General features: G+C 38.6%; 3 protein-coding genes across 6 annotated transcripts; 2 read left to right on the plus strand and 1 right to left on the minus strand.

The window, feature by feature from the left end:
* The first annotated feature begins 17519 nt into the window (after positions 1 to 17519).
* Positions 17520 to 79466, plus strand: clint1b (clathrin interactor 1b). Its single transcript, XM_079835972.1, has 11 exons — positions 17520 to 17722; positions 43939 to 44043; positions 44681 to 44777; positions 46412 to 46520; positions 48957 to 49127; positions 51638 to 51818; positions 53986 to 54226; positions 56465 to 56546; positions 68156 to 68421; positions 73284 to 73458; positions 77698 to 79466. The coding sequence occupies exons 1-11, from the start codon at positions 17682 to 17684 to the stop codon at positions 78027 to 78029; spliced, it is 1800 nt and encodes a 599-aa protein (XP_079692098.1). The 5' UTR covers positions 17520 to 17681; the 3' UTR covers positions 78030 to 79466.
* A 16675-nt stretch (positions 79467 to 96141) lies between these two features.
* tcerg1b (transcription elongation regulator 1b (CA150)) lies at positions 96142 to 120675 on the plus strand. 2 transcript variants are annotated; one of them, XM_079835482.1, is made up of 21 exons: positions 96142 to 96235; positions 102086 to 102302; positions 102393 to 102539; positions 102805 to 102867; positions 103927 to 104200; positions 107530 to 107766; positions 108800 to 109000; positions 109119 to 109219; positions 109296 to 109384; positions 109462 to 109622; positions 109735 to 109810; positions 110879 to 111014; positions 112918 to 113007; positions 115520 to 115638; positions 115768 to 115918; positions 116066 to 116230; positions 116560 to 116742; positions 116844 to 117023; positions 119584 to 119667; positions 119756 to 119856; positions 120066 to 120675. In XM_079835482.1, the coding sequence occupies exons 1-21, from the start codon at positions 96189 to 96191 to the stop codon at positions 120265 to 120267; spliced, it is 3024 nt and encodes a 1007-aa protein (XP_079691608.1). In that variant the 5' UTR covers positions 96142 to 96188; the 3' UTR covers positions 120268 to 120675. The 2 variants fall into 2 exon arrangements, with proteins under 2 accessions (XP_079691608.1, XP_079691609.1); XM_079835483.1 differs by lacking the exon at positions 102805 to 102867.
* On the minus strand, positions 120627 to 225241 carry ppp2r2bb (protein phosphatase 2, regulatory subunit B, beta b). 3 transcript variants are annotated; one of them, XR_013817943.1, is made up of 10 exons: positions 182965 to 183437; positions 143974 to 144071; positions 142764 to 142929; positions 139896 to 140008; positions 128393 to 128570; positions 125333 to 125497; positions 122419 to 122588; positions 122189 to 122280; positions 121380 to 121942; positions 120747 to 121040 (listed from the first exon to the last, which is right to left on the minus strand). XR_013817943.1 is itself a non-coding variant. In XM_079835484.1 (9 exons), the coding sequence occupies exons 1-9, from the start codon at positions 225050 to 225052 to the stop codon at positions 121663 to 121665; spliced, it is 1341 nt and encodes a 446-aa protein (XP_079691610.1). In that variant the 5' UTR covers positions 225053 to 225241; the 3' UTR covers positions 120627 to 121662. The 3 variants fall into 3 exon arrangements, 2 of the variants coding, with proteins under 2 accessions (XP_079691610.1, XP_079691611.1); XM_079835484.1 differs by lacking the exon at positions 182965 to 183437 and adding an exon at positions 224974 to 225241 and having other exon boundaries at positions 120627 to 121942; XM_079835485.1 differs by having other exon boundaries at positions 120627 to 121942; positions 182965 to 183448.
* Between the last annotated feature and the right edge of the window lie 24022 nt (positions 225242 to 249263).

Raw genomic sequence — 249263 nt, forward strand, 5'->3', positions numbered from 1 at the left:
CGTTGATGTTGTTTTGGGCTGCTGTTGTTATAGGCTTGGTGTCCTCTTGTTGAAGGGTACTGGAAATGTCCATTAAGTTTTGACAGAGACATGTGGTGAGCTTTGTCCCACTTTCCAGAGCCAGAAGTTGAAAGACAGAGCAACATGTATTATTGAGCCGAACTTAGCCCCGCCCACAACATTTGAGGTCGGGAAGTTCGGTCTGAACTTGATCCGTTGTGGAGCAACTATGCTTGAACCAGAGCTGTTCGGACCAATCAAATTGTAAGGGCGGGCTTTATACGATGATGGACAGATGATCAACAGTAAGGTAATCATGCACGTCACCAAAGAGCGCTTGGGTTGAATTCGTTCTAATCCTAAACTGAGAACTTGTTCGTATATGCATTCACCTTTACTATTTCTCTCAGAAATGATGATTGTATTTTTTATTTTTTTTTATATTGTATGTGTAATTTCTGGGTGGGAGGGTTTCAGAAGGGGTTTAAAATTAGACAACTTAATAAGACAACTTTGTAATCTCTTATTTTTTTATTGAATGTATCATTATTTACTGTTTCGTTAAATATCAATAAAAAGATTTTAAAAAAGAAAAAGAAATGATGATTGTGTTAGTAAGTACTCGACTGACGTGTATCCTTAAATTATTTTTACAACACCGGCAAAAATCGTTTACACCCATCTTCTCCTTCTGGTTCGGGTTGAAACACGCCTCATAATCACAGCCCAATGGAACAGTATCAGACTCGTATTCTGATTAGAATTGAGTATGACGACGTCAGGCTACTTAAAACCTGTTGTCAAACACAATTCCTGATTTTGGCACGATGCTTGCAATTCACAAATTCTGTGATAAATATCAAATATATCTATTAAAGCTTTATAACATATGGAAAAGCGTGGATGTCTGTGATTTGTCCATAGACAATAGGCTGTAAGACAAAAATGGAAAAATATGTAAAAAAAAAAAAAAAAAAAAAAAAAAAACAGACAGTCCAACACATTTTCATGGCAGTTTGTAACTATGTTGCAAAATTGGTGACTAAATTGTTTGAATTTATAGGGTTTCATGAATTTTGTATGATCTGCTTATGCCCCAGTAATGGTTATGTTTAGGGATGGGGTGGACCTTTTTTCCAAAAAATACATTCGTAAATTCTGTTTTGAATTCATACGAAATGAAAATACTTGCATAACTTACGTAACATGAGTCCTGAAGTCAATGTTTCTCATTCACTAATAATTGCGTAGATCATTTCGTATGTTTACGCACAAAAAAATTAAATTCTGCCTAATTCACAACAAGTGCGGTCGCATATGAATTTTTGGTAACACTTTAGTATGGGGAACACATTCGCTATTAACTATGACTTTTGCCTCAATAAAGTCCTAATTTACTGCTTATTAAGTTTTGTTGCGTTTAAGTTTAGATATTGGGATTAAGGGATGCAGAATAAGGTCATGCAGAATAAGGCATTCATATGTGCTTTATAAGTACTAATAAACAGCTAATATCAATATGCATGCTAATAAGCAACTAGTTAATATAGCGAGAATTAAACCTTAAAATAAAGTGTTACTGAATTTTTTCTTAACCCGGAATTTCAGTTGGAATTTCAGGACTTTTCAGTTTGATCAGAATCAAAATTACAGGTGTAAAACTTCCACCAGATCACGGTCCGGATCAAACTGAACAAAGGTTCGGTTCGTTTCTAGTGTGAAAACATTTTCTGTATGGTTCGGACTTTCAGACCATTTACAGGAAGTTCCTGTTTATGTTTAAATATTATTGTAGTAAAGTGTGTTCGTGTGGGAAGAAGGAGGCGGGAACCGGCGAACATTCAACAGCTTTAATAAAGTAAATGAACACAAAGTGAAAGTAAAAGCGACAGCCCCTCACGTACGACTGCCGCGCACATACATAAACAAAACATAAATAAAACACAACTTAATGTCCAGGCCTGGTACTCTCTCGTCCTTCACTGTCGTCGCTCCTCCTTTATACTCCCGTCACTCCTCCGTGAGACACGAGGCCGACGGTACGCAGCTGGCGATCATCATCCCTAATGACCGCGGCCTCGTCCCGCTCTCACGGCCCCTCAGCCTCGCTGCTCGCCACAATTATAATGTTAGTTTTAAATTTAATCTAGGGCTAGGCTATATTGATTATGAAAAGTCCAAAGATGCACAATATATCAAAAGACAGAAGGTCAGAAATTATTTTGACCACTTCATCAAGTTTTGTTTTGTAGAAAGTCTTTCTTTAAAGTGAATTTCGTTTTGTATAAATTGTATCTTAATTTTAATCAACGTTTCATAAGCCAATTGCCTGGATTTAATAAATAAGAAGCAAATAGGCTATAGCAGACATGGAGGCACCGGAGTGATCACTTGCATTGCTCTCATAAATAAACCGGAACTCAGCAGGCTACTTGCCTCACAGACATGAGAAATATATGTATAGAAAGCTTGAAATGTCCACTTTTAAACTAAACAATTCGAAACAAAAAGAAATAGTCAAGCAATGCGCACTGTTCACTAGTGGCAACGACATGCATCTGTTCATTCATTCTTGTCAAAATTACTCTGCGAATTGACAACACGCTGACGTCAGACACACATCCGTTTTCAAACCAATCAATGTCAAGATGCAGCCCACATAGATGACGACGTCAGGACACAAGTATGTCATGTAAAGTTCTTTAGTGCACTCGCATAATTGCAATGTGAAACCAAACCAAAACTAACAAAATGTATAAAATGTATCAAAACATGAACTTCAGTTCGGATCTTGGTACAAACTTTCAGGCGTGAAAACACCCTAAGTGACCGTGTCACAGATTCAGCCAGAATGCCATCAGCACCAAGTCCTTCAGCCCCACACACTCATTCACAATCACCGGAATATTAACCTGTCACACCCTCATCAAACACCCTTCAAAAGCAAACAGCACACACTCACCTGTTGTCCTGTCTCGTCAGTCTCTGCGTGAGAATGTACCTACCCGACTACCTACCTGTGATTACTTACCTCCTTTATCTTCCGCCATCCATCGATCCGTCAGACTGCTCATCATCTGTGTGCTCATCTAACCATCCTGCAAAGAAACAAAGACTCCTCAGTTAAGTGTGACTGCTCATTGAACTATTTATGCTCATCACTTACCTGCTTAATGATCCTTAACGATCTAAACTATCTGTGAATAAAGGCCTGTTAAGTTCATCGCTGTCTCACCTCCTTTAATGATAGAATACCAGAACCAAAACAAAATAGAATCATAATGGAAGCAGGAAGTCCCAATCCATTCGCTGTCAGTTCAAAAACTCAGACAGTCACTACTGCCTCACTTCCACTCCTTCGGCGGTAGTCACATCAGCCAGTGCCATGGCCCAACCAGTGCCCTTCTCTGGAGCAGCTGAGGATTGCAGCGGATTCCTGTTGCAATGTTCACTGCAGTTTGAAATGAAGGCTCACCGTTTCCAAACCGAAAAGGACAAAATTGGCTATAATAAACCATTTGGTATCAAGCCGGCCGCTCACTCAGGGGAAAAGAACACAGAGGTGGATGCACTGTCCTGCCTTCACTCTCCTGATGTACCTCAACAACCTCCTGAGATCCTTCTCCCTCCAGCCCTCTTTGTGTGCCCAATTCAGTAGGCTCTGGACGAAAAGATAACAGCTGCCACTAGAGAAAAACCTGCTAAACCCGGAGGTCCTGAGGGTCGCACCTATGTACCATCCAGTTTGTGCATAACCTTCATAGACTCAGTTCACTCGTCTCTGGGATCTGGACATCCAGGTAACCAGCAAACCCTCTCTCTCATTCGTGAATGCTACTGGTGACCCAGAGCGTCCAATGCTTCATTCTGGGTTGTCCTGTCTGTGCCATCTCCAAAACACCGATATGACGATATATATCCGATGGACGAAATAAAAAGTCTATAGTTTCATATTATGTTCTATCGTTTATTTAGTTGTGTCGCAAAATACATTGTTTACGGCAATACTTTTTCATCATTTGGATGACTGCAATCTTACACGCCACCACGAGGATGCAGGCAGAAACGTGAATAACAGCATGGCGAATAAAGGGGAGATAGAAGCGGGTGGTTCTGAGCAGAAGTCTGTGTTCGTGTGTGATGATTAGGGATGGGCATTTTTCCAAAATATTGTATTTCAATATTTGGGCTCATAAAACACTAATATTCGAATATTCGTTTGTTTAAATGACGTTATTTTGAGAAAATTAGTTGTTGTCACCATTTCTGAACAAACTTATGATTAGGTAAAATACACAACAAGCTTATGTTATATCTTTGGGTTTTCATTCAGTTCAAAACATTAAACGATATGTGTACACAAAAAAAAATAGGCCTAAAGAACAAAAGCATTATAAGCTCAAGCAGCGCGAGAGGAAAAAACACTAATAAGAGCGCACCATGTTTTAGTGCAGAACGTACATATACACTTGAGTCGGAAAATGGTTATCGTGTTTATATTGTTTCACATTATGAGAAACATGCTTCACATTGTTTAGAAAAACAATAATATATCATGTGGATGATGATATTCTCGGGTGACAGACGTTGCAGAGACACTAAGATAACGGTGTTAAGAGAAGTTTCTAACAGCACTTTTCTGTTCTTAAACCCTCGACAAAACTTGCATTTGTCTCGAGATCATTTTGCTATCATATGTTCCCTTTCGAACGGTCAGTTCGTACTGCGTCTTTAAGACGCTATGGGGATAGGTTCTCCTATTCTCGAATACTGAAGCATTTATAAAATCACGCAGTGCTACTGCACAGTCAAAACGGAGTCGAGACTACTCGCGCGCTATTGGCTGGCCAGTGGCAACTGCATGAACCAATGGCAGAACAGCGTATCTGAGCGAGCCTATGGGCGCTAAGCCCGAGACGCTGAACACAGAAGCCCGCGAACTGAGCGTAAAAGCCCGCGAAGGGCGCCCTTAAAATACGCTGTAATGCCCCAAAAACGTCAGATTTTTCTCCTTCAGCGAAGTTTTCTAATCCTCGCTGATACCTTTTTCTGAAGCTTACCGTGAAAGACGAGCCGTCAGCGGAATCGAGCCAGCCAGCCCGGACCTTGAGAGTCGGTCTGTCTTCAGCGCTCTCATCCAGCATCCGCGAGCTGTCGCTCCTTCTCCCCTGCGCTCGCCGGTGAAAAACACTTCGGTGTATCCTTGAGTACAATTAAGAATACACATGTCACAATTTTGTATTAGGTGCAGCACAACTCTGCATCAGGAGGATGCCCATGATCAGTGCATTACCTGTCTGGGCAAGGCCCACGCTGACACTGCTCTCTCTGGGTCCGGCTGCTCCCACTGCGAGAGCATGCCCATCTCCTCCCTCCGTTCGCGGATCGCGTTCTTCTCAGAGCGCGACCCCGCCCCTCGCGCTCTCCCGCTCCCTTTCCCGTCCGAACCCCGGCGGAAAAAGCGGCGGAGCCAGAGGGCTGACTATACTGAGGCGGGCGAGCTCACGTCGGCCCAGTGCCCGCGTGCCTCGTCCCCGCCTCAGAGAGACGTTTCCCCAGTAACGTTCTCTCGTTTAGACCTGCTTCCTCCGCTCGACGCCGAGGACCTGGTCTCATTCGGCGGCAATGATGAGGACGATCCACACGACGGCTCCGTGTCCCTCGTCGCCTCCGATGCCGAGGAATGGTCGGGCTCCGTTGGCGACCCCACCCCCTCGACATCTCAGCAGCGGAATGACGCGGCTAAGGCTGGTGCGGACACCGAGCTCATCCGTGTCCTCCATAAGGCCGTTGGCGAGCTGGGCCTGGATTGGGCAGCCCCTGAAGAGCCCACACCTAGCCGTCTCGATGAATGGTACCTCCCGGGGCGCCAGCAGGCCCCTCGGCAGAGAGCGGCCCCATTTTTCCCTGAGGTGCACCAGGAGCTGGCGAAGTCATGGCGCGCTCCCTACTCCGCTCGCCTCCGCCCATCCACCTCGCACGCGCTCTCCACCATTGACGGCGCAGTCGAGAAGGGCTATGAGAAACTCCCACCGCTCGAGGAGTCGGTGGCTGCACACCTCTGCCCGCCCTCCGCGATAGGCTGGAAGCCCAAAATCGCGCACCCTTCGAAGCCCTGCCGTACCACGGCGGCCTTGGCGAATAGGGCCTATGCTTCCGCCGGCCACGCAGGCTCCGCTCTCCACACGATGGCGGTCCTGCAGGTATTCCAGGCGAAGCTCCTTCGGGCTATGGACGAGTCCGGTCCAGACCAGGAGGTGTTTCGTGACCTCCGAAGCGCCACAGATCTGGCCCTTCGAGCTACGAAGGCCACCGCCCAGGCCATCGGCAGGTCGATGGCTAGTCTCGTGGTGTTAGAGCGGCACTTGTGGTTAAACCTCACGGAGATCAAGGAGGCCGATAAAACTGCCTTCCTCGACGCTCCCATTTCTCCGAATGGTCTGTTCGGTCCCGCGGTGGACGGTTTCGCGGAACGTTTCACCACGGCGCAGAAAGCGTCCCAGGCGATGAGCCATTTTCTGCCTAAAAGAGCCAGCGCCGCCTCTTCAACTCGGCCGAGAGCTCCGTACCAGCAGCAGCAACCGCAGCGCAGATCTGCGACCGCGACCACACCCGCGCTCGCTCCCGTGCAGCCCCGCCCACCTTATGACCAACGTCAACGTCAGCGTCATCACCAGGCAAAGCGTTTCCCACCGAAGCGTCAGGGCCCCAGACCTAAGATCACGCTGGACCCTGATCACAGGAAGCAGTCCTGACCGGCTGCTCAGGAAGAGAGGAGGGGTGAGCTCCGCCCAAGTTGGTCCGCCCCCCAAAAGACTCCGAATTCTCTCCCCGCGGCCCGTTTTTGTTCCGGCCCGGGAGAAACATATTGTGTTTATAAAAAATGTGAGCAGCGAGCCCGCGCTTGCGCGCGCTCCACTGCACTCTGCCGCTGTTATTGCGTGTTCAATAAAGAACTTGAATGTTCAACAAATGAGTCTTCTTTCTCTTCCGCACCACACGACGGTCGGCGCGCGGCAAAACGCGCCGCCGTTCGACACTATAAAACCCCTGTGCAACTGGGCAGAGGCTTGGAAAGCAATCCCTGGTGTGTCACAGTGGGTTATAGAAACAATTCAACTAGGCTATTCGCTCCAATTTGCTCGCAAACCACCGCGATTCGCGGGCATAACTTACACTTCAGTGAAGAGCAACGTAACCCACGTCCTCAAAACCGAAGTGGAAAGCCTATTGATGAAAGGAGCTATAGAGGCGGTGCCTGCAGCTCAAAGCGAGTCAGGGTTTTACAGCCGTTACTTCCTGGTTCCCAAGAAAGATGGCGGCCTCAGGCCCATCTTAGACCTCAGACATCTGAACAAGGCTCTTATCAAACGGCCGTTCAGAATGCTGACATTAAAACAAATCATTGCGCAAATCCGCCCGATGGATTGGTTTTTCTCAGTAGATCTGAAAGATGCCTACTTTCATATCCAAATTATCCCACGTCACAGACCATTTCTGAGATTCGCGTTCGACGGGAAGGCCTACCAGTACACAGTCCTGCCATTTGGCCTGTCTCTAGCACCCCGCACTTTCACAAAGTGTATGGATGCAGCTCTCTCCCCTTTAAGACAAATGGGAATGCGCATTCTGAACTACCTCGACGACTGGCTCATACTGGCCCAGTCGGAGGAAGAGCTACAATCTCACAAATCTGTGCTACTCAGCCATCTAGAATGCCTGGGTCTCAGAATAAATACAGCCAAGAGCTCGTTGCTTCCCAGACAGAGGATCTCTTTTCTGGGAACGATTTTAGACTCAGCCCAAATGAGGGCGTGGCTGTCAAACGAACGTGCGCTGACTACACAGCAGCTTGCACACTCGTTCAAAACAGGAACCAACAGACCCCTGAGAATTTTTCAGAGAATGCTAGGCCTTATGGCATCAGCTTCTCCAGTACTTCCGCTGGGTATGATGCAAATGCGCCCCCTGCAGTACTGGCTGAAATCACGGGTTCCTCCCCAAGCGTGGCATTCAGGCCAGCTTTGGATCAAAGTGGGCCGCGGCTGTGTCAAAGCCTTGGCCCCGTGGTCGAATCCCCGCCTCTACGAGTCAGGGGTGAGCTTGGGAACAGTTTCCAGACGGATGGTGGTCACCACAGATGCCTCCAACACGGGTTGGGGTGCTCTGTGCGAGGGCGAACCTGCCTTCGGCTCATGGTCGAACGCGGAGTCACGGTTGCACATAAACTGCCTAGAAATGCTGGCAGTGGTGCTAGCCCTCGAGACTTTCTCACCACGTCTTTTGGGTCATCACGTCCTAGTCCGTACGGACAACACGACAGTGGTCTCCTACGTAAATCGCCAAGGCGGGCTCAGGTCGAGATGGCTCAACCAACAGGTCAGACATCTCCTCCTATGGGCAAAAGACAGAATGCATTCGCTAAGAGCAGTGCACGTGCCGGGCAGACTGAACCAGGGAGCAGACATGCTCTCCAGGGGCCTCGTGTCCCCGGGGGAATGGTCCCTTCATCCCCAAACGGTTCAAATGATATGGAATGTTTTCGAGAGGGCAGAGGTCGACCTCTTCGCCTCCGAAGACAACTGTCATTGCCCAATTTATTTTTCAAAGAGCAAGGATGCGCTGGCCCACGAATGGCCCAGCTGCCTGCTTTATGCTTTTCCACCAGTACCGCTTATTCCCCAGGTCTTAAAAAGAATCAGGGAATGCGGGCACACAGTCCTGCTAGTGGCTCCACTCTGGCGAACCCACCACTGGTTTCCCGAGCTGATTCAGCTGCTATCAGCATCCCCTTGGCCAGTCCCGCTGAGAAAAGATCTCCTATCTCAGGCGAACGGGACAATATGGCACCCCCGTCCCAAACTATGGGCGCTACATGTTTGGCCCCTCAAGGGGAGCTCGAGAACCTCCCAGTGAGTGTCCTGAACACTATCGGTGAAGCTAGAGCCCCGTCTACTAGACGTCTCTATGCCCTTAAATGGTCAGTGTTTTCTGACTGGTGTTCAGCCAGGAACCATAACCCAGTGTCATGTGAGATATCACAGATACTTGTTTTTCTACAAGAGATGTTGGATGCAGGACGCACTCCATCCACACTCAAAGTCTACACGGCAGCCATTGCCGCATCTCATATGCCTATAGCTGGCCAATCAGTAGGCAGACACGACATGGTCATAAAATTCTTAAAGGGAGCTAGGAGGCTTAACCCTCCTCGCCCTCCTACGGTGCCATCCTGGGATCTTTCTTTGGTCCTACGAGCACTAAAAGGACCTCCCTTCGAGCCAATGCAGACGGCTGAACTAAAACCGCTTTCACTGAAAACCGCCCTGCTATTAGCATTGGCATCAGTTAAGCGTGTTGGTGACATTCAAGCGCTCTCCGTGAACGCATCATGTCTAGAATTTGGCCCAGGTGATTCTAAAGTCATACTCAAACCAAGACATGGCTATGTGCCTAAAGTGCTTTCAACACCGTTCAAAGCACAGGTAATCACTCTTTCTGCTCTTCCACCCTCCGAGGATGAGAGACAGTTACACCTGCTCTGCCCTGTTAGGGCGCTCAGAGCATATATTGAGCGGTCCTCCCACTTTAGGCAGTCGGAGCAGCTCTTTGTAAGCTTTGGTGGCCGCACTAAGGGACTGCCGGTCACCAAGCAAAGTCTAGCCAGATGGCTAGTTGACGCAATAGCGCTAGCATACGATACTATGGGCCTTCAATGTCCCATAGGTGTCAAAGCTCACTCCACTAGAGGCATGGCCTCCTCCTGGGCGTGGTCTAGTGGAGTGTCTATTGGTGACATCTGTAGATCGGCAGGCTGGTCCTCACCATCTACTTTTACCAGATTCTACAGCCTAGAAGTCCCTGCACTGCAGGCACAGATCCTTGCTGTATAATAATAAGTATTAACGGGTAACCCGTCCTTATTAGTTAAGCATCTGGGTCTTCATATGCTCAATGCATAACTTAAATTTTTCCCCTTAAATTGCTGGCCTCTATGAGCCCAGTATGAAAAGGGAGATATATATATATAAATATATATCATGACATGTCAATAACTCTAGTCTTGGGCCCCCTTATAGTGCTCAAACTGAGGGAGTACATACCATTGCGCTTCATAGCACGGCGGGATTAAATAGGCCCCCATAGCGTCTTAAAGACGCAGTACGAACTGACCGTTCGAAAGGGAACGTACTCGGTTACTTAACGTAACCTCGGTTCCCTGAGATAAGGGAAGGAGTACTGCGTAGACTGCCGTGCAATGGCGCTAAAACAACGGGTGACCTTCGCTTCAGTCGAATTAACCTGACGTTTTTGGGGCATTACAGCGTATTTTAAGGGCGCCCTTCGCGGGCTTTTACGCTCAGTTCGCGGGCTTCTGTGTTCAGCGTCTCGGGCTTAGCGCCCATAGGCTCGCTCAGATACGCTGTTCTGCCATTGGTTCATGCAGTTGCCACTGGCCAGCCAATAGCGCGCGAGTAGTCTCGACTCCGTTTTGACTGTGCAGTAGCACTGCGTGATTTTATAAATGCTTCAGTATTCGAGAATAGGAGAACCTATCCCCATAGCGTCTTAAAGACGCAGTACTCCTTCCCTTATCTCAGGGAACCGAGGTTACGTTAAGTAACCGAGTACGTTATCTCGCTCTGTGCTTACCTGCACTCGTGAATGCAGTGATGGACAGCTGCCTTTTCTCATTCGCCTGGTGTTTGGATTTCATGTGATTTCTCATTGTGGTCGTGATAATATGATAACTCAGTTTCATTAATTCCTTTTTATTGAAAGTAACTCCATTTTGTAAGCTCTTTTTCAATTTTCATCCAAGTAATTCCAAACATTGCGAGGCAGACGACATAATGTGATCAAATCCACTCAATTTAACACACTCCACAGCGCCACCCAGTGGATTTAGTTATAACTGAGAGTTTTAGTGGATTTATCATGGATTCACTGCATTTACGGCCAGCAAAGCAATATAGTAAAATTCGAATAGTATTTTTATTTTTCGAATATTAATTACAGATCGAATATTGGAATATTCGTGCACACCCCTAGTCATGATACACATCCGATGGTCTAAAATCGGTTGAATGTCCAATCTGGCAAGCCTTAAAACTAGGGCTGTCAAAAGATTAATCGTGATTAATCGCATCCAAAATAAAAGTTTGTGTTTACATAATATATGTGTGTGTACTCTGTTAATTATTATTTATATATAAATACACACACAAGCATGTATATATATAAGAAAAAAATTATATTTTTATATATAAAACATTTATATTTATATATATTATAGATTATATAAATGTATATACAGTATATACATGCAAATATTTCTTAAATATATACATGAATGTGTGTGTATTTATATATAAATAATAATTAACAGAGTACACACACATATATTATGTAAACACAAACTTTATTTTTGGATGCGATTAATCATGATTAATCTTTAGACAGCCCTACTAAAAAAACACATAGAATTGACACAGTTTAGTGAAGAAGCAAGTGAAAGTGATCTGGCTTCAGGGCTTGTGTGTTGTCAGAGACATGACATGGCTCATCACTAGTGACATCACTAACCCTGAAATTTACATAAATCATGACCCCGGGAACACACAACAAAGGGGGTGAGATTATCATGACAGAATATGCTAATCAATGACTTGAAGATAGTTAACTCCACATCAGCTACATAAATTCATCAACTAACGATTCAGGAACATCTTGTTGCATTCTACATGTTGTCACGTCTTCTTGAGTCTCCCCATCATTGTCCCACTCCAGTTTGAACATAAAAGGCTGAACAGTTCCATTGCCTGTCTGCATGAGGTAATCAGAGCTGCTAACTGGGGCTACGTTTACACGTGGGCGGCTATTTTCATAAACGGACATTTCAACCTCTCCGTGTGCTTGTGCACACATGTCAGTTTTCAGAAAAGTGTTCATTTACACGTACCTGTGTATATATGCCGTCAAGAGCATGCCAAACCTGTAGGTGGCGGTGTAACGAGAAGCTCAAGCCCATGTAAGCCAATCAGAATCCAGAAAATAAAATGTTCACGCCACTCATCCGGGACAACCACTTCATTTTCGAAGTTCTCCCACCAGGCAGCAGTTTGCCCAGGTCGGACCCAAAACCGGCGGCGCTGGTGGTGACGCGGACTGGTTCTTCGTGTTGGAGGGAGAAGTTGTTGCAAAATTGCTGACCTCCAAGCACTCATTCGTCTCTGCTCCTCAACAAAATGGAGTAGCTGTATTTGCAAATGCAAACACATGAGAAGAGTTTGCACCAACATAAATGCGACTGCTACTCTGAACGCTTCCATGATCACATGTAAACATAGGTCGCACTTTTGACGTTGGTGCGAGCTCTGGCGCATATTGTGACGCTGGCAGCCTAAACACCCGTTTGTCTCAGTTTACATACAAACGTGCAAACGAAGATTTTCAAAATCTCTGGCCGGAGTTTTTAGAAAGACTTGTTTTCAGAGGCAAATTCTCCGTTTGTGTGTAAAAGAAGGCCGCAAACGAAGGGAAATGTCTCAGTTTTTCAAAATAATCATGTACGTGTAAACGGGGCCTGGAGTTCTTGAAGCTCTGCCCTGTGAGCAGCAGCTCGTTTGCATTTAAAGGGACACACAAAAACGGTATGTTTTTGCAACCCTCAAAAAGTGATCATTTTAATATAAAAAAATGATCTTTGGGGTATTTTGAGAACTTCACATATACACTCAGAGACATCAGAGACTTATTTTACATCTTGTAAAAAGGGGCAATCAACCACCCCTTTAAACACATACAATTGACAAACCTTCGTGAGGACGCTGTCTGCATTTGTTGACTCGGGCAGAATCTGAAATCGCCCCCTAAACTCTCATTCACTACGCTAGTCCACTAATATAGTTCACTTGAAGAAGTAAATAAATACGAGTGCGTGAAGTCGGACAGCAGTTGAGTGCACATCGGCTGTACACTCGTTATTGCGATGCAATGTGGGATTGAATGAGTGCACTCAATAATGTCCAATAATTTGAATGGAGTCAATATCTCATTCATCACGTTTCGTTATTGGATGAATCAGCATTTGTGAATAGATCTTTTAAATGAATGATTCAATGACAAACACTCTAAACAAAGGGAGAAAAATAATCACATATGAATGAGTACATTTTAGAGTACATACTTTAAAATGTACAAAAAGAAATAGTCCTTTCCATGTGATCTATTAATTGATTGAATTTACAGAAAAGGTACTATATCGTGATTATATATATATATATATATACAGTGAGGAAAATAAGTATTTGAACATCCTGCTATTTTGCAAGTTCTCCCACTTAGAAATCATGGAGGGGTCTGAAATTGTCATCGTAGGTGCATGTCCACTGTGAGAGACATAATCTAAAAAAAAATCCAGAAATCACAATGTATGATTTTTTAACTATTTATTTGTATGATACAGCTGCAAATAAGTATTTGAATACCTGAGAAAATCAATGTTAATATTTTTTACAGTAGCCTTTGTTTGCAATTACAGAGGTCAAACGTTTCCTGTAGTTTTTCACCAGGTTTGCACACACTGCAGGAGGGATTTTGGCCCACTCCTCCACACAGATCTTCTCTAGATCAGTCAGATTTCTGGCCTGTCGCTGAGAAACACGGAGTGGAGCGCCCTCCAAAGATTCTCTATTGGGTTTAGGTCTGGAGACTGGCTGGGCCACGCCAGAACCTTGATATGCTTCTTACAGAGCCACTCCTTGGTTATCCTGGCTGTGTGCTTCGGGTCATTGTAATGTTGGAAGACCCAGCCTCGACCCATCTTCAATGCTCTAACTGAGGGAAGGAGGTTATTCCCCAAAATCTCGCAATACATGGCCCCGGTCATCCTCTCCTTAATACAGTGCAGTCGCCCTGTCCCATGTGCAGAAAAACACCCCCAAAGCATGATGCTACCACCCCCATGCTTCACAGTAGGGATGGTGTTCTTGGGATGGTACTCATCATTCTTCTTCCACCAAACACGTTTAGTGGAATTATGACCAAAAAGTTCTATTTTGGTCTCATCTGACCACATGACTTTCTCCCATGATCATCCAAATGGTCATTGGCAAACTTAAGACGGGCCTGGACATGTGCTGGTTTAAGCAGGGGAACCTTCCGTGCCATGCATGATTTCACACCATGACGTCTTAGTGTATTACCAACAGTAACCTTGGAAACGGTGGTCCCAGCTCTTTTCAGGTCATTGACCAGCTCCTCCCGTGTAGTTCTGGGCTGATTTCTCACCTTTCTAAGGATCATTGAGACCCCACGAGGTGAGATCTTGCATGGAGCCCCAGTCCGAGGGAGACTGACAGTCATGTTTAGCTTCTTCCATTTTCTAATGATTGCTCCAACAGTGGACCTTTTTTCACCAAGCTGCTTGGCAATTTCCCCGTAGCCCTTTCCAGCCTTGTGGAGGTGTGCAATTTTGTCTCTAGTGTCTTTGGACAGCTCTTTGGTCTTGGCCATGTTGGTAGCTGGATTCTTACTGATTGTATGGGGTGGACAGGTGTCTTTATGCAGCTAACGACCTCAAACAGGTGCATCTAATTTAGGATAATAAATGGAGTGGAGGTGGACATTTTAAAGGCAGACTAACAGGTCTTTGAGGGTCAGAATTCTAGCTGATAGACAGGTGTTCAAATGCTTATTTGCAGCTGTATCATACAAATAAATAGTTTAAAAATCATACATTGTGATTTCTGGATTTTTTTTTTTTAGATCATGTCTCTCACAGTGGACATGCACCTACGATGACAATTTCAGACCCCTCCATGATTTCTAAGTGGGAGAACTTGCAAAATAGCAGGGTGTTCAAATACTTATTTTCCTCACTGTATATATATCGTTATCAGGATATGAGATGACTTACATCATGATTTGAGATTTTGGTCATATCGCCCAGCCCTAAAACCTACTGGAAGGTAAGCTCCAACTATTCCTTCGACCATGATCTCACCTTAGACTTCGTCACCAACCTGCCTCCATCCAACACAATTTTATGTCTATATGTCTTATAACTTCTCATAATTTTGTACATACTGAGAAGTCATTCTGAGCAAAAAAGCCTAGATTCATGAATTTATGATGCTTGGGAGGCTAACAGTAAATTCAGCCATTTCAACTGAAAGATAAAGGATGTGATATTAATGATGTCCACTAGAGGAAGCCAAAAGATAAGGAACGTTAAGCCTAATGTTTTTCTATCAGTTTTCATCCCTTTGAATGGAAATAGATAATTTGTATAATATGGTGTACTGACAGTGTAGTTTTATATAATTAGTGTAAATAGAAATCTGTTAAATGCTTATAGATCATCAAATGTTTGTTTAACTTTTTTTTGACAAAAAAACATGATGATGATTTAAACATGATTTAAAATACTGCTGCTGTGCACTTAAAGGGTTAGTTCACCCAAAAATGAAAATTCTGTCATTAATTACTCACCCTCATTTCGTTCGACACCCGTAAGACCTCCGTTCATATTCGGAACACAAATGAAGATATTTTAGTTGAAAGCTGATGGCTGAGAAAGGCTTCAGACAGGCCTCCATTGGCATTCAGTACATTGACACTTCCAAGATCCATGAAAGGCACTTAAAACATCGTTACAAAGTCTATCTCACCACAGTGGCTCTACAATAAGTTTACGATGCGACGACAATAGTTTTTGTGCGCAAAAAAAAATCAAAATAACACCTTTAACCAACTTGTTCTCGACTTCCGTGTGTGCCTCCACGACGCATGCGCGAGAATATGACGTAGCGCCGGCGTTCGGGAATCCATGAAATACACACTTTAACCCCATTTTGAGAACTACGCCGAGACCTAAAGCACGATCAATGTAGAATCCAACAGCTTAGACACGCGAGTCTTCCTCTGCTCGTAAACAAATCGCTTCTGGGTCATATGTCCGAACGCCGGATCTGCGTCATATTCTCGCGCATCCGTCGTGGAGGCACACACAGAAGACAAGAACAAGTTGGTTAAAGGTGTTATTTTGATTTTTTTTTGTGCACAAAAACTATTGTCGTCGCATCGTAAACTTATTGTAGAGCCACTGTGGTGAGATAGACTTTGTAACGATGTTTTAAGTGCCTTTCATGGATCTTGGAAGTGTCAATGTACTGAATGCCAATGGAGGTCTGTCTGAAGCCTTTCTCAGCCATCAGCTTTCAACTAAAATATCTTAATTTGTGTTCCGAATATGAATGTAGGTCTTACGGGTGTCCAACGACATGAGGGTGAGTAATTAATGACAGAATTTTCATTTTTGGGTGAACTAACCCTTTAAAAGGAAGAGACCATTTTATGTTTGTTTTTTCCCACAATAATATATATATTTTTAATTCTATAAAGACAATTATTTTTTGTTGTGGTATGAATAATAAAATAAACACTTGTTACATGTGTTAAACAGCAAGCATAAGGTTAGAAAGCAATACATAAACAGTAGATATATACATTATAAAAATGTAAAGGGCCATGAGATAAATGCTTCAGATAAATAAAGTTTTGAGCTGCAAATATTAACAAAAAATGTAAAAGTCCTGTCCATGCATTTCATCTAAATTTAAATGTTGAATATGAATCCACACCACACATATTTTGATCAAACGCTATCTTTCAGTGAAGTTTCAATATGGACTTTGCTATAAAACCACATACTTTCTATTGGATCACTAATCATTCACATGGGCCATTGGTGCTTGGACCCCAATGGCTGCTGCTTGTGACTATTATTAATCTTCTTTTCTTTTTGATGTTTGAGTTTGTCAACAGTGTATTGGCAAAATGGTATGATTTGACATTGAAAAGGTATTATTGCGTGTATATAATTACATGGTATTGTTGACTTAGAAAGACATTTAATGTATTCTAACGTGGAGAAACCTTGTATTTATTTGACAATGATAAATAATTCATAACCATATAGCTCAGTCTAGGATTTCTAATACAAACACTGATGAATGAAAGAAAAATGTACATCTTTCTGTCTTCTGACAAATAGGCGATATGTTTTAAGGTACAGCTCAAAATTTAGGCCAGCATAACAAGAACGATATAGAAATAAAAATTAAATATGCAATTATAGCCTATAATTCAGTTGGATTAGCCCTATAAAGTGTAGCCACTAATCTGGTTAGTCCGCTTTATAACTTCTCATAACTTTGTACAAACTGAGAAGTCATTCAGAGCAAAAATGCCTTTAAAATGGTTTGGATAACCATTAAGAAATAAACAATAGGCCTACACCTGTTCTGTTTTTGCAAAATGTATAAACTAACTTCGAGAAACAGTATACAAATCTAAAACTGCGTTTCATGACCTCCATGATTTAGGCTACTAATCGAGCGCTTTGCATTGTTCTCGGCTCGTTACTTTTCTCGAAAAACTACATTTCCCATGATGACCGCCTACGACGTCATGCCCGCGTCCGCTCCCTCTTGACGCACAATACGCGTCACCGTAGTAACGGGCCGATCCACTGTGCGGTGTAGATTAGCGCTGGAGAGGCGGAAGGGGCTGAGGGATTCTGTTATTATCGGTAACAGATATCCGAGTCCACCTGTGTTTTAGTGCGGACTGGACGACGCGATATTGAGGCGGAGAGCCCCTGCTAAAGCGCCGAGATGTTGAATATGTGGAAAGTCAGGGAGTTGGTGGATAAAGCGTGAGTATGCCCGGGCTTTTGCTTTCTAAAGAGCGTGTGTGTCGATGCAGAGGCCCGTTACTTATGAAGGTGCGGATCCCGTGACGTCACACCCCTCAGCTGATCATGAGCACCTCACGGTTAATATAATAGTATGATCTCTCTTATTTCACTATTTTAAACCTATTTATAACCCTTTCCCGATCATGCGTGCACTTCTATTAAACCTATACTTTTTCCACGCGTATTTATATTTTTTCTCTGGGCTGTGTTTTAAACCCTTGTGAGCTGCCTACTTAGGTAGCATCTTTGGGCATGACAGGAGCTTGCATCATTTTGGGGCACAATAGGCGCATTTTACTTTTATATAATGCTCTCAAAATATTGACTAGGTAACGTAATGTTAGACAGCCCACTAATCTTTTATATGTTCTTCTTATCTGTTACAGTTCTATTGCCAACAGTGTTAAATCGCTAAAACATATCTTTTGTCAGCAGCAAATTAGCTTGAACGGTATTTCTCATCCTGTCATGTATGTTTTGTTTGTGTGTGTAATGTTGCAGTTTGTGTTGTTTAAATGTCATACAGTTAGACGGTTCACAGGCCCGTTATACATGCTAGCTAATTAGCCTATTAGCTTAGCTAAAGGCACTATGCTATATTCATATGAGGGAATGGATAACGGTATTGCCTTAACATCACAACACACACGTTGGTAATAACAAACTTGACGATTCAGCTGTCAACCCTAAAATACCCCGCCGAATGACCTTAGTGGTACCTGAGGGCCTTGTTTAGACCCACCAGTGCTCGGTCTTCACCTGAAAATGAACGAGTTTCTATTCAATCCTTGAGATGATTTATTTTGCAAGCGATGGCCACACGTTGTGGTGCAAATTTATGAGAAGCCTCAATATTAGTTTTTATTTTGAAACGAAACGTGATCTATTTATTGTAGATTTTTGCCCAACTAAGTGAGCAGTGTATTGCATTTCTTGGAAAGCCCAAATGAAACAAACTGTGGCTTTTCTCAAAAAGGTTAGTTAAAAAGCATTGGTATGTGTTTTATTCCTGGTCACAACTGAAACTAGATGATGGACAGAAATGGTTTGTCAGCATGACATAATATAAAGTTGCCAACAATAAGTTATATATAAAGCATCCTGTTGCTTGACCAACCAGCAAACAGATGCTTTACTTACTCTGTAAAACAGCTACCAATGTGATAATCTCAAAACACTGGTGTAAATGTTTCCTAAATGACTAAACATACATTTCTATTTATCTGCTGGTAACCTCATCATATCATCCAAAGATCAACCAACAGCTGTATCTTAAAGTTTCATACTGTTTTTATTAAAGGGTCATATTATGCTCTTTTATGATTTTGTTTTTAGGGTGTACTAGAATATGCTTTCATGCTTGATTTGTTAAAAAAACACATTATTTTTCACATATTGTACATTATTACAGCACCTCTCTTCCTAGTCTGGCCCCGTGGCCCGAACACAGCGTTTATTTCCTGTTTCGATGAAGAAGTTTATGAAATATGAAATGTGCTGTGATTGGTTAGCTGGCCCAGTGTGTAGCGTGTTCGGGAAATGTCATGCCCCTTACCATAACCTTGGGCTCCTCTCAGATGTAAATATTGAGGATGGCATCAATTCAATGGTTCCAATTTAAGAATGTTAACAAACAAGAGGATCGCGCTGAACGGATTTAATGCATGGACTTTGCAAGTACGGATTTTTTAGGATGTTTCAGTGGTATGTTTTTTTTGTTTTTTTTGTCATTTTCTTATACATTTTAGATATACACCATTTAATCATGATACTTGTCAGAAAACTGGTAATACAAACAGTAATCGACCACAAAACCAAGGTTAATTTTCCTAAGCAGCGGTGAACAGTCTTAAAAAGTGAGAGCTTACAAAAGCTACTGTAAACACTACATCAATACTGTAATGCTAGTTAGCGGGCTAGCGGAGGCAAACAGCTTTGCCCTTTGTTACATCATAGCAACTACATAAAACTTATCATTGGAACTGTTCATAGAAAACACAACTAGAAATAATAAGACAAGTTATTATTCATAAACAACAGATTGTCCTGACAAAGTGAGAACTGCTCCATTTCAAGAGAAGGTTTTGTGCGTAGCCTGCATTATACTCTCTTAGGTTCCGGAAGCGGTTCTCCGTGAAATGTGCAGCACACGTTCCAAACCTGTAAGACTTTCGTTCATCTTCGGAATACAAATTAAGATATTTTTGATTAAATCCGAGAGACTGAAACAGACTAGACGAAATTGTTGAATAAAGTCGATTTTTTTTTGTTTTTGTGCTCAAAACGTATTCTCGTCACTTTATAAAATTAAAGGAACACTCCACTTTTTTTTAAAATAAGCTCATTTTACAAGTCCCCTAGAGTTAAATAGTTGAGTTTTACCGTTTTTTAATCCATTCAGCCGATCTTTGTATCTGGCGGTAGCACTTTTAGCATAGCTTAGCATACATCATTGATTCTGATCAGCCCATTAGCATCTCATTCAAAAAATGACCAAAGACACTTTCAATATTTTTCTTATTTAAAACTTGACTCTTCTACAGTTACATCGTGTGCTAAGACCAACTGAAAATTAAAAGTTGCGATTTTCTTCACCTATATGGCTAGGAACTACTTTCTCATTCCTGCGTAATAGTCGCGGATCTTCGCGGCCGTACCATGGCTGCAGCGGCACAATGATATTACAGCGCCTGAAAGTAGCCCCCAGCTAGGTAACTTTCAATGTGACCGGCACTAAGTTCGTGTAGTTGCAGAGAAAGTTTCAGGCTTGCAGCCGACAAATTGTGTTGTGGATTTACCTGTGTGATTAGCCATGGTTCTGTGTGTTGTAAAGGCAGGGCTCTACATAGCGACCATTTTGGGCGCATTTGCGCCTGAAAATTACTGCGTGCGACTGCGAAAAAATATTTAGGCGCACAGGTGCGAGTGACCCGATCGCTTCTCATGAATAGATGTATAATACAATCGGAATAAAAACTACAAACACTGACTGACTGAGCAACTGTTACGTTTCGTGCTGCAATCAACTGCTTTTCATGCCTTCTGTCAGCGGAGCATGTGCAAAAAACGTGTGCGACGGAGATAGTTTAAAAGGTGAAACCACTGTCTATGGGTGAAACGGGTGTGACGCGGCCATGCACTTACCAGACGCCTCGCGCTGATGTTTCTTTGCAGCCATGTTTGCAGCCAAACTTAACTAGAAATACCACATTTTGATTATCATAAACAAGGTCGGAAATTAACAGGGGTTTGGGCCAAAAATGCCACCAAAAATGAATTAATAAAAAATAATTAAAAAACACTCCTGTATGAGTTCTTGATTGAATCATTATCAGCTGCAGTCCATAACATTTATTGTGTTTAAAAATGACTAGATCCATATGAGTGAGTACATCATGAATCCATTTTCCAAACCGTGTTTTTATCTTACCCTGAATCACTACGGTACACATATAATAAGTGTTTCTTTTCTGACCATTCCAGTTCGGGTCGCAGCGCTGCGGAGGAGCACAGTCCCTGCGTGACTCGCCATAGACATAAACAGAGAGAAGTAGCTCCGGCTGCAGTGTTCTTCCGCGAGATGCACGCAGTTCTGTTTATTAGCGCCAGAGCGCCTAAAGTTACGGACAGCTATTGCTCCGAGTATTGGCATGATTGCAAATGTGATACTGATCTTGTACAAAAGTCCAATAGACAAGTTGATATTAAGTAACAACGTTTTAGCCACAAAACTGTTTATTTCGTGAAAATCAAAACAACCAGTTGTGCATCTCCAAGCGGTTCGATCGAATGAATCTGCGTTTGAACGAATGAATGAATGACTCCCACATAGACTTGACGCCCCCTACTGGCTGTTTTATTTTCATATTTATACTTTGCATGGACTTTTTATTTAAAATATAAATATTTTAACTTTTTTTAAGTTTAACTTGTACATAGCCTATTTCTAAATTCAAAAACTTATATTTAAAACATTTATACAACATTATTTACCCATGAGCTGCATGTAAATGTATCTAAACACCATTTCAGATAGAGCTTCTGTGCCACTTCTACTTTTGATGCTGATTTAATTTGATTGGTAACAGTCTGGTTGTGTCTTATTGCTCTAACTGAATGTATTGTTTAAATTAACATTTTTAAAAAAAACTTTTCTATTTTAAATGAAGAAATTGACAAAAGATGATGCATACATTTAACAAGATTAGAAAACATTGCTCTTACAATGGTAAAAATGCCCCTGGACATTAATTTAAAGGGACAAAGATCATCCTGTAATGGGAAAGTTATAATTGGAATACGTGTTATTGATCAGAAAGTGCTCCTAAACTTTTGACTGTGCTCCTAATTTTTTTTAATTAGGAGCACAAGTGCTCCTCAAGAAAAATGTTAGCGTAGAGCCCTGAAAGGGCTGTTATAGTAAGTCGAAGGTGTAACTACCACCATGTTTCACAGAATACCAACAAATCATTGTGCTGCTGCAGCCATGATACGGCCGCGAAGATCCGCGACTATTACGCAGGAATGAGAAAGTAGTTCCTAGCCATATAGGTGAAGAAAATCGCAACTTTTCATTTTCAGTTGGTATTAGCACACAAATTAACTGGAGAAGAGTCAAGTTTTAAATAGGAAAAATATTGAAAGTTTCTTTGGTCATTTTTTGATTGAGATGCTAATGGACTGTTTAGAATCAATGATGTATGCTAAGCTATGCTTAAAGTGCTACCGCCAGATACAAAGATCGGCTGAATGGATTCAAAAACGGTAAAACTCAACTATTTAACTCTAGGGGACTTGTAAAATGAGCCTATTTTCAAAAAAAGTGGAGTGTTCCTTTAAGGTTGTCAGTCTTACAGGTTTGGAACGACATGAGAGTGAGTAACACTCCTTTAAACACTGTTCCTCAACACCAAAAGTTCTTGGAAAGTGGATTGTGTTAAATAAAATATCTCCCTTTAGAGTGACTTTGTGACCTTGCAGATCTTTTTTATTCTCAAACAGCAACATCACACACTCTAAAGTTGAAAAAGTGAAAAAGCACAATAGGACCCCTTTCACATTGCCTATTGGTGAATTGCTGTGCAGGATATGAAAGGTTGATAAATCAGACAAAAATGTTCTCTGAAAGTCTCTCTCAATCTTTGTTGTGACATTCCCATGGTCGACTCAGAAACAATGATTTGATTGTATTAAGTCTAAAGGTCAAACTGCAATAGTTGGTGAAAACTAACCATGGGAATTACATTTTACCTTTTGTTTAAGAATACATTACATTTCCTAAATGTAAATGTTTTGTACTTCTTTTTGATCAGTTTGCCCCATTTATCAAACATCAGCTGATAAATATCTGTGCATCTCTAATGTTTCTGCTTTGGTAAGAACTTCTCAAGCCGTTATCCTACTCAGCATTTTTCTGACTCCCTGTTTTCTGGGTGTCTGTTGCACAAACAAGTCCTGCAGTCAAGTTAGTGTAATATGTAATGGATGCCAGAGCTAAAGGCTTCTTTTAAGCATGCATGAATTCCGCTGAAAGGAGGTGGATATTGATATAGTTGGCCTTTTCATTGCCATTCATTGTGTAATGTTGGGTTTGGCTTCTTTGTATGTCCTTGCAGTGTTACCACGTTGATAAATAAATTGGTGCAGTCAGTTTTTGTCACATTTTGTGTAATTGTTTGTGGCGAAACTTAAAATGTTGTGTTTTAGCATACTAGTGATGTTTCTATTTATTCATTCAGGCCTGGATAAATGGAATGTGCTGCTAGCTAATCGACAGTTGACTTTTACTAACTCCGCTGGACAGGAAATTCATTCTTAAATGTGTTGTTATCCATCACAGTCTGACACAAGTACCCAATTAATTCTCAGCACTGCTGCAAAAATTCATGAAAAGTTAAAAAGTCTAATACAATTTACAAAAAATAATTTTGGTGAATCACTAAGAGAATCACTACACTTGAATTGGTTACAAAATAAATGTTTATGATCTTGTAGATGCTATAAAAATTACTTAAAGTCCCTGTAAAGGCAATTCTGAGATTTTTTTCTAAACACATTATAAATGTTAGAAATGTATTGCTGAAACAAATTACAAAGACTGTGAACTATGTAGTACTGAATTCAGAAGTTAGACCGTTAAACAGTTTTTCACCGTTGCTGTGTTCAGGATTTTCTGGGCGGGGCTAAAACGGTGGCTTGATGACACACTGGAGCCACCGAGCCTGGCTCCTCCCGTAACACGATCATAATAACTAGAGCACATTCGCATTAGTTTGCCCGCTCGATCGCGAGTTACTGTCAGTACTGTTAGTTACTATAGTCTACAACTTACAAAACAGCTTTCAAAACAAAAACGATGATCAAGAAGAGGTGGATTAATTTTGTGAACAGCCATCTTGATGGAGAGCTGAGGATCATCACCGACACCTGCCTCTGCAGTGACAATACACCGGATTGTTTTACAAACTTTCACCGGAGACAACTGGAATTCACTGATAATCCGCTGCAGAACCAACTATCCCCCGCCCCGGCCTTAGTCCTCCCGTCCCGCCGACATCTGGTGCGTCGTGATCATAGACGTTCGTGATCAGTGAGTGTTGTCTTGTTTTGCTACGCCAGCTTTCCCACGAGTGGGCGTGGTTTCGGCGCCGCCAGCGGACACACCCCCAGCGTTTGAGAGCAGAGAATGCTGCTCATTTTTTCAAGTTTTTGATAAGCTATTTTATGTACTTGGCGGATTTTTTAATAATTCAAATTTGGCTGGGTGGTTAATAACACATTTATCTGTGGTGTGAGAAACTCAGAACACATGTTTAGTTTTGACTTTACAGGGACTTTAATGTAAGAAAGAGGGGGATGGAACAGGAAAACAAATATACAGGTATGTGTTACCCACCACGGTTGGTTGGCCGGTGTTACTTTCAAACCCTGCACTTTTTTTACAGTCAGTTTTTCACAAAGGCAAATTGTATTGACCGCTCAAAATTGTGTTTGAGTCTCTTAGACTTTCATCTGTCCCAGATTTAGGTGGAAAAGGATTGTGAAAATTCATAAATCAATCATAAATGTTGCCATTTGTTGAAATGACTAAGTTTTGATTTAGTTTGACAGGATACTTTTTAGGGCTCTATGGTTAATCGAAATCGAACCACAATCGTGATTTGGCTTGTGCGATTATGAAAGCGTTAAGGCTGCGATTCTTAATAAAATAAATATATGCCCAGCCATGGGTGTACATTTCATCTAACAGTTGGGGGGGACAATAAACATAACATTTCTCAAGGGCAATTTTTGAAGGGGACACAAATAATACAGCCTACTTGCATACTACTTACATATATGAACTATAGTGTCCTGCACCCACTAGTAAAAAATTATATCTGGTGTCTACATATTTTTTGGTTTGACTGTATATCACAAATATAATTATTTTTGCTTTAAGGTTTTATGATATCAAAATTGACATCAAAAAACTAATATTAGCCTTAAAAAAACTTGCGCTTATTGAAGACAAGTAAACCATGATAAAGTAATCAAATGTATAAAAAATGCATAGTCTTTACTGTGTATATGAAAGTAATTTACATTTTATTAAAAGTTACAAAATAAAGAGCAGTGAGAGATTTTCTCTCTTTTTCTTGTTTGATTAGCATTAATGACAGCAGGTATTTTACCTGTTTGGATGCTGTCACTTTAAGAGCGACTGCACGGATCCAATATACTTGTGCATTCACTTTAACTGTTTACATTCACTTAAGACATAAATGACTGTTTACTTACAAATACATGTGTCTTTGACACAGGTATGTGTAGTTAACCTTTCAAGCTCAATTGACCGTTCACAAAGACCCGCCCCCTTTAGTTACTGTTGCTATGTCCGACAAGCGCTCTCACACATCACACATGTTCTCACGTAGAAAAAATACATCGCAGAGCAAAGAGGACACTGACAACACGCCGACAGACAGGACAGAGCAAGTTACTTTTGATATGAAACAGTCTCAACTTTGAAATTGTCATTTTTTAAAAACAAATTTAAACAATAAATAGCGTTTTGTGGCTTTTTAATGTGTCGTGATCGCTGTAGCGCCTCAATTAAAGCTGCTCGTGGACCGATTATCTCTTCCTTCTAGTTCATTGATAAGCATGATATACAGTAAACATGAATGAACACTAAAAGAAATGTTGTTTCAACCGCGGAAAGACGTCAGTACACAAATTTTTCGAAGTTCAAGTCCACCGACGTTAATCTACTAACTCGCCTGACTGCTTTGTCGGGTAAACCGGCAGATTCGGCATTGCGATTGGTCAGATCGCCTGTCAATCAAACTTGCGGCGAAGGGTGAATTAGGTGGCAAAAAGCACTCAATTCAGTTCTCACGCTCTGAGCAGCGGCTTCACGTGAAACAGTCTCTCAGAGAGCGCAATAACCTGTTTTTAAACCGCAATGCTTAAAATGCATGCAAACGCTAAGCTTTCGTGAATGCGCAGCATAGCAACGTCACGTGAGAGTAACCACGATAGAGACGATAGTCCAAAATCTCTTCCAGTTGACAAATTTCTACCGGTTAATCGTGTCTACCGGTATATCTACCACCACTAAGGCGGAGGATATCAGATGTTTTCAAACTGTTTTCATTTGTAAAGCGTCTCTTTCTTAGCAATGAGGTGCGAGTTTGTGTTCAGAACGACTTGAAAGTCTGGTAGTGCGATGCTCAATCTTTTAGCGTATGAAACCCATTTCTCGTCTGTAACTTTTACATTTACAAAGTCGGCCAGTGTTATGCTTAATAATTTAAAATCTGTTCAGATTTTCTGTCATGTACTGTATGTAGTGTATTCCAGCATGGTACGAACATGTTGCTCAGGGAGTCCCTTTGTGTCCCTCTGTAATGGGACTCCAGAGATTGAACTTTGTTTTTAAATATGTTTGGCAAAGTGGAGTTGATCAGTTGTTTGGCTGCTTGGAGATGGTTTGGAGGGATGCATAACCACAATGACTTGTTTTGGTGATCCACCAACATTTCAACAACCTACAGATGAGAATCATAAATTAGGCTTAAATCCACCCCAAACGAAATTGTCCAGCACATTTCCAACAGAAAGAGTGAAATGCCATGTTAATTTTCCATTTATATGCCAAGTCATGACATAACTGCATTGACTTGATTATGATAACTGCAGTCCATCACATGATTATATATAGTAATTAAAAATAGCTGGTCATTCCAACTTCGTAGTTCTCATCATTCCAAATGTTGTATTCACTGCGCTGTCTAAGAAGGTAGGGTAACACACACTTAAAACAGGCAGCAAGCTTGCGGTTTGCGCCTGGCACACACGCTAGTGGAAACCATTCTTCTTGTTGAGAAAGGACTTTGTCCAAACCCTATTTTGAAGTTAATTTGCTCTGTTGAATTTTAACAAGATTGTTTACAGAAGTTAGCTTAAAATTAATATGTCAGCATCGGTGCTTCCAGGAAAGTTAAAGTTGAGCCAAAGGTGTGAGATTGGTTTCATTTATTTGAAATGGTATATTTCATCGTCACATATGGTTTTGTTTCTTCTTGTTATAGTAGAGTATTCTAATAGCAATTTTACTGTACTATTCTACTAAATTAGATTTTGTAATAACTTGTTGTAGGTAGATATCAGGTTATGCTTGCATTGTTTTTACTCTTGCTACTTTTTTGGAGTCAGAATGTGAATGACCCAGCTTGTCTGCTTTAAATGTGTTCTGAATACTAAAATACTCGTCATTGATGTGACTGTCACTGGAAACACTACAAAATCAATAGCAGCTGGATAATTTCATGGAATTATAAGTATGATTGAGTACTTATAGTCTCCCTTTATGTAAACCATACAATTTGGTCAAATAAGGCAGGGGTGGACTGGGGCAAAAAAGTGGCCCTGGACTTTCTGACACACAGCGGCCCACCACACCTGGTCCACACACCTCACCTGCTCATTATGCACAGAGCAATTTTTAACACCACTTACTAACATACAAATATAAATGCTATATATACAGAAATATGAATGCTATTTATTGAAATGCTTATCATTACATTTACACATTTGGCAGACGCTTTTATCCAAAGCGACTCTCAGTGCCCTTATTACAGGGACAATCCCCCTGGAGCAACATGGAGTAAGGTGCCTTGCTCAAGGACACACTGGTGGTGACCGCTGGGATTGAACCAGTAACCTTCTGCATATCAGTTCCATGGTTTAACCCACTGGACCACATCTCACATTAACATTAATGAGTGACTCACTGGCAGTCTTTACGTTATAATTTGTCTGTCCTGGTGCACATGGCAAAATGGGAAATAATTTAGAATTTTTTTACACATCTCTTTTCCATACAGGGAAGTTTAATATCACTAAAGTTCAATACCTACCATAAAATCAGTCCATATAACGCAATTCTCTGGTATGGTCTAGAAGACTTGGAATGCAGTGCAGAATGTGGACTCTTTTATGGGGCCTTTCTAGTGATCATAGTATTTGTCCTTTCAGGAGTAGAGCTCAAATTGCGGAAAAGAGTGGAAAAGTTCTTGTTTATGTAAAATACAGCATAATTAGAAAGATTTTTTTGAAGGATCACATGACACTTAAGACTGGAATAAAGATGCTGAAAATTCAGCTTTGATCACTAGGGGTGGGCGATATAGCCTCAAAATTATATCACGACATTTCAAGAATATTTGCGATAACGATATTTATGACGATATAGAAAAAAAATGATGGAACAAAGTTTTATTGGTTATTGCAGCTGGTAGGCAGCAGCATTTATTAGTGCAAACAAAACCATAACATAACATTTTAGTTTAACAATAATGTAATTTATGCCATGGTCTGTCTGAATATTTGATTCTGATTGGCTGGAAGGTGTGCAATAAAATAGTTTAATGCACAGGTAGTTCCAAGTCAGATGAATCCTTGTTCTATATTAATGCGCTGTTTTCATTTCAGGTGTGTTTAGACGGAGCACTGTAATCGGTTTAAAAGTCTGAAAGTCCGAATGAAAATGCTGCATATAAACGCTGCTTTCATAAGGATACACTAATATTTCTAAAGAGTAAAACTTTTTATTTTGTAACAAGTTATGAAGATGAATGTTGGAATAATGACACAGACATAGCCTGGCTACGCCATCTCATCTGACAGCGTTTGTCCCAGGCACATTCTACTTCAACTGCGCCTGACAGAAGAATTCATTTTTCTGAGGTGTTTCTTACAGCAACACCAGATCGGTTTAGATAACGTCTTGTGTAAACTCTCCACAGAATCGTTCAATCAGAATGATTTTAATCGGAATGACAAAAGTGTGCATGTAAACGGGACGCGCGCGCGTCACTCACATTCAGAGAGCAGAGATCGCGCTGCTCATTCATGAGCACAGAAACTATTAACACCGCCCCGTGACTTTTAGCAATAAAATAGCTAAGTTACTGGATCACTACATTATATTTCTCAGCAACGATGGGGTTACATCGCTATTTTTCAGTAATAAACCCACATCTTCGTTAAGAGAGAAGCTGAACAGACGCAGTCACACACACCTAACTGATCCTCTTTCGCGGCACGACTGAAGCGCATTGTTGTGACGCTTCCCCTCATGTGTATGTTGATGGGCGTTCCTCAAGTTAACCGCTATGGGTGTGTGTTTGAGCCAGCGGGGAATGAAAAACAAAGGACCGGCAAGAGACTTCCCTCCGTCTCCATGTGCTCTACTTCTATTGGATAGTCGCGTTGCGTTCAACGGATTCATTTGCATAAAGTTGAGCTTCTGCCAGCTTTTTTGACGCGCGGCATTTGTTCAAATGCAGCGCCGCCTTCCCGGAATGCTTTGCGTGCGCGTTAAAGTCGCTTGACGTCACCCATAGGAATAAAGTGGAGTGCGGCGCGACAGAAGTGTTGCAGGCCCGTCGCGACAAGGCAGGCAAACCAAGCAATTGCTTGGGGCCCCAAGCTGGTCTGGGGCCCCAAGACAACGACAGGTTAAGAAAAAAATGAAACGACAAACTGTGTGAGCGCCCTATTGATAATCAATGCAGTAAAGTGCAATGACACTGTTATCGGGATCCCCCTTAAGGGGCCCCTCTCAGTAGTCGCTGACAGCAGCCAGCCAACCACGCGTTCTCTGCTGCCGGCAAAATACAAAACCTCTTCGGATTTGAAGCGGAATTTTATGCTTCAGGAAGCCAGAAAAGAAAAAAGAGAAAGGAAGAGGAGGATAAGAAAAAACAAGATAGTGGTATGTGATAAATTACACTGGATAAAATAGCTCTACTTGTCTTGTACAAAAATGGTGTAAGTTTGCAGCAGGTAGGCTAGCAAAAATATGTTTATGTTAGCTAACTTACCTGCCTGACAAATGCTGCTTATAACGAACAGTTAGTGCAACTTTTTTTTCGAACAGACGGAATTACATGAGATTGCTATAGCTTTGTAATAGGTTTTGATGAAAGTGGCATAGCATGCTATACTAACTATTATTTATGCTATGCATAAATAACCTGGAATAGTTAATATAGCACACATTAACAATTATTATAAACATTATTTAACCAGAAAGAGGCAGAGGAACATGATTTTTTTCATAGCTTATCTTAGTGTGCTAGTGTCGGGATATATACGGTAGTGACAGTTTGCAAATATGACATTATTTTTATAAGTTACCAATGGATCTTGAACAATTACTTTATTCTGTGGCAATTTTTACACTGTTACATTTTGAAGTACAGTATCAGGACAACCCACATGTTTTACTGGTACTGTTTATTAACTATTTATCAAGGTATTATAGTCATCTGTTGCAACTTTATAATAACCATCTAGATAATGTTTATAGACAGTTTACAAACCAACTAGTAACCCTTAAGTATTCCCAAAGTGTTAGGAATATCTGGTCCGTCTATATATGTAAATTTAATGTTTATAGATGTTTAAAAAATGGTTACTTAAAGGTTTACAATTTTTTTTTTAATGATACAGTGGTGTTTTTTGCAAATGTTTTCATATTTTATGCACAGTATATGCAACAACAGTATTTGCACTGTAAACCTTTTTATTTATATAAAGTGTGGGTGAACTTAAACTGTATGGCTATGCTGCGGTTCCTGTAGGCTTTGCGTGCGTGCGGGTGGGGGGGTATTGGGGGGGCCTCCATGTCCATTTTGCTTGGGGCCCCCAAATTTCTTCAAACGGCCCTGGTCACACAGGTACGAATCTCTCTCTCTCTCTCTCTCTCTCTCTCTCTCTCTCTCTCTCTCTCTCTCTCTCTCTCTCTCTCTCTCTCTCTCTCTCTCAATTAATCTGGGCTGACGGAAGGATGCTGAGACCAATCACAATGTATCATCTTTATGCTGATTTGCATTAGATCTGCATGATTAATTGAAATCGAACTGCAGTCGCGATTTGGGTTATGTGCGATTATGAAAACGTAAAGGCTATGATTTTAATTAAATAATTCAGTGATGATTATTAGCACTGCATTATTTTATTATTATGAAAATACCCGAGAAGGATTGAAGAACTCCAATATCTTGATTCATTGTCTTCATGTTTAATCAGTCAAAACGTTTCTATCTTCTTTTTATTCTGCCTGCAGCGCTAGCTTCACATGAGGGATTTCCTGAAAACTATTACTTTTATTACCCTCTGGCTTCCAGTATGAATGAAACTTTTGGGTAAAAAAAATAAGAAAATTAATACTTCTCTCTCTTAATAAATTTAAATGACAATCCATATGTTTTTTCTTCAATGTACAGGATTTTTTTCCCCCACAGAGGATGCATAAGAGGCTCACATTTCATATTAAAGACATAGACTTTTTATAATATGTTTTTTTTTTTTTTTTGTACAATGAATCCTTAGACCTTTCTAATGATTTTTAGTCATAGGCTATCTGCATATTAACGGCTAACCCAGCAGTTTTTTTTGTAAAATAAGTTTTCTGTAAAATATAAATTAATATTATTATGTTATATTTATTCTTAAATACTTTTTGACTTTAAATAATGAAAAATGTTATTGTAATAGTAATCTTTTGTTAAATATTTTTATTTAGCAATAATAATCATAATAAATATTATTAGTCATATTAATACATAAACACAAAATGTTATATACACACACTTTTCATTTGTAAAAATAATAAATATCGCATGTTATATTGCAATTTTAACCAGAATAAAAGCAATTAGATATTTACCCCAAATCGTGCAGCCCTAATTTACACATATAGCTAGCTTTTTTCGTAAAACAACAGTGCAAACCCGTATTGTGATTCTGGGCAGAAACCGAAACCTCTGGATGCACTTGGACGAAAACTGAAAACTATTTAAAAAAAAAACACTAATGTTGATCAAGAACAGTCATAGCAAGCATTGTGAACCTGATCAGAAACTGGGATGGATTTGTTTTAGTTTTGTTGACTCTAAACCTACTCTGAAACTTAGTTTGTTCAACTAGCTTCCTGTAACAGGCTTATTTATATATTTATTTGTTTGCTGTTGAGCGAAGAATCCAGTGGTAGCCTCAACTCAGAATCACCCATCTCCATAATTCACATCTCTTGGGACTTCTTTCCATAGCAAACTTTCCCTTGTCCAGGTATCACGCCTTTCATCTCTTAGCTGGTGCTTTCGTTCCCTCTCCATCATACTTATTATAAACCGCCAGCATCCTCATCTCCATCGTAAAGCTTTATCCAGACCTTTGCTTCCCTCTGAAGCTCGAGGTAGTCTTTTTAGTCTGAGGTGGCGGAGCAGGAAAGCTGAAACCACTCAGAGAGCTTTCATGTTAGGCGTCTTGAGTTTGTTGTGGATTTTTTTTGCAGGCCATAGCTCCACAGTGAATGTGTAAGTACACCCATTCATTCCTAGCGAAGAACAGCAAAGAACGGAATAAAAGAAGTGGAGAGTAAATCTCGGCAGGCCCATAGAACAAAGAGGCTGCGGATGCAAAGAATGGCAAGACGCCCCTACGCCTGTCTTTGCCCCCTTCTCTTTGTGCGAAAGAAAGCCTGCCTCTTCTGCTTTTGTCTTTCCTGCATATTGAATATTCCAGTAAAATATGTGCAGCACAGTACACAGCACCGTACGTGTGTCTGGAATGTATTTATGTGTGTGTGTGTGTGACTGCTCTACAGGCCGCTTGCTTGCATAAACCGACATCATTCATTATTCAGTTGCCTGAGATTTTCCTTGTAATCTTACGCCAACTTTGCAGCATTCTCTCTACGTGTATGAGTCGCATCGATTGCCATTCCCACTGTCGTGAACTCTTGCTTGTCATTGAAGCAACCTATTTGTGGTCACAGTCACACTAGTAAATTTGCTTCTTTTGTGACTGGTGATTCGGATTTAAACAATTGCATTGATTAGGTTGTATTTTGTAATTGTTTAATTTATTTATTTTAAAATGGTTAATAAGTCTCAATATATCAGATCATTTGACTCTTTATGACCATAAATATCATGTCGTAAAATGTCATATGGTGCTACACCCAAAAAACTTTTGTTTTCCTTGGAAAATATAATTAATGATCACTCTAATGTATTCAGAGCATTTTTTCCCCTGTGAATTTACAACACATGGCATTAAATTCACATTTTTTAACTTTGGCACATGTTCATTCTTTCAAAAAAAAATGTTTGTAGAAGCGTCTGCATGCCTAGGTGCTTGATTTTATACACCTGTGGCCTTGGAAGTGTTTGGGACACCTGCATTCAATGATTTGGAGGGGTGTCCCAATACTTTTGGCAATATAGTGTATGCGTCACTGGATTAAGTTGCCAGTTACAAGACGTAAGAACCAAAGTTGCATTATGTGTAGTTGTCAAAACTCTAGCAATATAAAAGCACTGCTTGTTCATTAATGATGCTTTTGAAAAGGGTATAAATAAATACATAAAATGTATACAAGGATACAATGTATGGGATTTTATTAGAAATTGAATTACAATATAAAGATTGTCTTATTTATAAAATATGAGCAGAGAGAGTTTGTAAATCGTACATAAAAACATTTGACATGTTAATGGATTCATGAACAATTTACTCATTCATTCTGCTTGCTTTTCATTAATAGGACCCAAAGATTGTATCCAGCCCTGCTTAACGTACAAATACATGATGTAATGAAGCTGGAAGAAGAATGTCAGTGTGGCTTTTTATGGAATAGTGCTGGTTAAGCAACTTGACATTCTTACTTGCCAGCTGCCACACAATTAGATCCATCTTTCAGTCATCGAGACCATATGTGTGCGGCATTTGCCTCCATCTGAATAGTCTGGATTACTTGAGGAATTTAGCGGTTTTGTTTTTGAAAGTGTTTACAGATTGAATTTGCTCTGCCATTAAGTCAAACTGATCCATTGGAAAGTCCACGCCACCCACAAATCCTGAAAGTGACGCAGCTGAGCGGGGATTGATTTCCTTGTAGCCAGTTTTTGCTGAAGTCATTGATTTGGATCGGACGTGATTTCGGCTCTCTTGACTCTTCAAATGATTGTGAATCAGCTACGTTGTCTTTCCAGACCACCTGCTTCCACGTTCCAGCGAGATGCATGTTGCCCACCTGCTCATCATCCAGCACCACTTGACTGTCTTTAATAACTTCCAGAAGTTCACTTCCACTCTCCCACCCTCTTTACCCTTTGGGACTGAGAGTGAGGCGGAAAAAGCCACGTTTTCGCATTAGCAATGATTATGGAAAGTGTTTGCAGCTGTTTTAGGAGTTTGCACGTTAAACCTCCGCTGAGTGCCACCTCTGCAGTGGTTGTGTGGTTCTGATTTCAAGTATGTTGTTATCGAATTATGTGGAATTGATCTTTGATTTATAGGCTGTGTCCATATTGATTGTCTATATTAGTAGGACACTGGATAGTCTCATCTAAAGGTCGTGCCACACTAAGCTTACAGTCAGGCCAGTCAGTGCCTGTGGGCCTAGTTTTTGCTGTTCTGCTCCGTTGAAACTAGTCGGATCTCCATCTGTGGCTTTTTGGCCGATTGACCTTGTTGAATCGGCGACAGAGCCGGTCGGTGAAAGAGATCACTCTGATTGGCTATTCAGCTAGGAAACCAGTGCACAATAATAATAAAAACAGAAGGGGACGAAAGCAAGCAAGCAAACAAGAAATGAAAATTCCAGTGCCATTTGCTAGCTCTTCCGGTTTTCCTTTTTGAAAGACGAATACAGACTACTGCCGCCCGCCGGTCTGGGGAGTTATTTTCTTTCACGCAGGTCTAGAACGTATGTGCTAGTTGGCCATTAGTCTTTGCATTGTGTTCAAGCAATATACTGACACACTATACTGCGTTTTCAAACTGTGGGTTGTAGAGTGGGAAAAGGTGGGTCGCACAGGGATTTGGCTGCAAATTTACGTTTCAGTGAATGAATGACCCACACACACACACATCGAAATCGCGATATTACCTAAAGGGTTAGTTCACCCAAAAATGAAAATTCTGTCATTAATTACTCACCCTCATGTCGTTCGACACCCGTTAGACCTCCGTTCATCTTTGGAACACAAATGAAGATATTTTTGTTGAAAACTGATGGCTGAGAAAGGCTTCAGACAGGCCTCTATTGGCATTCAGTACATTTACACTCACAAGACCCATAAAAGGCACTTAAAACGTCGTTACAAAGTCCATCTCACCACAGTGACTCTACAATAATTTTACGAAGCGACGACAATAGTTTTTGTGCGCAAAAAAAATCAAAATAACGACTTTATTCAACCTCTTCTTGTCTTCGTGTGTGCCTCCATGACGCATGCGCGAGAATATGACGTAGCGCCGGCGTTCGGGAATCCATGAAATGCACACTTTAGTCCCATTTTGAGCACTACGCCGAGACCTAAAGCACGATCAATGTAGAATTCTACAGCTTAGATACGCGCGTCTTCTTCTGCTTGTAAACAAATCGCTTCTGGATCATGTGTCCGAACGCCGGATCAGCGTAATATTCTCGCGCATGCGTCGTGGAGGCACACACGGAAGACAAGAACAAGTTGGATAAAGGCGTTATTTCGATTTTTTTTTTTGCGCACAAAAACTTGTCGTCGCATCGTAAAATTATTGTAGAGCCACTGTGGTGAGATGGACTTTGTAACGACATTTTAAGTGCATTTTATGGGTCTTGTGAGTGTAAATGTACTGAATGCCAATGGAGTAGGGCTGCAACGACGTGTGCGTGCGTGAAATGCGTCGATGCGTCGGCGGCACATTATTTACGTTCTAGAATGGAACAGAAGATCTAGAATAATGGCGGCTTCTGCTCCCGGGCATAGTGAAAATGATCATTTATCATATAAAGCCAGACCGCGACATTCAAAAGTGTGGGAGTACTTTAAACAGAAGCCGAAAAAACTGTGCTTTGTTCGCTCTGTAATGCCGGTTTCACACTGCGCGCGGTGGCAGAGCAGGAGCTATGCGCGTGGAGAGCGGGAGCTTTCACACTGCCAGTGAGTGTTGCCAAGTCCCGTTTTTTTTCCGCGGAATTGGACTACTTCTACACTGTTGCCGCGGGCTGTGTCTCATGTCCGCGGGTTGAAGCGATCCCAACTATGTGATATTTAGCCCCGGGAATGAGAATTTTAGCAGGCAGCCCTGCAAAACAAACACACATATTTAACCCCCCGAACGCGATGTTTACCAGAGGCCTATTGCACAAAACTAGGATAAGGGATTAAGCCGGGATATCTTGGTGATCCTGGCTCAATTTATCCGTGATCCGGTTGCACTAAAGCTGGATAGGGTGGCAGTTGGATGTTATGGTATAAATTACCATGGAGATTTATTCTGTGGAGCTAGCCTGCTCCAGACCAGGCTAAATTCCAGGATCTATTTAATCTCATCCCTTATGTCAGTCAGCAGTCACCACAAACGGAAACCAATAGTTATTCTACTGCCCACTATACATTGTTATCACATATAACTAGACCCACTGTCATTATTTAAACGTTTGTGATCATAATTTCAATCATTTTGGATAAATTATGATTTTTAGATGATGTTGCTATCATTAGATAATTTACGGTTTCCCATAGACTATAAGGCTATATATAAAAATGATAGAATATTAGGGCCACAGAGGAAAAAAAAGAAAAGTCACAGACTTCGAAAAATTAAGTCATAATATTGTAACCCGTTGTTTTATAGGAAGACGGTTGTTAAAATGACAGCTGTGGGGCATTTCGTGGAATTGTTCTTCAGTATGGTTTCACAAACAAGGACATACTTAATCTCTTGGCACATCAGCGTCACATTGTCATAAGTATCAGGACTGTAAAAAGAATATGCATCTTTTCCGCAGAAAGAACCAGCCTCATAAATGTATGACTTTTTCCTTCTTCCTCAGTGTGGCCCTAATACTCGGCCGTATAAAATACACATTCCACATAAATATAAAAACACAAAGTGTAACATTAGGTTCCTTTATTGAATAAGGATAAAACAAAGCAGGTAAACCATCAGCTCCTTTCGAAACTGAAGTCACACAGTGACTCAACAATACAACAAAAGGATTATACAACAAAAGGATAAATACACATTCAAAGATAGAGATTAAATATATATATATATATATATATATATATATATATATATATATATATATATATATATATATATATATATATATATATATATATATATATATATAAAACACACCCCGCTTGTCTGCACACTGAAATAAATGCAGGACAAATCCACACACATCAACTGAACAGACAAATGAATGGATGCAGTAGCCTCCCTGCAAACTTGTATTACACACAGTATACAGCACAAACATCATAAGAGGCCAAAAAAAAACAAAAAAAATCGGTGGACAGCATAAGAAGCTGAGTACAACGGTTAAGATTAAACTGTAGCCTACTACTGAGCGTAGTAATTATGTAAGCCTTTAATAATTTATCAAAGCCTTATACAGTGTGATGGGGTTACTTTACACAATTTCACTCGTATCTGTTGTCCATTTCAATTAAAAGTTAAACTGTTTCATAATCAGTGTACAACTGCATTTTTGGAGATGTGAATTAACTATTTGGATTGTAATTGTGATGTTTCAGCGGAGCGGTGAGTGTGTAATTGTGCACTACTTACGCATTCAGGAGGTCTGCAATACTTTGCCATGCTTTTTCTCTTTGCTTTATCACTGTGGCGGTGTTGCCTTTCTTCTTAATTATGTATTTTACCTCCTCGTATGCCTCCATGAGGATTTGTGCCTCCAACGGGGAAAAGTACGCCGCTCTAGTTGCCATGGTGAATCAGTGAATCTGTGATCGGTGGCGGGTCTATTTGAGTGAGCCGTGAGCGCGCACCTATCCAAGATTGGTTTAACCTGGCTTGATGAATCCGTGTCTGCTCATCCTGGCTTGGTCTTTGTGCAACCAATTAAGCCTGGATGCACTTGTTTTGGCTTCATTGAGCTCAGCTCAGTCATTTATCCTGGATGTCTTAATTCTACTTTTGTGCAACGGGCCTCAGAGAACCTCCCCGAAACGCGATTGGGCTTGTTTTGGGATAGTTTTGAGTAACGAATGGGTGGGTTTTGTTGTGAAAACCTGGCAACCCTGCTGCCAGTGTTCTCTCCATGGTTCTCTCGGGCAGCTGAACCGTGGCGCGTGTATTGCAACAGACGGTCACATTTTCCGGGGTTCTTCTCCGACCCCAGTACTTCTCGTGCTTTTATTTATTATGGGCTGCATAAATCTCCTGTTAATGCGACCTGGTTCCCCTCTGTCCCAATCACATATGCATAATAACATGCTGTATATAGGTAGTTTGCATGATTAAAGTAACATTAAAGTTAAGATATGCCTCTAGCTTTAATCATTTAAATGTGTCTTTGAAGTTTGGGCAAAAACTTCTAGCAGCTTTAGTCGTTGTTTATGCACATGTATCTTCAAAATAGACGACTAGTTATACTATATTAAAACTATGCTGAAAGCTCCTGTATGTGAACCTTTTGCAGATAAATACTGTGTATTAAGTGTATTTTCGTTTACTATTGACACAAATCAATAAGTAAATCATACTCAACTACTATAGTAAACAACTTTTCCTAACTTTCCCAACTTGACCCTCTTTGAAATACAATAATCAGTAAAAAAGAATCATAAGATTAATCCGGAAAAGAATCGTTAGATTAGTCGACTAATCGAAAAAATAATCGTTAGATTAGTCGACAGAAAAAATAATCGTTAGTTGCAGCTCTACAATGGAGTCCTTTCTGAGGCCTTTCTCAGCCATCAGCTTTCAACTAAAATATCTTCATTTGTGTTCCGAAGATGAACTGAGGTCTTACGGGTGTCGAACGACATGAGGGTGAGTAATTAATGACAGAATTTTCATTTTTGGGTGAACTAACCCTTTAATGCAATTTCCGAAATCCAAAGGCTGTGATTTTAATTTATATATAAATATATATGCTTCAAATTGAACCAGATGTGCGACTTGTATTTGTTTTTAGGGTCTCAGAGCCATCTTGGTTCATTATTAAGCATCTCTGTGTGCATTATTAATGAGATGAAAATCGTTCACTGCGCTGTATTCTGCATGAGATTGCATTACACCGGAGAATTTAAATGTCTATTTCAGCTCTGTTCATTCATTTTGGTAGTAATTCGGTTGCAACATGTTAGTAAGAGTGTGTTGCTTGCGTTCCCTCGCTTGCAACTACCAACACATACGTCTCAGTCTGTAAAAAGCATTTCACATGTACACATGAAACAAACCTGAGAGTGTTTTCTGCACAGAACACCGCAGTGAGTTTAACAACACTCACAGCGTGCATTACAGTTCATATCCAGAGTCGTATCCAACATATCCAACTGCAAGCTGTTTTTAATTTTATTCATTCCCAGGATATGAATTCTTGATATGAAGAATTCAATTTCAAGTCAAAACAGCTTGCCATACTGGTCATTAGGGCTGCACAATATATCGAAATTATTGAAATATCGCAAATGTACATATCGCAATATGCATATTATCGCAAGGGCACACAATGTCTGAAGGATTTTAATAGGCTACTTCAACATTGTGAAAAGTGTACGTTTTAGGTTGATGCATATAGCAGTGAATAGACTGAGCACACAACTGTAACTTGTGACTTGCTTGATGTTAAAAAGAGTTATTAAATGCAATAACTTGCGAAAAACAACTCATTGCTGTCTCGCGCTGTCTGCTGTCTGACATGCACCGAAACGTGCGCACAAGCTGTTCTTTTTTTCGTGTCTTGTTACACACTCAAACTGTCAAATACACACAAAATGGCTGTCTTGATGAGTATTCATGTAAATACAGTCGGTTATGCTTTAAGTGAAAGACATCAATTGGGGAAAGAAATAGATTTTACACACTTAAAGCAATATCATATCACATATCGAATATCGCATTATTTGACAAGGATATCCCATTTTTCTTCAATAGCACACAGCCCTAGGTCATATTAGAGCATTCGACACTCGCAACGAACAAAGTTACAAAGATTGACTGTTTTGTTTTTGGTTACACTCCTACAAACTACAGAGTAAAAAAAAAGTACAGAAAAAAAGAAATGCACTGTGACTGCATCTAAAGTCATATGATAGGTAATATGATAGTCATTATTCAGTTATTCAAAGTCAAATGCGAGAACCAATGATGTTTGATGTCAGTGATGACAAACCTGGCCTGGCTGACACACATGAGAAGCCTTGTTTTATTGACATTTGGGAGCTATGGCAAAGAAGGCGATTTATAATTCAGAAAACTTGACATCAGTTACTTTTCACGGTGCTTTTCTTGGTCTTTTTTGGAGCTATTAAGTCGTCATCCACTTTAAAAGACATTTTGTTAAACATTTCCTATACTTCATATGGTTAGGAGTGACATTATGGTGAGAAAAGGATGGATCACTTTGGAAGGATCATTTTTGTGAATTTTATGAGAGAATTTTATAAGTGTAGTTCAAGCATTTTTCCAGGCTGTGGAAACTTTGTAAGTTGAGGAATGATTTTGCATTAAACCGTCTATAAACCCTCTTCCAACCCTGTTTTTTTTGTGGGTGTATTATCTTCCTAGGTCAGGTGAATTGTCAATCTGGTCTTTGCCCCATGATTGTCTTGAGTTAAATCTGCCGATTAAATTACATTTCATTTCTTTCTTTCTCCATTTGACTTATGCCAGGTACATGATATGATTTTGGGCTGTCCCAGATGAAAGATGACCAATCGTGGCGATTTCTTTGGTCATGGCTCCTAAATGGTGGTCTTACATCATACAGTGAGAGAGGTTCAAAGATGGCCGTTGTCATGGTCTTTCGACCAAAGACAGCCTGCGGTAATTTTCTGACAGTGTCAAAAACTTATCATGATCATCTCACAGTGTGTTTGCTGCTGCGACCTATGTCTAGTGACTAAAAAATGCAACATGAAATGGCGTATTGATCAACGCAACACAGCGCTAAAACTTAAAACTACTTACCTCAAGCTCCATTTACAAAATTGGCATGCCAAGTTGGCCTCTTTTCCCTTGCAATGACCACGTCCATATTCTCCTTTTTTGCTTACTCACAATTGCCAAAGTCCGATTCATATTGCTCTATTTGTTTACCACTACCGCTGATGTTTTATTATATACTAAATTGCGCCATATAGGCTACGATTTAATAGGTGTCATCATCGTACAGTCTACATATGTCGTACCCAAGTTTATTAGATCCATGTCATGCATTGATTTGCAATGATCTTATAGGAATAGGAATAGGTCTGTAGTAGGAATTACAATGTGTATTAATCAGAACACAGGAGAAACTGTTCTGCACTTTTATTTCCAATCCCAAATAAAGGCACATCATTTCATTGTCACATCATCCTACGCTTCCTCACATCTAAAGTTTTGTGGAAAACATTGCACAAAACAAGTTGACACGAGTATTAACTGTTAATGATGTGCCCTACTCCCAATTTCCTCTTCCTTGTCACCTACCTTTCTCGTAGCTAGTTATTAAAACCACAAAGATTGGTTCACAAGTTGGCCCATTGCTTGTATCTGTTGGTGAGAGATGAAAAATGATCTGTCGGACTCTCTCCGTTAGGCCAGACAGCCTTGGGATCATAAGGTTCTATCTGCATTCTGAGCAGTTTTGAGATATTGAGCTTCAAAGATTTTGCATTCCATAAAGCACAACCCTCTACAATGCGAGTAAATCACTCACATATGCGAGTAAATCTTCACTCTGAGCGACTAAATATGTATCATTAGCCATTTGCTAATAAATGCTTCGATTTTACTTGCCAGTGCGTGAATATGAATATGGCTAAGAATATGTTTTGCATATATATATATATATATATATATATATTCACTCGCTTAACACTCAGAGAAACAGTTTCACTCTCCGTCAAGCGATCTGCCTATTTCAGTTCAGCTCAACGGATGCGCAGTGTACCTGTATTTGACGTACCGTAAACTCTAGTGTAAAGGCGCACAACTCGCCGCTTTGCAGAGAGCGCTGTTTCTCTCTCTCACACACATGTACGCACACAAAGAGAGAGTCTTAAATACCACGCAGAATCTTTGTTGTAATTTCCTGTCAAAAAGTTCATTTGGAATTATTCAGCTTTTAAGAATAAGCAGAAGATATGCAGTTTCTCCGGTAGTGGGCGGGACTAATGCGCAAGCGACAATCTCATTGGCTGGTGCTCATCTATTATCTTCACTGTTTTGATTTCAGCAAATCAGTTTGATTGAACACAGACAACGTGATTTAATATTCCTGAACCCAGCAGCTCATCAATCCTTAGTGCGTTGTATATTGTTATTAGTAGTAGAATTAGTACTTATTAATAATTACTATTATCTATGACTATTATCATTTTTTTACAGAAACATTGGATGACCAACAATATCTTAAGCACCACCACCAGTCCTAAGTTCAGTTAAAAAAACACGTGTGAGTGTGTGAGTGTGTGAGTGTGTGAGTGTGTGAGTGTGTGAGTGTGTGAGTGTGTGAGTGTGTGAGTGTGTGAGTGTGTGAGTGTGAGTGTGTGTGTGTGTGTGTGTGTGTGAGTGTGTTATATAACGATTAATCTCGATACATAATATAGATGTAGATCTCGATATAGATGTATATAAATGTAAAAAAAAAAAGTTAAATATATACATGCATGTGTACGTATTTACATGCACATAATAATTACACACAGTACACACACATATATTATGTAAACAAACTTTTATTTTGGATGCGGTTAATTGTGTGAATAAACTTTACTAGCCAATGGCGATTATATTGCCAAGGTGTGCATAGAGGAAAATTATATGGGGAACAAGTCTCTTTCATACATAAAAATGACAGAGACTAAATGTATTCTAAATGTTCAATATCAAAATCCTCTCAAATTTGTATATAGTTTTTTTTGGAATGGGCAAAATGCAGATAGAACATTCTAATTAAAAAAAAAAAAATTCCACTTTGAATTATAAGGTTCTCTCTTGCAAAACATTAATAACATTTAAAACATAAAATTAGTGTTGGAACATGTATGAGAGTTAAATGTAATTCTTTCTATGACATTTATTTCATATTCTAGGACAAATTATTTTCTGATTCATGTAAAGCATAAAAGGCAGTGCTAAATATTTTGTCCCGTGCAGATGTTAATTCTAGGAAGGAATATGGTGGATAATTAAACACACTATTGCATTATTAAGTTTGAAATAGTTTTAGTGTAGTATTTTTGGATGACAGACAGACTTTGCCAGGCAGATTTTTATAATATATTTGATACGTATGCATTTAGTTGCTTTCATATATCTTTGGCCAGCATAACTTCACCATTCAATCTTGCTTTTTCCTATTTTTTTCCCCCATAGACTGACAGGTTGATGTACGATAATGTTAACGAAATGGTTTAGTCACGTGATTGCTCAGTAGATTTAACGCTAAACAGACCTCTCTGTACAGTTTTTTCACACCGGGCTTCATCTGAACACATTTAAACCTTGGCAGCCTGTTCTCTTCTATCGGTCCAAAATACACATCAGTCGACCAAAATGGACCGGCTTGAGAGTTTTTTAACACCTCCATGTGCAACAATATATGGACGTGTGAATGTCTGGTGTTTATTTGTGGTTCTCTGTTTTTCGCTGTTTCCCAGCACCAATGTTGTGATGAACTACTCCGAGATCGAGTCCAAGGTTCGAGAAGCCACCAATGATGACCCCTGGGGCCCATCGGGTCAGCTCATGGGTGAGATTGCCAAGTAAGTGCTCAGTCTGCTGGGTGGTGGGGGGACTACATGTTCCCCTCAGTCTTCAGGCATTCAATGACTCTTCGCTGAATTACCACAGGGCAATTGTGTAGGGCAATTACTGCAGAATTACATTGATCTCATCATTGATAGCTGATGATTTCATTTGCATTGCATCATGACATAGACGTGTAAGTTGTAGACTTCTGCTGAAAGTTGATTTATTACCTCCTCAGCTAGGTTTTTTTTTCTTCTTAGAAATTGAGTGTCTTCCATTAAGTTAGTGAGAAAAAGCAGTCTACATAAAAATCAAAAACCCTGTCTTAGTACTATCAAGCGTATTTGCTAGGAATATTGCTTTTGACAGGTTAAAAACACGCCAGATCAAATAGCTTTTAATTAGCCAAGCAAAATTGCTTCTGCATATCAACGTGGCCGTTTCAGAACCACTGCATTTTATGTAGAGATTCCACTGAAAGCTTTATATTGAAACAATTTGGCATGGTACCGTTTCCACCGATGAGTCTCCTGCTGGAAGTAATTCCTGTTCTAGGATCGTTAATATATACTTAATCAATTAACATAATACAAGGTATAAGAACTTTTAATTCATTTAGTATCTTGGCATTCCTTCTTATTCACGCTGCAGATCCACATTTATGTACGAGCAGTTCCCTGAAGTTATGAACATGCTTTGGACTAGAATGCTGAAAGACAACAAGAAGAATTGGAGGAGAGTTTACAAGGTGAGTGCACTGCTCATCTTTTTTTTTTAAATATTTTATCTTAAATCATACTTTCACCTTTTAAATGAGGCACAATTACTGAAATTAAGTGTACATTCATTTGTATACTAGTATATAGTTAAAAATCCAAATACCGGCTGGATAATCACTGGACGTGCCAATATACACTCACCTAAAGGATTATTAGGAACACCATACTAATACTGTGTTTGACCAAGCCTGTAGTGCTCCAGTCAGAAATTGAAGCTTTCGCGCCTCGATCGCCCCCCGGTGGCCGGTCCCAGTATAGCTCCTAAACCCCGCCTCTCCATGTATTTGAATGGGCGCGAGACACACTAAACAATTTAATTACACTTCAAATAATTGTTTCCTAAAGATGGTTTCTGTCATTTTAGGCAGTTTTTATTACAATAATTTCATTTCAAGTGTTCGTTTTTTAAATAAGTTTAGTTTTAGTGAGTTATTTGATGCTATAAAAACGGGGGGTGTGACGTCATGATTGACAGCTGAGATTGACGGCTTCTCTGAGTGAACTTGTTACTGAGGCACTAACAGACTTTTTTCTGGATTTTTGGGAGGAGATTGGAGCTTTAGCTTTAATTTCTACACTTCCATAACTGTTTATTTCACACCAACATAATTAATTGTTCTGCATCTGCGAGAGTGTGGGCGGGCTTTTGATAATCGCGCCTCTACTTCCTGTTCTCTACTGCACAACTCCGGTCCCGAGATCGCTACTGCGCAGACTCGGTCCCAAGATGTCGGCGCCGTGAGCGGGCCTATACCCGGTGGGGTCTTCTGCTGTTGTAGCCCATCCGCCTCAAGGTTGTGCGTGTTGTGGCTTCACAAATGCTTTGCTGCATACCTCGGTTGTAACGAGTGGTTATTTCAGTCAAAGTTGCTCTTCTATCAGCTTGAATCAGTCGGCCCATTCTCCTCTGACCTCTAGCATCAACAAGGCATTTTTGCCCACAGGACTGCCGCATACTGGATGTTTTTCCCTTTTCACACCATTCTTTGTAAACCCTAGAAATGGTTGTGCGTGAAAATCCCAGTAACTGAGCAGATTGTGAAATATGGCACCAACAACCATGCCACGCTCAAAATTGCTTAAATCACCTTTCTTTCCCATTCTGACATTCAGTTTGGAGTTCAGGAGATTGTCTTGACCAGGACCACACCCCTAAATGCATTGAAGCAACTGCCATGTGATTGGTTGATTAGATAATTGCATTAATGAGAAATTGAACAGGTGTTCCAAATAATCCTTTAGGTGAGTGTATCAGTCTATTGCTAATCTTCATTCATCACTTCACACAGAGAAATGTTGGTTCCATTTATGGTTGCACTTCATAAAAACCCATGATTCACTATAAATAGTCCAGCTAAACTTTTTCAAGTTTAGTGAGTGTAAAATAATATTTAAGGTTATCAACATAATGTCTGTGCTGCATCTGTAGCGTGTACATGTTGTAAACGTGTTTTCGATCACATACAATAATTTTGATTTGTTCTTATTGTGTAAACAAACTAGATTTTTTTTTTACTAATTATACACCCCAAATCCTGCATTTAACTCATTTAATTGCTTGATTTGGAAATATCCCTAATAACTCCCTCTTCCATATGTGCAGGCCTTATTGCTATTAGCGTACCTCATCAGAAACGGGTCAGAGCGGGTGGTCACCAGCGCCAGAGAACATATTTACGACCTGCGTTCTTTGGAAAATTATCATTTTGTAGGTAGGTTTAAATAGATGAGATGATTAAAAGGTGAAAGTGCCCCTATTATGCTTTTTTTATATGTTCCTAATTTTGTTTTAATGGTCTCCTACAATAGGTTTACAAAAAAACAACAACTTTAATTTCCTCATAATTTACATTGCAGCATAACCTTCTGAAACAGTTCGATTAAGGATTCATTCACTAAACCCCTCCTGTTCGGGAGCCTACTCTGCTCTAATTGGTCAGATGGCCCCGTCTGTTGTGATTGGTTTACCACTTACAGCGCATGTTGGAAACAAAACACACATTACCATATCTGAATTTCAGCTCCAGAAGCTTCCTCAGCGGTTGTATACACATTACACAGTGATACGAACTGTATCAATTTGAGCCCTCATCCTCATCCTTTGGCGGTGCAGAAAACACTTTTCGGCTTGTCAACAACACGAACCGAACTCTTGCAAGCCTGAGCTACAACTACAGCATTTGAGGACGGGTCAAAGTAGATGTTGCTACGTAGGTTCGTGCAGGAAGTAAGACTGGAATTACTGAGAGCTCACCATTCTTTTGGGAGACAATAACTCCATTTATCATGCACTTAGATCTTTGGAACTTTGCAGACCTTTTACATTCACAAACCGCTATATAACACTACATGAAAGGTAATATTCAAAAAAGCATAATAGAGGCACATAAAAGGAATTACTTTGTGAAATTCTTTGTTCAAGCAGTGTGCAAATGTGCATATATGAGCAAACGGGTCTGTTGATGCTGTTGCAGAGGGTAATGTGCAATTAAATTTGAGCTCTTTGGCCTGAAAACAGTGCATTGTTTGTCATAACCCAAATATAGCTCAACACCCAGGTAACCCTATCCCAGACGTCAAGCAATGCTGGAAGTAGCCTCGTGCTCTGGGGTTTGCTTTCCAACAGGAACACCTTTAGAGCTTGTTTGTATAAGAGAAATGTCAATATTTCATTGTAGAGAAATGATAAATGAATGAATTAAAGGTGAAAATTATTACATTTTTTCAACTAAAAAAAAAATGCTAAATTCTTTCTGAAGGCACTACATCTTTATTAAGTTGCATTTGTCTTATTAGTGAATGACAAAGAGGTAACATGAATGACAGATCCTGCAGAGCTGTTAGTGTCTGTTTCTTTTCCTTTTTTGTAGCTATTTAAAGCTCGGCCTTGTTCTAAATATGTTTCAAACAATCTGTGGCTTTTCAGAAGCTATTCTTTTAAAATGTTCATCATTTTGCACACATTTTCAATCATCTACTGAGACTATTCATGAACATTAGCACATCAGTAGCATTGATTTAATTTCGGTATTCAACCCAAAAGATTTGCTTTTACACCATTTTATTTCTGAATTTGTATTCCGTGCATATTTAATGAGGCAAACAAGAAGAAATAATTTTGCAGCCTACCAAGAATTTTGTAGGAGATACATGCAGTAAATATCAAAGTTCAAAGTGTTCCAGCTCTTCTGGCATTGAAAGACAACTTGACTATTACTTATTTAAAGGGTTAGTTCACCCAAAAATGAAAATTCTGTCATTAATTACTTACCCTCATGTCGTTCGACACCCGTCAGACCTCCGTTCATCTTCGGAACAGAAATTAAGATATTTTAGTTGAAATCTGATGGCTCTGAAAGGCCTCCATTGGCTCAATGGCACGTTACACTCTCAAGACCCTTAAAAGGTACTAAAGACGTCGTTACAAAGTCCATCTCACTACAGTGGTTCTAAAATAACTTTATGAATCGGCGACAATAGTTTTTGTGCGCAAAAAAACCCCTAAATAACGACTTGCATAGTGATGACGATTTCAAAACAAAGCATCATGAAGCTTCAAAGCGTTATGAATCACTGAGTCGATTCAGCGGTTTGAATCGCCAAATTTCAGCAGTTTGGTGGTTTGACACGCAATCCGAATCATCATTCGGCTCAGTGATTCATAACGCTTCGAAGCTTCATGATGCTTTGTTTTGAAATCGTCATCACTATGTAAGTCGTTATTTAGGGGTTTTTTGCGCACAAAAACTATTGTCGCCGATTCATAAAGTTATTTTAGAACCACTGTAGTGAGATGGACTTTGTAACGACGTCTTTAGTACCTTTTAAGGGTCTTGAGAGTGAACCGTGCCATTGAGCCAATGGAGGCCTTTCAGAGCCATCAGATTTCAACTAAAATATCTTCATTTCTGTTCCGAAGATGAACGGAGGTCTGACGGGTGTCGAACGACATGAGGGTAAGTAATTAATGACAGAATTTTCATTTTTGGGTGAACTAACCCTTTAATGATATTTCAACTACTAAACTTTTTTTGCGTGGGGTCACGTTCTGACATTTGGTTCTTATCAACATTTCTTTCTTACTGTATCTAATGGAGGTTTGCAAAAACAAACCGTTCCATGTGACATGCTCTTTTCTGTTTTGCTAGATGAGAATGGGAAGGACCAGGGCATTAATGTACGGCAGAAGGTGAAAGAAATGGTCGAGTTTGTTCAGGATGATGACCGGTTACGCGAGGAGAGGAAGAAGGCTAAGAAGAATAAAGACAAGTACATCGGAGTATCTTCTGACAGCATGGGAGGCTTCAAACAAAGTAACTGTAAGTGATCAAATGTAGCAAATTTGAGTGTAGCTAAATTTGAAAGTGCATAATTTCTACAACCACTAATGCCCCTAAATGGAACCGCCAATATGAAGACTGTTTATTAAAAGGTTTTCGAGAAATATTCTTGCTGTCTGCCGCTGGTTGAACAAACAGTTTGATGTGCCCCAAACTTGTGTCTAAAAACTTAATAAATGTTATTTGAGGCATCACTGAGGAAATGGGCAAAAAGCTGATGCTTGCATCATTGTGAATGAATAATCTGACAACAACGCTAGTATACATGGTGCAAATGCATTAGGGATGGGTATCGAGAACCAGTTCCATTTCAGAACCGTTTCCAATTTTCCAAGAACCAGTGATTTGATGAGAAACATGATCATTTCTTGTGTGTGCATTCAAGTGCAAGAAGACATCCAAAGCGTGCACACACAAAAACTGATTTTAATGTGATTTTAAATGGTCATGAAACCCCCTGTTTCAGCAGCAGTCAGTTCTCACCACAGTAGCACAAAAATGCTATAAAAGTGGGTGTGTTGAGTTGCGGAGTGGAGTGGAGGAGTACGAGGGTAGACTGACAACACCCCAACGGTTTCTGATTCAGATCCAGTGTTGCCAAGTCTGCGGTTTTCCTACGGAATTGGGTGAATACACATTCAGTGGAGAATTCGGCCGCCTGAGCTGTTGAACTCAACTGGCTTTTCCATTATTACAATACAACATGTACACATCATACATGATAGCAGCCTAATATTCCTGCTGCCATCTCTATGGCCCCATCCACACGGAGACTCGTTTAGCTGTATACATAAAATATTTGTACCGTATCTGCGTTTTGTCCACACAGATTTTGGGAGCATGAAACCAATATTTTTTGAAACCGGGTCCCAGAGTGGATAAATCTGAAAACGACACCCTTGCCTCTTAGTGTGTGTACAGCCAATCCGTATATTTTGTGAAATGAGGATGTCATCACACCACGTCCCACACGGGAAAGACTAGAAAGGGATACAACTACGGGCACTGGGCATGCGATCGATATTGCGTAATTGAATTACTGTATTTGCATTATTGTAAGGGTAGGTTTAGGGTTGGGGTGGGTGTAGGCGTTAATAATACACATCTGGTAAGTAGCAAATTTATTTATTTTCATTTTATTGTGAGATTTTGCCTCACTTCCTACCATTGCTGTACCCCTTCTAGCCACAATTCTTCTTCTCCGTTTTTTGTGCGTTTCTGTGGCAGCGCCACATACTGGCCTGGCATATATACTATATCGCTTTGAGTCGGTTTCAGTGCTCTCGTGTGTACGCAGATATTTCTTGAAATGAGGAAAAAAAAAGATTGGATAGGTAAAGCTCTGGCTTTGGGTAGACGGGGCCTATAATAACATTAATATTAGGAATCGATTAGAATCAGAATCGATAAGCAGGATCGTAATTGGAATGGTTAAAATTCAAACGATACCCAACCCTAAAACGCATGCCAAGATAATCTCCTCTGACATAATATCAGTATACTAACGTTCTGCAAACATTTCCTAGAAAGTAAAGCTAATACATGCGTCATATACAATTTTGATGTTCACAAAAAAAGACTTCAAGTTGCTGGTGCTTTTAGCAAGAGTTCACAAGATAGACATTTTTTTCTCTATTTTTTTTTTGGTCCAGTGGGGTTAGGTTAGTTGATCAAATAAAGCATGAAATTCCTTTGGTCCCAGGTCATTTTGAGGCATTATTTTTATCTGTTGAAACTGTGATTGACCCCAAAAGTGAGCTGCTTTGTCTCTCTACTGTAGGCATCCCACAGGGATTTGTTTTAGGCCCTCTGAAGTTTTCTCGCATGGTGTGGAAAAATTCCCCCTGGATTCCCTTCTTCCCACAACTGATCTTTTGATTAGAGCTGTTTTGATGTCAGGGCTATCACTTTTTCAACTTTGCTCATTTCATCATTTGGGGATGTTTATGATCAGGTTAGAAGAAATAATCAGATATCTGCTTTTTGTATTACATGTTTTCTCTTAGAGCCGTCTAATCAAGTCAAGGCGCCATGTCCCTTGTCATGTCATTAGTGATGTTACTGCAATGTCAAAAGATTGTGCCTGGTTTCTGCTTTGATTTGCCGCTCAGATCTCTCCCTTTAATAGCTGTACTACAGGTTCAAATTTCCAATTATTGATGGCATTCTAATGATGGGTTTGTTTTTGGTTACGAAAGATAAAAATAGCACAGGGTCAGAGGGGGTACAGCTTGATTTTTAGTCAGGTGTATTTTCCATACTTTTCTAAATTGGAAATGCGTGTATTTCAGGGGTTTTGCACCTCATTCATGAATGTCAGCACTATTTACCTGCTGCAGTTAATGCTGTGCTTTTATTGTCCTTTGAAAACAGGCAATAAATGGCTATCTTCCAAAGTATATTCTCTGTGAATTCCTATCTTAAGATTCCTATCATTAAATATCTTAAATAAATTCAGCACCTAACTAATTCTGTATCAACATTCTCAGCTGGAGAGCAATTTGACCCCGAATCCAAAAGTAAATGGGAAGAGGACTGGGACAAAAACAAGAGCAGCTTCCCATTCAGTGAAAAATTTGGGGAGATAAGTGACAAAATTGGAAGCACCATTGATGACACCATCAACAAATTCCGCAAGAAGGAGAGAGATGACTCGCCAGACCGTATAAGGTACATTTACTAAATTTTTCAGTCCATAGAATTGAAAGCTATAGAGTAAAAAGCTATGAAACAGGTGTAACATTATGACAAGAAATCCTGCAGGTCATAAAGAACTATGTTTTTCCACCTCCAAGAAAGGACAGGTGCTCTCCATTATTTCTCTTTGTTTACTTAAAGGCCGTTTTCCTTGCTTTACTCGAGGCAAAAAGCCATGTGATGACTTTGAAACCGAGTGGACTTTACATTATATGCATCTGTGGTGGAATTAATAGATTTTCGCATCGATACATGTTTGTTTTAATGCGGATGCGCTGTCACTTTAATTCAGCGCCAGCACATCAAAAAATAGACTCTGTGCGGAAACGATCGCAGCACAGCTGTATGGCTACGCGTCAGCAGGTGCCATGCTCGATGTATGCGCCACTTTCATACGGCTTTCTCGTGCCAGCCACAGTGCCTACATACTGTTATGTGGCGTTCACACCGGACGCGATTCGCGCGAAGGTGGACGCGTGTACATTTTGAGTTTACTCGCGCGAATCACGCGTGACATTCACTGCACAACAGACGCATGCGCGAGAATATTACGCAGCCCATTTTTTAGCTAAAATACAAATATACAGCTAAACCTGTACAAATACCACAGCTGTACAATTTTCACACCCTATAGGCCTACTAAATTTACCCTAAACAATAGCCAACTCATCTGGACTTAAGCAGCAAACATTCAGAATAAACAAATGACATAACATTATTTAATATTTGAATCATAGTGTTTTGACATCGTCAACCCAAGTGCATTTTACCTCAAACTTGCGACTAGTTAACTTTCTAAAGTAGCAATCGCTTCTAGGGTCGACATTAACACACTGACAAAATTATTTTCAGAATTAAAAATATTTGTATACCACTTTTCAATGTGTGATTGTGTAAAGGTGTCCACGAGATACCAACCTTTCGCGAACTTGCTTTCAACAACGTCGAACACTTGTTCTCTTGGAGACGGGGGGAGGGGCTGTGTGTGTGTGTGTGTGTGTGTGTGTGTGTGTGTGTGTGTGGCGCACGTGTATGTGAGAGAGAGAGTGAGAGACGCAGGGAAAGGAAATGCAGCTGAACGTTATTTGCTCTATGAAAGACATTGATAAAGACAAAAACTAAGGACATTTAATGTATAATTGTATTTTAGTTTAGTTTTGCCAAACACACATTTGTATTGCTTAATTATATCGTAATACCTACCTAGTTTTCGTTTTCTCGTTCGTTTTCGTTAACGATTATAACCTTGGTAACGACGAGACGAGATGAATCCTCCAGTTATTTGCAGTAGCGCTCCGGTCTGAAATGCTCTGAAAGCTGCCACAGTTCACACCAATGCAACAAGACAGTGCATCATCTTGATAGCACAACGACTCTTTGTACTTCTGTCCAACTTCCGACTTTTCGACATTTTTTTGTAGCTGGATATATATATCATTTGTTGCGTCTAAATATGAATGAGGATACGGTTATTGATAAATCAAATTGTTATTGTTGTTCTTATTATCATTTAGGGGGGCTTAGGAACATTTTGGGGTAGCTTCAGCCCCCCTAAAATAGGCCTAACGACATCCCTGTCCACAAGTTTAAAAAAATGCACAATAAATCCACGGGTCACGTGCGTGCCGAACCGTGGGTCGTGATCCGTACGGATCACGGATCAACTGCGATCCGTTACACCCCTAGAAGGAACAATGGTGAACCGGCGACAGGGTCATGGGCGGCAAAGGCTGATTGATGCACTGAGTGTAAAAAACTGATTATCAAAAAAAGACACAATTTAGGATGGAGACTTGGTTCTATCATCGTTTGTTGATTGGATAAGTCAGATCATCTGAATGTGAGCTTGCAGTCAATTGTAAGAAAGGGGCGGGGCTAGGAGGACTTGGCGTACATCACCTGAGAGATGTCTGGATCAAGTGATGACATTTTGATTAAGAATTACAAAGTGAATTGTTCACATTAAGATCATTAACATGCATTTAGAAAATGGTGAATTTTCATTTCATGCTGATTTTAATGCTTTGAAATGTACTTTTGAAAAATGTAAATTGAATACCACCTTCAGTTCTGCCCCGTAGTATACATTTTGACTTGCTACTTTCTTCGTCTTTTGTCTTACTGTTGCGTCTTCCTGCAGTGACAATGAGGAAGACAGAGTTTCACGGAACGGTCGCCCTGCAAAGTCGGAGTTCAAGGATGATGAAGACACTGTAACAACAAAGAGCGTCCAGATCACCGAGAACACCGATTCAATCACCTCCACCACCACTACCACCTCCACACGCAAACGCAGCGGAGTCCCGTCCAAAACCGTCGACCTGGGCGCAGCTGCTCATTACACCGGCGGCAAAAGCAGTCCCGATGCTGACAACAACCAGGTAAAATACTGCCTTCCAAATTCATCCTTCTGTAAATGATACATAATGAAACGGAAGGTTCTGGTGCTAAAATCTTTAAGTTGTTTAAAGCCGTTTTAAAATAGCCAATTCCACAATCTAAGGCTACATTCACACTGTCAATACAAATCCAATTATTTTGTATGAGATTGGAATCTGATCTAAAAAGACTGACTGTCCACACTGTTTAGATTGTGCTCCTTTCCGAGATATCTGTATTGGTTTGTGTGGTGTTGATGTGTTGGTAGTCCTACATAAAATAGCAACATCAACATGAAGGTTCCATTGATGTCTTACAACATGACAATGTGTAGTCACTGGAACTAAGTTTTATGAGGCAGCGTCAGAAGCGTAGGAGGCATAGGAAAAATCGGGTACATATAGCAGTATAGTGGGTGAATTATGTACTCAGTGTATATGATGTGTATTACGATGTTGATGAACTATATGTCTTTCTCCACTGACGTTCTATGATGTTCAAAGCGTTTCTAAGGATACTGATTGTTAGAAGGCAGCTGTCTGACTCCTGAGATGGCGAAACGGAAGCATGGTTTGTGTAACGTTAGCAACACATTATTAGCTGTTTGATACGTAGTCAAGCAAAAGGCTAATCATATCAATTAACATTGTGTCCGACATAGAAATATTTTATGAAATGTCAAATGCATTACCATTTTGAGACATCGACTTGTAGATGACCCTGTATAATTCACTCTTACGCTGCTTCTTCTTCTGAATCAAGTTTCTGGTTCTACTTCAAACATATATGGCTGAATTAAACTAGTATTTCCACTTGCCATTGTGTAGCGTTTAGTTTACTACAGTGAAGTTGACCGAATAGATCAGGTATTCTGAGTTTGTGTAATTGAGTGGAGGTGGCGACTAATTTGCATTTTCATGGATCCATGGACTATCAAAGATGAGTTTTAAGGGATAAAATGATTGACTGCAGGGGGTCTTTAACCATTTCTTCTTCTCATTAATAATAATAATAGTTTAAATATTGTGAAATAAACATTCATTTATTTTCCATAATTTTAAACATGTATAATTTCCTATATGTTGAATTATTTATAATATATTGCTGTTATTGACTTTTAAAAATATTTACTTGCAGTAGCAATAATAATAATAATGAAAAATTGCTGTAATAATTTCCTAAATGTTCAAATAAGAGAAATTATTTAAATGTATTAAATTATTTGTAGTTTGTTGGTGTTATATTGGCCATTGGGAATCTTATTTTATAAATAGTTTATAAATTATTTATAAAATAATTTATAAACATTAATTTAATTTCTATCATTTTAAGACTGTATCTTTTCCCTAAGGTTGAATAATTTATATTATATTGCTGTTATTAACTTTATTTGCATTAACAACAATAATAATAATAATAATCGCTTTAATAACTTTCTAAATGCTCAAAGAGAGATTTATTTATTTTTTATTTATTTTGGCCATCTTATTTTATAAATATTTATTTTTATTGGCCATAATAATAATAATGTTCAAATATTGTGAAATAGTCATTAATTTAATTTCCATCATTTTAAGCATGCATCTTTTCACATAGGTTGAATTATTGATATTATATTGCTGTTATAACTTTATTTGCATTAGCAATAATAATATTAATAATAATAATTATAATAATTATAATAACTATAAAGAATTGCTGTAATAACTTCCTAAATGTTCAAATGAGTGAAATTGAATTTTTTTGTAATATATTGGTGTTATCATGGCCATCTTATTTAGTAAATATTTATTTTTATTGGCCATAATAATAATAATAATAATAATAATCTTCAAATATTGTGAAATAAGCATTCATTTAATTTCTATAATTTTAAGACTGTATCTTTTCCCTAAGGTTGAATTATTTATATTATATTGCTGTTATAACTTTATTTGCATTAGCAATAATAATTATTAATAATAATAATTATAAAGAATTGCTGTAATAACTTCCTAAATGTTCAAATGATTGAAATTGAATTTTTTTTGTTATATATTGGTGTTATCATGGCCATCTTATTTAGTAAATATTTATTTGTATTGGCTATAATAATAATAACTCTAAACAAAAGTCTAAACAAAAACACATGAATGCACCTATAGAGTCCTCTCTGTGATACTGGTTATGGTTGCAAAAGGAATCCTGTGCTGCCTTCATGTGGTTGAAGTGAAATATGGCATTCTTTCATTTCCTTTCAGGCATCAGTGAGTCGGTCATCCAGCATAGGGCTTGCAGACCTGTTGATGGTGGACTCTGGCTCTGGCCAACCAGTGTCTTCAGGTAATTTTTCACACTTAAAATGTTTTTTTCTATAAGCTTCACTATTACTATTGCCTGTGCCTCTGTTTGTACCGTGTGTTTGGAGCATATACTTTTACTGCTTGGTCATTGTTTTGAAGCCCAATTTCCTCCATACAGAGACTTAAATCTCAAAGAGAATTTTTTTTCCAAAAAGTTGACGTAGCCATACTCATGGAAGAAGTTCTTCAGAGATGCAGTGAGATGCATCTAAGTGCCCCAGATGGGTGTGAGTTGTGTGTGTGTGGGAGAGAAAGAACGAATAGGAGATGGGTGCACAGATGCTGCTGTCCCTCCGTATCCTGTCACCAGCCCAACAGCTGTGCTGTGTCCGTTGGCATCAGTCAGGAGGTCACGAGCTTTTGCAACCAGGTTGTGACAACCTAACTGTCTTGAATGTGAATGGACGCGTGTGTTTGCCTGTGCATCTAAGTTTGTCACACATCCAGACCGGTTGTTACTATTTTGCATGGTCATGATGATAGAAAAAACAGAGTTCTTTATTTTGATATAAATCTGAGATTTCTTTTCTATCGTGAAGAATATATTTTGCATTAAAAAATATGACTTTTATTCAGCAAGGATTCATTAGTTCCTTAATGTAAAAATAAAGCCTTAATTATTATTTGTATCCCCAAATATATAAAAAAATGTATTATATATATTCAGTCCAGTATTAAATATAACAAAATATATATATATTTTTTATGTTGTTCTTTAAAAAATCCATTCTTTATTTTTACAGTATATCTCTGTTGAGCAGGGTGATTTAGTTCGTTTGCATTGAAGACGATGGAAGTGATGTGGAGGTCTTACCATTTTCAAGACCTTTTCAAAAATATTATTTATTTATTTTAAAATTGGAATCACTGATACCTTTCAGATACTCTGAATTGATGAATAGTGACAGTAAAGACATTTATAATGTAACAGAAATAATCTTAAAACAAATGCTGTCCTTTTGAACTCTCTTCTTCAAAGAATCATTCAATTCAATTCAATGCAATGACCCCCAATGGGGAAATTTGTCTTTGATCAATGTATGTGTATGTGGGCACCAGAGTCAAAGACATACTACACACAAACCATATACATACAAAAAAAAAAAAGTATATAAATACATACTACTTATTTAAAAGTCTAATCGACATTGCTACAAAGGATTTCTTAAAAAGATTGTATTTGCACATAGGCAACCTGTATCGTCTGCCAGAAGGCAGCAACTCGTATTCTGAATTTAAATTATGCGAAGAATCAGATACAATCTTGGTCGCTTCCCTGATGACCGACTGCTCGTATGAATACTCCAATGATTGATATTCCCTTTTTCCCATAATTCTCATAGCCATCTTTACCAGGCGAGCAACTTTAGCTTTGGACGGAACTGTACTGTTACCAAACCATACAGTATATCCATAGTGTATTACACTTTCAATTACAGCCTGATAAAACGGATACATTACTTTCTCTTCTACCCCATATACTCTTATTCTACGTAAAAAATATATATAAATCATGAAAAAAAATTCCTGGTTCACACAAAAACAATAAGCAGCACAACCGTTTTCAACATTGCTAATAATAAGAAATCTTTCTTGAGCAACAAATCAGAATATTAGAATGATTTCTGAAGGATCATGTGACACTGAAGAGTGGAGTAGTGATGCTGAAAATGTAGCTTTGCATCACAAGAATACATTTTTTTTTAAATATATTAAAACAATTATATTAAAATGTTTGACTAATTAATCACACATTTTTCTGTAATTAATCATACCGTAAAACTTCAAATAATAGCCCGGGCTTCTATTTACCCAAATCGCCGAACTGCACCGGCTTGTATTTGAAACAGGCGTCTATAAGAGACAGGCCTTTAATTTAGTGTTGAGATGTTCAAGCATTACGGTAGGAGGTTACCACATTATATTACGTTTTATTTATAATTAATTCGAATGTGTTTAACAAATCATTTAATGTAAGAAATGTCTTAGATTATTGGCAGCACAAAAAACGAAACGATGTGACAGCAATGGGCAGAACAATATAAGTTACCGCTAAAATCCATTGAGCGTATGAACTTGTTGCCCGAAACACATCAACAAGAAAGAATGAAGGCTACAGTAGAATTTAAAGCTATCAATTTTAACATATTAGGATTTAAAAAATATAATATAAACCACATAAACTTCACATAAAACATTATAATAAGTGTCACATTTACCTGTGCACTTCATATCAGGGCTCAATTATTTCTATTGGCCCCGTCAGACCAGTTCAGATTTGTACTTATTCTGGCAAAATGGGCAAAAAGTTATTGTTTCTGTTGTTTTTACCCATGTAACCGTGTAAACTGTGCTTTATTTAATTTCTGTATCCGTTTTCTACCTGACCTACCTGAAAAATCTTAGTTATCAAACACTTCAGACTTCACTGCGTAAATCAAATATAGATTAATCCTTATCAAAAGTTACAAAAGTTAAATCCTACAAAAGTTATTCAGTCAAGAGCAGTGAGTGATTTTCTTCTGTTCTTTAATTATCCTTAATTACAGACAGCAGTAGGTTTATTAGGCTGCTGTCACTTTAAGACCTGATGCACATGATGCGGATCTGACACTCATCCCATTTTCTCACAACTCTTTATGTTCATTTAAGACTTAATTAAACTAATTTAAGACTGTGCTTGTGAGGAGGCTCGACAAAATGGGCATTTTGGCATAGGGCTGGGCAATATGGCCAAAAAGTGATCTCGATAAAAAAAAATCATATCAGTCAATATCGATAATTATTCCAATAAATGTCAAATATTTATATATTTCAAATTTAAGTGAAAGTTGTAAAAACCAGACTGTTAATTGTGGTTTTAAACTACTCTTTATTGTCAGAACATGACAAACATTTCACGTTTTTCAATTTCTTACACTTTTCCAGTCATTTTTCCTTAACAAATTAAACATCTTAATAGAAGAAATTATTTAGTAGTTTCTGCATGTTCTAACAGGTGATATTGTTTCTAGTCATGAAACAGGTTTGTATTGCCTGACTTTGGCATATATCTCCGGCACAGTTTGCAATGCAGGCTGCAATATTAATAATATTACATGTTTTGTCTTAGAAATGCACATTTGACAGTGAGTTGACAGTAGTTGTAGCTTGAGTTAGGAGGGTGCAGATGTAAATGTATGTTCATTAACAAAAACACCAACAACTGTACAAAATTGTGACCACCTCATTTTTATATGGTAAAATTTAAATATTCGGAGTTTTATTAACCCTCTGGAGTCTCCGCTCTTTTGGGGCCCTTTAGACGTTTTGACATGCTCTTACATTTGTTTTTTTCAGTTGCTTATAATCACATTAATGGCAAAAGTGTAATTACACTGTATTCAGCACAAACTGGGCCACCATAATATGTGAGCAACATGTATGTACATGCTTGTATTTTTGAGAGAAGAATTTTTATGGACGGTTTTTGAAAAAACAAAAAACTTTTCACAAGACTTTTGACTCCATCTTGTATTTCCATAGAGTTTTTTCTTTATTCTGATGTGAGAATCATTGAGCCTACTCATTCACATAAAACTATACACTGATTTAAAATGTGTAAGACAGTTTCTCTTCACGAAGCCAATATGCGAGGAGGCGTGATATCTAATGAATAATGATGAGATGGCACCTGAGATAACAAAGGACCTAATAGCCCGCATTAATGAGCTGCATAATGAATGAGCTTCAGGTAGGCCTGTGAAAGAGAGCAACAGAGCAAAGGAAATATATTATTTTATTTGGAATTTAGTCAACAAAGGCCTATTATATTTTAAATCATCAAAAGATTTGACTACGCTGCAAAACATTTTTTTGATTTTGTGAAGTTAGTTAGTTAGTTAGTTAGTTAGTTAGTTAGTTAGTTAGTTAGTTAGTTAGTTAGTTAGTTAGTTAGTTAGTTAGTTAGTTAGTTAGTTAGTTAGTTAGTTAGCTAGTTAGTTAGTTAGTTCAAAAATGGAAGCTTGAGTCGTAGATCTTTTAAATGATGTATAGTTTGTCAAGGTAATTACTTACATCTGACAGTAATTTTGAGCTTATTTAAACAAAGAAAGCTTCAGCGCGATTTCAGCGTTTCTTTAGACATATGTCTCATGTTTGTGAGACAATTATTCACTAAGCTAGAGGTCATTTTCTGAAGACTATCTGAATGAACGTCTTTGACAGAGAGGCTGCAGATTGCGCATCATGTTTGATTTCTTTATTTTGCAAAAAGCACAACAATTTGTTTTTATTGTGACTGTACACAAAAAAAATAGAAACATAACAGATTATAATGATGTATAACACTTGCCTGAATGATAAAAAAACGACAGAGTTATTTGAGTCTCTTTGGCACTGATAAGAAAAAAAGCAAGCCAATCACGCCGGCGCGACGGCCGACTCGAGAGGGTTAAAATTAACCATTGGTCTTCCATAGTATCATACATTTAGATTATGATAACCACAGTTAAAACCATGCATATAGCTCTTCACTACCATGGTAAAATCGCGATTCGATGTGATATCGTTTATCGGCCCAGCCCTATTTTGGCATAATTGTGTTTTTGTCCTTTCAAACCATAAACCGTAAAAAAAATATGGGCGATGCGAATTCATTCTCTTCCGCTGAAGAAAAGTGAAGCCTCCGGAGGTCCAAATATGGCGCTGGCATCTTGCGCAGATTTGGGACAGAGTCTGCACAGTAGAGAGCAGAAAGTAGAGCCGCGATATCAAAAGCCCCCCCACACTCTCGCAGATGCAGAACAAATCATTGTCGGTGTGAAATAAAAATCCCGAAAAGAGTCGGTTAGTGCCTCAGTGACAACTTCACTCTGAGAAGCCGTCAATCTCCACTGTCAATCATGACATCACACCCCCCGTTTTTATAGCATCAAATAACTAACTAAAAACAAACTTATTTAAAAAACTGCATAAAATGACAGAAACCAATGTGTCAATTAAATTATATGAAGTGTAATTTGATTGTTTAGTTTATCTCGCGTCCATTAGAATACACGGAGGGGCGGGGTTATGAGCTATACTGGGACCAACCACCTGGGGGCGATCGTTCGAGGCGCGTAGTTTTTAACCCCCTCGAGTCAGTGGTCGCGCCGGCGATGATTGATTCTGGAGTTTGGTTTTGTAGAAAGTAAATTTTTTTGTTTTGTAGAAAGTGAATTGCTTTCTTTAAAGTGCATTTCGTTTTGTATAAATTGTATCTTAATTTTAATCATTTATTATTTATTTTTTTAGCATGAAACTACTTTCAAAAACATAAAAAATAGTACTTTTTTTTTTTTTAAATGCTCTTCTTAGTAATTTGTCTTGTTTCTAGTCTAAATATTTAAACATTATTAAATCAAGATGCATTTACTAGATAAGTTCAATTTCAACTAAATACAGGGTACCCGCGGGATCTTAAAAAGTCTTAAATGTCTTTACATTTCAAAATCAAAATTTTAGGCCTTAAAAAGTCTTAAATTCGCTGAAGTATTGAGTTCTAGGTCTTAAATAATTTTAAACGGGTCTTAATTTTCCTACGTCCATGTAACGCTACCTCTTGCTCATTGAAATGCTCCGGCAGCGCTTTAGTGTGTGTGTGTGTGTGTGTGTGTGTGTGTGTGTGTGTTGTAGTTCGTTCTTTCGCTAGTCCAACTATAGTTCGCTGTTTTACAACTACAAATGAGACCAGCATGCATCTTATATTGCAGCCAATCAGCTTTCATGTTATTGGCGCGAGGCTCTTTTGGATTGTACCACAGACACATCAAAGAGATATATATATATGCAGACACACACACACTCACACTCTCACTCTTTTTTTTTTATATTTGAATATGCAGTTTATTTCTGTGATTCAAAGCTGAATTTTTAGCATCATTACTCCAGACTTTAGAGTCACATAGTCCTTCAAAAACCTTTTTTTTTACTTTCTATTTCAGATAAATGCTGTTATTTAGAACTTTCTATTCATCAAAGAACCCAAAAAAAAGTTTTACACAACTGTTTTCAACACTGATAATAATCATAAATGTTTGTTGATCATCAAATCCTCATATGAGAATGATTAGTAAAGGGTCGTGTGACACTGAAGACTGGAGTAATGATGATAAATTCAGCTTTGATCACATGAATAAATGACACTTTATTATATATTCACATAGAGAAAAGTCACAACAGAACTGTCACAATATTACAGATTTTTTGTATTTTTAATAACATAAATGCAGCATTGGTGAGCAGAAGAGACTTCTGTAAAAACATTAAAAAGTCTTACCGTTGTCAAACTTTTGACTGCTAGTGTGTTTGTATATTAATCCTGATGGGATTGAGCTATGAGGAAGCGCAAGTTTACTAATACTTTGTTCAATTTTAATAAATGAATTTGCTTTGCAAGTCATTTTGTGATTCTGCATTTCCTATTGTACGTTTTTTTTTTATTGCGTTATATAGGTCTTAAATTTAATTCATAATGGTCTTAAAAAGGTCTTAAAAAGTCTTAAATTTGACTTGGTGAAACCTGCAGATACCCTGTAAATAAGAAGAGCATTTTTTTGCTCTCAGTCAGGTATGAAGCTCATTCATTATGCAGCTCATTATGCAAGCTAGTATGTTCTTTTGACCTCTCAGGTGATAACCATCATTATTCATCAGCTATCACGCCTCCTCGCATACTGGCTTTGTGAAGAAAAACTGTCTTACACATTTTAAATCAGTGTATTGTTTTATGTGAATGAGTAGGCTCAATGATTCTCACATCAGTTTGAAGCAAAAACTCTTGGCAACAACACCCATTATTCAAAAGTCTTGTGGACACATATCTATTGTATGTTTTGAGGCCTTCATTTTAAAGCAATTTTTGTTTTTTCAAAAATCATGCATGAACATTTTTCTCTCAAAAATACAAGCATGTACATACATGTTGCTCACATATTATGGTAGCCCAGTTTGTGCTGAAGACCGTGATCAGGAATTTGCCAGTAATATGTTTATAAGCAACTGAAAAAAGCACACATGTAAGAGCATGTCAACTTCTAAAGGGCCCCAAAACAGCTCAGACTCCTAGGGGTTAACACGAGTGCGGCAGCCTTGGTTCAATCGCTGTCTGAAGCAGCTTTCTGTGCGCACGAGTGTGTTTCGCACAGACAGGAGATTTACAGATGCGCGCCAGTACCGCACTGAATTCTCTTTTGTGTCTTATCGCGTTTGAATGCTTTAAATGCATTTGCATGAATAAGAGTGTGATTTATATAATGTAACGCTAGCCAAAGGATGATGGAAAAAATGGATGCTGCGTTAAATATGAACACGCTAAACTGAAAAAATGTATTGCTTGCGTTAACGCATTAATTTAAACTGCCCTAATTAAAACAAACAAAAAAAATCACTAGTGCAGTTTTTACTGTATTTTTTAAAATCAAATAACATCTTTCAAAAACATTTAATAAATCTTGCTGACCCCCAACTTTTGAAACGGGAGTGTAGGTATTCTGTTTTTGTTCTCACTAATATTGTATATAATTGCTTTCTATAGACTATGCGTCACCTTGATTGTTTACAGTTGGAAGCTCAGATCTCATTGGTGGCTTTGCCGACTTTTCCTCACCTGCTGGTATTTTTGATCCAACTGCACATCGTATAAGATCACATGCACACCTGCACGGGGACCAAAATGATCTTTTGGCCTCATCTGATGACAATAGATGATCTGTTAATGTCAAGTTTTCATGGAAAAAAACTGCGTAATCTGAACACTCAAACCAGTCACAGGTACAGGTGTGCTTAGATAAAAAGATTTTGAATCTAATATCCGCACAATTTGAGCATTTAGCAAGTTATTATAGCAGATCAACGTGTCCCACTTTACAGAGAGAGAGAGAGATAGGTGGGCTTGGGTTGACTTTTCCCATCATTCTCTTCCCTCTCTGGGCCTCGCCTCAATGCAGAGCGAGTGGCACTTTGCTGGTGGGCAGTAGAATGACAATTCTGTTGGCTTGTCTGAAATATGATTGGAGTAGCAACACACGACGCAGTGAAATATTGATGAATGACTGAGGGGTCCAGATGGAGCAGCTACCTGCTGAGTATTATGAGCACAGACACACGTCAGCTCCCATCATCCATGCCCCATCTCCCCTGACAGAGACTCACTCCTTAAGAGCAGTGTGTGCATGTGTGAGGATCCAGTTATAAGTCTCATGCCACACAACAGTGAACCAATAACCATGCAAGTAGGAGAATTAACACAAATCAATAATAAACGTTTATGTGAGCATAAATATGGTGTTCTGTTCTGATATGATTTCAAATGGCAGGAACAGTTTAATTCAATTCAAGATGACTACGGTTTTCCCAGTTACTTAAAATAGAAAATAATGGATTACAATATTGGGTTACTCCCTAAAAAAGTAACTAATTGCATTATTTACTTACCTTTTATGGAAAGTGATGCTTTGTCAATTTTGCGGTACTTTTTCTAATCTGGGCTGGGCTTGCTTGTTTGTTCTATTAAAAGTGCTGCGGTTCTGGACCGCAGAAGAATAGGATGCAGGAGAAGAAAGTTCAACACTCTTTCTTCAGCAATAAAAACAGTTGTCGTTTTTGTGAATTATTGTGGTTGAATTGGATCATCGAAGGTCAGCAGAAAAGACATTGGCTCATAAATTGAGATTAAATGCATAAAGTATATTTGTGTTATTTAACATTATTTCATTATTGCAGGTTTGTGTAATATTCTGAGTTCGCATTTAACTGTTTTTATTCATCTTGAGGAATACTGAATCTGTTTTTGTGCAAGTGAGATGAGTTAACAACGCGAACAAAACACATCTGGACTTGTTTTATCTCAACATGGAGACAGGAGAGCTGTCATTCAATAAATGGAAAAACAAAGTAAATTGCATTTCTTATTTGAAAAAGTAACTTGGATATTTTGGAAATTTAAAAGTATTGCGTTACTTTACTAGTTACTTGTAAAAAAAAAAAAAAAAAAGTAATGTGTTACGTAACTCGCATTGCTTGTAATGCGTTACACAGAACACTGCATTTAGGTATATTTACACAGACAGTTTTAATGCAGCTCAGAGGTGGCATGAATATGAATGAAAAATTAAATTATACTCTAAATATGAAACCAAAATCACCAGTAGGTGGTGGCATTCAAACGATTCATTCAAACAGCTGATTTGGTAACCCTGATTAGTGTTGCTCGGAGATGGTTCGGCTGTGACTTTGATTGGAACTATTTTTATTGGTGAAATTGAGTAAAAACAGGCAATATTGTGACTCAAATGTAACACAATATTAACTTGTTTATTGGACTGTTGTATAAAATCGATATCACATTTGCAGTCCTGCATATATGGGCCGGGAAAACAGCACTCTTGTTTGTGTGATATTGCTAAACTATATGATATGATATAAATATAAGACAACAACCCATTTGCCCTCATATATTGAATTTTAGTGGCATTTTATAATTTTAACTAATTAAAATACATATATACAGTATATATGTAAAACACATATGTATAATATAATATATATATATATATATATATATATATATATATGTGTGTTATATATATATATATACAGGGAGTGCAGAATTATTAGGCACGTTGATTTTCGGATCATATTTTTTTTCCAGGCACATTTGACCAATTCCAAACCACAGTAATCCTAATAACTACTATTGATTTAGTATTTAATAATGTATAAGTGATATATAATTGTTCATGAAGGCTGGAAATGAAAATCACCTTATATTCAGGTGTGCAGAATTATTAGGCATGTTTTCTTTTACAGATAAATTGAGCCAAAAAAGAGATTTAACTCAGACTGAAAAGTCAAAAAGTATTAAATGCCCATGAGAAGGATGCAATACTAATGCAATACTAGACATTGCAGTTAAGGCATGACCATTGGACAGTGAAATGCTCGTTGGGTCAGCAGGATCTGACAAAAACAGGTGGTGAAGAAAAGACACCTGTTAACTGCAAAAGAATTAAGAATTAAGGTGAAGAATTAAGGGTGAAACCATCAGGAACCCTTTAGTCTCCAGCGCCACCATTTTCCAAAGCTGCAACCTACCTGGAGTCTCCAGAAGTGCAAGGTGTCAGGATCTCAGAGACTTCAGTTAGGTAAAGAATCCTAAAAAATTACCCCCACTAGATAAGAATCATAAGCTGAAGTGTTGTAAAATACATGAAGCCTGCTTTTTTAAAGGCAGTTTTAAAGGCAGAATCTGGCAGTACGTTTTGGGAGTTCATTTTAGTCCATCCTGAAGTCTGTTTTGCAGAGATGGACTAAAAATGAACTCCCAAAACGTACTGCCAGATTCTGGAAGATGAATTCTTCAAACAGTGGTACTAGAGGATGTGGTGCTGGTCCTTCAAGAGTCACTCTCAACCTATCTGTCCATAAAGCCTATAAAAAAACCTTCTTCATGTATTTTACAACACTTCAGCTTGTGATTCTTATCTATTGGGGGTCATTTTTTAGGATTCTTTACCTAACTGAAGTCTCTGAGATCCTGACACCTTGCACTTCTGGAGACTCCAGGTAGGTTGCAGCTTTGGAAAATGGTGGCGCTGGAGACTAAAGGGTTCCTGATGGTTTCACCCTTAATTCTTCACCTTAATTCTTAATTCTTTTGCAGTTAACAGGTGTCTTTTCTCCGCCACATGTTTTTGTCAGATCCTGCTGACCCAACGAGCATTTCACTGTCCAATGGTCACGCCTTAACTGCAATGTCTAGTATTGCATTAGTATTGCATCCTTCTCATGGGCATTTAATACTTTTTGACTTTTCAGTCTGAGTTAAATCTCTTTTTTGGCTCAATTTATCTGTAAAAGAAAACATGCCTAATAATTCTGCACACCTGAATATAAGGTGATTTTCATTTCCAGCCTTCATGAACAATTATATATCACTTATACATTATTAAATACTAAATCAATAGTAGTTATTAGGATTACTGTGGTTTGGAATTGGTCAAATGTGCCTGGAAAAAAAATATGATCCGAAAATCAACGTGCCTAATAATTCTGCACTCCCTGTATAAATGTATATGTTTTACATAAATATGTGTGTGTGTGTGTGTGTGTGTGTGTACACTGTGTATGTAAAACATATATACACACACGGCTTCATTTATTAAAAAATATATATAAAATAGATTATATTACAATTTAAAATAACTTTTCTATTTTACAATATTTTAAAATGTAATGTAATGAATTTGCAGTAGTCTTCAGTGTCACAGGATCGTACATAAATCATTCTGATTTGTTGTTCAAGAAACATTTCTTTATAATCACAGTTGAAAGTGGGTGCTTCCTAATATTTTAGCTTAAATCGTTTTTCTTTTAATTCTTTGGTTAGAAAGTTCAGAGAAAAGCTTTTTTTTTTTTTTTTTTTTTGTCTTTTGAAAAGTCACTTCTGATTATTGCATCCTTGCTGAATAAAAGTATTAATTTCTTTGTAGAAAAAAATCTTACTGACCCCAAACATTTGAAGACTTGTTTCTATGTGTGTGTGTGTTTAATGGTTCACTGTCTCCTCAGGTTCGCTGTCTACTGGTAACGGTGAGTTTGGTGACTGGAACGCCTTCTCCTCCACCAGTCCTCCTGCTGCCACTGCTCAATCTGTCATCCCAGACCTGTTCAGTGACGTACCTGCTCCGGCCGCCCCCGTGGCCACATCCGCTCAACCACCTTCCGCTGACCTCTTTGACCTGATGGCCACCAACAACAGCAGCCTCAGCGCATCCCAAAGCATGACCTTCAACATGTCCCCGCAGAATGCAACCACACCTCTGTCCAGATCACAGGTAAACAGAGAGACCCGAAGTGCCAGTTCACTTTATCAGAAAGACTTCTCAGCCTCAGCAAATTCACACTATCTATTTTCTAAATGCGTATTATAGATCTTAAGCCAGGTGCACACTGTATGATATTTGGTCGTCAAATCCTATAGGAATCCTCTGATCCTATAGCCTGACGTCGTCATACTCCGATTCTAGTCAGAATATGAGTCTGATACTGCTCGATTGGGCTGTGATTATGGGGCGAAAATGCCTCTGCACTCAATTGGATAGACCTACAACCAATCAGAGCGAGGCATAGTTGTCAACAGAACTCAACTGCACGGACGCTGGAAGAAGTAGAAGAAGAAGATGAGTGTAAACGATCAAGAAAAAAAGTTTTCTAGCCACCATTTCAATCCCACATGTAAATGCAGCTCACCATTTTGTGTGTCTGACTTTAATGACAACTGAGACCCTATAGTGTGACATGGCTTACAGCGGGGATCATGTTCGTACAGAATGACAAGCAACAACTGTAAAGTACTATTATAAATCGTACTGAGTATAATCGTATTATTATTATAAATCGCACCGTGCTTTACTTTGAACAAAATAATTTTTTTTAAATTTTTAATTAATTTTATTTTTATTTATTTATTTTTTGACCTGATAAAATTTAATCCAAATGTCTTTAGACCTTCTAGTGAAAACGACAGACTTCCCTCTGATGACACATGCACAGTGTTGGGGAAAGTTACTAATAAAAATTAATGCATTACAATATTGTTACTCCCTAAAAAGTAACTTCTAGACCCTTTTTCAGTTAGTAAACATTGTGACGTTTTTTTTGTGGGTGGAGCTTAGCTGGAGGCAGAACGATTTCCCTGATCGCTTCACTAACGCTAGCCAGCAAGTTTTCTTTAAGGTGAGCTTGTTTATAAATAATGACTGGAGTAATTTTATCTGAATATGTAAGGTCACCTCCGGTTGAGTGGCCTGGCATCCAGGGCCGGCCTGCGCCATAGGCGGAATAGGCAAATGCTTATTTTTACCTTAAACTTTATGCAAGCAGCTGTTCTGGGTACCCTGTGTGATTTTATAAAAAAAATCATGTCAGTTTTTTATAAACACATACTGCTTTTTTAATAGCCTAATGTTTTTATGCTACAGTTTTGCAGTTTTAAGGGGATATAGGGCATTTTTAAAATGTATTTGCCGAAATTAGTAATGTTATTATATACAGGTTTGTTTAAAATAGCAAAAGAAATTGTAAAAATCACATTAAAAATCTAAATTTCTCAGTTTACTTCATTATGAAAACATGAATGCACATAGTTTAGATCGTTAGATGCCTATAACTATGTGCTAAATGGACACGTATAAGACTTAAAATACAAAGATTTAACAGATGAGTTTTGTGTCGTACGATTCGATGTTCTTGGCACACTCACTCCAGTCCGCTCGTTTTATTGCGTTTAACCACAGCTGTCATCGTTTTTTTGTCTGGCAGTAGCAGCAGGCATGCGGTAAAATTTCAATTTGGAGCCTGTACTCCGTCGATTCTGGCACCCAAAAACACAAGATGATGACATTTTGAGCTCTGACTCTGTGCTGGTTTGTATTGGCCGCCTCCAGTTTTTCCTTTGTTTTGCCTCCAGCTAACGCTGTGATGTAATTGTGATGTTGGCGCAAAAAGGGTCTATTGCATTACTTAGTTACTTTTAATGTTAATTACTTTTGCGTAACTTTTCCTCACCTGGGCTGGGCTTGCATGTTTGTTTTAAAATAAAATATCCCCAAAAAGTTATATTTTTGTCAAATGTAAAGACCCTTTCACACCAAAAGTGAAATGAACAAGCCTCAGACTGAAGGAAATGCAAATTCACGCCTGTACAGTTGAGGGCGCAGCTCAAACAAACCTTTCAGTTGTGCTGCTGACCCATTCTAAACATAGACAGTAAAAGAAATGGACAAAGCGACCCCATAGGCTTTGACGGGGAAAAGTGAAGTCAAGTTGAAGCACTCACTTCCTGATGGCTGAGCGTACTGCGCAGCCTCAGACGGAGCTTGACGACGTAGATGTGATGTGAGCAACCTGTCTGACAGTGGCAAGTCTTCTAGTAGTTGTGCAAAGTGAAATCTGATTCACATTGTTGAAATATTTTGTCCCGTTGCTTTTGGCTCTCTATGGGCTTCTCCTCATGCTTCTCCCTTGACTTTATCGGACTTTATGCCTCCACGTCCCCCCGATTGCCTCATAGACAGTAAAAGATTTTGGTGAGCTTCTCCTTGGGTCTATACGGTAATTTCTCTACTGTGCGACAGAGAGTCGCATGGTTATGACGCAATCGTTAGCCTATTTTTTTGTTATAAAAATGGCTTCTACGGGGTGATAGTGTCAGATACAAGGTAATGGAGCCTTTAATACATTGTTGTGTTTCTTTAGAAATAAACAATGGTCAAATGGAGTCTTTAAATGCCTCAGATGTAAAGTTATTCGCTGTCAAAGTGACGCCAAAATGAATGGGAGTCAATGGAATGCTAACAGCTGGTGCTGGCTTGGTTAGCAATGGCTGCCCCTATGGAAGGTACGCTTTCCGGGTGCTGGATTACCCCCTTGATTCTAAATGGCAGAAGAATAGGACACAGGAGAACATTCTTACTTAGGCAATAAAAACATAAAAATGAAACACAAATGTGATATTTATCTCAAGTGATTTTTGCTCATTAGAGTGGTTGAATTAGATCATCGAAGGTCAACAGCAAAAACATTGGTTAATAAACTGAGATGAAATGCATAAAGTATATTTGTGTAACATTAATTATTGCAGGTTTGCATTTTCAGTTTTTATTCGTTTTGAGGAATAGTGAATCTGTTTTTGGAGTAAATGCCTGCTCACATTTAGTCTAGAACTTTAAGAACCATCATGTTCACACAGCGCACACAACACCTCTGCACCTTAATCACTTTTTCCCTCAACATGGGGACAGGAGAGCTGTCAGTCAATACATAGGGGAAATAAAGTAACTTTATAGTAACTTAGTTAAAAAGTAACTCCGATATTTTGTTGTAAATTTAAAAGTACATTTTTTACATGCACAAAGCGGAAGATCTGTCACTACTTCTGCTTTGTGTCTTTAAGGTCTCCCTCTAGTTTTCTGCTAAAATAAAAGCTCTGTGGTTTTAACAGCCATTTTACTGTTGTTCTGTACAATAACATTATTACAAGCAAGCACGCAACTTTATTTATATAGCACATTTTCAAACAACAGCCGTTGCCCCAAAGTGCTCTACAGAAAATGAAAACATTAAAATCAACATTTAATGTTGCATACACCCAAGCAAACACTACTTATTCAAATGCTAAAGAAAATAAATACGTTAGAATTAAAAACGGCAATTGAAGGAGCTGACCTCACATGGAGTGGGAGACTATTCCAGAGTCTTTAATATTACATTATCAGGGCTCGACATTAACGCTTGTCCGCTTGTCCGGGACAAGTGGATTTTTTGAAGGGGTAAGTGAAAAATAATTTTACTTGCCCGACGGACAAGTATCCTGGTTAAAACGACAAAACAAAAACTAACTAGGGAATCACCAAAGCGCAGCCTCTCGAAAATCGAAAACAAATGAGCGCTGCTCATACAAAGAAACTCAGTTAATATACACGGTTAAAAATAGTTAATTATTAATTATCCCTCTAGTTTTCTGCTAAAATAAAAGCTCTGTGGTTTTAACAGCCATTTTACTGTTGTTCTGTACAATAACATACTGTACAATAACTACTGGTGGTTTAATTTCATCTTTTCAACATTTCTTATTTGTATATTCAAAAATATTTAAAATAATCTCATAACATCATTTAATGCAGTTGTAATTTTTCAGTGTAAATAATTTGTCTTATTCTAATTTAATTTATAGATCAAATTTAAAAATATAAAATGAAAGCTGAAGCATAGCCTATATTTAATACGATTATGGAAAAATGCCTTTTATAAAAAGGTAAAAATATCACAAATATGCATATTCAAATATGTCAAAGCTGATTGAACACTGGTGAGAATATTGCTTCAGAATAGATTATATTTACAAAAATATATATATATATATCCGGACAAGCTAATTTTTTACTCAGACAAGTGTATGACAGATTTACTTGTCCGAAGGACAAGCATGTGAACAGGCTCAATGTCGAGCCCTGATTATTAATATTATCATCATTAAATTCTTATATATATAATAGTTAAATCTATAATAGAGGGTAAGTTTTCTGTATATCCTCATGCTAAAATCAACTGTAAATCTGCATTTTAAAGCTGACATTTAACATTTTTCTTCACAAATTTGTCTCTTTTTTTCAAACCTGGTGACTTCACATGCCTGTCTCAAGAATATATGATTTTCTTCACAGCTGATTTATATGTTGAATAACTTAAAGATATGGTGGTGAGTTGGGAAAATGACCTTGAGCAAAAGTGAAGTGAACGGAACAAAATATATTCCCAATGTTGGCAGGTCTGGAACAGAGTAAAACATGGTGAATCAGTTTGGCGTTCAGACCTGGGTTGAGTTAAATGGATACATGATGCTGATCCAATTTTTTCCTTCATTGAGCTTTGTAGTCATTATCTTCCCACAGTGGATTAACGTTGTATAAGAAAAGATATCACCTGAAATGTTTATATAAATAAAATGCTGCAATAGTCAATATAAATATTATTTATCAAACTAAATCTTTGTAAATCAACATATAAAATAATAATTTAAAAACTGCTGTGATATTAGTTTAAATAGTTTAATGCTCAGTGTATCAGGAAAAAAATATTCCACTGTAATCAAAAGCTATAAATTACTGTAATTTACTTGCTGCTCTTTCTTTGTCAGACAATAGGGGGTTCGTTATTGGCCCAGCAGATGGGACTACAGAAGTCTGGGGGGAATGTATCAATGCCTGCCACCTGGTCAGACCCAAGTGTCAACATCAGCCTGGATTTCCTGTCTGCAGGCCTGAATCCTCCCAAGCCCACACAGCCCACACTCAATACCATGATACAGCAAGGTGAGAAATCCTATTGACATTTTTTTTTTATATATATATATATATACTTGACCCTACGTTGACAAATATCTTTGACTCAAATCAGATAGTCTTGCTTTGAGTTGATAGTAGCTTGTTCTTTGAGGCAATCATCAATAATCCTGCTAATTGCAGTAGTGGACGAAGTGCACAAATTAAGCACTTGTAAAAGTACATATACCCTATTAATATATTACTCTCGTAAAAGTGTAAGTGTAAGTTTTCAGTTGTACTTGAGTATTAAAAGTAAAAAGTACTGATTGATTAACCAAGTATTTATTCTAGCCAGCACTAGTCACTAGTGAGCACTAAGATTAGTGCATACATTTAGTATGTATTGCAAATAGACAAACTTTTTTAATTTTAATACCAACACTTATTGTACTCTATCAAAACATTAATCTTTAATATACTAAAATATCAATTTAACTGATAATTCCAGTGTATTCAAACAAGTGGAATAATATCCTTTTCATTTCTTTTCATATATTTAAAAAATGGGACAAAACTAAATGTGAATAAATGAGGCAACAAATTGTATAAAGATGCAACATACAGATGTCACATGGGGCGAAATGATTGAATTTAGTCTTTTATTCACATATAAACATTGTTCAGCGAACATAAACAGAAGCTCAACCGAACCTGCTTGACGCGCAAGAACAAACCTTTTGTGCAGGCTAACGTACGAGAATGAACCTCATTGGTTCTTGCTGAAGCGCAAACGTGCTGCATAACACACAAGAATGAACCTCATTGGTTCTTGCTGAAGCTCAAATGTGCTGCGTAACACAAGAATGAACCTCATTGGTTCTTGCAGAAGCTCAAACGTGCTGCATAACACACGAGAATGAACCTCATTGGTTCTTGCAGAAGCTCAAATGTGCTGCATAACACACGAGAATGAACCTCATTGGTTCTTGCAGAAGCTCAAATGTGCTGCATAAAACACAAGAATGAACCTCATTGGTTCTTGCAGAAGCTCAAACGTGCTGCATAACACACGAGAATGAACCTCATTGGTTCTTGCAGAAGCTCAAACGTGCTGCGTAACACACGAGAATGAACCTCATTGGTTCTTGCAGAAGCTCAAATGTGCTGCATAACACAAGAATGAACCTCATTGGTTCTTGCTGAAGCTCAAACGTGCTGCATAACACACGAGAATGAACCTCATTGGTTCTTGCAGAAGCTCAAATGTGCTGCATAACACAAAAATTAACCTCATTGGTTCTTGCAGAAGCTCAAACGTGCTGCATAACACACGAGAATGAACCTCATTGGTTCTTGCAGAAGCTCAAATGTGCTGCGTAACACAAAAATGAACCTCATTGGTTCTTGCAGAAGCTCAAACGTGCTGCATAACACAAAAATGAACCTCATTGGTTCTTGCAGAAGCTCAAATGTGCTGCGTAACACACGAGAATGAACCTCATTGGTTCTTGCAGAAGCTCAAATGTGCTGCATAACACAAGAATGAACCTCATTGGTTCTTGCTGAAGCTCAAACGTGCTGCATAACACACGAGAATGAACCTCATTGGTTCTTGCAGAAGCTCAAATGTGCTGCATAACACAAAAATGAACCTCATTGGTTCTTGCAGAAGCTCAAACGTGCTGCATAACACACGAGAATGAACCTCATTGGTTCTTGCAGAAGCTCAAATGTGCTGCGTAACACAAAAATGAACCTCATTGGTTCTTGCAGAAGCTCAAACGTGCTGCATAACACACGAGAATGAACCTCATTGGTTCTTGCAGAAGCTCAAATGTGCTGCATAACACAAGAATGAACCTCATTGGTTCTTACTAAAGCTCAAACGTGCTGCATAACACACGAGAATGAACCTCATTGGTTCTTGCTGAAGCTCAAATGTGCTGCATAACACAAGAATGAACCTCATTGGTTCTTACTGAAGCTCAAACGTGCTGCATAACACACGAGAATGAACCTCATTGGTTCTTGCAGAAGCTCAAATGTGCTGCATAACACGAGAATGAACCTCATTGGTTCTTGCTGAAGCTCAAACGTGCTGCATAACACACGAGAATGAAACTCATTGGTTCTTGCAGAAGCTCAAATGTGCTGCATAACACAAAAATGAACCTCATTGGTTCTTGCAGAAGCTCAAACGTGCTGCATAACACACGAGAATGAACCTCATTGGTTCTTGCAGAAGCTCAAATGTGCTGCGTAACACAAAAATGAACCTCATTGGTTCTTGCAGAAGCTCAAACGTGCTGCATAACACACGAGAATGAACCTCATTGGTTCTTGCAGAAGCTCAAATGTGCTGCATAACACAAGAATGAACCTCATTGGTTCTTACTAAAGCTCAAACGTGCTGCATAACACACGAGAATGAACCTCATTGGTTCTTGCTGAAGCTCAAATGTGCTGCATAACACAAGAATGAACCTCATTGGTTCTTACTGAAGCTCAAACGTGCTGCATAACACACGAGAATGAACCTCATTGGTTCTTACTGAAGCTCAAATGTGCTGCATAAAACACAAGAATGAACCTCATTGGTTCTTGCAGAAGCTCAAACGTGCTGCATAACACACGAGAATGAACCTCATTGGTTCTTACTGAAGCTCAAATGTGCTGCATAAAACACAAGAATGAACCTCATTGGTTCTTGCAGAAGCTCAAATGTGCTGCATAACACAAAAATGAACCTCATTGGTTCTTGCAGAAGCTCAAATGTGCTGCATAACACACGAGAATGAACCTCATTGGTTCTTGCAGAAGCTCAAACGTGCTGCATAACACACGAGAATGAACCTCATTGGTTCTTGCAGAAGCTCAAATGTGCTGCATAACACACGAGAATGAACCTCATTGGTTCTTGCAGAAGCTCAAACGTGCTGCATAACACACGAGAATGAACCTCATTGGTTCTGGCAGAAGCTCAAACGTGCTGCATAACACAAAAATGAACCTCATTGGTTCTTGCAGAAGCTCAAACGTGCTGCATAACACAAAAATGAACCTCATTGGTTCTTGCAGAAGCTCAAATGTGCTGCATAACACACGAGAATGAACCTCATTGGTTCTTGCAGAAGCTCAAACGTGCTGCATAACACACGAGAATGAACCTCATTGGTTCTTACTGAAGCTCAAACGTGCTGCATAACACACGAGAATGAACCTCATTGGTTCTTGCAGAAGCTCAAACGTGCTGCATAACACAAAAATGAACCTCATTGGTTCTTGCAGAAGCTCAAATGTGCTGCATAACACAAAAATGAACCTCATTGGTTCTTGCAGAAGCTCAAACGTGCTGCATAACACACGAGAATGAACCTCATTGGTTCTGGCAGAAGCTCAAACGTGCTGCATAACACAAAAAATGAACCTCATTGGTTCTTGCAGAAGCTCAAACGTGCTGCATAACACAAAAATGAACCTCATTGGTTCTTGCAGAAGCTCAAATGTGCTGCATAACACACGAGAATGAACCTCATTGGTTCTTGCAGAAGCTCAAATGTGCTGCATAACACACGAGAATGAACCTCATTGGTTCTTGCAGAAGCTCAAATGTGCTGCATAACACACGAGAATGAACCTCATTGGTTCTTGCAGAAGCTCAAACGTGCTGCATAACACACGAGAATGAACCTCATTGGTTCTGGCAGAAGCTCAAACGTGCTGCATAACACACGAGAATGAACCTCATTGGTTCTGGCAGAAGCTCAAACGTGCTGCATAACACACGAGAATGAACCTCATTGGTTCTGGCAGAAGCTCAAACGTGCTGCATAACACACGAGAATGAACCTCATTGGTTCTTGCAGAAGCTCAAATGTGCTGCGTAACACAAGAATGAACCTCATTGGTTCTTGCAGAAGCTCAAATGTGCTGCATAAAACACAAGAATGAACCTCATTGGTTCTTGCAGAAGCTCAAACGTGCTGCATAACACACGAGAATGAACCTCATTGGTTCTTGCTGAAGCTCAAATGTGCTGCGTAACACACAAGAATGAACCTCATTGGTTCTTGCTGAAGCTCAAATGTGCTGCATAAAACACAAGAATGAACCTCATTGGTTCTTGCAGAAGCTCAAATGTGCTGCATAACACAAAAATGAACCTCATTGGTTCTTGCAGAAGCTCAGAAAGTATAGTAACGAAGTAGAAATACTTCACATTCTTTAGCATTTGCATGCATTTTTTATTTGACAAGGACTGTAATTTATAATGTTTCTCTTTTTTAGGTGTTCAGCCACCCTTGAACATGGTCACCCAGAATTTTGCCGGAATGGCACTCAATGCCCAGCCCGCAGGAGTGAACCCCATGATGGCTGGAGGGACCATGGGCATGGGAATGCCTCCCACTATGGCAACAGGCACCATGGGAATGGGCTCTGTAGGTATTGGAGGAATTCCTGTCAATCAAGGACTAATGGGCATGAATATGGTGCCCGCTGGAGTAGGCCTACAAGGTGCCCTTGGCATGCCCAGCATGAGTATTGGCCAGGGCATGAGCCCCGCCATGGTGCAGCCGAAACAAGATGCCTTTGCAAACTTTGGCAACTTTGGGAAATGAAGGGTGATCCACTACAAGAGGGTTAACGGTCCAAATACACCTTCTCAAAAGAAGGAGCTGCATCCAGTAAAATGGACAAAACTGACAAAACTAGCCAGTGTCACAACTTTTCAATCATTTGCCCCGATACATCAACAGATACAGAGAAATAAAACACACACACAAATCTGCTTTTCTTTCATGTGAGGTTGATCATCAAAGAGTGGATATAATAATGTGCACTTTTAAAAGGAAAAAAAAAGATGGCTGTGTGCAGTTTGGTACATTTTTCCACTTTCATAAAAGAAACCTCACTCATTTTTTCGCCCTGTTCACCATTTCAAATCCATCTGATTTCAGAAATTACCTCATATTTTGCATCACTCATGCTGTGATTTAAAGGCCGTAAAAGGGTTGACTTTGTAAATATCTCGGTGTGCAAAAAATAATTTATTTTACTCACTTCTCAGATGGTATAAGACGGGACAAATTACCACAGGTCCTTAATATTTACTATCGTTTTTGTTTCCGAATTTGAATTGTTACAGTTTGTCTGGTATACCGTCACTCCTTATATTCCGTTATCACTCCAACATCTGTTATTTAGATGAACACAGTCAACATGTTTTTTGTTTTTGTTACAGACTATATCTGTAGATATAGTTTCAGTACTTTTTCGTGTAGCAAGCTGCCTGAGCGAAATTTGAAGTGTGCCTGCCGGTGAAAATGGCCACCTTTTTAAATAATACAAATTTGTATGAAGGATATTAACTGTACTTGATGAATCATAAACTGTTACATGAAAAGCGTAAGCCATTACATTCTTGAATGATTTTTAGGGGTCTCTTCCAGCCGAGTTCGAGAAACATTTGTCGTCTGAAGCCGCACATACAAGTGCTTTGGTGGTAGCAGGAGTGGTGTTACACATTTCTAGTAACTACTTGAATTGGTATTTGTAATGCCTCATAATAACAGTCATATCCATTATCCTTTTTTATGCATGTCGATTTTACAGTTTCAAGCATTGTTGCGGGTCAGTGTTACATTTATGGAATTGATGAAGGCATTGTGAATCCCAAATGAAGTTTACTTGTCCCTTTTTTTTTTTTTTTTGGTTTTGTCCATTTTCCCATATGCTGCTTTACACATAAACAAACAAGAGGTCCTCCATCAGACACTGAGGCATTATGTTCCAAATGACCAAATCTTTATTTTATTACTATTTAGATTTATTCCATAGGGGTTTAGTGTCTTATTTTAATTCTTAACATTATACAGAGAGATCATGTGCTTAAATGCATTGTTCTAGACGTGTGAATTCAGTAAACACTTCTTAGTTTATGCAAATGTAAAGAGAAACAGAAGATCGAGCGCCTCTTTCATTATAGTTTCTTTTCAGATTTAATTTTTTTGATTTTATTGTACTCAGATTTTGTTTAACATTAAACGATTTCATCAAAAAACTGTCTTTGTGACTTTTTAATGGTGTTGTAGGTGTCCAGCCTTTTAGCGGTCAGTAGGAGAGAAGGCCTCACTTTTATTAGTGGATAGTTATGTTATATGATATTCATGAAATTAGGATTCTTGGTTCATCTGTCTTTAAACGTAGATGGATAAGACCCTATAATTTTAATGAATTGGTAATACTACACTTCAAAGAGGTGATTAGTGCCTCTATATTGAAACCAAATGTGTTTCAAAATGTTATAATGAACCAAAAAAAAGTGCTTTTCTATGATGGTCTCTGATTTGGCACCGTAGGGAATCTCTCAAATGTCTTGTCCTGTGGCTCCCTCCAGTGTCGACACCAGGGTGAGTCACTTATATGTAAGTCACAAATATGTATCATATTTGATGCATGCATTTTTAAGCTCTCTAAATTAACAAAACTGCTGAAAAACTTGTACAGAATCTTCTACATGCCTTCTGCCCTCTGATAGATGGTCATTTACATTGTTATTAATATTTCAAGATGAACATTTACTTGACTGAAGCACCTTAGGTTTACTTGATTATTAGAAAAAGAATGCTAAAATGCATGCATCAATGATCCATCTGGCTTCCGAGGAACGTTTATTTATTCTCTCAATCGTAAATAATTGAGTTCTTTCCTTCCCAAGTATGAGCTCCTATATCGTAGTATATATGAGCCATAAAGCCGGATTTATCAAGTATAAAAACATGAAATGCATATGCACTTAACTTTAGTGTGAGTTAACCCATTGACTGTGAGAATAGATGTGAAAGCGCACTATCCAAAATGGTTGTAATTGAAGAATGCTTTGCAATATAGTTGTTTTAAAGATGACACTCAGCAGATCATTGCACTTCAAAAAATTAATGTATGAAAAATTACTCTAAAATTATTAGTTTTTATCAAATAAAAACGCAATATATCTAACCAAGTGGTGTGCCAAATTTGAAGGCGATGTCCCAAAAAGTGAAGTTCCTATGAGATTTTGTTTAGGCACTGTACCAAAAATATCCACCGGGTGTCATCCACAATCCACTCTCCTGTAACAAATTAATACATTTCTGTCCAAATATCACTTCTATCACAAAATGTATAGAACCTTGAGACTCAGACCTTTCCGACGATATGTTTTATCAAGATTAGAAAAGGTTTTGATATAAAGTAGTTAAAGGTGCACTGTAAATTTTAGCGGCATCTAGCGGTAAGGTTGCGAATTGCAAACGCCCCTCCCTTTCGAAGCACATGGAGAAACAGGACAAAGATGCCGACGTCTGAGACCGCAGAGAGTAGTCTGTTTAGGGCTACTGTAGAAACATGGGGGCGCAAAATGGTGACTTCACTGTAAGGGGACCCTCGGTGTATGTAGACTAAGTGTAAATGACTCATTCTGATGGTGCGTTCACACCGGACACGAATTAAGCGTTTTGCACAAAGTGATTTACATGTCAAGTCAATGCAAAGACGCGAATAGACATTGTGGCGTGAATGAGACGGCACGAATGCAAGAGTTGAAAAATCTGAAATTTGGCGGATATTTGCGCCGCGTTAACCAATCAGGAGCTTGCTCTAGTAGTGACAACAATGAGGAGAAAATCTGGTTTATATTAATCATATATTAAAATCTGGTTCAGACAAGTGTGCATATGATTATCACTGTAATAACATTAAATTACATGAAACACAACCCAGTCTCTTTTTGTTAAATGCAAGTTTATGTATGATCAATAATACAAAAGTATAAGTAAAAGGTATAATGAGCTATACATGAAATAAAGCAAACAATTCAGTCAAACATTCAAAGTTAGTGCTAGTCGGCTATAACTGTAAAGTTATAGACTAAAAATAAAAAAAAATATGAAATTTCACTTTGCCCTCAGCCTAAACGATTTGCCAGAAAACAAATTATAGAACCATGAGACCAAAGATCGCCTGTTACAAATACACAAGACGAATTGTAGCTCGAGACACCACAGAGAAATCAGAGCCAACGGCAGAAGGACTGGCCGAGGAAAGGCTACTCTCGCCGGGGTTAACGAGCGCGGCTGATCGCCTAGATCTCACAACTCCGAAAACGCCAGATAAAATGTTCAAATAGGCACTCTTTTTATAAATAAACCACAGATTTGAGCTTTAAACAACCTACATTATCACCTGAAAAAGTCTTAAAGCTACGTTTTGTCACAATTAACAGTAGATTTTAACAAAAAAGACGTATAAACACAGCCCATGTCAGCCATTTCTCAACGAGACGAACCGCCTGGCAGAAGCCCCTCCCATTATGCAAATTTACATCTGTTGTGAAGTGAATGTAGTGAGTAAACTCAAAATGTTCAAGCGTCCAACTTCACACGAATAGCGCGATTTATTTGCGTCATTCGCATCCGGTGTGAACGCATCATAAGGTAATAAAAACATGACGGTTCTTTATACACCACTGACAACATAGTTATGTATATCATATTGCATTTCTATCAATAGATCCTAAATATTACACAGTACACCTTTAAAATACATTTTGTAATATGAAACCACCTACTAGGGGAGGAGCCCGCTAAAATAATTTAAAGTAACATTTCCATGGTAACACAATGTCCAATTTCAAAATTGTTTTCACAAGATGGATTTTGAGTTTGTAAACTTTCGAATGATATCTAATTTATGATTACTAAAATATCTGATTTGGGAAAAAAGCAATAAATTAAAAGAGCACCAAGCGTCCTGCTAGCGGCATGGTGACAGTTACACCGTGTCCTAACTACACGCGACGCGATAAGATTCCAGCGACAGGCAACTTGTCTGTCCACACCAGAGGCGACGCGATTACGAGATGCGACAAATCAATTAAAAACCACAGCCAATCAGAACAGCATGTGGGTGGGCTCTCGCGGCAAGTGTACAGCACAAGAGATTAATCTTGATGGCACTCGCAAGGAAATTGATAATAATCAAATTCACAAATATTACACCATTTAAAGGTCCACTGAAGTGCCTTGGAACGTGCAGCATTATTCAATGTGTTGACGTAATTTCCCCTGAAACGGCTCAAGCTGTAAGCAGCTCCTCCCCTTTTTTGAAACAGCCAATAGCGTTTCGTTATTACCACAGTTTGTCTAGAGCCTTTCTGTTTGTTAAAGCCAGTTTCCTCCGAATCTAACCGTTTATCATCATTATCTCCTCCATATCTCTTTGAAATACAGCATTCTGTGCAGAATTTAAATGGGTCCGATATGTTTTGTTGTCTGCGCCGACTCGTGCATATGATCCGTGCTGCGCTCTCGTGTATGTAGTCAACGGCTCTGGTCTAGACTATGTGTGTGCGCTGCTGCGGTGCATGAAACTATTGTGAACCCAGACATCATTCACTTAAATTGAAAACATATTCACACTGTCTGAATCGTTTCCTATCGCATGTATAGTGCGCTATGTGCCATTCACCATCTAGAAAATAGTAAATGCGTGAACAACCGACCCTTTTCAGACGCAGTTCAGGGTCTATTTATAATGCAGGGGGCAGGACTTCAGATTCTAGAGCGCATTTGATTGGACAGAAGATCTGATGAGAAGGTGAAGTCTGCGATGATGTCATCATGAGTTACTAAAACAATCTTTGTCATCGAATATACTTGTTTGTTCACAGTTCGAACGTTCCTGTTTTCATTTGTTAAATATTTCAAGATCTGAGGTGAATTATCCATTGTTGCTTTTCGTACGACAAAGCTGGAAGCACTAATTGATATTCAAAGGCACATTGCACGCTTTTAACATTAAATAAAGCACATAAACACTACCTGAGATTATGTTTTGTGTTGTTGTTCCAGCCGCGACGTTGCAGAAATAGAAACCGTTTCTAAAATAGAATCATCGCGTATCGCCGCCGCGGCTGGTTAGGACACAGTGGTAAAGGTGCGGTATGCTTGATTGACCTAGTGGCTGAACTGGGTACTGCGGTCCAAATTCAAAATATTGGAGAGTGTTGTTTCCCCCGCCCCCTCAGACTCGACCCTCATGTGGCGGGTTGCCACCTTGAATACATGAAACAGGAGCAAGCGCAATTGACAATGAAAGCCACACTATAAGTTGATGAGTTGATTCATCTGTGTTTTGATGTGCTCCTGTTTATAAAGATTTTTAGATGGACGCTGACGCTTTTTAGGTCAGGAAGAATCTGCGATCTCTGACCCAGTTTGTTTGCTGGCTATATATGGTTGCAATACAATGTGTTTTCCACCAACTGGCGACCTGTGGTGTCGAAATACTATTGGGTAAACTGGCGGCGTGCGGTATCACACAGACCAAAACAAAAACAGACATTCCGACATGGAACACACATTTCAAAGTAGAATAACTGGCCGTAGCGTTTGTTTTTCTGAGAAACAAGTAGGTGAATTTACCATGTTTTTATAAATCTCTGCAAGCATATGATGGTATTTTTATGCTTTAGTAAAGTGAAAAACTTGGTCCCACTTTATAAAAGGTGGCCTTATCTACTATGTACTTAAATCCAAAAAATAAGTACAATGTACTTACTGTGTCCATGTTGTATAGCTGTACACTTTTGCTGATATTGAGGTGGGATACGGGTAGAGTTAGGGACAGGTGTGGGGGTATGGGTAAATTTAAGGGTAGGGTTAGGTGTAAGGGAAGTGCCAACAGTGTAATTATAAATATAACTACAAAAATTAATTATAGATGCAATTACATGCAGGGAATTTTTAAAATGGAAGTGCAATGTAAAAACATGTATGTACACATTAAGTGCATTGTATCACATGATTAGTTTAAATGTTACTACATAGTAGTTAAGGACACTTAATATAAAGTGGGTCCAAAAACTTACATACAGCACCTTTAAAGCTACACTGTGTGATATTTTCCCCCATCTAGCGGTGAAAATGTATATGACCATCCAGTGAATATTCGTTTCTGTTCCTCTCAATTCCAATTTCGTTTTAATATACATACAGTACACACACTATACTTTCACACAAACTGAATAATTAAAACCGTTTAAAAGGGGTAAATGTTCAACAAATATATTTTATTCTTCATTTTCTTTTCTGACATACTCCAGTTCTTGTTAAAACACACTACAGGTGCTTCTTGTGTGCATTTTTGTGTGAAATCGTATTTATTTTGTCATCACAAAAGTGTGCTTTCACTTTAATTGAGCGTCAGCAGAGCAGCAAAAATAGGCTCGGCGCCGAAACCCCCGCTTCAGTGCTGCTCACGCGACGCTCCTGCTTGACGCTCACGCGCTGCTCCTGCTCCCGGTGTGAATGCACTCTAACATGGGCGCCGAAAAAAATACGCGCCGCTCACGCTTGCAGTGTGAAACGGCCGTTAAACGGCGGTTAGGAATGCTGTTGTCTGTTTTTTTTTTTTTTTTAAATGCAGGATTGTAATTTGTAACATTACACGACCGTTACTGTTGAGTTACTTACGACAGGCTGACAAACTAACGTTAATGGATAGACACCCCAAAATAAGAGCTAGGCTGATGTTCAGAAAAGCTGAAGAAGATTCAACAACTGATGAAACTGAAGAAAATTGTGTTTTTAAACCTGATAATCCTGACAAAGCTCAAGGAGTCGGTGACCCAACTAAAGTTAACAGCTTGACGACTCACAGACGAGATCAACCACCACACGAAGATTTCAACTCGGTCAACATGTCATTATCAAGAGACGTTGGGATTAAACAGGTCAACGCTGACAGGATTATATTTCCACTTCATCCCTCTGTTCAAGATTCACTTGCGAATGGAGATCACTCAAATGCCTCGTTAAAAGATTTCACGCCGCAGTCATTTAATTATCAGTCATTTAATTATCAGTCATTTAATTATCAGTCATTTAATTGTAATTTGCCCGGTGAGTTGCCTTTTCCAGAAACAAACCCTCAGCCAATCAGCGTGGCGCCTTTTCCTGCAGTAACCCATCAGCTAATCGGCATGTCACCTTTTCAGATGGTAAACAATCAGCAAATCAGCCATGCGCAATTTCCGACAGTAAACCATCAGCCAATTATCGTAGCGCCTTTTCAAATGCAATACCATCAGCCAATCAGCAAGGCGTCTGTAATGAACCGTGAGCCAATCAGAGAGGCTTCTGTGCAAGACGATACTCAAGGGCTGAACTTCAATCCGACGACTTCAGGAGCAAGTAAGCAATTTTTAACTATTCAAACTATTTGAAGCATTCATTTCAAAAGTTTAACTATGAAGATAAATGGTACATTTACTTATACGTTTTATGGTTCATGTGATTAAGATTAGTGTTTTTAGCGCTTTAGGGTAAAAAGGAAAATCATTGGTTCACTGACACAAATGACATGTCTTTCTGTCCTAAGCACTTTTTTATGAGTATGTCAAATATTTATGTGCATGCTAATCCAGCATATATTTGAATTGTTTTTGCGAGCAGAAATTAACGTGGCAAGATCTGCAAACAAAAAAGTGTCTATCAAAAGGCCCATGAATGCCTTCATATTATGGTCAAAGATTCACCGATCCGCCTGGTCTAAGGCCAACCCTAATGCCACCAACTGCGACATCAGTGTCCAGCTGGGGTTAGAGTGGAGCAAACTGTCTGAAGAGCAGAGGAAGCCATACTACGCAGAAGCACAAATAATCAAGGCAGAACACAGGCGGAAGTACCCAGGTAAGCTATGGGGAAAGATTCAAAGACATTAAAGTGTCCCTATTATGCTATTTCATAATTTTTTTGGGAGGTCTCCTACAATAGGTTTACATGCATCTAAGGCAAAAAAATCGGTTCGCCCATGGGCGTGCTGGTCTGAAAACGAGGTGTGTTCAGGCGCATTGTTGGCGCGTTGCTATTTTGAGGCAACTGAAATAGAAAATTCCAGTATTTTTTGTTATTTAAAGGGTGGGTTAGTAATGTGTGCTTATAAGCGGATACACAACGCGCATACACTCTGCTTATTACACACACACACAGGGCAGCAGCACACAAAATATTTTTTAATATTAAACGTCCCATGGCATGGCATTTTTCTATTATTTTATAATGTTTCCTGAGGTGTACTTATGTTAGTATGATTTAAACATCATAAAATGTCATAATTTAGAAAAAAAAGGCATTTTTCTATACTGATGTTTGCCCTCTGGCTGAAGGCCCTGTTTCAAGGGGCGTGTCTGCTGTGAGACTTCAGTAAAAATGCCCACTGTTGTGATTGGCTGACATCTTTGCATTTTAAATGAGTATCAGATCTTGTAGTGGAGGGGGCGTGGTTTAGCGAGGTCTACGAAGCACGAGCTGCTGCCAGAGAGACGGATGGACCTGAGTTCACTTCACATCAGTTCTCTCAGCATGTCTCAGTTCAGGGTGAACTGTTGTAGTTACTAGAATATACTTCAGGTTATTATTTTATTTCTAGTTGGAGGGACTATCACTCATGTCAGAAAGTTAGTAACTTTAGGAAATGATGGATCAGCGCTGACTCGAGACGTGAATCGTTTAGAACGATTCAGTCCGATTTGGTGAACTGGTTCGACCGGTTCACTAAAAAGAACCGGTTCAAAAGAATGATTCGTTCGCGAACCGGACATCACTAATGTACCAGAGACGGAGCTCAGCGATTGCTAACAAAGTTATTTATAGTAACTACAGAGTTGTGAGAGCGCTGTCAGTCAGCGCGAGTTTATTTTGTTTGTATCTGAGAGTTCTGAATAAACACGAGTCCCAGTCACGCCGAGCCCGTCTTCCTCCTTATTCTACCAACTTTGTAACACATGCAATGTACCATTACAGCGAGATGAACGAGTTACGAGTAAGTGTTGATTATAGCATTATTTTTAGATATTTTCCTATCATATGAAAAGCGTCAGTGATGCGCATTAAGTACACAGCGCAAACATAGACACAACAGCAGTAATCGAATGTAATCCAGTTTATTGTGGGGAAAGCTGGCTAGCCTAGCCGGATACTCTCACGCTTACCCCCCTTCTGCTTAATCTCGCTCCGCGTATGGTGCCACCGCTGTGGGCCAGATGCAGTACTGGGGGTCGGGGGTGTTGAAGGCCGACCGGCCAGTGCAGCCCGAGCTTCGGCGTGTGTGAGGTTTATCTCGAAAATGTGAGTCTGCTGATGTTGAGCAGAAACTCACGACTGCATGCACATTTTAGAACAGATAGACGCGACGAGGACATACAAAAACACTGACTCACAAGATAGAAAACACGAAAACACCGTTCTGTCGGGAGAGAGAGAAGCCGCAGCGTGTGCACGAATAATAAAGTTCTATGAGAACTTGAATAATTAGCTACACATCAGAAATCACTGATCACAGATCAGAAGGAACTGAAAAAAGACTTCTGTTTTCATTTGTACATCCAAACACTGAGAAACTGCCAGCGTTCACTCGTTCACAAGCCATGATCTCTCGAGGATAAATATGGCGCTCGCATGGGCGTGCCAAATTCTCTGGGCGGAGGAAAGGGAGGTAACCGTTCCTGTTATGACGTCATAACAGAGGCAACAAAGGCAGAGAAAGACAGCCAGAACTCAGTTTACACCGATCACAATTTCTAGCCACTTGGGGACAATATTCAGGCTAGGGGAACTCATATTAATGTTGAAAAACCTCATAAAATGAAACGTTCATGCCATGGGACCTTTAAAAATAAAAGGATTCCTCTCTGGAGAAGCGTTCAGTCTTTCCGCTTGCAAATTCCTCCATTTAGACAGCGAATCCCCCATGGAGCAAGCGCAACTGGCTTTTAAAGGGAAAGGGAGATAAGACTCTGATTGGTTTATTGCATGTTACGCCCAAAACACACCCATGACTCATTAAGAGACTAGGTACAACCCTTTTGGACCACCTACCAATTTTTACGCCGTTAAACTAGTAAAAGTGGATCTGGACACGCCCTGAGTGCACCTGCTCTATGCGCTTCAGATCGTTAAAATGGGGCCCATTTTCTCATAATCTACATGGCAGCATCACCTCCTTTCTCACAGTGTCTGAAATGGATTAATTGATAAAGCAGTGGTTTCCAATCTTGGTCCTAGTGACCCACTGATTTGATCTGCATATTTTGTATTTCTCCCTTATTTAAAGGGGTCATATTATGACCTTTTAAGAAGTATTGATTTAGTTTTAGGTTGTACTAGAATATGTTTTCATGCTTGATTGTTCAAAAAACGCATTATTTTTCACATATTTTACATTATTACAGTACATCTCTTCCCAGTCTGGCTCACCTCTTGTGATTGGCACCGCTTAGTGTGTGTTCGGGAAATGTCCCACCCCTCCATAACTGAGTTCTCATCTCGTATAAATATTAAGGATGGCGTCAATTTCAAACCAGTTCAAGCCTGATTCAGACCTTGATAATGGTAACGAACAAGAGGATCGTGCAGAACCGATTTCAAGCATGGATTTCACAGGATGCTTCAGAGTGGTATGGTTTTTGTCATTGTACATTGTAGATATGTTATCCAACATTTAATCGTGATATTTGTCGGAAAACTTGGGTAATACAAACAGTAATCGATCACAAAACCATGGTTCATTTTGGGTGAACTTCTTACAAAAGTTAACAGTTAACAAGCTGTTCTCCATAAAATGTGCAGCACACAGATAAGCATTGGGGTTATAATGTTATATACATTTTAACCACTCTCGTCAGCCTTAAGGTCAAACAAATGAGCTTTGGAAACGTAGTGGAAAAAACACTGTCTCTTACATAGCGACCTTCTCTAATGCAGCTCAACCAGGCCTCGCCCCTTTTTTGCGTATTCTGTGGGTGGAGATTATTTAAATGAGTAACATTGTGTGAGTTCGTATGATCCGGAAAAACTCAGTCCAAACGAGTCGTTCGTTGTAGTTTGAAAGTGGATTCTGTTAAATAAAATATTAAAATATCTCCTTTTGGATTGGACTTTGAGCTTTGTAATCTTGCAGATCTTTTTTTCATGCTCAAACAGCAAGATTACACTAACTAAATTTGAAAAAGTGGAAAAGCATCGTAGGACCCCTTTAACACACCTGATTCAGATCATCAGCTCCAGAGTTCCATAAGTGTGTCAGATGAGAGAGACGTGCAAAATGTGCAGTGTGTGTGGGGTCCCGAGGACTTAATTTACATTTAATCATTTAACAGATGCTTTTATCCAAAGTGACTTTCTCATATTGTGTACTTTGATCTTTGGGACTTTTCAGACCTTTTACATTCACAAACAGCTATACATCACACTACATGACAGGTTTTGTCCGAAAAAGCATAATAGGGGCACTTTTAAGGGCATTGAAACGGCTTCTGATTTTTTTTTAATTATTATTTTTCTGCATCAACACAGATTGGGTCTATCAACCAAAGAAGCGTCCCGCATCCAGAGGGCCGCCGGCCATCCCTGCGACCCAAATCTCCTCACTCTCCACTCTGAGATCTAACCCTTACCCAGAGCCCCTGACATCCGTCAGAGACATCAGACATCACAGTCTAATTTCTCCAGGTTCTGCTACTTCTCTTTGTGTCCTTGTCTTTGAATAAACAGCAACACAACAACCACTTTCAAGGCCCAGAAAGGTAGTAAAGTCATTGTTAAAATCATCCATGGGATTCCAGTGGTTCAACCTTAATGTTATGACGCGACGAGAATAATCTTTGTGTGGAAAAAACAAACAAAAATAACAACTTTATTCAACAATGTCTTCCCTTCAACGTCATTCATTGTCCGACTGTTCAAGTGAACACCATGACACATGCGTGTGATGCTGACACAAAAGCTAGCCAATACTGAGCCGGCATTCTGACATAGAACCCGGAAACTGTTTACAACGTCAACAGCGTAGGAGAAGGACGTTGAAGAGCAGAAATAGTTGAATAAAGTCGTTATTTTTCTTTGTTTTTGCGCACAAAAAGTATTCTCAGCGCTGCACCACTGGAGTCACAAGATGGATGATTTTAATGATGCCTTTACTACCTTTCTGGGCCTTGAAAGTTGCGATGACGTTGCTGTCTGTGGCTGGTTCAGAAACCTCAGATTTAATAAAAAAAATGTATTTGTGTTGCGAAGATGAACAAAGGTTTTTACGGGTTTGGAAGAACATGAGGATGAGTATTTAATGGCAGAATTTTCATCTTTGGGTGAACACTTTAAATACACAAACACTAATTAATTAAGCTCATGTGTATTTTAAAGGTTTTTCAAAACCCTGGTTTGGGTGGTTAAACATTTATATGAACCCAAATTACTTTTCACCCTAAAAATTTGCAATACTTTTTTTCAGCCAACACAAACCAAGCCATGGAGTTGCAACAAGGTGTTACAAACAGTCTTCACTCCGCTCCTCCTCACTGTATGTTCTCTGCAAACCTCCACATGACTGGACCGCAGACATCACCAGAGTGAGCTTTGAAAACCCCTTCCTATATTGTAATGTTTTGTTTTTGTAATGTCTATAAATTCTCAAATTAACATTTTATAATAGATTTGTAATGCTTTTTTTCATATGATGAAACCAAAATTGTATTTTTCTCACAGATCCATCCCATATTCAAGCTATTTTAGCGATCGCGCTGACTTCATGAGCCACTATGAAGACCAGAGGCATGATGCGCTGTCTGTCTTGAATCGTGAATATTCCCGCTCTGGCGATAACTAAAAGGAAAGTCTTTTCATTAATTTTAGACCTCTTGGCTCCTGTTTATTCTCTTGACTGGACGGCACTAGAGAGGGTTGCCATTTCAATATACCCACTGTCTTAGTAACGAATTGTCTTTTATAGTTCATTCGTTTTTTTTGAGGTTCTATTAAAAAAATAAAAACTTTTTGAAATTTGAGTGTTTGCATGTTCATGAACAATGCTAGGGAATGAGAAACTAGGGAAATGCATCTGTTATGAATTCGATCAGGCTCTGAATTGTATTTGCCAATAATTTAAAAATGCCACTCGAGTGGTGTGTCACAGATTGAATTGTTTTACCCTACTACCAGACATAGGGCCCTATCATACACATGCAACGCAAGTGTTTTTAATTTTCACGGCAGTGGAAGAGCCTATTTTACGCTGAGCTTGCTTCTGCTTTTCAAACATGTAAGTGTGACAAAGGCACATAGGCTATATGAATTCTCTAATGTGGATACATATACACATACATCACTAGGCCTGTCACGATAACAAATTTTGCTGGACGATAAATTGGCCAAGAAATGATTGCGATAAATGATAATATTGTCGTTCTGAGACCATTTTCATCTAAAATAATGATAATGGCATAATAATGCAGGTACACCTTGTCAAAGATCAAAACACTTTTATTTCTAAAGACTATTTAATACTGAAAACGGAAAGCATTTTAAATATCCACAATAAATGAACAAAACAACCAAATCAAAAAAAGCAATGGACTCTCAGTCTGTTAACAAACAAATGCACTTGAATAAACAGCTGGAAAACTGCAACGGATGATTGTGTTTTAGGTAGTGCTGGGAATCAATAAAAAAAAAAAAAACGAATTAATCGCTTTTTTTCTGTAATTAATCACGATTAATACGTTTTTAATGTTTTGATATTGTAATAATTTCAGTTGCTCTCCAAATTAATGTAGAAACAATTTATTGACAGCATATTTTAAATGTGTTGTATTGTCAATATGTTGTTTTTATGAATGAAGGCCAGTATCACTGATACTAATGTCTCTATGAAACATTAATGACGTTACATTGCAGTATAACTGAAAGCTACCAATTTCAACATTTATTAGGCTTTAAAAAAAAACAACTTTTAATTTAAGTGAACTTAAAACAATCTTTACATAACCCCATTATAATAAATCTTATTTTACCTGTGCCTTCCCTGTTAGACATATACAGAAATGTAATAGTTATCAAACACCTTTCTTAACGGCATAAATAATACATGAAATATAGATTAATCATCATTAAAGCTACAATTTTCTCTGTTCCCGTTGTTCTTTGATGAACATTAATGACAGGCATCATCAGTGCTACTGTCACTTTAAGATCGGCCGCGGCTCTCACGCGCTGTCGCGCGTCTCATTTCCTCACAACTCTAAGTTCATTTAAGACGTTATTTAATCAATTTAAGACTCCTAATATTTCTTTAAAATGATCTGTGTTGTTGTTATTGTTTGTACATGAGCAAAAGAGAACTTGATGTGAGCAGGAGAGTGTGTGTGTGTGTGTGTGTGTGTGTCAGAGTGTCCCTCCATTAGCTGACATGAGACACAGCCACACAGACAGGACACTGAAACACACACACACACACACACAGACAGGACATTGACATACGGTGCATTCTCTTGTCTTGTCGCACTTAGAAGCATTTACATGTATAAGAGCATGATCATATAATGTAATGCTCGGCAAAAATGGATATAAAACAGACGCTGGAAATTATCACGGCCGCATTTTTTTGATGGTGCGATTAATTGATTTATTGACTATCGCGACAGGCCTACACATCACTATACAACACATGTCCTTATTAGGAGAAAATATGTTGTTTTAACGAGAAAAATATGCCGTTTTAACGACATAAGATCTTATTAGTACGACATAATTGAGTGGAAAAAATATGTATGTGGCAGCAATGCGCCACCGTAATATATATATATATATATATTGTCACTTATTGAGCAGTAGGCTAGCTGGAGTGGTTTAACTCCAGTCTTTGTGCTAGCGGTGGTTGTGTCAGACAGAGTTATGGAACGCACGGAGATGAGAATTATATGTATGGACTTCTCTAACTCTGGGGGATATGGTGAATAAGCTAAAGTCCCAAAAAGTCACCGTGTTCCTTTAAACTAGCAAAAGTGGATTCGGACATGCCCTAAGTGCACCTGCGCCATGCGCTTCAGACCATGCACTCAGATTGTTAAAATGAATGGTATTATTGTGTATCATATTGAATAATACAATAAAAAACCAAAGAGAAAGAAAATGTTCCATTCTTGTTATCAACAACACAAAATGCATTAAGCATTACATTATTACAGAGTTTCCCAGACTGGGGTTAATGAAAAAACTGAAGGGGGATTGTGAGTTGGTGAAAAGCTAATTGATTAATTAAATCATAAAAATGCAAGATTAAAATGATTAAAACAATTGAACACTAAAAATATTACATAATCCAGATTACATGTAATCATTCTCACCAGCTGCACATAAATGTGATTCCTGGCCACGTGTTAATGTCTATAGACCACTGGTGAGTTGTGAGGATCACTGTTGATAATTTAAGAAGATAATCATTTGTTTTACTTCCATTTTTCGCAGTTTCCCCTATTAAACACAATCCAGTAGTGAAGGTTGTCAGCAGGTAGTAAAATTATTTGGCTTAAATTGGAGGCAGCATCACATGTCAATTGCACTTTTAAGACAATCCCAGAATGCACTGAAAGGGAAATAAATTCTATTATTTTCAAAATATAATATTAACAAATAAAATATTTTATGCAATATTTGTGTGCTATGTATTTTTTGATGGATGTCTGCTGAGCTGGAGCTGCAGAGATATTCAAATCAAGCCTTTGAGTTGTGATTTTTATTTATTTTCTTTGGTGCCCCTTTATTTAAAAATTGTATTTATAGTTTTGAATTAAGAAATGTTTAAAATAAATAATCTAACAGTCTTCTCTCTGCTCCTCACTGTATCTTCTCTGCAAACCTCCACATGACTGGACCGCTGTCTTACCCAACAGAGTCTGAGCTTTAAAAACGTCCTGAACAATAGAAGGGAATGAAACACATGCAGTGTATGTTAGGTTCAGGTTCTGAATTCTGATTGGATGAGCCGTGTTCACATCCAGGAATTTCCACTTTTTTTTCAGTCAATTGTCATTACTGAATAAGAAGCAATTTTTAGCCAATTCAACATTTCATGGTTCTTTATCGCATGGTGATTGCCAATATTTACAAATGCCACTCAAGCGGTGTATCACATATTGAATTACACACTTTTAATATGAAAGTCTATTATGAAAATATGTATTGCTTCATGTGCTGATCTAAAAAAAAAAAAAAACATTGAAATAAACATAAACCTTTTGAATATTTATTGAGTAAAATTATATACATTTTTAAACAAATTCCACAGTCCACAAAGCTGTTGCATTATTGTGAACAATTTTGCCTCTAATGAGGTTCAAAATAAAGTTATTTATTTAGTAAAGTAACTTTTTTTGTTGTTGTTAGTAGATGTTTTAAAGTTTAATTTCTGTACAGGTCCAAAGTGCTCAAACACTCAGAAGCACAAATATACGAGATCCTTGTCCTGTGAGGACATATTTTGGTCCCCATGAAGAAAACAGCTTCTAAATCATACTAAAAAGTGATGTTTTTTGAAAATGTAAAAATTCTGAAAGTTTTCTTTGGTGGGTAGGGTAATGCTGCGTTCACACCAAACGCGAATTGAGCGTCAAAATCGCGTCTACCGCGTCTAGTTTCACGCGCGTACATTTTGAATGCATTCGCGCGTCCGCAGAGAATTGGACGCGCGTAGAAATCGAGCGTTTGAAGCGAAATTGACGCGCGTTCAAGGCACTCCAGGAGAAATATGTCATAAAACACCACTCTGCCTCTTTTCATTTTCATTAAACATATATATTAAGCATTAATAGCCACACAAATGTGGTCCAGGCAACTCCTACATTATCTTCACTACATGTATATTTAAATATCCTTAAAATATAAAGTTATGAAACTTCTCTTTGCCCTCAGTCAAAACGATTTGGCAGGCAACAAATTATAGATTCATGAGAGCAAAGATCGGCCGTTAGATCTACACAAAACGAACCACTACAGGACATCAGAGCCAGCGGCAGACGCCAGAAGGACTGGCCGAGGAAAGGCTGCCTTCGCCGGGGTTATGAGCAGTGATTGCCCGCGGTGATCGCCTGAATCTCACAACTCCAAAAACACAAGATTATTTTTTTTAAATAGGCGCTCTCTTTATAAATAAACCACAGACTTGAGCTTTAAACAATTACATTCCCACCTGAAAGAGTCTTAAAACTACATTTTGTGACACAATACTACTATTTTTAATTTATGCAGGGTTTCTCATACACGTCACTTTACCACGTGACAGCAGCAAGCAGGCTCCTGATTGGTTAACGCGGCGCGAATTGACGCCAAAGTTCAAATTTTTCAACTCGGGCGTCAGACGCGAATTCGCTTCAAACGCGTGAATGCACAAAAGCACCATTCGCGTGTAACGCGCGTATCGCGCAAGACGCTCAATTCGCGTCCAATTCGCGCCATTCGCGCGAACTGGACGCGCGAATGAAGCGGATTCGCGTCCTTCGCGCCGCGCGTAACGCGCCTTCCGCGCCGCGGGACCTCCAGACGCGCGTCAACGCGCCTTTCCATTGACTTAACATTGAAATCACTCGCGCCTGACGCTCAATTCGCGTTTGGTGTGAACGCAGCATAAGGGTTAGTGTAAGGGGATAGAATATGTACAGCATAAAAAACATTATGTCTATCGAAAGTCCCCCTAAAACATGAAAACCCAATGTGTGAGTGTGTCTGTGATGTCTTTATTTATTTGTTTGTTTGATCATGTGGTGTTCTGAGATAATGCTTTTTTTTATAAGCCTTTATTGAATGGGTTTAATAACCAGTATATTCAGCCAATGATGTAAAGGAGAGTGTGAGGAAGTGCTTCACCGACAGGAAGTTTAGCTGTAGTGAGATTGTTTAGTTTCTGGAGCGATGGCGGAGAACATGGAAGCAGAGAGCGCTGGACTCGCCGAGAACAGGTCAGAAAACTGCGCTACAAGAGCCAGTATGACAACGCTAGATGTATATTGAAGCAGAAATTCGTTGCTTATCTATATCTCAGCTATATAGCCTGCCTGTGTTACAGTGTGAGACTGCGAGTGGTGGAAAAGTCCACTGGCGCAGTTTTAGCGCAGTTAGCATTTTTGCTAGCTTCGTAAACATTCACTGTTTATTTATATTATTTAATAGTTCACGATTGAAAACGCTAGCTAAGCAAAACTGTACGCGTTAGAACAACGTACTAAACAAAACGAGAATATTTCCTGTTAGCAACCAACTAATGGTTTGTTTGCAGCTGACGTGTTAGCAATGTCTGCTTTGCTTGCCGAATTTAGCTCACTTGCTTATTTGTGTAACGTTACGACGAAGATAAGTTTTTTTTTTCATCCCATATTTTTGTGTTTTTGAGGTTATGTTTAAGTTTAAATTAGCACTGAATGGAGAAAACATATGAGATTTAGTTTAATGTTCTTATGGGTTGGCTATGTGATCAAATATGTGATGCCCAGTCTCAAGTCCTGCTAATACTTTTAACAAAAAACAATAAAACTAAAGAGAGAAGTGCCCCTCACCCTAGCATATTCCCCAAAAATAGAAAATAATCATAAAAACAATATATCATAAAATGTATACAAAAAATGCAACACTACTCAGTCAGTTGTGCTTTAAAGTGTCATGAACTGGTCATTCAAACATCATATTTGAAAAGGACTCAAGCAATGATCATGTAAAGCTGTGGAAAATGTCATTGTAGAGGGTGGGAAGAGGGCTGAAAACAACCAATAAAACACAGTCATTATACAGACACATGATTATTAAAATATGGGCGGAGAAAAAAAAAGAGTTGTGGTCTCCTTAAAAAAAAAACCCTATGACAACAAACTCCCTAGAATCTTATAATTAGAGACTACTAACAACTATCATGAACAAATCAAATGCGTTTTGATAAATCATTCTTATTAATGGGATGGTTTACCCAAAAATGAAAAATAGCCCATGATTTACTCGCCCTCAAGTCATCCTAGGTGTATTAGACATTCTTCATTGACTTTCAGACGAATACAATCAGAGTTATATTAAAAAAGTCCTGGCTAATCCAAGCTGTATAATAGCAGTAATAGTAACTAACCCTTTAATATCAACAAATCAGCATTGTAACTGATCCATGGCTATTTATTGGTCTATATGAAAAATAAGAAGAACCAATCTATTATTTTCTTTTCTACAGTCTCTGAACAAATGACCCACATCAGTTTTACTCTGGAAGAATAAAGGCATAGTAAATTTTTTGCCCTTTGAATTTTCAGCTTACAAATCATCCATCGTGTCATCATATGTTTCATTTCAAGAAGACATGATGAAAAATGTGTGCATAGTTACACAGTGCTGGTTCATGTTTGGAGCACAAGAGTAAAGGGCTAGGCAACACATGATATTGATAATTATCACAATAGGTGTTTCAAGGTAAACTGGGCTCCCAGTACTGGTCATTGCATTATTGTGAATTCCAGGGTGACAAGTGAGTCGGTGGTGGGAGGGCCAGTAGAAATCTCGTTCCAGGACCGGGGCCCTTGGGGAAGACCCTTATAGGCCCTCCAGGCCTCTGGGCCCACTGTGGAAAATCCTTTTTTTTTTATACCTTAAACAGGCAACGTGAACTGGGAGTTACATACTTTTCAAAATGCGGTAAATAACAGCATGAGCAACATATAACTTAATTTTCCTTTTCAACATCTTAAGACTATGTTCACAATTAATATTTTTTCTGAAAAAAAGTAAGATTAATATATATTTACTTATCACAAAATCTTAATGTCCTGCACCAACGGCACCCATGTTGGGTTTAGGTCAGACTGACTAATTGATCACAGGAAACTTGAAACAAATAATTTGACCAGCACACTCAAGACCAGGCTATGATAAATGATAAAAAGATTAGATGAAAACAACATCTTTCTTATGCCCCAAACAAGACACTAAAGAGTATGTAACTCCTGGTTCACATTGCCTGTTTTAGGGTTAAACAATTATGAACAAAACTGCGTCATGTAATTATTTATGCATCGTTTAATGCGAAGAGCCGAAGTGCAGATCGGCTTACTTTTTGGAATGGAAAAAACCACAAAGTCTCAACTTTAAAAAAAAAAAAAAAAAAATAGTTTTACATTGAACTACTTTTAACTTTACATAGATTTCTAAACATGTGGCTCTGTTGCAAGACGCAAGTGCAACAGTCAAAGCACTTGTGCGAACCCAACTAATGACTCATCTGGGCTTTCCAATAGTTTGCACGTGAGGGGGAAAAAACGTAGCTTTCTTCCACTTAAGAAGATTTGTGCACTTTTAAGCAATTTTTATTTTACTGTATCTATTTACAGAAATATTATTTTTCTACTTAAAAGCTATAATTTTATTTTACTAACCCAACTAATGGCTTTCCAATAGGTTGCACGCACTTTTCGCAATCCGTTACAGAGCTATTTAATTTTGATTTGTGTAGTTCAAATGACCACTTTACAATATTTCAATAACATAATTTATTTTGTAGCCTATGATATGCTTTGCAAAACAAAAAGTTAATTGTGCTGCAAATTATATCCAGAGTTCCGTGTTGTTCCCGTTTTCTTGTTCTTGATGTGTTGTTCTTCTGTGTTTTAATAAATGTGTGTAATCAGAGTCACCTTCGTTCTTTCAGTTGATTTGACATTATGGCCAAGGCAAATTGTCTTTAAAAGTATTAACCAGACATAAGTTATTTGACGTTGGCTGAAGTCTGGGTTTATCTTAAACTGCCGCCACAGAAGAGCTACGTGACAGTGAGCAAGAGGCTAATTCATTAATAAGGGCTGTTTTCTTGTACAGATTTAAATATTTTAAGTTCAGTGCACAGTGTAAGACATGTAAAAAAAGAGAAGAGGCTAACAATGTCAAGATCAATATTTGTGTAGCCTGTTTGACACGGTATTTTACACAGACTAACATGTCACGTCTGGCATAGACTACAGTATTTAAAAATAGCATATGCATTAGTTATATTCTCAATTTAATTTACCGAGAAATTCCTGCAAAGTTTTTAGGTTAACTATAGAAGAGACTAGGATTAGTGTGTGTCGCACTCGCAAGACTCGCAACGGGGGGCGTGGCATCACGATGGTGTTCTCTCCATCGTGATGACGGTCAGCCATCGTACGTCGGCACAACCCTATGGCCTGGTCGCAGTTTTGACGTAACCAAGATCTTCTCCACATTGAGCTTCTCTATTTCTGCTATGTTTTAATTTGAATGAACAACGCAGCAGTGTCTCAACTGGGTTCAGTTGGATAGGCTAAGAAAAACATTAAAACACACAAAATCATCATCATCGCATCTCGTTCGCCACTGATAAGGCTGCCTGACACACACCTAAAATTCAAATGCACCGTTTTTACATTAGAATGTGGATTTTTTTATGTTAAATTCAACAAATATTTGAAATTCAAATTTGAATTTGATTTAACAGCCCTATATTGTTTCTCATATGCAACACTTCAAGTCAGTCTTATCGCCATACAGCCAAAAGTTCACTTCAAGAATGAATTGGGACAAATATAATGTCATTTAATGGAAAACTTTGTGACGTATACCTTTAGCCAACCACAACAAAAAATTGATTTTGCACTTATTTTATAATTTTTTTTCTTTTTGTTTTTTTACACATTTAATAAAAAATAGTGGAAGAAAAATATATATAAAAATATATATAATCATAATCTAAACATTTAAATGAGTAAAAAAAATAAGTGTGTAGTACTAAATACGAATTACTGAATTAAAAAAACAAATTACTATTTTTATACTTTAGAAAATGCATTCATGAAAAACTATTTGTGGGAAAATACTATAAAATTAAAGTCAAGTTTATCGCTTAACCTAACCCTAACCCACAACAGAAGTTGACCAAAGTGCTGTACATCCAGAATAATTAAATAAACAACAACGACAACAAAACACACAGCTCTCAAACTGAATTAAATGATGGTAATATTATTAATTGAATCATGAATAAATTGGATACGTTAACCTGTAAGCCTGCACCCCCGCTTTTGAAAAAATCCTAAGAAATGGCATAATCAGACTAAAACTGTTACAGTTAATGATTCCTTTACATTAAAATCATAAGTAGGGCGTCATTTGAAAGCAGACACTTGGCAGTTTACTGTAAATTCAAAATTATAATTATTTTCATAATCAAAAATAGCTATAATAAGCTTCAAAGTTTTGTAAAGTTATTAGAAATATATTTGTATGAAATATCTTTATGAAAATAAAATTGAAGTTGGCATTTTAGCAATCTAGAAGTGCACTACAGCTGAAGCCACATGTCTGACCATGTTATATTTCAAATCTGAAGATGATAAGTCTAAAACTCTGAATTTTATTAAATGTTTTTCAAGATCATGTCATGATTTTATTTTGAGATTTCTCTAAAATGTTAACTGATGTTTATTGCCTTCTCTTCTGAGCTACCATTCACCTTCTGTGGTCTCATTTGGCTTTGGATCAAAAAATCTGCATTTTGATAAAAGCTATGTCGAATAGCATTGCATTATAAATATAATCTATTATGAATACACCTAACATGGTATAAAGAACACAGACAAACCATACATTGTCGCGATTGTGTGTTTATTAGTCTTCAAATGTCTCTATTTGCATCTTTAGCGATCTCAGGAAGCTTTTATTATGGACTTCTATTATGGCACATGGTATCTTCTTCGTCTGTCTGTATCATATATGGACTACATGTGCACAGAGCGCCCTCCGGCTGCCAGTATGAATTGAAAACAACACATAAGAGACTCAATCGCTCATGATTAGGCTACATCTGCGCATTTTGAGGAAGTATTGAATAAAAAATACTCCTCTGTTTAGAAATTTGACACAGACATATGAGAATCTATCAATATTTCTCCTCATCTGCACACTTTTGAACTAAAAGCCCTGAGGGATGTTGATTTGTCGCGAGTCTTCGTGAGGAGAATAGAGGAGTTTTTTAAGAATGAGATCAGCTGAGGCTCATATTACAATCAAACGGTACCGACGTGGTTTTCATATTCATAACTCCTGACACATATTAACAAATTACTGTCACTATAAGACTTTGAGAATAAAACAGAGGTAAAAAAATGGAAGCGTGACTCTTTTAAATGATATAAAGTTTGTCACTTGTAATTACTTACATCTGTCAGTCATTTGAGCTAATTTAAACAAATAAAGCTTGAGGACGAATGCGCCCTCAATCCGGTTAAGAGGTTAATACAAACTTGGTTTGTGTGGATGGCCGTTTTCGTCCACCACCACCGCAGACCATTTTAGACCCTGTTTGCAATTAAATTGTTAATATAACTTTGAACCATAATTAAATTGAATCATGAGGCCAGTGAAGCTCACCTCTATTGCACCAGAAGAATAATTAGTACAATGAAGAAATGCAATAAATCTGAATCTTTTACATTACAGACTTTAATGTAATCTATATTAAAATACCATGCCATTAGGGTCTGACCAGGGACGGATGTAGAAAATTATTTATAAAATTTCCCTAGACAACAATTTTGTTGTTCAGCTTTTAGTGGTGGTTTTGCATACCAATGATATTGGTAATTCAATCACCTGAATGTATTTTAGATTTTCTATCTTGTATTAACCTGAAATGCCTTATGTAGTTTTTGTGTTATTGTATGAATTATGTTGTTTATTCAGTTTTTGCCATGAAAATAGCCTTGTTGCTGACATGGTGTAAATAAATAAAATATTGGTAATGTTTTTTGTCATTTGTCTCTCCTCAGTATGGTGTTACGTTTCCGTAGCCCTGCTCCACCACCCAGCGCAGTGTTGCGAGGACCTCCTCCATTACTACGACCCCCACCTCCGCCCTTCGGCATGATGAGAGGACCCCCACCACCCCCTAGACCCCCTTTTGGCAGACCACCGTTTGACACCAGTATGCCACCTATACCCCCACCCGGAGCTATGCCCCCACCCATTGGACCCCCACACCTGCAGGTAGGAATGATTACAAAAATACAATAGTGTGCGCTTAATGTCTCTGATCTCTCTCTGTCCCTAATAGTCTAAGTTTTGTCTTTTTCACAGAGGCCACCGTTCATGCCCCCACCGATGGGAAACATGCCTCCTCCTCCCGGTTTGATCTTTCCGCCTGGAATGCCTCCATCCCCAGGAGTGACTTCCACTTTGACTAGTGATGACCTCTGGGTAGAGAACACCACCCCAGAAGGAAAGGTACTGAACCGTACTCCCTGAAAGAGTACCGGTAGCTGTATTTTCATTGCATATTATTATAATATGTAAATATAATCATTTACATAATTATTATAAATGTAATATTTTATTTAATATTGGGTAGGAAAACCAACAGAATATGAATCATATTATTTGGCTTAATTCGTTGAGCAAATAGATATTTCCTTCAGTTATTTTCATGCTTAATTATGACTGTTAAAATGTATTGTACAAGTTTCTGTTCTGTTCTATATTTCATCTACAGCGTACATTTAGAGCCGCTCCAGTGCAGTGGCACAGTAATCACATGACATTTTCCTGTGATAATGTAGGGAACCACTTGTTATACAAAAGTCACATAACAGTTGATGTTTTTAGGCTGCAATTTAGTTTTAATCCAACAGACGTGTGTGTTCTGAGTAAGCGATCAGAAATCAAAAGCATGCAACAGAAGTCTCTGTCTCTCTCTCTCTCTCTCTCTCTCTCTCTTTACCCCACCAAGTAACGTTAGTAATATGTTCATAATTTCACTTTCTTTGCTATTGAAATGTCTGACTGAACTATAAACATTCCAAGCGATGTCTTTGAAAAAAGAATGTGCGCTTTCAATTTCAGGTACTGGTTAAAATGTGAACAGTACCCAATCCTACTTAGTAGCTACACAGGTGTAAATATTGCATGTATGCTTAATGTTCTATTAATTACATAAATTGACTTCACAGACATCTTGAATCTCCACATCTGTTTATTCTGTTGTCTGTTTGTCTGGACACAGACCACTGTACTGTACACACACTGCGTGGTATCAGTATTTGGTATCAGAGCATTTTCATTAATACTGGTACCAGTGCAACCCTAATATATATTGCATTATAAACAGTACTGTATTTTGGCCGAAATGAAGTTGGACTGGGTCAAAATTGTCTTGTTGAGAGAAAAAAAACAGATACGTTGCATCAGTCACATTGTATTACATTTAGAAATAATGTAAAATACCAGTAAATAAAACATTTACAAACATTATAAACATGTATTTTACTTCACCTCACTCCAAAACACGTCCTTCATTATTTTAATTAAAAATATTTTCATCAAATAACATTTATATTATAGATGCCAAGCCTAAACTTGTTTTTTTTTTTTACCTCTCTCATTCAGCACGAATCCAAACACGTGTGCTTTGTGCATGTTTTGCGTGCTTGACTTTAATTACATTATATAAGTTGCAGCACGTCTCAGATTATTAAAAAAATCTACCTGTATTCCGGAAAATATGGTTTATTGCACTTGCTAGTCAATCTGAATCTTGGACTACTAGTCAACCATCCTGATCCAGTCCTAGCATTAGTGTCCTAGGACTTTTAAAACCTTTCTGTTATGCTTCCAGGTATATTACTATAATGCCCGAACACGCGAGTCGGCCTGGACCAAACCAGAGGGAGTAAAGATCATCCAGCAGTCAGAGCTCAATCCTCTAATGGCAGCTCAGTCTGGAGGAGCTGCAGCTGCTCCTAACAGCGCTTCATCTACTGCGGTTAGCAGCGCTGCTACAGTTGTGGCCGACCCGGTCTCCACCCAGAGCCTGTCCCCCTCGCACACCCTCAACTCCAGCCCCGACCCCAGCACCAGTCCGGCCCCCACTGCCTCCCAAACCTCCACTAGTGAGTATTACACACAGAGGATGAGGAATAGATCATGAAGCGGCCTTTTGTTCCCAACTGGGGGTTTGTTAGGGAACTGAGGGGGTTTTAATTAAATTGAATATAAAATGTAATGCAGCTGTATAATTAACCAAATTAAAACTTGTATTACCATCCTATTTTTAACATAAGCAGTTAAGTTTAACGTAGGCACGTTCATTTGTATCGTGAATGTGTGAGGCTTCCGGTGTCATCCACTTCCAGTCATTTTTAGCTGTACAAAACGGCTTATGCTGCTTAATATTGCAACCTTGTTTTTCTTATGTTACTTAAATGTATTGTCGTAATTAACACAATGGTTTGTATCGCAAAAAGTTTGATAATTTACTGCACTATTATTCTTCTAGTTATTTTCCTATAGTGGCTAATGAATTGGAAGTCTCGCACATTTATAGAAAATAGCTAACGTCCACATTGCAAAATAAGTTGTGTAGCTCAATGTGATTATCAAATCAAAGGCTGCGATCTAATTCAGTATGTGTGACCCCGTCTGTGAAACCCCGGCTAAAGTCGCATAATCTAATTAGGAGATATAGAGCATCAAAGTAGTCATAGCCATAAAAATGACCAAAACAGGCAATTTGTGTTTATTGCTGTAAATGATAGATTATACCAAGGGCTGTGAGATGCAGTACTCAGTTTTTCATTTATAATATTATAAATACTGAAATAAATGGATTTTATTGACGCTACGTTTTATTTTGCACCAAAAAATACCGGACGTGGGCTTCTTAAATATTGATTTGAATCATCTCTTTGTTTACTTTCGACGCAGAAACAACTCCTGATTCTTATATCATTTGGTTCAGAAACGTATTTTTTACAATTACAAAGTGAAAACAGACCATAATATCAATCCGCACGACCAAGGGTCAGATCAGTGTCGGGAAAGGCAAGAAAACGGCGACTTAAGCCGGGTTCCGATTTCTGTGTGGATTTCTTTGCGTCATCACCGACATTTCAGGAACAGTTTATTTGTTTCCAAACTCCACATTCTGCCTATACATCCATCTTATTTTAAAGACATTTAATGGCTGCTAAGTGTCTAAATAATTTGGTCTTTTGATGCTGATGCGCTGGGTTTATGAATTTGCTCTCTGACAGGGCGGCCGCGGCAAGTGAAGTGCAAGGAACAGAACAGCTGATAGTTTAATTAATAATGATTAATATAGGCCTACTGTTTTTTTGTAGGCTAAATAAAGAACCCGTATTATATATTAATATAAAAAAGTTGCGTGTGTCCTTCGGAAGCAAAGCTCTTGCGTCTGATGTTTTGGTTTCGGTTTGTAAACCTATACGAATAGAACATGCATGAATGAGAACATAAAGTGCAGGACGTGCTTTATGTAGGTTAAAAGAGTTGTTAAGCACAATGAACCATGAAAAAATCCTAATGAATCATAATCTAATCAAATTGTGAGACAAGTGAAGATTCACAGTTATGACTAACTATCTGTACAAAGTTTGAGACTGACCTGTTAACTTGTTAGGGCATTAGGCCTAGTCCTGGATTTACTCCAAATGTTACACAGTGAGATTTTCTATGGATGTTTTATATATTAATGGATATATATAGGCCTATTAATGACATTTTCTACTGAGATTTCATTTTACTAATAAAGTTATAGCCTACAAATCATTAGAGTGAACTGACTTGGTAAATCAAGCTCTGGTACCCCCATTCATTTCAATGTTTCACGCTTTTTGGACATGCACATCATAATAAATAGACTTGTTTTACAAAACTAAGAATTTTCCCATAAATGTGTCCTATATCACTGAAAATGGGAGAATCTTAGCTTTAATGTGGTATATGGCACATTATCAGAATAATAATGGTTAAAATGATTTACAATTTCAAAAATAAGCTGATTTTAAAATTGGAATTTCTCAAAATCATGATTTTCTGAGGCCGAAATTCCGCTAACTTTTGACATGATCTTACTCAGTCAATATTAAAGATATCAAGGTTATATTTTCACAGAATGTTCTTTACATTATGTAGGTTGATTTTATGTATAAAACAGCGAATGACAAAAAAAAATGACTTCAGCTGGGTTTTCACAGAGAGGGTCACATATAGGTTATCGCGCTGTGTGTTTCAGAGTGAAGGGTGGCACCGTTCCACTCATGCAGCTTACAGTGTTTTTACCGTCTCAGAGCGGTACACATCACAGTAAATGCTGCTTCTCACAAGTTTAAAGTTCTTCTTGGGAATGCAATGTGCACTAGGTTCATTTTTTTGTAAACATTTGCATGATTTCAAACATTTCTGTGGATTGAAGTTTACAGCATTTCACCAGTGTTCTGCCAAAAACATTGAGGATTTGAATTAGGGCTGAACAATTAATTGCATTTGCGATAATATCGCGATATGATAAAACACGATTTCCTAACCGCAAAGGGTGCGATTACAGTCTGGTCACGTGACACGCGAGAGTAAAGCAACTTGGCACGTTACACATAAATGCCTGGCCTAAAAGGGAAAAAAACTGTTTGTGTTTGATCTATCTAATATTGTGTTGTTCATACTATAGGCTACAATAGAGGTGGGAGAAAAGATTCTCTCTCCAATGATTCTGGATCGATTCTGAGCTTAGATTTTAACTGCAGGTGCGCGGTGGCGCTGCGTGTGTTTTAGAAACACCCGTATTCTGATTGCTTCCATTATCTCTCTCTTTCTCTCTCTCTCTCTCACACACACACAATCACACACGAACCATAAAATAATATTTCGTAACGTCCGGAAAGGTTGACGGCGCAAATCGCAATGACATTCGCAGGCTTCTTTGCACAGGATATGCGCTGTGAGTGTTATACAGTGTGTGTTCTCGCCCGCCGGTATTTTCCTTACAAATGCTCAACGAAGGCTTCATTCATGTCGTTAGGAATGCAGTGTGCTTGTATATTAAAAAATAAGTAACTCACTGACAGAAGGCTTTCCATTTCAAATGCTCACATGAAGATAAATGAGTGATCTCTTGGTAAAATAACTGATGTTCGCTTCCATTATGCAACAACAACAGCAATAAAAGCTTAATTCCAAGTCTACAATATTAATAATTAAGCCCTTTGTTAGTGCAGCCCTATTATATTAAATAATTTTGGAATAAAAACAATCCTAATAAAACCCTTTCTCATATCTAAGGAGTTTGGCTGACAAAAAAAAGTTTGGGAACCCCTGATTTAATAGATTGGTAGTACTCATGGCCAATATGATAAATCTATGTTTTGTATTGGTGCTTTTAACCACACATCCATTCTTTCTCTTTGCTCTGTTCTTCTTGTAGCGTCTGTTGTTTCTGAGATGCCTCCAGTGGCCTCTACACCTCCTGCTAGTGTAGGCGTGACCCCTGTTGCTGTGGTCAGTGTTCCTACAGTAACCGCTACAGTCACTGCAGTCCAGACAATGCCGCTGTTGCATCAGAGTCTCCCTCCTGGCCTGCCTGTGGGCCAGCCAGCATTCCCCCCGGTCATGGTTCCACCATTCAGAGTGCCTCTCCCAGGCATGCACATCCCACTGCCTGGTACGTAGAAATGAGTTTCATCTTGTCGAGTTGCCTAGTTTGTTTAGCCAAACAATCCAGCAAATGTAGAGGTGAGAGAGGGCCATTTTTAAAAAGGCTAAAATATGTGCAATATATCCTACTATAAGTGTATATATAGTATGTATTTGATGCTTATTGGTTTTTGAGTTGGTGTAGACTGCAAAAGCAACCAAACTCTTCTAGTAGACTTGAATAACTCAATAACCAGTAGATGGCGCCCTCTTCTTGCATAGTGATGTGAATAGGCTGAATACATTTACACTGACTGTTGCACACAACAAATATCAGGACATTTAAAACTGATTTACAAGCATGGAAAAGTCATGGAGATTTATAATCTTAAATCATAGATGAATAAAATGTTCTGCTCTAAAATATAATGATGGATGGATGGATGGATGGATGGATGGATGGATGGATGGATGGATGGATGGATGGATGGATGGATGGATAGATAGATGGATGGATAGATGGATAGATAGATGGATAGATAGATGGATAGATAGATGGATAGATAGATAGATAGATAGATAGATAGATAGATAGATAGATAGATAGATAGATAGATAGATAGATAGATAGATAGATAGATAGATAGATAGATAGATAGATAGATAGATAGATAGATAGATAGATAGATAGATAGATAGATAGATAGATAGATAGATAGATAGAATTAAGTCTGTGCTAGATTAACTGAGACTTGTTACAGCACTTGCATATTGTTGATATTGTTGCCCTTGGACTGCTCTAGCTGATTCTATTGCCCTCATTTGTAAGTCGCTTTGGATAAAAGCGTCTGCTAAATGACTAAATGTAAATGTAAGTTAATTATTAATGATATAGTTTTACTATTGCAAAATAATATATTAAAGCATTAGCTTCTTGCCTTCAAATATTTTTTAATTAAAGAAATATTGCCTTGAAAAATTTGTAGTAAAAGAAATGCCACAAAAAAACAACAAAGAAACATAATTCCAAGGATTCTTATCTGCCGTATACATTTTTTAAGGTGTGTTGTCAGGGATGGCCCCTCCTCTTGTACCCATGATGCATCCCCATCTAGCTCTCACTGCCACTCCTGGACCTCTGGCGGGGGCTCTTTCACTTCCTGAATGGTCTGAGTACAAGACGGGTGATGGGAAGATCTATTATTACAACAATCGCACTCTGGAGTCCACCTGGGAAAAACCTGCTGAGCTAAAAGAGAGAGGTAAGCTTTTTTATTATTTTTTATACTAACACTTGACAATTAACATTTGTCAGTTCAACATGTCAGGCACAGTGAGTCAATGTTATTTTCAGAAACGTTACTTTATTTCTCTGAGCAGATAAGGACAATGACAAGGCTAAACACGGCCATAACCATGATGATTCCATTTTAAAGGATATAGACATGGAAGCCAAAGCTGACTTTGGTCATTCTAAAGAGGTAAGTGTGAAGTTTGTGAGTAATTTAGACTTGTTTTGAAGATTTAGGAAACACTATTGATAATGTTTTGATGTAGTTGCCCAGGGAAGAAGAGATGACAGAGGAGGAAAAAGCAGCACAGAAGGCCAAACCTGTAGCCACAAACCCAATTCCCGGTACTCCCTGGTGAGCCTTTTAAAGTCTTTAAAGTACCATTTTTATGTATAGTTACAGTAAAGATTATTCATATTTGTGTCCTTTAGGTGTGTGGTCTGGACTGGAGATGACCGCGTCTTTTACTACAACCCCACCACACGACTGTCCATGTGGGACCGACCTGAGGAGCTGGTGGGCCGTGCTGATGTGGACAAATACATTCAAGAGCCCCACCACAAAAGGGGCCTAGATGACAACAAGAAAATAGGTAAAACTCCTTAAATTTTCTGCGTCCTTTTAAACTTTGATTCTTGGTCCAGAGTACAGTAACGTAGTAAAAAAAAAGCCACACTTTTTTTAATTCTTTTTTTTCACTGCAGGTTTCAACAAAGAGGAGATTGAAACCGCCATAGAGGAGACACTGGACGATGAGCCTTCGAAGGCTAAGAAGAGGAAGTAAGTACCATCGACACTCAGCAGGAACTATAAGGTGCCAAACATTCACCCCTGCAGAACACCTAACTTTTGTATTATACAGAAGAAACTAGAAGCATCACGAAAACTTTATTTCTAATCATATGACGAGAAAAGGAAATGGGGCTGCTTCCGTTTAAGCCCTGAGCAAAAACATGTTGAATGGACTATTTTATGTCACAGTTAAAATATTTTCGGCGCTTTTTTTTTGTGCACCCAATGCTGACTTGTCTTAGCAGTGGTAATCTTTAGTTGGGTCTGTGAAAAGTGGTGACTCCATAACGTTTACCAAATCAAATCAGTCACTGTTTCCCATCAGTGCCCTTCACGCCTGCCTCCCCCTGACCCCAAACAGTGGTCCTGTTGCACTGGGGACTATTTTTCAGGGAACGCTTCTAAGCTCTGGCGATGCCAACGTGGGCCTCCAAGGTAACCCACCTTGTTTGACCTCTCTCTAGCCTCCATTAGGCAAACCCCAGTGAACCAATCAAAACTTCAGCCCTTCAGTGATGTGTATTGATGTAATAAAGGTTTTGGGATTTGTTTTCAAGAACCGAAAACAAAAACACCAATATATTTGTACTTGACAATGTATTCTACCTTCCAAACTGCAAAATAACTTGATGCGAGGATTATACAGACTTTGAACAAGCTATTTCAAATTTGTTTAGTATGGCTATCAAAGTTAACCTGTTAACACATTCTGTTAATTAAACATGGTTACACTGTAAGTTTGTTTGTTGGTTACAATCTGTTTTGAGCAATTTCTAGAAGTATATTTTCTTTTCTTAAAAGGAACCAAATGCATCTGTGTTAACTACAAAAAGTTTAGATGAGATTGAAATATTTTAATCGATTGACAGATCTAGTAAATAGATTTCAGTTCAATTGAAACGTCAATTCTCTCAAAAATTTAAGGGTAATATCTTCCATTTCAAATGTAAAAAAAAGAAGCACTTCACACTTTTTTACAAGCATACAAGCAAAACAAAAAAGTGTAACAAAATTCTGAAATGTTCTTTCTTACACTCGTCCTCTTCTCTCTGACAGGAAGGACGATGTGAAGGAGGCCGATGCAGAGAAAGATGTGGCCATGGAGGCCGAACTGAAGGCCGCTCGTGATCGGGCCCTGGTGCCCCTGGAGGCCCGCATGAACCAGTTCAGGGACATGCTGCTGGAGAGAGGGGTAAAACACTTCAATCCAACGCAATACTCTAACCAGCTCTGTAATGTTAGACACATAAATCTGAATGGAAGCCCATCAAGGTACAATCTTAAGTTCATTCTTGTTACTATTATTCTTTAATATTATGTAATATAGAGTCTTAAATTATTCTCTGCTCATTCTGTCACTCCCGTTTTCTTACCTGTTATTTCTGAATTGCTCTCAGGACGTGTTAGATGATTTGTGCTTGTGACTATAGGGATGGGCGGTATGACCAAAATTTTAAATCGCAGGGATTATTTTGTGAGAACTCTATGCTTCGTTAGAGTTATTCTGGAAATTCAAAGCAATGACACTTTTTTTTTTTTTTTTTTTTCTTTCAAAGTCTGATTTGGCCTATGTATGCTCATTCCCAATTTGTCCACTAATTTAGTCCAGTTGATGTAGTGAATAAAAGTGAGTGAATTTGGACGAGTGCATTGGAACTGCCACTTTAGCATAGTTTATGTGTTGTCAATAGAGTAGAGCCTTCAGTACGCTTTTTAAACTACTTTTTACAGGGAAAATATACAGGGAGATTTCAGATATTAGATTAGTCATGTTTTCTCATTGGAAAGTGTAGGAATGGCATTATGGCAATGCTATACTTAATTAAAAAAAAACTATGCTACAAGTTAATATTTAAAAAAAAACAGCATTTTACAATTGGAGCTTAACTCTTTTCCCGCCATTGGCGGAAATTTCCATCATATGTGAGAATGCTTCTCCGCCATTGACAGAATTTCCAGGCTTTCTAGATTTTTTCACTGTTATACGGTAGGGGGAGCTATTGCACATCTTCTGAAAGAGTACTGAATCTCCTGATCAAAACACAGGCGAAGAAGTAAAAACAAGTCATATCATATGTAATCAATCATATGCATATGTAAAATAACGCAATCACCAACATTTAAACAGCACATAAATCAAAGTTGTCTGATATTACTGAAGGAAATGTCGACCCAGGACGAGCTATAGGACTGTGCAGGCATTAGGGGTGTTGATGGACTTGATCTACTCCATCTGTGTTTTGATCATCGCTCTGAATCCCATCTGGACATCTTTGACTAAAATGCATTTTTCTCAGCTTTTTGCTCAAAATGCTGGGTTTTTTTGTACAATGTACACTTATTCATATTATAAGGCTTTTCACCAAATACAAAATTACTAAAATACAAAATATTGAAATGAGTTGAAACTATTTTAAAATCATACCTGTTAATTATATTATAATAAAAACAAATTGTATTGGCAAACTCTACAACAATATTACAGTGCTATTAATACTAAAGTCCTCCAATTGTCGATTAGTGAGACTCGAGGTGGCACTAGTTGAGTTTGAATCAAACGAGAGAACGCAACACAGTGTGATACCAGAGATATGAAAGAAGCAGAGGAATCAAATAAGTAGTCATACCGCCCAGTCCTACTTGACAGTAGTGTTCGTACACTCTCTTGTCACTGTTCATTCTAGAACCTGTCAGACAAAAAACTAAGAACTTTGGCCCTACATTGTTGCTTGCAATGCCAAATAATTACTGTTACCACAGGAGAATGTGATGTTGCATTGAGTAATGGATACGTTTCTTTGTACTTTGTGTTGAAAGATTTTATTTAATGACAAAATAATATATTTGAAAGCTATTTATTTCAACATCCATGTCTATCAGTGTTTTGCAGTACTGTGATTCCATGTAGATTTCAGTTGTGTGTCATTGTAATTTTGTATGTTGTTAAAGGAATGTTGTGGGTTCAACACAAGTGAAGTTTGTATGTATGTCACATATGTTGATTCTGTGGATTAACTTGAATGAAGTGTTGTTTTAACATTTATGGATGATCTGTTCGTTGGTAAGCCAACTTCCTGCCCACTTCATACCTGCAGGTTTCAGCGTTTTCCACTTGGGACAAAGAGCTGCACAAGATTGTGTTTGACCCTCGATATTTGCTGCTCAACCCCAAAGAGAGGAAACAGGTGAGTGGGCTGCAACTAACGATAATTTTTTCTGTCGACTAATCTAACGATTATTTTTCCGGATTAATATGATGATTATTGTATTTCAAAGAGGGTAGTGAATTTGTATATTATTTTACCATGAAATCAATGAATGATGACAATATGAATTGTATTTCAAGAAGGGTAGTGTTCTTAAGCCATTTTATAATGAAATATATGAACACAACAAGCTTTTTAAACATTATGTATAATGATACATATTCATCATAAAATGTATACAGAGTAGGCCTAATTAGGAAAAGTTGTTTACTATAATAGTTGAGTATGATTTACTTATTGATTTGTGTCAATAGTAAACGAAAATGCACTTGTATTTATCTGCAAAAGGTTCACATACAGGAGCTTTCAGCATAGTTTTAATATATAACTAGTAGTCTATTTTGAAGATATAGCCTACATGTGGATAAACAACGACTAAAGCCCGGGGTATACTTCACTTTCCGCGCCCGGACGCATCACGCGCACAGCCCTGTCCGCACATCTTTCAAAGTATACTACACCACGGATGCGCGCAGATGCATGCCCAGACTTCAAAGACACATTTAAATGATTAAAACTAGAGGCATATCTTTACTTTAAAGTTATTTTAATCATGTAAACTACCTATATGCAGCATGTTATTATTAGGGGTGCTCCGATTGATCGGCAACCGATCTCGATCGGTCGATAATCGCTTTGGGATGATTGATCGGCGGTCTCCAAAAAGGCCGATCTCATGAACCGATCGCATGCTGACGACACATAAAACCCGCACCTGCCGTGAGAGCGAGGGGCATGATCTGCAGCGACACGTCTCATTCTCTTTCCAGCGCGGGTAAAACAATTATAATGCTGAAGGTGAGGTACAATTCATATTTCTATATTAAATAACTTACGCAGTCATTTGAAAACTTTCTGTGAGACGTAAGTTCACAAACAGCGCGCGTGAATCACCGTGTGCGCGCGCTCTCTCTCCCTTTCAAAATGCTCAAATGGCTTCACATCAGCGCATCGCATCTGCACTAAAATCGAGCTGCACAGTTGACACAGGATTTGCCACTTTGCACAATCGAGGCAGTGTCGCATCGTCACTAAAGTTTATCATTTGCATTTAATTTTAAGTTTTGCCAGTGTTCAAACCGCTCAGCACTTGCGCGCACGGTCTGGAGAGACACACACACCCACACACACAGGCCATCTCACAAAAAGCTTGCGAGTACAAATTGCGCTGAAATGGTCAGATACACACAAATGTATGTACTAAATTACAGTCTTGACGAGTATGCACGTAAACCCCGTCGTGACTCGCGAGTGAACATTTGTGCAACTGCATGTAACTGGAACCGTGTTCGCTCTTAAAGTGACAGCTGTCGAATAAACTGCTGCTGTCTCTGAGTTTCTCTTTGTCTTGTGTTATTTGATGAACCTTTATGACACTCGCTGCTCTTGAATGACTAACTTTTGCAACCTTAAGTGTAAGGATTAATGTAATTTAATTTATTCAGGGAAGACCAATATTAATTTACATTTGATTTCTTATTAAATGTCTTTAGTATTTCTTACCTCAATACTAATGTTTAAAAACAAAAATGCACTGCATGATCAAATATTTAGGTGAGATAATTATATACATTTATTATATACATTTATTTGGGAAAGATGGCCTACAATAGTCTTAAGTTATCTCATTTTCTAAAATAAACACTTGGTGGTTCTTCAAGATCTTGACTCTGTTAATTTAGAGTTAGTTTCATTTCTACAAATGGTGCAAACTCTGCAAGATTATAGATAAAAGATTGCCATTCCCCTGCCATTCTGTGATCGGCAGATCGGCAATCGGTAGATCTTGGTAATCGGTGATCGGCCCCAAAAATGCTGATCGGAGCATCTCTAGTTATTATGCATATGTGTTTGGGACAGAGGGGAACCCGGTCGCATTTGCAGCAGATATATGCTCCCCATCATAAATAAAAGCACGAGACGTACTGGGGTCGGAGAAGAACACCGGAAAATGTGACCGAATGGACAATATTCGTCTGTATTTGCAATACACACGCCACGGTTCAGCTGCGCGAGACAAACACTGGCAGTGTGAAGGTGTCAAAAGGGGGCGCGCGGCTCCCGCTCTCCACGCGCACAGCTTCTGCTCTGCCACCGCGTGCAGTGTGAAACCGCCGTTACAGAGCGAACAAAGCACAGTTTTATTCAGCTTCTGTTTAAAGTACTCCCACACTTTTGAACGTTGCGGTCTGGCTTTATATGATAAATGATCATTTTCCCTATGCCCGGGAGTAGAAGCCGCCATTATTCTAGATCTGTTCTATTCTAGAACGTAAATAATGTGATGCGTCGACGCATTTCACACATGTCGACGTATTTCCGTCGACGCGTGTCGTTGCAGCCCTACAGGTGAGAGTGATTTGGTGTTTGCTGGCTTGCTGAATGAGCAGAAGCGAGCAGCTTTGTGAATTTGTCTCCATTCACTGTGCAGGTGTTTGATCAGTATGTGAAGACTCGTGCTGAAGAAGAGCGGAAGGAGAAGAAGAACAAACTCATGCAGGCAAAAGACGACTTCCGAAAGATGATGGAAGATGCCAGATTTCACATTAGGTCTGTTTTAATAAGGCCTTCTCTACATTTAGAGTGTTTGACCTCCTGAAATGTATCTTGATACCAAGTGTAAATCGATTAGATTGACTAAAAGATACAAACAATTGTCGTTTCCCTTTCCTCTTTTAGGACCACATTCAGTGAGTTTGCAGCAAAACACTCCAAGGATCCTCGTTTCAAGGCCATCGAGAAGATGAAGGACAGAGAAACCATGTTCACAGAGTTCATGACAGCCTTGAGAAAGAAGGACAAAGAAGACTCCAAAAACAAAGTAGAAAAGGTCTGTCAGCAGCCTCCCACACATCCACCCCGAAATGCCCACTTGCATTGACAGGAAGTCAAAAGTGCTGTTGAAAGAACTGAAGTTGAATTGAACTATTCTGTTAAGCTCTGACAACTGAAGCCAAATTCTTGTTTCTGGCTGCAGGTGAAACAGGATTTCTTCGATTTGCTGTCAGACCACCATGTGGACGTCTCTCAGCGGTGGAGCAAAGTTAAGGACAAGCTGGAGACGGACCAGCGCTACAAAGCCGTGGAGAGCTCAGCTGCTAGAGAAGAGCTGTACAAACAGTATGTGGAGAAGCAGGCGAAGGTTAGAAGGATGGTCTCATTGCGTACGATTCATCAGGACAGGGCAAAAACCACAACCAAGGCAACTTGGACATGGAAAAATAGGAACCACAACTCTGGCCCTTGAGATCCACTTTCCTGCTGAGTTTGGCTCCAACCGTGATCAAATCAAGCTCCCCTGCCTGTAACTTTAGCTTATTCTTGTGTGTTTGATTAGGGTTGGAGCAAAACTCTGCACTCTGGACCTCGAGGGCCATCCCCTGTCGTAGCATAATGCGTTTCCATCACATCGTACATGCTGCTGAAAATTGTGGTGCTAGAAAGCTTTATGAGTTCCTTTGTGTTGTGTAGAACGTGGATGCGGAGAAGGAGAAAGAACTGGAACGGCAGGCTCGCATCGAGGCCAGTCTGAGGGAGAGAGAGCGGGAAGTGCAGAGAGCTCGATCTGAACAGACCAAAGAGATCGACAGAGAGAGAGAGCAGCATAAACGGGAGGAGGCTGTCCAGCACTTCAAAGCTCTCATGTCAGATATGGTCAGTGCTGGCTCGCTCTTAAGGATTCTATTTGTAATTTTACATTGTATTAATATACATTATCCTCGTTTTTCTTCCCTCTCTTGTGCATTCACATATAGGTAAGATCAACGGATGCTTCCTGGTCTGACACGAGGCGCAACCTGCGTAAAGACCACCGGTGGGAGTCCTCATCTCTGCTGGAGCGACATGAGAAGGAGAAACTGTTTGAAGAACATGTGGAGGCTCTTACCAAGAGGAAGAAAGAACATTTCAGGCAGCTGTTGGATGAGACCGCTATGGTGAGACAAGCCGGATCACAACATCATTAATATTTATATAATGTGTAAATAATAATCATATCAATATACTGTTATTGTTGTTATATACAAATAATAATCATAGTAAACCTATATAATGTACACCGATCAGGCATAACGTTATGACCGGTGAAGTGAATAACTGATTATTTCTTCATCACCTGTTAGTGGGTGGGATATATTAGGCAGCAAGTGAACATTTTGTCCTCAAAGTTGATGTGTTAGAAGCTGGAAAAATGGGCAAGTGTAAGGATTTGAGCGAGTTTGACAAGGGCCAAATTGTGATGGCTAGATGTTTTTATTATTAATCATAACAATAATAATATTACATAGTATAAATTATCTATACATATTATTTTTATCATGTACTGTCTATACAGTATATTGTTGTTGAGAACAAAATTAATACTAGAGTAATGTTCACTACATGTAAATCTACCAAAATGATTTGCATTAAAGGGTCTGCTAAATGAATAAATATACCTTACTGCGTTTCAAATAGATGGTTTGTATCTGTACAAATAAAGGACCAGAGATGGATGTTTTGATTAGCCTGGCTCCGCCCTCCTACGTACTTCCGCTCAATTTTCGAATTACAAATGTTTAGCGGTCCAATCAGCGAACAGAGGGAGTGGCTGAGAACGATGACGTTGACGTTTTGCGCTAGTTTGAGTTGTAGTTCAGTAATGGCGGCGGAAAAAAGATGCGAGCGAAGCCATTCATTCCGTTGTGGCACCGCTGCCGAATATCCAGAAGTTAAAGCCTTTCCAGCTCGCTCTGTTAGTGGTGAAGGAGTTGGCTGAAGCCCTATTCGGACGCTAATTGTTTCTCGTGGGGTCGGAAGGCATTGTCATCATTTACAGGGGCTAGTCCTCTAGCTCAAACAGTAGAGCATGGCGCTAGCAACGCCAAGGTCATGGGTTCGATTCCCAGGGAAAGCAAGAACTGACCAAATGTAAAATGTGTACCTTGAATGCAATGTAAGTCGCTTTGGATAAAAGCGTCTGCCAAATGCATAAATGTAAATGTAGTCAGTGATTTTACTGCCATCCGTCTCCCACCACTAAGGATGGGTACCGTTCACAATTTTACCGGTACCTGAAATTCGGTACCGGAACCCAATGGTACCTTTTTCTGTACTTTTAGGATGTTTACATAAATAACTGTAAAGAACCTGTAAGTCATTTATAAAAGTGTTATTGTCATTATGCCAGAGCTGCCCCGGTCGCTGTCTGTTGTCTGTGATGTTTGATTACTGTAATATTTACTAGTAAATAGTAGGCTACTAGGTACTTAATTTAATTCATAAAAACAACCATATTATTATTGTTTTCTTTTTAATTTCATTTCTATGAAAATATTTCCCACAAATTAGGTGTTTAGGTCTTCATTTGATTACCAGAAAAGACATTCATTTAATTTATTTTATTTTAATTAAACTTTTTTTTGTCAAACAAAGTGCTGCACAACTGAGATTTTATATGGTCAAAATTAAAACATGAATTCATTTATTTAAAAAAAATAAAGTTTTGATAATTGATTCTTATTATTACATTAGTGCTAGTATTATTATTACATCAAGACGTATCTAAATTCTGTACAACAGTAATTTATTTGTCAAGTTAGCCAAACTTTTATTTTGATGGGTTGCCGTGATTGTGTGTTTATAATATGACGCCGGTCTTTTTTCTCAAATGTAACGGTAAAATGCTCATTAAGTGACTCAGTGGCTCTGGAGATGACGTTCATGTTCATGTCGTCATGTCTTCATGTCTTCATATGAGAGGCAGAGATGGAAACATGCGACCGTCACGCGCAATTCTGAGTGAGAGTGTGTGTGTGAGGTAAATCCATAGACTGTAAACCGCACGTCTACGCATTCATTCGCACAGAGACACGCATGATTCGTATTTAAATGGTCTTTTCGCGGTTTAATATTCACAGACACTCGTCTATATCACAATATGCGTTCTCAGGTACCGAAATTTGGTACCGGTTGATTTAATGTGAATCGGTACTCGGTAGTACCGCTGTAATTCAGTCGGTGGCCTTAAAAGTACCGAGGTCGGTATCCAACCCTACCCACCACCCGCGTAAAAATCCCAGGCCGAATTACTTACTGTTTTAGACTAACACCAAGGTCGTTTTCAAGAATATATCACTTCAAAATTCACAGTTTATATCCTTTTTGGCCACTGCAGGTCAACGTACGGTTGTGCTGTAATTTGAATGCATTTCTAGACTTGTATTTCTTTAAATGCTGGCAAGTATTTACAAGAGCAACATATTTAATCACCGCTCAAAAAAATAAAAAGAAAAGCACGTAAACATTTGAATTGGGCCGTTATTTACAGCAGCATTTATTCTTATCATACCAAGCATATATTTTATTCACAGAGCAATCATGTTACGGACCATGTGTTTTGATATCCCATCCAATGAATGCCAAATTTGAGTTATTAAATATCAAGTGGATTATTAGAACCTTAAACGTGTGGGTTGTCCATGTGTTCACGCTGCTTTTTTAATTCTCTAATCATAGATCACCTTAACCACCACATGGAAAGAGGTGAAGAAGATCATCAAAGATGACCCGCGCTGCATCAAGTTCTCCAGCAGTGATCGAGTGAGTTGAATTATTTGGTTGTCATATTCACATTGACTTTTTTCGCCTTGGCAACTTTTTGAAACGTTCTTCTTTCCCTCAACTTTAGAAGAAACAACGGGAATTTGAAGATTACATAAAGGACAAATACATCACAGCCAAAGCTGACTTCCGAACCCTCTTGAAAGAAACTAAATTCATTACGTATAGGTATGCATGTTACTTTAAAAAAAAATGTCATTTCAACAAAAACTCTTACTCTTAAACCTGTATGACTGACTTGCTTTTGTGGAATGACATGAGTGTGTATACAAGATGATAAAATATTAATTTGTTTAAAGTCAAAATGTAACTAGCCCATAATCATCTAGAATTTGAACCGATCACTTCTAAAGCGGTTGAGCTTGTATTCTCTGTAGATCACGGAAGCTGATCCAGGAGTCGGACCAGCACCTGAACGATGTCGAGAAAGTCCTTCAGAATGATAAACGTTACCTGGTCCTAGACTGCGTCCCAGAAGAGCGCCGCAAACTCATCATGTTCTACATCGAGGACCTGGACCGCCGGGGACCCCCGCCTCCCCCAACCGCCTCTGAACCCAGCCGCCGCTCCACAAAGTGAAGCCGTAGTGGCCTTCAATGGACTGAGCATGAGCCAGCCCCACACTCATCACAGCACAGTGTTAAAGACGTCATGTATTTTTGAAATGTCGGTGTTATCTTCTCAAACTGTGCGAGATGATGCTCTGTACGGCCACTAGTTGTAGGCTAGCACAAGGCAAATTGTCAATCTCTGAACTTCAATCGTCAGGCAAGGAATGCGTCTGTACGTCACACCGCAGCCTCTTGTGAGCATCAATTGTAGCAGGCTAATATGACTGGTCAGAAAGTGTGTGGAAAAGAAAAAAAAAGTCATGTACCCTTCAGTACATGTGTATGTGAAAAGTTTCTTAAAGTGGTTTGATTTGGGCTTGTTGCTATATTTCTGTGTTGACTGGAAATAAATGCAACCTTTTTGTTTTGTTTTTTTAGCTGTTGTGTCTGATCTTGTCCATGATGAAATCAAAGAAAGCAGAATGTTCCTCTTGATTTTTTTTTATTAAATTTTCTCTCCCTTTTCTTTATAAAATTAGAACAAAAAGCAGAACATTAGTACATTTGCTACATTGTTTACACAATTCCTCTTTGTTGCATCGATCAACCCTAAAGCCGGGGTTTGATGATGCATGCACCTTCATGAAGTAAACTGAGAAACGGAAATAAGCTGGATACCTCAGAAGCCATAACATATTCAATTATCAAAGCCTTCTGCGTCCTCTGTCCTGCCAAGAGGCGAGAATCGGATGTAGGCTGAATACTGACTCGGTCGAAACATTTCCTCATTATCTTAAGGCCCTGTCACATGACTCGCCAGCCACTGCATGGTATGAGCTAAAATATTTCACGCAAATTTGACTTGGCTTGAACTGAAAGTACATCCAATGGTTACCATGTTTGCATGACATTACATGAATGACGCCAGAAAGAAAATCAAAGCAAGATGGAAGAGGCTGAGCCCTCTGCTCAAACTTCAAACACACATCATGGCATTCAGAGGAACACATTCAAGTTCTTTTTCTTTCTGCGCTAAGCAAAAATAAATTTTGGCTGTTTTCATTCTTGCCACCTAGCAACATCCATGGCGACATCTACAACGCTTCTTCTCCCGAGTCGTGTGAAAGGGCCGTCAGCTACGTTAAAAGTAAAAGAATCCTCTCTGTATTGCTGTGCATAACCAATAAACCGACAGAGAGTTAGAAGATTTGAAGTAATTCAAAACAAAAGCAGTCCAACAGCCAGTGTCATTGTCCGTGGTGTGCAGCGCACCTTCAAGTGTTTTGTTAGATTCAGTGTAGTATCAAATCTGCTGGAAAGGCAAAGCTCGTCTAGATGTTCCTCACAAGTTCAATGCTAGTGAGTCCACTAGGGAAATGGCGCCTTTTCTCGCTGTGATAACTGGAGACGTCAGAGCTACATGCTAGTTGATCTTGTCCTGAAATATGTAAAGGTTGTTGGTGGCAGCCACGGCAATGATGTTCTCGTGGGGGTGCCATGCAGTGTGTAGGATCTTCTTACTGAAGTCCAGACTGTCTACACTGATTTCGTCTTTCCGACGCTTGCCGCCGACGCAAACTTTGCGCGGCTTGAGGATGGCTCTGGGTTTGCTGTTCTCCCGCGAGGCCTCGAGAGTCACATCACGCTTCGTGTTCCGATCGAACATGCGGAAGAAATTGTTGTAGGAGCCTGTCATTAGGACACTAATGGGAAAGGGAAAAGACCATTATTAGTTCTTATTGCACCGTACAGCCCAAAAATCAATTTGCAAAACTTGCTGTGACTGATTGCTTTTGATCAGGGGTGTCCAATCCTGCTCCTGGAGGGTCACCTTCCAGTAGTTTCGCTCCAACCCTAATGAAACGCATCTGAACCACTGATCAAAGTTAGAGCTTAACGCTGGAATGTGGACCTCCAGGAGAAGGACTGGACACCTGCTTTTGACAGACCTGTCCGTTCCGTTCCAGACACATTCAAACTTGTCGAAGATGCAGTCGTTTTCGTACAGTGAGCAGAGCTTACTCCTAAGGTAATCATGAACCTGTCAAAGAAAGAACAGAAAGCATAGATGATCAATACCTTGAGGAGTATTTGACCGAAAACATCAATAAAACTTGTTCATGATGTTGTCATAAACCCATAATGACTGTAGTCATGATCTAATCTGCAAAGCCAGTACCTGGTAAGTTTCCAAAGGCTTGCTCTCCATGTTTACGTCCCACACCTTCACTGTGAGATAGTCACGAGTCATCAAGTAGCGTCCGCTGTGGCTGAATTTCACGTCTGAGATTGAGGAGATGATCTCTGAGAAGAAGGAGCGATTGCTGGGGTCTTCTGGTTCCTCGAATACTGATAGGGAGAAACAAGAAGATGCATGTAAATATTTCAGGAGCAGAGTTGGGGTCTTAGTCTTGAGACCTTAGGCGTTTCTCAATGTCAAGGAAGGATCCTTGGAAGCCAGAATTCCAAGGATGCTACGTCATAGAAAGGACTGTTTCTCAATGTCGAGGATCCTCAGAATTTCAACCAAGGTCTGAGTCCTTCGTTCGAAAATTATGCCATATACAGGAAAGGATGCATACGAGTAGGCTTCACGCTCTTAGCGTTCTCAAATCACCCACAATCCTATGCGCGCAGCTTTGCTATCTTGTTAGAAAAATACAAAATATCGGACGTTGGCGGAGTCGGAGCGTTAACGGGGCAATATGCTTTCAAGTGTAAGTATTTACGTTACCAAACATTTGTTATAACCGTAGTAAATATAAGTAAAGTTTAACGTATTATGCCAGTTTAATGACGCAAAGACGTGCACTTGCTAGCCTGTTCCATTTACGTGTTCTCCAAATGCTAAAGAGGAGCCTCGCCTAGCCTCTGAAGGAAGTGACTTGGAAGGACCAGTCCTGCAGAGGAAGTATCCTTGACATTGAGAAACCCCTCTTGTCTGGATCTTGGTGTACGTTTAGGGCAGGGGTGCTAAACTTCTTGGAGTTCTTCAAGTTCATTGAATGGCCACAGTCCTACAGAGTTTAGTTCCAACCCTGCTCCAACACACATGTAGTTTTCAAATAAGCCTGAAGGACTTGATTAGCTGTATCAGGTACATTTAATTTAGGTTGAAGCTGAGGCCCTCCTTTGACACCTCTGGTTTAAGGGTCTAAAATTTCAACGCAGGAACTTTCCCCAGGAACTAGGGACTTTGGGGTAGTACTCAGACTGCAGGGACCAGGGTCTTAAGCCGCGTTTCCACCACAGGAACTTTCCCCAGGAACTAGGAACTTTGGGGTGGTACTCGGTGTGTTTCGACCGCAGGAACCAGGGTCTAAATGAAGTTCCGGCTAAATATTTCCCCCTTATTTCCCCCCTAATTTGCTTTTAATCTTCACGGTACTTTATACCGCAGTGGAAACGCAGACAGTAGCAGGTCTGGGGGAAAAAAAGTTCCTGGTACAAATTGTTCCAGGTAATTTCGGTGGAAACGGGGCTTAAATGAAGTTCCGGGTAAAAATGTACCCATCAGAAAGTCCCTGCTCGTGAGAACTTTCGGGGGTGGGACTTGGGCGGTGAACATGCTGTTTGGTTGAGTTCACGCAGCATTTTGATTGGTGAACTCCACGCAGCATTTTATTTCAACCACCATTTTTAAAAGTCTGTTGCAGTGCGTGCAGTAAGAGTTGTTTGAAAGTGCGCGCAGTCCTACGTCGCCGGATTAATTTGCCTAATCTTCACGGTACTTTAGACCGTGATGGAAACACAGACGGCAACAGGTCTGGGGGAAAAGAGTTCCTGGGACAAATTGTTCCCGATAATTTCGGTGGAAATGCCGCTTAAGATAAGACTGCAGTCACTTCCAGTTTCTTAAAGGCGATAATTACCTCAACCACACGCCAGCATGGCATTTTCACCGATAAATTGCAAGAATCCACATAGTCGCCTAGCCACAGTATAAAGTGTCCCAGTGTTTGAAAATGACTTCTGCTAATCCTGTTCCTTGAAGGCCTCCTATGTTTCCCTAATCAGACACGCCTGTATCAACTCATCAGCTTGTTAATAGAGACTCTGAAATGGGTGTTTCAGATGAGTGAGACATCCAGAAGGTCTGATCCGTGACCCCAACTCAAACCATTTTAGTTTAAACCAAGATCTTGAGAAAAATATCTAATGGCTGCAATACGTTGGCAGACTAAATGAACAGCATATCGGAGTCAAAATATTTAAAGGATTAGTTCACTTCAAAATGAAAATTTCCTGATATTTTACTCATCCCCATCTCATCCAAGGTGTTCATGTCTTTCTTCTTTGGTCGAAAAGAAATTCCGTTTTTTGAGGAAAACATTCCAGGATTACATCCCATCATAGACTTCCATGGCAACCAAAATAATGAAGGTCCAAATCAATGCAGTTTCAAAGTGCTTCGAAGGGCTTCAGAGGCTCTGCGCGATCCCAGACGAGGAATATGGTCTTATCTAGAGAAACCATCGGTCATTTTCAAAAAATTTATAAAAATGTATTTACTTTTTAACCTAAATTGCTCATCTTGCGCTGCTCTGCAACGTGCGTAAGTCATGCTAGACGTAGGCGGAAGTACTGCCCCAAGCAAACGAGCGAGGACTAATACAAACGCCCCTTACCAAAAACTCTCCAACTTCAACTTCAAAATCATCCGACATCGTTGTTTGACCTTTTTTTGCTAAAGGACGTTTGTACACACGGGGGCGGTACTTCTGCCTTTCCGATGTGATTACGCAATCACTGGCGCGCACAGATCAGTGCACGATGAGCAATTTTATTTAATTTTTTTTTTTAAATGACCGATGGTTTCTCTAGATAAGACCATATTCCTCATCTGGGATCGTGCAGAGCCTCTGAAGCCCTTCGAAGCCCTTTTAAACTGCATTGATTTGGACCTTCAACATTTTGGTTGCCATTGAAGAAAAAATCCTGAAATGTTTTCCTCAAAAAATGTAATAACTTTTCGACTGAAGAAAGAAAGATATGAACATCTTGGATGAGATGGGGGTGAGTAAAATATGACATTTTCATTTTGAAGTTAACCTAACCTTGTTCACAAAGAACCAAAGACTAATTGAACTCACATTTAGAGTGGTTGTCACAAAGTGCGGAGGTTCTCATGTCGCACAATCTTATGGAGCCCTTGCTGCTACTGTAGACAAATGTGTTGCATTGGTTAGGGTGAAACTCAGCCGCTGTGATCACCTCTGTCAATTCTTCCATGTTGGCTGGCTTTATGTCCACAATATCTGAGTAGGCAGAGTGAAGGATCCACAATCCAATTTCACACACTCAAAAGAATATCCCCCATCAAATCCCTTTCAATAAATGTCCTGCTTGATTTGTGTCTGGCCCTATATATAGTGGATTGCTTCAGATCTACATTTCCCAAATTACTGGATGAATCGTCTGACACAAAGGTAAATCCGCAACTGAGAAAAACTCTTGTGCTAAATTTCTCTCCGGAGAATCTGGGTGCTTTCAAAATTGGCTTATATCAAAAACGTCCAATAAAAGACCTCCAGGAGCCATAAATATAGCATTACATCCATCTGTTGGTGTTGGGTAGTGACAGGTTATCCATCACGGCATTCTGCGAGGAACATACATTCACAGTGTGACCTTTGGCAAATAACAGGCTTTATCATCTCTCTATCTCCCTTGAGCGACGCCACAGAATCACCCATACCGACTGTCCAGACTCCTCATTTCAGCTCTGCAGGGTCCTTGAGAACAGTAATCAATAATGATCGATAGGGATGCGTGCCTGGGTAAGATGGACACTATTTACCTTTGGGAGGGCGAAGCAGGGGTCAGGATTAGTGGCAGACACTTGATAAAGGGTAATGGGCGTAATGTGCATCACAGAGGTGTTATCTGTCTGAATTAAGTGACAGCAGAGACGGTCTGCAGGTGGTTTATTGGGTTTGTTTGATTGCTGGTTTAGCTGAATCCTTTTGTTCTTAATTCAGTAACAAAAGCCTGTCAGTATTTATTGTCTGGATTGTGACTTCTGGGAAAATACAGCAATAAGCCACAAGAGGTAGGGCATTACCGTGAATTTGTGATGCAAAAAAGCTTACCTTTTATAATATTGTGGTTTGCAAACAAACAGGCCTATAGTTCATTGGTAAACTGAAAGTGTTATCCTAGCTGTTTACTTGGCACGTTACTTATATTTTATTACTTCTAATAGGTCTCCAGTTCAAAGCCTGGCTGAGCAAGGAGGCCTTTCGGTCTGGAGTCTGTATGTAATGGACTGGCCATCCGCCCAGGGTCCCTGTCTTCGCCCCGAGGTTCTGGGATAGGCTCCAGCAACCCTGTGACCCCACATAGAACAAATGGTGGTTTCACTTTATTTTGATGGTCCCTTTTGAACATTCTGTTGACTATAAGTAACGTTGCACTTGCATGTTTACTAACTCTCATTAGAGTGTTAGTAGAGTATTAGTAGACTGGCTACAATGACCAGCGCTTCAAAAACATGCATCAGTGATGCTTTTCACTGAGTGCTTACACAGATACACACGGGAGCGTTTGAATGCAGGCGCATATCAGCCTACCGGTTAGGGCTGTACGATTAATCGAAAAATAACCGAAACCGACATTCAGAACCTCGAACCGACGTATTTTTCCAATGTCGGTTATTTCGTTTTTCACGTGACTCCGCCCCGTCAGTCAAATCAAGTGCAGTTTGAAGGCACACAGAGATGCAGGAGCAGTAATCTGTGTTTATAGATACCCAGAATCACTATAGTAACTGCATGTTTTACACAGTTTATACAGGTCAGTTAATTGCTGTTCTTATAGCCTACGCGCTGACACACACACACACGCACACACAGACGGCACGCGCAAGCCCCGAAGCCGCTTTCACTTTCGTGCTCATAAAGTTTGTCAAGTAAATGCGTTTAAAGGCTTGCCAGTTTCAACATTTAAAGCGATTGTGAACTATTCAAAAACAACAATACGGAAAACTTCTCCGTTCAGTAATCAGCTTTTTTCAGTGACACAGAGAGCCGAGCCGTGTCGCGTCTCTGAAAACGCGCGCGCCCTGAAGGCAGACCTCTTTCACCTGCGTCCTCGCAAAGCTTTGTCATTTGTATGTAGTTTAAGCCCTGCCAGTTTGAACATTAAAGCGAGTTTCGACCATCAGATGTGTATTATGTTGAACTAATGCCTGATATATTTTGACAAACGAACACTCAGACAGAAGCTGTGACTAAAGTAAAGTCACTAAAGTAGCTTAGAAACTCAACTGTTATTTTAATACCTTTGAAGTAAGTACAAACCACAGCTTCATAATGAATAGAGACAGTAAGAGTAATTCACACACACAATCACTCTCTCATTAATGCATTCAAATAAATGTAATTTAGGCCTACAGTGTTAATTTATCTGTATCTGATGTACAACAAACAGAAATCTGCTCCATAGACAATAACTGCTGACAGTGAACCGTTTCCTTCAAGTATTTTAAAATCACAGTGCACTTTTTCATTAGAGAAAAAAATTCCATCTTTAATAGTAGAAAATATTTACAGTACAAACCTTATCAGTGAACTTACTCAAAAACCTTATGAGGGCAAAAAAAAAAAAAAAAAAGCAAAATCGTTCATTAATCGTAATCGAGGTCAAATGTTCAATTAATCGAGGTTTTTATTTTTGGTCAAATCGTTACAGCCCTACTACCGGTCCACTGGTCGACGCCTACTTGTGCTTTCAAACGCTCCCGCTTTCAAACACTTCCGTGTGCTTTCAAACGCTGCCGTGCGTTGATCATTGTAGCCAATCACAGACACATCCGATGAGCGCGTGAGCACAATGGCCAGTCAGAGGTGTTTATGATTCCAGCTCAACAGCGCTCAAAGAGTCGCATTTTGTGTGGTACTTTGACAACACTACTTGCAAAGCTACTTATAGTCAGTAGAATGTCTGTTGGAGGACATCACAATAAAGAGTTAGCAGATATCAAGCAGTCCGTCTACTAATACTCTAATGAGAGTTAGTTGACATGTAGTAGCAAAGTTACTTATAGTCAACAGAATGTTTAAAAGGGACCATCAAAATAAAGTGTTACCCAAGTGGTTTAGACAATGGAGAGAAACACTATTCTAATTTGTTGTTAAACCTTGAAAGGATACTAAAGCTTCGGTTTGTGATCTCCAAGTTCCACAGGTTGATCCTCAGGTCATCTGTGGACATGTATGTTTCATAGTCGCTGTTGACCGAGATGGAGTTGATGTGATAGGTGTGAGCATTAGAGAAAATGCGACGAGGTGTTGCCTCCACCATCAAGTCCATGGGTCTCAGCACAGGCACCTGAGAGGAGGAAGACATGGTTAGGAAAAGAGACAGACAATGAAAGGAAAGGTCAATATTTGCAGCAAATACTAAGATAGGGGAAGCAGGAAGGTCCCTTGTTCGAGACCCACTGAACGACACAATCCATAGACATACAGGATAAGTGAATTGGAGAATAGACTGTGTGAGAGTGAATGTGTATGTGTGTTAGCCCTGTGATAGGCCAAATGCAGGGAAACACCCTGGAGGGATGGGCAGTCTGAGACGCTGGGATAAGCTCCAGCATCCTTGTGACCCTACATAGGGTTTAGAAAATGGCTGGATATGGCTGAATTCCTATATCAGTCAGACTGATTAATCTGGCCAAATAGAGCCTGCTCAATATCTGCTTTAAAATATATTATAACAAATCTTGAGTAAATACTATCTAAAATAAGTGGTTTAATTTCAGCAATTCTGTGTATTTCTTATAAAGTAATGTGGTGTCATGCTGCGTTCACACCAAACGCGAATAGAGCATCAAAATCGTGTCTACCGCATCTAGTTGGACCACTACAGGACATCAGAGCCAGCGACAAACATCAGAAGGACTAGCCGAGGAAAGGCTGCTCTCGCCGGGGTTAATGAGTGCGGAGTGCCCGGTGATCGCCTGGATCTCACAACTCCACAAACACAAGATTTTTTTTTTTAAATAGGCGCTCTCTTTATAAATAAACCACAGATTTGAGCTTTAAACAACTACATTCCCACCTGAAAAAGTCTTAAAACCTAATTTTGTGACACAATAGAAGTATTTTTTAATAATGCAGGGTTTCTAATCACGTAACTTTACCACGTGACAGCAGCAAGCAGGCTCCTGATTGGTTAACGCGCCGCGAATTGACGCCAAAGTTCTGATTTTTCAACACGGCGTCAGACGCGAATTCGCTTAAAACGCGTGAATGCACAAAAAAGCACCACTCACGCATAACGTGCGTATCGCGCGAGACGTCCAATTCGCGTCAATGAGGCGGAACCGCGTCCATCGCCCCGCGCAAAACGCGTATAACACGCCGCAGGACCTCCAGACGCGAGTCTTTCCATTTACTTAACATTGAAATCACTCGCTCCTGACGCTCTATTCACGTTGGGTGTGAATGCAGCATAAGAGGCCTCGTTATATTGTGATAAATAATATTAATTATATAATACTGTCAAGAGTATTAGTTGGCATCTATGCATTCTCCAGATGCAGTAGAAACAGATGTTTGCATCAAATCTGTTATTATATTTTGTACTCTAGCTCTGCTGGAACCCTATTGGCCAATCATCATGCAGGTGTAACCAGTCCTACTTGACCCGCTCCGAGCGGGATTCGAACCAGGGTCTCCAGTGTGGGAGGCGTGTGCGCTAACAAGGATGCTAAAGGCTGTTACACTCACACTCCCTCCCATCTGGGTCATGACACCAAATGTAATCTGTCCTACTTGACTCACTCGGAGCGGGATTCGAACCGGGGTCTCCAGCGTGGGAGGTGTGCGCAAGGACGCTAACAACCACAGCCTCTAGCGCGCCTCTTGAGGCCAGGGGAGTGAGGTTTACATGCACAGCTCTTACTGGCCTACGTTACACTCATCCCCCCTAAACCTGACAGCCACCCAGGTCATGGAAACAAATGTTACCGGTCCTACTCGACCCTCTCCGAGCAGGATTCGAACCGTGGTCTCCGTCGTGGGAAGCAGGCTAAATATTTTTTGCCTCTTGAGGCCAGGGGAGTGAGGTTTACATGCACAGCTCTTACTGGCCTGTGTTAAACAGAACCAAACCTATCCATTTGATAAATTAGAATTAGTTACCTTATCCTCCAAATATTGGTATCTACTGTCAATTGACCACTGAAAAACACTTTTTGCTCTTCAACATATGTTATTGTTATTTGCTCTGGAAAAAACACAGATACCTTACAGCACCTGCAGCTCGAATAACAGAGATGGTCTTTTGTTGTCAAATGAGTTGCCCACACCTGGATTCGACCAACTCCTAGAGCTACACTGTCAAGATCTGAAGGCGTGTGAAGTCTAGCTCCCACAATGCAGTGTGATAATAGGAAACACAGGTCTACCATCTCTTTAATGATGACTAATCTAAGGGCTGATGCTCCAACATGTGCTTCATGGGAGGGGTGTTGCGTCGCAGTCAGTGTCTGACTCCCCTTGAGGTTTTTTATGCACGCAGCCCTCCATTAATGACAGAAGCGGCATGGCAGACATGTCCTACTCACTACAGTGATGAGGAACGCTCATCACCGAGCAGTGGGAGGTGGAGGAGGGGCACATGCTACCAAGCCAGGTCATTATCACCTAACACATGGGAACTCCATCTTGTCATTTCTGTTAGAGAATGGGGGTGGGGTGAGGGATGTCCTATTGTTGATGCATACATTTGAAATACATTTTCTATAGCCTTTACCACTTTAATAATACATTTTACATAAAATATGTGAAAGCAGGTCTTTCACAAAAAAACATTCCACTCAACTATTGACAAATGTAATTTTCATGTCATATTTCACTCTAAATAGAACAAATAAACGATACCTTTCATTAAGAAAATAGCATATTTTAGGAGAATTCAGATTTGTTGCGTTGAGACTAATTTGGTCTTTCAGATTTCCGTTCACTTCCACCCTACTTGTGCTTTCGATAATAAAATTAGGAGCATAGCGTCATGAATTCAGTTGACAGGACCAATCGAGACTGATTGAAGCTATTATCTCTCAATCAAGCGTTAATTAAGTTTGACTGCTGGGATATTCAGTCACTAATGATAAGAGGGGGTTGAATATGTGGGTACACTTTATTAACACATTATACATAATTCATATCTTTAGCATTGCAGATTTAATGTTCATATGGAAATCATAAATCAGCATGGATTCTGAGAGCGTATGTAGAGTAGGAAAATAAATATGTATTTTCCTTTCAGCACAGTCCACTGATGGTCTTCTTAATTCACATTGGCCACATTCACACAGAAGCGGAATACGGTTGCCAGTCCCGTCCTTAATACAGTTGCGTTCACACAGAGTTCAGTTATTTACAGGAGTGGAAAAACCGCTTTCTATAACACCTACATTTTCAGGACTCACAACCGAATTCTCTGAAAACGAGTGCGGTGTTTGGAATTGAATGAAATTGGAGTTTTAAGGATGTCGCCATCCTAAATATTACTTTGGTCACCGTGAATTAGTCATTTAATCATTAACTCAGCTGATTTGTTCAAAAGTGCTGATTCATGGTTACTGGGAATCCAGGCTTGACTCCCGTTGCACGTTCATACAGACAGTATTCGAGATGATACTGTAAGTTGCTGTGTGAACGGGACATTTCAAAACTCACACCTGTGCAAGTAAATGCAGTTATCAATCCCAAAAACTGAGTGTAAACGTAGCCATACTGATGTTTGCCTACTATAGGAAATTATGCATATTCAGATGCAGCCAGTCCTTTTTTTATTCCTGAATGAATGTGTCTTTGAATGAACTGGTTAAAGGGTTAGTTCACCCAAAAATGAAAATTCTGTCATTAATTACTTACCCTCATGCCGTTTGACACCCATAAGACCTCCGTTCATCTTCGGAACAGAAAAGATATTTTAGTTGAAATCTGATGGCTCTGAAAGGCCTCCATTGGCACAATGGCACGGTTCACTCTCAAGACCCTTAAAAGGTACTAAAGACGTCGTTACAAAGTCCATCTCACTACAGTGGTTCTAAAATAACTTTATGAATCGGCGATAATAGTTTTTGTGCGCAAAAAAACCCTAAATAACGACTTACATAGTGATGACGATTTCAAAACAAGGCATCGTGAAGCTTCGAAGCGTTATGAATCAGTGAGTCGAATCAGCAGTTTGAATCGCCAAATTTCAGCAGTTTGGCGGTTTGACACGTGAACCGAATCATGATTCCGCTCATTGATTCATAACGCTTCGAAGCTTCATGAGGCCGTGTTTTGAAATCGTCATCACTATGTAAGTCGTTATTTAGGGTTTTTTTGCGCACAAAAACTATTCTCGCCGATTCATAAAGTTATTGTAGAACCACTGTAGTGAGATGGACTTTGTAACGACGTCTTTAGTACCTTTTAAGGGTCTTGAGAGTGAACGGTGCCATTGTGTCAATGGAGGCCTTTCAGAGCCATCAGATTTCAACTAAAATATCTTCATTTCTGTTCCGAAGATGAACGGAGGTCTGACGGGTGTCGAATGACATGAGGGTAAGTAATTAATGACAGAATTTTCATTTTTGGGTGAACTAACCCTTTAAGCGATTAATTCAAAGATAGTAATTTGTTTCATCCATAAATGAATCAGCGTCTTTGAACGAATCAGTTGAGTTAATGATGAAATGACAGTCACCTACTGGTGTAACAATGTAACCTGCAGAAAGCGTCACTGGAAACCAAACGCTATCTCACAAAAAAATTGGTATGTATTTTAGGTTGGCTAAAGGTGGCTAATTTGTACGAACTCACTCGTACGAATTTGTAAGTTTTGTCTAAACCCCAGTGACGGGTAGGTTTAGGGGCGGGGTTTGAGGTAGGCCATTCGTACAAATTCATACGAATTTGGCAACTCGTCAAATGCGTACGATTTAGCAAAAATTTTATGAATTTGTACAAGGAGGTCATACAAATTAGCCACCTCGTAAAATACGTATGAATTGCCGTGATATCGGGTTGGGAAACACCACAAATAACGCATAGACTGACTGTCTGAAATAAGAAAACAAAATGAAGTGATACAAAAAGGAGCAGATTTAACTGTATGGGGTTCAGTGTAATAACAAAAATCCAAATGTTTTTGTTTTGCGAAACATAAAAACATGTATGAGATCAACGAACGGTTCTCCTGAAACCCTTTCACCTTGGCACTGGGCCATTGCGCCATCCTTACTGTTGGTCCCTGGGAAGTATAGTTTTTCCACTAGGTTGCTTTTCTTAGCCTAACAAAACCAAATATCCTTTCAGCCGACATGTTTCTTTGTCTTTGAGTCAAACACAAAGCGTACATTTCTTCCTAAAGATGTCTCAGATTCACTGTTTTATTGACAGAGACAACCCCCTCCCCCCAGCAGAAACAATTTTGCTGGGTGAATCCCCTCATGTTTGGAGTGCAGACACAGATGAAGGCAGTAAACACTCGGTAGCCCCTCATCGCTCTGAATAACAGTAGGGGCAGATGTACCCTGTGGAGTCCCTGCGAGGGATCCACCCTCACCTCCCCCTTTATCTCCTACTCCTCTCTGCTCGGTCTGTGCAAAGTGATAAATGCCCTGATTTTGTACACACACACACACACACACACACACACATTTGGGAGAGGATTTCAGCTCTCCTTGCTCTGGTCTCCAGTGGGCTGCAGTGTTAGTTAAGGAGGAGCTGATGGAACTGCTGTCCTGAACACATTACAGCTGTCTCAAGAACACTCTCCTAAATATATCCCCTATCCAGAGACACCAGTCTGCTGCACCCTCAAGAGAAAGAGAGGTGTAAATTCATGCTAAATGAATAATGGATGCAGGTCGAAATACCTGGAACTGTCCCAGATTTGGTAACCCATGATATTTACATGTACAATCTTAATCAACTTCAAGTCAATGTGAATTCAAAATTGAAATATACTTTTTTTAGTGCCAAAACAAATGCAGCTGTTTTACCATTTATCAACTGTAGTGCTGTAGTTTTTATTTTTAATTACACACACCATTCAGAGATCACTCAATGAAAATGTGTCGTACAAATGAAATTCATAAAAACAAACTGAAATATTTTTGAGTGTGTGAATGATTCATAAGTGCATGTTATTCTAATGAAAGAAAAAAACTTAATCTTTCATCAAAAAGTAATAACTTGCTCCACCTCTAATGTCACAGTTTGGACAAAAGTCAAATCCCTAGTCCTGCCCTGAAACTCGCAATACTGTTAAACCAGAAGTTGATATGTCAGTCCGATTGTCAACAACCTGTGAACGGCTTTGATTTTGTGTTGCTTTAAGTATCTTATCATCTAGTCTCACGTAGCCAAGACTGAGGGCAGACGATCTGGAGCTTTCATTGGTCAAGGACAGCCTAAAAGAATGTTTAACTTACATTTAATGTAACCAATCACAGTTCGTTTTGTTCCGTGTCATGTTTATGGGTGTGAAAATGTAAAGTCGATGTCCCTACAATAACAGACCGGGGTGCATAAATTATTCATTCAAGAACATTGTGCAAGTCTACTGCAACAATGGAGCCGCAAACTTCACATATTTTTGAAACTCCAGCGTTTAGTTGATCCTGGTAAGCGCTCATTGTCACAGCTGCAAATACAACGGCATTCTTCTTCCATGAGGGGGTTTGTACGGTGGCCCAGTAGTACACAACACAATGAAGTTGAAAAAGCATACATAAAGTTCACAACACAACGAAATAAAACCACAACATAAAGAAAAAGCCATAATACAACGGAATCAAGCCACAACACAATGGAAACAAGCCACAACACAACGAAAAAGCCACAACACAACGGAAATGCTCCCGACCACTAGGGGTCAAGTGTGGTAAAGTTAGTTTTTTTTCCTTGCCATTGTTCTATAGATTCTTACAAATATATAAACACTAGGATCAGTTTTAAGTGTGCAACTGTATATCGACATGAAATATCAATTAAAAAATCACCTACGTGCATTATAGCTGCATATTTATACTCGAAAATGCTTTGACACGCTGGATGACGGCCAAGGGAACGTCTACCTATCCCACCGAGTGGTTCAAAGTTATAATTTGTATTAATTACTTTTAACATTTAAAAACAGACACGTTAAAATTCCATAGCTTGATTGTATTGGTAAAACTGACTCAGTAATGCAAAACACAACATTGGAATGTGAACATAAAAAAGTAATTTTAATTAGTACAAATTATACATTTCAACCAAGCCTGTAGTGCTCCTGTCAGAAACTAAAGCCTCCGCGCCTCGATCGCCCCCAGGTGGTTGGTCCCAGTATAGCTCCTAAACCCCACCTCTCCATGTATTAGAATGGACGCGAGACACACTAAACAATTCAATTACACTTCAAATAATTGTTTCCTAAAGATGGTTTCTGTCATTTTAGGCAGTTTTTATTACGATGATTTCATTTCAAGTGTTTGTTTTTTAAATAAGTCTAGTTTTAGTTAGTTATTTGATGCTATAAAAACGGGGGGTGTGAAGTCATGATTGACAGCTGAGATTGACGGCTTCTCTGAGTGAAGTTGTCACTGAGGCACTAACAGACTTTTTTCAGGATTTTCGGTTGGATCTTTAGGTTTAATTTCTACACTTCTATAACTGTTTATTTCACACCAACATAATGAATTGTTCTTCATCTGCGAGAGTGTGGGCGGGTTTTTGATAATCGCGCCTCTACTTTCTGCTCTCTACTGCGCAAATCCGGTCCCGAGATCGCTACTACGCAGACTCGGTCCCGCAGCTTCAAAGCTTCAACTCTGGTCAGCGGAAGTCAATGAAGTCGCGTCGTCTATATTTTTTTACGGTCTATGGTTTCAACCACTTGGTGGAATTAGCAAGCGTTCCCTTAGGCATCAAGCACAGTGGTAGCATGTCAAAGCATTTTCGAGTATAAATATGCAGCTATAATGCACGTAGGTGATTTTGAATTGATATTTCCTGTCGATATACAATACCACACTTAAAACTGATCGTAGTGTTTATATATTTGTAAAATTGGCGAATCTATAGAACAATGGCAAGGAAAACTAACTTTAATGCACTCCGATAGCTCCGTAGTGGTCAGGAGCATTTCCGTTGTGTTGAGGCTTGATTTCGTTGTGTTGTGACTTTTTCATTGTGTTGTGGCTTGATTCTGTTGTGTGTCGGCTTGTTTCCGTTGTGTTGTGGCTTGATTACGTTGTGTTGTGGCTTGATTACGTTGTGTTTTGGCTTAATTCCGTTGTGTTGTGGCTTGATTACGTTGTGTTTTGGCTTGATTCCGTTGTGTTTTGGCTTGATTACATTGTGTTGTGGCCTTTTCGTTGTGTTGTGGCTTGATTACGTTGTGTTGTGGCTTGATTACGTTGTGTTGTGGCTTGTTTTCGTTGTGTTGTGGCCTTTTCGTTGTGTTGTGGCTTGATTACGTTGTGTTGTGGCTTGATTACGTTGTGTTTTGGCTTAATTCCGTTGTGTTGTGGCTTGATTACGTTGTGTTTTGGCTTGATTCCGTTGTGTTTTGGCTTGATTACATTGTGTTGTGGCCTTTTCGTTGTGTTGTGGCTTGATTACGTTGTGTTGTGGCTTGATTACGTTGTGTTGTGGCTTGATTACGTTGTGTTGTGGCTTGTTTTCGTTGTGTTGTGGCCTTTTCGTTGTGTTTTGGCTTGATTCCATTGTGTTTTGGCTTGATTACATTGTGTTGTGGCCTTTTCGTTGTGTTGTGGCTTGATTCCGTTGTGTTTTGGCTTGATTCCGTTGTGTTTTGGCTTGATTACATTGTGTTGTGGCCTTTTCGTTGTGTTGTGGCTTGTTTTCGTTGTGTTGTGGCCTTTTCGTTGTGTTTTGGCTTGATTCCATTGTGTTTTGGCTTGATTACGTTGTGTTGTGGCCTTTTCGTTGTGTTGTGGCTTTTTCGTTGTGTTGTGGCTTTTTCGTTGTGTTGTGGCTTGTTTCTGTTGTGTTGTGGCTTTTCCGTTATGTTATGGCTTGATTTTGTTGTGTTGTCGCTTTATTTGGTTGTGTTGTGCACTTATACATGCTTTTAAAAATGCTGTTGTGTTGTGCACTACTGGGCCACCACAACGGCTTTGTTTCCTGGCGGACTGCTAAAGGAACACGGCAACTTTTTGGGACTTTAGCTTATTCACCGTATCCCCCAGAGTTAGAGAAGTCCATACATACCATTCTCATCTCTGTGCGTGCCATAACTTTGTCTGACGCACCCACCGCTAGCCTAGCTTAGCACAAAGACTGGAGGTACCTGGCTCCAGCTAGCCTACTGCTCAATAAGTGACAAAATAATGCCAACATTTTCCTATTTACATGTTGTGATCGTGTACTAAGACAGACGGAAAATGAAAAGTTGATTTTCTAGGTCGATATGGCTAGGAACTATAATCTCATTCCTACGTCATAATCAAGGAACTTTGCTGCCGTACCATGGGTGCAGCGGCGCAATGATATAACGCAGCGCCTGAAAATAGGCTAACTTCCGTCAACATAACCAACGTGACAAACTGCTTGCACAGACAGCGTGCCGGGGACTATTTTCAGGTGCTGCGTAATATCATTGCGCCGCTGTACCCATGGCAAAGTTCCTTGATTACTACATTTCTAATATGGTGATACGGTGAATAAGCTAAAGTCTCAAAAAGTTGGTGTGTTCCTTTAAAGAAGGCAACACACACGTCTCCCAGACATCCTGTAGAATTCAACCTATCAGATGTCAACTTCGAAAATCCTGAAGTGTTTCCAGTTAAGTGTGCCATATGCATCAGACATTCAGCCAACGGTCCGAGGCTGAGACTACTTATCGTCCAGCATTTAAGACTGATCCTGGACATCTGTTCTTTTGGCAATAATTGTATGAGAACCCACAGGGAATCAACAGTTACTATAAAGCTTTGGATAGTTTATTACGTTTTAGTGAAGTCTAAGAATTACATCTTCTGCTCCCATAATGTGATTTTAAATCGACCTCCTTAGTCACCCATTACGTTAGGGTCAATCCAAGCCCAGTGATGAAAATAAAGCATCATTCTCGATGACGGGATTAAAGTACAACTGGGGTTGAATATTGACATCTTTCTGAGTGGATGACTGCTGGATAAATCAATATCATAATTACGGAGAAATTCTCAAACAGGGAAAAATCCTTTAGTACAGCCAAGCAGTTGGATGAAGGCAAAAGTATAGTATACTACTATATATACACTTGTGTCAAAAAGGCATTTTAATTAACTGCAATTAATAAATATTCAACAATTGTTATTTATGAATATCGACGGCTTTAAACTTGCGTTGTCCTAATGAGAGCCACAGGGTCCGAGAAGGCAATGTATAATTAAAACGGTTCAATTACACAAAGTTTCCTCAAATGCCCCACATCAGGGATAAACTTGGAAGTCTTGAGTTTTTCCTGCAGTCCTCTCTCAAACCTCATAAAATCATAGAAAATGTAAAAAAATAAATTAAATAAAAAACTATTGTCAATTACTCAATGTCTTCTAGGCAGCAAAACAAAAAAATCCATTGGAGAAAAAAAGCCCCGTGTACTCTGAAAGAGGAAGAAATGACAAAAAGATCCTGCCTGGCATCAATCTAATGATTCTCAGGAGAGAATACCATAGCATTAACTGCATTAACATTTGACATTTATCAGCTGCCCCCAGCTGTAGCAGCAGGTCACCCCTGGACACGTTCCTCTTACACGGTGTGAATCCACGTATGTAAGAGGGTATATTCCTGTGGGTCCACACTGGCAAATGCACAGGCCTTCCTCCACTCTCACAGCTCAAACAACAGCTCCATCAAAAATTAAATGAGACCAAGTCTCCAAAAAACTACCCAAACCCACTACCTTGTCAGCTGTATTTGGCGAGATATGAAACTCCTTCTTCCAACCCATAATCCTCCTCTGTTGCGCTAAGAGTGCCCACTTCCACTGGGGAAGCTATGGCTGCCAAATTACAACAGAGCTTGACCTTATTTTTTTCTCTTCACATACTAGAGCCAACAGATTAAGACTCCCTTTCTCCTTATGCTTGGGGAGACAGCATGGCTAGGAGAATGAAAAAAAATTAAAAATCTCATCACTTTTAGCAGGGCCGTAACCACCATAGGCATTGAGGTGGACAAGTCCCCCCCAATATTTGATATTCTTAATGCTGCTCCCCATTGTGCACGGCCTTGTTTGTTGTTAGGGTGACAAACAGTTTAAAAAGTTACATTTTTAGGCAACTCTGCCTAACAGCACTCATCAATGTCAAAATGATGGCCAATCAGCTCAAAGAAGGCAGGGCTTACCGTTGAACAAATTTGTACGCACTACACTTGCTATGTTGTCAGTTGCGTCACTCCATTCCCAAATCCCCTTATCCGACAGTATATTGGTCATTGGATGTGCACTTCAGAATTTTTACAGAAATCCAGGTACTTTTGACTTACTGTATTTTACATACAGTACTATTATTGTAGATAGACTCTGTAGGAAAGTGGCCCTGCAAGAGCAGGATTGGACATGTGGGAAGTGTTGTATTTGCCTGTCTATTGCCGCTGGGCATGGCAAAAAGACCGGCGAGTGAACTTGATTTAAAGGGCCTTTGCTTACCCTCAGAGCTGTGATGGTGGTGGGGTCCCGTATCCTGCCATCTTCATCCTTCAGATTGTAGCCCTCTGGTCGTTTGTCTCGCTCACTGATTTTCCATAGTTTCACAGTTTTATCTGGGAAGAGAGATGATATGAGCAATGATGTGTAAGCAGTGTTTGTGATGTCAGTAGCATAGAAAAACTGTACTGGCCCTTTTACAGTGGACCAGCAAAGAGAGTGAACTTAGCTGGCAGCCTGGCATGACAAAACAGACAGATCTCCCTATTAACCTGACTGGACCTTGCTATTACCTGTATACCTAACTGTTCTGATGTGTCCAAATCAGAACTACAGCTTCATGAGAGCCATCAATCTCTGGAAAACTGATGAATGTGAGCTCATTTTAATTGACCGTGTGCCCGTTTTTTAATGCGCCTTGACTATCGTACAGTCTGACATTAAAGGGTTAGTTCACCCAAAAACATGACATTCTTTTTTCAGACCAATAAAATCAGAGTTATATTAAAAATGTCCTGGCTCTTCCAAGCTTTATAATGGCAGTGACTTGTTGGTTAATTTTTGAAGTCCATAAAAGTGCATCTGTCCATCATATAACTGCACCACACGGCTCCGGGGGGTTAATAAAGGCCTTCTAAAGCGAAGTGGCGCGTCTGTGTAAGAAAAATATCCATATTTAAAAACTTTATAGACTAAAATAACTAGCTTCCGGCGGTCAGTGGAACGCAAGTCGACTTGCGCAAAAAGAGTAACCTTTGACCCTTGTGTATTGACAAACGCTGAAGTGCCAGAGGATAGAGCAAAACAAAACACCGGTCATGAATTAGAAGTCTACTCTAAAACGAGAATTTTTAAAGAGAAATGGCGGAGGATTTCGATACAAGAGAAGAGGGGCTTGAGTTTGTTGCCCAGCCCTATCCGCAAGAGGTGTCAAAGCTTGTGATGCTCCTGTACATCACGTCAGGTGTTGCTCTTTTGCCTAAGTCGACGTACCACTGACCGCCGGAAGCTAGTTATTTTAGACTATAAAGTTTTAAATATAGATATTTTTCTTACACAAACATGCCACTTCACTTCAGAAGGCCGTTATTAACCCTCCGGAGCCGTGTGGAGCAGTTATATGATGGATAGATGCACTTCAAAAATTAACCAACAAGTCACTTCCATTATAAAGCTTGGAAGAGCCAGGACATTTTTAATATAACTCTGATTTTAACTCTGAATGTCATATACACCTAGGATGACTTGAGGGTGAGTAAATCATGGGCTAATTTTCATTTTTGGGTGAACTAACCCTTTAATGACAACTTAGATCTTACAGTGGGACATGGCTTACAGCGGGGATCATTTTCGTACAGTCTGACCAGGAACAATCGTAAAGGGCTATTATAAATCGCAGTGTGCACCCGGCTTAACTGCTCAAACCGGCACTGTAAACAATATAATAATTAAATTAATTAATCAATGTGTCACTTCAGTTCTACTAGTTATTATGTAGGCATACATTTATCTTTGCATTTGTTTGATGTAAAATACAGTAAAACTGTAATGTTGTAAACTGTTACAATTTAAAAGTAACTGTTTTCTATTTGAATATATTTTAACATGTAATTTTTTACTGTGATGGAAAAGCTGAATTTTCATAACTCTAGTCTCAGTGTCACATGATCCTTCAGAAAACATTCTATGGTGCACCAGAAACATTTCTTATTATTATCATCAAAGTTGAAAACGGTTTTGTTTTTGTGGAAACTGTCATAATTTTTTTTTAGGATTTTAGGATTTAGCAAAAGAAGCTTGTAAAAAAAAAATGTTTTGTAACATTATAAATGTCTTTACTGTTAGTTGTGAACAATTTGATGCAGCCTTGCTGAATTTTCTTCTAAAAATGAAAAATCTTTACATAAATAATAATAATAACATTAAGGCCTGTACACACCGGGACGAATATCGCGCGTGCTTAACGCCAGCGTTTTTTGTGACATTTTTCGGCGCGTCTTGAGTGTTCACAGACGAGCAAATTTCACTGGCGATGCGCCGAGTGAACGTGCACATTCAGTAGATGCGCTCCCGGTACAGAAGGTGGTGCTACGGCACTTTACGCTTCTGACACTCGCTTGTCACACAGAAGAAGAAGAGAGACAGTATTTACGTGCTTGCCAAAACCACAGATATATTATGTCTATGGCCAAAACCATTCAAGCACTTTTTGCTAACTGGCAAGCAGCATTAGCTGTTCATCTTCTTCTTAGTCTACTTACTACTTCTTCGTCGTATCAATGTGTGCTCGGCAAGACCGTTTTGTCCTTGAGCGCCACTAAGTCGTGTTTTACTGTCACTTCAGCAGCTCCAGGCACGTGAACAAAAGCGCCGATCTCATTGGTTGGCCAGTTTTTAACGCGTCACGTCAAAATAAAAAAACGAACCCGAGCCGTTTTTTTTTTAAATTCCGCTTTTACGTCTGCCGTTTTGCGCGTCGGTGTGCACACTCACATTGGCGCCCTTTGTTTAGTCACGAGGCGTTAAACTTTGGCGATAAACGCGTGCAAAAATCATCCCAGTGTAAACAGGCCTTTACACCCCAAAAGTTTGCCCTTTGGTAGTGTACAAGAACAACTTTTTAAAGGAAATATTTTGACAAATGATTCTCTACGATATTTTCCCCAAATTTCACAAACTACCACAAGTGAAAAATAACATAGCTTAAAGTAGCACGTTATTAGTTAAGGACAGTTATATGCAACAACACAGATGTTTAGTAAAGAAAACAGCACATTAACATTCAAAACACACGTATGCATTTTCTTTTCAACAGAAAAATGAGAAGCATCAGATCAGATCATATGAAGAAAACACATTGGCTTTGCTCACCATTAGTGGACAGGAGGAAATAGGCGGCGTTCTGTTGAGGCAGCCAGCGGATCTTGTTGATTTTCTCCTCAATCTCTAGGCTTTTTAAGTAGTCAAATTCGGGCTCGTGGCTCTGAAAGGTGCTGTAAACATTGTACTCCCCCCGACGGTGAGGGTGGTTCTTACTCTGTAATGATAGAAGTTGTTTATGGTTCAAACCAAGATTAAAAAAAATAGCCAAGTCTGTAAATCCTACAAATCAAATAGGACGTTTTATGTGTATTTGGTGCATTCACCCACTATTTTGACAGTTTTTTCACTGCCTATATAACAACATTATCAGACGATCGCATTTACAATTCATACAGCGCTCTACATTTAAAACGCCTGAACCAATTATACATTTAGGACATAATTAGCGGCAGCAAACAATAATTGGAAATTTCAGCCTAAACATTTATATTATATTTAGTCTCTAGTCTATATTTAGGCTTATATTAAGTCTCTCAGTGTAAACCAGCCCACTCTGTGTAGCTCTTTTACAGTCACATGTGGAATGCGTGTGGATTTTTTTTCTTTGTTGCTGAAGGCCGTGTAATATAAGTGTCTCAAGGCACAAAGGTGGTCCGGGTTAGAGGAATATCTGAATACCGATCAGAGCGTGGAAACCTTCAGGGTCAGTTCTCACCTTGGGAAGCGTCTAAATCAATAAGCAGAACTCAGACAGGCCGAGAGAAGACGAGGGTATTAATGGAAACAGATTTGCCCTCGGTGGGAGGGAGGGGGTTAAAGGGGGTCTGGAACAGAGTGCGGCATGAATCATGGTGTGAGGATTAACAGACACCATGAAATCTCTTTAAAGATGATGCGAGTGTGAGACGAGGAGGGGCAGACAGCGGGGTTTGTGATGCTAGACAAAACATTGAGGGGTTATTAGATCTTTGAAGGTTTGTAACCAACACACAAATGCAGTCAATAGAAGATTAGGACTACCATTTTTACAAGACTACTGTATTCAGTCCTTATATTTTGTGGTTTGGGCACAGTGATACGAGATATTGGGTGTGTACATACTGTATACACCATTTTACAACATGGCTCATCCATTCAGACTTCAGATCTGTTTTATAAACAGCGGTTTTAATATTCATAATAATGATTGGTGAGTTTGCCGAGTCTAGTAGTAATACTCTACTAGATTTTGGTGAATATAACGTCTACCCCGAATTACCTCCTGTTCTCTCTGGAAGACCACCACTCGTCCACCTTTGTCCCCAGTGGCCAGGAGCTCTCCTGTCGGATTGAACTCAACCGTGGATATGATGTCAGCTGTAAGGGAGAAAGAGGAAAATATATTATAATAGAAGATGATATATTAGAGCTTCAAGAGTTTCCATTTAATATTCTATATTGAGATATTGTAAATATAAAAATGTTAATTTATTTATATCTCTGAAAACTTTTGGACTTGAATATGTCAGGGTAAAACTTTTTTTTTGGTCTAAATCTATTCATTTATTTTAAAAATAATAATATATACAGCTCTAAAATACCATTTACCATTTAACATTGAGAAATGAATGTTAAGTGGTCTCTTAATTTTTTCCAGAGCTGTATATATACCTGATTGTATTATTATTAAAATTATTGTTATTATTAGTATTTATGGGTGGGGGGCATGAATTCCAAAATGCCAGGGTGGTACAACTGTCCTGATATCATAAAGATGAAATTCCTGAAAAGAAAACCGGTTTAAGTAGTTTGAATAACATGTTTGCATTACTATTTTTACAGTAGTTAAACAGTTTTGTTCAAATAAAACATATGTCTCAAAAAATATAAATAGGAAACTATATCATAAAAGGTAAATATGGTATTACTTTTAGAATCATTAGAATAGAATGAAAGTTTTTCATATGAAACCAAAATGAATACAAAGATTACATTTATATGAACTTGGAACATGCATTTTAAACGAAATCCTGTGATTTCCGTGATGTAGAAAACATGGATGGAAATTGCAGAATCCAGTCATAAAGTGGAATTTACAGTATAATGCAGAAGGTCACAGAATTTGGAAAAACTGGATGAATAAATCAAAAAGACCAGTTCTGATACCAGCCAGTCCATCTCCTGTCAAATGTGATGAAACGCTCACCCTGCTCTCTTGAAATGCTCCATCACCATTTCATTGATATGTAAATCTCACCAAATATCACCCGCCACCATTATCCGACCAAATATCATCTTCTAAAGTCAGAAATATCCAGAGACCTTTAAAATGTGAAGCAAACAGCGAGAAATTCTAGGTTGACAAAAAGATTGTACTGGACAAGAAGTGTAACGCTCTCCCTGGGGTGAATGACATCGGATACTAAAAGAGAATTCAGGTCATGAGCATCAACATCAATCCAAGATGCACTTCTATGTAAAAATCCCCTGTGCATGTTATTGAAGGACACTATTAAAGATCAGAAACTCACTCCAGGCTGCATACAAAAAACACAGATAAGATAACGGTGACATGCAGTGGACTGATTGCTTTTAGAAAGACTATACTGCATTTAGATCTGTGTTAGGTTCATTGGAACACATTAAAGACACAAGAGAACAAAGACTATATAATTTTTTTTTCATTTAAAAATATTACAAATTATATTATGCAGACAAAATGTTTAGAAACAAAAACAAAAATTCTTAATTTAAAACAATAATAATATGTTATATTTATAATATTAATACGTTGCAATGCGGTTGCTGGGGTGTTTGGTAAAACTGTCCAATCACTGAAAAGTCGATCTCAGTTTATTGGAAAAATGTGCCTCCAACTACATTTTTTGCAAACCTTCCAGCTGAAATGAACACTAAATGCAATAAAACTTCAACTTTTGTTCTTTTTTACACAAATTATCCTTTTCAGGTTATTGATTATTAAACACAATTTTTTGTGCGGTTCCCTGCACAATGATCTCAAAACACTTTTACCATAGTGTATTTGTAAATTAATACATTTTGACGTTTGCATCACATAACAAGCTTCATATGCATGGCTTGGTAAACTTGCTCGTTTGCTCACCTGGTACATCACTGCTTGGGTTCGAGTTCAGTTCAAACACTTTTAGACACAAGCTAAAATGGCATGGATGCTTTAGCAAAAACCTTTTTATGTCAAAGGTTTAAGTAAAGGTTTACAACACTGACTACGTTTACATGGACAGCAGTAATCTAATTATTGACCTTACTCTGAATAAGACAATAATCTGATTAAGGCGTTTACATGAGTTGCTTTTAGAATATTACGTTCATGTTCCCATTTTACATGTTACAGAACATAGCTCGATTAATAGTACGTCATTACGTACCCATGCCACGCTACGCTGTCCGGCGTCCAATCATAGCGCGACTTTCGTAGGTCTGTTCAAATCAATGGGCTCAGGCAACCCGCTGTAACTTTACCTGCGGGTGTCGCTGTTGGACAGTGTGACTTTATAAAAACGAGTGACTTTATATATATATATATAGTTTTATTTTTTGTATATATTGTTTCTCAGTTTTTTTTAAGAGACACTGCCCATCTTGCCTCCTTCTTGACAGCCAACATTTCGATTAATAATAGCTTTGATTAATGATGAAAATTAAGGTTTCAAAATCGTGATTGTTTGGATTGTTTTTTTCTGCCATCGAGCCACAAGCGCTCACTGAATGGCCATATGGATCGCGAGCCTAGAGGTTCCCGACCGCTGTTGTAAGCAGACAATTATGAATCTGGGATTACAGATACAAACGTATTGTATTTTACTTTTACAATGAGCAGAATTATTACAACACAAAGAAAAAAAATATAGAGGAGGCAGTGTCCGAGTGAGCAGTCAAGCAAGACACGCAGTCACGCACCATAGCAACACGTCATGGCAACGACATTTCAGACTGAAAGATACGTAAAAGATAAACGGGAATTTGAGCGCATTGTTACTGTTTTGTACGCGCAGTTATATTAATTATAATCCAAATTCTGTTTTATTTGTCACAATATTATTGATGATTGTTTAGAGGGGCACTTTATATACTTTTGATACGAGCCCCCAAAGCCCTCCCCTCTGCACTTGCCTGGTGTGTGTGCCTGGTGTGTGTGTCCTGTCACAAAATGCGGCGAAAACTCATACACAACGTTAATAGTTAGATTAAGGTGTGTACATGTCTACAATGCACTTGGATAATGCGACTAAAATAGGCATACTCCACATGTCTTAATTCAATTTTTGTTTAAAGGTCCCGTTCTTCGTGTTTTTTTGAAGCTTTGATTGTGTTTACAGTGTGCAATATAACGTGTTCATGTTTCGCGTGTAAAAAAACACAGTATTTTTCACACTATTTACTTATCTGTATACCGCTGTTTCCACTGTCCTAAAAACGGCTGGTGATTTCCTTGTTCTATAAAGTCCCTCCTTCAGAAACACGTAACGAGTTCTGATTGTGCAAGCGGTTCCTGTGCTGTGATTCGACCACAGCTTAGCGCACGTGAAAGCGGTTCCTGTGTTGTAATTTGACAGCAGCTTAGCGCACGTTGGAAAGGTCACGCCTCTTAACGGAGAGATGTATGCGTTCAATAATCTCTACAGCGTCCCTGGGAAAGCCAAACAAAGGTGATTTGACTCCTGGATGAAAATAACAGCGTCTCGATGACATGGCGATAAACACACTCAACGCAACAGTTCCTTTTCTCCACGCGACCGTCCGCTTCTCCACGTGGGACAGCAACAAGACCGCGCCCCCTTTTTCGCGTTTCTTTGTGGGCGGAGGTGAGTCTGTTCTACTGCTCTACTGACGTAATTAAAGAAGGAAGTACCAGGATGTAGTCCAAGCCAGCCGTTCGCTGTAGGCTTGGAAAGGGAACTTCTGTTAAATAAAATATCTCGCTTGGCATTGAACTTTGAGCTTTATAATTTTACAGGTATTATTTATGCTCTAACAGCAACATTACACACTAACTATAGTTTGAACAATGGAATCGCGAAGAAGGGGACCTTTAATTCGAGTATGGCTTTAACCGGATTAAGGTAATTAGAAATCGCTGTTTACATGGTAGTTTCTTAATCAGAGTATGGTCTTAATCAGATTAATATCGGAGTATTGTTGTCCATGTAAACGTACTGACTGACTACGTTTACATGGACAGCAGTAATCTAATTATTGACCTTATTCTGAATAAGGCAATATTCTGATTAAGGTGTTTACATGAGTTGCTTTAAGAATATTCCGTTCATGTTCCCGTTTTACATGTTACAGAACATAGCTCGATTAATGGTTAGTCATTACATCCCCATGCCACGCTAAGCTGTCCGAGGTCCAATCATAGCGCAACTTTCGTGGGTCTGTTCAAATCAATGGGCTCAGGCAACCCGCTGTAACTTTACCTGCGGGTGTCGCTGTTGGACAGTGTTACTTTATAAAAACGAGTGATTTTTATACTTTTTAATGTACTTTATATATATAAATTATATATTGTCTTTCAGTTTTTTTGAAGAGACAGTGCCCATCTTGCCTCCTTCTTGACAGCCAACATTTCGAATAATAGCTTTGATTAATGACGATTTCTTCTTAATCAGAGTATTGTCTTAATCAGATTAATATCGGAGTATTGTTGTACATGTAAACATACTGACTGCTATTTAAATTTTTTTGAATGATTGATTCAATTACTCATAAATACTTCACTTGTTTTATTACTGGATGAATCAGTGTTTTTGAACAAATCTCTTCAATGATTGATTCAATGTCACTTGTCGGCAACTATTGGCGTAACAATGTAATCGATACAATCGTTATGTGAAGTGCAGAGTTACTTTGGCATGATTTGCTTCCGTAGACAACAGTGTTTATATATAAACTATAAACTCTTATTCCAGTACTTCTGTGATCATTTGAATAACTGTAAGACAGAAATAATGATACTGTGTGGTTGAAAAGTCTGTTTGTTAAGCTGTTTCATACCTAAACATGACAACTGCTCTCTCTGGCTCAGCGGCAGCACGAACAAAAGGCTTTGGCGCCAACACAGATCTGAATCAGTGTTGCCAAGTCAGTTTTTCCGTGGAATTGGGCTACTTTAAAGTTGCTGCGGGTAAAAAAATTTTTCAGCGGGTTGATTTCCACCCCTATAAGTACAATTTCGGTGTTCCAACACTCCCAAAACAACCCCAGACGTACAAATTCAGGGGAGAATTCGGCCGTCCGATGGAGAAAAACACATTGGGCTACTTTTGTTCCACCCAGTGTGATTTTGTCAAAGGTTTAACAGACACAGGCGAGTCGTTGTCATTTGGGAATAAGATCAAGTGGGTGTTTGACTCGAGATCGCATTCTTTTACAGATTAATTGTGCATCTCTAACAGGCACGTATTTATAACGAGCCTCTCCACAAAGAGTTGCACAAAAAGAGGTAATGTAACACAAATGTTGCAAGATGAGTTGACCCCTGCAGTTTAAATACAGGGTTTGTCCTTAGTAAACATCCCTAACACATTCAATAAGCAATTATTAAATGAAATCATCTACTAAATGATCTCTACTTAGATTATTAAAGCAGTCCGCAGCAGCGCTCTCTCTCAATACACAACTTGCTCTGAACTGCAAGTGACCTGGATCCAAACCTGCAAAGATTCTTGACACTTCAAAGAGCTGCATAGCTGGATGGTTCCCATTGTGGGATGACACTGTGTCTAATCGCAAGCCCACCACCAGAAGAAAGTGGGCCGGGGTGGGATGCTTAATTAAGGCAGCCCCACTAAAGACAGACAACCCAGACAAGAAGCAGCAAATCCATTTCCATTTTGTATTGTCGGTGTTGTCTGTATTACCTTAAACATTTAAGCACATTATTTGACGTGTATGCGCTGTCTTAAAATGTTTCGCGGAGCAGACAAAATACTTTTATGCTAAACATTACATCATTCAATTCAGAGCTTCACAATTGTTTAGCATTGTGTACATGCAATTCTTGTAGGAGACAGATGTTTACCTCCAGCTATCTTGGTTTTCTGGAAATTTCTAGGTATCCTGATCTTACCCAGAAGCCAAGGTCCCAAAATAACCTGCAAATTCGAGCTCTTTCTGACCTAGCTAGCACACGAAAACAGTTTTAAGATAGTAATCGCACTCCCTTGCAGCCACATCATTGTAGCCTAAGAAATTCTCGAATGGTAAAAGACGTTACAGTTCAGAGTTCATTAGCAAACACGGCTCTGACTCCCTCTGTTGTGCGAGTCCTGATCGATTCCTACCTTTGACACATCTTCCTTGGTCTTCCTCAAGGAGATGCATCTGTTTCTCTGGCTTTGAGATGTACTGTTGCTATGCAATCCTGACAGCGAAAAGAAAGGGTTGTTTTCTGCTGCGATAACCGCAGTTTTTGCTCTCTCTCCCTCTCTCTGTCTCTCTATCATGCAGGTAACTCTATTTCATGGCGCGTATCATCTCACATTTCGTCAGCTCTCCCCACACAATCTCAAAATAAGCCCAGCGCTCCCAAAATAATCTGTCTCGATTCATTTGCATAAATCGCTATCAAACACTGAAGGAATTACTTCTAAATGTTTGCTTTTATCCATTTCAAGGAGAGAAAGACGAGAAGGAGAAGCTAGACATAGAGTGATGGAGAGAGAGAGAGAGAGAGAGAGAGACTGACACCAAGACAAGAAAAAGGGATTGAAAAGGCTTGTTTTTTCACCCCGATACACCTCTCTGGGCTTTTATATTGTCTGGATGGTGAATTTAAGTGCAGCGTTTCCATGACAACCTTTCTTTGGACTAAAACAAGCACTGTGTGCGATTCTTGCAAAGACTTTGTTCATGTGGTGTGAACTGGCATCGCACTGACAGAATTTAGAGTAGTCGGATAAATCTTATGGAATGTCTGGGTCAGAACAAAGAAATACATAATTTTATTTTTTTCTTAATAAAAATAAAGCCTATATTTAGGACCACTGAGATTTTTTGCAACGTGACATTATTTTAATGGCAACTAAGCACCCCGTCTAATTTTTATTCCTACAGTTTGAATAATATATATTGTACATATGTATTATATATATATTTTACTGTAACGTCTTTTACAATTCAAGAATTTCTTAGGCTACAATGATGTGGCTACAAGGGAGTGTGATTACAATCTTAAAACTGTTTACGTGTGCTAGCTAGGTCAGAAAGAGATATATTGTAATAATTTCATATTTAATCTCCAAATTAATGTAGAAACAACATAAAGACGAATATTTTGAATATTTTTAACACATTAAACTGAAGAAAAAAAAATTGCATGCGTTAACGTGATAAAAAAGTTAGAAATAAGTAATAGAAGTAATAAATAGAATCAGAATAAATAGAATTGGGAAGGAAAAAGTGTCACAAAAAAGGCTTCATAATCTATATGCAAAATATTTGTATTCATTTTGACATTTTCTATTGGTTTTATATTCATTTTTCATGAAATGTGTTCCCTGCTGTTTTAAAGTCGGCATGAAATGAAAATTCACCAATTTTCTAAATGCATATTATAGATCTTTGAACAATTCATCTGTGCATAATTCATTCTTAAAGGTCCCATGGCATGAAAATGTCATTGTTTTTGAACATTAACATGAGTTCCCCTAGCCCGTCTATGGTCCCCCAGTGGCTAGAAATGGCGATTGGTGTAAACCAAGCCCTGAGTATCCTGCTCTACCTTTGAGAAAAAGAATGCCCAGATGGGCCAATCTAGAATATTCCCTATATGTCATCATACGGGGGAAAAGGTTACCTCCCCTTTCTCTTCTTTGCCCGCCCAGAGAATTTGGAGAAAATGGATTTAGTTTATTTTTTACATTTAATTCAGTCGCAATGTCAGCACAGGCTTTACAAACAGACTTTTACGATATGGATTCGACAGCACCGCCGCAAACAGTGAGTAACAGTGTTCATTAATGCCTGATCTGTGATCAGTGATTTCTGATGTGTAGCTAATCATTCAAGTTCACACAGACTTTCTTTCTAAATTGTTTAATACACTTTATGCATCAGTGAATCAAGCCAGTGACTATGTGGCATGAAACAAATCTGTTGTTTAAATTGTGATTAAACTACAGAAAGCGATCAAAGAACACTCTCTTTATAATGTTCAGAGCTGTCAATCACACATCGCGAGTGTATCGCGAGTGTATCTGCTGTTACGCTGCACAACAAAGCTCTTACTGTATTCATATCAATATTGTGTTTGCTGTTAGTTGTGGGGGAAGCATTTTGTGAGAGAAATCGTGTTGCAATGACGAGATCACTGCATTCACGCGATCACAGACTGTCTGTCCACTCAATGCTCATCACTGCAGCCTTTCATGTGATGGGAAAAGATCTAAAAAATAATGCTTTAATCAACACTTTCACGATTCGTTAATCTCGACAGCTGTAATAGAAGAAAAAAAAACGTAGTAAAAGTATTCGAGACGGGTTCCACATGTAATACGCATTTCAAATGCAAAGCCAATCACAACAGTGGGCGTTTACACTGAAATCTCACAGCAGACACGCCCCTTCAAACAAAGCATTCAAGCCAGAGGGCTAAAATCAGGATTCAATTATGACATTTTATGATGTAAAAATCACACTAACAATATAAGTACCCCTCAGGAAACATTATAAAATAAAATAAAAATCCACAACATGGGACCTATAAAAATGGTTTGACCTCATGTCATAATGTTCAATCAAAATAATTGAACCTTCTGGTGAAAACGACAGACTTCTCTCTGGTGATGCATTCAGGACTCTTCCAATCATTTTAAAATTGCCTCTGCAAGCTCACGTTCATCCGCCTCCACTATTGAGTGCCATCTCAAAATCCAATCAACAACTGATGCAGAACCAAGTCCCCATCCTACATTTTTTGCCTGTCAATAATCTGTTTAATCTGATGCACAAACTGGAAGAAAAGATCTGTCGCTATTTCAGTTTCTTCTTGACTTTAGGTAGGTATTATCCTGTGAGCAAACATCCAATATGCTCTACAAATAATGTGTGTTTGCATGTCTGTGGTCTTTGATGTTGCATGAGATCTACTGCCAGGGCCATCCCAGGTGCCCATCGGGGTGGGGCCCGGTGCGAGGTAGCAGAAGCGGACCCACCCCATCAGTCCGATAGCGTTCGATAGGAGTTTGTGTCCCCTCGTGAAAGCGTTCTGGGGGAGGGGGTGTTAGTTTACTTAATGAATTAAATAGTTATGTTAAGTTAAGTTTGTTAATGAGTTAGTTTAGTTTTGCAAGTAAGCAACATCTGTATTACAGATTAAAGAGCGCTCACTCCTTTGTGAGTTGCATTAAACATCACAACTTGTTTGCATGAAAAAGCAGAGTTTATGCTGCTGCACTAACAGTGGTAAAGCTTGGCAAACACTGCGGAGCCATTGTGCTGAGAGTTAATGGGTGTTCTTTCAAACTGTCAGCGAACATTTACGCCAGCACTCTTTGAGTCTTGGCTGACCACCTTCTAGGTCTTTGGACAATATGTTTTTTGGAAAGCACATCTAAAGAAAGTGCAACACAACAGTTTTCTGTAGAAGCACACCAAACAATACAGAGATACAGTGCTCTATTAGAACTAGGGATGCACCGAATCCAGGGTTCGGGTTCGGATTCGGCCGAATATTGGGCCTTTTGACTGGGTTCGGTTTCTGCCGAACCTCAGAATTTTTTTCCACCGAACCCGAACACTAGGCTTGCACTATGCGCGCCCTGCTGGTCGAACGTAATGACGCCGCTGTTGAAAGTGAAAATGGAACTCATGAACAGAAAACGTGGCAGTATACTTTAAGTCAAAAGAAGGCGATTCAAGTTGAGCTACGCGTTCAATTTGCAATGCCGATTTGTCTCGTGATGACAAGGACCCTTAACAACAGCCGCTGTTATAACATTTGCATATGAAACATCCGAGAGAATACGAGTTGTGCATGAAGGAATCTACAGACAGCAGCCAAAATGTATTTTATTTTACCTTGCAAACAGCCTATATATCTATAGATCAGATAAAATATAAATAAAATTAATAAAATATATAACGTTAGGCCTACACTAAATATTTTTCACTTAAATAATTACCAAATTAAGATGACAAAACGAAAATACACTGAATCCGTAAGCTTTGAAGAACCGGAATTAGGTAAATAGGTAGATAATATACTATATATCTTTACATATACTATTCTCTTAAAACCATCATTTCGTTATTTTTACTAACCCAAATAATGATTCATCCGCTAGGTTGCACGTGAGGGGGGAAAATAGGTTCCTTCCACTTAAGAGTTGAGCTCTTTTTATTTTAATATATCTCTTTACATAAATACTATTTTCTACTTTTAAAAAAAAATAACTTCGTTATTTTACTAACCCAGTGTTTTGTATGTGAAGCTGTTTCACGTGAATATTACCACAGGAGTGAAGCACAAAGCTTTGTTTAGCCTAGAAAGGAAATAATGGTCAGATAGCTCTTTTTCATTCTGCTTTGTGATCTGGATCTGGTCACTCGATTTTCCGTGAATTTGAACAATAGGCCTAGTCCATTTTATCCCAATGGACATGGACATCTCGTTTCTTTTCCCAAATCTTCACTCACGTCTCACCCATGTTCGCAGGGGATTATAAACGTTTCTTCCTTTCGTTTGCTTATAATTAAGTCTATTATAACTATTCACATCCTTTACTGTGGGAAATTATAAAAAACACTGTAAGACGAATACCTTTTTACTTTTAATTTTATTTAACACAGTTTGTTCTTGTTTTTAAACTTGGTAAGGCGCATCAAGTTTGGTTTATTTGAATAGCGCATTTCACACACGCCGGTGATTTTAGTTTCGTTTTCTCTGGCAGTGAATAATCAAACATTGCCTAAATGTCTTGACCCTGTGGAAAATAAAATCAACTCTTCAGACCTATTACAACAAGTGTTGCTTTACAACATCAGTAGAATATATGAAGACGAAGATAATCAAGAAGGTGTCTATTCAGTGTCCCATTCCTCTCAAAGCGCAGAGCGGTAGTCCTATATGACGCATCTTTGCGGGGAAATAGTATGAATCAAATATTTTTCTAGCTAATATTTAATTTTCATATATTCTTGAGGTTACCATTATTTACTGAAAATCGTTTTGTTTTATAGGCTGTAGTGTGTTGTTTCACTGACGGAAGTGCTAAAATAAACACGCATATGGATGTTTCAGCCTCAAATGATTTCAAAATGTAGGCTATATATATCTGGCATAGACTACAGTATTTAAAATAGCATATATGCATTAGTTACATTCTCAATTTAATTTACTGAGCAATCCCTGCTAAGTTTTTAGTTTAACTAATACTATAGAAGAGGATAAGTGTGTGTCGCACACAACAGACTCGCAACGGGGGCGTGGCATCACGATGGTGGCGCTCCATCTTGATGTCGGCACAACCCTAGCGCGCGCCTCCTGCGCTCTCCGTTGGGTTGTTCTTTGAAACGACAGAGGACGACTCGCGGTAATTTTTCTATAAACCATCATGAAATAGCGTCGAGAAGAACATACACGACAATGTTTACTTTAGTAAACTTGACCAAAACAGTTAATGGCATCCCTACACTGCTGTGGACGTTGTTAACTTCATTAATGTGTTTACTGTGATAATGGACTGCGGATGGGAGTAGGATTCGGTATTCGGTTTCGCCCGAATCTTAACCAGTGGATTCGGTATTCGGCCGAACCCCAAAAATCTGGATACGGTGCATCCCTAATTAGAACGCTTCTTATCACACACACACACACACACACACACACACACACACACACACACACACACACACACACACACACACACACACACACACACACACACACACACACACACACACACACACACACACACACACACAGAACAACCTCACTTACCCACACTGGTAAAACAACAGCAAATGTGAAGCATTTCAGAGCACACAAAGCATCATGGGGTTGAGCATTAAGGGGGTGGTGGGGTTGGGGGATGGAATAATTACATCAAAATCATATTCCGATTCCTTGCGGAAGCAGAATTCTAAATGAGTTCTCAAAGACGCAAAACACGCTGACCTAATTAGGCCCCTGGAGAAAACAATTTTTTGACTACTTATCTCTGCATTCTTTTTGCTTATCAGCAGGGAATATGGTAAGGATAGTGTTGTATGTGTATTTGTTTTCGGAAGGAAGAAGTATCAAATATGATGGAGGGATGATGTGAGAAAGACAGTAATGTATAATGTGTGTAATAATAGTGGAGGAGGTTTTGGAAGGGCTGAGACGGACAGAATCACAGAGCACTGGCGTGTATTCGCGGGTAGCGGCTTGGCAGCCAAAGTGTTATTGGAAGCCGGATCCAGCCATTATTAACACATTAGGAATGTGAGGAACTGAATAGGAAGGCTAATTAATGGAGCAACTCAAGTGAGTGTGTGAGCTGACGGCTTTGTTCATGTGATTATGCCTGTGCACTGTCAATGAGTACCGTCAGTTCCTCAAGAAAGAAAAATCTTGTAACAGAGGATTTTTTTAGTAAATTAAATCGGAGGCTAATATACTACTGCAATACTTGCGAAATATAACATTTCCAATATTTAAGAGGATATTTCACCCAAAAATGAAAATACTGCCATCAGTTACTTACCCTCATGCCGTTCCAAACCCATAAAATTGAAACACAAATGAAGACTTTTTTACCGTCGTTTAACAAAATTACAATTCAATTACAATTCTTTATCGATTAACGTGCCGTTAGTGAAGGTGGGATAGGCGGAATCGTGCTGAATGACACACAACAGAAGCGCTCTCTCTCTGTCGCACGCGTGATCAGTTCTCATTGCGCCTGAATGGTCAAATACACCTGCACACAGATGTCAAAATGTCCATCGTGTGGAGTGTCTCGCATGAACACAGTCGGTTAAGGCTTAAGTGTACGTAAACAGGTGGGTATTGTGAATATTATGTCCATGCATTCAGCAGCCCAAATAAATACCTGTCTGTCATTAATGTTAATCAAACAACTACAGATTTTAAATAAATGTATACATATTAAATAAACCTACTGTATTTTTTAATTTACTATTGTTTATATAATTTGCTAATTTGCTTCTTTGTTCTTTTATATAGCTTAACAAAAACAACTCCCATCATATTAAATTAAATCATATTGTCCACCCGCACATACCAGTTCATATACAATGTAGTCTTGATTTGGGTGGTCACTCTGCATTTGAAAGTTTGAAAGGGTTTTAAATCTTCTAAAATCTAAATCAAGTAATTTCAGCATGCCAAAGTCAACTTTAATCATATAAAATGTAATTTCTTTTATATAGCTTAACAAAAATAACTCATATCATATCAAATCAAATCAAATCATATTGACCAACCGCATATACCATATGTATACAATATACACTCTAAAAAATGCTGGGTTAAAAATAACCCAAGTTGGGTTGAAAATGGACCAACCAATTGGGTTGTTTTAACCCAGCGGTTGGGTTAAATGTTTGCTTAAAACAACCCAATTGCTGGGTTAGTCCATTTTCAACCCAACTTGGGTTATTTTTAACCCAGCATTTTTTAGAGTGCAGTCTTGATTTGGGTGGTCACTCTGCATTTGAAAGTTTGAAAGGGTTTTAAATCTTCTAAATCTTCTAAAAGTAAAATGACTCAAAATCAAGCAATTTAAGCATGGCAAAGTCAACTTTAATCATATAAAATGTAATTTCTAAACAGCAAAATTGTGGCCAGTGAAAATGCTGAGTGGCTAGTAACTTTGGAAAACCACTAGCCACAGTGGCTGGTGAGCAAAAAAGTTAATCTCAAACCCTGGTCATAATGGCATCAAAATTGTAATCCACGCGTCACAAGTAGTTTAATCCCAATTTTATGCAGAAATGCAAACAAAAACAAAATATTATTTACGAACACGCTTCCGCACAGGTCTCAGACATGTGTTTACTAACCGAAACACATGCATGTGGTGTTGAGGCGAACGCGGACATTCTAATCAATTATTACTGCCTTTTCACTTCCACTTGAACTTTAAAAAAATTCAATGTCCTTCGACGTGCTAACTCTAGGGCTGGACCCGAATATTTGAATATTCGTTCGGTTGGTTGGTATTCGATTTTCAAATTTGGGATTCGAATATTAGTTTTTTTCTTTCTTTCTTTCGTTTTTTCTTCGCACACCTGGCATCCCCCTCGAAACGGTTCTCATTCGCGCTTGAATTACAATCCTTGTCATTTCGGACTTATAACAAAAAACAGAACAATGTCTAAAAGCTGATATGTGACAAAGTGTACAGCAAACAAGCTAAGCAAAACCTACAACCAAAAACCCAGACGTTTTTATAAGCTATTGACCCAAAAAACGAGCGTTTAAAGACAAAAAAGTGGATACAGGCCATTGAGACAGAGCGCGACACATTATATTACACTGAGAACTACACACACTAGAGGGGAACGTAATCAGCGACAGGAAATATCATATATAAAACTGACATTTGGATATTTGACTTAACAGTGACAACATATTTACTGTACATATAGGTATACTGAGGCATACTGAGTGTCAGGATACCAAAATGTACCCATTCTTCCTGCTGAAGCGTCACGTTTTACTGCCTTTATCCACTTTTTTCTCCTTAAACTCTCATTTTTTTGGGTCGACAGCTTATAAAAACTTATTTCTGTGTTTTTTAGCTTGTTTGCTGTACACTTAGTCACATATCAGCTTTTAGACATTGTTCTGGGTTTTTTTATAAGTCCGAAATGACAAGGATGCAGCCTCACGCAATGCTAAATCAATGGAGAGCGTTGGATTGTTTTCCCCCCGGTGTGGGCGTGGCCTAAATATGCTCTGTCTCTATAGCCAAGCTGTTTTTTTGGATGGACAGTTGAAGGAACCCAACCTTGTTATACTTAATAAATATATTTGCTGCTTCTTAGCCTACTAAATTGTTCCCTGCAACTGCTTGTTAAAACTCAAACATGAGATTTTACTGGGACGTAAGAGACCTGTGTGTTTTGTATCACTAGTGCAGTGTCCGTTCTCTGAGCATATAAACCCTGCCCGCATGAGGCGCGCCGCTTCCGGCTCTGGAAGGAATCTCGAAATTCCTGCCTTTATTAGAGAGAACAATATGTTCAGCCCCCTCCCTCTGAAGCTTTCAATATTCGGTGTTGATTACTACCGAAGCTTCGAAGCACAAAAAATATGGACTGGTAGCTAACTCTAAACTCTTGAAATCAATTGAATGTCTCAAGTTTGTGCTTATGGTCAATTGAAATTGGTCACTTGGGTTAAGAGGCTACTTTAAAAGGCAACTTTCTATGTAGGCGGTATATAGCAAGGCAGTAGACTAAGTTTTGGAACAGAGCCTGTATTTCAGCATTCTCTCAAGGTTTGGTCTTCTCTGAGATTGGTTTGCTAAGGCATGTGCCCCCACCCAACAATATATTCTTATGCCATATGTTGCATCGAGATTTCATTTTGCTTTTGTTATTGAAGTATGTATCTATCAATTCCAGACCAACTCTATCTTGCCTGGTGGATCAGAGTGAAAAAAATAAATCAAAAAGCCAGTGAAGCCGGCAAATGCAGCTGGGTCAAAGGTCACAATGATGTGCAGAAGCAGACTGCCCTCAAATGAAACCCTTTTTTCTAATAACACACAGACGACTCCAGGGCTGCAATAATACAAGCAAACCCATATAGCAGACACTGTCCTCTCTCATATGATTAAACATGAACGCAGGAGATTGGCTATGTGGCCGTCTATGACTCCCTGATTGTGGCGAGATTGGATCCCTTGATGCCTACTATACTCAGAAGATGAAAGGCTAAAATTAGCATAGAGAGGATGCAGATAGTGCTGGACTCACAACCGAAATGCAATGGGTGACCAGGACAAATGTAGAACAGGTTTCAGTATGAAAAAAAGAGATCAAGTGATTTTTTTTTTTTAACCTGCTTCAAAGTGTCAGATTATTATTTTCAAAAAAGATACATGGGTTCAGCTTGCACACCCACATTTCTCCAGCTTAGAATTGTTAGCATGCATATAGTTTCTGTGGATACTTAAAAGGAAAAAATATCTAGTGAAGAACAAACATTGCATGAATTCCTCCGGTTTTATGTAATGAATGCCATGTGAATGAAATGTGCTTTCTTATCTGGTTGGTAAGAGCTAAAAGTGAATTTGAATATGAATATGGTTACAGCGTTGATTACAGCATTCCATGTTTATTTAATTCCATTGGTTTCTGCTCACAACTGTATGTGGAGTGGTTGAGCATTGTAACCTATCATCCTTGAGCAAATTAATGCAGTGGCCAATCATACAGAACTACAACAATTCCATTATAACCAACAAAGCAAAGGCGCAGTGTAAAAACATTTCTTATTCTTACATTTCTATTTTTTCTGCAGTTTAGATGGATAAACTAATACAAATGTGTTTGCAAGAGACCAGAATGTGCATTAAATTTACTGTTATTGCTATTAAAATATCAACAGTCATGATTTTTTTTTATTATCAATCACACAGCCCTAGAAGAAATATAATGTTACGACTGTTGATTAAAAGGAAGTCTCCCTATCTCTGAATATGACTACTTCCCTACAATATAGTAAGAGAAAAACAGTAGTATTTCCGGATTCATGGTATTCATAAAACAGTAGGCGAAAAATACCTGGATGACCAACTATTTCCACCGAGATTCTGAAGTGTGCATCTGATGAACACCTTACAATCCCATGGTAGGTCACACGACAGTGACGACATGGCCAATGTAGTACATCTGAATTTCATTCATATTACACAACAACGCCTGAAAATATGCTAACTACCGTCAACATAAGAGAGAGCGTGCAAGGGACTATTTTCAGGCACTGCATAATATCATTGTGCCGCTGCATCCATGGTACGGCAGAAAAGTTCCTTGATCATTACACAGGAATGATAGAATAGTTCCTAGCCATAGCCGTCCTTCGGATGAGATGTTAGACCGAGGTCCTGACTCTCTGTGGTCATTAAAAAACCCAGGATGTCCTTCGATAAAGAGTAGGGGTGTAACCCCGGCATCGTGGCCAAATTTGCCCATTGGCCCCTGTCCATCATTGCCTCCTAATCATCCCCATATATATATATACGATTGGTATAATCACTCTGTCTCCTCTCCACCAATAAGCTGGTGTCTGGTGGGCGTTCTGGCGCAATATGGCTGCCGTCGCATTATCCAGGTGGATGCTGCACATTGGTGGTGGTTGAGGAGAATCCCCCCTTCTATGTAAAGCGCTTTGAGTGCCTAGAAAAGCGCTATATAAATGTAACAAATTATTATATCGGCCTACAAAATCGCAACTTTTAATTTTCCGTCTGTTTGGCGTTATTTTGTCACTTATTGAGCAGTAGGCTAGCTGGAGCCATTTACCTCCAGTCTTTGTGCTAAGCTAGGCTAGCGGTGGGTGCGTCAGACAGAGTTATGGCACAGAGATGAGAATGGTATGTATGGACTTATCTAACTCTGGGGGATACAGTGAATACGTTTAAGTCCCCAAAAGTCGGCGTGTTCCGGCGTGAAAGCAAACAGTTGTGATAGAAAATGCATGTGTAACGGTATATCAGATCAGTGCATTAGGTCTTAAAAGTGACAGCAGCCCAATATATACATGCTGCCGTCTGTGTCATTAATGAGGTGGTTCTCAAACTTTTTTGGTCACCCAACCCATCTCTGACTACCAAATCATTTCACTAAAAATGATAAAAAACATGCAATAGTTTCACTTTGTAATGCTGAAGAGGTGCTTTTCTATGGCGAGGAACATCTATGCCGGGCTTGTTCAGATGGTGAGAAATCAAAAACATTCAGTGGAATTTGAGTTCAGTGCCACTTTATAAAGGCAGAGTGGCAACTGCTATTCACACACTTGAACGTTGTTGCAACTATTTCTAGGGCTTGACATTTTTCATGTAGGTCTATTTCATTTGTGTCTTTGTTCTGTTGTAGTTTTTTTGTCCTATTGCTTTTAATTCGTTTCTTTGTCTTGACTGTTTACTTGTCTTCAGCAAGCTTGCGAGGTTTTTTTACTGATGTTAGTTAGGCTAGTATTACTTTATTTGAGCAAAATGGCAACAATAACTATATCACGATATATACATCGTTATCGTGAAATAAAATGACTCATATTGTGATACTGTATAAGATTTTGGTCATAATCACCCACCCAAATACCATGTAATATTACATGTAAATGCATTTTTACATGTGCTGGTAACATAACATAAATGACAGGAAACTCAATAAAGTGCTTTTAACTCAAAGTATATAAGCTAATTGAATAAGTTGATTTCTAGGTATATAACAGACATAGACATAGGGATGACAGCTTGTAGAGTTTAATGCAATGCAAAACAACTGCATGGGAAAGAGATTAGTGCTGTGAGGTATCTGAATTATGTGCGTCAGAGGGATTGACTCGGAGATAATCGTACCGGGTGCGCCCTGACCCTGTTTCAAAGACACTAGTGGAAAAGTTATGAACCATGCTTAATATAAAACATCTTGAAATATATGCTTACAGACTAATTCAACTCATTTGAAGTCACTTCCTTCACAGATAGATGATATCCTGCATGAGTCACAAACAGGCCATCACAGAAGTTACCCTTGTTTCCTGTTGTGTTGTTATGCTACACTAAGTAGCTTTTACTAAGACAAACTTTTTCTAATCTTGCGTACTGTGAGCAACAAACAGCCATCCAAATTTCTCTCTGGAGATATAAATAACTGACCCGCACTAGCCCGCGGCCATGCCACAGATCACCAGAGGCACGTATATGTCTGATCAAGAGGATTGCAGAATCTCACTAGTTAGTGATCCTATGTCGAACATGAGGGTGGGTAATGAGAATGCAATTGTTTTTTAATTACATTTTAAAAGTAATATAGTAAAAACTAAATTATACATTAAACTAAAATATTTTTAAACAATATCAATGAAAAATGTAATGAAAGTCCCTTTTTTGTACCAAGTGTAATTAATAAGGCCAATCCAGGGAGTCATTAAATGCCCTTCAATGGTTTTTGTGTGCCCAGCCCAAAAATAATTGTACAAAGTCTCTCAACAACAATGTTGTTCAAGCAACTTATGTAGTGAGCGAGTTAACTGGTAAGAAGCTGAGATCTTAATCAAAGGTAGCATTTTCAAAACGTGACAAGCAAAACCCAAATTAAAATAGTTCCAGTTTTAGTTAACTATGATAACTCTGGTTCGTGAAACTCATTTCCTCCATGGAAAACTGGAGCTGCCATGTGAAAAGTCACCATGAAACGAAAATTGCGACCGACTTTTCTTCACTATTGTGGCTTTCGAGGAAGGAATATAAGAGAAAAATAAATTCTTGACATTTTTGTGCCAAACTATTTCATGAATCAGAGATCTGGTGTACCATTCCGAAGTGCTATCGATAAGCCATGGTGATGAGGTTTTATTAACTGAGTTTATAAATTCATGGGTTCATAAAAAACGCAGGGCTTGGAAAAAGTAAATAGGTCTTCATGAATTGAAGTACCTTTTCAAATATCCAGATCAATTTATCAGAGGTAGGGTAGGCAAGTTGTTTTATTAAAAAAAATTCTTACACTGGTTGAAACTCTCTTCCCATCCTGATAGCAATCAATAATAGAAGTGGTCAAAATATGTACATATATCTTGGGTCCAAAAAAATTTGTCCAATCATTGCATTCGGTCTGATACAATGTCCTAACTGACCAAGACAATGAGCCTGTGTTGCATTCTCACCATAAATATCGAAATTACGAGATGACAACCTGTGACGTTCTGAATCGCCGAAATTAATCTGCAGCAGTCAGATGGTACAAGTAAGTGCTCTGTAAGTTGTTTACGTTCATTAATATTGTAATGTGTGTGCCTTCTCTCGTGACGTTTTGCAGAATCAGCTGTGTGCGTTCATTTGTTTTAAAGGAGGCGTGGCTTTAAAGACGCTCTGAGAGACACTCAATCTAACTTGCTATTGCTTGCCTCATCGCATTTGCCTACCCTATCTTTAACTCACTAGTATCAAGTGTTAAATCATTCCAAGTAAAATTGAAATTATGGCAAGTGTAACTCCCTTTGAATGGCCCTTAAAAGAAAAAAGGATCCTCATCCTCTGTTGCAAGTTTATTACTTAAAATGAGCATTCGTAAAATGCCTTGGGAAGCATCAATAATTAAAGTGGCGTTATGAAAGCTGTGGTTGAAAATGCATGTCATTTCAAGGTTTCTTTGTTTTTTAAAAGGAATGTAGGAGTGGCATTTTCTGCGAAATCCAACCCGACAGCTCAAAATTTAACTTAATATTATAGGCTTACTGTAGTGAAATGAGATAAGGAACACTGCATTTTTACAAAATCAATGAGAAATAAAATTTTCCTTGATCTTTTGACATTGTAAAAGGTCATTGACAGCTTTTGTTGAAACCAAACGCTTCGGATTTTGTCATATTATGACGTAATAGTATGTCAAAAGACCGCCTCTGCAGAATCAGATCAACGCCTACTTCTACATCATCGTGTCTTCTCTGAGAGGGCGAGAAGACAGATACATGATCACTGGACTAAAAATAACATTACCCTCCAAAGGATCCTAAAGTTAGTAAAGTTGGTATTTATTTTCAACTATGTGAATGTCGCAGTAGAGCATTATTTGTTTGTTTGGTATATTTCACTGTGGATTCAGTCTGTGGTAACACAATTGATCAGCTAAAGTGATCTGATTTTGGGGCGTGTGTGTTGACTCGGTGTTTGAGTTCGCCTCCATGTTGCAGAGTCACATGACTACACGCCCGGTAGTATGTTTTTAAGGGGTAAGTATTAAAAAAACGAAATAACCGACATTACGTCGGTTAGAGGGTCTGAACTTCGGTTTCAATTACTTACCGATTAGTCGTCCAGCCCTATGGTCAACTTCACATTGTTTCTCTCAATAGTATGAAAATAATCTGTTGTTTAAATTGTGATTAAATTATATACAGAAAGATTTCAATGACTGCTTCCTTCATTAGTTTATCAGAGACTAAGTTCTGGACTAAAAAAAAAACTCCCGTAATACGCTGTCTACACTGCACAACATCGTGTTTGCACTGTTAGATATGATGAGAGCATTTGTAAGCGTGCAGAAATCTAGTTGCATTGACGAGATCACTGCATTCATGCGCTCAACATGTCTGTCATTGGCTACAATGCTCATCACTGCAACCTTTCATGCGAAAGGAATAGATTTAAATATAATGCTATAATCAACACCTTTCACAATGAGGCCTAGTTAATTTCGACAGCTGTCATAGTAAAAACATTAAAAGTTTTGAGAGAGTTTCACATGTAATGCTTATTTCATGCAAAGATGTCAGCCAATCACAGCCACGGTCTTTACATTGAAGTCTCACAGCAGGCACACCCCTTTCAAACAGAGCATTTAAAATCAGGGGGGAAATGGCCTTTTATTTCTAAATTGACCCTTTGATTTCAAAATCTGACTAACATTATAAGTGCTCCTCAGGAAACATAAAAAAAAATGCACTTCATGAAAAAACTCACACTAAAAAAAACAGGAATTGGACAAGATGTAATAACTACAGTATGCCCTAAAACATTTGTTGACAAAAACCTAAAACCACCCGATTAATAATGGTGATGAATAATGTAGTTAAATTCTAAAGCAAAGAATAAAAACTAAAAATCTAGATTAACCAAGCTGGCTCCTGTCTGCCTACAATCTCCTGCCTTTCACTCTTTTTCTTGAACTGTACTGTGAGCAGATTTACTTTGGGAATAATGAATATGCCTCCAGGGGCTAAAGCTAAAATATTTCGTTTCATGAATAAATTGAATGGAGTAGCCAGGGGGTGTTTGGTTTGGCAGCAATGCTTACCGGGAACCAGTCAATAACAAACGGGACCCGCTCTGCATCTAATGATCCAGAGAGATTACATGCAAACTGTGATAGAGAAGCAGACTGCTGGAGTTTGCTTTCTCTTTACCCGCAACGCACCTCTCTGTTAGAGAGGTCAGAGAGCTAAGAGAACAATCATTTAGCGTTCAGGGCAAAGAAATAGAGATGCTAAAAATAGAAATTCAAGATTCTGGGTTATGGCTTGGGAATAAAAAAAAAAAATTGCTATACCAAATTGTTTCATCGCATCACCAGTAACATATAATGACAGTTTCTGAGAGCTTTTGATAGAGACAGGACCATAAATAAGCTGGAAAAAAACCCCACAGATAAATAAATAAATAGTCAAATTTTTCTTTGATTCATTAAAAATGAAATGAACTTATGATGGTAACACAATACTATTGAAGCCCATTTGAGAGAAAAAAAAATCATGCTTTGGTAAATCATAAGTATGAGATAAAAGTCTACATTTTGACATACTAACACTGTGTCTACACCGGACGCGAGCGGCGCGACAAAAGACAATATAACCCATTGTAATCAGTGATGTTGTCTACACTGGATGCGACGTGGTGAGACGCGACACAACAAATCCCGACAGAAAACTGATGCCTCGTTCTATTTATGATGTACTGCCATGAAGGATAAATGCTCTGCAACGGTCACTTTGTCACGTCCAGTGTAGACAGCTTCTAGCTGTTGCGGCACGATGTGACGCGTCAACGGTCACGCCCGGAGTTTTGGAGTCTGACAGTTTGAGGTTGTGGACAGGTGTCTTTTATACTGATAACTTCAAACAGGTGCCATTAATACAGGTAATGAGTGGAGGACAGAGGAGCCTCTTAAAGAAGAAGTTACAGGTCTGTGAGAGCCAGAAATCTTGCTTTTTGTAGGTGACCAAATACTTATTTTCCACCATAATTTGCAAATAAATTCTTTAAAAATCACACAATGCGATTTTCTGGATTTATTTTCTCATTCTGTCTCTCATAGTTAAAGTGTACCTATGATGAAAATTACAGGCCTCTCTCATCTTTTTAAGTGGGAGAACTTGCACAATTTGTGGCTGACTAAATACTTTGTTGCCCCACTGTATGATAAATAGTCTACATTGATTTATTAAGTCATAACTATTAGATAAAATGTCGAAATTTTGAGTCATAAAAAATTTAATTGAAGTCATCATTTTGATAAAGTCTAAATTGTGACATACAAGTCATCATCGTGACAAAAAAGTCTACATTATGAAATACAGTCATAATTACGTGATAAAGTTGAAATTGTGACATAATAAGCCAAAACTGAGAAAGTCGAAATTATGACATTGTGATAAAAAGTCTACATTGACATACTCATACTAAGTCATAACTATTAGATACAATTAGATAAATTAGTTAAAAATAACAAAATTATGACAGTCATAATTATGAAATAAAAAGTTGCTATTGACATCCTAATTCATAATTGTGATAAAAAAGTCTATATTATGACGTATGAAGTCATAATAACTATGAGATAAATATCCAAATTATGAGAAATCATTTTGATATAATAATAATGATGTATTATTACATAAAAAGTTGATTTGGACTTTTGTCAAAAAATTAGGACCTTTTGTAATCATTTCAAAATTTTCTTCTTATGGAAATCTGCTTAAAATAGAGATCTTTTTTTTCCTTGATTAAAAAAATGAACTGATCTCTAAATCAAAGCAGTGTTTGGCGGTGACTGGATAAGCGGCTCATTCTAAAGAGCATGAATGATTTGGGGTACGTGCTTTTTTACAGTCTACCTGAATCTCTTTTTTGTGTTCCACAGAAGGCAGAGTACGACTCGAATGAAATTTTTTGACAAACTATTTCTTTAAACACATACAGAGATAAACTGCCTCTTGGTCCCCCTATACCTCAATAAAGGCTTTTACCCATAGACTGTAATTCCCTGCAGAGTTGGCCCTCCATTGTTAGCTGTTAGGGGCCACAGAAGCTTTTGTCTGGCTGGTATTGGGTGGCTTGATGCTGACTGGGGGGATTGCAGTAAATATAAAGAGGCGTTTTGCTGAGTTCAGGTACTGAAGCAGCACAACTCTTCACAGCAGTGGTGGAGAAAGGCCTACTCCATATGGATACATAAATAACCACACAGGAATCGGCGGGCTTGGAGGAAATAAATCGGTCTTGATTTATGGGCATGCAGTAGCAGTAAACAAAGACGCAAATGCAAAGAGGATCGACAGCGGAGCAGCACAGGATCTTATAGGTTAAATACAATGTTGGGGAATCAATCAAAGAAGCAGCGCTACTAACTTCACTACATTTTTCAGCGGTGTGACAGTAGTTCATCTGTCCAGTTTAAAATATATTCATTATAGGGGTCCTATTATGCTTTTCTTACATTTTCAACTTTCTTTAGTGTGTAATGTTACTGTTTGAGCATGACAAAGGTCTGCAAAGTTACAAAGCACAAAGTCATTCCAAACGAAGTTGTTCTCTATATCAGTAAGCACACCTGAAATGCCTCGATTGGACTCTTAAGTTTTTTTCCGGGAATGTATACATCACAATATCCCTTATAATTCCCGCCCAAGGCATATGCATAATAAAGGGGCGAGGCCTGGTTGGGTTGCATTAGTAGTGTGTTGTTATGGTAAGGGGCGTGTCATTTCCGAAACATGTGCAAAGTTATTGACCAATCACAATACACTAGTCAAGCCGACCAATCGGAGCACATTGCGCTTTTCGGAAGGAATGGCTTCATAAAGAAAAAGCGTTACAGACTGGTAAGAAAGCTGCTGCAACAATGACTACATTTACATGCTCCCTCATAATGCGATTATGATGGGATTTTGACTATACTGCGATTAAACTGTACCTCATGTAAACGCAATACTTTGATCAAACTAATGCGATTAAGCTAGTAAACGTAGTAACCATAGTCACATTAAACTAGGTGGCGTACGCTGATTTTACGCCAATAAATAGGCATGTAAACACCTTAATCGCATTATTACCATTCTGACCAAAGTGTGGTCAGATTAGTGTGTTGCTCACACAACTTCATGAATGAACTACGTGACATTATTCTGAAGTTTTCTCTTCTCCAAATCACTAAACTCTGTCAACACAACTCGCTGCGCAGTCTCTGCTCCGTCTTCATCTAGACGCCGCGAAAAAACACGACAGCAGCAGGCAAACCCGGCATTGCGATGTTCATCACGGCACCGGATAACATCCAGTATCCTGTATTATGAATTTGATGCGAGTAGATTAAAACAATGGCCGGTAACATGCATACTGTATGCCTATCTGAGTGTGGTATAACCATACTTCTTAATCAGAATAATGAAAATTGCATGTAAACTGGAGTGAAGAGTTGTGCTCATGTCATGTAAACATCTTACTGCGATTAAGACCTTACTCTGATTATTAGAAATAAATGTGCATTATTGGTGCACATGTAAACGTAGTCAATGTAATATGTGAAAAATAAGGTGTTTTTAGAACATTTAAGCATGAAAACCTGTTCTAGTAAACCCCAAAAACTAAATCAAAACTTTAAAAAAGGGCATAATAGGTCCTGTTCGTCATCATTTTAACATTTGGTGTATTTGTTGTTGTTATTGTATTGTTGTATTTATGGTAAATGTGTCTGTTTAACAAGTGTAATGTCATCAGATTTAAGATTTTATTGATTCAAGAACCATGACAGTTTTTGTGCCAGAAAAAAAATATCATACTATCCGATATGTCTGGTGAACCTAACTAGCTATCTAAAAAAGTAGCGTGACTGCAGTTTCATTTATGAGTAGATGGCATCTTGGCAAGTTTCATAGTAGTTTCCCCAACATTGGCTAAATAGCATTACTGGACTGGGGCTTACAGTTCTTCTGATGCATAGTGATTGATCCATGTCGATTGTAAATATCTGCAGTTCACAGTGTGACTAAGCAGTTGTGAAAGAGAGAGAGAGAGAGAGAGAGAGAGAGAGAGAGAGAGAGAGAGAGAGAGAGAGAGAGAGAGAGAGAGAGAGAGCGCATGACTGTGAATGTGACATCTGGTCCACATTAATGGGTCTGGTTGTTATCACTCCTGCAGTAGCTTACGAATCCTGAACATCAGCATTCATGGTCACCCTGTGCACACTGGCACTATTTGTCTCTATTACAGGCAATGTCTGCGACCATCTGCATCTCTAATACAGGTTTATTGTGCCCATATGCTGTAAACGGAGACCAAATAGAATGTTTTTGTATTGGGAGTATGGGAGAAACAAGACGTCTCACACACATCACTGTGACACATTTTCTCTATTTACACTGCCAAATTTGTGGCAGCTGTGCTGCCCACTTGACGTCGCACCAGTCTCAGAATGTCCAAGCTACTCCTTACCATACAACAAAAGAAGACCACAAACAAGGGCTGTCACAATATCAGATTTTCACTACATGATTATCATTCATGGCCAAAATAATTTAGGTTAATGATATTATTGCAGTTGATAGGCTGCATTTATTAGGTAAACTTCTTACATCGAAAGAGGCATCTACACTTATATTAGTTTGTTTGCCTCGTCCTTATCCTGAGGTTACCGTAGCCAGGTAAGCTCAGAATCCGGTGCGTATCAGGATCAGATAGTGGACCTGCACCCTGAGACGAACACAACACATCCCCGAATGTCAGCGAAGACCACGACAATTAGGCAGGAACTAGGAGCAGATCCCCTGTGAAGACCTCATCGTCTAGACAGCCATTGGCACAGATCCTCAGCGAAGACCAAGAGAACCAGACTCTGCACTGACATCTATGGCCAGCTAAAAATGCGCCATACTAGGACCACAACGCAGTTTCATCAGTCATCGATAACCCATTCGTACACTACTGGCTAAACGGCAGCTCTGCTAGACAGACTACAACTCCTCTTCCCTCCAACTGCCATCGTGACTTATCCCAAACATCAAGCAAGAGTTAGATGAAATATTTTGATATCAATCCACAATCTGACTTGTGTTGTAGCCTGAAATCATATTCACAGCATGTTTGTTTGTTTGGCCAGAGGAGAACTGGCCCCCTGACGGAGCCTGGTATCACCCAATGTTTGTTTCTCCATTTGGGTCACCTGATGGAGTTAAGGTTCCTTGTCATGGTCATCTTTGGCGTGCTTAGTTCAGGACACTTAATATTCAGCAATATTATTGATTTGACTGTATCTGTATAAACCACTATTTAAATAACGGTGACTAACTTTAATTGGCAATATCAATAAAATAATATATAATAATAATGCTATTAAGTCAAATTCATATTTAACTTTATTTTGTTTTTTGTTTATTCTTTTTTTTGACCCAAAAAACATATATAAAAACATATATAACTTACTATTGTTCGCACTTCCAGCAGATTGGGGTGTCTAACACTCTTGCTGTGTCCGAAATCGCATATTGTCTAGGTCAGGGGTGTCCAATCCTGCTCCTGGAGGGCCACTGTCCTGCAAAGTTTAGCTCCAACCCCAATTAAACACACCTGTACCAGCTAATCAAGGTCTTATTAGGCATACTAGAAACTTCCAGACAGGTGTTGAGGCAAGTTGGAGGTTAACTCTGCTAGTTTCAACTTTGGTATGAAACTAACTTCATGACCATCACAAAAAAAGTGTTCTATATATTATGAATATGAGTAGTATGCATGAAATGTGGACGTACTATATCCGCCATGCTGTCACTGTCATGTGACCTACCAGTGTCAGTTGTGAACTGCCATTCACAAATCCTTTCCTGTGGCCTCATGGTAAAGTGTCAATCAGAGGCTGTGTTCACACTGCAGGGCTTAATGCTCAATTCCGAGTTTTTGAAAAAATGCGATTTTTTTGCAAGGCCGTTCACATTTCCAATTAAATGCGACCTTTTGTGATCTCCTGTGTGAACGTGAAATGACCCAGAAGTGACCCGCATGCGCAGAAGAGTACTCAACGGTCAACGACGTCACTTGTTGTTTATGGAAGTAGCCAAATATGGGTGTCAGCATTGGAGTTCGTTTAGCTTTATTAAAGTTATTTTCGCAACGGAGCCAGCACCATTACAACCTTCTCATGTTAAGAAGAAAATTAAAAAAGAGGAGGAGAGCAAGGTTTTTGGCCATGGCGTTTTGTGGAGCAGTGGTAGCAACGTCGGTACAGAGAAACGTGCGTGTGCGGAGTCGCAGCCAGGAGTGGTGGGATACTGATGTGAGTGGCTTTACTGATACCGAATTCGTCAGTAACTTCAGAATGACCAGATCCACCTTCAATTATGTTTGCGAGCGCCTTCAACTAACTTTGTCACGGGAAGAGACACGTCTGCGGCGGCCCATAACAGTGCAGAAACGCGTTGGAGTTGGAGTGTATTGGCTAGCAACAGGTGCGTACTTCTTCTTTTATTGGCGGTTAGCAACTATTTCTTGTGCATTACCGCCACCACTGGACTGGAGTAAGGAACGGGAGTTACAATGATGAAGTTTGTCTTGTATGAACGACGTGCGGGTCGGATACATGTGACCTGGCAGTTCAGACTGAAGACGCATTTCAAAAGATCGGATATGTATCGGATTTGGACCACATACCCAAGTGGCCTGGGTCGCATTTGAAAAGATCGGATCTGTGTCGTTCAGACTGTCATGAAAAGATCAGATACAGGTCGCATAAGGGCAAAAAAATCGGAATTGGGTCGTTTCAGCCTGCAGTGTGAACGCAGCCAGAGGCGCACTCCAGAAGTTCAGCAGTAGTAGTACTTTTCGCTAGACTGGGTAAACCCAGCCTGATCTGCCTGCGATTTGATTTCGCCCTGCAACTCAGTCTGGAAACCTGTACATTCATTTCTACTGCTTCTGTTACACTTTTGCGGGAACCAATCACAGACTGGCTTATCCACCTGGCGTGCTATTGGCGGGTTTAACACGATGATGGATAGAGAAGCAATGGGTCGTTGCCCGTTGATCACGCCTCTTGTGGTCTGATTGGTTGAAGGACTATCCAATTGCATACAGAGTCATTTGAATTATGCTCGTTGATCACACCTCTTGTGGTCTGATTGGTTGAAGGACTATCCAATTGCGTACAGAGTCATTTAATTTATGCTCGTTTATCAAGCCTCTTGTGCAGTAGAAAATACATAGCAGACTCCCCAGACCAATGTTCGATCTTAAATTGAGCTTGGTCTGGTGATAGCCAGACAAACTTTTCGCCTAATGTTTTTCGAATACTATGAATTCGGACATACTTCTCATTTTAGCACACTATTTTTTACATATTATATGACAGTAGGGAAGTCTTTTTTACGGAATCCAAAAAACTCCCAGACTAGCGAGCTAACTTTTTTCAAGTGTGGTTAGAGTCTCTCACTTTCGTCTGTCACCTCCTCTGACACGATTTAGCGTGGCAGTGTAACAGTGTAAAGCTATCAGCTATCGCTAAGAAAATATGCTATTTTCACTTAGTGCAAATAGCCGCTGCCTTACGATATTACAATGAGTAGTATAACATTATATCAATGTTTCACTTTTTAAAATATCACAGTTATCGTCAATACAGGTATATTACAATACCCCTACACAAATAGTATTTCATTGTATAAATGTTCAAACTGTACACGCTAAACTGCTTTTGTGTTCCACACTAAAAGAAAAGAATAATAATAATCAAGGGTGTGTAAATGATGTCAAAATTTTCATTCTTCTGTGAATTTGGAACACTAATGTTCTGCTTTGTGAATTTATATGAAATATATTCTGCCAGGGTTCTCTTGGTTTTCATTTAGCGGTCTCTAGTGTTTTCACTGTGACCACACATGCTAATGTGCTATCCTTGACTGGGAACATTAGCATGTGAAATTAAATAATCATCAACCCTCCTGGCTGAAAGGATGATGGCTTTACTCCACCGACAGAGCAGAACAGCTGAGAAAGTCATCATGGAATTAAAAAGGCTTCATCACAATTATGATGTTCTTTAAATTACCCAAGATACCAAATTAACAACAGTTTAAACTGCCTATATTCTGATACTATTACTATTTCTGCAGTATTACGATTGCCAAATTGCACAATATATAACAAAAGAACACTCACAAACGATCTCTTTCTTGAATAAATTTTCCTGCACACTATTAACACTTGCAGAAAATATCAAAAACGTTTTATCAGCAACGTGTCTATTTTCAGCAATTGTCGATAGTGTGCGGGATTTCCTTTTATTTTTGAGATTTTTTACACACCTATCTATTACCAACAGGTGTGCGATGGTAATTGTCCATTAATTGACTCATTTTTTAAAATTTGGAATGGCAAATAAAATGTTCAAACAACAAGATTTGTTTACAAAGTGTTGGGGCTTTCTTCATCATAAGCCAATGATCCACATTGAATCGGTTTAAGAGTATCTGGAATGTTTTTTTTTTCAATGCAATCACCGTACATCTTTAGAATATAAAGATTTTTCCCATTAAATATGCAAATCCTCTCTAAAACATAACTGTGCATGTTTTATTTTCCACCTTTCCTGGCTCAAACAACTCTAAATTAAATCTCGAGAGGGCAAAATTCAATCTTATCGACCTCTAATAGCCACTACCATCGCATCAGCTTTCTAGAGATGATGGCTGTGGACATTAAATGAAGAAGCATCTGTGGTAATTTGACATGTTTTCATACAGGTTTCCAAGCTATTTTCTTTGAGAACGCTGTGGTCGGTAATAGGGTGGCCGTTCCACACAGATGACTACCAATCTAGTTCAGCTCTGGAAAAATCGTTTATCTGACTGCTCCTGTTAAACGGTTGTCAATATGCACCGGGGCACATCCATTTGTCCGTCAACCAGCATGAAAGGAGGGAACCATGATGCTGACGGTGCAGTAATGAGGAGAGGAAGAGGAGGTACAGGTTTTTGTCGAACAAATTGGGTAAACATAACGAGAAGACACAGGAGGTGACAGAGAGAGGCAACTGCGGTGCAAACAATGTCAAAAAATTTGGTAGCTTGTGCTACAGTGCCGTGGGGCATTTGATAAAAAGTGCGAGAGAGGCGCCAAAACGGGAAGCATCAGCAATCTGATTTTAATGAGCCAACACAAGAGGCTCACAATGGAGCCAAAGGGATCTCTGGATAGACCCCACCCCCCTCCCCAAACTCTCCAGCAGAGCGACACAGCCGCTACACTAACGCAGGGTCAGGAGGTCTGAAGGGCACGTCACTACCCTGTGCCTGTAAGGTAATGAACTGCCTGTGTCCAGAGACGCCACCCCCTACAAACTGTTAATGTGTCCCTGGTCCACTCCATCAACTAATGGTGTAATAACAATAGGGACTGTTGGGAGCAGAAAAGGGACTTGGTTACAACTACCATTTAATGGACTACTGTATCATTCCTGTTCGAACAAATGACTGTACAAGCAACACACTGTACATCTTAAGACCTTTCAATGGTGACCATGATTTGGTTAATATATTATATCAAAAATATGTAATATAGGGTTAAAATATTTCATCAAAAGGAATGAATGTACCTCTACATCCTGTCAATCTAAACATTAACACTAGAACTATACCGGAATTCTATAACTACTAGAATGGCCATAGCAGTCACTCGTACAAGACTGCACCGAATGTCATTTTTTTCATGTCATATTTACATTTTGAAGCTTCTATTGAGGTTTTAGAATGAAGCTTTACATGTCTGTCATCATATTTTATGACGGCATCACCCTAAAAAAAGTGTCAAAATCCTCAATTTGAATCAAATCGAACAATATGGATTAAATGGAGAACCGAGCACCAAGCGAACACAAATAGGTCTACGTATTACGATCTTTTTTGTAATATATAATTGTGTAAAAGCTACTAGACCTCGCCCAAAGTTACTACTCAGAACGCTTTTGTGTTTTAAAATTGTAATAAAATAACTATATTAGAAGAAAATATACACATATTTAGGAAAAGTCAGGGTGCTATAGCTATATGGGTTTAATTTCAACAAAGTTATTACATTGCAAAATTTAAAAACGGTCAAAATGACCTCATTGGTAGTTCTAGTGTTAAGATGTGGCCACACTTTAGATTAGGGTCCAATTCTCACTATTAACTACGACTTTTGCCTCAAACTCCTACTTACTGCTTATTGATAGTTAGTAAGGTAGTTGTTAAATTTAGGTATTGGTATTGGGTATTATGGCTTGTAGAATACGGTCATGCAGAATAAGCCATTTATATGTTTTATAAGTACTAATAAAAATCCAATATTCAAGTAATATGCATGCTAATAAGCTAATAAGCAACTAGTTATTTCACATTTCACGTGTTCTTCACTAACAGACTACACTTCACCTGTAGGTGCCACATGGGCTTCATTTAACCAACTATGATAGCTTCATCAAATTGAAAATCCATACCAAAACAAAATATAGATTACAATTATATTGATAAGAGTAAACTGAACACTAGTTTCCATTAATAAAACTTCTGGTAATGCATTTCACATTAGATATTTTAAGATAAGCAATTCAGTTGCAAATGAGATAAACCAAACATCCAGTTTGCTCCACAAATGCAAATTTGTACAAACAGACTGCAGAGAATCATAGCCTACTTGTCTTTTTTTTTTTCTCTTAGCAATTTTTTACTTTGAAATGCCTAAGCAATGCAAACGGTCAGTGGCTATTTTCAACTGCGTTACATTAAAACTGGTAAAACCTTAACAAGCTTCTCTCAAAAACTAAAACAGTGAAATTCTAATATTAGGAATACATTTTCATTACAGAGTGCATACATGCATTTATTCACCAACCACAACCAAATCACAATCGAGATTCATGTTTGGATTTATTACAGTTCATCAGAAAAGGTTCACTCGCAGATTTAATAGCAGCAAATGAATTAACAAACTTGCTGTATGACACTTTCATCACTAAACAACACACGTTTGTCCGTTTTGTCAGATCATTAGCCTTTTTGCAGCCCAGAGAGAGCATGTGCACATTGTTGCCAGATTGAAAAGAATAGGTAAAACCTTCTCAGACAATCTTTTAAGAGAAAAACTCTGGCAACCCCAAGCAGGAAAGATAGTGGAGGCTTGTTACCCATGCAAGATAACGGAAATGTCAAATAAAGTGCTTTCAGGACAAATAAACAGCAAATATCACAATGATTATTTTTAATTAATCGAGAGAAGAAAATGTTAGAATTAAAATACGATTAATCGTGCTAAACTGTAGTACTTGCTCAGTCTTCCTAAATATACTGTTCTAGAGAAAATCTGCTTTCCAGAAAATTCAGAGGAGGCATCTGGAGGGAAGGAGATGAGCCAGATAATACGCTGAGATCAGATTAGAGAAGGATCGCTCATCAAGTGACCCTGCCTTCGCAATCACCCCTTGAGTGCACCTGACCAGGCCAAATTCTACAGATCACCGCTGATTTTCAAGGAGTTTCCTTCTGACCTGCATCTACTGTAGTTCACCTCATGATACTACACTGATACTACAACTTCTTTAAACTTTGAGAAAAATAAAATGTCTGAGCTGAAGGCAATGTCTTTGAATGGTGCATGATTATTTGACTGCAGACTAAACATTCACTGGGTCGTTTTGTCTGCTCAGCTGTGATTTAAATAACATTACCTTTGATCTTTCTATGTGACTGAGGTCAAAAGGTCTTCAACGCCACTTGTTTGTCAGCCCATGTATAAGTTTCACCTTTGCTTTTATTGTGAAGGCTTTCATTTCGTGGTGTATATATACTGAGTTGTTGTCTACCCTGCACAAAGATGCTGACAGAACCTTGTGGACCAGAGCGTAGCAGGAATACATGGTAGCATTAAAACTGCTTTAAAAATGCATAGGTCATCATTTATTTATCTGATTGTCAAAACCGCAGAGGCATTTGTACGACGGTAGTTAACTGCTCAAGCTGTAAGCTCCTCAAAGCTTTCTGGTAATGACTGTTTTTCGGTTTTCTGCAAATGACAATGCTCTGTGCTTAAAAAAGGCAACATTCAGAGGCTTCTGAATGTTTTCCCTACTGCCCCATTACCCAGAGTCAGTTGTAAATGCTATTATAATTCTAGGCAAGAGTGCTTCAGAATCTTAGCTTGTTGACGCATTGCTCAAGACAATTAACAACTGGATGTTTACATTGTTTCTAGGGTGTTTATATGTGCGGTAGTAGCTAGGTTGTGTTTACTGAACCGAGTCAAAAGCCAAACCCAAGTGTTTATGATATTCTAGTTTGTCAAGAAATGTAAGAGCACATTTCTACATAACACGTCACATCCCTCATGTCCATAAAATGGGGAAAAAGGTGGTCTGGAAAATGTTAACTTTAACATGCTAGCATTGAAAGCATATGATCCCACCCTCCCTGTAAATCACAGTCCAAAGCCACTCCTCCTCCAAAACACATGCAAAGACCAGAAACGAGACGACCAGAGACGTTATTGGATTACATGTGTCGTTCACAGGTGAGAAAACTTTACAGTACAGTGAGTAACACTACTAAAATAGCCAATGTAAACAACTGTTTGCCTGCCATTCTCACTGTGCCTGCACAGCGTACGTGAACGCGCTGATGACGTATGATGTCTACGTGAACAGGCTGCGCAGTGGAATGCAAACACACGTTGACTGACAGGGAACACAGGATATAATTTCATTCGGACCAACTGCAATGATTGAACTAATATGTTATGGTCCTACGCCTTCCACAGACAACATACATTTAAAATACATTTAGACCACTTAACATAGTGATTACTTTCAACCAGAATAACAAAGAATATTTCTGTAATCACCTATTGCACCCTTAACATAACGTAATTCCAAGGATCTATAATTTTTTTCTTTCTTCCACACACAAACGAAGAAATTTTGAAATACTGTCCTGGATGCTTTTTACCATGCAATAGACCTTATTTATGTTAGAACTTTACGAGGATAAAAACGAGGCTGCGAGATAGACTTATAGTCTTTACAATGGCACGCACTGTATAAAGGTCCTAGATCATGTCATTTTCACAACTCGCAATTAGATGTGCTGGTATACAGTAATATCACGATAATAAACATGCACAATATTGTTATCATGGGCACTCCAAAATACGGTGACAAATTATTAATTACAAAAACAAAGTAGCTGCGCTACTTTCTGTTTCTGAACAGTATTTAAATGTTTTTAACTGCTATTTGAATTTTTGTATTCCCATTGTGTGTGTGCATCGCAGCACCAAATACTTGTATACTTAAAGGTCCTGTTCTTCGTGATCCCATTTTTCAAACTTTAGTTAGTGTGTAATGTTGCTATTAGAGCATAAATAATACCTGTAAAATTATAAAGCTCAAAGTTCAATGCCAAGCGAGATATATTATTTGACAGAAGTTTCCTTTCAAAGCCTACAGTGAACGGCCGGTTTGGACTACATCCTGGTATATCCTGCTTTAATGATGTCAGTAGAACAGTTTGTCGACTCACCTCCGCCCACAAGAATACACGAAAAAGGGGGCGTGGTCTTGTTGCTCCCTCGTGGAGAAGAGGAAGCGTTGCGTTCGGTTCGGTTCGGTTGTGTTTGTCGCCATGTCGTTCAGACGCTGTTATTTTCATCCCGGAGTCAAATCACCTTTGTTTTGCCTTCAGGGGCTGTAGTTTGAGCGCGTTCATCTCCCCGTTATGGTAAGAGGCGTGACCTTTCCGGGCAACGTGAGCTAAGCTGCTGTCGAATCACAACACGGGAACCGCTGGCACAATCAGAACTCGTTACGTATTTCTGAAGGAGGGACTTCATAGAACGAGGAAATTCTTAGGCCGTTTTGAGGACAGTGAAAACAGCGGTATACAGATAAGTAAATTGTGTGAAAAATACTGTGTTTTTTTACACATGAAACATGAACACATGTTATATTGCACACTGTAAACACAATCAAAGCTTCAAAAAAAACACGAAAAACGGGACCTTTAAAGACTTAATAGGCTATTTATTTCCAAACGTAAACATTTTTATATTTTAATCTGGACTACAAAATGCCCTTAAAAATTATTGAAAATGTTTTGATTCTTTATTATTGTTCTGTAAAACTTTAAAAAATGTATTAATTTCATTTAATAATACATGATTGAAATCAAAAGTAATAACTGTATTATTTAATGAACCTAAGCTAACATGAACCAACAATAATCAGTTGTATTTTTGTAATTATCGTTAACAAAGAATAATAACTTCTGTAACAAATGTAGCTACTGCTCATTGTTAATGTTAGTTAATGCATGAACTAACATCAACTAATGGGACCTTATTGTAAAGTGTCGTTATAATTCTTTTGCACTTTTATCTGTTTGAAAAATGTGTTTACTTTATAATTTTTTTGTGTATTGCTTTATTGCAAGTTATTTTTGTTATAAGAAAAAGTTATTAAACCGGTTATAAATCACAACACTTTTTGCAACTAATTTGAATACCGTGATAATACCGAATACCGTGATAAAAGCTTCAGCAATTATCGCAACATGAAAATTTAATACCGTCACATGTCCACTCGTAATTTTAGTCTACAAAAAAAATTGTTTCCCCGAAAAGGTGTTTCATCAGCTTCAGTATGTTGTTTAACAACAATATAATCCATTAAACAAAGTGCAGTTTACATTGCAGCTTCATTTTCACTCCTGTCAAAATAAATCTATAAATGTTTATGGTATAAATCTTCAAAAAGGATGTAAAAAACCAGGCATCCAAGTATATTTCAGTCTTCTGAAGTTGTTATATTATAGGCCTGAATGATTACAACAATCATGATTGTTGATATTTTCCTCTATATTGTAGTCACGTTTATTGATTATTAGATTTTACATTAAAACAAGCAAGTTATATTCTTTGAAGCAAAAGGAGTAAACCTAAATGGAAGCTGCAATCGACACCTTTCACTATTTGACATATGACATCCATCCTAACTTTCCTTGATGCATTCACAAGAGCTTATGATAGAAGTAGCAATGTCCAATTCGTAAATGAAGCACATCTTTTCAATGAATCGGTTGATCCAGTTCACAAAAACAAAAGTCTGAATGCTTGGTAAACAAATTTAACTCTGTTTACTTCAACTCACTTGACTCAATGATCTAGTGGTTAGCAGCTCACTGCCAGGGAAGATTATCAGAAGATTAACGTACATTTCAGTCTGTTCCTCACACAAAGCAATTGTACGGCTTCAGAAGACTTCGAATATGGTGCACAAGTCATATGAATTTTAACGATACTTAATATGGTGCTTTTGATTCATTTTTAAAGCTTGAAAATAAATGGAATGGAAAATGAATGGGGAAAAAAATCAGTGCAGTCATATGAGTTTGAAATAAACTAGAAATTTTCATTTCTGGATGAACTGTTTCTTTAAGTGTGAAAATGTTATTCTTAGAGTTACAGGTACTAAAATAAGATGTACATTTTTTTCTGAACACTATGCTATAAATAGTCCATGATTTAATAACGTGACTCTCTTTTAAAGTAGGGGTAAGTTTGGCCATCAGACACACAGACAGCATGTTCTACAAGGGCTGCAAGTGATGGATGAGAGGGGAGCGCTTGCATAATTCACAGAGAATTAACAAGGGAAGATGAGAAGTGGCATGTAGTAGATTCTATTCTCCAGACGACAGGAGCGCATCTAAGGTCAGTGGGTGAAGCACACACAGATGCGATCAATGCTCCAAAACTGAAGACAGTTGCCAAACCACGCAGTTTTGACATCAACACGTCATGTACAATGGCTCCTATTACCAGACTAACCATCAGCATTTTGACTCATTTTACCCCAGAATACAATAAATACATTTCCCACAACATTTTGGCTACACACATTTAAACACAAAGGCTAGTGAATTACACCAGCCATGTGAATTAAGAAGGGTCCATTTTGATTTCATTAAGAATAAATACTCTTAAAGACTGGATTTGAGCATAGCCTGCCTGAGATGTGGATTTTCGCAGCTGGAATGACATCACATCTGTCTATGTGTTCTCTGGCTTTAATCTCTGATTTATTCCCTTCTCCCGCCCTCCCTTTCTCTCTCCGTCTCTGTCTCCAACCAACCCCCCCATTCACTGATGCATCGCACCAGTCCTGTTGAAGGCTTCTTGTCTGTGCATGAGAGGAGGGTTTGGCACAGTGAAACTCTTCAGCTGTCTATTGTCAGAGAAGAAGAATGCCTTTATACTGTCAATATAATCTAGAGTTTGCACTGGCTGCACTTGCCTTGGAAGACAAGTGAAAGAACTGCAACAATTTACAATGGAAAACATGCCAATTTATATAGTAGGTTTCCACTGTACGCATTTCAGTCGATGATTCTAGAGAAATGACAAGGAGGTATTTATTTGTCAATATGCAGTTTTCCTGGGAATGTGTACAAGATTCCATTTGGAACTTCCATTATCATTTGGATTGGAACCAATCCTAAAGGATGCTAAAGGCGTCATTTATGACCCTACTGTATGAACTCATAAAGAGGTGGTGGTATTATTTCCTACATAATGTGTATTCTAAAAGAGCTAGTTTTTCTTTTGTGTTGTATAATTAATATTCCCATTCAAATGGATTGAAGTGGAATTCCACCGCAGTTTGTCAGAAACAGATTCTACATTATTTTCGACCACATTCAAATATTGCAGAGATCTACACTGTCAGCTCTTACAATGATGGAGCATGGGCGGACTAAACCACCAGAAAATCTTCTTAAAGTGTTAGTCAGACTGCTCAGCTATTTTTAGCTTGAATAAAACACTATCAGTATTTCGCATTATTATATTTGTGTTACACGGCCAGCATGACTGACACACTTATGATCAGAGAAATATTCATCTGCACTTAAAAGAAAGGACACAGAGTTGCTAAAAGGATTTCCATCATAATCTGGCACCGGTCCTAATGGGATCAAATAAAATCCTACCTCATAAACTGTAACTCCTAAAAGATTTTTAATGTATTTTTTATTGAGCTCTATGCATGTTCTTTAAAAAAATTCTGTTATGTTAGAATTAAGGATCTTAAATGAAAATATTATTCACTTTTCTCAATAAATAAGTAATGCAATAAAAATCAGCTTATCCAGTCAGTCTTTCTGAAATCAAACCAGGAACCTTTAAGGCTGATTCCAAATATTGAATTTCTGACTCAATGTGCACCTGAGAGAAGGAGAGCATGTGATGAGATATACCTTCAGTTGCATAGTTGTGGTCTCGGAGGAAGCTGTTGTTGATCTTGCGGGTGTCTATTTCCTCATCCATTGAGAAAGGCGCTGATATTAACACTGACAAACAGAGAGAGAATCGCGCTATCTATCCATGATCCGCGCTTGTGCGTGCGTTCAGCCCAGAGCCCGGCGCGCAACACACGGACGCACCATTAAGCTTACAGCAGTCGCACTGAAATCCGTCAATAAATGAGCGCGATGAGGTAGAAAGCCGGTGTCGGTTCGCAAGGTGTCACAAGGCGGGGCTGTCTGCAGCAAACCGTGATTTAATGTAAAGTTCCACGAGGACAACAATCCGCGTCCAAATCCATGCCTTGAAATGAGTTGTCATGCACAGTTTGACGAGTTTCAGATGTGACCGGCGGTTCTGCCTCAGACTCCGGGCGTAGAGAGCTCGCTTTCCTCTCTGTCGCTCCGTATGAGCGCGCTGAAGTGCTGACGTGACGCTGCCGTGGAGAAGTGAGAGACTGGCGCTGCAACGGTGACTCCGCCCCCTCTGTCCACCTGCGTCAGCAGCATCACTCCAGTCTGTGCGCAGATGATGATGTTATGCGCGATGGTGTTTCAGCACTTGTTGAGTTATGCCCATCTGCATCACTTTTATAGCCTCATAACCAGTGTTGGGGGTAACGCATTACAAGTAACTTGAGTTACGTAGTAATATTACTTTTTCCAAGTAACTAGTAAAGTAACGCATTTCTTTTCAAATTTACAACAAAATATCTTACTTTTTCAAAAAAGTAATGCAAGTTACACATTAATTTGACTGACAGCTCTCCTGTCCCCATGTTGAGAAAAATAAGTGCAGAGGTGTGTGTAAACATGATGGTTATTGTAGTTCCAGACTAAATGTGAGCATTTATCTCACTTGCACAATAAAGATTCTGTACTCCTCAAAATGAATAAAATCAGTCAAATGCAAAATCAGAGTACTATGCAAACCTCCAATAATTAAATGTTAAATAAAACAACTATTTTTATGCAAAATCTACCTTTATATTTAATTTACTAATGTCTTGCTGCTGACCTTGCTTTGATGATGAAAATTACTAGATTTTTTGTTTTTATTGGTAAAACTTTTTTCTCCTGCATCCTATTCTCCCATTATCCAGAGCTGCGCCCTCTACTGTTCATGCGTGAATTTGCATTTTTACCTCAGCCTGTGGCTTATTATTTAAATTTTGGTATGAAGAGGTCTTTACCGTTGCACAAAAATACAACCTTTTTGTTATAAACAAAAACAAAAACAAGCCCAGCCCAGGTGAGAAAAAGTAACGCAAAAGTAACGTTACGCATTACTTTTCTTAAAAAGTAACTAAGTAACTCAATTAGTTACTTTTTAAGGGAGTAACGCAATATTGTAATGCATTACTTTTCAAAGTAACTTTCCCCAACACTGCTCATAACTATGGTGATGATGAAGCTCCTGCTTATAATAAAGCAATGTCATTGGCATAGTTGACAGGTGCACATTTTTTAAAGATTTTGGGGTAAAATTTGTGTAAGGGAGACTGGGGCTATTTTGTATGTTGTGTATGTTTCAAACCCCTTTTTGGGAATTCTTTCCTTGAAACATATTCTAAATATTTTGTGTCAATTATTTATGTGAACAAGATAAAACCTTACTTGGATACATTCAGACAAGACCCATAATAAAGATTTTGAACTGTCTGGCAATCCGATGGACGAGTCTGGCTTTAGCAGTTGCCAGGAGAACGGTACTTGCCTGACTGCATTGTGCCAAGTGTAAAGTTTGGTGGAGGGGGGATTACGGTGTGGGTTGTTTTTCAGGCGTTGGGCTTGGCCCCTTAGTTCCAGTGAAAGGAACTCTTAATGCTTCAGCATACCAAGACTTTTTGGACAATTTCATGCTCCCAACTTTGTGGGGAAAATTTGGGGATGGCCCCTTCCTGTTCCAACATGACTGCGCACCAGTGCACAAAGCAAGGTCCATAAAGACATGGATGAGCGAGTTTGGTGTGGAGGAACTTGACTGGCTAGCACAGAGTCCTGACCTCAAGCCGATAGAACACCTTTGGGAAGAATTAGAGCGGAGACTGCGAGCCAGGTCTTCTCGTTCCAACATCAGTGCCTGACCTCACAAATGCGCTTCTAGAAGAATTCCCATAAACTCCCTCCTAACCTTGTGGAAAGCCTTCCCAGAAAAGTTGAAGCTGTTATAGCTGCAAAGGGTGGGCCAACTCCATATTAAACCCTATGGATTAAGAATGGGATGTCATTAAAGTTTATGTGCATGAAAAGGCAGGCGTCCAAAAACGTTTGGCAATATAGTGTATAGCTACAGTAATGTCTTCAGCTAATCAGCTTCAGATCCTTTCCATCTAAACTGATTATATCTCTTAAGCCTAGTGAATGTTCTATGAGCAGTAAGATAATCTCTCTCTCTCTCTCTCTCTCTCTCTCTCTCTCTCTCTCTCTCTCAGAGCCCAAAGCACAACCAAAGCAATGGTCTACCACAAAATGCAATTTATAATTGTTTTATTCTTAAAACCTTGATGGTACTTGAACATGTTTGTCACAAAAGATTTGTGTGGTTAAAACAAAATGAGTGAAAACAACATGTTGCAAAAAAAAAGATTCATTTTAATTTGTGGGTGAAATATCCCTTTATGCCATCCTGCATTGTGATGTTTTTTTAAGTACTGAACGATTGCTTTATTCAATCCTTATTATTTACATCAAAACATGACAAAGTATTTGTATAATGCTGTAAAGTATTTCAATGTATACATGTCAAAAACATGCTATTACATGGCACATTTTTATTATTTTAGACTCCTTCAAAGACAAGAGAGTAGCATTTATGATGTACTTTTCCGGCCAATGCACATCTAAAAACAGCCTGTGATTTCTTCATATTTCATTTGCAATAAAACCTGTCTCATTTTTGACAACGCTAAAACCTGCGCAGGTTATTTGACACATCACTGCTCTTGAACTGCACACAAAATGAGTCAAATGTATTATCTCTATACCTCCATAATACAGAGCAGTGAAGCATGGACCTCAAATCTTCTCTTACCGTTGACCACTTCAAAATCTTCATATCCCCATCCTATTGTGTGTCACATTGTGGCGAATTAAATCCTCTCTGCCTCAAATCCCTTTAGTTAGAAGATAACAGGGAACGCCAAACCTCTCGAGTAATCTTGATACTAGTTCAGGTGGAATTACAGAAGATTATTTCCGCTCAGTCAATGGTGGTTTAAACTCAGTCATAGCCATATTCTTAACATAGAAAGCTGAGGATAAGGAGTGTACTTAAAAGAATATTCTAGGTTGAATAGAATTTAAACTCTAATTATGGAATCTGTTGTTGATTAGCACAGACAATTATTTTGACAGTAGTACACTTATAAAAAAAGGATGCATGAAGCTAGAATAAAATGTTAAAGTACATTTAAAGGTATATTTGTGTGCTCGTAAGTGATCGTTTGTCTTTTTGTAGTTTGAATAATAAATAACTTCTGTCCCTTTAAGACCTGACGCACGCATGGATCTCACTGTTCCTGTGAGCTGGTTATGATTGTGTTTACGTTAAAACTCACCAAGATGGGCATTGAGACATTTTTGACTGTATTTGACCATTAATAAGCTGGAAACAGGAGCTCATTTTTGCCCTTGTATGTCAGAGACGGTATGTGTGTGTGTGTGTGCTTCAGATGCGAGCTCGAAATCTGCGGGAATTAGTAGTATTAACGTAATGTGCAACCCCGCACGAAATTCAGACCGGTCACACCAATACTAACACGCTGTCATGAGGAAAAGTCCAGCAGAACACCCGTTCGCCATGTTCAGAGAGTTAACTGGACTGAATGAGAGGAGGCGGTGCGTGTCAACTCGCTGTCGGAGAGGAGAGGAGAGCGCAGCTGATGAGATGAGATGAGATTCAAGTTTATTGTCATTACACATGTACAAGTATCAGTATAAGTGATATCGATACTGTAGAAAATTAGTATCGTATCGTTTCAGATATTTCAGTATCGATACATATCGAAATATGGATATTTTTGACAACACTAGTTGGCATACACATAGGTTCGAAGACTCGTTCTCTCGCCCCTACAGTGCAATTCGGCTTGGTATACATCCGCACTAAAATATCAAGGTGAAAGTCATCAGCTTGCGTATAGACCCAGCTCCCAACCCAACTTTGAGAATAGATTAACAGCAATATTTTTTTTATCGCTCGATAAGAGTCTCACGTTAACGCAGCACGTTAACGCCGATAACGGCCCACCACTACTTAAAAGTATACTTTTATACACTAAAAAGTGAGCCAATTTAGTCCCAAGTAGTATTGAAAAATTACACTTACAAGTATACTTCTAGCACATCGATATTAGAATAATTACTATATAAAGTATGCTTAAAATATACTTGAACTTTACTTAAGTATACTTAATAAAATGAACTTGAAGCATACTTATTTTTTGTAAGGTTATCAATAATATCAATAGCATAGGCTATAATATATAACATAAATATATAGGTGGTTATAGGAAGGTGAGTAGCGATTTTTCATTTCATGCTTTAACTTCCTCCCTGGCCTCATATGTAGATGTGTGGCGGTGTGAAACTGGCGCATGTAGATCTGTGAATCAGTTAACTTAATTAGTCTTTAGGGAGCAACAACTTTATTTAGGATAATATAAAAAAATATTTGTACTATAAATAACAAGGCGTTCGGCATAATTTAAGCATGTAGTCCGTTACATTGTTTGATTAATATACCTACAGTCTGGTAAAACTTAATGAATATTGTTTTTATGAAAAAGATTTGTTGAGTTTGAGCACCTTTCTGGCAGCTGAGAGGCTGCTGGGTTTTAAGGTATGAATTGCAGTGACAACCAAGCTTAATCCCAGCGGATATCACTGGTGTTCTAGTAATGGGAGCAATGGAGGTCAGCTCAATAGTGTCAGCAGCAGAGCATATGGTGAGATATAAGTGGCAGACAGACACGTACACCAGCACCCTCTCTCTCTCTCTCGCTCACACACACACACACACAACACACACACACACACACATACACACACACACACACACACACACACACACACACATACATGACATCATCTACGGACTAAAATATAGATAGATATCATGTTCTTTTCAGTTGCACATTAATGATAGTGAGTGCTTTATGGTAAAGAATAAAGTTCTCATTTGTTAACATTAGTTAATGTATAAACTAACAAACTAACAATGAGCAATATATTTTTACAGCATTTACTAACCTTTGTTAATGTTAAATAATACAATTTTGTTAAATAATTGTATTTATTATTTAACATTAACATTATTAAATAATCTTAATGTTAAATAATACAAATGTTCATGTTCATTATAGTTCACTATGCATTAACTAATGTTAACAAGTGGTGGATGAAGTACACAAATCAAGTAGGTATTACTCATCAATTTTACTTGAATAAAAGTACAAATGTACTTGATTTTTTTCATGTACTTCAGTATTTAAAGTAAAAATTAGTGAATGTTTATTTATTTAGCAATTTTATATATTCCATCCTACTTCTTAAAATAGGTGGAATGTACTAGACACACATAAAGAGCTAAAATAGATTACAGCTTAGTCTGACATTGTTATGAATTAATATGAATTTTCAAGTAGCCAGCATTAGTCAATAAGGAAGATTATGCAAACACTTAAAATGTATCTGGAAGAAAGATTTTTTTTTTTTTTTTTTTGTCAAAATTTGTCATACACTGATAACAACTGATAATTTAAGGGTGAAAACAAGTGTAAAAATATATCATATAGCATATAGAATGAGCTATATAATATATGCACTAGCTGCTACAGCAGCGGGGAAGATGGGTATTCATTTGCATTATGTTAACGTTATGTTCAGTTTTTACTTAAAATCTACATACCCCATGCAGACAGTAATACTTAAATATGGACATGTCCACATTCAAGCATTTGATACACTGGACTTAAACATCTCACACTTTTACAGCAGATTAAACCATAAAGAAAAGGCCAGATGCTGCTGTTTGGGAAGGTTGCTGTCACTGCCCCTTCGCCAAGTTTGTGGATTACACCTGTGCGGATCCTCCCTCACCATGGAAGCCACCAACTCAGACTCCCTGAGTTATCCATAATCTCCAGCAGCCATCTCTCTGCATGCTCCAGACAAGATCCACCGTTCCAGCCCAGAGTGTCCCGGAAGGCACGAGAGATCTTCCGCCGCAGACCTGACCTCAACGCCCGAGCCCGCCACAGAAATAGAGCCTGAGTCATTGTCACCGCCACAGACCATATGCGAGAGCCGTCTCCAACCACAGAGCCAGAGCTTGTCATAATGGAGCTAGAGCCAGAACCCACTTCCGTCCCAAGACTGAAGCCTACTGCCAGGTCCATCCTAGAGTCCGCGCTGTGGGGGCAGTCATCTAATGAGCCAGTCGAAGTGCTCTTGCCCATTAACTTCACAGTGGCGCCAGCTCCCACCCTTGTCACTGCCCCTGAACTTACTCCTAGGAATCTGACAGATGATCCACTACCACCCTGTCACCTGCTCACCCCACTGTTTCCATCATCACCACTGGCTCCGTCTAGTCCCCTGAATCCATTAGACATTCCACTCCCACCCTGTCACCTGCCCACCTCGTTGTCTCCATCATCACTGCTGGCTCTGTTCATTCACCAGGACTCACCTGCTCCTCTGGTGCCCCGCAGCTCCTTGGCTCTGTCCTTGCCACGGACTCCCTCCAGCTCCCTGGCTCTGCCTCGGGTCTCCTCTCCACCAGCTCAGCTCTGCGAGACAGATCCCCTGGCTTCACCTCGGGCCTCCAGAACCATGACTCCACCTTGGCTTGTCAGCTCATTTGGCTCTGCACTCCCTCAGCTACGCCATGGTCCGACAAAACTCAGACTTCACCAGGCTCCCAGTGGACCTCCAGGCCTCTGGCTGCGCCTTGGCTCTCAATCCCTTTAGCCCCATCAGGTTCCTCTTTCTCTCTAGCTCCTCACTCACTCTGGTCTCACCCTGTTCTGCCTGGCCCCCATCTTCACCTTGGTCCCTTAAGTTGTCAGCGGTCCTCACTCACTCCAGTCTTGCCCTGTTCTGCCAGGCCCCCGTCTTCACCTCGATCCCTTAAGTCAGTGGCATCGCCTTGGACTTCTGGACCTGCAAAGTCGCCCTGTTCCTTTGGTCCTTCGATTACTCTGGGGTCTCCATCTCACCCAGCTCCAGTCGGACCTCAGGCTCTGGCAACAAGACCCATCAGGGCTCCACCTTGGCTCCTCACTCCATCAGCTCTGCAGTGGTGTTCCCCTTCCACCAGCTACTCCTGTTTCCTGTCCTTCTCCAGCGCTGACTCCTCCAAAAAACCCACCTTCCATCCCTCCTCTCCTCACTACACTAATTGACTGTTAAGGCCCATTTATACTTCTGCGTCGAGTGTACGCCGTAGTGTACGCCGTAGTGTACGCCGTAGGCTACGCGCGTAGCCGACGCCGTCGTGAGCATTTATACTTCTGCGCTGTTGTCTGCGTCAATGTGCAATTCCACATGCAGACGCTAGAAGGCAGTGTCCTCCGGCATGTTGGTGTAATCAAGACAACAGCCGAAGAAGAAGCAGCTTGATGTGTAGAATCTGTACATTCATGTCGGAATATCAGCAGCAGTGAGAGAGCGGCTTTTCTTGCAGCTTGAGTTGTTGTATCTAATACAAATTAAGCATCTCTAGTTGATTAGTAAAGTTAAATAAGGCGATCTGGCGCTGGAATGTGTTTGTGAAACCATGCGGAGCTCGTGGCCGCTGTTTTCAGCAGCGGTGGCTCAGCAATCGATTGTTGTTGCGGAGACTTCATTCACGAAATATACCCTAATGTGTCCCTGTTCTTGATATACAATTACTGATTAACATCTTTGGTTTTAATGAGAAAATAAATAAACTATATTCAGCGGATCTATGTATTTGTTTACTACCATAAAGAATTGCTGGACTGCAAAATAGTGTGTTATAGCAGACGTAAGGAACTATCATCCAATTTCTGGACACACACACACACACACTCCTATCGCAGATTTTTTATTTATTTATTGACCTGAGGGAAGGGTTCTGGCAGACCAATCACAGCGCTTGCGGTCCGCGTAGAATTGACGCGTTGTTACATTTTTGGAGAGGTGCGCGTCAGGGTACGGCGTAGGGTACGGCGTATCCAACGCGTCTATGCGTAGGGTACGCCGTACCCTCTGCGTGCACTCGACGCAGAAGTATAAATTGGCCTTTAGGCATGATGTTTGGACGTACCTTGTGCCAGTACCTTCACTGGGGATGTGGCCAAGGAGCACCAGTTGGTGTTTCAAGATACTCAGTTCTCATCTTTTGTGAATATGGTTTGTGTTATTTCTCCTGAATATTCTCCTTTGAATTAAAAGTATATCTGTTTTTCGTAATTCTGCATCATGCATCTCCTTGGGACTACGATATATATAACAGTTCCTTTGTTGTTCCAAACCCATGAAACCCAATTGAAATACACAAAAACAAATAGATAAAGTTTAATAAAATAAACATTTAAATGTGTAATTTGGATGATTTCTTTCCACTAGTCTGAAAGCAAAATACCAAAATAATATTTCTTCATAATAATAATAACATATTTCTGTGATTATTTCTTCACGTTAAACTTTTATTTTAACGTTTTGTCATGAAGATATGTGGCGGCTATTCACACAAACACAGAAAATGCAGAAAAATCAGGAGGGTCCAACTTAAAATGTGAGAAAAACACTACATAAAAGTAATTTATGCCATTTTAGAGAAGAAAGATTAAACAGACAGACACATACACACATTTTATGAACTGATAAGTGAGGAACTGATGCCAAAAAAATCCTCCCCCCACACATGCAGACACAGATTCATGGTAGAGCTGGCAGACTGCTGCTGGTTTAGTGTGTGCCCTGAATGGAGGAGTGTTAATTAAAGCAGGAAGACTATTGATCTGACCCTCCTCCATCCTCCACCCACCCGCCTACTGCACCCTCATAATGTGTGAGCGTGTGCGAGATGGAAAATGAGAAATGACTGTTAAACTAAATTTGACAGTGTTAAGTAGGGTGGGAATCAGCTGGGACCTGGTGATACAATATTATCTCGATATCTGGGTCACTATATGATAATTATATGATGCTTGATGAACATTTCACAGTAACAAATACTTGTTTAGCATGTATTTTTCCCTTTAAGACAGTGGACAATGTGGAAGTATATTGATAAAAAGAAGATGGCACATGGCATATTTGCATTTTTAGTCAACTGGATTGTGTGAGAAGCTATTCCGAAAGTCACAGCTATAAAAATACAGGACGCTTTGGATGCAGAGACAGGGCAAGAGGATAATTAATACTGATAAATCAATGGGAGACTAAAATAGAGACTGTGAGGATGAAAAAAGAACTGAGGGCAAGAAATTCTAAGCAAGGGAGGGATTAGAAATGATTGTGTAAATGAGTGGGTGTATATGAACAAGATGCTGAAAAGGATGAGAATGGTCTTAAAAGGGTCAAAAATTGTCATTTTATACTGTTGTCTGAGGTCAACTTATGATGTTAACGTGTTTTTTACATTCAAAAACATCATAATGAATAAGTAATAGACTATTTTTTGCCCTGGTTTTGAGGCTCTCTGAAGAAACGCTCGGTTTCTTTGGCCGTGCCGCACTGAAGACTTGGAAGTAAACGTCCACGGCTAAGATTAGATAAGATTTGCAAATTTAATGAGGTTCAGCTTCTCTCAGTACATGTGAGAATTGTTTTGACAGCGTCTGGGGAAAGCTCACAGGACTCGCAAAATGTCTTTATCAAACAAACACAATGATTCATCTCTCATCCACCCGCGATTGATTGGAATGTTATTTTTTTATTACTTGACCAGCCCGATCAGTGAATATAACCGCGAACCGTACACACACACACGCGCACAAGAAAGGAATGTTATTTCACTATTTAAGATAGCCCGTTGGCAGGCCAGGCTTACGTTTTGGTAGCCCGTCTGAAAAACACATAGAATGAACCAATAACACCTCAAATAAAGGATTCTCCAGCCTGACAGCGTGCTAAGGTATGTTCAGTTAGACATGTGCACATAATCAACACGATCTGTAACAATGCAATACTATCACATACAAAAAAACATGTTTTACTCACATAAAGGCCTGTACACACCAGGACGAATATCACGTGCGCTTATCGCCAGCGTTTTTCGTGACGTCTTTCGGCGCGTCTTGAGTGTTCACACTCAAGTGATATCCACTGGCGATGCGCCGAGTGAACGTGCACATTCAGTAGATGCGCTCCCGGTACACAAGGTGGTGCTGCGGCACTTTGCACTTCTGACACTTGCTTGTCACACAGAAGAATAAGAGAGACAGTATTTATGTGCTTGCCAAAACCACAGATATATTATGTTTATGGCCAAAACCATTCACACACTTTTTGCTAACTGGCAAGCAGCATTAGCAGTTCATCTTCTTTGTCTACTTACTTCCTCTTCGTCGTATCAATGTGTGCTCGGCAAGACCGTTTTGTGCTTGAGCGCCACCAAGTCGTGTTTTACTGTCACTTCAACAGCTCCAGGCACGTGAACAAAAGCGCCGATCTCATTGGTCGGCCAGTTTTTAACGCGCCGCATCAAAATAAAAAAAACTAACCCGAGGCGGTTTTTTTTAAATGACGCTTTTACGCCTGGCGTTTTGCGCGTCGGTGTGCACACTCACATTGGCGCCCTTTGTTTAGTCACGAGGCATTAAAAGTCGGCGATAAACGCGCGCGAAAATCGTCCCGGTGTGAACAGGTGTGTTGCACCATTCCTGTCGGATCCAATATAGAAGGCACAGCATTATGTTTTAATCTCAATATGTCTGCAAATCCAGTCTCGACCAGTATCTTGTTTACAATCAATTCCGCGGTCAAATGAAGCAAACAAATGCACAATGTCTTATGCACGTGAGCTGGAATCGGCATGTTCATTGCTCGGTAGCGCAACCCATTTAGCTTCACGAGTCGGTGGGCAGGCTTGAGGCGGCGCTTCAGCATTCGATGACGTCAAGGGTCGACATATTCTGAGATCTCTCGTTTTCTGGGCCTGGTGTCAATAAAAGCTTTTCTTTGACTAACAAGGAAGTTTTCAGCTCCGAAACTTACAGGATATTCGTATATCACATTTAACTTTTATATATCAAAGGCTCAAAGGAAAGTTGATTTCTCAATTCATCACCCCCTTAAATGGGTGTGTAAATGTAAGTTTTAAACCAACATTTTCCACTTCTGATGTAATTTCTAGCGAGAAATTACAACTGTAGTAATTAAATATTTGTTTAGTTCTCACCAAAGCTCCCTCTATTTTGCTGTAGATCATTAAACGGATACATTGCCTAAGAAGTCTGTCCGAAATTAGTTTTGTGAGGTGCCTTCCTGCACCAACGCTGCCTTACAAGCCATTGTCTGATAAGGCAGCGAGGCAACGAGTCAGCTGCCTAGGTTTTCAGACACAGCCATTATGTAAGCAGATGCATATGTAAAATAACGTGATCATCAACATTAAACAGCAAATAAATCAAAACTGCCTAATGTTTCTGAATGAAATGCAGTGCTGGGGGAAACCATTACAAGTAACTTGAGTTACATAATCAGATTACTTTTTCAAGTAACTAGTAAAGCAATGCATTACTTTTCAAATTTACAACAAAATATCTGAGTTACTTTTTCAAATACGCAAGTTACTTTGTTTTCCCATTTATTGACTGACAGCTCTCGTGTGCCAATGTTGAGAAAAAAGTGCAGACTCAGAGGCGTTGTGTGTAAACATGAGGGTTATTTTAGTTTTAGAATAAACGTGAGCATGCATTTACTTCCACAAAAATTGAGAGAAAAAAATCTGAATTCCTCAAAATTAATAAAATCAGTCAAATGCAAAATCAGAATACTATGCAAACCTCCCATGATTAAATATGTTTTCTTAAAAAGTAACTAAGTAACGCAATTCGTTACTTTTTAAGGGAGTTACGCAATATTGTAATGCATTACTTTTTTTAAGTAACTTTCCCCAACACTAATTAAATGTCGACCCATGACGAGCTATAGGACTGTGCAAGCATTAGGGGTGTTGATGAACTTGATCTACTCCATCTGTGTTTTGATCATCTTACTGAATCTGATCCAGACGTAGTCTTTGACAAAAACACGATTTTCTCAAAATGTTGTCTTTTTTATGAAACTTAACCATATTCAAGTGTTGATCAAAAAATGAATGCATGAAGCTAGAATAAAACTTAAAGGCTTAAAGGGTCTGCTCTATATTTTGATATATTGCATGTTCAGATATTCATACAAAACACATTCTGGGGGCCATGAAACTTTTTGTGAAAATGATTACTAATGCTGGCGGTGGCTGGCAACTTTTTTTTAAAAACGCAAGTGGTATCTCAATACTAAAATGACACTGGTCCATGATGGCTGCCATCAAAAAACAACAAAATATTACCTAAGATTGTCTCTGAATTTGATATTTCTTTTAAAACTGTGATGCGACAAATTTCTGTCTCATGCCAAAAAAGCAATGCCAGTAGTGAAACTGAGATTGTGCAAAGCAAAAGTCAACTGCAGTTGAGTCAGCAGCATCAGAAAAGAAGTTTCATTAAGGTCACTTTTGTACATATGGGTACTGACTATTTCGAGAATGAAGGACAAACACAAAGGATGACCTGCCTCTATCCAGCCTCCATAGATAACCCCTCAACCATATGTGCCAGATATACGCTGTCAATATGTGGGTGATTCTCACGAAACCATTAAAACACCACGGCACTAATGATTTTAAATATAAAATGTGTAATATAGTAATATTAAAAAGCATCAGAATAAAGACAATACCTTTCTCTACCTTGCACAATGTGTGATTTCAACATAAGAATTTATTATTTTTAAATTTTATTGCATTTTCTGCTGAAATTCTCATTACCGCAATGTGTCCGACTGTGTTTGAATGTGTGTTATGTTGTAATTTAAACAAATTAACATAAAAATATTTCGAAAAAAATAAATAGATGTTTTACTAGATTATTTCAGATGACAGAAAAATAATTTGCTGAATATTCATGTATAATAATAATGAAAAAAAATTAGGAAAATGATGTGTCCATGCCAAATGTTCTCATCCTCCGCAACACATTTTGAGGACTGTTTAAGCGCACATACAGAATTTAAATAAAGTTTGATTTTGAGTGACCGAGCACATGGAGCAGTTACTTCAAGATGTCTACCAGGTAAGATCATATCTTTATATCTCTCCAGTTAAAATGTTCAATATTGTCTTGTCTGAATGTTTACACGACATTTTGATTATCATTACCGAAACAGGTAGTTTTCTACATTTTTTAAATTGTTAGATTTACAATTTTTTATGAAAATGTGCTTTATTAAAGTCTAATTATATTCACTGAGTAAAAAATTAGCAAAGCCTTCATAACTTCTCTATTATTAGCAAAACATACCGAGGTACCTCATCCTCCGCAACACCATTCTCATATACCGCAACCATTTAATGGCAGTTGCGGTAAAGAGAACTTCTGTTTCGGAAATGAGAATTCAAGCATATTGTTTATTACTTTTAAATATCTTTTATGAATTTAATATCATTTTAAAATGTAATAACTGTTGATATTTTGCTTTATGATGTTTCTTTGTATACAGTCTGCAAGTGAGAAAAAAAAAGCTTTAGCAAAGGCCAGGTTGACAAAGTTCAGGGAGAAATTATACAGCAACCCAGAACTGCTCGAAGAGTACAGAAGGAAGGAGAGAGAGAGGTTAGGTTTGGAGATGTTTCAGCAAGTGTAATTAGCAAAAAACACCCAAAAGTGTTAGGAAATGTACATGAGAGTACACACACACCTTTAGCCTATAACAGGTGCTGGATTGAGTGTACTGTTCATACTGTAGGAAATTCCCACCACACTTGCAGGTTGTGTGACTCTTAAAGTGACAGCAACCTTATCATTTTACAGCACTCTGTCATTAATATTATTTAAAAACAAACTTCAGTAAATTGTTAACAATTTTGTTATAACTTAGTTATAATTTAAATAAATAATAAATAGTAATTTGTGCTTCTGTTTGTAATTTGTTTTATTTTTTTATTTTCTTGTTTACTTATTTTTTTCAATCAATTTAAATTAATTTCATATAGTATAAGTCTATACTATATGAAGATGTGTACATACATTCCCCCCCCCCCCCCCCCATGTTGTGAGACATGCTAATTTAATGCTATGCTTTCTTTCCTCTTCCAGGTATCAAAAACGAAAACAAACTAGCAAAATAAATAAAACTGAAGAGCTGACTAAGAAGCAACATGAAACAAAAAAAAGACAGTGGCGGGAAAGCTCAAAACGTTATTATAAAAGAAAGAAACAGCTTAAAGCTGTACTAGACACAAAACCATCTAGTGAGGAAGATGATTCACTTCAGCTTATCCAAGTTATTGAAGAAGCAAATGAAGTTCAAGAGAATCTTCAAGAAGCTGCCCCAAAAGAACAGCCATTCTTGTCTCAGCAGGTAAATGTATGTATTAATGTAAGATTACTGAATTTAAACATTATTTTTAAAGCCAAACAACAGTTAAAAGATAAAATAACTGTATAATTATAATTTTACAACCCTCTAAGCACAACAAAGATTATTATTTACATTAGCGCGTCAATTCTGCGTAGTATTTAAGACTCTCTCTCTTTGCGTGCATGTGTGTGTGTGTGTGTGCTTGTTTACGTGATTTATGAGGACACAAATTTGTATAATGACATGGGTATTACACTGGTATTACAACATAAAAGTGGTTTATGAGGACATTTAATTTGTCCCCGTAAATCAAATAGCTTTAAAAACATACTAAACAATGTTTTATTGAAAATGTAAAAATGCAGCATGTCTCCAGTGACGGGTAGGTTTAGGGGCAGGGGCAGTGTGTGTGTGTGTGTGTGTGTGTGTGTGTGATGGGTAGGTTTAGGGGCAGGGGCAGTGTGTGTGTGTGTGTGTGTGTGATGGGTAGGTTTAGGGGCAGGGGCAGTGTAAGGGGATAGAATATACGGTTTGTACAGTATAAAAACCATTACGCCTATGGAGAGTCCTCATAATGCTGTTGCACCAACGTGTGTGTGTGTGTGTGTGTGTGTGTGTGTGTGTGTGTGTGTGTGTGTGTGTGCGTGTGTGTGTGTGTGTGTGTGTGTGTGTGTGAGCGAGAGAAACAGCGCTCTCTGCAAAGCGACGTCGAGTTGTGCGCCTTCACACTAAAGTTTACGGTATGTCAGATACAGGTATGCTCGTATCCGTTGAGCTGAACAGAAATAGACATATCGCTTGACGGAGAGCGAAACTGTTTTTCTGAGTGTTCAGCGAGTGAAAATATATCTATGCTAAACTTATTCTTAACCTCTAACACACACTGGCGAGTAAAATCTAAGCATTTATTAGCCAATGGCTGATGATAGATATTATTTAGTCGCCCAGAGTGAAATATACTCGCATATGCAAGTGTTTTACTCTCATTGTAGAGGGTTGTTTTAATGTAATTATGTTCAACAAACACAACATACACTATTCTCAAAAGTTCTAAAGCTCTTTTTTTGTTTTGTTTTTGTTTCCAACTTGTATAAATATCTTTTTTTTTTTTTACAGCAAAATTACATCAACTTAATTCCCCCCAAAAATGAGATACAGACAGCAAGAGATATAAAAACATCGACCCCAAAAGAATCACCCAAAACGAAGAAAAGAAAAAAAACACTATCAAAATTGAGGGCAAAGTTGCGTAACACAGAAGAGAAGCTTTTAGACAGGACTAAAGAGATGTTAAACCTAAGGAAAAGACTGAGAAGACTTGAGAAAAGAGAGAGAAAGCAGGGACTTATTAACTTGGTAGGCAGAGAGGCCAAACAAAAAGCTAGACAGAGAGATCAGAGAATATTACCCAACAGCCAGAGAAGATTAATGCGCAGAATTGTTAGCCGCTTCTTTCACCAAGATTAAGTTTCTACTGTAATTAATGGCAAATCTGGTGAAATCCAAAAAAGGGGCCAGGTTAGGGCCAAAGGGCCAAAAATCAGTGAGTCGATTCAGCAGTTTGGCGGTTTGACACGCGGTTTTGATTCGGCTCAGTGATTCATAACGCTTCGAAGCTTCATGATGCCTTGTTTTGAAATCATCATCACTATGTAAGTCGTTATTTAGGGGTTTTTTGCGCACAAAAACTATTGTCGCGATTCATAAAGTTATTTTAGAACCACTGTAGTGAGATGGACTTTGTAACGACGTCTTTAGTACCTTTTAAGGGTCTTGAGGGTGTAAAGTGCCATTGTGTCAATGGAGGCCTTTCAGAGCCATCAGATTTCAACTAAAATCTCTTCATTTCTGTTCCGAAGATGAACAGAGGTCTGACGGGTGTCGAACGACATGAGGGTCAGTCATTAATGACAGAATTTTCATTTTTCAACTAACCCTTTAACTGATTGTCTTCTATTAAACGTTCCTGTGTGCAGTTAATTAAATACCATGCCAATGTAATTAATTAATATTTGTTTTAATGAATACTAAATACTTTCACTAATCTACATTGGAAGAAAAATGTTTTAAGGCACACGTTGATATGTTGCCCTGTTTATTCCTGTTCTAATGTTTTTCTTTCTTTCGTTTTTTTTTTTGCCGTATGTATTTTTCAAACACTACACAATAAAACTGTTTTGAACTTGAATGAATGGTTGTGCAAATATTATCTGTTTTTTCTACTTTACAATTCGTTTTTTAACAAAATCTCACACTAGTATATGTATTATCATTACCGAAATAATTAACCTCATTTCCGAAACCTATGTATCATTACCGCAACAGATGTTCATTAAATGTTAATTGAATTAATAGAAACATGGTAATTTGATTTTAAATGCATGCGCAGTATCTACAAATTATGTTCTTTCAGGTTTGTCATGTCATTTTGAAAATATGTCAGCTTTCATGAAAATATATGAAAAAAATGGTTGTAAATTGTGGAAGGTGTTGCGGTAATGAGAGAAATTAATCAATAAAAAAAAAACTGTTAAATTAAAAATAAATATTATTTCTGAATTTTAAGTAACTGTGCATGCGTATTAATAATCCATTTTTAAAAATGTGAAAATATATTAGCTTTTCTAACAGTGTTGATGTTTTCAGACTGTTGCGGTAATGAGATTTTTTAGGACTTATTTTCGAAATTATGTAAAAAAAAAGTGTTAAATGTTAAGTAAAAGTTTTAAAATTAATTTCCAAAAATACTCCAGACTTTGTTTCTAATGTCTGGGGGTGAAAAAAGTTAATTTAAGCATCTTTTACATTTTCATGTTTGACATTTTTAAAACCAAGTTTTCGTGAGAATCACCCATGTTCTGTTCCACCACAGACGTCACTGCCACACAAATTGATTGGACAGATTTCTTTTTAGACTCATGTACACTGTGACATTGCCATTTGCCCGCAATTGTCCTTCAATAATGCTAGCCTGGTTCTTACACGTAAAACAACAAAAAATAGCAATCAGAAATCGTATTCATCAGCAGACGTTTCCCATTTGTACAGAAAGAACAGACACAATTTTTACTCTCTAAAAACTAGGTGCCACTTACAGAAAAGCAGAAAAACCCATAATTCCCTAGTCCACACCACAACTACAACGATAACGGCATTAATATCGATGGAATCACTTTCAGATTTTTTTTTTTACAGTTGATAAACAATAAAACGCTGACAGCCAATCAGAATCCACACAACTTTAAAGAGATCAAACATTTAAAATGGCAGATGCCATAACTGCAGTGCGCGGCTATAATAAACTATATTATAGTGCTTTGGTGTGGACATTACTATATTTATCGTTAGAGATTATTATAGTTAAAGGGTTAGTTCACCCAAAAATGAAAATTCTGTCATTAATTACTCATGTCGTTCGACATCCGTAAGACCTCCGTTCATCTTCGGAACACAAATGAAGATATTTTTGGTGAAAGCTGATGGCTGAGAAAGGCTTCAGATAGGCCTCCATTGGCATTCAGTACATTTACACTCCCAAGACCCATAAAAGGCACTTAAAATGTCGTTACAAAGTCCATCTCACCACAGTGACTCTACAATAATTTTACGATGCGACGACAATAGTTTTTGTGCGAAAAAAAAAAATCGAAATAACGACTTTATCCAACTTGTTCTCGACTTCCGTGTATGCCTCCACGACGCATGCGCGAGAATATTACGCAGATCCGGCATTCGGACACATGACCCAGAAGCGATTTGTTTACAAGCAGAGGAAGACGCGCGTATCTAAGCTGTTGAATTCTACATTGATCGTGCTTTAGGTCTCGGCGTAGTTCTCAAATGGGGCTAAAGTGTGCATTTCATGGATTCTCGAACGCCGGAGCTACGTCATATTCTCGCGCATGCGTCGTGGAGGCACACACGGAAGACAAGAAGAGGTTGAATAAAGTCGTTATTTTGATTTTTTTTTGCGCACAAAAACTATTGTCGTCGCTTCGTAAAATTATTGTAGAGCCACTGTGGTGAGATGGACTTTGTAACGACATTTTAAGTGCCTTTTATGGGTCTTGTGAGTGTAAATGTGAATGCCAATGGAGGCCTATCTGAGGCCTTTCTCAGCCATCAGCTTTCAACTAAAATATCTTTATTTGTGTTCCGAAGATGAACGGAGGTCTTACGGGTGTCGAACGACATGAGGGTGAGTAATTAATGACATAATTTTCATTTTTGGGTGAACTAACCCTTTAATAGTTATCGTTCTTGAGTTAACATGCCATTATTCCGTTACACAAAGTTGTATCTGACACCCGCTTGACACAAAGAAGAAAGTTAGTAAAACATGTGCTTTCGTACATTTTTGGAGGGCGTTTTTGCCTTTATTTAGTTATATAGCTTGAGAAATGTCAGGAACCAAAGTAGGATGGTTGGGAAACGACTACAAGCCAGGACTCAAACTCGGGTCGCTACATGTCGAAGCAATGCCCACAAGGCCATCTACTACAGCCATCCAATTTTAGTATTCACATTTTATATTTATCAAACAACACCAAATACAATAGTACAGAGAAAACAGATTTGGTTTCTTGCTTTGCTATGGTAAAAAAAATTGGTAAAATGGACTGCATTTATATAGCGCTTTTAACAGACCTACGGCCATACAAAGCGCTGTACATTTTGCCTCACATTCACCCATTCACACACCGACGGCGGTGACATCTTCACTATTCACTTTCGCTTACCAAAATAGTATGTTCGTGAGCGCCACCAAGCTGTAGTTTTATGTTATGGCATCGGCTCCAGGCATGTAACTAACAAAAACGTGAAATGTATGGCTCGTTTCCACTAAGCGGTACGGTTCAGTACAGTTCGGTACAGTTCGATACGGAAGTTTGGCCGTTTCCATTGTCAGAAGTTGTGAATGGTACCCTAATTCCGAACCGTACCATTTTTTTGGCACCCTTCCATTGGAATACCTAGCACAGTAGTCCGGTACTAAAGGGTGAAGCTAGACTCACTGCAGAACATTGAATGGTTGACAGAGAATCGTCACTTGCACATGCTTTTTCGTCTGTTTTTTTCCTTGCAGCCTTTGCTCAAACCCGGATCAGGGTTACCGAATCATACTGAACTGTACTGTAATGAACCGTACCGCTCGGTGGAAACAAGCTATTATTGGTTGGCCAGCTTGAAAAGGCCTTGATAACCTCTGCTATTCCTGCTTTAACATGTTAGGGGTAAGTGCCTGGTCTTAAATTTCCACTCATTTTTCACTTTTATCCAAATCAGCTCACAGTGCATTCAAGGTACAGTACACAATTCCTGGGTATTGAACCCATGACCCAAGGCTTGATGTGCTCTACCAGTTGAGCTACAGGAAACGTTTTTTTGAATGAAACTGAATCAGACGGCCTTTCTACCAACCAGCAACACCATATGGCTTCCTCTCCACTGAGCCATTGCTCCTAAACGTTGAACTGTTGCCCATAACATCAGTCCCGATTTACAGGAGAAGGCTTTTCCCTGAATCAGGCAGACGGTTCATAGCGGGAAACTCCGCACCCCTGCCGGCCCCACTGTGTCTGAGCCATGTGTAACCATGACAATGAGGACACACATCTCTCCATCATTAAGCATTCATTACAGTGCACAATATCCTCAATATTCATTGGTTTGTTGAGAATATGATATCAGAGTTCTTACCCATTAAGGCTGACATATGAAATAATATGCAAAAATTTCACTTCAAACTGCCAACAAAAATAATCATATTTGAAACATCAGGCTTTTATGGTATCTTCCTGATATATTTTAAAGTAATTCTAATTCTAAATGCTGTTTATCCACAAAAATATTAAGCAGCACAACTGTTTTCAACATCACCATATCAGCATATCAGAATGATTTCTAAAGGATCATGTGACACTGAAGACTGAAGTACTGATACTGGATAAAATTTTGCTTTGCCATCACAGAAATAAATTACATTTTAAAATCTATCAAAATAGAAAAGTTATTTTAAATTATATTACAAATTTTTTCTTTATTTTTATCAAATAAATGCTGCCTTGGTGAGCATAAGAGACTTCTTTAAAAAACATTATAAAATCTTACTGACCCCAAACTTTTGATAGTGTATGTTTAAAAAAATATATTTATTATACACTACAGTGCATGCAGAATTATTAGGCACGTTGATTTTCTGTTCATATTTTTTTTTATCTTAGGTAAAGAATCTAAAAAATTACCCCCACATAGATTAGATTCTTTACGTAAGTCTCTGAGATCCTGACACCTTGCACTTCAAGAGACTCCAATGTAGGTTGCAGTTCTGGAAAATGTTTGTGTGTGTGTGTGTGTGTGTGTGTGTGTGTGTGTGTGTGTGTGTGTGTGTGTGTGTGTGTGTGTGTGTGTGTGTGTGTGTGTGTGTGTGTGTGTGTGTGTGTGTGTGTGTGTGTGTGTGTGTGTGTGTGGACTGGTAATCATCACGTTATGGGGACAAAATGTCCCCACAAAGATAGCAATATCCGAAATCCTCATCCTTGTGGGGACATTTTTAGGTCCCCATGAGGAAAACATCTTATAAATCAGACTAAGTGATGTTTTTTGAAAATGTAAAATTGCAGAATGTCTCCTGTGAGGGTTAGGTTTAGGGGCAGGGGCAGTGTACGGGGATAGAATATACGGTATGTACGGTATAAAAACCATTACGCCTATGGAAAGTCCCCATAAAAGATGAAAACCAAACATGTGTGTGTGTGTGTGTGTGTGTGTGTGTGTGTGTGTGTGTGTGTGTGTGTGTCCGCTGGAGACTAAAGGGTTCCTGATGGGTTCACACTTAATTCTTCACCTTAATTCTTTTGCAGTTAACATGTGTCTTTTCTTCACCACCTGTTTTTGTCAGATCCTGCTGACCCAATGAGCATTTCACTGTCCGGTGGTCATGCCTTAACTGCAATTTCTAGTATTGCATTAGTATTGTATCCTTCTCATGGGCATTTAATACATTTTGACTTTTCAGTCTGGGTTAAATCTCTTTTTTGGATAATTTTATCTGTGAAAGAAAACGTGCCTAATAATTATGTACACCTGAATATAAGGTGTTTTTCATTTCCAGCGTTCATGAACAATTATGTATCACTTATAAATGATTAAATACAAAATTAATAGTAGTTATTAAGATTGATGTGGTTTTGAATTGGTAAAATGTGCCTGGAAAAAAAATATATGATCAGAAAATCAACGTGCCTAATAATTCTGCACGCAGTGTATTTTTCAAAAGTGTGGGGTCTCTTATACCCACCAAGACCGCATTTATTTATACATACACACACACACACGCGTGTGTATGTGACCCTGGACCACAAAGGATCCTTTTCTTTAAATTGAGATTAAATAAGCTTTCCATTGATGTATGGGTTGTTAGGATAGGACAATATTTGGCCGAGATACATCTATTTGAAAATCTGGAATCTGAGGGTGCAAAAAAAATCTAAATATTGAGAAAATCACCTTTAAAGTTGTCCAAATGAAGTCCTTAGCAATGCATATTACTACTAATAATACCTTTTTGTATATATTTACAGTAGAAAATTTACAAAATATCTTAATGGAACATTACTTTATCTTTCATCTTTACTTAATATCCTAATGATTTTTGGCATAAAAGAAAAATCGATAATTTTGACAATTAAAAATTGTGGTAGTAAGAACATTGTTATGCATATATATGCATCATATGCAACATGCTGCATATATTTTAAAAATATATATGAAAATACCAGTTACCCAATGATATTTCCATTTTTAGTTAATATAATTTCATGATTTGATGGTCCTTAATATGGTTTATAGGGTTTATGTTAGTATTGTATACAGAAATTATAAATTGTATACAGGTCACAAACGGACCGCAAATAGACAGTTTTCACACACACACACACACACACACACACACACAAATATATAATTATTTTGTCATCATTTACTCACAGATGGTCCCGATCCACTTTCATTGTATGGAAAAGAGATGTGTTAACATTAAACATCTCCTTTTCTGTTCCACCAAGAAACAAACACAAATTTCCGGGTCAATATTCCTCTAAATAGTAAAAAGGTGACCTTTTCAATCTTCAGGTCTAGATGTTTGGGGGCTTATTCCCATTGATTATGACTATACACACCATGAATGTGTCTATGGGTGACTGGGAATAGTTTGGCTGATAGCAGCATTTTGGGCTGAGCTGATAGCATTGCTTCAGCGGGCGCTGTTCTGATTTTCTCATTTAGTAAGAATAACAATGACCATATGTGCAGCGAGATACAGAGGAAAGGATGCCACATACACACAATGCACATGAACACACACACATATGCACAACGTCTCATTGACATCTTCTAGAGTGTCACAGATCTGGCAGTCCAAATGTTTATTCAGGCCTAAAATGATGGGAGTACAGGACAGAGGCAGTGATGCGGAAACAAGACCACCTGGCTTCACACACTGCTGTCCATCACTTTTGTGCTGCGCCGGCAGCCTTCTCAACAATTACAACACTTTTCAACTAGCGCCCCCTTCTGACCAACTTTAAACATTACATTTGTTTATTGATATGACGTACAGGCTGATTATATTGTAGATGCGCTAATGCTTGTGATATTTACTGATCTCTAGCTATCTAGCAAAGACATTCTAATGTGTTACATAAATGACTCACAGATATGGTTTTCATGAAAGAGCTGAGGAGGAAATGGGCATCTAAAATGAGCCAGTAAGGCGGACTGTAGCTGTGAGGTTCAGGTATTGATGGATCTCATTTAATGCAGAGTATAATAACTGAGGTAGATTACAGTCAAATGAAAATGGCAAAAAAGACAAATGCATTCTTTTGTTTAGAGTTATAAAACATACATGATATTTGTAACAAGTATGAATCAGTTTAATGGATTCAAAAGTGATTCAGCGACGTGTGGTCTTTCTAACACAAATGTGCATTGGTAAATGTATTTATGCATATACATCAAAATAATAAATATCGTTCTTCCTTGCATAGTACACTACAGTTAGACAATGAATACATTTAATCAGCAAGGACGCATAAAATTGATCAAGTAAAGAGTTCGACATTGTTACTTAAAAAATCTATTCCAAATAAATGTTCTTTGGAACCTCCTATTCATCAAAGTATCGTTGATAATAATCAGAAATGTTTCTTGCGTAACAAATCTGCATATTAGAATGATTTCTGAAGGATCATGTGACACTGAAGACTGGAACAAATGCTGATTTTTTCACAGGAATAAATCATATTTTAAAAAAAATATTCAAATAGAAAACTGCTATTTTAAATTGTAGTAATGCATGTTGTAATAATTGCATGAAACATTATACAGAGAGAAAATATGATATAGGCTATTTTAAATTGTAGTAATGCATGTTGTAATAATTGCATGAAACATTATACAGAGAGAAAATATAATATAGCTCGCAATAAATAGAGGGCTAATTTTTTGGTAGCTGACAGCATAACTAATGTATTTGTGTCAACGATTGTTATTTCGGACAAGTAATGGAACAACATTTGAACAACATTTGTTCAGTGCATTCCTGTAGCTCAGACAGAAGACATCATGGGTTCAGTTCCAAGGGAATGCATGAACTGATGCATGAGCTTTGAAGCATTTGAATAAGAAAAAGAAATGGGGATTGAGGGAAATGAGGGAAACTTGCGAGGCACATTTATACTTAGAAACACTAAATGCCACCTCCCTACTGGAGAGACAATTATGCACAGCAACCAACAATGAAAGTATAAAAGAGCCCATTTACAGCAATTACCTGCATACTTGCATGCAGTGAGTTACTGTGGGATGGGAGCAAAGTTCTCTTTATGGATTTTAGCGAATGCACTGCCTGTAACAATGTTCTGTACATTGCTCTTGCATTCACCGAAGCACTTAGCTTTATGGTATATCTGAATAAAACATCACTATAATGTAGTCTTAACTGAGGGAACACGCGAGTACTTTTTAATTTGTGAAAGACCACACACTGTGCTAACTGAATCTTACTAAACTTTGTGTTAGGGGCTTATTAAAAAAAACACAGTGGAAATTTGTTATATTTAAGTTTTAATTGTGAATGTTGACTCTACAATTAGTTTTCATCTTTTTTATCTTGGGAGTTTTTTTAGTGTAATTTCCACCACATCTCAAACTCTAATGGAAATTAAACATTTTTAATTGTTGGAATAAAATTATAATGTAGTACATTTGGAAATGATGTACTGTACATGTGAAAAAGTGATATTTGATTTTTCATTGTTTTCTTCACACATCACGTTTCACATTTCATCTCAGGCCCTTTACCAACACTGTTGCCTCTTTATGCGTTTAGTTTTATACAACTTGTTTAGCTTACCACTGTTTATGTAATGATTATTAATTTTATGATGGAGTTTAAAGTGCCCCTATTATGCTATTTTAAAGTTTCCTAATTTAGTTTTGGAGGTCTCCTACCACAGGTTTACATGCATCAAAGGTCAAAAAACTGTTTCATTTTCTCATAATATGCATTGCATATCACTACAATGATTTTCATCACTGTTCAATGATTCTCAAACGACTCGACGGATGAATCAGTCTCTCTAAATCCCTCCTTTCCACGAAGCCTGATTGGTCAGATGGCCCAGTCTGTTGTGATTGGTCTACCGCGTCCAGCGCGTATTTCAGAAACAACCGCATTTTACATTTACATTTTTTATGCATTTGGCAGACGCTTTTATCCAAAGCGACTTACAGCGCACTTATAACAGGGACAATCCCCAAGTAAAGTGCCTTGCTCAAGGACACACTGATGGTGACGACTGATTGAACCAGCAACCTTCTGCTTCTCAGTTCAGTGGTTTAACCCACTAGAGCACCATCTCCGCCCATTACATAACTGATCTTCAGCTCCGTCCGGAGGCTTCCTGTTAGCTCAGCGTTTGTACAAACTCTAAACACAGTAAGGATGACGTTGATTTTACATAAATCCCAGCACGAGTCCGAATCGATGACGAAAACATTGGAAGAACTAGTTATTCAACCCGAACCTTGAGCAGGAGGTTTCTCAGTAATGCCACTCAGTTTGAGGTACATTATGAGATGTTTCAACTGTTCCTCACCATCAGCATCAGTTTAGTTTAGACAATAACTTTATGTACGCTGCACAAATCCATAATAGGTGTTCTTTAATAGTGTCAGATTCAAAGTGTGGATCTTGCACAATACAATATACACTCACTGGCCACTTTATACTTGCTAGTACCAGATTGGACCCTATTTTGTCTTCAGAACTGCCCTAATTCCTTGTGGCATAGATTCCTCAAAGATTTTGGTCCATATTGACATGTCATATAGACTTGTCGAATGTACTGTACATCCATGATGCAAATCTTCCATCCCAGCACATCCCAAAGGTGCTCTATTATTGAGATCTGGTGACTGTGGTGTGGAGGCCATTTGAGTTTAGTGATCTCATGTTCAATAAACCCGTTTGAGATGATTAGAGCTTTGAGACATGGTATGTTATCCCGCTGAAGTATCAGAAGATGAGAACACTGTGGTCATTAAGAGATGGCCATCATCAGCAACAATCCTCAGGTAATCTGTGGGTTTTAATCGATGCTCAGTTGGTACTAAGGGGCCAAGAAAATATCCCCCACACCATTACACAACCAGCAACAGTCTGAACCGTTGATACAAGGCAGATGGATGCATGCTTTTTTTGTTTACGTAAAATTCGGAGCCTAACATCTTTATTTCATCATGACAATATCGAGTTGCTGCCGTGTGATAGGTGAACAAATGTACCAAATAAAGTCGCCGGCAGTGAGTGTGTGTATATGCATATATATGCAAATTATTCAACCCTTCTGGAACTGTAATAATTTACAAATGCAGACTTTTCTAAAGATACCGAGTTTTTAAAAAATTGTATCTATAAAAGTTTAGTGGCGAATTAAAAGTGATAATGTCAATATACACTGAACAAAATTATAAACGCAACTCTTTTGTTTTTGCCTCCATTTTTCATGAGCTGGGGTCCGTTCTTCGTACCTCGCTTAATACATCTAAGATGATTTGACAGATCCCAGATCTTAACTGATCTCTGGCTAATTTGGTTCTTCAAACAAATTTGAAGATTGGATTAAAATATCTGGATTAAATGATCTAAGATTGCTGCGCGTTCTTGTGTTCACTGAAGAGGGCAGATGCATCGATTCTCGAAACCACGATCAGTAATGCAGCGATTGGCTTGCGTCAAGACAGCAACGTAATGACATCATATAATTAAAAAGCCACCTGACAAAAAACTTGACAAATTACACAAAAAAACCCCACGAATTTCTGGATCTTTAGAAGGAAACAGCTAAACGACCAAACCAACATAAAAGTTATAATAGATCAAAGATAAATGTTTTTTTTTTTTTTTTTACATGATTAACAATTATTTATATTCACGATTTTATACAGTTTTTGTACACCCTTTACATTTTTATTTCAATGTTGTAATTTAATATTTAATTCAATTTGAAGCAGATTTGTAACGTGACAGTTTTAAAGTTTCTTAAGGGTCAAGATGAAATTATCTGCATCTCTTGCGCTGCATCAAGCCACTCCCATAATATCCGTGATCACTTAAATTAATGCACGGCTCAGATTTACTGTACAACATGTGTGTAAACCAATAAAAATGAACCAAACCAAAATAAAATTATATAAAGTAATTATTCCATCACAAATAAATCGCTCAATCAAGTGGTTGTGTCTATAGTATTACACAACATTATACATTCTCATATACATATACAATATAACATTTTTATATTATTATTATTATAATTATTTAAAATTATTAGTATTGCCCCTGGTTCAGTAACCTGGGTCCGGAAACCAGTCAGTATCTGGTGTGACCACCATTTGCCTCACGCAGTGCAACACATCTCCTTCGCATAGAGTTGTTCAGGTGGTTGATTGTGGCCTGTGGAATGTTGGTCCACTCCACTTTATTGGCTGTACGAAGTTGCTGGATATTGGCAGGAACTGGACACAGCCACCAGTACTGACCTAGTTTTATATATGATATTCCCAGCTTAAAGGCAGCATAAATAGACCTTGTTATAAAGTGGTACAAAATAATTGCCTGACGAGCTACAGTATACAAATAACTCTCTATGGCAAGGGTAAAACTGTATCTGTTTTCAACACATCTGTTGCCACTTCCTCATGCATATATAATACAAGCCAGATGCACATCTACATGCAGGCCAAATCCCTTGATTCACTCATGCCCACTTCTCCTGACCCAAATTTACACCCATATTACTTTTTCTCACTGCTTTATAAATATTTATGTCAACAGTTCACTGTCAACCGTTGTAATTTGAACATGAATCCTATTAGCATGAATGCACAAACACTGGAACTGATGGAATGGCACAATTGTGTAACACAGCTGTGAAAGTAGTGTGCATCATGTGGCAGGTGTGTGGCTCAATCAAATCAATCAAGTATGCTCAATCAAACTGCAACTTTCGGTCTCTGTGTATATGAAACCCCCTTTAAAAGTGTGCCTCGATAGCAACAACAGCATCCTTTGGAGGCCATATTCAGGCAAGTACTGCTGACGGTCTTATACCATCATGAGGGACTGCAGTCAAACCTCTCAGAGTGTGCAACAACCTTAGAGCCAATGGGGCTGTCTAGACTTTTCTGCTTTTATTGGGCCATTGAAAGCCCCATGAGGCTAAGATAGCTGAGCTAACAGATACAGATACTACCAATACAAAAGCACCTTTGATGGGTGAAATCAAGGTGTCTGAACTCCGGAATTCTGTTCAGAAGCTTTACACAGTTCTCCACATTCTTGAATGCATTTAATGTGTTGTTAAAAAAAAATACTTCCGCACATTTCCAATTAGGAGAAGAACACAGGAAAGGGGAGTTTATTTTCGAAACTCTTTGTTCAGCTTTATTTTGACTGTATAATACTTGTATGACTCTTTATACTGTAATGATCTGATACTCATTTTATACTTGTTCAGATCTATTAAGTTTATTATAAAGTAGCCTACATTAAAATGCAATCCATACAAACTTTAACACACCTCAATACGCAAGTAATATTGGAAAATGTCTAAGTGGTGTAATTGTCTGGAGTAAAAAAGAAAAAAAGGTGAAATCAAGAGTTTTTAGCTGTTGAGATCTAGACAAGATCAAGACTTTTAGGCGTTGAGACCGAGACTTCAACTATATATAGTAAGAATTTCAATTTCATTAAAAGTTCAATTTACTTTTGATTATTAGCTTATTTAATCCACATTGTGTTATTATATTATATTCTTTTTCTACTTGTCTCTCTCTCTCTCTCTCTCTCTCTCTCTCTCTCTCTCTGCCTCTTTCTCTCTCAAAGCCAGCATTGACACAAAAAGGCTTATAAAGTAATAAAGGATATACTTGGTTGTGAAAGTTCAATGTTCCTGATACTGCCCTGAGGGAAATGTGTTTCTTTATTAAATAACCTAGCTGTTCTTTTACAGCTCAGCTGAATCTAGAGCTCACATAATGACTTTTTGCTGACCTGTTTACTGTGACTTGAATGGTGCACACTGGGTCAAATTCACTACCGAGTACCATTTTATACATATGATCAAAACTCAAACTCACGGCTGAAATTATTATTATTTTCAAGTAGATTCACGACTTAAGTAGGTTCACAATCTCCTCATAATAAAAGTTGTATTGTTTTTTTTTAATGGTATTTCTGCTGAATAGTTTTCTGAACAAATTAACAGAAGGGAAAAAAGGAAATAATTGCAAGAAATACTGCATTATAATTTTAAATTAGATTCGTTATTTTTTTACTTTTTTGTTACTTTTTTTTATTGCTTTTTTTTTATTACTTTTTACTTTTTTTAGAATTGTGGGAGAAATGCGTTTTGCATTAAAAATCGTCCATAACCCAACCCAACATAATACATTCTGTGATAACAACAACAAAAAAAAAACCTCTTATGCTTCTCATAAATGCACATGACTAACATTGTGTGTGTCAGAAATATGTTTCTCAGTTTCTGTGACTGCGAAACTTTCAAAATCAAGACTTATACAGCATAGTGAGGAATCAAGCATTCAGCAGGTCAAACAGTAGCTGTCAAAGATGTCCCCTAATGCCCGGTACACACTGTGTAAACTTAGCCCTGAACTTAGCCCCGCCCACAACATTTGAGGTCGGGAAGTTCGGTCTGGACTTGATCCGTTGTGGAGCAACTATGCTCGAACCAGAGCTTCTCGGACCAATCAAATTGTCAGGGCGGGCTTTATACGATGATGGACAGATGAACAGTAAAGTAATCATCACGTCAAGAGCGCTTGGGTTGAATTTGTTTACTAAACAGAGAACTTGTTCGTATATGCATTCACCTTTACTATTTCTCTCAAAATTGATGATCGTGTTGGTAAGTACTCCATGTATCCTTAAATTCTTTTTACAACAGAACACCAGCAAAGATCGTTTACACTCATCTTCTTCTTCTACTTCTTCCAGTGTGCGTGCAGTTGAGCTCTGTTGGCAACTATGCGTCGCTCTGATTGGTTGTAGGTCTATCCAATCGAGTGCAGAGGCATTTTCACCCCATAGAGACAGAGCGTATTTAGGCCACGCCCACACCGGGGACAGAGCGACACACGTCATAATCTGAAGACCACGCCCACCGGGGGGGAAAACAATCCAACGCTCTCCATTGACTTTGCATTGCGGGAGGCTGCCTCATTGTCATTTCGGACTTATAACAAAAAACAGAACAATGTCTAAAAGCTGAGATGTGACAAGGTGTACAGCAAACAAGCTAAAAAACACAGAAATAAGTTTTTATAAGCTGTCGACCCAAAAAAACGAGCGTTTAAGATAAAAGTGGATAAAGGCAATACGAAGTGACGCTTCAGCAGGATGAATGGGTAAATTTTGGGATCCTGACACTCAGTATGTCTCAGTATGTGTATGTGTGCAGTAAACATTTTGTCACTGTTAAGTCAAATATCCAAATGTCCGTTTTATATATGATATTTCCTGTCGTTGATTACATTCCCCTCTAGTCGCCGTAGTTATCAGTGTAATATGACCTGTAGCGCTCTGTCTCAATGGCCTGAATACACTTTTTTTGTCCTTAAACGCTCGTTTTTTGGGTCAACAGCTTATAAAAACGTCTGGGTTTTTGCTTCTGGGTTTTGTTTAGCTTGTTTGCAGTTCACTTTGTCACATATCAGCTTTAATACATTGTTCAGTTTTTTGTAATAAGTCCGAAATTACAAGGATGCAGCCTCACGCAATGCAAAGTCAATGGAGAGCGTTCGATTAGTTTCTCCCCCCCCGGTGGGCGTGGTCTTCAGATTATGACGCGTGTCGCTCTGTCTCTATAATCACAGCCCAATTGAGCAGTATCAGACTCATATTCTATAGAATCTGAGTATGACGACGTCAGGCTACTGTCCCAGGTGAAAGATGACCAATTGTGGCAATTTCTGTAGTCGTGGCTCCTAAACGGTGGTCCTATGTCGTACAGCGAGAGAGGTTCAAAAACAGTTATTGACTCTGAACTAAATTCAATGCCGTCAACAAGGTGATTGGTTATCAAGGCACATGTGATCCAAGTTAGCTGTATCGCTTTTTCAAATGTTTCAGATAAGCGAGACATCAAAAATGTGCATGTTAGGGGTACTCCAGGACAAGGCTTAGGAACCATTTTGAATACATATATACACACACACACACACACACACACACACAAAGGCCCCAGATTTCTCTGACAGATCCCGGGAAGAGAGCACCTGTGTGTGATTGATTCTATTACTCCAGAATGTTCTGTGAAAATAGCTCAGCTCTTGAGGAGAAAAAGAAGAAGGTGGGATGAGGTGGAAATGAAATGAGATGTCAGTATCTATGAAAGGAAAAAGCAGCTGAATTTGACAAAAGGCGCTGGAAACAAAACATATAAAATGTAAACAAGTCTGAGTTGGACATCAATCATTTGTGATCCAGGTTGTACATCATTTGTTTTTCCTACCTTCAACGTTTGTGCCTGTTACCTGTTTCCAAAGTCTTACTATCTCAATCTTGTTCCATCATTCTGATTGATGCTTTTCATCCTCTCATCTTGTCAAGTCGAGTCTGTTTTTTACTTCACGTCTCACATACAGTCTAAAAACTTCCACACTATGCTTGTTGCCCTTTTTCATACTCTACACCAGTGGTTCTCAAAGTGTGGTACGCAGAGGAATCACTAAATTAAAGTCGCTGTAAGGGCGATTCTAAAATATGTTTCTAAACACATTATAAATGTTAGAAATGTATTGCTGAAACACGTTGTACTAAAACGGTGGCTAGATGACGCACTGGAGCCACTGAGCCTGGCCCCTCTCCTAACACTATAACAACTAACGTTAGACCACATTGGCATCAGTTTGCTCGTTCAGTCGAGAGTTAATGCCACTACCGTTAGTTAGCCTACTACAGCCTACAGTTAGCTAGCTAGTTATGCCTTCATCATGTTAATGCATATTACCTAGTTGTAAAACTTATAAAAAGCTTATAAAAACAAAATCGATGATATCAAGAAGAGGTGGATTAATTTTGTGAACAGCTACCTTGATCACCACCAACACCTGCCTCTGCAGTGATCGTTTTACACTGGATAGTTTTACAAACGTTCATCAGATACCCCTTTTCCACCAAGGCAGTGCTAGAGCTAGATCGGAGCCAGAGCCTAGTTTCAAATCGGTTCTTTGTGTTTCCACACCCAAAGCCCCAGCTCCGAGCCAGGAAAAGTGGTTCTTAAGTAGCACCAAAACATTGCTGGGCTAGAACAGGGCTAGAAGTAAGAACCGATTACGTCAGGCGCTGGGGGCGGGGTCAACAAGACCAACACAAACTTGAGATCCGCCATTTTTAAATAGCAGCTAATGGAGCTAACAGCTGCTGCTCGTTTGTAATCTCCGTCTATACAAATTACGGCGAACTGCATGAATGCGTTAGATTCGCAGTGTTTTCTTTGTGTTTTGATGCCGATGTAGGATCGTAAAGCCATGTGAATCAATAGTAACGCAACGCTTGCTTTGTTGATGGAAGGCTTGTTCGCAGCGGTGCTGTGCAGAGACCGATCGCCGTATAACGAGTCCAGCGAGAGCATATGACTCCTTATGCTTTTGATTCACTTGTGCGTTTTTTTATATATCATACGTGGATCGGTCTGCACAGCGCCGATGCATCTCGAACAAGCCTGGTGTGTCCAGGGTTGCCAGGTTTTTACAACAAAACCCGCCCAAGTGCTACTCAAAACAAGCCCAATCGCGTTTCATGGGGGCTTCCCAGGTAAAAATCACATTTGGGAGTAAAAATATGTTTTTTTTTTTGGCATGGTTGCCTACTAAAATTCGCATTCCCGGGGCTAAATATCACATAATTGGGGTCGCTTCAACCCGCACATGAAAAAACAGCCTGCGGCAAAACCACTGACTTGGCAACACTGCCGCTGCCTCGATAGCGTTGCTGAGAAAGATGAGACGTATACAGTGATGTAAGACCTGGCTCTGTGGTGGCTCTCAGCATGTGGAAAAGCAAACGGTTCTTAGAAGGCTCCTCAGTCGAACCAACTGTGAACTGGGACTAGCTCTGGCTCTGAACTAGCTCTAGCACTGCCTTGGTGGAAAAGGGGTAAGAGAGAACTGGGATACACTGCAGAATGGGGCCGAACCTTAATCCGCCCGTCCCGCCAACATTTGGTGCCATCGTTGCAGTACGTGCCACTTACTGCAGCTTTCCAGCTAGTGGGCGTGGTTTCAGCGCAGACCACGGACCCGCCGCCAGCGTTTGAGTTCTTTTTTCAAGATTTTGCTTGGCTTTTTTTTATGATTCAAATTTGGCTGGGTGGTTAATAACACACTTTTCTGTCGTGTGACAAACTCAGAACAAATATTTAATTTTGACTTTACAGGGACTTTAAATATGAATTAATGTTAAAACAATACATTTTAATTTAATCTTTATTTGAGTAAAGTTTGTTTTACATTTACGTACAGTACAGTTTTAATTTAACTTTTCGGTACAACACATTTTAATTTAATCATTATGTTATTATTTTATTTACCTGTATGTAAGCACGCATTGTTAATCTACAATCTGTGTATTTACAATGTTAAATTGGCTGACAACAACAAATATTCCTATTAGGAGTAAACTGCCTCGTTTTCGAACTGTGCGGAGCTGTAGCTGAATAGTTAGGCCTACTACGCTACTGTATTTTAATGTTGGTCATTATGGTGGTACTTGGAGTGCCAAATATTTTCTGAGGTGGTACTTGGTATAAAAGGTTTGAGAACCACTGCTCTACACAATTAGGTAAATGCAAACTCAATTTCATACATTGTTACATTACAAAATGTCAGAATGCAACTCATACGGAACACTAAAAACTTTAAACCATTTCCATTTGCTGCCAAAAGAACTTCTCAAAAAGTTTTTATTATTTGGACATTTTTGGACAGAGGAAATTATTGGTGGAGGAAAGTAAAAACGTGATTGGATCTCAGTATAATCACTACATGACAAATATCAGAGCAACAACAAGCACAAAAACAAGAACAAAACAACATAAAAAGCAGCAAAAACAAACAGTAATTTGCTTTTTTACGCGACGTCCAACGTCATCGTCGTGCCAGTTACAATTTTTTCATAAGTTGAATACAGAAGGCGGTCTGCCAGAAGCTATTTCACTTAATAACATGTTAAATATGTATATTTTTCTTACACAAACCCATCGATTCGCTTCAGAAGGCCTTTATTAACCTTCCGGAGCCATGTGGAGCACTTTTATAATGGATGGATGCACCTTTTTGGGCTTCAAATTTTGGGCTGCCATTTACTGCCATTATAAAGCTTGGAAGAGCCAGGACATGTTTTAATATAACTCTGATTGTGTTGATCCGAAAGAAGAATGTCATATTCACCTAGGATGGCTTGAGGGTGAGTAAATCATGCGGTAATTTTCATTTTTGGTTGAACTATACCTTAAAGTATTTCCACTTAATCCAGCCACTCTTAATTTACATGGTTGTTATTCAACTTATAAAAAGAAATCAAGTTTAAAACGTAATACACTTCTGTGACGTGTAAAATTAATTGTATCACAGTAATGCAGTAACATAATGATCTTTTCTTTTTTACATTTTAATGCAGAGAACATGAATTCTGGTATTTTTTTTTCATAGTAATGGCCTACTATGTCAGAATTGACTCTAAATATTTCACTTCCGCAAGGTCCACTATATCAGGCATTAATGCTCCCCCATGTTGAACACATCAATGTTTATATCCGAACTATTCTATTCTGTGCTCATATGAAATATTGTTATACAGAAATAATGATGCTATGTGTTGAAAAAACTGTTTATGAAGCTGTTTGATACCTATACAACTGCTCTCTCAGTGGCAACGGCAGTGCAGATTTTAATGTTCCACTGTGATCAGACTCGTCAAAAGGTTTAATAGACATAGGAGAATCATTGTCATTTAGGAATAATCTGATCTGAATTGACATTGCGAACTTTTAACGATTAATCTTGCAGCTCTATACTGACACATTTCTTAAAATATCTTCTTTTGTAAATTTTTGGGGTAAACTATCGCTTTAAGTGCATCAGGTATGTACAACACAACTTCATGCTTGCCATGCATTCAGAATGGCCTATCTTGCATCCTTCCCTCTTTCCTCAATTCTTCCAGACCTGTGCTTACTCTTCCAGTTACCAGAGTTGGTGCAGTTTGACCTATCTGATTTTCTTTAACCTGTTCTCCCTTATATCTCTGCACTCCAGTTACATCCACTCTCATAAGGCCAGTTAGGAAAGTGTTAACATGCTACAATAGAACAGTGCATCTGTGATATGCTCGGTAAACACACAAGTGTAATTCCAGGCATCTGTGATCAGCAGTTGCTGGTAACATACATACTTTGCATTCACTGCGGGCTGGATCAATGCGATAACCTCTACTGTGCTTCTATACATGAAAAGTAGGATGCTACTTAGTGACCACTGTGTGATGTTATCTAAAGCAGTAAGTGGCAATTAGCAGATGCTTTTATTCAAAGCAACTTACGGAGCACTTACTAAACACTTTCCCAACTACAGTACCTCTGAAATCAGACAATAAGTGTTGTTTGAAACTCAACACTAACAATTCCTATATCTCTAAAATCTGATAGGTGTATTGTTTCAGGAACAAAGACGGTTTTGATCCATTAACAAGTCCTACTTGACAAATGTCAATTCGCATTATTCTGAGAACCATCACACAGCCGTGAGAAAATATCAGCTGAAAAAGCAAGAAACCACAACTTAGCCCTTAGTTTCCTCTGTTCATGGTTCTGTGTAGTTGGTTATATACAGTGCTAGGTAGTAAGTAAGTAGCTGTGTAGTAAACTTTTTATGCATTTTGGCCATTCCTTTACACGACAACAGCGTTTTGGCTGCCTGGGCTCAAAGTGAAAGTTTTGTAATATTTCTTTAAAAAGTGACCGCCAACTTCTGGCTTGGCAAGCATTAGACTGTTTTTAATAATTTTGGCAGGGATCATATTGTCAATGTTGTCGTCTGTATGTGAAAAACAAAGGAAAAACGTTCCTGTTTTTTGTACATCCGCGTACCCTTTTATGTGATTGTGCTAGATTCTCCTGCGTGTTTTCCCTTTGGATTTATTATTAAAGACTGTTTATCTTTATCGCAGTGCGTTTACTACAGCGACTAAATGTGACTTTAATTTCTTTTTCATTTGATAAAATCATCAAATTAAAGGGTTTTCTTTGAGAGTTGTGGAAAAATACTCCAATACATTTCCTATAAAAGTGATGTAACAAGCAATTCCATAGTGAAGACATGCATAAAAAATAAACTAGGCTTAAGTTATCCAATTATAACTAAATATTGCTTGATGTTACAAAAATGTTTTACCTGCAAGAGTCTCCTGGGATAGAAGGAATGGATGGATATTCTGGAGAAACTTGGCATTTCTGACTGGCCATCTTGGTTTGGACTTTGGAGGCGGAAAAAATCAACATACACGGCTTGCCACTTGGTGGCAATGTATAGGATGATGCTAGGGGTGTAACAATATACAGTGGGGAGAACAAGTATTTGATACACTGCAGATTTTGCAGGTTTTCCCACTTACAAACCATGTAGAAGTCTGTAATTTTTATCATAGGTACACTTCAACTGTGAGAGACGAAATCTAAAACAAAAATCCAGAAAATCACATTGTATGATTTTTAAATAATTAATTTGCATTTTATTGCATGACATAAGTATTTGATCACCTACCAACCAGTAAGAATTACGGCTCTCAAAGACCTGTTCACTTTTTCTTTAAGAAGCCCTCCTGTTCTCCACTCATTACCTGTATTAACTGCACCTTTTTGAACTCATTACCTGTATAAAAGACACCTGTCCACACACTCAATCACACAGACTCCAACCTCTCCACAATGGCCAAGACCAGAGAGCTGTGTAAGGACATCAGGGATAAAATTGTAGACCTGAACAAGGCTGGGATGGGCTACAGGACAATAGGCAAGCAGCTTGTTGAGAAGGCAACAACTGTTGGCGCAATTATTAGAAAATGGAAGAAGTTCAAGATGATGGTCAATCTCCCTCGGTCTGGGGCACCATGCAATATCTGACCTCGTGGGGCATCAATGATCATGAGGAAGGTGAGGGATCAGCCTAGAACTACACGGCAGGACCTGGTCAATGACCTGAAGAGAGCTCGGACCACAGTCTCAAAGAAAACCATTAGTAACACACTACGCCATCATGGATTAAAATCCTGCAGCGCACGCAAGGTCCCCTGCTCAAGCCAGCGCATGTCCAGGCCCGTCTGAAGTTTGGCAATGACCATCTGGATGATCCAAAGGAGGAATGGGAGAAGGTCATGTGGTCTGATCAGACAAAAATAGAGCTTTTTGGTCTAAACTCCATTTGCGGTGTTTGGAGGAAGAAGGATGAGTACAACCCCAAGAACACCATCCCAACCGTGAAGCATGGAGGTGGAAACATCATTCTTTGGAGATGCTTTTCTGCAAAGGGGACAGGACGACTGCACCGTATTGAGGGGAGGATGGATGGGGCCATGTGTCGCAAGATCTTGGCCAACAACCTTCTTCCCTAAGTAAGAGCATTGAAGATGGTGGCTGGGTCTTCCAGCATGACAACGACCCGAAACACACAGCCAGGACAACAAGGAGTGGCTCCGTAAGAAGAATCTCAAGGCTCAAGGTCCTGGAGTGGCCTAGCCAGTCTCCAGACCTGAACCTAATAGAAAATCTTTGGAGGGAGCTGAAAGTCCGTATTGCCCAGCGACAGCCCCGAAACCTGAAGGATCTGGAGAAGGTCTGTATGGAGGAGAGGGCCGAAATCCCTGCTGCAGTGTGTGCAAACCTGGTCAAAAACTACAGAAAACGTATGATCTCTGTAATTGCAAAAAAAAAACGGTTTCTGTACCAAATATTAAGTTCTGCTTTTCTGATGTATCAAATACTTATGTAATGCGATAAAATGCTAATTAATTACTCACAGTTGAAGAGTACCTATGATAAAAATTACAGACTTCTACATGCTTTGTAAGTGGGCAAAATGCAAAATCGGCAGTGTGTCAAATAATTGTTCTCCCCACTGTAGGATAAAATGTTAATTCTTTAATATTATTTGAAAGCCATAGTTTTGACATTTTATTTTTGTTTAGCATTTATTAACAAAAAAATTGACAATACGATTGAATAGGCGTAAACAAAAAGTTCAGCCACTGAAAATGTATCAGTTCACTATCTATGCAGTATTGTAGTCAAGCATGTTATCGGCAGAAGTATTTTAAGGTTGACATATACATGGATTTATTTCTAATTGCACAAGTACAGTGTATAACTTTACTGTAAAACTCCCAGGCACTGGTATAACAGGATTGCATAATACAGTATTGTAATACATCACTGCCAGCAATGGAACTGTAACCTTTTAAGATCCAATTGATCCGGCCTGGGCAGCAGACACAGATGGAGACAGCGGGAGATGAGAGCACAGAATCATGCATGAAGACAGACAGCCAAAGGAAATCTTTGACAAGACTCCACAGTACAGCAAGTCATGATAACCCAGTGTTTACATCTTCTGGACGAAAGAGGAATCAAAGGGAAATGAAAGACAGAAAGTGAAAGGGATGGGAGAAAAAGATGTGTAGCTGCAGGTGTTGAATAGTATTGCATGACCAATATGTTGGCTACAGGAGGTTGTTATTGGAGCTGGGTTTGAAATGAAATATCTCTTTCCGGGCAGAAACTCAACACTTATTGTTACAGGGCCCTATAGAGCTATTTTTATCTATTAGTACCTCTACTACTGCACCAGCAAGGTTTGAAAAGATGCATTTCCCCCTTAGGTTCATTCTGTCCTATATATAGGTAACAGAAGAGGTATAAAGGTAATATGATCCGGACTGCATCCTTGCAAATGCAATTTTGTGCTTCTATAAAGGTAAACATTAGGTGTCTGTTTAAACACTGTACTGTACATTGCTGAATTTAAACGGAAATAAATCTAACCATGCCTGTATGCAAATATATTGGTAAATTCTATGAAGACGTCGGATGCAAAAACCTCTAACCTCTACTTCTGACATTTTTCTTTTAAATGAACATATATATATATATATATATATATATATATATTAGGGCTGTCAAACGATTACATTTTTTATCGTGATTAATCGCACTCGTGTTGTATGATTAATCGTGATTAATCGCACACTTATCGTAAAATTAAGCATATGCCATTCATCTCATTAAACACATTATTTTTGTCATCATTTGCTATATCCAGCAAAGTAAACAATCAGAAAACTGTACTTTCTGCAAGCTGCAAGGATCATTGGAGTCCATATAATTATATTATATAATAAATGTATACACACCCAAGCACCCATGAAAAAAACGTTACAGAATTCACAGTATAGTGTGTACAGAGCTACAACAATGAGATGTCATTTTAGATGAGTCAAGCTGCGATACAGAACAGGACCACACAGAGGTGCCAAGAAAACCTCCTGAATCAACCGCTTTGACTGCATAAACCTACGATTACTAAACACAACAACGTACACATGACAAATCAAACATTATCCTTCCCGAGTGTGTGTGGGAACAATGCAAATGTATTGTGTGTCTGTACATGAATGCTAGTGTGCGATCAGTGAGCGAGAGTGCGCACACACACGGTTTGTTTTTTGTGCCTCAATATACCACAGTCTCACATGCTTACTGTATGACCTTAGAAAATAAAAAAACCTTAGAGTGTGACATATCCATTGAGATGGAGTAAACATATCCGCATATCAGGGGTGTTTCCGAGGAGGAGGCAAGGGAGGCAGTGTCTCCTCAAAATAATCGATATTCAAAAATAAAACAAGGCAAATATTACAAAATGTGACATTAAAAAGTGTAAAAGTCACTCGTTTTTATAAAGTAACACTGCAAGTCAGTGTCTCTTGTGCCTCCTCTGATCACATTGACTTTTAACAGACACCCCAAAGCGTACAGTGAGTTTAGTGGGGGGTAATTGAGAATGAATGGGAGAAAGTCACGTGAGAGGAGGCAATGCTTCCATCGCGCTATGATTGGATATGATTGTTTCACGCGATAAATCCTGCCTCTTGTTTTCGTGTGCATTCTGGAATTGGCCTGAATGAAGACAATGATGGCGATGATGTTAATGGGAAGACTGATTAAAAATTAATTAAACAACTTAGAAAGCCACTTAGATATCACCGCTTTATGTCACATCAAAATCAAACTTGGGCTGAAAACATGATGACTGTGGGGTTTTTTAGTGAGCAATCAGCTTGGGGAAATTAAAGGTACATCTTCCTGCCTGTGGTTGTGAGCAGTGTGTACAAGCTTGATGACTGATGAAAATAAGCTCACTATTAAAAAGAAAAGATGAACAAAATAGTTCACAAATAATATATATATTGTTAAAATTGTTCCTGCCTTTAGTTATTATTTTGGAATAAATGTAAATATGCTAACTTGATTCAATTTATACACTTTTTTAAAACACCACCGCACACCACTACCGCATATCCATTGAGACACTATCGAGTAAAAAAGCCTGTGAAACTGCTAAATTGCTACAGGGTAGACGTAAGCTGCAATAAACAGACTGATTCACCATATTCCATACTAAATAATAGTTCTGAAATATATTCCATTTAGATGTAAAGCCTACTATATCATATTTGATACATGACCTAAGACTATCAACATGACCAAAACTGAAAAACCTGTTGCACACAATCTACTACACACTGTGCCGTCTGATTAATAGTTTATACTTTTTAGTAGGTAAAAGGCCTTTTAGTATAATTCTAAAATAGTCCACCTTCAGGTCGTGGTACATGTGTCTTTTTGCTGTGAAAGCTTTGATGATTTTTATGAAGTAAATATTTTTAGAAATATTTCAAGATGACCATTTACTGAACTGGAACAGCTTGGTTATCCATACATCATTTTTTTAGAAAGAAAAAAAAGATCAAATATGATACATTTCTCAATCCTCATTGTATTGCACTGCATTATATCTGTTCACTAGCAATGCCAAGGTCATGGGTTCAATCACCAAGAAAGACAAGAACTGATCAAATATATCCTTGAATTAAATGGAAGTTTCTTTGAATAAAAACGTCTTCCAAATGCATAAATGTAAATGTCACGAATATTTTGCAGTGCATAAATTAGTATTTAACACACAATAACATTGGAACTGCAATGTAAAGTGTGACCTGTGGCAATGGTTGCGTGTCAAATTATAGGCTAGTAACCTGCCTAGTGCCTAGTAATCATACAAAGTAGAAAGTGGTAACATGCACATTTTTTTCTACCACGAAAACTACAATAAAAAACGCAAAACATTTTGCCCTGTATTGTATGCCTTCTTCATTAGTTTTACTCAGTACTTACAGTGTGTGTTCCAAAATCTACATGACTGCCTACCTAGACAGCCCTGTGGCTGGGGCATCATACATGTAGACGCGAACGCGCCTGTGACCCAAAATGTTGTCTATGTTGATTGCCCGATGCGTTTTTAGACACAGCCCGCGTTCCAAACCTCAAACGATCCAATATCAACAAACATCTTGTTATGTACAGAGAACGCTCTATTGATTGCACTTTAACACAGTGAAGCATCATCTCCACTCACGTACTGTCAGCGAGAACAGTCACTTACCCTCAGTGTGACAGCTGGAGGAGAGGAGGCTAGTCGGCGGTCTGAAGATGTAAGGCAGGTACCGGGAGAAGCATTTCATCTTTTGACTGGATTTAGTATGCGCATTACTTTATACTGTCCTCGTGCCGCTCACGGACTCGTGAAGTAGGGGAATATTCGATGGAGCAATCTCACGCTCACTGTCTCGGTCGATGGGAAGACGCCTGTGTTACTCCGGCTGTCCATGCTTCTCCTTGCTCCCGTCGTCTGCTGGAGGATGGCTTGTTTTGCCCCATGGTGGGAGGGGTGTTTGTTGAAAGCAGCTCTGCGTCTGTCCGCCTACTGGCCGACTTCGAATTTACCGCGTCATCTGGTGTAACTCCCTGAACAGTTGGACTAATGAGGTCATACTAGGCTACTGTAGGCTATGTCGTAAATTATGCTGCAATAAATTGGAACTACATACAGGGAGTGCAGAATTATTAGGCACGTTGATTTTCTGATCATATTTTTTTTCCAGGCACATTTGACCAATTCCAAACCACAGTAATCCTAATAACTACTATTAATTTAGTATTTAATAATGTATAAGTGATATATAATTGTTCATGAAGGCTGGAAATGAAAAACACCTTATATTCAGGTGTGCAGAATTATTAGGCATGTTTTCTTTTACAGATAAATTGAGCCAAAAAAGAGATTTAACTCAGACTGAAAAGTCAAAAAGTATTAAATGCCCATGAGAAGGATGCAATACTAATGCAATACTAGACATTGCAGTTAAGGCATGACCATTGGACAGTGAAATGCTCGTTGGGTCAGCAGGATCTGACAAAAACATGTGGCGGAGAAAAGACACCTGTTAACCGCAAAAGAATTAAGAATTAAGGTGAAGAATTAAGGGTGAAACCATCAGGAACCCTTTAGTCTCCAGCGCCACCATTTTCCAGAGCTGCAACCTACCTGGAGTCTCCAGAAGTGCAAGGTGTCAGGATCTCAGAGACTTCAGTTAGGTAAAGAATCCTAAAAAATGACCCCCACTAAATAAGAATCACAAGCTGAAGTGTTGTAAAATACATGAAGAAGGTTTTTTATAGGCTTTATAGGTTTTATAGGTTGAGAATGACTCTTGAAGGACCAGCACCACATCCTCTAGTACCACTGTTTGAAGAATTCATCTTCCAGAATCTGGCAGTACGTTTTGGGAGTTCATTTTAGTCCATCCTGAAGTCCGTTTTGCAGAGATGGACTAAAAATGAACTCCCAAAACGTACTGCCAGATTCTGGAAGATGAATTCTTCAAACAGTGGTACTAGAGGATGTGGTGCTGGTCCTTCAAGAGTCACTCTCAACCTATCTGTCCATAAAGCCTATAAAAAAACCTTCTTCATGTATTTTACAACACTTCAGCTTGTGATTCTTATCTAGTGGGGGTCATTTTTTAGGATTCTTTACCTAACTGAAGTCTCTGAGATCCTGACACCTTGCACTTCTGGAGACTCCAGGTAGGTTGCAGCTTTGGAAAATGGTGGCGCTGGAGACTAAAGGGTTCCTGATGGTTTCACCCTTAATTCTTCACCTTAATTCTTAATTCTTTTGCAGTTAACAGGTGTCTTTTCTTCACCACCTGTTTTTGTCTGACCCTGCTGACCCAACGAGCATTTCACTGTTCAATGGTCACGCCTTAACTGCAATGTCTAGTATTGCATTAGTATTGCATCCTTCTCATGGGCATTTAATACTTTTTGACTTTTCAGTCTGAGTTAAATCTCTTTTTTGGCTCAATTTATCTGTAAAAGAAAACATGCCTAATAATTCTGCACACCTGAATATAAGGTGTTTTTCATTTCCAGCCTTCATGAACAATTATATATCACTTATACATTATTAAATACTAAATCAATAGTAGTTATTAGGATTACTGTGGTTTGGAATTGGTCAAATGTGCCTGGAAAAAAAATATGATCAGAAAATCAACGTGCCTAATAATTCTGCACTCCCTGTATTAAAGCTGTATTAAATAAACATTATTTATACATTATATTATTATAACGAATAATGTTTAAATGTGACCCGTGTGTGTTATTCCGAATATGAGCACAGGTGTGGCAATTTTCCACACACATATCGGGATTAAAAATATACACATATATATATACACATTTAGATATTCCACTCTCATTAATGAAGTTAAAGTATTAGTTAACTTTTAAATAAACTTTTGCTGATAATTTACTCACCCCCATGTCATCCAAGATGTCCATGTTTTTCTTTCTGCAGTCAAAAATATGAAATTGATGAAAACATTCCAGGATTTTTCTCCATGGACTTCAATGGGCTCCAAACGGTTCAAGGTCCAAATTACAGTTTCAGTGCAGCTTCAAAGGGCTTGATACCAGACAATGAATAAGGGTCTTATCTAGCAAAACGCAATATGAGCGTGCATAGATGTACACGTAGATGCCTCATTAGCTCCTGCACGGACCAGTAGAATGAGGCATCTACGATCAATAATGTCTATGAGCACGCTCGTATTTTGACCTCACTTAGCGGAAGTTATGGCGGAGCTCAGAGATGATCACGTTCGTCTGATAAGAGGTAAAATAATAGCATAAATACTGCTCGGTTTCTCGCAGAAACTGATCGTTTCGCTAGATAAGACCCTTATTCATCATCTGGTATCGTTTGGTATTGTTTAAAGCCCTTTGAACCTGCACTGAAACTGTCATTTGGACCTTGAACCGTTTGGAGCCCATTGAAGTCCATTAGCCTATATGGAGAACAATCCTGGAATGTTTTCATCAAAAACCTTAATTTCTTTTCGACTGCAGAAAGAAAGACATGGACATCTTGGATGACATGGGGGTGAGTAAATTATCAGCAAAAGTTTATTTAAAGTGAACTAATCCTTTAAGCACTGAACTTAAATAAAGTAATTAGAACAAAAATTATATCAATTAATTAATAGCCTACCCAGATCTCACAGTGATCTCACCATGAGCTCTCAGGATACTCATGATGTGGTCACAATGTTAGGTCACAGTGAGCTAAAATTGTAACTTCACAGCGCACTCACTGTGTGCTCAAACTGCGAGCTCATCATGTGAGAACACTGTGATATCATTGTGTTAAACTCTCATTAGTTTAATGTGAGTTCACTAAAATTTCTTTAATATTGGTCAGTTTTCACAAACATCTTGTAGAATATCTCCATCATATTTGATCTCGATCAACAAAGCTTTCAAAAATTCAGTGTCCTTGTTTGTTTTGTGTTCTTTTCAGCCTGGTGTTGGCATTTGACACAAATATTTCTATTTGACGGATGCATTCAGATTCTGGTGTTGTTTTGGTGAAAAGCTTATTGTTCAGGCTGGACCAGCCAATGCGATTGTGCAGTACTAAACTCTCAGCTTTCTGGGAACCGGAGCTTCTAACAAACAGCTGCAGTGACGCCATTACTTTATCAGCGATTCAACAAATCGGGTCTCTGTACTCTATCAGTTAATGATTATACTAAGCACATACGAACGATATATATATATATATATATATATATATATATATATATATATATATATATATAAAATAGTTTACTATATAGTGCATAATAAAACAAAATGGACGTTTCTTTCACTTGATAAACTTAATTAATTAGCATAATAATAATAAGCCTATTAAGTGAATAATTGAACATCATTATATTATTCTTTTAACTGAATTATTTGGACATTTAACACTTAATTTAAAGCGTAATTACATCGTGAATGGGCAAGTGCAAATGTGTGTATAAACTAAGCTATCAGGCTAATTTGGGTATCTGTATGCTCGTACATAATCTAACTAATAGCACATTGGACCCAAAAAGATGCAAAATAAACAAAATATCAATCCATTTATTGGCATTAATTTAAAATAAAAAACTTTTAAGATATTTTTTTAATTAATACATTTACATTTAAATGATAAAACAATGATACATTAAAATAAAAAGTTATGTGTTGGTTTGTGGATGTCAAATATTAATGGAACATTTTAAAGTCAATAAACATGCAAAAACAGTAATATAAGTCACTCTGCTATGACACCTGTGTGGGGAAAACTGACATGCATATACTCTAAAAATCACCTTGACAACAATTGGTTGTCATAGGTAAGCAGTTTCACAAAATACTTTTTTATATGTTGTTCATTACTAATGCGTACACTGTAAAACACTAGTGTGACCCAAATTAAAGTATGATAATATATCATATGTAGGTTACCACCAGTACCATGGATTTTTTAACTGCCTACAATCTCTAAATAATGTATGTAGTAATACAGTGGCATACTCCAAAGCCCAGTCTAACTGGACTAAAGCAGTTCTTGTTGCTTATTATATAAAAAAAGCAAAAGTTCACATCAAGTTGCCATTTTGTCATATACGCCATTGGATTAAAAATAGTAAAGTAGGGCTGTTTATTGGTATGTATTCTGACAAAAAAACATCTCTGTGAGCATGTCAAAACTGTTCTGCTGCACAAGAGAAATGTAAACATGATCTTTTGATGAGGTCATTGCCAGGAAACAGTATTTTATACTTGTCTTTTTTCCTCTTTGTGTCAGAATGTAATGTAGGTGCCATGTAAACTTAAAATGCAAGCGGAAAATTTGGCTGATGTTAATTGACAGAGGCATTTACAGGAAGGCATATAGCTGAGTTTCTTTGTCGGTTTCCTTCAGCGTCTCATGTGTAATTATTTCTTTTTTTATAGCAGAAGCTTAATCAATAGCGGGTCCCTGGGTATGAGAAAAAGGGGCCATCTGTGCCTCTCATGGATAAGCATGAAAAGGCTAACACTCATAGTGCCAGTTCCTCCCCTCTGTGCCACCACAGCATAATGAGTTGAACACACACATTGATTTTTCCACAGGACACCCACAACGCATTTGCATGTGTGTGTGTGTGTGTGTTAGAGAGAAGGAGAAAACAGCTGAAAATAAGCTGTGGTAGAAAATATAAGATGCATGTTCTAGATACAGTAGATTGAATTAGTTCTATTATAGTATTTATTAATATTTTGAATCAGTTCTTATTTTTATATTTTCTGTTTTTCGTTTGAATTTTAGTTACTTTTTTTGTCTTTATTTTGTATATAGTTTTTTATTTTTATTTTAGTTTTAGTTTGCTTATTTAGTATATCAATTAAATTAAGTAAAAATGAGAAATGCTGTCTTTATTTCAGTTTTTATGGTTTTAGTTTTAGTTTCCTATAATATCCCTGCTGTAAGACTGCAAGAAAGTGAACTGGGTGTTCTCTTCTCAGCCAATTATTGATCATTTGTGTGTGTGTGTGTGTGTGTGTGTGTGTGTGTGTGTGTGTGTGTGTGTGTGTGTGTGTGTGTGTGTGTGTGTGTGTGTGTGTGTGTGTGTGTGTGTGTGTGTGTGTGTGTGTGTGTGTGTGTGTGTGTGTGTGTGTGTGTGTGTGTGTGTGTGTGTGTGTGTGTGTGTGTTGTATGTGGTTGCTAAATTGGTCTGAGTGTTTTTTATCATGTCACTATGCAAGCTGCTTACAAGTGGTTGCTTAAAGGCCCAAGTAAAAAAAAGACTGATCATTTAGAAAACAAAAACAAGTTATAGAAAATGTTGCATTATGTTAAAAGTCGCAATGTAACGGAAGTAGGCTAGTGTCAGACATTTATTGTGAAAAAAAAAAAAGAGTGGTGACTTGATTCTATGACCATGGGTTGTCGATTAGATGGAGGCAGATCTAAATGCAATCTTGCAGTTAATCGAAAGGGTCGAGGTTTAACTGAAAAAAAAAATTATGTGAGAAGTCTGCTGTACGTTGAGAGAGAAAACTCTTTCACTTCATGAGAAGATCAAGGTGATACACTATATTGCCAAAAGTATTGGGACACCCCTCCAAATAATTGAATTCAGGTGTTCCAATCACTTCCATGGCCAAAGGTGTATAAAATCACGCACCTAGGCATGCAGACGCTTCTACAAACATTTATGAAAAAATGGGTCTCTCTCAGGAGCTCAGTGAATTCAAGTGTGGTGCCATGATAGGTTGCCACCTGTGCAATAAGTCCATTTGTGAATATACCGGTACTAAATATTCCACGGTCAACTGTTAGTGTTATTATAACAAAGTGGAAGCAATTGGGAACAACAGCAACTCAGCCATGAAGTGGTAGGCCACGTAAAATCACAGAGCGGGGTCAGCGCATGCTGAGGCGCACAGTGTGCAGAAGTCGCATACTTTCTGCAGACTCAATAGCTACAGACCTTCATGTGGCCTTCATGTGTGCTTCAGATTAGCTCAAGAACTGTGTGTAGAGAGCTTCATGGAATGGGTTTCCATGGCCGAGCAGCTGCATCCAAGCCTTACATCACCAAGTGCAATGCAAAGCGTCGGATGCAGTGGTGTAAGGCACAACGCCACTGGACTCTAGAGCAGTGGAGACATGTTCTCTAGAGTGACCAATGACGCTTCTCTGTCTGTCAATCCGATGGACGAGTTTGGGTTTGGCGGTTGCCAGGAGAAACGGTACTTGCCTGACTGCATTGTGCCAAGTGTAAAGTTTGGTGGAGGGGGGATTATGGTGTGTGGTTGTTTTTCAGGGGTTGGGCTTGGCCCCTTAGTTCCAGTGAAAGGAACACTTAATGCTTTAGCATACCAAAACATTTTGGACAATTTCATGCTCCCAACTTTATGGGAACAGTTTGGGGATGGCCCCTTTCTGTTCCAACATGACTGCGCACCAGTGCACAAAGCAAGGTCCATAAAGACATGGATGAGTGAGTTTGGTGTGGAGCAACTTGACTAGCCTGCACAGAGTCCTGATCTCAACCCGATAGAACACCTTTGGGATCAATTAGAGCGGAGACTGTCAAGTCTCCGGTCTACTTCGCTGGACAATACCAAGTTTCGTTGCCCAGTACCAAGTCTGTGTCATGGACTCTTCGTCTCTGTCATGTGGAGTCCTCCAGGGCTCCATTCTTTGGCCTATCCTGATCTCTTTACACATGCTTTCCTTAGGGTCCATTTTTAGGAAATAGTATATCATTTCATTGTTATACAGATGATACACAACTTTATCTGCCTTTGAAACTGAAAGATGCAAACTCCATAGCACCATTTTTGGACTGTCTTGAGGATATTAAAAGCCTGGATGGCCTTACATTTTTCAATACATAGTTTGATAAAGAGAAAAAAAATAGTAGTCATGGTATTTGGACCCAGATGTACATGTGAGTCCCCTTATCTGGCTCTGGGACAAGAAGTGCTTTTTCACATTTTTGAACTGTCACCATTGGCATATAATGCAACAAATCTTAGACCTACCAATCTCTGTATAAATATAAAACAATAATGCAGCCATCTTTCTAAATTCATTTTTGTCCTCAGTAATATGGCTCCAAATCTAAGGTGAACATTTTCACACTACTTCTACAAAATATTGGTTACCCAGTAAATATTCATCCTTGATATTTATTATTTTAGCATTCTTCTTCATTTATGTATGTCTTTCACCAGAAAAGAAGTTATCAAAATGTTAATATGGGGGACCTCTACCTACAGAATTTTCCTCTATTAGGCAAAGTTAGTCTATTTCACATGTATCTGTCAGAACATGTGAACAGTATCCAAAGTGTTTTGTGATCTGATGATTCAAAACATCAAACTGATGGAGGCATTTTGCCTGCAGGATGGTGTTATGTGAGCAACCAAGTAATCAGTCGATTCACTGACCAACTGCTCGTCAAACATCCATCCCGTTTTATTGATTTTGGTTTAGATCCCTGATTTATAAAAAGATGAAATAATTGCTGGCCCTTTTTCAGTGTTGAGAGTCATGCATTACAAGTTCTGTAATCAGATTACTTTTAACTAGTAAAGTAACACATTACGTTTAAAATTTTTACTTTTTTAAGTAACAGAAATGTGTGTATTTTTATTGTACAGCCTGAGGCTTATTCATTTCATTTTTGGTGTGAAATATATATATTTTTTTGTTATTAAAAAACAAACAAACAAGCAAGCCCAGCACAGCCCAGTTGAGAAAAAGTAACACAAAAGTGACGAAACGCATTGCTTTGCATAAAAAAGTAATGCACATTTTTAGGAAGTAACGTAATATTGTATCGCATTACTTTTTTAAAAAGAAACTTTAGCAGACAGGGTGGATAAAATGGGCTGTAAATTCTTGTCTAGAGGGTGAAATTTGATAATTGTTTTAAAACTCTGTCAGTCTTTTTCATTTTTAGTCAGTGAAGAAAGTAAATAGAGTCAATTGACACACACACACACACACGCACGCACGCACGCACGCACACACACACACACACAATCAGCAAAAACATGCTCAATTTAATAAATACAAATATTTTAAACACAAAAACATGCTCAATCATTCAAACTGACTGGTCTGAAAAGGACTTGAATTAGTTTGTTGAATACTTACAGACCACAAGATGGCAGCAAAGCAATGTTTTAATGTGGTATGGCAGAAGAAGAGCTTTGACTTATACTGCAAATGTATACTGCAACCTTTGATTAAATGTATTCTTTACTATATTTTGTTAATTTGACAGACATTGGTTGTAAAGGTTGCTATTTTTATGTATTTCTAAGTACTTAATTTAGAGATTGAATGAAGTTGTGAGTGGTTCTGTAAAAGATTAATACTGTAAATATGCAAACATTTGTTTTTTAATTTATGTGCTTATTGCATTTTTATAAATCATTTCATAGTTATTTTACATGGAAAATCTATATTTTAAAAGTAAATGACTGTAGCTGGACAGAGCAGCTTTATAAAATAACTCAAATAGTAAGTTATTTTTAAAAGTTAGACAATTTATCAGGTTTTTCCACGGTTTAATACATTTTTATCATATTTAATACATTTTTACTTTAGTCAATGCTGTATTTTTACAGTTTTTGCATGCAATTTTGTGAAATGATTATTTGCTGTGATTTAACGGAATCTGTCTGAAACTCTGCTGCCAGACTTTCCAGATTTTTTTAAAGAAATGCTTTAATCCAATTAACTTTGAAGGTGTGATTGACCTCAAAGATAGATCGATTTCATTTACTTTGTCTCATCAATAATAGGGGAAAAATTAAGCTCATCCATTTCCTCTTCATTCTTTGCAATCTTTATACTTAAATATGTGATTTTTATCTTTAATTGGAATATTACATATTAATAAAAGATTACAGTTTTTAAGAGACAATAATTCACACTTATTAATATTCGGCAAAGCCCTGAAGCTTTGAAGAATGTGTGGATAATATTAATAATTAAATAATTTATATCCAATTAATGTATTTCTTTCTTCAAAAAACTCATTGGACAAACTCAATTTAATTGAGAGCAGGATTTCCATCCAACAAATAGCCTATGTGTAGCCCCAACAGATTCATGCAATGAAATGTAATTCAGTTGGTCCAACTTAATTTTATCAAATATAGTTTAAATAAATGGATACATTTATTTTTTACGCTTTTCCAACTTAAACTAAAACATTTAATTGGATATAAATCATTAGGTAGAAATCCTTTTGAATTTTGTTCTGCCTACAGAGACAAGAGAGGCAAAACGTGGTTGAGATATTTTTATTTAAAAGTCAAAAACAGACATAAAACTGTTATTTCTACTGTAAAACAACCACAATGTTAGAAAAAAAAGGAAAAAGTCAAATAGCTGTCAAAATGATCAATATGATAAATAAACATTTGCTGTTTGTTAATGAGTTATTGGATTTAAAATTTTGGGGGAAAAAATGATTTAACCCATATTTACAACAAGCTACATTTTATGTTTACATTTATTCATTTAGCAGACACTTTTATCCAAAGCTATTACAAATAAGGAAAACAAGCAATTCATCTTAAAGGGTTAGTTCACCCAAAAATGAAAATTCTGTCATTAATTACTTACCCTCATGTCGTTCGACACCCATAAGACCTCCGTTCATCTTCGGAAGCAAATGAAGATATTTTAGTTGAAATCTGATGGCTCTGAAAGGCCTCCATTGGCACAATGCACGGTTCACTCTCAAGACCCTTAAAAGGTACTAAAGACGTCATTACAAAGTCCATCTCACTTCAGTGGTTCTAAAATAACTTTATGAATCGGCGAGAATAGTTTTTGTGCGCAAAAAAACTACTAATAACTACTAAATAACGACTTACATAGTGATGACGATTTCAAAACACGGCATCATGAAGCTTCGAAGCGTTATGAATCAGTGAGCCGAATCATGATTCGGATCGCTTGTCAAACCGCCAAACTGCTGAAATTTGGCGATCCAAACTGCTCATTCGACTCACTGATTCATAACGCTTCGAAGCTTCATGATGCCTTGTAAGATGGACTTTGTAACGACGTCTTTAGTAACTTTTAAGGGTCTTGAGAGTGTAAAGTGCCATTGTGCCAATGGAGGCCTTTCAGAGCCATCAGATTTCAACTAAAATATCTTCATTTCTGTTCCGAAGATGAACGGAGGTCTTACGGGTGTCGAACGACATGAGGGTAAGTAATTAATGACAGAATTTTCATTTTTGGGTGAACTAACCCTTTAAGGAGAGAAGTGCTAAAAAAACAAAGATTCAAACATTGTTCAATAGTAGGCAATAAGAGACAGAAACAGGGAGGGATTTAATAGTGAAAGCATACACTCTAAAAGAAATCTGTACAAAATAGGACACAATGTGAATGTACTGTATTAATTGGACGGAATTTTCCGTATTTATTTTTTTACAGGTGTTTTATAACATAGGTGCATTATAACATAACTTTAAACACATAATGTATCTAATATGATAAAACAGTGATGCGTTACCACACATATGCTTGACCTGAAGCGGTCGTCTGTGGCATAATAAAAGCTCCGCAAAATCGAGGAGTCATCAAGCTACGCTTTTGTTTTGAATAAGCGACCTCTAGCGGCGAAAATTACACATTGTGGTTTTAAGGGTAGATGAGTTTCCAGCTGTTTCTTGAATATTGTCAGAGAGTTGGTTGTCTGGATAGGGTTAGAGAGAATGGAAGCAGAAGAGCATTGCAATAGTCCAGTCTAAAAATGACAAGGGCCTGAAGTTGTGTAACATGCTCAGTTAGGAAGGGCATGATCTTCCTGATGCTGTGCAGTGCAAACCTTCATGACCGTGCTATCTTTGTAATGTGCTCTCTAAATGTCAGCTGATCTTCAAACATTACCTTTAGTCGTTTGGCATGTCAAGATGGAATTATTGTTAATGAGCCTAGCTGGACGGTGATATATATATATATATATATCCAGATAATATATTAAGACTTTACAGACATTATTAAATAGTGGCTTTATTTACAAATATTTAAAAAAAATGCGATGCTAGTATAATGAGGCTCATTTGGCTTATGTACCTTGAAAAAATATATATTTTGGCTATGTGTAACAGACAAAATGGTTGAAATCAAGGGTGCTGGAATGTGTACGTCTGAGAGGTCAGCGTCCAGGTCAAGAGTACTGTAGGTGCTGATGTGGGAATGGCCGCTCTGGCTCCGGGTCTTGACCTGGGCATGTGTGTCCGAGCAGAAAGTGAGCAGAATGGTGGTGATCTGCAGTGCGAGGGCTGGTGTCAGCTCAACACCTCCTCAGATAAGACCAGAGGTGCGAGGAGCGCATGAGTGAACAGGGTCACTAGACGGTCGTTGCTTAAAGTGATAGTTCACCCAGAAATGAAAATGTTGTCATCATTTACTCACCCTCAAGTTGTTCCAAATAAGTATGAATTTCTTTCTTCTGTTGAACACAAACAAATATATTTTGAAGAATGTCAGTAACCAAACAGTTGATGGGCCCCATTGACTTTCATAGTATTTTTTCCATGCTATGGAAATCAATGGGGTCCATCAACTGTTTGGTTACTGACATTTTGTATTAACATAATGTATTGCACAGATAATCTTCATCAGCAATTGGCTTTATTAAATTATTTTATTAATTGATTAATTGAAGAAATAACCTTCAAGAATAAATAGAATTTTGCTGGCTTCTTATACCGCCGTCTATGCACTAATTTATTCACAGAAAATATACATTTTACACACTGATATTCCTGGCAAATACATATGGGTTGACAAACTGATTCCATTCATGCACACACACTACCATCAAAATTTTTGGAATAATTAAGATTTTTTTTAATGTTTTTGAAAAAAGTCTCTTATGCTCACCAAGGCTGCATTTATTTGATAAAAATACAGTAAAAAATAGTCATATTGTGAGGTATTATTACAATTTAAAGAACTGTTTAAACGCTTTTACACTTCCATTACTCCGGTATTCAGTGTCACATGATCCTTCAAAAATCATTATCATATACTGATTTGGATTAATAATGGTAAAATGTTAAAAACCGTTTTTGCTACTTCATATTGTTGTAGAAATCTTTTGTAACATTAATGACTTTACTATCAATGTATTGCATCCTTGTTGAATAAAAGTGGGATATTAATTTCTTTTTTTCTTTTTTTTTATCTCATTTGCATTTGAATGGTGGTATATCACGGTTTGCCCCAAAAAGTTTAGCAGCACAACGGTTGTCATCATTGATCATTTTAATAAGAAATGTTTAATGAGCAGCAAATCAGAATGATTTCAGGATAATTTCAATGATCATGTGACACTGAAGACTGTAGGAATGATGTTGAAAATTCAGCTTTGCCATCAAAGGAATATTTACAGAAAAATATAATAAAATTGAAAACATTTCTTTTACATCATAATAATATTTCACTATTACTGTTTTTACTGTATTTTTGACCAAATAAATGCAGCCTTGGTGAGCAGAAGAGACTTCTTTCAAAGTAAAAGAATCTTAATAATTCCAAACTTTTGACTGTCAGTGTATATATAATAAATATAATAAAGTCATTTTGAGACAGTCTGTAGTAAATAGTTGTGGGTTGAAGCGGGGTCAGTGTTAATTCGAGTGAAGGTGCTGATGTGGGAACAGTGATGCAGGTTCTGAGTGTGTAACTGGGTGTCATGTAGAGAGAGCAGAGCGGGTGAGAGAAGTGTGCTGACTGAGGTGTGAGGTCTGGTGTCGTCCACACACACCTCCTCAGATGCGAGCAGAGGTGTGATGCTTGTGTAGAAGTGAGAATGACTGGGTCACTGAATGAACATTACTGGACACTCTGACCCTGAGCGGAGGTCAGCCTTATGATGGATGATCAGGAAAATATAGCATTTTTTGTGGCTACATGTAATGATAGTCTAAAAATGCCATCCAGGTGCCATCATCATTTACTCAGCAAACCTGTGTCACTTTTTTTCTTCTTTCTGTGGAACACAAAAGTAAATGTTCTTGTGCTCTTTCTCATTCCATAAAAGCATTTATAGTCTACGTGATCATTCCGAAAATAATTTAAAAATCATCACCAAGGAGGGTCCCCAGTAGGAGGCGACGTTCTTGTGACCTTGCGCAATGTTCCCTAAAAGTTCTCTAAATGTGACACGGGTTGTTCCTAAAATGTCCTCTTTTGTTTATGAAAGTGCTGCAGTTCAAGGTTCCTTATATGACTTTAGGGGGACATTCCATTTTGGTTATTCTATGGTTCCATAGCAACGTTACAAAGAGGACATTTGGGATGTTATTAGAACGTTCCCACATGATCCTCTGTTGGTCATATAATAACGTTCCTTATACGACTTTAGGGGGACGTTCAATATTGGCTATTCTTTGGTCACACAACAACGTTACAAAGAGGACATTTAGGACATTAACAGAACGTTCCTATACGGTTGTTAGTCAGAAGGGGACGTTTTATTCGGGACTACGCTGCGACATATCTTGTTCAGTGCACTGGTCTCTACACTACATTCCCAAAACGTTTGCAGGACCTTTAGGGGACCAACCTAGAATGCTGTTTGTTGGTCCTATTTAGGTCCTTCCATCACATTTACTGAATGTTTTCAGAACATGTTTGTGTGAATCATTGTACACTGGGCTGCTTTGCAAATGAGGGTCAGTAAAACAGGATTTACTTCTCAAAGATGGATCAATACCAACTATTTGTCCAACTTCTCCTTGGCTGACGGCTAATATGGCTAAAGTTACCATTGCCTCTGACTGTATTCACAGAGATAAGAGCGATGTCATTAGTTGTATTTTTAAGAAGTAATAAAAGTGTGCTTCTTAATTGTACAGGCGGTGTGCATTTTCGGGCTAAAAATAATAAGTCTCTGTGAATACAGTAAGAGACAATGGTAACTTTAGCCACATTAGCACATTCAGAAAAGCGATTTGCGAACACACATTATAAAGTGCAGACTGCAGTACTTGCGTGTCCTGGATATGAAGTTGGATCACAAAGGGTTGGTATACAAATTTAGTGCAAATCCTGTGTTTTACTGACCCTCATTTGCAAAGCAGCCCAGTGTACATAGATTCACACAAATATGTTCTGAAAACATTCAGTAAATAAGATGGAAGGGTCTAAATAGGACCGATAAATAACATTCTAGGTTGGTCCACTAAACCTCCTGCAAACATTATGGGAATGTGTAGAGGGAACGTCCTATAGTAAGGGTCCCCTAAACATTAGATCGTCCTGAATATTCTGTGAAGGTCTGCCAAATAATGTAGGCCTACCCCAACCCTTTGAAAAACTCCACATCATGACAGTCTCGGAACGTTCTAGGAACATTACCAGGCGATAACCTTGACACCAGCGGAGACGTTCTGAGAACGTAAAATTTCTAGCAGGGTCAAATAGGCCTACATAGTAGCATTTGACTTCTGTGGCAATATTTTTGGTGAGGAACAGAATTTACGCTTTTACGCTTAAATTCTTCTCCTCAAACGTAGCTTTAAAGTTCAAAGTTTTGCTTCCACATCTGTTATAAGATCAGTATGGAAGCTTGTTTCCGCCACAAAAAAGTTAACTGCGCCTTTTTATCTCACAATTCTGACTTTTTCCTCAGAATTGTGAGATATAAATTCACAATTGCGAGTTATAAAGTCCGAATTGCGAGATATAAAGTCGCAATTCTGAGAAATAAAGTCGCAATTCTGGGAAATAAAGTCAGAATAGAGAGATTTACCCCTGGTTTCACAGACAAGGCTTAAAGGGATAGTTCACCCAAAAATGAAATTTTGATGTTTATCTGCTTACCCCCAGGGCATCCAAGATATAGGTGTCTTTGTTTCTTCAGTAGAACACAAATTAAGATTTTTAACTCCAACCGTTGCAGTGTGATAGTCGTATAATGCATGCGAATGGGGATATTTTAGAGTATGAGAACAATGAGAGTAAAAACACATAGACATACGAATCCATATTAAACCCTGCGGCTCGTGGCGACACATTGATGTCTTAAGACACAAAGCGATCGGTTTCTGCGAGAAACCAAACAGTATTTATGTTATTTTTTTTACCTCTTATCAGACGAATGTCCTCTAGTTTTATCAGCGCCATAACTTCTGGCGAATAAGGTCAAAATACTAGCGCGATCAAAGATATATATACGTAGATGCCTCATTCGACCGATCCGCGCAGGCACTAATGAGGAATCTATCGATATGTCTATGATCGAGCCGGTATTTTGCATGTATTTTGACCTTATTCGCCGGAAGTGATGGCGCAGGGAAGGCTGATGCAAAGCCATAGAAAAAAATGAAATATTTTTTAAATTTTTGATATTTTTCTTACACAAACGCATCGATTCGTTTCAGAAGGCCTTTATTAACACCCCGGAGCCGCGTGGAGCATGTTATTTGACAGACAGATGCATTTTTTATGGACTTCAAAAACAGAGCAACTATTACTGCTATTATAAGGCTTGGATTAGCCAGAATTTTTTTTTATATAACTCAGATTTTATTCGTCTGAAAGAAGAATGTCATATATACACCTCGGATGACTTGAGGGTGAGTAAATCATGGGCTAATTTTCATTTTTAGGTGAACTATCCCTTTAAGCTATAGTCCCAAATGCATGTTTGAACTGTTTTAACTGGAGGAATTTGCACTGAGGTATCTTAAAATATGTAAGTGCCATTGTTTTGCCTCAAGATACACACCAGTAATGTTTTTTCTAAGAAATATTTATAAAAGCTTAATGTCCTAATTGAACTAAGGCCTAATCCTGGCTAAATCTAAACCCTGTTTGTGAAACCGGGCCATAGCAAACTTTTTTTCTAAACTGTAAAAAGAATGAAAATATCAGAATTGTGAACAGACCTTTTTCAGAATTGGACTTTATAACACGCAAATGCAAGTTTATAGCACATCTCGCCATTCTGACTTTTTGTCTAATGCTGCCTTCACGTAGGCTACTATCGTAAACTTCCCACTTCTGAAATCGAGATTACGAGTTTGTTGCATCAAATTTTTGACTTGAGAGGGCGTCCATGTCCAGTTTGAATTAGAAATGCGAGATGTAAACATGCAATTGCGAGAAAAAAAAGTCAGAATTATGAGATAAAAAGTCGCAATTACCTTTTGTGTTTTTACCCTGTGGCAGAAACAAGCGTTTGTTATAGGCCTACATAAAAGCACACACAAAAAAACATTGATCTTTGGTGTTATATGATGCCACTAGGAGTATGAATATCATGAACCATTCCATTTCGAGCCTTTCTGCAGATGGTTAGAAAAAACATAATCTAACTAAAAACTAAACCAATCAAAAATAAAATGAAGTGCAAATTTGTGAAATGTTCATATTTTTCATAAATGTGTTCTTAAGTGATCCTAAAATATATAAAGGATTTAAATAGACTCAGGAAATCTTTTTGAGTAGAAGGAGCGCCCCCTGTTGGAGATATTTCTTATGTTTAATCTTCATTCAGTTTCAGGGTTCTATCAGAATGCTATGATGATTGAGAATGTGAATCAGGGTGCTTCAGATTTGAGAAGTGAGAATGTTGGTGCTGATCTGGGAACTCTGATGCCAGTCCTGGGACACGGACGGCGCAACAGAGCGGGTGAGAGAAGTGTGCTGACTGAGGTGTGAGGTCTGGTGTCGTCCACACACACCTCCTCAGATGCGAGCAGAGGTGTGATGCTTGTGTAGAAGTGAGAATGACTGGGTCACTGAATGAACATTACTGGACACTCTGACCCTGAGCGGAGGTCAGCCTTATGATGGATGATCAGGTAAACGCTGCATTTAGTAATTCTAAATACAAAGGACTTAAATAGACTCGGTTCATCTTTTGTTTTAGCAGAAGGAGCGCCCCCTGTTGGAGTCATATGACATTTGAATGCCATAACACAAGGAAAACTATGTCTAGATCAGATATGTAAGATAAATCTTCACAATGTTTTATCTCTGACATATAGATACTTTCTTCTATGGTTACTTTTTGCTTGTTTCATTATATATCTGTTGACTTTTTATCATCTCAGGACAAAGTTAACTGCAAAATGTGCAATAATCTTATATGAAAGTAACAGTGTTTTATAGCATGTGTATTTTATTGTACTTTCTTAGTGTTTATCCATTGTGTGTACAGTCTTAACAGCGTTTTATCATTAATTTTTTTCTAATCTTTTTTTACTGCTGACTCTAAGCTCAGCTCAAAAAAATTCCCATGCGGTCGTATGGGCTGTGCATGTACAAATGGCAAATAAACTTGAAACTTGGCTAATCTCATTCGGTTTGCGGGTTCTATCCGAATGCTACTGATGAATGAACGATGAATGTGAATCAGGGTGCTTCAGATTTGAGAAGTGAGAATGTTGGTGCTGATCTGGGAACACTGATGCTGGTCCTGGGACATGGAGCCACAGAGCGTGTGAGAGTAGAGGTGTGATGCTTGTGTAGAAGTGAGAATGACTGGGTCACTGAATGAACATTACTGGACACTGACCCTGAGTGGAGGTCAGCCTTACCATGGAATATTTTATAGGATTATTTTAATCCTAAAAAGTGCAAGACCGTAAAGAGAAATTAATTTATTTGGACACAAATAATACAATTTCATGATTAAAAAAAAAAAAATGTGTTTGTGTATCACCCAGGATAAAAGAAATGCTTGTTTGGCAATGCGTGCCTAAAAATGACCAAAACGTTGCTTCTTGTACACAATCTACTACATGCCTTCTGTCCTCTGATTGATAGTTTATACTTTTTTTTTTTTATCAAGTAATTTTTTGCTCATAAATCTGTAGCGATTTTTATAAAGTAAATGTATAAGATAAATATTTACTGGACTGAAGCAACTTGGGTTTACTTGATTATTCATATACTATTTTTTATCAAAAACATTTTAATTTCTTTTTACATTTCTTCATGTTAATGTAAATGTCAAATATGACACAACAGGCTTTTGGGGAACATTTATTTGTCCATCTCTCAAATTGAATTGCAGTATCATATTTCAAACACATTTTCAAAAAAACATTATTTAGTATGTTTATGAATCCATTTACATTATGGGGTGATCTCAGGTTTTACTATCCTTGTGGGGACATTTATATAAACAAACATACACACACACATTACAATTTTAATTTGACTTTAAAATGGTATATGAATAGTTAAGTAAACCCAAGTTGCTTCAGTCCAGCAAATGTTTATCTTATACATTTACTTTATAAAAATCATTCATTCCTGAGCAAAAAAGACATAAAAAAGTATAAACTCTCAATAAGAGGACAGAACAGAAGGCATGAAGTAGATTGTGTACAACACATTTTTCAGCAAAATGTTGGTCATATTGACAATTTATAGGCCCTAGAAATGTACATATTAAATATGATACAGTAGGTTTTACCTTATTCATAAATAGGCATTATACTTATTGGTCAACATAATTTTACAAAGGATGTTTGGTTTAAGTTATGAGAGAATAAATGTTTTAAAGATTTGGCTAAAATGTTGTAATACACATTCTTTTTTTTCAATTAATTTATACCCCCAAATGGGCAACGTATCCTGGGGGATACAAACTTTTACAGATAGATTATGAAAAATGTAATCATAAACGTAATAAGCTAATGCTTAACAACAACTTTTTAAACATGTACACTGTAAGTGCCCCTCCAAATATTGTAAATATGTGAAATATATCATGATTTCCCAATACAGGTGGTCATGTTGTTTTTAAATGCTGCCCGTGAGCTAAACAAAAAATGTATGAACAAAGTCACCGTATCTAAATATTCACAATAAACGCCCTTTCAACATGAAACCTACTTTCCCTGCCTCTTCCCACAGCCTCTCCAATGTTTGTATCCCCCATGATACGTCGGCCATTTTAGGGCTAAAATACTAGTTTTCTCATAAATTAAACTCTTAAATTAAAGGTTCCGAAATGGGATTTTCGCAGCGAAGCCATAGAAGAAAAAAAGAACCTTTCAGTAAACAGTTCTTAAAATAACCAATTTTTCTTAGTGTAAAGAACATTTTAGAAAGAACCCTTTTCCACTATAAAGAAACTTTTGCGTGGTGGAAAGTTAAAGGTTCTTTGTGGAACCATGTCAATAAAGAACCTTTTTAATGTCAATAAAGAACATTTTTAAGAGTAGTAGTATATTTATTCAATTAGATGCATGCATTTATGTGGATTCAGTTAAACAGTACAGTGTGAATATAGGCATTAAAGGTGGGGTAGGTAAGAATGATCTAAAACACTTTTGTCCAAATTTGTTTAAACTTTCTTTATATGTCAATACATAATTAAAATTTAAGTACTCTGAAAAAGAGAGTATACAAATCGAGTGACTCTAGACTTTTTAATCTGCAATTAACACCGCTCATTATTTTCGTTCGGGCCGAAACAAGTGATTGGCTTGGGCGACTGTCACTCTCTCTCGCTACCATGGCTACCGCCGCTTTTGCTCAGGATCTGCCCACATGCGCGTGCCCCACTGTTGCCAAGTCGGGCTACTTCAAACACTGTTGCCGCGGGCTGTTTTTCATGTCCGCGGGTTGAAGCGACCCCAATTATGTGATATTTTGCCCCGGGATTTGCGAATTTTAGCAGGCAGCCCTACCAAAAAGACACAAATTTTACCCCCCAAACGCGATTTTTACCGGAGAAACACGATTGGGCTTGTTTTGGGCTAGTTTTGAGTAGCAATTGGGCGGATTTTGTTGTGAAAACCTGGCAACCCTGGCGCACCCGTTTGATTTGAGTTCAAGAGGCAGTATTTCTGCTGGACAGGTAATCTTTCATTTTGATTATTCATTTTTTTGGTTTATGTTTTCATGAAGCATGTCTCACTAGCACACGTAGCTGCCTAATATAGCTAACATAACATTACTTAGCATAAAGTTACAATGTTATACACTTAGCGAACCATTAGTAGAGATGATAAATACTCAATATGCTTAGCTCAAGTTGATCGCTGTCGTGTTGAATTTCGCAAAATGTAACTTTAGATAACAAAATGCATGTGTAAAAGCTAGTACACCGCATCCAGGAACTTTTTTTAGAACTAAGTTAGCTTTAGCTACTACCCTCTGTCTAAACTCTTTTACCATGTTCACCGGGAACTTTACCTGCACGTTTATTTCGGCCCTTGGTTTGTTTTTATATACTCTACCAATGTTTATGTTGATGTTTTTATCTTGTATCTGTGTGTGTCGTAGACACTGTGTTGTTTGTGTATTTTAAACTTTACCAGTATCGTTATTCTAGCTTGATAGTGAGTAGCTACTAAAAGACATCTTATTTGTTTATATTCATAATGATAAAGTTAGATTTTTTATTACATGTGATTCTGACATGATGTCACTACATGCACTTCTTCTCCGCTCGCCTCAGGTAAATAATGCGTCTTCCAGCTGAGCTGATCGTGGTCGGCGTAGCGCGTTCATGTGATTTGGGGGCGTGGTTTTGGAAAGAGCCCAGAAGGGAGAAGGTGGAGTGAATGGAAATAATGAGCTGTCTTTAAAACAGTCGTGAGAGGTCTACAGACACTCAATTTTTATACTTTCTTTTTCTGAGTACTTACATTTTAATTATGTATTGATATACAAAGAAAGTTTAAACAAATTTGGAAAAAAAGTTTTTTAACCAAATCCTACCTACCCTACCTTTAATGAAGAGACCATTTTCCTAATCTTATTCACAGGATGATGGCAACATTTGTGAGACATTCTAAATTGCACTTTTCCACTTCACTAGTCAGATGACAGGAGATGTGCATCACTCCAGCTCTAGTTCAAGAGTCATAGATCATTTAACTTAAAGGCAACTAAACTTATCTGAAATGCTTATAGTTGCAGTAGAAATGCAATTTTAGTGTAATAAAAGGGTTTATAATCTTCTGTGATAATAATGCTAGTATTGTCTTTTGACTCGTTAACAATGAGGGAGGCAGTTGAGAAACATTGTTCCGGGTCAATGAGGGTCTCCTGTGGCTTTATGAAAAGCATTCAACCCAAATTGCTCAAGCTCTATTTAATGCCATAGTTTAATGTAAAGAGTGTTGTTTGATTGAACTTAACAAAGTTGTTAACATTCATATTATACTGTCAATCATTATATCACTTTTAACATTGTAAGTGAATATTATAAAAGGAGGCATTGTAGAATTTATCTAATTTTCTATTTTTACATTCACAATGTCAGAATACACACTTTAAAAGACAGATTTAAAAAGTATAATATAGGCTACATACTGTATTCATACAAGTATATTTTCCTCTTATTTGCTCATAGTTTAAGTTCAGTTTCACCATTATTTCCTCAATTTCTAACAGCAGACGTGCGTGTTTTAAAAAGTAGGCTAAAGCTGAGATGTGAGAAATTGGTGAACATTGAAATAAGCCATGGAATTTCCTCAGAAATAATCCATTACGTGTATTTTGGAATTTATACACAGTGATCTAAATGATTAAGTCAATCTTGGCTTGAGGGAAAGGTTATGGGCCGGCCACCGCATTATTAAAATATTTTGAAAACATAACTTAATCGGACCAATTAATCAATGTTAGCGAGCAAGACATTTCTTTAAACTAAACAGTTTAAACTGACACTTCAGTGTCAGTCTGATATTAGTTCACATCTTTCATAAAAAAAAAGAAAAGACAGAAAAAATTATAATTTGACTCTATATTAATTACAAGAACAAATCACATCTTCATATACACTGCATGCGTGCTCTAACTAATCCATTACTTGTTATTTTAAATTAAAGATTTGTGTTGACTTGCTTTAAAGAAAACACATTGGTCAGGCTTGGGGAGCAGCAGGCTGGTGATTACTGACATTCCTGACCATGGGGGAGAAGATTTTTAAGAGCCGTTAGTGGCAGGGGGTTTCCAAGGCTCTGAGATCAGCAAATGTTAAAACAGACTGGGACTAGACAGACCCCCATACGCCAGAACACTCCCAAATGAACAGAATAAACAACATATACCTCTTATTGCCACCCTCACTGTCTTCTGCTCTGTGCTTCTATCTATCTATCTATCTATCTATCTATCTATCTATCTATCTATCTATCTATCTATCTATCTATCTATCTATCTATCTATCTATCTATCTATCTATCTATCTATCTATCTATCTATACCCAACACATTACACATCTACCCGCCCCCTCCCTCCCTCACGAACTAATAATTACTTATTGTTCAGTAATTTAATTGATAATGGAATTAGAGAGAATTGATCAACTTGCAGGTTGGTGGTAGGGGAGACCGGGGAGTTTTGTAACACTGTCAGTTTGACCATCAATATCATACACTCGCATTATCTGGCATGTGACTGTGAGCAACACTGGGGATTTTATGACTACAAACTGATTTTCAGGACAGAAAGTACAAATCTGTATTAAGATTATTTTTTTGCCTAGTAATCATTGCATCGTAGATTTGACTTATATTATCTAAAGTAGCTTTTTCTCTATATGCTAACTTCAAACCCACATGCTTAAACAGTTAGCTAAGTTATGGCTGTTTAGGGTGGGTTTTGTTCATTAAAAATTATGATGAATAATATCCTATAAATCCAGTTATCTGCAGTTTTTTGTTGCAAATTGAGGGATTTATGTGGTAAATGTGTTTCCACCATTGTTTATGCATTGATTAAAAACAATATCCGCATCAACTGAGCACATACAGTTTTGTGTGTGTGTGCACATTTTTAGAATTTATGCTTGGAATTTCCATCCAGAATTTTTTATGTTATATCCCAAAATTTACATAAAAATTGGTGGATGGCAACATAATGTTATACACACTCACACAAACTAAATTTGAAGTAGCCTAATAGAAGTAATATAATACAATGTTTTTGTCACTTTAAATTGTTCACTTTATTCAAAACTGATCATTCTTTGTATACATTTAGATTGTGTGGATCTTATTTCAGCAAATTACCTCTCATTGTTACATCTATCCAGTCTACAACTCACCCGAGTAGTGGGTTTGTAACAGAACTCTTTGTGTTAGACATGAACTCACATAATCTGTAATTGTGTAGTATACACATCCAATTAGGCCTAAGTTATATTTGTAGAAGACAAATGTGTATAACATTCTGGGAGATAGGCTATAGCACCAACAACCACTGAGTTAACCTAACCTTATCTATCTATCTATCTATCTATCTATCTATCTATCTATCTATCTATCTATCTATCTATCTATCTATCTATCTATCTATCTATCATTTGACCCTTTAATTACTTTGATTTGTGTAGCTAATCTAATGTAGCTATTGCACTCAGTCATTTGACAAATAGGCCTATAAAGTTACAATATAGGCCTAGGCCTTCAAAATGACTGAGGGAATTAACCTTTTACCATATATTTGCAAGACGGCGTTTGTCCTTCGCCTCTTTTACTAATTAGATTAGTAAAGTGAATGAAAACACAAGCGTTAATTGATTGAATCGTATTATCTGTTATCTCATCTGTATGTTTTAGCGATAGCTCGTCGTCGCTATCTAGCGTCGTCCATTTGTGCCGTTTGCCTGACGCGGGTCAGTTTGCTGGCTCTATAGGAGGTCGGAGTGACGCAGGCTCGCAAATTTGCTCCTCCAAATGGAGCGACGAAGTCCATCAAGCCCCTATTAGGACCTCATTAAATTCGCTTAGTGAGATATTTTGCACCCTTCTTAACGGGCTGAAGTGTGAACGCGTGCTTTTAGACAAACAGCGCCAGACGCGCTCGGACTGACCGCGGATCGGCTTTAGTTCTTCAGCTTTTGAGGAATCCTTGCAAGTGTTTAAGTTAAGAGCTGTTTTCAGATCAGCTGTTGGGCTGTAGGCCTAATTAAAGAATCAACAGGCAGCAGAGACGGGTCATTAGATAACCTACGCCTAAAGTTTATTTTAAAATAAAGATTTTTAACATTCTA

Source organism: Gobio gobio (genome assembly GCF_949357685.1).
Source record: "Gobio gobio genome assembly, chromosome: 14".
NCBI classification, from domain to species: domain Eukaryota; kingdom Metazoa; phylum Chordata; class Actinopteri; order Cypriniformes; family Gobionidae; genus Gobio; species Gobio gobio.

Bases quoted from the DNA above. Each gene is read 5' to 3' on its own strand.
- clint1b (XM_079835972.1), top strand. From the start codon at position 17,682: ATGTTGAATATGTGGAAAGTCAGGGAGTTGGTGGATAAAGC. The intron at 49,128-51,637 runs GTAAGTGATCAA...CAACATTCTCAG, and splicing joins AGGCTTCAAACAAAGTAACT to CTGGAGAGCAATTTGACCCC. The intron at 51,819-53,985 runs GTACATTTACTA...GTCTTCCTGCAG, and splicing joins GACTCGCCAGACCGTATAAG to TGACAATGAGGAAGACAGAG.
- tcerg1b (XM_079835482.1), top strand. From the start codon at position 96,189: ATGGCGGAGAACATGGAAGCAGAGAGCGCTGGACTCGCCGAGAACAG. The intron at 109,001-109,118 runs GTAAGCTTTTTT...TTCTCTGAGCAG, and splicing joins TGCTGAGCTAAAAGAGAGAG to ATAAGGACAATGACAAGGCT. The intron at 115,919-116,065 runs GTCTGTCAGCAG...TTCTGGCTGCAG, and splicing joins CCAAAAACAAAGTAGAAAAG to GTGAAACAGGATTTCTTCGA.
- ppp2r2bb (XM_079835484.1), bottom strand. From the start codon at position 225,052: ATGAAATGCTTCTCCCGGTACCTGCCTTACATCTTCAGACCGCCGACT. The intron at 142,930-143,973 runs GTAATTCGGGGT...CTATCATTACAG, and splicing joins TCTTCCAGAGAGAACAGGAG to AGTAAGAACCACCCTCACCG. The intron at 121,943-122,188 runs GTCTGTCAAAAG...CTTTCCCATTAG, and splicing joins GTCTGGAACGGAACGGACAG to TGTCCTAATGACAGGCTCCT.